Raw genomic sequence first — 288,358 nt, 5'->3', positions numbered from 1 at the left:
GTAAGTTATTCCACAGTCACACCTGGCAAATCTGTTGGGGTTTTGTGACCTGTAGGCAGGAAGTCTCAGCCTGCAGCTTCTTTCTGACTATTCCCATCTGAAAAAAAAAAAATCTGTCTGCTGAAACACAAACCAATGTTATTTTCTGTTTAGCTTCCCACGGGTAGGAAATGAATCCAGAGAAGTTGCCACTTGAAACTGGAGTGCGCATATGGTGCTAATCGTAGGACTACTGTGGATCCAAAGAAAGTTCTTATTACCAGTCACATTACAATATTTATTTTTTCCTATTGTATGAATTATAAAGTTAAACGTGGCAATGACTTAGACTTTTAAGTGGCTTAGTCTTTTCTTTTTCTTAATAGCCTTGCTACTCAAAATGTCTTTAGGGTACCAGCAGCATCTGAATCACCTGGGAGCTTGTTATAAATTCAAAATCTCAGGCCCACCCAGACCTATGAAATCTGAGTCTGCTTTTCATTTGCATCCTGAATTTCTCTCTGTGAGTACAAAGTTTAAGAGGCACTATTGTATGGGACTTGAGCCTTGAGGGTGGCATACAGATGGCCTAGGTGTTAAGTGATAATTCACAATGCTAGCTGCACCACAGGATCATCTGGGAAACTTGTGAAAACCTGGGACCACTGTTTCAGATTTGGTGTTAATTTATCTGAGGCCAGTCTAGATATGCACATGTTTGAAAAGTTTCTTGAGTGATTCTAATGTGTGTCAGGGCTCAGCACCATTGTCCATAGGAGAAGCAGAGAACCCCAGGTGAGCCTGAGATTTTGCATTTATAACAAGATCCCAGGTGATACAGATGCTGCTTGTACCCTAAAGACACTTTGAGTAGCAATATTAAGAAAGAAAAGACTAAGCCACTTAAAAGCCAAAGTCATTGCCACGTTTAACTTTATAATTCATACAATAGGAAAAAATAAATATTATAAGGTAACTGGTAATCAGAACTTTTTTTTGGATTCACAGTAGTCCTATGGTTAGCACCCTGGCTCTGAGCACTCTGTCCAGTGTCATGTTGCCGTGGGCCTGTGCAAGGATGAGGCCCCCGTCTCTCTCTGCTGAACTCTCACTGAGGCAGCTTGGATATAGGCTAGGCTCAGAAAAAAACATAGAACAAATATTAAGGCTGCAATCCAGCCCTATCGTGCACAGATATTTTTGAGGGGGCAAAAAAAAGGGGAGCCATTGGATGATGTTTGACCCATGTTTACAGAGTCAGACTTTGGAAATATGCACCATTATTCTTCTAACTCAGGGACAAGTGTTCATGGAGAAGGTGGTGTCCTTCATTCAAGATTTTAGCACCTTTCATTTAGGACACATTCCTGTTTTAGGATTGCCAGACTTAGAAAATAAATATATAGGGTACTCAGTTAACTGTGAGTTTCAGATGGACAAAGGAATCTTTTCGTATGTAATATTTGGGATAGTTTTACATTAAGAATCTATTCACTGTTTACCTAAAACTCAAATTTGACTGGTATCCTGTATTTTATCTGATAATCCCAGCCTGCTTAGGATAGTGAGTGTCAATCCATGCTTTAGGACACTGTGGTATTTCAGAAAAGATGCTCCCTGTGAATCGTGAGGGAAGCAGCTGTGTGTGCGTGTGAAAAGCATTGAGGGGGTGGCATGGGGAGGCACAAAAGTTTCAACAGTGGTAGAAAAAAAATGGAGAAGAATTTTCTTCCAATATGTCAGGGAAATTTTACCCATAAGTTATACACTGAAAAAAAAAAGAAAAGAAAACAACAGAACAAGACTTTGTAAAGGACAAGAAATTTTTTTTTTCCATAAGAAACTGATTTTTTGGGTAAGATTCTAGAAAGGATATGTGCTTGTAAAAATTTCAAACTGTACAGAAAAGTGTAAAATGGAAAGCAAAAGTATCACAATCCCACGTCACCACCTCTAGAAGCTACACTGTTTTTCCTCCTCTCTCTCTTCTCTCTCTTTCTTTCTTTTTTTTTTTTTTTTTTTTTTTGGTGTCACAGGGCCTTGTGCTTGAAAGCACGTGTCCTACCGCTAGCTGAGCTGTACCTCAGCACTAGTCATCCCTCTTAACTTGTGTATTCTTCCAGAACTTTTTTGGACATGGATCCACATGTGTGCACCTATGAATATTTATTATTTCAAAACTAAAAACATATTTTAGACATTTCTGAAAGTTGCTTTTAATTTCACTGAACAGTGTATCTTAGATATCTTTTCATGTATGCAACTATAGATATAACTACCTCATTCTTTTTTAAATAACTACATTATACATTACTAAATTATAGGAATATTTTCACTTATTATTAATTCAAGGGGCATTTAAAAGTGTTTTCTCTGCGAAGACCTTGTAAGTGTTGGCTTCTCTTCATTCAGTATTCAATTCATCATCAATACTTGGTATCAGTCCTAATACCGTCTCTTTAAAAAGTCCTTCAAATTTGCCCTGGCAAAAGTTTATTTGTTCTTAACCACTCACTTTTCCTACAAATTATTTTGGTGCGTGTGTGTGTGTGTGTGTGTGTGTGTGTGTGTGTGTGTGTTTAGAGACATTTATCTCTATCTAAAATGCTCTTAGATATTGATTTGTTTATATATTTATATCTGTTTTTCCCCACTTGCATGAGCGCAGTGCCACTATCTAGTTTATGACTCTCTCCCCAGCACTCAAAGTGTTGCCAAACATATCGTGGGTCCATAAAATGTATCTGTTAATGGATTAATGATTGAATAATTGAATTGGACATTCTGTGGCACAAAGATAAGCAAGTGATAGTGAGGAAGCACGTGCTTTATTGAATAAGTAGCAGATGAGATCAAGGCACACTGTTTTAAGAGAGAGATAACACCAGTTCTGTGGAGGCTCACTGAAGTAAGCAAATAATTTATCATAAACAGAAACAAAACAAAAGCCTTCATTGGAAGGTGAATTTGAAACAACATTCCAAGAATGAGAATGATTGACAGGTGAGGACTATGGGGGATGGTAGCATAGGGTAGAGACCCATCTAGGCAAGGTTGGAGGGAGGTCATTGCTTCACACATTTGAAAAGTGGTGCCTTAGGCAGGACAGCCAGAGCCCAGGTTATCTATGAGGTAGGCAGAGCGGAGGGATCTGAATGTTGTATTGAGGAATTCGGATTTTTTATGCTAAGCACTGAGGAATGATTAAAGGTTTTAAAGGAAGGGTCTGGTTGGTTAATTGTATATTCTAAGAGGGAAACAGTGGAAAACATTTGTTGGAGAAGGAAAAGGCTGGAGTTAGGGAGACCATGAAGAAAGGAGAGGAGAACCTGCACCAGGCAGGGGCAGCCAAGCTGCTAGGAACAGCCTTTCCAGATGGTGTGAAGTGGCTGTGCTGAATGTCGCCCTCAGAGACCAGGAGTCAGCAAACTGTGGCTGGTGAGCCATATCTGGGCTACTGCCTAATTTTTTAAAATGAAATTTTATTTGGAAATGGCCCCACCCATTCTTTCTATTTTCTCTGGCTGCTTTGGTGTGACAGCAGTTATATGGCCTCCAAAACCTAAAATGTTTACCACCTGGTTCTTTACAGAGAGTTTGCTGGGCTCTGATCAAGATGAATGATATCCTTACAGAGGTCTTAGATGCTCAGCTTATTGTCATCTTCAAGGACAGCAGGGTTTATCCTTGTCCTCTGGGAACCAAGCTCTACACTTTCCTATCAATCAGCTATTGTTCTCTGCCTTAAGATTTGCCCTAAATAGCTGTGAAGTTAGGACCCATAAGAGCCCTGGCTCTCAGAAGCCATGAGAGGCAGCCCCAAAGGGCTGATTGGGAGGGAGGCTGTGTGGCCCTCAAGACCCCTTCTTTACCTCTGCAGAACCCACCCAGCTGCCTTTCCAGCATGCTGCCTCCTTGTTCTCAGAGCTGCTCGCAGCCCACTCTCCTGGGACAAGGCAAGGCTTACAGCAAAAAGAGCAACGACATGACACTGTTTTAGAATACTGAGAGGGCCTGCACACTCACATGTACACAGGACCTACCTCAAACAGTCTCAGAGAGGGAAACCTCATGTTCTCAGCAGATGGCCTTTTACCTGCATCCTTGTTGCTAGGATACTTGTCATCTAAGATATTTCTAAGATCCTCTTTGTTTCTTTAGTCTTAAATATCTGTCAAGTGTCATATTTGAAATTGAATCTATTGTGGTGTCATATAAAATAGGTTGGCATTTCAACAAGTTAAAAATTCACCAAAGCATCATTCCTCCATTAGTAATAGTGACACAGACTTTCCATTTTGGCAAATGGCCCTACTTCAAGGCACTGGGTAAAATGGGAGTTTCCTTGCTGACTCTTTTCAGCTTGTTTTTCCCCTTGACCTACCCACTTGAAAATCATTGCTAGCCTATAAATAGCTCCTACTTATTTCTAAAGTCAAGAGTTTGTTTGTAGGCTGTTTACTGGGATGTCATCAACCAAACTGCAGAGTCAGACTGCTCAGGGGAAAGTTAATTTCCTTTTGAAAATTGCAGTTCTGAAAGCTGTACATATTTTATCTCCCTCGTCAATAGGAACCAAAGTACATGTAGCCTCATGCTGAGTGATATACCAGCAAGCTAAATAAAAATGATCCCACTCTTGCAGTTAAAAATAGGTAACATTGGTGTGAACTGACCCCAATGTGGCACACACAAAATTAACTTTCAGGATCTCTGAGCCATCATCCTTCAACAAGAGGCCTGGGTGGCCGCCAATGAGGAGAAGCAAGCCATATGTATTAAGATCTCTTTGAACAGAAGAGAAACTGTAGTTTCAAATAAGTTCCAAATTGAAAATGACAGGGCAGATGCTTCAATTTACAGGCAATGGTTTGCAAATAAGAAACATGGGCAATTCTTGGTATTGTGCTTCAGGACATATAGCTGAGGGCAGTGGTTCTCTACTGAGAGATTTTTTTCCCTCCTCACACCCACACTAGCAGGAGACACTTGGCAACATTTGTAGTCATTCTTTGCTGTCACGACTGGGAAGGGGGATGCTATTGGCATCTGGTGGGTGGAAGCCAAACACACTGCTAATTATCCTACAATGTATAGAGGAGACTCCCATAATAGAATAATCTTATCCCAAATGTCCATAGTGCAAATGTTGAGTAACTCTGTCCCTAGGGATTTTTTTCCTCTCTCTTTTTAAAATTTGTTCTAATTAGTTATACATGACAGCAGAATGCATTTCAATTCATGGTACACAAATGGAGCAAAACTTTTCATTTCTCTGGTTGTATACGAGGTAGAGTTGCACCATACATGCAATTATACGTGTACCTAGGGTAATGATGGTCGTCTCATGCCACTATCTTTCCTACTCCCATACCCCCTTCACTCCCCACCCTCCCCTCTGCCCAATTCAAAGTCCCTCCATTCTTCCCATGTTCCCCCTCCATTATGGATCAGCATCCACTAAACAGACAAAACATTTGGCCTTTGGTTTTTTGGGATTAGCTTACTTTGCTTAGCATAATATTCTCCAACTCCATCCATTTACCTGCAAATGCAATAATTTTATTCTCTTTTAATGCTGAGTAATATTCCATTGTGTATATATTATATACCACAGTTTCTTTATCCATTCATTTATTGATGGGAATCTAGGTTGGTTCCACAGTTTAGCTATTGTGAATTGAATAGCTATAAACAGCTATAATTGATGTGGCTGTCTCACTATAGTATGCTGATTTTAAGTCCTTTGGTTATAGACTGTGGAGTGGGATAGCTGGGTCAAATGGTGGTAAATCCCTAGGTCAATGGAACCACCATTTGACCCAGGAATTTAATTCTATAATGGGGGTTGATGATCCCCCTGCTCAGTACCCAAGTGGTAAGGTAATATTATACAATTGTTTCTAGTAAAGTATCTGTTACTGCAGGAATTTATTTGCCTGTAGTATGCAGGTCTGTGGAATGCATACTTAGGTAGGTCTCACTTAAGGGAAGACTTGCGACTTCATGAGTTCTCAGGGTGGTTCCTGTGGGGAACTGGAGTAGGACTGGGCTTCCTATGTCCAGTAGTGTAGGATGAGGGGCTGGGTTTGGGATGAATGAAAGAGGACAATAGGAAGTAAGTGATTCTGTAAATGAGGGAGATGGACCTTCCTACTTGGGGGCAGGTGGAATTTCTTATAAGTACCTAGATGCCTCCCTGTACCTTGGCCTCTGCCCTCACTGTGTCTTACAGCTCAACACTCTTCAGTGTAGGGGAGAAGGATTTCCACCTCTTCTGGTACTGCTTCTCATCACCTTTTCTTTCCAGCCTCTCTTCCATAAGAACAGGAAAGCAGCAGCAAGCTGTCAAATCCCTGGACAGCTCCCAGCAAGTGAAGGGTATCTGGGAAAATGAGATCCCAGACAGCAATTAAATCATTTTGCAAAATTATACAAACTTGCTAAAACCATTTCAATTAAAATCTAAATAGGATGACCTGTCATCAATATCCTTACTTAATATTTGCATAGGGATTCCAGTGAATGTAATAATATATTTTTTTAAGAGAGAGAGATAGAGATAGAGATAGAGATAGAGAGAGAGAGAGAGAGAGAGAGAGAGAGAGAGAGAGAGAGAGAGAATGAATTTTAATATTTATTTTTTAGTTTTTGGCGGACACAACATCTTTGTTTGTATGTAGTGCTGAGGATCAAACCCGGGCCACATGCATGCCAGGTGAGCGTGCTACGGCTTGAGCCACATCCCCAGCCCCAATAATATATTTTTTAATATTTATTTTTTTTAGCTTTAGGTGGAAACAATATCTTTATTTTTTATTATTTTTTTTAATGTGGTGCTGAGAATCGAGCCAGTGCCTCACGCATGCTAGGCGAGCGCGCTACCACTTGAGCCACATCCCCAGCTCGAATGTAATAATATTTTTACAAAAAACAAAGTAGCTTGTATGGACTCTGGAAAGACGAGATAAAATAATCCCTTCTGCTGGATTTGCAATTGTATACCTAGGAAAGTAGTATTTAGTAAAAAAATGCTAGAATAAAAGAATTTTGTGATTATGATATAAATAAATGCAAAACATTAAGTTTTTCTCTTGTTGCCATAAGCATCTAAAGTGAAGCACAGAGAAAATATTCCATTCCTTTAAGCCATAGCAAATATAAAAGATCTATAAAGACATATTTTGTTTTTGGATATGAAGGTTTAGAATCGTAAGTAAATTTCCACAAAATAAACTATAAAATTTTCATCAAACTTTAAAGAGAAGCTCAATAGATTATTCCCTTTGTAAATGTATAAAATAATCTTTAAATACCATATAGAAGGACAAATGTCCAAGAATAACTTGAAAATTGTGACTAGAAAGAAAGAGCTTAAAATGGATCGAGTTTGCTTTATCGGTAGCAAAACAATCTCTAATCTTCCATATTATGTTGTCATAAGAATAAAGAAATAGACTAAAAGAATAGAAGAAAGACATTGGAGAAAAATTTCTGCTTTTGTGAGGACTGAATATATACAAAGGTGTTTCAAGGGGAAAATAATGAATCTTTAAACAAATGGTATTGGCACAGCTGTTTTTTCTTCTGGAGAGATAAAATTAGAATCTATCTCAGAACATATTAAAAAGAAAATAAATTTCAGATGGCTTAAAGATGTAAGTGCAAAAAATAATAGAAAAATGCAATAAAATGTATGAAAACTCATGAACAATTTAGTAATCACTTTCTTAACTAAGATAGAAAAAGTTTAAACACACACACACACACACACCCAAACACACACATATACACACAAATAACAGTGATGTCAAAGGATACCATAAATAATATCAAACAGAAGATGTATATGGAAACATACAGTTCTGCTGTACAAAGCAGACCAAGATTTTTTTTGTAATATTTGACGAATTCTCATAAACTAGTAAGGATAAAGACAACCCATCCAACAAAGAGTAACGAAGTTCACCAGGGGAAAAATAAAAACAGTGACAGATATCTGAAGAAATGCTTATGCTCATTAGTGTAAGGTTCTGGCTTAACATCTGGATGACCATCTTAAGTGATAGCCACCATTTTAAGAAAAATTTCACTTTCCCACCCAAGGGCATTTCTGAGAAGGGCTTACCACTCCCTCATACCAACCCTTAACTGCCCACATTAGGACCTGCCTGGCTCTAATCCCTGAGCCTGCTAAAAGTCCTGAACCCCAAGCCTGTTTTGCCTCTTTCCGTCTATGGAGATATGTGCCTTTATTTGTCAGCTCTGACAAATAAACTCTCATGTGTATCTCTGCCTGGTCTCCATCTTTCATTTCTCGCTTGTCTGTCTCCTGGTTCCTGGCTCTCCTTTCAATTAGTAGTCAGGGAAATGCATATTTCAAAGTGACCATGAACTATCATATCACTTCATTCCCATTTGGATTGAAAAAGATTTTAAGAGCCAAAATTCATATTCCCTTTGAATCAAATATTAGTCAACTTTATGTCACTGTAATAAAATACTGGAGATAATTAACCTAAAAAGAGAAAAAGTTTAGTTTGATTCACAATTTTGTAGGTTCCAGTGCATGAGCAAATGGCCCCTTTTATTTTGGGCCAGTGGTGAGGCAGCATGTCATGGTGGGAGCATGTAGCAGAACAAATCTACTTACATCATGAGCCAAGAGGCAAAGTGAAAGAGGAAGGGACCTGGGTCCAATACCCCACTTCAGCAGCACACCCCCAGTGACTCTACCTTCCAAAGTGTCTGCCATCTCCCAACAGCACCACACCAGGGACCAAGCCTTTAATACCTTGGCCTTTAAGGGACATTCAAGATCCAAACTATAGCAACCAGAAATCTCCTTTCAGTACCCACAGAAACAAAATTCCAAAATGTGGAGCTCTATCTGTAGATCTGATTGAAGCCTTTTTTGTAGAGTAAAACAAATCTGGAGATGTGTCCATCAAAAGGGGAATGAATAGAAAAATGACAGGCCCATGAACATCATCACATTTTGTGCAGCCTTCAAAAGAATAATTTAGGACAATTTCACTTGATTTGGGGGAATTTCTCTGAGACATTGCTGAGTGAGAAACATAATGCTGAAAGCTTTATAATATGCTTTCTGTTATTGTTAAATCAGCAACGAATACTTTTACAGTATGCCTAAGTATGCATATGATCAGGGAGATAACAACACAGAAGGTTACCTTGCTTGGATTTTAGCATTTTGCTGGGTTGGAGTGGGAAGGCTAGCCTAAAAGAAAAAAGAGAAGATTGCAATATTCCCCTTATATGTGACCTGAATCAATTTTTAATTTTTCTAAAATTAAGATAACTTTTATGTGCTTTCATATGTTCATATATGTGTGTATATCCAAATTAAGGGCTGAAAAAATAGAAATTAACATAAATAATGTTTTTCAGAGGATGCCAATGCTTTCTTGAATTCATACAGCAGTTTTCTTTCAAAGAATTCTTATTGCTTTGATATCTACCACTCATTTCATCCTCTCAACTTTCCTGGGAGTTGTGACCTTTAAATGTCAAACCCCACAGGGCTCTCTGCCTGGCTCCAGTGATGGACATCTGGAGTCAGATGCCTGGAGCAGCCCCCCCCCCTTTTTTCTTTGTATGAGATTATGTTGGGAGCTGGACTTGGCTGCTGGGTTATGCCCATGGCAGGGCTCTGAGCTTCTTCAACTTCTTTGTAATTTGCCTACTCTTCCAGAAACAATTTACCCTCTTAGATGAAAGAAGGAGCTTCAAGGCTTTCCCTGGCAGCAGATTCTGGGACCCTGATAGAACACGAGCGAAAAGACAAAAATCAGTCAAGAAATACCTGACGAATAACTCTCAGGACTGACATAGAAAATCATTAAAGGAGAGAACTAGTTCTGATAAGTAGATAGCTCCTGATGATCCCTGCCTCCTGCTTTTTGAACCCTATTACAGTCTTATGATACTAGGGATGATCTGTCTGACCAATAGAATACCAAAGGTCATTTTCAAGGTGAGTTTATAAAATTCCTTGGCTTCTGTCTTGGACTCTCTTGATCTCTCTTGAATCACTCACTCAGGGGGAAGCCGGCTGCAAGTCATAAGGATACTCAGGCAGGCTTTGGAGAAGTCCATGTGCAGAAGAAGAGAGCCTGCCAACAACCGTGGGGGTGAGCTTGAAAGCACATCCTTTAAGCCATCAAGTCTCAGATGACTGAAGTTCTGATGGACAGCTGGACTACAAACTCATGGGGGATTCTGAGCCAGAACAACGGCTAAGCTGCTGCTCTTGGATTCCTGACCTTTAGAAGCTGCAAGATAATAAATATGTGTTGTTTTAAGGATAATTTATTATTCAGCAATAGGTATTTGTTTCCAGTTCTTTATCTTTCTCTCATCAGTGACCTTTTCTATATTATATTGAAGTTTCTCCTATTAGAAGTTGATTATCCCTGCACCATTATGTTAAACTTGGCCACGTAACTTGTTTTGACCTATGGAATACGGACAAAAATGACAATATGTCTTACTAGCTATTATTAGCTGTTCAGATGTATCACATGCTTCCTAAACTCACCTTTCTGAGGACTTCCATTCTCTATGAGAAAAATCTGATAGCTACTGCCCCAGGGACTGTTGCTCCTTCAATGGGGGGCCCAGAAGCACACATTATCAGAGCCACTCCAGCCAAACTGCAGACTGAGGGCCCTAGAATACATTATTGTTTCAAGTCACTGAGTTTAGGGCATAAGCAGTGATGGGAGAGGGGAGGATTTAAACTTTGAGACTGTCTCCTGAAATTACTTGTCCTATTCCCCAGAAAAAATGTATGGGGAGAGAGAGAGTCTCCCTTTGTAGACACAGGCTTACATTAAGCGTGGAAGCCTATACGTGGGAAGATTTGGACTAATTCAACTTGATTTCTAAGCAGATCCCATTATTCATTCCTCCTGGATGAAGTAAAAGTTATTTCATAGAATGTTGGGCAAATCCAAGGCTCAGATGCCTCCCAACACATTTTTCTGGAGAATAGGACAAGTAATTTCAGAAGACAGTCTCAAAGTTTAAATCTTCCCATCTCCCATCACTGATTATGCCCCAAACTCCCTCTCTCTGGACCTAAAGTGGGTACTCAAGGGTCCATCCTGCTTTCCCTGACTTTCAGTTACTTCCTCTAAAGTTGGGAGAGTTGGGCCACCTGTGAGTGTCTCTGGCAGGTTAACTTTAAGGTGAAGTTCTTTGGTTGCCCATGGCAAACTTGGATGGAGCAGGGCCAAAATCTCCCTGAGAAGCCTTTGTTTTTTCTAGGCCTATAACTGAACTAAGATGAATATTCCAGGCAGGATAGGTTTAGGAGTCTTTCCTCCTTAATCTGGAATCACACATTTGACAAGTAAAATTTGGATCCATCTGGTATTTTTTACAACAAGTTAGCCAGAAAGAGTCTTCTGCTACTGCCGAAGAGAAAGAGAGATGCCGTAGGCTGATGGTGATTATGATGTGTGTGCGTGTGTTTCTGGAAAGTGGGTGTATGCTAAATGAGGCCTGATAAATACTTGTTGATATGTAATATTCCCAGAATGACACTGGATACTCCCTATCTGTCAGACAGAATGATAGGGACACATTCTTGGCTGTGAAGATGGAGTCTGGGAAAGTTGTAAATGGAGCAAGCATTTCTAAATGTGAGAGACCAGAGCCATGGGTGAGAATGTCCTTGTGGTGTCTTGTGAGCTAGACTCAGGCCAACTTATGATGTAGCAAAGGGCAATTCATGGACATGATGTCTCAGCCCCATCATATGGAAAAACTGTTTCTCATAGAAATTCCCCAGTGGGTCTGTTGGAAGAATTAATGGGCATTTACAGAGAATTTTTTAAAAAAATCTTTTTAATCTGGAGATCAGCTAAAAGGCCATTTCCTCTAAATGAGGAAAGTATGGCTTTTCTGTGGGCCTCTTTGGTGAATAAACTCTAAAGCCCGGGATCAAAGAGATTAGGAACAATATTTTTGGTATGGTGTGATGTGGCAGGTCTTACAACTGGTGGCAAGATTCAGGATTTCTATCATCCAGGAGACTGATATGACTTGAACAGGAGTTTGAATAAGCAAGAGGTTGAGTACAAAGGCCTGTTCTGTAACCACAACCACCTGTTACCTTGAACATCACAGCAAAGATGGCTGTGCAGTAATCTTTGGAAATAGGGCCGTTAAGTCAACAAGGGCTTTCAGAGCCCATGATGGCTGAGACCTCCCTGAGTCACGAGCACATCAGCCTTTGTGATAAGCAACCAAGCTCTGTTAGTGCTGGATGTGGTTGCTCTGAGAGCTAAACATAGCACTTCTACTCACAAACCACAGTACACATTGGGATCTGTTGGGAGTTAGAAATATTTTTTCTGTTGCATTACTTGCTTCCATCCTGGGCCTCTGCCAGCAGGCATTTCACAGCAAATAAAAGCAAGAAAGTTTCTCTAGGAGATTCTCACTTGGGGGATGAGGAGTAAGGCCAGAAAGTGGCTGCCCAAAGTCGTCCAGTTGTGGAGCTGGAGTGCAGCACCAGTTCTTCTAACACTCAATCTCTGAATTGTTTCCATTGTTTTTTTTTTTGTTGTTGTTGTTCTTGATTCTTGACATTGATCATATCCCACTCTAACTCCTAGAAAGCAGCCACTTATCCCCTTCAAAAGAAGATAAACCTGCTCCCAACTTCCTAAATCCCTCCCAAGGTCCCCCTGACTCTAGGCAGAGGGATTACCCATCTTCTTGGGCTTCTCTTCTGTCCACCTCTCTGGGCCTGATCTTTCCCCTCCACTTTCCCTCCCTGCCAACCTCCCAGTAGCAGAAAATATCTCACACCTGTATTTTATGTCACCCTTCTTAAGGAATATTTGGATTTTACCATCTCCTTTTAGTATAAGAACCCAAGGGGTAATTAATGGTAGAAAGGAGATAACTTACTGCCGAAGTCCGGCTGCAGCAAAACAACCAGTAGGGGGGGGTGGGGGGGTGACGAGCAACTTGTGTACATTGATACAGCAGGAGTGGGAGCCGTTTATTGTAGGACAACAGAGGTATTGATACATTCCACATAGCTTATCTTAATTAACATAAACTAGATACAGCAGTCAACCAATAAGAAATCTCCACACTTAATGGCTCGCTGGCGCCACTTCATAAACCACTCCCTCTGGAAAAATGCCAGGCACCATCCTGACTTGTTTACAGACTCTAACAACTTACTAGGTTTTGGGGGGCTCCTGAACATCACACCTCACTGCTAGCAGCTTTCCCTGTTTATGCATATAGCTGAGCTTAGAATCTAACTTGTCTTAAAGAGAAAGGTGACACATTTCAGGCATACTTTAAATATAAAGTAAATTACGAGTATTGTGTTTATAGTCCATTCTGTGAAATACTAAGCTAAGTAGTAGAGATAAGAGATAGGTGATCATTGACATTATAACTCAATGGTATAATGAGTCAAGAAAATTAGGAGAATTTTTAATATCTTATCACCTACTTTGCAAACCTCTCCTAATTAATGGGGCGTGATAACCTCTCTGCAATTGCAAATATATCTCATTTTTGTAGGTTACTGCAACAGAGCATAAAAACTGGTTATTTCCTAATATTCTAATATTATTCTTTGTGACCTTGTATAATTAAATTGCCTTTTCTTCACTGTCTTTATCTCACTGTCTGTGTGTTGGGCTAATACTACATGCCTCATTTAAAAATTAAACATTTTTAAATTTAACCATCCATAAATACCTTTTCTAAATATTCTTTATATTTTTCAAACTGACAGATAAAATCATGTGTATTTGCTATGGCACATATTGTTTAGAAATATATACATAATGGAATGACTAAATCTAGCTAATTAACACATGCATTACTTCATGCAGTTATTGTTTTTGAGGGGAGAACACTTTGTACACATCCCTTAACATTTTTCAAGACTATTATTAACTATAGTCAGCCTACAATACAATAGATTTCTTAAACTTTTTCCTCCTTTCTAACTGAAAATTTGTATACTTTGAACAATTCCCCATCTCTACTACCCCAGATCCTCATAAATAACTATTCTACTTTTGACTTCTGTGAGATCAACCTTCCTAGATTTCACATACGATTGAGATTGTGCAATATTTGTCTTTCCCTGTCTATATGATTGCACTAACATACGGACCTCCAGATTAATTCATGTTGCAAATGACAGGATTTCATTATTTTTATGTATAAATAGTATTCCATTGTGCATATATACTATGTTTTTTTATCCATTCATCCACTGATGGATATTTGAGTTGATTTTCCATCTTGATTCTTGTGAATAGTGCTATGATAAATAATGGAGTCTTTGATATGCTGATTTCATTTCCTTTTCATATATATATATATACATCCAGTAGCAGGATTGTATGATAGTTTTATTTTTAATTTTTGAGGGATCTCCCTACTGTTTTAACAGCTGTGCTAATATATATTTATCCATTTTCTCTACATCTCTGCCACTTATTATCTTTTTATCTTTTTGATAATGGCCATTGTAACAGGTATTAATCTCCCTAAACATTTAAGTCCTTTATATTGATTATCTATTTCCATAATAACATTACATATCAACCACAAAACCTCAATGGCATACAATGATATTTTCAAGGATTGGGGTTCTCATTGGGACTACTGTGTACAGACATGAGCCCTAACTCCACTCATCACCTGGCCTCTATAAAGTCCTTCTGGTTGGTGGACCATGGTGGTGATTTAGATCTTCAGAAACTAATGACTATCCAGTAAATCTTGAAAAGTTCAATTATTTTTCCCCCAGTGTACAATCACCGTGATAAATGACTATAAGTCTCTTTGGGGAAAGCTAAGAGGAAAAATTACAATATAATTCATTTTCATCTGAGTAGTAGGGTTCTTACTTAAGCAGATCTGGTCTCTTCTTTATTCAGGTGGTTCTAAGTGTATCAACTGGCTAAAGTCTGGGAATTGGTTGTTAGATTTCTGTGAATATAAGTTGGCAAAACATCCAATTTATTCTATGTTTGTTACACTTCCCCTTGAGTCACTCTTTTGTGTCTTGACCTCTTGAGTTTCCTGGAATTTGAGACTAGGGGCAGATCAGAAGTTCCTTGCAAGGGAGAACACCTCAGGGGAAGTGATTATAGGCTTTAGACAAGAGGATATCAGCTTTCTTAGGGAGGAAGCACTGCTTTTCTTGGTAAAGGAGACTTAAGAGACGGTAGGGCTTTGAGGTACCCTGCTTTGTTGGGATTTACACATATGTCCCCATCCCAGTATTCAGGGTCCCACTCATTGCCAATTAATATCCTAGTTTTAACATAGGAGACACTATAAAGTAGGGAGGTCAATTTCCATTGTAATTCAGCCATCTGCAGGATTAGATTTTGGGCTTTTGAAAATCATGGCTTTCGGGTTTGCAAGATATAAAGTTTTGTATTGGGGTAGTCTTACATTTTAGGCACTTTATGAAGATCTGCAGCTGACAATTCAAAACTCTGAGTTCATAATTTCTATTCTCTAAGTCTTCAAGCACATTTAGAAGCAACGACCAAACCACTCCCAGTATTACTTTTGTATTAGTTGAGATTCAATACAAGAATTAGAAACCACTATGAGTGATTTTATATCATCCTATTATAAGGGATTTCTTACATAAATTTGATCTTGTGCAATTGTGGGAGTTCTTAAACAGTGTATGTATAGTTTATGTACAGCATACACAACTCAGATGTATAACAATTTTGTAATTTCTGGAAAAGAGTGGGCTAAGAGAAATTGAAACTCTCCCCCCTACAAATTCTGAGAAAGTCAAATAAAAGAGTTCAAAATTCTTTGAAATATATAGCTGAGCCTGCAAGAAAAAAAAGGGAAATACCTAGATCCCAAAAATGAAGAGGGAACTGAAAACTAGGTCATTGAGCTTGAGAACTGAAAGAGTGGCTGCCTTGGAGTATTATGGGATCTGTAACCAAGGGCTTAAGGTTTAAGGAGCACAGTATTGAAACAAGGACCTAGAACTTCTATGATGTGGGCAGTGAATCTGCGGTTTCTGCAGAGCCAAGGCACTCACAGATGAAGGCTGTATCTTCAGTGAAGTGGGAGAGGGAGAAGGAAGAAAGGAGGAGAAAGAGAGAAAGAGAGAGGGAAAGGAAGGAAAGGAAAAAAACATCATAAGTGTGCCCAAAGATACAAAAAGTAAACCTCTTTGCATCTGATGGTTCCTGGTGAACTTAAGAAAAAAAAATCCTGACCTCTGAAAATGAAATCAAAGTACTATGCCTTATATGGTCATGATACATAAATTTATATTACCTATGTGGTGTAGGTATCCAAGATGCATAATTGGTGATATGAAACAGCTATAAATTGATAAGCAGTGATATTAACAGTTAAAATAACAGTAGCTACAAAATAATAACAATTTGGAGGCTGTAATTTCAAGGTGGTATTAAAATAGAAGAAAATTTTTACAGTTAGTGTAGGAAACAGTTTATTTACAAAGAAGTTAGAAATGTTGTTTAAATTGAGATCTTGTTCTTGGTCATGTATGTAATATTTTAGGAGTAATTTCCAAATACATAGAAAATATAATTCAAAAACCAGAAGAAGGCAAAAGAGGAAGTGGAAAATAGGATAAATCCTATCGAAGTTAAGGAAAAAAAGAAAACAGAAATAGGAGATATAAAATAAAATTACAGAAATAGAATGAAACAAACATATCAGTAACAACTATAAATATAAATGAACTAAATTCACGAGTTGAAATACAGAGATTTGGACTTCATTAAGAAAAAAATACACCCTTATAATCAAGTTATATAATGACTTTGAAATATGTAAGTAATGTACAATATTACAAAAAGTTGAAAATAATGGTAAAAGGTAAATATTTTATAACATGAATACAAAGAAAGTTGAGAAGCTACATAAATATCAAATAAAACAGATTTAAAATGAAAATATTAGTATAGATAAAGATGATCATTACCTAGTAATAAATAGTAACAAATTTTGAAGAAAAAAATTACAATTTTGAGCCAACAAATATGTAGCAGCACAGTCTCAAAGTATACGAACCCCAAACTAGAGAACTCTAAGGAGAAATAACAAATTAGCAACCATAGTAAGAAACGTTATTGCATATATTGTTGAAAAAATGATAGATCAAGAAGATGAAGACACAAGTAACGGCACAGGAATTTTGACTAATAAAGCTAGTATGGTAGGTAAGATGGATACTTGTAAAATATTTCTGTTAGAAATATATTTGTTTTAAGGTTAAAATAAACAAAAATAAAACAAAACCATGAAAGCATTTACCAAAATTGACCACAAGTGTTGAATCAGTCTGTGGTAGATTTCAGTGATCAGTCTTTTCTAAAAATCCCCTAAATAATTATAGTGTGCATTCAAGGTTCAGAATCACTGTATTTTATAACAATTAAAAAATGGGTGAGCATTTATGCAGAATAATGAAACTGGCCCCCTGTCTAACATCATATACAAATATCAACTCAAATTTGACTGAAGACCTACATTAAAGACCTGCAATGATAAAACTACAAAACTATTAGAAGAAAACAGGGGTAATATTTCAAGACATGGGTACGACAATGATATTTTGGATAAAACCCTAAAGCACAGACAATGAAAGAAGAAATAGACAAATGGGATTACATAAAACTAGAAGCATCTGTACAGCAAATGAAAATCCATAGAGAAAAAAAATATCCTACAGAATGGGTGAAAATATTGCAAATAAGTTATCTGACAAAGGATTGAAGTGAAGATATATAAAAACTAAAACAAACAAACAAACTTCTTCCAAAAAAAACCTTCTCCAAAAAAATCTGATTTAAAATGGGCAAATGATCTGAATAAACATTTTCCCCCAAATATATACAAATAGCCAACAAGTGTATGAGAAACACATCTCTAGCTACTGGGGAAAAGTGAATCAAAACCACAATGAAATACAATTTTACCCCAGTTAGAATAGCCATAATCAAAAAGACAAAAACAAATGCTTGAGAGGATAATATAAAGATTTGAGGAAAAAGAGAAAAGAGAACTCTTATACACTGTGGTGGGAATTTAGTATAGCTATTACGGAAAACAGTATGGATGTTCCTCAAAAAACTAAAAATAGAACTAACATATGATCCAGCTGTCCTACTACTAGATACTTATCCAAAGGAAATGAAATCAACATATCAAAGACATATGTGCCCTCTTTTGTTTATTGCACGGCTGTGGTTCACAGGAATCAAGGTACATAATCAACCTGAATGTCCATCAGTGGATGACTGGATAAAGCAAATGTGGTATTTATATACAATGGGATCCTGTTCAACCTGAAAGAAGAATGAAAGTCTGTCATTTGCAACAAGATGGATGAACCTGGAGGTCATTGTGTTAAAAGAGAGAAGCTAGGCGTGAAAAGACAAGTATCACATCTTCTCACTCATATGTGGAAGCTAAAAAAGTTGAATCAATCAACAAGTACATGAAAAAATGCTCACCATCGCTAGCAATCAGAGAAATGCAAATCAAAACCACCCTAAGATACCATCTCACTCCAGTAAGATTGGCAGCCATTATGAAGTCAAACAACAACAAGTGCTGGCGAGGATGTGGGGAAAAGGGTACACTTGTACATTGTTGGTGGGACTGCAAATTGGTGCAGCCAATTTGGAAAGCAGTATGGAGATTTCTTGGAAAGCTTGGAATGGAGCCACCATTTGACCCAGCTATTCCCCTTCTCGGTCTATTCCCTAAAGACCTAAAAAGAACATGCTACAGGGACACTGCTACATTGATGTTCATAGCAGCACAATTCACAATAGCCAGACTGTGGAACCAACCTAGATGCCCTTCAATAGACGCGAATGGATTAAAAAAAATGTGGCATTTATACACAATGGAGTATTACTCTGCATTAAAAAATGACAAAATCATAGAATTTGGAGGGAAATGGATGGCATTAGAGCAGATTATGCTAAGTGAAGCTAGCCAATCCCTAAAAAACAAATGCCAAATGTCTTCTTTGATATAAGGAGAGTAACTAAAAACAGAGTAGGGACGAAGAGCATGACAAGAAGATTAACATTAAACAGGGATGAGAGGTGGGAGGGAAAGGGAGAGAGAAGGGAAATTGCATGGAAATGGAAGGAGACCCTCAGGGTTATACAAAATTACATACAAGAGGAAGTGAGGGGAAAAGGAAAAATAATACAAGGGGGAGAAATGAATTACAGTAGAGGGGGTAGAGAGAGAAGAGGGGAGGGGAGGGGAGGGGGGATAGTAGAGGATAGGAAAGGCAGCAGAATACAACAGACACTAGTATGACAATATGTAAATCAATGGAAGTGTAACTGATGTGATTCTGCAATCTGTATACAGGGTAAAAATGGGAGTTCATAACCCACTTGAATCAAAGTGTGAAATATGATATGTCAAGAACTATGTAATGTTTTGAACAACCAACAATAAAAAAAGTTTATTTCATAGAAAGAGTGAGTAGACTAGTGGTCATTAGAAGCCAGGAAGGATGGGGGTGGGGTGGGGAGGAAGACTAGATAACAGGTACCAAACTATGCTTGTATTAAAGGAATAAGTTCTAATGTTCTATAGCACAGTAGAATGACTGTAGTTCACAATAATTTATAATATAGCTTAAAAGAACTAGAAGAGAGGAAATCAAAGCTTCCCAATACAAAGAAATAATAAATATTTAAGAGGAAAATGCCCATAATTTTATCATTACACATTGTATACATATACGGAATTATCACACAATAGCCCCCAAATATGTAAAATTATTCTGTCAATTTAAAAATGGATGAACTGTATTTCTATGTAATGATGTAGATACATCTTGTGAAAGCTCCTGTTGAGAAAAAAGGCCAGTCACCAAAGGAATATATACTCTATGCCAGGTTTGAAAATGGAACAATAATTTATTTGTGAAAAAAATCACAAGTTATATGTCAGAAAATCAGAAAAAAATATGGATTAAATGATATAAGTTTGGGGGAGAATACCAAGTAGTAACTGAATTGTTTTATTTCTAATAAGTAAATAAAATACATGTAGCTTCTTGACATGGTCAAATTCATGGTAGGTATGTGGATAGCCATTATGTGATGCTGGTACTTTTGTATATTTGAAATATTTTGTACTTTTAAATAAAAATAAATTCATGGATGAATTAAATCCCACATCTACTAGGTAACACAAAGAGTGTGTCTTTTGGTCAGGGAAGGAAGCTGTAACTGGCTTTTAAAATAAGATTTCTAGGAATGACATTGTCTTGGTGACTCTATCATGTACCTGGATCTGTCAAGCTCAAACTTTTAGGTTATCAGTACATCAATTCACAATGAGAATAAAACTGTTCCAGGGACCTAACTATTCCCACTTAATGGACACATTTTGACTCATGTAAAGTTGGAAAGAGTAATCCTAAGGAAACTTTTTTTTCTGAGCTCTGACTTAGCCCAAATGGAATTGCTTAACCAGTAGAAGGTCCAACAACACCAGGCTCTGCGAGGCAACCAGCTCATAACTGAATTGGCCTTGGCAACATGATGGGTGAGTCTCAAGGTCGGTCTGCTATTTTTCTGATTTCAAGACAGAGTTGAATGAGCAGCATCTGTATCAGCCCCTATGAATGTCATCATTCAGGCTCCTGAGTCCTTTGCTGCTCTCTGTAACTCCCTCCTAGATTTACTACACTCCCTCCGTGCCCCACAGCCACTCTGGTGGCTTCAGTGTTGGCATTCAGCACACAGGACTCAAAATTTTCTGCTAGATTGTGTGCTCTGGCAAAGGCAGGGACCACATCATTTAAACTTTCTGCCCTCTAAAGTTCTTGATGCTGGTCAGTGATGATTTCTAGCTCTCTGCTTCTGGGCATGTGGCAGGACTATACTTCCTGACCTCAGGAACCCAAGTCCATGGGTTATGTGTGATAGTGAACTGTGTCAGTCCTGGGCCAGGGAAGCAATGCCAATGGGACACCCACCAGTCCCCTGGCCATTCCTTGGGCTGACCAGAAGTGTAGAGTAGGAGGAACTCTGTCAACTGAGGGCACAGAGTGAGAATGATAAACACAGTGAGTAGATGTCCAGCCAACCCACAGGGCACATGACCATGAAATAAACCTTCTTGGTTTTTAATCACTATGATAAAGTGTTGTTTGTTACCACAACATAAGTACATTCATCCCGATTGATATTTGCCCTTAGCATCTGGTGTGGTATTTGCACCTGTAGGTGCTTAATAAATGTTTACTGAACAACCAAACTAGTAGAGTAGAGGGGAACATTAAATAAAACTGTGTTTGTGAAAGTGCCAGGCACCTAGTAGGCACTCATTAAATATTAACTGGATTCACAGAATATTTCTATATTTTAGGTTTCTTTTTAAACACATACTTAAATGGTGTTTGGGAGTAAGTATCTGTTGTAATGGAAATCAAATTATTAAATTAGAAATGGGCACTAAAAAAAGAAATATCCATAATAGCCAAAGATGAAAAGTGATTAGGAAACACATTTCTCAACCAGAATATTTACTTCCTCAAATTAAACAGGCTTTTCCATTAACAAAAGCCAGCCTTTGACATCTTGGCTAGCCTCCTGTACTCCTGGGAGACTATATGATTTGTTTGGAGTTATTCATTTGGCTCTGCATTGCCCTCTCCAAGTTCTATGGTTTTCCTAAGTTAGGGATGAACTCATTTATTATCAGCAGTGGGGGACTGGTGGGGAGGGAGGTGATGGGTGTTAAAATCCAGGCAACATTTCTTTTGAATAGTTTTCTCCCTTTCTTTCTTTGTTGTTACTGCTTGCAACAGCAGCATGACAGCTAAAATATGCCTTCATAATAGGTGAGCTCCAAGCAAAGCTAATTAATAAGCAAGCAGCCATTAAGTTTTACTGAGTACGTGACAATGTCTTAAGAATTTAAGGAGGGCTTTAAAGATAAATATAATCTCCCACCAGGAACTTAAAAAGTACCTGGATAAACTTTATGCCAGAAGCAACTTGTGGTCAGGAGTGGTGGCACAGGACTGTCATCCCAACTTCTCAGGAGGCTGGGGCAGGAGGAACCCTTGAGCCCAGGATTTGGAGACTAGTCTGAGCTATATGACAAGACCCAGTCTCAAAACAAAGGAGAACAAAATGAAACAAAGTAAAACACAAGAGGAAGTGACTCCCAAACAGGCAAGGGATTATGACTGATGTGTGCCAGGCAAAGCCCAGGTTGTGTGTCAGTGACATCTGTGAACATGCATGTCCTTTCTGGGTAGAATGTGAGATGTCTGTTGTGTGAGTGTCCTTGATGAAGTGCTTGTGTACGTTAGCCCCAGGAACAATTGCACTGCTTTTCTTCTCCATGAAGAGGAGCCAGGTCCCAGGATCTCAGAAAATGGGCAGTGCGTGGTGGGAGGGAGAGAGTGCTCCATCCCAGACACTGAGACAGGCAGAGTGAAAATGATTAACTCATGGGGAAAAGAGACAAATAAAAAACTGCACTCATGCACTCAGATAACCAGCCAGTTAAAATCCCAATTCCTAACCCCTCAGGAAGAGGTCAGGCCATCTGTCCCCTGCCTCAACCGCATTGACCACCACTTGCACTTTGATTCCTGCTGTTCCTCAAACATTTCAACCTTTTGCTTTCTGGGAGGCTTACACTTGCTGCTCCCTTTACCAGAAATCTCTTCCCTAGGTCTTCACAGTATCTAGTTTCTCTTTTCCTAAGGTCTTGATACAACCATGGCCCTCTTACAGAGACTTTGCTCGACCTCCAGATCTAAACAGAAAGTTTTTAGAAATGTTGTTAAAATACATGATCTCAGTAGAAATGGAGACAGGATGTTATGCTAAGTGTTTTACAGACATGGAAACAAAAGACACTTAGCACTGATGGGGGTGACATACCTGAGATTATCCAGGCAGATCCTAGACTCTGACACCCAGTCTAGATGTGTTGCTATCCAAACTCTAACCTGGAGAACCAGGGTCTGGAGATAGACCCCTTATCCTACCGATGCTTTCTGATTGGTGAAATGTGGTTAGCCTTTTTCAGGGCCTTGGGGAGCTTCCTTAAATCTTTCATGCTTTATTTTCTCTATCTGAGGATATTAAAATATGTATTTAAAAAGTTTATAAGAACTGGAAAGAGATATTTACAACTTATATCACAAAGAGGAAATTACCATAAAAAGAAAGAACTTTTAAAAACAGAAAACAACCCTCAAACACACCTATGAAAAATGAACTGGAAATCTGAGCAGGCACTTCATAGAAAAAAAAAAATGAAAAAGACTCTTAAGCATATGAAAAGATGCTCCACCTTACCTATCATAACAGAAATCCACATTAAAACTTCACCAAGATAGTACGTTTTCATCTATTAGATTGGCAAAAATCTAAAAGATTGGCAACATATTTTCTTGGTGAGGCACAGAGAAATAGGCACTTTCATACATTGATAGTAGGAGTGTAAAATGATGCAAATCTGTGCATAAGAGTTTGACATATCTAGAAAAATTATATATGCATCTGCTTTTTGATCCAGTAATCCAAATCCTAGGAATATATCCCAAAATTGATGTAAAGATACAAAAAAAGAGAAAATTTTATACATGACTACACATTGCATTATTGTTCATAATTTCGAGATTGGTAACTGGCTCAATAGACTAGGGAAGATATATGCGGGAGGATATGAATAAGATGAATATCTCTACACAATGCCATGGAATGATCACCATAGTAAAATGTGTAGTGAAAATTAAAACAGAGATGTGTACATAGTATTCTAACATTTACCTAAGGAAGGGTGATAGGAATGTATGTGTGCATTGGATCATATTTAAGGAATCATCAAATAAATTAAATAATTACCTAAAGGGGTAAGGAGGAGGAAGAATAGAGATAATAGAGATAGAAGTCACACTTTTTTGAATGTTCTTTGTTTAGAAGATCTAACATTGGTGCAATGTGAATATCTTTGTAATTTAAACATTAAGTCAAAATCAAAGAAACAAATCCTAAAATTAAAAAAAAAAGTGATTTAAAACACAGTCATGTGACTATACATCCCCAATGTGGTAAACTGTAAAGATAAAAAGAGCTGCAGAAATCCAGATAATAGCAGCAATAAAAATAAACAAAGACCTTGATGATACACTTCTTTATAATTACAATGTTTGTATGGTTACATATATTGTCCTGTAAAGCAAAGACAAGATTATGTTAAAGAAATTAAAAACCAAAATCTTCCATATAAAAAAAGGATACAAAATCACAGAAGCAAACCCTGTTTTGCTAAAGTTTAACTAGAAGTATGAGTATCAAACTTGTGATATACTTTTTAAAAAAAGTCAGGAAACTAGTTGTGCAGGTTAAAGCTCTAACTCAGGGAAACAGCTGTAAAAGCTTAAAGCTCATTGTTACTGGGATAAAAATTCAGAACCCAGAACCCATGTGTTTGCCTTCTCCTCCAGGACTCAGTGTTACTGGGAAAGGTTGGAAGACTAGTTAGAGCCCAGAGTCTATTGTTTGCCTTCCCCTCCTCCCCTCTTCTCATTGACCTTCTTTTCCCCCTGGGGGCTGTCATTTTCCTTTTCTTGGGGGATGTTCTTTCCAGTATCATTCAATGTTGACCGAGTTTCATTTTTTTTTTTTAATAAAAAAAGCAGTCAAGACAGTGCCTGGCACATAACCAGCACTCAATAGATGGCATCTATTCAATTAGTAGTAGTAGTACTTTGTGATTCATTTCCATTTCTTAGTATTTAGCTTCTGAGATTTTGGTTGGTCTCCTCCCTAACGTTTGAGTTTCTCATTGTATTCTGGCCATCAGCCAGATCATCCTTCAACATTTCAGAAAATGGAATGACAGATATATTTTTATGCTAGTATACTGAATGTACACACGCTAAAATACTGTGATTTCTTTGAATAACACAATTCTTAACCTCCTGCTTTTTTTATTATTTTTTCTCCTTTTTTTTTAAAAAAAGTGATCTGCATGGAGCATGCCTTAAATTTATAGTTTATACAAATCAATATTACATTTTGTTGGATTTTGAATTATCCAGAAGCTGATGAGCTTCCCAGTATACTTAGGGTATTAGCCCCTTAACCAAAATCTCTTCCCAGAAAGTTCTCAATGGACAACCTGGGAAATCCAACTCCAGTAAACAAGAGATTTGTGCTATGGGTGTTGACAGCCTAGTAAAAATGGTTTGATGTGAGCCTCTACTTGACAGGTTCAGGGTTGGAAAGGAGGGTGCTTCAGAGGTACCACATCTCTCTGAGGATAATCTTCAGGTTGGACCCACAGCCATTAGGCTATTGGGCTGCCTAGGGAATGGTTTCTGGCTGGATTGGCCAGGTTTGTCACTGGGAGGATCTGTACTATCAGAAATAAGTTTGTTATTCCACAACGGTTTTAATCTCCATACCTAAAAAAACGTAAACTGTATTATTGTTGTTTCCTCAACAGACAATCCACTCACATTTCAAAATGAAGAGGGCAAAAACAGAAGCAGTGAAACATCCCTTTCACATCCCTGTTCCCCCAAGCATCCATTTTTCCTCCCTAACAGTAACCATTCTGACGGGAGAATGAAGAGAGAGGGTAGGGAAGAAAGCCAATGAAGGCCATCATTGGAAAGATGACCCAGGAACATTCTGGGGCACTGGGAGACATTATAAAATACACCTGTCTTGTGGGCTTTGGACAATGCTGCTGCTGCTGCTGCTGCTAATGCTAATGATGGTGATGATGGTGTTGCTGATGATGCATGGGTCTGTAAAAGGGTGGGGGATATTTTATCCCGCACTAGTAGCCTATCCACGCGGTTTTGTATTTTGCTTTTTGTCACTTAGTATCTCTTGGTCATTGTTCCATATCAATGGCCAGAGAGCTTCCTCATTCTTTTTTTTGCAACTGAAATTTACAGTTATGCCATATTATATTTAGCCATTCTTTACTGTTGTCTTTTCCCATTTTGAGCACAGTATTTAATAGCGCAACCCTATAAGACACAAAAAAGATTTTATTTCCTATGAAGAGCCCTGTGCCTCCATCGCCTGCTCAATTGTTTTACACCTCCACCCCATAACAAACAAGTGCACTCCAGGTTCTCTCACAACAACAGTGAGATCAACTTATCTTTGAATAGGCAGCTCCTGGGGGACACACCCCTGGAGTGTGGGTTTAGGTTGGTTTGATTGGGGTGTGTGCCACGGTGGGTGGGGCAGGATGAATAGTTCTTCATGTTTGTTTGTCACACTTGAATTCAGATCTTCTTCCCTAGCTGGGGCCAGTCTCCAAGTTTCTCCTGGGAGTTTCTAGAATCTCTTCAGACAACGGATAGAAAAGCTCTTGGTAGGGGTAAAAGCAGTCCAAAGAAGTGTCTTTACATGGGACTGTTGGAAATGGGGACAAGCTGCTAAATTAAAAAAATGCAAAAGCAGAAAAGGGCCCAGGGTATTTTTAAACTTCTTACAAATGGGAGCAAGCCCAAATTTAACACTGGTTAGCTTTTTAATGTGGCTTTCTTTTTCACCCACCTTCCCTTCAAAGGTATGCTTTTTTTTTCTTCTTCTTCTTCTTCTCTCTGCTGAAGAACCTGGGTTCAGATAGCAACTACTCAGCTCCAACAAACAGGGCAAGTTAATGCTTGTAGGAGCTACACCCAAGTAGCAAAGGAAGCAGAGTTAAGATAAAACCACACCTCCTTCCCCTCCAGGTGACAAAGATAACCCTGCCAGTCTGGCCCCTTTGTTCCAACAATAAGCAGTCTAAAGTGAAGGGCAACTGGGTAGACAAGAATGAACTTGGAATCCTTCAGTCCTGCCCAATTCCCTTGCTCCTCTTTCACCCTACCTCTCTTGATTCCCACCTCCACCTAGAGCTGGCCTAATACAGAAATGTGAGGGGAATTCCATTTTCTTTCTCTAAAATAGCTCCTCAGGTAGCTTAAATATCTGTTCTTTCTTCTCTCAAAATAAATCTCAGAAATTGTTTGATAAAATGAATTTGCTTCATTATACAGAAGATACTTTAGAATTATATCTAATTAATCAGCTTTCATGTAGAATCCCTTCTGGGGATATTCTTACCCTTACTCCTAATGATGGTAAGGGTGAATTGTAGGCTATGGTGATTCATGAATGGAAGGTAGTGTAGGTGGACAGTATGCTCTGGATCCTGAAATCATACGTATGAGTGGCTACCTACTCAAACATGCAAAAACATAGCAGTCTACATTCTTGAACACACTTAAAGTAAGGATAAAACCTCCTTTCACTGTTCAATGACTTGCATTTCCACACTCCTCTGCAGAGACCCTTGGCTTGAGTGAAACTTGCACTGATGTGCAATGCTCAAGGCTCAGGCAGTCTAGTGCAGGAACTCACTGCATGCTGGGACATCTCTAGTCTCCAAGTTTGGGTGTTTTAAATAAGTATGAGGTCAGATCATGGAGCTGGGGGTCAGAAGCTTGAAATCTAGCTGGGTCTGTATTCAGCTGTATTCAGACCTCCCCAGTTGGAACAGAGACCCTGCAAAGTACTCTTGGGTTCTGTCCTGCTGATTGGTTTATGGAACACACTTGCCTTTCATCTCTGGGATTAATTAGCTTCAAAGGTTGGAACAAGTTACTCAAACTGTAAATGTGTCCCAAGCAGCTCAAGTGGATTAGAAGAAACCAGCAGATTGACAGTAAGTGAGTAAACCTGCAGAACTTCTCATGCAGCCCCTTCTACCCTGGTTTGGAAGCCACTTTGTTGCAACCTGGCTTTCTGTAGCTGTCAAAACCCCAAACTTTAAACTATTGGCTCAGTGATTAGACTCTGGGTTTTGGGGTCAGGAAGTTAGCTTGGGGAGGGGGTGGAGTTTTTCTGCGGCTGTCTGAGCAACTGTAGAGTTGTTTGATCTTTGCAGGCTTTGAAAATGATATCTTGCTGCACTGTCAGTGGCCTTTGGTAGGCCATAGGCCACAGAGGGAGGACCTTTTACCTGCCTTTTAAGAGTATGAGACTGGGTCAGCGATTTGACATTCAGAGGGACAGCACCAAAGGCCAGATAAACATCTAATGCAAAGGAGGGTGAAGAAAGGAGTGTAGGCCTTCGTCATGCTTGCTCCTTACCAGGCTCTGGGAGATCCTGCACACTGGTTTTAGTAACCAGGCTTTAAACCATCCAAGATCCTTTAAACCCTCACTGCAAAAAAACAAGAGAATGTGAAGGCTAAGGAAAAACCTGTCGTCAGATCCCAGAGGGATGCCACTGAATGAATGTCATGGTTGTCCAACAGAAGGCTTTTATTCTGCAATCACCCATTCTAACAAGAAAATATGTCCAGGAGAAACGTACTTTTAGTGAAGTGCTCAAGTAAAGCAATAGATTAAGTCAAGTCTCTTCTTAGGAGGTGAGAATAAATGCTCCTCTTCCCTAAAACTCAATGGTGAATTGAAAAGCACTCTGCTTCCTACGTTACTGTGCATTCTTATTCTCCTTACAATAAACATGGGGGGATGTCTTAGTGATTTTTTTTTGTTTGTTTATAGGAAATGCTATGGAGATGTCTCAGAGGGATGGAGTCTGCATGCAAATACAAATCCTGCCCATGCAGGACAGAGCTGTAAAACGTGACAGAGATGGAGAAACGGGAAACCAGGATGCAACACACCAAGGAGGAAGAGCTGGAGAAGGCTTGACAAGCAGGACTGAGAGAGCCAGCCTTCCAGAAGAGAACAACACAGTAGGATTCCTGAGGAGTTCAGCAGGACTTAATGAGGCCAGGAAACACTTCTTTCAACCATTAGCTAAGTAGGGATTTCTTGGTCCATAAAGGGAAATTATTCTAGAAACTAAAGATTGTTGACAGCATGCATCTACATGGGACTGGTAGGTAGATACAGAACTTGAATTAAGAATTGCATGTAATCCCAGGATCTCGGGAGGCCAAGGCAGGAGGATCACAAGTTCAAAACCAGCCTCAGCAATTTAGGAAGGCCCTGAGCAACATAGCAAGACCCTGTCTCAAAATGAAATGAAATAAAATGAAATAAAATAAAATAAAATAATAAAATGGTTTGGGGTCTAGGAATGTGGCTCAGTGGTCAAGCACCTCTGGGTTCAACACCTGGTACCAAAGAATTGCAACCCTGAGATTAGGTTCTAGACCAGCACCACTCCGTAGAAATATACTGTGAGCCACACATACATAAATTTAAATTATTTTCTAGTAACCACATTGAAAAGAAGAAACAGGTCTAATTAATTTTATGAGGATATTTTATTTAGACCAATATATTAAAAGTATTTCTATATATAATGAATATAAGTATTATTAATGCAACCTTTGACATTAATTCGAATGTTGAATTAATTAAACTCAGATAAAATTAAAAATTCAGTTCCTCAGTTGCACTAGCTACACTTCAGATGCTCAGTAGCGCATGTGACTAATTGTGAGCATATTGGAGAGTAGAGCACAGGTCTGGAATAAAGACTCTGAAATTATGCAGCCTTTTCAGCAGTTTAAATTTGGATCCCAACAACTAAGTTATGAAAATATATGTTTTACCTGAACTTAAGAATTTATTTCCTCTTGAAAAATTTTTTTGAATGGTCTAACAATTAAATACTAAACCCAGGACTGTCCCTATTCAGTTCCTACTTGTTGGCTAGAACTAGTCTCTTGATCAGATTCAATCTCAAAATGACTAGGACATGCAAATTTACAATGTATCCAAAAGGCAGGTAGGGAGGGAGAAATCTTGGTGAATAGGTCTATCGGCTATCTCATTGTGTTTTTAACCTTGGTTCACTATTGCAAATTTAACTAAAATTACATCCAAGAACCAGAATGGAGTAGTTGAGCTTCGTTAAATAAGTGGGCCACATCTGTTTTGTTAAAAAAAAAAAAAAAAAGTGCTGCCTGTGAATTTGTGCTTTTGTTGGGGGTGGAGGATAGGCCCAGAAAGGAATTTTCCAGATAGATGAGGTTCAAGCAGGAGAAAGGCACAGGAAACGGTATTTTATTTCTCGATTTGGCAAGAAGTCAGGGATGAAGCTTCTCAGTTGATCTGAGGACTAGAGTAAGAATTTCAACTTACATGCTAGACATTGTAAAGCAGAGAAAGAAACCCTTACCTAGCATTATATAATGTAAAAATCACCAACTCAAAAACATTTTTAAAGATAGTGAGTGTGAAAACATTAATAAGGGGAAGGGAGATTATTTAAGATGGAAAATGCTACCATGTTTACTTTCAAATCACAGAATCATTATTTTTTTTTCCAGCAGGAAGTCTTAACCTCATTTTACCAACTAGGAAATTAAGAGAGTTTAGAAGTGTTGCCTGAGATTAGCACATCATGAGTCAGTGGTCTGGCTGACATTGAATTCTGGGGTGCCAGTTCTCTGGGCAATGTTTGTTCTACCCTGGTGAAGCCACCTCCATGTTAGTTCACTCAGAGGACTTCTCATTCTTTCCTGCTTTTCTCTTTATTTTATCTCTGGACTTCCAGTCTTGATAGATGAAGATAGATGTGATTGTTATGAGATCAAGGATGATAACACATCTCTTTCTCTGTTTAATTGAAAATTCTCTTCATAGACAAAAATAAAGTTAGGGATCTGTTAAGGACTGAATTATGTTCCCTTCAAATGCATGTTGAAGCCCTAACACCCAAGGTGACTGTATTTGAAGAAAGAGCCTTAAAGGTAATTGAGTTCAAATTAGGCCATAAAAGGGAAGCCCCACTCCAATAGAACTGCTTTCCTTCTAACAAGAGAATAAGACACCCTCTCTCCATACACACAGAGGAAGGGTCATGTAAGGATATAGTGAGAAGGTGGCTGTCTGCAAGCCAAAAACAGAGGCCTCATGTAAGACTTTGATGATACTTTGATCTTGGCCTTCCCAGTCTCCAAAATGAAGACTGTAACTTTCTGTTGTTTAAACTACCTAGTCTGCAGCATTTTGTTATGGCAGCTCAAGATGAATCATGCAGGATCTATCCCACAGCTTATCCTCCTGTCATGTAAAATGACCTCCTCGGGCACAAGAATCAGGTATTCCACTAAATGTGTTCAGTTGTTACTTGAACTCAACAAGGCCAATATTTATGGTTGGCATCAGGATGGCTGCTGAAAGGATTGTAAAGGTTGACAAGATGCTCCCTGCAAGGAGTGTGGACATAGAGATACAGAAGTCTCCACAGTACAAATCTCTGTGGTCTTTAAAAAATTTGTGGGTCCAGGAAAAATGAATTCTGGTTGGGAAGTTGAGAAACTGGTGAGGTAGGTGTGCCTGGGTAGGGCTTTTCCCCTCAGCCCTACCATTCCAAGGTACACTTTCAATTTAACTTATTTGTATGTCATCTGTGCACACATGCTGAGAGCCACAGCCAAGTCGGAATGGCCCCTGGCATTTTGCCAATAGTATTGGCATTACTATCCTCCTCAGCCGCTACTCTGGAGTTCTCGTGGGGATTCCCGGAGAGTTCCCATTGGTTGGGGAAGTGCAGGAGGAGGGATTTCCTGAGGAGATATTTCCAGTGGCTGGTTCCTGGAGGAGCCGCCTGGCGTTCGGGAGAATTCTCTGGGAGCATGTGTGGAGTGTGCTGGTGGAGTTCAGAAATAAAGTTTGTTCCTGCTTCAGTGGCTCGTGATTTGTGCTTAGCCAGACTGCGGCACACACATATCATTTCTCAATGAAGACAACATGAGCATATTCACTAAAGAAAAAGAAACTAACCTTGAGTGCCAACTATATGTAAAGCACTGGCACATTTTATTTTTTTAGAAAGCTATAACATCCCAATTTGCTATTTTTATGTCTAATATGCAGGTGAGGAAACAGTTTCCAGGGAATTTGCCTGATCAGTGACTGAGTTGAGATTTGAGTCCTAATCTGTTAGACTCTACAAAACAGAATATTGCCTCTGCAAAGTAAGACGTTGTTTCCAAATATCTCAAACAAAACTTTCTCAAAGATCAGTTAATTGGTAGATTTAGCATTTTGTTTTACCTTTAGGTTTATCTATTTATTGTAAATTGAGATGTTCTTGTTCCTCTATATCAGGGATTGCTTTGTGTGTGTGTGTGTGTGTGTGTGTGTGTGTTTTTCTACTGATGTATTCTGAGAACCATTGTATCAGTGCCTGGCACACGGTAGGTGCTCAATAAATATTTATTGAATAAGTTTCTTTTAACTCATTAAAAAGGCAAAAAAAAAAATGTAGCCAATGGAAAAATAAATAGATTCCAGTCTAATGAATCCCTTACTTGGTTAAAATGCAAAAGGATACTTGAAGATGGAGATTTGGTAAGGAGGTTCTTTGGGATGATGAAATATTTTTGAACATGTGGAATTTAGGGAGATATGAGAAGATATCTAGCAGGCATCTGAAAAAGTCAACCTAGATATAGGGTAGTGGTCTCATCTCAAAGGAGACAATTGAGGTTATGCACCAACAGAACTGGGGTGAGATTGGAAGAGGTAAGTTCCTATTTTTTGGAGGCCAGTGTGTCCCAATCTGAACTCTTATGCCTTTGTTTTTCCCCAATGCCAGCCCTCTGAGTAGTCAGATCTGCTATCTAGCATTCTTCACTGACAGTTTTCCCCTTACATTTGGACTCATCGTCTCCATGCACCTCCATGTTCTAGACTCAAATTCTACAGAACTCTCCCTGACCTTCCACTAATTTATCTACCTCTGAATTTTTGCTGTTTTACTGTCAAACCAATGAACTCTGATCACATATCTTTATCAGTAGAGCATTTTCAGCATATATACATTATTTAAAGTAACTATCTATGACTGCTCCAAAAAATTATGTAGAAATGAGGGGAAATTTAAAAGGTGAGATATAAAGGAAATACACATTTTAAAAATATCATGCTAATTATGATGTCTGCATGTTATTAGCTTATACCTCAAGGAAAAACACTTAGGGACAAGGCACACGGTTACTACTAGTAGACAGATCCAAAGCTGTATTTCAAAAGTTTTAATTTTTAATAATTTTAAACAATTGTTGATGTCCTCCCAGATCTGTGAATATCCTCTTGTTTATCTCATATTAAAGCTGATGACAAATTTATATCAGGAGAGGTAGAAATGTCAGCTGTACCATTTTCTTATCACTAATTTGTATTTAACTTATCAGAACTATTTTGAATCCATGAATAATTTACAAAACTTTACATGACATTTGTCTATTTTGTGGGAGGTATATTATCTATTTTTTAACTAGTTAATAAATTCATTCAGGTGGGGACAAATAAGCCAGCGTGTCACAATTATTGGAAAGTAGAACAGTCACTATAAACTCTTCCTCTTGGCTTAAATTCATCTTTTTTAAAAACACATGACTGTGTGACACATGGTCCAGGTGACAATCTCAGTGTCACCCCTCCCTTGGAGGCATATGAAATCCCTATGGGAGAACTTTCGTCCAACCTATATATCAGTGCACTTGATTACTTGTTGGCTTAAATTGTTCTGTTTTATATATGCTTTTTTTATCTTCTCAAACTTGTTAATAAGTTCTTTGAAAGTCCGAGTGACCATGCTGTTGGTCTTTGTCAATAGTTGGTAGTAGCATCCATGATCTCTTTCCTTTACTTGCATTATCTTTTTTTGTGAAATTTGAGTCAAGGGGAGATGGGTCCAACATTTATTTGAAGTGATTGGCATTTCTACAAATGATCCACGTGAAGCTACTTGTAGAATCAACTCCTTACACCAATATCTATTGTTTTTCTCTGAATTTTCCAATTTATATCTCTTTTCAAGGAAGTCTATTCTCCCCTAAAAGCACTGTGAAGTTCTCACTTTACAGCTTTTAATTAGAATGTTCTATTCTGGGACTGTCAGTCTCCCTTTCCTCCTCCTTTCTCCTCTTCTACCCCCAGCTTCTTCTGCAGCATGGAATATCTCACCTGATGATGTTGACAAGACACAAAACAAAACTCAAAACATGAAAATTAAGTTTGACTTAACATCCCTTCCCTGGAAACCGTTCAGAAACAGCACTCTCTGTTTCATCTATTTGCAAGTAACATTTCTGGGCTCAGCATTAGCCCCTAGCTGAAAAGAGCTTTCAGGTCTCGTGTGCTGATCAAGGGCAGACACACCTGAGTGCTTAACTGTGCACAGAACAGTCATGGATCAAAAAGGTCAAAAGAACATTCACTGCAGTGACACAGTTGGACTCATAATGATGTAGAAACTGAACAAGACTATTCACTAGTCTGTATATTTCAATATAGATAAAAAAATACTGTCTACTTCATAAGTTGATTTTAAAAACTATAGTACAGTAAACACACTTTGGAAAAGTATAATTTGAATGCAGGATATCATAACAAATTACTTATTCTCTGAAAATATTCCCCATTCTTTTTTGCAATTACCATGGCATTAGGCAATACTTAAATTTTCTCCCAACTCCAAGGGGATAAAAGCTCCCGCACTTGGAACCCTTCCAGGACCTCACCCTAGGTATCTTTTCATCTGGCTATTTATTTGTATCCTTTAACTATCCTTTCCAATAAACTGGTTAGCTTAAGTAAGTGTTTGGCTAAGTTCTGTGAGCCAGGGGCTTACCCTTCCTTTGAGTACAGTTAACTTGCTAGAGTTCTTTGGGTGGTAGGAACTCCAACGATACCTCCTTTGGGCTCAGTTAACTTGGGTGGTCAGAGGTCCTGGAATCCTGGACTCTTGCTGGTCTTTAAAGGGTAGTATTCTCAAGGACTGAATCTTGACTTGAGGACCTAACTATCTCCGGGTAGTTGGTGTTAAAATTGAACTGAGTTAGAGGGCACCCAGCTGGTGTCTGCTACAGAATTGATTGCTGGTGGGGAGGAATTCTGACACATTTTGGGGTTGTGGAAGTCTTCTGTATTGTGTTGTGAGAGTATAGGAGAAACTGAGTTTGTTTTTCTTTAATGTCCTCAGGATGGTCTCTGGGAAAAGATTTTGGCAAGAGAGTCTCTTATAAAACATACCATGAAACAGAAATTGAGTACTTGCCACAGATAGTACTAAATTAGTACTAGGCATTGTCCATTTTTTTTAAAAAAATGGTTTCAGAATTGAAGTAACCAAGTTCTGGAATTTTCTATGGACTCTCTAAGTCATCTACTGACATCTACAGGTCTTGGAATAGGCACCATGGGTTTCATTTAACACAGGACCTATTTGGAGAACTTTTGGCTAAATTAATGGGCCGAATTGATTTTTTTACTAAGGTTTCTATGAACTGGTCTTGTATTATTTATATGGCAGCAGTTCTCACTAACTACTGCACATTAGAAACATATAAGTACTGTTTCTAAAGACAAATACCCAGATGTCGAGATTCTGATGTGATTGGTCTTGGGGGTGAAGATATTACTAATTGTTAAAAATTGTGAGGCTTGGTTGGGAAACTTTTATATAAAAGGACAAAAACATTAACAACAAAAAAGAGTTGATTCAGTCAAAGAAGAGAAAAATGAGAGATTTTAGAGTGGGAACTTAAAACTCAGAACAACCAATAAAAATAGCATCTTTGTAAATCATGCCTCTCTTATTATAGGGATGGCACGAGCCAGTAACTAAAGCCATTGGCTTCCTCAATTCTATAAATATGAAATGCTTTTGCTTTCCGGTACTTCCAAAAATGCCCGGCATAGTGCTGTGCTCAGAGGGACAGCTACTTAGATAACTTCAATACCTTGCACTTTCTTGTGCTTTGATCTTTGTTTCTAACTTTGTTTCCCATTCACTTTTGGAACACACTCAACTGTCTGTTCCTCACAGTAAGCTTCCTCTGCATGTGGACAGACAGCCCAGGGCAAATTCATTCAAACAGCTTTGGGAAGCCCTGGTCATCTTCAGATGTGTTGAATTTAGACATATGGTTCTTTTTCCTTAAGGGTCCTGCCATAAGGGCAAAGCCTGCATGCATGTATAGAGAGGATTTTAGTTTTGTTTTTTTACCACTATTAATATCACTATTTTTAGATTTATTATTATTTTAGTTGTGGGGAAAGGATTGCAGAATTTTGGGTGAATGCTTATAGCTCTATGGTTTCCTGAAGTACGTATGCATGCACATGAACACATGAACGTCTGAAATGTTCCTGAATTCCCATCAAGAATAGAACTATTTAAAAACTGTAATGCTCTCCATTGACACCCCAGCTGAAGAGCAATTTTATAGCATAATTATAATGCATTGCATAATTTAGATAAGCTTTTGTTCTCGTGCGATTATCCTTGGAGAGTTCCTTTTTCACCTCCCCCTTCCCACATTGACTGAATTAAGAATATCCAACCCTTAAGGCTGTTTTTCCTTCAAAGAATAAAAATGATGCTTTAAGATGGAGTGCCTAAGAAGTGATGGGTGGCAAAGGAATTTTGGTACATGACTCACCTCTTTATTGTGGAAAAGGTAATTTTTTTTTTTTCTGTTCTTCAGAACTTTCTACCTAGGATTTCATAGGGTTAGAGGGGAGTGGGTAGAAAAAGTCAGGGGAAGAGAATTACAGACATCAGAAGCCCCTGAAGGAGGACAGGCTTACTGATTTATTCATGCCCTGGGGCAAGTTACGGAGACCTGAGTCCCAGTTTGCTCCTCTGTACAATGAGGAAACCAGACAAGATAACCCTTAAAATAAACTTTTAAGTCTTAGAATTATATCATTTATGGATATGATATAGTAGGGAGATGAAAAAAATAATTAGAAACCAAATCAACTTTTTGTGGACTTTGGGAAAATGAAAAATGCTTGTTCCTTTTGGATTCAGCATTTTAATGCTAATATTTTCAAAGCCCTCAGGAATGCTACTGATTTTTTTCTAACTGAAAGTGCTCAACTATCTGGCTATAACCCGTAGCCCTTAAGAATGACTGAAGGTAGGAAACATGTTGTCAGTCATGAAGTACACGGGAACTTGTTTAGCAAGAAGAGTGTTCAGAGAATACTCAAAGCTTCTTTAAGAACTGTACTTTGGAGGAGCTACTATATTTTTCCAGCCATAGCATAATACCTAGAAGGTCATCATAGCGACAGCAAAGCATATAGTGTGTTTTAAAGGCACCTGGCATGTCAGGGGCTGCCACTGTCCCTGAAAAAGTTCATCAGGGCAGTGCATACATTTGGTACAACATCAGTCAGCCTGGGAAAATCCAATGACAGACAATGATTTGCCTTTGACTCTTCCCTTCTCCTAGACCCTTTCTTCTAAAGGCAGACAGCCATTAGCAGCTGTTCTGCCTGTTACCTCTATAATAAAATGATGTGCTGATGGATTTGTTTCTCGATTTCATTTGAAAGGTGAGGATTTAGATCAATCTCACAATATCCCCACACCCCAGGCCTTTTCCAATATTTTATAATAATGTTATTGATTTTCATTCTTCTCCTTATTACTTCGGTAACTTCAAATACTGTAATTTTATCTCTATAATCTTGTCCTATAAAACCATGGGTCTCTTAAAATCTACCAACTTTCTGGTGAGTTCTTGCATGGATTCTACTGTTGCCCTTCTCTGCTGCTAGTCGCTGATTACCACTTCTTCCAATTTACTATTTTAAAATGTCCTCCTTCTTGGGCTAACATTTTAAAAACAGCCACCCTTTTAATCATTCTTATGCCATGGACATATAACGCTAATGTCATATCAAGTTTTATGTGTACCTGTAGCCTTCATAGCATAATCTTTGCTGGTCCCAACTTTCTCCCTGAACGGATCAGCTTCCTGAGGGCAAACACAATGGTTATTTTTTTATCTTTCTGCAAAAGCTTTTGCAAAGTTCTGTACCAAAGTGTGCTCAGAACATCCTGCTGATTAAAATAACTGGAGACACATTCTCATCCCCAAAATCACTGTTGACAATTTGAAGTGTCAGTCCTAACTCACAGTTTTGGAAGAAAATGAGCTTCTTTCCAGCCCATTCTGTTCACCTTCAGGAAGTGTTAATTAACTGATAACTTGTGCAGCTCCATCACCCCTAGGGAGTTAACACCTTTCTTGGCAGTAAACCAAGTAGGTTAGCATTAAACCTTGCAAGGATTCAATAAAGACCAGGTGTGTTCCATACACATTTTTTTTTTTTTAAGATGTGGGCTTTTCATCTGGTGCAGTACAAAGTCTGATGGTTCTTGGTTTCTGATCCGTTTTTTCCATCCCAGTAGAAGAAAGGAAGTGGCATGGATCAGACGGGGATATTCTTGGGGAAACGAGAAATAATGGGTTGTGGAACCTTGCTGGGTTCTCTCCTTGTTCAGTCAGATAATAAGAAGGCAGTCAAAGAGATTGGCAGGTTAGAAATCTTCTGGGATGCAGGAAAGGCATCCCCACTTTGTGATCTTTTGGTATCTCCTGTTCATTAGCTTTAAATTTTCTTTTTGATAAGGTTTGTCCTGAAGAATTGAAAAAATTTACAGAGCCTCAAATAACTTTTTTAGATCATTATATATAAAGATTCAGTGCAATTCGATATCGTCCTAAGTTGTTGAACGGTGGCAATCTTCTTGGTTAACAGAAAGCATCCCTATTCCAGATGATGGCAGATCATAAATATCACTTACAAGCTCAGTAAAAGAGTTGTTCCCCCTCCAGTCACCATTTAATCTGCCGTTTTCAGGCCAACCATGTCAGCAGCACTGCGATATGACCTCATTCTGGCTCACCCTTAGAACGCCATCTCAGTTCAAATGGGGGTAGGAGTGGTCTGGGTGCTGATTATGTGCACCCCCTCTGTTCTCCATCATGATTGAAAGAAAGTTCCATGTGCTGAATGAAATTCTACTGGGCAAGTAAATGTCGCCACTTGGCAGTATTTTAAAGTTTCCTGGGAAGAGGGAGGGGTAAGGGCTAAAAGCAGGGGCCCTCCTGGGCTTAGCCAGTAAGACTAAACTAGAAGCTACATAAAAGGGACGTGGTTAGCTCCAGCAGAGAGGGGCTTCTGATAGGGAATGCAGCATTTTTCCAGAGTCCACAACTCTCTATTGAAAATGCACTTTCTGGTAAGTGCCAGAGAAAGCATGTGTGGGAGGCGGCACTGCACAGGCTTACAATTGCCTCAGGAAAGCTGAGCAGTCTCCTTTCAGCCTGAGGAGCCGCCTCCAGCCTCTGAGGGAGATGAGAAGGGCTTCCAACACCTTTTCATATGGAATTTCGGAGATAGAAATTGGTATATATTGATTCCTAATCTGCTGTCTGTCTGCTTAATATTTGTCTGAAATACCTACATGACAAAGGAGGAGTTCATCTGTATGAAGGTTGCCGGGCTTCCGTCTCAGACCCTGTAGACCTCCTGACTACAGGAGGCCATTTCCCTCGCTGCTGGCTGGCTTGTCCTCTGTCCACACAGCTGAGAAAGGGGTCTCCAGGGGGGCTTTAACAGATCAATGCCTTTGGCTGAACACTGCTTGCTCCACGGCCATTGCCCAGGATGCCTTGAAAATAATCTCTTCTTCTCACGTGGAGTGGATTTGCAGGCCTGGAGTCCATAAAGCCAATTTTCATTTTTAATCCCGTTTGAGCCCATCTCATTAATCAGTCAAGGCCTCCTTTTCACACTTGCCTTGGGACACAAAGGGAGCCCAGTTATGAGCTGTTAATTAGCTATTAGGGGACTGGGACACTTCCAAGGGGTCATTATTCACACGGTTTGAGGCTAATACTTATTTAATTAGAACTATTCCTTTCCTGTCATAAATCCCTAGTTAAAATAAATTTAGCTCAAAATATCCACTCAGCTTAAAAGGAGCTAGTGGTTAATTCAAATTCTGCTGATTTTTAATGGGACAAATGTTTGAACAAATGTTGCAGTCCTGCTAAGCCAAGCACAGTGAGAGGGACTAGTTGGGTGCATGTGTGTAGGTGGACGATGTTCACGAGACCAAGAAAGTTGGCTCTCCTGGGTCAGGTATCACCCTCTCATACACTTTGTTTAGTTTTTTGAAACTGTGATAAGAACCTGAGATCTGTTTGACTGAGGTAGGGGAAAACAGGAAGGAATGGGGCACAGCAATATCACCCTCACAGACACATGCTGTGGATAGGCAGCTTATTATATGATGACATCTTTTAATTAAAACTAGGATTAAGTGTCCTAAGTAATAAAGTCTGCATTTAGATAAACATTCAGCAGAAAGCAGTTTGTTCCTTTTATTAAGGCTTTTGAAAAGGAGTTTCCATCTTTTCCTTCAGTTTCAGTTATAGATTGCCATATAACCACCATAAAATTTAGTGGTTTAAAACAACCATTTTATTTGGGAGTATTGCATTTGAGTAGGGCTCCACTCCATGTTCTTTAGCTCTATTTGGCTTCTGGTAATGTTCACTGGTCTGTTATTTATTTATTTATTTATTTATTTTTTGCAGAGCTTGTGATTGTACCCTGGGCCTTGTGCAAGCTAGAGAATACTCTACCACCAAGCCCCTGCTTAGCTGCATTTGAGGTTTCCTCACATGTCTGGCACCTTGGTGCTAGTCCTCAGGGATGGACTGACTCTCTCATCATGGCTAACTTGGGTTTCCTCACAGCCTGGTGGCCATAGGGTCGATGGGTATCTTATGTGGTGACTTAATTCCATGAGAGTCCAAACCCACTTGTGGAATCTGAAAAATATTTTAAAGCCCAGCCTCAAAAATTCCCCAGTGTCGCTTCCATTGCACTTCATTGGTCAAAATAAGCCACAGAGGCAGCTTTGTCTCAAGAGAAAGGGAACTAGACACCAGCTCTTAAGGGTCTCCCAATGCCTCAGAACGTGTGACCATCTTTAATGCACCTCACAGAACTCCCCACAATCAAAACTTGCATTTTGGTTGTTGATTGAGGGTTGTGTGGTGCTTCTAGACCATAATTCAAGATGTGATGATGATTGCATAATTTTGCAGATGCAGGAAATATGATGAACTCCAGTATCAGTTAAAGATGCCCTCAGCTGTAATAGAACAGAAGACCTAAAGCAGATCTGTTAACATATGAAATTTATTCACTTATCAGGTGGGAAATACAGACTGCCTTCAGGTTTGGTTGATCCAAAGCCTTACTGATGTCATTAGGTGGTAGCTCATTGTTCTTGTCTCTCTTCTGTGACATTCCCAGTATTTGCTTCATCCTAAGCCTACATCCTCTTCTGTGACTGAATGGCTGCCAGTAGCAATGATCGCTACTTGCTTCCTTGTTCACATTCAGTAAGAGAGAGAGTCAGTACTCATGGTTCTTTCCTAAAAAAGCAAGGAAGTTTTCAGAAGACCCCACCAAATCTCTCCCCTAATATTATTGGCTAGAATTGGCTCACATACATGTTTCTGAACCAATCCCTACCAAGAGGAATGAGATTATTCTTAGGCCAGTCTGTTCTGTCCTGAACCTGATGGTGGGATCAGCTTCTTTGAAAGACATGAACCATGTGGAACAACAAGAAGGAAGATGGCAATAGATTTTAGAAAGAAATTAGAAGTTGTATGTTAGTAAAAAGGAAGATGGCAAGAGGTTTTTCATAGACAACAAAGAATGCCATTCTATTGCATTAAAAATAAATCCAGGACATGTTTATTTTCCTAAAAAGAGAAAATAAAAAAATTCATTTAAATTGAGCACTCAAGTTATGGAGAAAATGTTATAGAATGGGCAATATCTTGGAGACAAACCTGGTTAGAATCCTATTTCTGCACTGAGAGAGTAATCTCCCTAAAGGCTCTGTTTTCCTCCCTGAAATCAGAATAAATATGTGCTTCTTAGGGTCAGGATTAAAGGGCAATAAATGCACATCAGGTGCCAAGATAAAGTAAATTAGCAGGACGAGGGACGGGAGGGATACGGAGCACAGCAGCCTTTCAAGGCAGAACTTGACATATTTGATAGCCCAGAATGTAAACTTTTGCAACTAGAACCATCTGGAGTGGAAAGGGTGGTGACACAGAGCTAGGGCAGATTCTTCTGGGTGTTTCCTCCCCCACAACATGTTTTTAGAAGTGAAATTAGGTTACAAAGTGCGCTAAAGCAGCTTTGAAGGGGGAAGTCCTGAAAGGACTGGCTGCAGATTGGGGTGTATGTTCTGTGCTTATTGAGGAGGGGGTGTGGGAACAGCAGGCCCACCTACTTGGCCTTGCCTGATGGCATATTAAATCATAAGCTAATGGCCTCACCTCCTCCATGCCTCCTGCCTCTCTGAGTCACTGCCCAGCCGGGGAACCAGTGGGAATGTCCCTAAACCCAGGCTAGGCTCTGGGCCCATCTACCTAACCCAAAGAATGACAACTCAAGATCTCTCTGACTCCCACTATTTTTCACCTCCTACAATCAAAGCTCTCGATTTTGTTCTCTCTCTCTCTCCCTTCCAACCCTAGTGTGACCTTATGCTCTACAAGTATGTTTGGAAATTTAAGTGAGACATCCTCAGGGAGAAGATCCTATCTAGTATCAATCAGAATATTTTTCATGTTTGTTACTTTAGCCCATGTGCCACTGTGTTAGATATCCTCTGATAGGCAAACTTAAAAAGCAATATATTCTTCAAAGGTGAAAAACAAGCCCCAGATGTTTAAAATAGCAGTTAAAAATTATAAAACACTTAAAAAAAGGTCTTCTTTCTTTGACTCTGGACCAGATACTGTAGAAAAGTAACATTAAAAATATCCACTTTAAACAGTAGGATTCACATGTTGCATATAGACAGCTGAATATCATATTTCAATGTTTGTGATAGTTTTGGAGTGTTTTTGGGAAGCATTAACCCTGAAATGAATGCCAGCAGGTGGCTGTAATAAAAGAGGAGGAAATCTTGATATGGTGAAATTCAATAAGCAGCAGGCCATCTGCATGGCCTGCTATGAGGTGAGCATTTACATCCTATTTCATAGATGAGAAACAGAGGCTTGTCGTCAATATCAGACAGGTAGTAACTTGTCAAGTCCATTCCAGTTCTTTGTGTGTTAGACTAGTTTCCCACTGATATAGTAACCTTTCTTTATCCAGTTTAGTTCCCTTGCATAAGGCAAGTTAATCACAAATTAGGAAATGTGGGTTCCTGTCCTAGCTCTGCCCCTCATTAACAGTGAGGTTTGGATGAATGCCTCTTCATCTCTCTGGGTGAATGGACTGGGTAGATGGAGTCTGACAGCAGAGTCGGCTCTGGAGATTCAAGTTTCTTGCAGCTAATTTGCATGCCCATCCCCATGCTTATTTCGATTTTTAGGCCCCATTACTTCTCCTGAAGGGGTGTGGCTTGGGTAAAGCTTTAGGCAGATATTGTGGGTGGAAGGATCCATAGCCTCATCAGATTTTCTTGGCAGAGACAGTCACCATTTCCAGTCTCCTTGGAATGAGCCCCTGGATGTACATTCTCTCAGTGAACAATTTAGGGCTGCAAAGCCGCGGGGCCTTTCTGTTCTCACCCCAAGGATCATGTTGCCGAACGATTGTGAAAAAAAAAAAAAACAGGTTTCCTTTTGGAACATTATATGGGTCCTCTGAATACAAATGAGGTCACATTGGTGTGCCCTCATTTTATCCCTTATGCAAGGGAACTAAACTGTTTACAACGTGTGAGAGGTGGAGTCAGAGAGTAAAGCAAAAGAGTGAGATACATTGGCAGGCTTCTCAGAGACGGTGGTTTTGAAATAAAGGAGGGGAAGCTCTAGGCATAGCATAAAAATCTAAAATATATTTTCTGAAGTAGTGGAGCTACGAAGCAGCTGGAAGAGGGAAAAAACAAAGGATAAGCTGTATGTGGGCACTGAAGATGTTTGTTAAAATGGGAATTTGTGGAAGCTGGTAAGAAGTCAACTTGGGATCTGCTGGAAGATGACCAACTTATTTCCTCTTTTCTTAATTCTTATTTCCTTTTTTCTTCTGAGGACAATTGCTTTGGTTGAGCCTGCACTGAACTACCTCAAGCAGGTGACTGGATGTAGTCTCAATGGCAGTGAACCGAGAGATGGGGGAGGAAGGGTGGGTGCAGATGCCACAAACAGATTAAAGAAGGCTTTCTAGCTACCTGAAGGACAGTTACCTTCTCATAAACATTTCCCCTCATTACTTCCTCTTTTGTATTTATCTAATGCACTTAGGGTAACTTGCAAAATATTTGCAGAGCTCTGATTTCTAATTTTAAGTGCGAGCTGGACCTTTAAGAGGGACAAAACATTTAGGAGCATTTGTAGTGTTTATGTTTGTTAAGGACAAAGAATTCACATTGCCTGTGACTGTTCAGTAGGACCTTGGGGAGACAAGACAGGGGAAGGATTTTTTCTTGTAAAGACTGTTTTAAAAAATAAAAACTCCAGAGGCCATGTGTGGTGGCATGCACCTGTTATCCCAGTAACTCAGGAGACAGGAGGATTGCAAGTTCCAGGCCAGCCTTGGCAATTTAGTGAGAGACTGTCCTAAAACAAAAAGGGCTAGGGATGTAGCTCACTGTTCTGGGTTCAGTCCCCTGTTCAGGAAAAACAAAAACACCACACACACACACACACACACACACACACACACACACACACACACGCGCGCGCGCATGTACACCCTGCCACACATATACATCAACAGCAAAAAGACTGAAGATCTGTCCTGAGTCCCACATATTCAGACTTGGCTTAGGAAGTTTTGTGGTCATAGCAGAATCTAAGGCATTTGGAATAAAACTGATATAACCTTCTCATTGATGTAAAATATATAAAACCCCACACTGGCCAACTAGTGTAACATGGAGATAAAGCCCAGTTGTGTCTAAAATAAAAGCCACATGTTATGGGAAGATGTCCTCTCTCACCTAATGGAGGATTTCCTTTAACAGCATCTACAGCAAACAGCCATTAGCCTCTTGAGCAAGTCCTGTAATGAGAAACTCAGCTAACATTCAAGGGGACCCCATGACCTGTTATTGAAAGATGTTCCTCTTTATAGAGAGCTAAAAAACTGCCTCCCAGTAATTTCCACCCACAGATTCTAATTCTGGAACGACACCCAGCAAATCTATTTCCTCTTTCATATGACAGCCTTCTAATACTGTAGGACCATTTTTCTTGTCCCCTTTCATCTTTTCTTTTTCAATAAAGTCTGTTTTGCAGGCCTGTCCTCTCTGATGGTCGCCTGTCTTAAATGGCTTCCAGAACTTCCTTCATGGAGATGCTGTAGGTTTTAAGTGTCTTTCCTAAAGAGCGCTGTCCAGGATGAGTGGAACCCCACAGCAAGGCCTGCCTGGCAGGGAGTCCACGGGAACTATGAAAGCTCTCTTGAGCTGGGCACTGAACTGCTATTACAGATAGTAAAATCAAAATATTATGTTAAATGAAAAAAAATTAGATGGAAAATCTTATAAACCATATGATTACATGTATATGAAGTCAAGAATAAGCAAGACAAATTCTTGGTGATGGAAATCAAAAAACGGTCCCTTTGGGGAGTAGGAAGGCTGAATTCAGTGGAAAGGGACACAAGCAAATTTTATGGAATGATGGAAATGTTTCTTGTTTTGTTCTAGATATAGGATGTATGGATGAACAATTCTTAAAACTTACCAAATTTATCATGATTTGTATATTTTACTGTGTACAAAGTTATACTTCAACATAAAGAAAGCTCAGATGTTTTGAAATAGTAAACTATCTTTGTTTTCTCAAAAAATTTTAATTTATTCATCTTGAGGTATAAATGAAAAAATAGTCAGAAATGTCTATCAACTTTCTACTGTTAATCAATAAGGTGTGCCCTGTTTCCTTCTCTATCATCTACCTCCACTTTTGTGTTGAAAGAAAAATAAAACTGAAAACAAAATCTCCATCACAAGTCATGTTTTACTGCCAATTACTTTCATAAAAACTAATTGCTCTTTATTATTTTAATAAAATGCCATAATTATAAAGTAATTTTATTGAACTGAAATATGAATTATGTGCCCATGGAATTGAGCAAAGCATTAACTTTCGAATAGATGTTAATTAAGTCAGAGCAAATGACAATAGTTGTTCCATTATAGGTTCCACTGTGCAAAGAGTGTAGGCCTTTTTTTTTTTATTTAAAGCAAATATTCCAAGACTTTCTTTTACTATATTTGACTCTGAATTTGAATATTAGCTCACCCACTGAAGTGGCAAGGGGCAGGGTTTCCACAGACCAAAAAGAATTTTCTCTTCAGTAAGTAATTGGGACAATTTTCAAAATTTATCCTCTGAGTGATCAAGAACAGGACAAAACAAAACAAAACAAACAAACAAACAAAACCCAAGGAAGCCTTAAAGCTCTAGTCTTATCACGAGAAAAATATCAGACAAATTTTAAAATAGGGGCAACCAACGGCATACCTGATCACTACTCTTCGAATGCTGTCAGGGTCATTGAAAACAAGTCCGGGATTGGGAGTTTTAACTTTCTTTGGAGTTTGAGCCATGTTTATACTGTATATCAACTTTCCCTGCCCTTCCTCTTCAGGTAAATAAAGACTCGTCCTTGCCTCTGTGGAGAACCTTTACTATCAGTTGCTGTCAGCTGTTTTATTGAGCTCTGTGCTTTTTGGAGCAGCAGGCATCTTGTCTCATTGCTCTTAGGATTACCCGTCACCTCCATACTTTTTATTTATTTTTCCCCCATATTTTTTAAACACCAAATACGTAACACAGGCTACTGTATTCCCTTCCATCTGGGACTATCCTAATTCACCATGGGAAGTCTTAATAACTGGACCAGCTTCTTCCAGTGATGAGGTCTTCACTGAAAGCCAGGTGGAAGTGAGCCGGCTCTGAGATCTCCCTTCCTTCCTGGCACCAACCTTCACAGATTGGATCTCTGGGAAGCAAAATCTGAGATGAGGCTTGATAGGCAGGATGTTAGTTCACAAGTGTCCCTGGCACCATCTGTAAAGGGCAGAGGTGAAAGCAGGATTGAGTGATAGAAGAACACTCAAAATTTTATAAGAATCTTATATGGGGGCTGGGGATGTGGCTCAAACGGTAGCGCGCTCGCCTGGCATGCATGCGGCCCGGGTTCGATCCTCAGCAGCACCACATACCAACAAAGATGTTGTGTCCGCCGAGAACTAAGAAAAAATAAATAAATGTTAAAATTCTCTCTCTCTCTCTCTCTGTCCTCCCCTCTCTCTCACTCTCTCTTTAAAAAAAAAAAAAAGAATCTTACATGATCTTTGCAGAAAATTTAGATGATAAAGAGAAGCAAAAGAAGTAAAAATCCCTCATTCTCAATATTGCTATTGCTGATCTTTTGAAGAATATATTTTATACATTTCTATATGCACATATATAATTCCTTTTAGCAAATGGTTTCACCCAGAAGTTAATGTTTTATAATCTACTTTTCTCATTTATATATTATGAATATTTTAATGACAGTGAATACAAGTCTCTTTTATCATTTTAATGGCTGTGGAGAGAGGCTTGCACACCATCTGAGAGGCTGTGTGGTACAGTCTAAGAGGGTAGACTTCACAGCCAGACGCCTGGGTACTGATGCTAGCTCCTCACTTAAGAACTTTATGACCTCAGTTAAGTTAGAGAAGCTCTGGGTACCTCAGTTTCATCATCTGTGAGACACGATGGTAATTGTAGGACTGATCCATTGTGAGGCTGAAATGAGTTAATGTGCACAGTGCCTACGGCAGGCAATAAGTGCCAGGGAGGTGACCCTAAGTCCTCCTTTTTGACACTTTCTCGGATAATGCTTTGATGAATACCTTCTTCTCAGAGGAGGATCAGAGGTACTTATTGGTCAATTTTTCCCAGAAAAATTCCTTTAATTAAAATTGCTGTGCTAATTGGCAAGTGCATTTTTGAAGCCTTGGATATTAATTGCCAAATAAACTTATGAGGGGACACCCCTTTCCAGAAACAGCTCTAATCTATGAGAATGCCCATTTCCTCACACCATCTCCAACACCAGTACAATCATTCATGCCAACTAGTGCCAGTCCAGTAGGTGAAAAATCGAGTTTCAATTTATAGTGAATTTTTATAGTTTTATTTGTCAATTCTACTTTTTTTTTTTTTGCAACTGGCTACTTACGACCTTTGTCTATTTTTCTAAGGAGTATTACTTTTATTTATGGATTTAAAATACCTATATGTTAAGGTCTATTTTAGTCAGCTTTCTCACTGCTATGACTAAAAGACCAACAAGAACAATTTTGGAGCAGAGAATGTTTATTTGGGGGATCATGGGTTCAGAGGTGTCAATCTACATCTAGCCAGCTCCATTCCTTAGGGCTTGAGGTGAGGCAGAACATCATGGCGGAAAGAGTGTGGTGGAGAAAAATGGCTCAGGACATGATCAGGAAGTAGAGAGAGACTTCACTCACCAAGGACAAAATATGTAACCCAGAGGCATGTGCTCAGTTCCCCCCTCCTCCAGCCATACCCTAGATACCTTCAGTTACCACTCAGTTAATCTCCACCAGGGATTTATTAAATGATTGGGTTAAGGCTCTCATAACCCAATCTTTTGACCTCTGAATGTTCTTGCATTGTCTCACATATGAACTTTTGGGAGTCACCTAGTATCTAAACCACAGCAAGGTCCCTTCATCATATTTTGCAATCTTATATATAAAGCTAATTTTTGAAACTTTAATAATGAAGTTTGAGTTAGACACTTAAGCTATGTTGGATATGAAATCAACTGCTTTTTAGTTATCCTTTTGAAGTGAACTAGTGAATCTGGGTGAAGTGTAGATGGAAGTTCTTTCTATTATTCTTCCATTTCCCCTCCCCACTGAGTTTGAAAATATATCAACAAAAGATGTTCTTTTTTTAAAAAAAAAAAATTAATTGTGGGGTTACTGGTCACCTGGTTAATCAAACCACTAGTTACCTGACTATTCTCTTTCCATTTTGTTTGTGGTTGCTGTAGACAGGGCCCCTGGTCTTCTCTGTGGAGCCTGAGACAACAGTTTCTGAGCTACTCCTGCTAAGGCCAGCTCCCCTGAGTCCTGCTTTGTCCTGTCCAGAACCTGAGTCTGCTGGAAAAATCAGACCTTTTTGGTCTGTTTGTATGCTCAGTGTCCTGTTTGGCAAGGTAAGAAACTGCCACCTTACCCAGTCTCTTTGTTCAGGAAGTCGCTCCTTTCTCCTGCTGGACTCATGAGGAGAGGAGGTGGCAGTATAATTGCTTTTGTTTTCTCTAGCTCTTCTGGGTCTGCTGCAGCAAAGGACCCCTTTCTTAGAGGAAAGAATATCTCTGCAACCAGAAAGTTAACTCTTGGTCAGATCTGCATACTTCTTAGGTTATGCCACAAAAACAAATTAACCCCAAATTTCTGTGGCTTAATCAATAAAGGTTTATGCTACCTATCCAATGTGAGCTGTGGAGGCTTGAGGTCAGTAGCATGGGGGCTGGTGATGGCTGCCATCCACAGAGTTACTCACTCAGGGATTCAGTCTGACAGAGGCTTTGTCACCGGTCATGTCAACAGCTACCAAGGCAAAGGAAGGGAGAAGCATGGAGAAATTGTACTGACTTTTCTCTGCTGGGCTCTAAAGTGTTCCATGTGATTTTCACTCACATCCCTTGGGCCTGAACTACTCACAAGGCCTCACCTAACTGCAAGGTGGCTGGAGAATCTGGGGAAGGCCATGCAGTGCATGGTGAGCTTTGCAGTCTCTGCCCACTCCCAGTATTAGTCTCTGGTCGCTTCTTCCCAGCACTGTAATTTAACTGTTTATTATATTTTGATTAACATCTGTCTTCCTGTTCATCTTGGAGCTTTTTGAGTGATTGGGACTCTGTATTTTCTGTTGATCTCTGTTTTTTTTCCCCCCTTTGGAGTACTATACATTTTTATTAAAAAAAAAAAAAGCTGAGGGCAGGATTTAGCCAAAAATTCAGTTTTCCAATTAAAATTGTTTGTAAGTAAATTTTAACCCATAGGTGAAAATGGTACGTATTTGTGGGGTACAATGTGATGTTTCAATATATGTATATAAATTGTGTAATGCTCAATTCAGGGTAAACCCATCTATCTCCTCAAATATTTATCATTTCTGTATAGTAAAAACATTCAACATCCTTTTTCTAGCTTTTTTAAAAAGCAGTATATTATCATCTTTGCAGTCACCTGACTGTGCAGTAGAACACCAGAACTTCTTTTCTTATCTCACTATCACCTAGTACCCACTGATCAATCTTTCCCTCTCCATTGGTAATCATCATTTTACTCTAACTTCTATGAGTTCAACTTTTTTAGCACCATGTCTGCATGAGAACATGGATGCTTGTCTTTCTGTGCCTGACTTATTTCAGTTAACATGTTGTCACAAATGACAGGATATTAACATTTTGCTATGGCTGAATAGTATTCCATTGTGTATATGTGCCACATTTTGTTTAACCATTCATCTGTTGATGGACATTTAGGTCATTTACATTTCCTGGCTTTTATGACCAGTGCTGCAGTAAACATGGCCAGTCAGCTGTCTCTTTACACTGATGTTATCATTTTACATCCATACCAACAGTGCTCAAGAGTTCCCTTTTCTCTACATCCTTAATAGCTCTTGATCTTTTTAATAATATTCATTCTTACTCAATCAAGGTGTTATTTGCATTTCTCTAATGATTAGTGATATGGAACATTTTTTATGTACTTGTTGGCAATATGTATCTCCTCTTTGGAAAGAAAGCCTATTTAGATTTATTGTTCATTTTTATATTGGATGATGATGATGATGATGATAATGATGATGATGATTTTTGCTATTTAATTGAATTCCTATATATTTTCTTTAGTAAACTGTTGTCAGGTATATGGTTTGCAAAAATTTTGTCCCATCTTGTAGTTTGTCTCTTCACTCTGTTACTTGTCTCTGTGCAAAAACATTTTAGTTGGATGAAATCCCATCTATTTTGAATTTTATTTCCTTTGCTTTTGGAATCTTAAAAATCCCTTGCACATTCTAATGTCCTGAAGTATTTTTCCTATATTTTCTTCTAATACTTTTACAGTTTGCGGTCTTTTATTTAGATCTTTAATCCATTTGAGTGGATTTATTTTTTAATTTTTGGATTTGAGGATTAAACCCAGAGACACTTTATCACTGAGTCATATCCCCAGTCCTTTTTATTTTTTATTGTAAGAGAAGGTCTTGCTAAATTGTCCAGGTTGGTTTTAAACTTGTGATCCTTCTGCCTCAATCTCTCAAGTCAGGGTTACAGGCATGTGCCACTGTGCCTGGCTTGAACTGATGTTTTATAGTGAGAAATAAGGGTCTAGTTTCATTTTTCTGCATATGAATATCCACTTTTTTCCTAGCACCATTTATTGAAGACTGTCCTTTCTCTAATTCATGCTCTTAGCTCCTTTATCAAAGGTCAACTGACTATAGATATGTAGTCTTACTTGGATGTCAATTCTGTTTCATTGATCTGAGTCTGTTTTTATTCCAACACCATGCTATTTTAATTACCATAGCTTTGTAATATGCTTTGAAGTTAGATAGTGCAATGCCTTCTGCTTTATTCTTATTGCTCAATATGCCTTTGGCTATTCTTGTGTGTGTGTGTGTGTGTGTGTGTGTGTGTGTGTGTCCCTGTGAACTTTAGAATCACTTTTTCTAATTCTGTGAGGAATGTCACTGTTTTTTTTTTGATAAGGACAATAATGAGTCTATAGATTTCTTTGAGTCGTATAGACATTTTAAAAGTATTTATTCTTACAATCCATGAACATGGATGATTTTCCATTTCTTTTTGTCCTTTTCCATTTCTTTCATCAATATTCTATAGTTATCATTGTAGAGATTATTCAATTCTTTGGTTAAATTTATCCCTAAGCATTTTTTTTGTAACGATTATAAATGAGATTGCTTTCTTGATTTCTTTTTCAAAAATGTCCATTGGTATATCATAACTCACTGAATAATCATCACAGATTATATGTCAATTTTTCTTTTGCAAAAAAGTGGGGTGTGACCACTATGTGAAGCTTTTTAAAATTAATGTAATGGTATTACTTTAAAATTATTGATTACTAAATTCTCTTTACTGCAAGATTAGAATGCACAGAATACTTTTGAGTAGATGTTAATGTAGTGGTGATGTTTATGTAGTTATATCTCATTTGTTCAATTTTTTTATCATGAAGGGCTGTTGAACTTTATCAGAAGACTTTTCTGCATCTATTGAGTTGATCATACGGTTTTTGTGCTTCATTTTGTTGATGTGGTGTATTGCCCTTAATGATTTGCATATGTTTAACCAATCCTTGCATCCTTTGGATAAATCCTGCTGGATTATGGTGAATAAAGTTTTTAATATGCTATTGGGGGCTTGGACTGTAGCTCAGTGGCAGAGCACTTGCCTTGCACATGTGAGGCACTGTGCTCGATCCTCAGCACCACATAAAAGTAAACAAATAAAATAAACACATGTTATCCATCTACAACTACAAATAAATTTTAAAAATATGCTATTGTACCCACTATGATAGTATTTCATGAAGGTTTTTTGCATCTATATTCATTGACAATGTTGGCATGATGCTTTCTTTTTTTATTGTGTTTTTGTCTGGTTTGGGTATCAGGGTAATACTAGCCACATAGAACTTTAGAATTCCCTCCTATTCTATTTTTTTTAATAGTTTAAGAAGAATTTGTATTCTTCTTTAAATGCTTGGTAGAGTTCAACAGTGAAGCTATCTGATCTTGGGATATTCTTTTATTTTTTAAAAAATTATTTATTTATTCTAATTAGGTCTATATGACAGCAGAATGCATTTTGATTCATTGTACACAAATGCAGCACAACTTTTCATTTTTTTTGGTTGTACATGATTTGGTATTGCACCATATGTGCAGTCATACATGTACCTAAGGTAATGATGTCCATCTCATTCTACCATATTTCCTGCCCTCATGCCCCCTCCCCTCCCCTCCCTCACCTTTGCCCGATCAAAGTTTCTTCATTCTTCCCATGATCCCCACCCGCCATTATGGATCAGCATCCACTTATCAGAGAGTCATTTGGCCTTTGGTTTTTTGAGATTTGCTTACTTTGCTTAGCATGATATCCTCCAATTCCATCCATTTACCTGTGAATGCTATAATTTTATTCTCTTTTAATACTGAGTAATATTCCATTGTGTATGTGTACCAGTTTCTTTTTCCATTCATCTATTGAAGGGCATCTATGTTGGTTCCACAGTTTAGCTGTTGTGAATTGAGCTGCTATGAACATTGATGTTGCTATGTCACCATAGTAGGTTGATTTAAGTCCTTTGGGTTTAGACCAAGGAGTGGGATAGCTGGGTCAAATGGTGGTTCCATTCCAAGTTTTCTAAGGAATCTCCATACTGCTTTGCAGACTGATTGCACCAATTTGCTGTCCCACCAGCAATGTGTGAGTGTGCCTTTCCCCCCACATCCTTGCCAACACTTATTGTGGCTTGTATTCTTGATAACTGCCATTCTGATGGAGTGAGATGAAATCTTAGAGTAGTTTTGATTTGCATTTCTCTAATTACTAGAGATGTTGAACATTTTTTAATATACTTGTTAATCAGTTATATATCTTCTTCTGAGATGTGTCTGTTCAGCTCCTTAGCCCATTTATTGATTGGATTGCTTGTGTTTTTTTGTGTTAATTTTTTTAGTTCTTTATATATTCTGGAGATTAGTACTCTATCTGATGTGTGTGTGGCAAAAATTTGCTCCCAAAATGTAATCTTTTTCTTTGCCTAATTGATTGTTTCTTTTGCTGAGAAGAAGCTTTTAGTTTGAATCCATCCCCTCTATTGATTCTTAATTTGATGGGAAATTTTTTTGTTATTCAATCTCACTATCATTATTGTTCTGTTTGGGCACTCTATCTCTTTAAGATTCTATTTTGGTGAAGCATATGTATTCAGGAAATTTGTTCATTTCTCCTAGGTTATCAAATCTGTTGGAATACAGTTGTTCATAATAATATCTAATGATCCTTTGTATTTCTGTGAGTTGTAATCTCTCCATTTTCATTTCTGATTTTATTTGACTATTTGATTAGACTATTTCTTAGTTTACCTAAGATTTTTGTCCATTTTAAAAAATCCTTCAAAGAACCATCTCTTTGCTTTTTTGATCTTTTTGTATTATATTTTTGTCCCTCTTTCATTTATTTCTGCTCTGATCTATGCTGTCTTTTTCCCCTTCTACTAAGGGTTTTTGTTTGTTCTTGTTTTTCTAGTTTCTTGAGATATAGTAATAGGTTTGGTATATTGTGCTTCCATTTGCATTCATTTCAAGAAAATTTTAAAATTTGCTTCCTAATTTCCTCCTTGGTCCAGGAGTAAATTGTTTAATATCTATGTATTTGTATTATTTTCAGATTTTTTCTTATCAGTTTTTAGTTTTAATATTTTGTTGTAAGTAAGAATTCTTGATGCTTTCATATAAAAAATGTATTGATATTTGTTTTACAACCTACCATATGATCTGCCCTGAAGAATGTTCCATGTGCTATTGAGAAAAATGTGTATTCTGCAGTCATTGGATTGAATGTTCTATAGATGTCTGTTATGTCCATTTGGTCTAGGGTGCAATTTAACTCTGCTCTTTCTTTGTTGACTTTTTATCTGTATGATTTGCTCACTGCTAAAAGTAGGGTGTTAAAGTTCCTTACTATTGTATTGGAATCTATCTCTCCCTTTTGTCCTATCAATATTTGCTTTTTATATATGTGTGCTCTGATGTTGGGTACATTTATATTTAGAATTTATTGGGGTAGCCAGCGCCCTGACAGAGTAGGTCCCTGCTCAGGAGGTGTGAGCCGCCCGGGAAAATAAAATGTCTAAAATAATCAGTAAGAAATAAGACAAAGCCAAAGATTAGGTTTAAAAAAGAAGAGCATCTGATGGGTCTTCCAGTCTTGATGGAAGCTGGAACTGAACAGCTGAAAAAGGCCCCGATTGTTGAGAGCCACAGCCAAAGGGGCCCCAGCAAACTTCCAGCTGCTAGCAAACTTCCAGCTGCCAGCTGATGATTGGCTCACAGCAGCCCCAGCAACATCTAGCTGATTGGCTCCTCTGTGGTGATGTTCATTGGGCTGTTTCCCTGCCCTTTCAGAACACGGAGCTGCTCATTGGGGGACTTCTTTGGCTCCGCCCATGCGACCCAGCCAATCGGCCTCAAGAGCAGGAGGATTGTGGGAGGTGGTGAGGCTTGTGTGGGTGAGAGGCTTGTGGAAGCCGGTGGTGGCAGTTGGGCTCTGAGGGTTTTTTCCTGAGGAGCTGTTTTGTTTGGCGTTTGTAGTTCTAAAAATAAAGTTAGTTTCTTTTGACAAGTGGCTCCTGAATTGTGCCCAGCCAGACTGCGCCATTTGGTGGCCCGTACAGGGATCGAACCCGCGACCTTGGCGTTATCAGCACCAATATTCTTTATTTAAGGGAGAGTACATCAAAGTCAGGGATAAGATTTCAGCTGGAGGAGTCTTATTTTGGTGCTTGCTTCGTGGTGGGGCAGGGGTCTTGCAGTAAACAGGTTGATTGGCATTTAGCAAGCTACACCCATCTCCAGGAGGCTGTCTGGCTCTAGCAGGTCACTCCCATCTCCAGAGCTGATCCTGAACTTGAGCAGTGAGCTAGGATAGGATGCCACATGAAAGGAGCATTCTTGAACCAGTGGGTTCTGACTGGGAATTCCCAAAATGAGGCTTTCCTACCTAATGGCTCCAGCATCACTCAGTTCACCCACAACTCATAGATGGCTTCCTGCAAGAATTATTTTCTTTCCAAACTGATCACTTCACCATTACTTTTCTTGACATTCTACTACTTTTGATTTAAAAGCGGTAGAATTTTAAATTTATTTTATGGGACATAAGTATGGCTACCCTTGTTTTCTTTTGGATTTCATTATGTGGGCTATCTTATTTTATTCCTTTACCTTGGCATGGCACTGAGTTCCAAAGCAGTCTTGTGCTCTCTTTCCTGCCTTACTCCTCAGTTGCTGTAGTCTTGCTCTTTTCTGTCTGCCCAGTCTCTGAGGAGCCCAGATTGACCCTAAGCTTGAGTTCCACTTGAGTCTCATAGTTTTAGGGACTTATGCAGTTTTAGGAATCTGCCACAGGCCTCAGGATAAGACCCTTTGGGCTCTCTCTGGTGGTAGATTTCACTGAGGCAGGCCTAGTACTGAGCTCTTAGCAGCTCAGGCTGTTCTCACCGTCTGCACAAGATTAGAGGAAGAGGGGTAGCAGAAATAGTTTTCCAGCCATGTGGGACCAGAATTTAGTCTGTGAGGACTGGCCTGGGGGCAAAGCCATGTTGCCCTGTCCAGCACTGGATTTCAACAAGGTAGTCCTGGTTCTGGGTTGCAAGATTAAGGTCTGCACTTAATTCCTTTTCATTCCTCCGGGCAGGAGACCTGTTTCCATACTGAGCTGTTTGGAGTTGGAGGAGTGGTGATGTTGGCAACACTTTCCTTCCTGCCTTCTTCAACTTGTCTTTTATTGTTGTACTCAAATCAGGTACTGTGAACCCTTACTTGGTTTCCTTATTTCTTGTGAAAGTAACTTTGTGTGTGAGAGCTGTCTAAATTGGTCTCTTTGGGAAGACAATCACTGGAGTGTCTTAGTAGCTGTCCAGCTTCTTTCTCTACCACTGGATTCTTACTGCCTAGCAAGGTGTCTGACCCCGGTAAACTAATAGAAATGTGATTTTTGCTGCCATCTGGTGGCAGCACAATTGTATTACAAGAGCAGTTACATTAAAATTATATGGAGACTAAAGACCAAGACTTAAATCCTTTTTAGGGGGTACAAGTGGGAATATGGGGAAGTGGAACAAAGTGTTTGTTAGAAAATGGAATATATTTTAAAGTTTCAAAAGACAAATGTTCTACAGTGAGAATCTCTGAGTGTCATAGGGTAGTTGTTCCATCAGTTCTATCCCTGCCCCAGTTAACTCATTTTCTAGTTTGGCTGGTGAAAGAGCTATTGAAGTAGCCTGGGTTTTTAGAGTTGTTAGAAGACAAAAATGAATTAAAATGACATACTAAACAAAATTTAAACACTTACCAATATTTAACATTTAAACACCTACCAATTCAGTTGCCAAACGAATTGGTTTACTGGTCAACCTCAACTCTGGATTTCCCACTACCCACCACCAGGGAACAGAAAACATATGAAGCTAGTGACCGATTTTTCTTCTTCTGGTATGTCAGTTCTTCAGGATCTACGTTTGAATGGCTCCTGTCAAAGCTGAAAACGTTCAAGAAAAAAAAATCCTGTTTAGAAGTTTTCTAAAAATTAGTATGGCCTCAAACCTTGAGATTTTTGAGAAGTGCCAGGCCAACTCTGGTTGCTGACTGCTATGCCAGATGAAAGCTAATGACCCCAGGGGCAGATGAAAGGTTTTAAAGAGCAAAGCTTAATTGAAGGTAATAGTAGGAGACAGGAAAAATTGAGAAGGGTAATGGAAAGAGTGCATTAGTGAGGTTTCTGCACTGTCACCCTTTACCCAGAGACTCCAGGCTCTCTCAAATAAATTGCCCCTTGCTCTCCAGAATCCATTATCTCCCCAGGATGCCCCATTATGTGCTTAGTGAGATGGAAACCATGATGCCCTGCCACTGGCCCCCAGGAAGAGCAAACCAAGGAAAACATTTCCCAGAAAATAAGAAACAAAATACTTAGTTAAACAATGAAGAAAGCAAGCTTTTGATGTACAAAATTTGGGCTGAGAAGTTTGCTTTGTTTAGGAAGAACTAATAAACTGAGTGTGGAAATGGTTTTGTTTTGTGAGGTGGTGAGCAAAGATTTACAAATATGTCTACTTTGCAAATAGCATTTCTAGAGATAGTAAAAAAAACTATGAAATTGGTGTGAATATACTTTGTATATATACAACCAGAGATATGAAAAATTATGCTGTATATGTGTAATAAGTATTGTAATGCATTCCATTGTTATATATATATATACTATGAAAGGAGGTTCATTGAGGCAACAGACTTTTAGGAATCAGAGAGGACAATCTTGAATTTTTAATTATTAACAAATAACATTTATTGAGAACCTCGTAGGAGTCAGGTACAGGGTTAAGGTTCTATAAGGCTTATCCCATCATTCCTGTGGGTACTCTGGGAGGCAGATGTTGTTATAAGCCTCATTTTACAGAGGATAAATGGGTTCTGGAAGGTTCTGTAATGTGCCCAAGTTCCTTAAACTAGGAGAGGGAAGAGGATTCCACCCTAAATCCGGTGTTTTTCTACATCTTGGCTTCTACAGCAGGTCTATGTGGCTGCCATTCTGACCCTTCTTGTACCATGAATCCTGGATCATAGCCTCATTTCTGTTTCCAGGGACTTAGGATGCCTCCCAATGTTGCCTTCCCTGTATATTCCTCCCTCCCCACTTCATCATTTCCTGCTTAGTGATATCTTTGAGTTATCAAAGATATATTTATTATATCAAAATATATTTCCTGTGCTGGGCTGGGGTCATAGCCATGTATGAAGGAGGAGCCCACTATCCCCAGAAGTAATGACAGATTTAGCTACTTAGGTGTGCACATCTGATTCTTCCTTCTCTTGATTGCCACTTCTCCCTTCCCTCCCCTCCCTCTATCATTTTTATTGGCTTCATTCAACATAAAAACTCAGCTCAAAGAATCCCAGAGAGAGTAACTAGAGGCCCCATGCCACCCTTTCCTCTGAGAAGATTCTTAGAATTCTTCAAAGGGTTTATGCAGCCTTATAGGGTTATAGGGTATCACCAAGAAGCCCAAACACCAGATTGAAATATATCTTCAATAAAATGCCTCAGACATGCTGAAACTCAGTTACTCGGTTTACTGAAGATTAATTATTTTGGCTGTGACCCGGTTGAGAAATGTACAATAGGCAATTCAGAGGAACATTGGGTAAAGAAGCCAACTGGACTCTAAATTTTCTTTTTTGCTATGTAAATAAATATTTATACCTAGAAGCATGGAAAAAATGGAGAGTGGAAGAAATGTTCCTACCCAAGTGTGGAAGAGAATGCACAGAGGCAGTTCAAGTGAGCCCTGCATGAGAAGGGTGGGTGCAAGCAGAGCTCAGGGGGCTTTCGGTATTTTAGGACAGAGAAAATGTGTCCTACATGACAATTTTCTTCTGGTCAAACATTGGGTCATTAGGGGTAGAGTTTGGGGTCACAGTTAGAAAAGCAAGTTTTTGGTTTGTCACTAACAATCCATGGGCCTAAGTACACCGTCTAACTTTGTTGCCTCAGTTTCCTTGTCCACACAATGGGGATAGTGCTGTTACCCTTTCTCCTGCATCAACAACACGCAGTAAATTATTTGAAAATATTTTGGGCAAAGGTCTTGGTAATAAGAAGAACTGATCACATAAAAACTCTGCTTTAAAAGCTTTGGCTCACAGGATAAGCACATTTTAGCTGGTTTTGTGGGACCACTCGGGCCCTCAGAGTTGGTTTAAAGATGGTTTTCAAGTAAAACTATTTGAACTAAAGAAGACAAATAAAGAAATATTATCTGAACTTCCCTTATCTGGGTAAAGCAGAGCTTCTGGGAAAATATACTGTCATTAGCTTCTTGTAGGTCCCCTTCCAACTCAGCTGCCCATGAGACAGACTGTCCATTCCCATCAGCACTGGAAAGCCTGATAACACCTTTTTTTTTTTTTTCCTTTTGGTAGCAGGAATTGAACCCAGGTACGCTTAACCACCAAAACACATTCCCTGTGCCCCTGACACTTTTTTTTGAGATGGGATCTTGCTAGGTTGCTTAGGGCCTTGCTAAGTTGCTGAAGCTGGCTTTGAACCCATAATCCACCTGCCTCAGCCTCCTGAGCCAATGGGATTACAATCATGCATCACTACGCCCGGCCTGATAGCAACTTCTATACCTTCTGTTAGGCTTGTATATAAATCCTTTATCTCTGTCTGTTGGGCAAGTTAGTCTTCACTGAGTATCTTCAGTTGCATGAGTAAATAAACTGCTTTTTTTTTTTTCTTTTGTGAATCTGTCTTTTGTCAGTTAAGTACAGTCCCTCAGACTGAACCTGAGAGGACAGAAGTATTTTCTTCATCATACAAATTCCTTTAATACCCAAAGGTCATGGTCCCCTACTCCCTGATCAGTGCCCTGTGCTCCCACTTTACACATGTATCTAGGGATCTTAAATATATTTCTTCACACAGCTGCCCTTTTTCTTGTGATGCCCTAACCTCCCTTGTTTGCTCTGGTGTCAGTCATGGGGTTGATATCTCCCTCCCATAACCATGACTTCTCCCCCCTTAAGCTGAATGAACATGCGCAAGTTATCTGAGCCTTGGTTTCTCCATCTCTAAATGGGAATAATAAATTCCAGTGTCATGGCTGCAGATTCTGGGTTGGAGTGTGGAGAATATTTGTTACCTAGACATTGACGTTGTGGGGACTTGGATGAGAGACCACTGGATAAAGCAGTGAGAAAGTTAGGTCTGCTCAGTATGATTTGAGACATCAGTGGTAGAGCAAGACAGTAGAGAAGAGGGTCAAAAGATAGGCCCTTTAAAAATGTATTTACTCTCCTCGATGGGGCTGTGCTTCTGATGTAATTTCTGCAACAACTGATAGGAGGATTAAAGAACAGAAAGCTTGTGTAGCATTTGGAACAGGGCTTGATATGTAGAGCTCAACAAACATTATTTATGATTCTTTTGTGTGGTTCTGGGAATTGAACCCAGGGCCTTGCATATGCTAAGCAAGTGCTCTACTACAAAGTTCCATTCTCAAGTTCTGACTTTTTTTTTTTGCTTGTTGATTTTGGAATGAAATTGGTCTTTCATTGGTGTTCCTGGGGTGCTCAATGAATAAGTTAGTATGTTACTTGTTGACCTTCTTTGCACTTCAGTATTCTCATCCATAAGATGGGAATGTTAACAGTACTGCCCTCTGGTGGTGATGTGAAGCCAACCTGGGATACCATGTGAAGCACTGCTTACATGAAGAACCCAGCGAAATCAACTGTTCCAGTCATTTGTTGTCAGGGAGTCAAGCAACACCAGAGTGTCTGGACCCAATAAACTCACGGACATTTGGGACGAACAAAGATGTTAATACTTGCATAAGTAAGAATCCAGAGAAATGCAGCTAGTGATGCCCAGCTCATTATTGGGCATCCATGATGGTAATTTTTGGGCACAGCTGGACTGCTCTTTGAGTTGTGGGTTTTCTATTCTTTGCTTACCTCCTAACTATGGACAAATTTTGGGAGAAACAGGAAGGTTTCAAATGGAAAAAGAATGAAAATGATTGCATATCCCATGTCATAGCAGCAGGTATGAAGTATGCTAGCTGTCCCTCTTGTGTGAGATTGCTTATGAGTGGGAGACTGTGAGCTGGCCTCTTTCAAAGGGTGTATCAGGTAAGAATAAAGGTGTGGATCACTGTGTTCAATGGAAGTCTTTCAGTGACCTGTAGGTAGTCTAGGTCACAAGTACTGGTCAAAAAGAAGAGAGCTTGGGGATTGTAAGCATCTATCTAATGTGAAACGTACATGTGGATTAAAAGATTGAGTAACACCTCAGGTGGGAAAATGAGCTCCTTAACCAAAGCCGTTTTGGCTTCTCAGCCCCACTTTGAGGCTTACCACTTCCCACAAATCTACCTTTTGATTTCTCTCTTTTTGAACAACTTCCCTCTAGGAGCAACCCTGGGAGTGTTATAGAGCAAGGACCCACGGTGGGGTCAAGACAGCTGCAGAAGTCTTCGGTTACTAGTTCTTGCGATCACCCCAGAAAGATTTCAGACATGTGGCTTGGAGTAGCAGGCATGAATTAAAAGACCTAGTAAAACGATAAAAGGGGACATTCTCAAGCGAGAGAGTGGGTCTTCTAGAGGGAAGGATGGCATGCCCTCCTGCCTTCCTTATTTTATTTTACTTTTTGGTACCAGGCTTTGAACCACTGAGCCACACCCCCAGCCCATTTTTATTTTTATTTTTTTATTTTGCGACAAGATCTCACTAAATTCCTTAGGGCCTTGCTCTGTTGCTGAGGCTGGCTTTGAACTTGTTTGTGATCCTCCAGCTTCAGTCTCCTGAGCTGCTGGGTGCCTTCTAGTTTTATTGGGGGTCCCAGTGTTACAGAGCTGGGGCTTTCTGGGAAACTGAGGCAGCACAAAGATCCCCTTTTCAGACCCTGATTCTTGCAGTAATGTCAGAAAGATTCCAGATGTCACTCAGAGTAACATGAATGAGTTTATTGAAAGGATAGGAAAAGGGAAAGGGGACACTCTCAAGGGAGAGAGTGGGTCCTCTCAGAGAATAGGGAGATAATGTGTCTCTCCTGCAATCCAGTTTTATTGGGGATCCCAGGGAGTCCTGCCCAAGTCAGCCTCTTGACGTCTGACTGACAGTAGAGTGACATCACACATTCAAGTCCCTGTTGCCATGACAACTCTGTCACCTTGGCCCATGCTGACTGGGTCTAATTGGATTCTTAACCATTTTTACAAGTTTTATGGTGGGGAGGACTTATCCTTATCTTCTGGAATCTGTGAAAAGTGTTCCAAATATCTCTCCTTTCAAAGTAACTTGGGTTCCTCTTGTAAATGTTATTTCCTGCCTGCATTTCTGACAGAAAACAGGTAGTTTGTTGAGGAATGTGACATATCCTGTCCATTTAGGCCAGGCAGGTCTGCAGACAAATCGCTTTTTGGCAAAGAAAGCCTGTGGGGGTCAGCACTGTGGGCCTATTTTATCATTGTTCTCTTAACTTTGTGTTCCCACCATCCTCATGTGTCTATCCCCTAACACCAGGGAAGTTTCTATAGAGTCCCACCAGGCCTACCTCTTGACTTTTGACTGACAGCAAGATTGCATCAGACTCTCAGGTCCTTCTGTGCATGGTGTTACCCCATGGAGGGGAGAGTTGACATGCTAAAGATCCAAGGCAACTGTGAGTTACTTTGGCCCATGCTAATGGTTCTAGCTATCAAATCTCCTTGAGTTCTGGAATCTGATCCTGTGTAAGGATCACAGAAGCCCCTACTTTAGGGTAACTTGAATTCTTCGTTTTGGCAGGGATGAGCCTTTCTCCTGAATTTCTCCTAAAGGTTTTTATGCAACATAGTCTATTGACTTAGGCCAGGCAGGGGTGCAGGTAAATTGCTTTTTAAAAGAAAGCTTGTGGGGTCAGCACTGTGGGCCCAGTTTATGGATGACTGACCCTGAGGTAAGTAAGCCTCTAGAGGTTAGGTGGTAGGAAGTAGGGGTTTTAGTCAGCTTTTCCCTGCTGTGACCAAAAGGCCTAACAAGAACAATTAGAGGAGGACAAGTTTATTTGGGGGTCCTCAGTTTGGGAAGTCTTAGTCCATAGATGATCAACTCGTTGCTCTGGGCCTCAGGGGAGGCAGAACATTTTGGCAGACACACTGGGTGTGGCAGGAGAAAGCAGCTTAGCACATGGAACCTGAAGCAGAAAGAGAGGGAGACAGACTGTCCTCACCACAGACAAAATATAAACCCCAAAGGCATGCCCCCAGTGACCCACCTCCTCTAACCACACCCTGAATGCCTACAGTTACCACCCAGTTAATCCCTATCAGGGTTCAATGTACTGATTAGGTTAAGGCTCTTATAACCCAATCATTTCGCCTCTGAACTTTCTTGCATCATTTCATACATGAGCTTTAGGAGGACATCTCACAACTAAACCATAACATCAGGCCAGGCTGTCGGGCCACAGAGACGGAATGAAAACAAAGATCCTCCTCCTTCCTGCAGGAAGCTGTTGCTCTAGAAGCCATGGAAGGTGTGAGTTTGGCCAGTGTTTACTGGGAATCCATTTCTATCAGTCTTCATCTTTGCTGCCTTTTTGCATTTATAGATCAGCCTAGTTGAAGGTCTTTGACAATCTTACCTGGTGGCTCCAATACTGCTCTGGTGAGGAGATTAGGCTACACCACTTCCTGCTTCAGAAATAGTCTTGAGTCAAATTGGTAGGAAAATAGGTTTTATTCAAAGTCAGCTTTGAAGGAAGAAACTTTTTTTGTTTGAAAAATTCCATCTTAGGAAGTCTCTGGGGTGAGAAAATCTTTTTAAAGGGGGAATGGGCACACTGGGGGAAAAAGAGGGTAATTTTATAGGTTTCACCTCTTTTAGAGTCCCTGTAAAACTCCTTATCATACCAAAAGGAGCCAGGACTTCCTGGGACCAGCATCTGTTTCTTCCTTTTAGATAAACATGTTCTCTTTTAAACTGCAGAGAGGAAAGGACATTGCAGAGAGCTTTCTTTAGAATTTAGAATACCAAAAGACAGGATATTAGAGATGGAGGAATAGAATAGTGAAAGAGTTGGGAGTGAAGAAGGAGATAGTTCTAGCAAAAGAAAACATATTTTTGAGTTCCTCCTCCTCCTCCTCCTCCTCCTATTCCTCCTCCTCCTTCTTTTTCTTCTTCCAGGGTTTGAACCCTGGGGCACTTAGCCACTGAGCCATATCCCCAGTCCTTTTTAATTTTTATATTGAGACAGGGTTTCACTAAGTTGCTGAGGCTGGTTTTAAATTTCCATCCTCCTGCCTCAGTCTCCTGAATCACTGGGATTACAGGCATGAGCCACTGGGAAAGAAATGCTTTTGTTGAAATAAAAATGCCTCCCTGACCTGCTCTGTTACAGTACAATAATCAGAAGTTTCTTCTCAAACCTGGGATGGGGTGCTCCAAGTAGGTAAGGCAAACTTTAATTTATTCTTCAAAAGAGCTCTCCTTGGTAGAATTTAACGTGATCTTCAGGGAATCAAGCCAAGAACCAGAGCAACTTTAGCTTAGGGTCTGAGACCCTCTAAAAGCAGGAGGATATGCCAAGGGAGATCCATTCTATGCCCATCTTAGCTCAAGGTGGTAAAGTACTGGGGCTTGGAATTGGAGGTGACATCAAACTGAGAGAAGGAGGCCAGCTGCTACCAAGATGATAGAAGACAAAGTGCTAGCAGCTCCTGTTCTGGAAGGTACTCTGCTGAGGGCCATTACCAAGTAGGAATGACACATCGAAATTTCCTTGCCAAGCGTACCCCATGCTGCTTAGAGGACATTCGATGGGACATTGCATGCATGCTTTAATAAGGTGACCTTGCTCAAGGACCAAGGCGGATCCGGGTTTAGAGCTGATCAGGTTTGAGGAAGTAACCGGCTCCTTGAGTTTAAGGCGTTGCCAGTTTAAGATAATGGGTTTTAGGGAAGTTGGCGGTTGAAGATTATTGCTGGGATTAGGGTGTTCCTGCTGCTTGTTCTCGTGAGATTAAAATGGGATTTGGAGATAGCCTTGTGGAGTAGGTGAATTGTGCAGGAGAGATTAAAATGGGTGTTCCTGCTGCTTGAGTTCTCGTGAGATTAAAATGGGATTTGGAGATAGCCTCGTGGAGTAGGTGGATTGTGCGGGAGAGAGCAGAACGCGTTTGCCCCTGGACCTGTGTGGAGGCGGTGTGAGAGCTGGAATAAAGAATTGCTGTTTGAACCTACAAAGCTGTGAGTGCCTCGTGATTCTGGTGCCAAGCCGAGACATTGGCCTTTGGTAGTACTCTTTCTTCATGAAGCAAATCCAAGAGAATGAGTGAGATGCACATGAAGAGACAGGAGGGCAGAAATCCAAACTGGATGGCCTTATGGAGTGGTCTAGATGGGCATGTTTTGCGCTTTGGGGCTCCACTGACCTAGTGTAAGGTAAGGGGATGCTGCTGCAAAGTGAGGATCTGAGCCTTGCCATCAGGCAGCAGCTTCAACACCCAGCAAAGCATATTTTAGTCATGTGAATGTACATGTGAAATAAAAGGGAGAAAAGCGTGGTGGAAAAAAAGAATAGCAAGCATCAAGTAGATGTGTTCTAAAATGAGACTAGCAGACTAGTAATTGCAGACCAAAAAGCTTTTTCCTCTCCAGAGCCTGAACACTAATGCAGGCATTGTTCCTCCTTCAGACACTCCCAGAGCAAAGCATCAGTACCACTTCAGAACATTTATATCTTCTAGGGTGTGATCATCACAGCTCTTGACAAAGCCTTTAAATTATACCTTTTATAATTTGGTTATTCTTTTTGTGCCATGAAGTCTTTCACTGTACTTTAACTTAAGGTAATTAACTCTGTCAAGAAGAAAAGGCTGGACTTGACTTTTTCCAGATGCTGAAATTGCTGGTTCAGATGCTCAGTCTCACCATTGAGCGCCACCTTCAGGAAGTTTCTAGATGGTGACACTAACACATTGAGCCACTTCAATTTTGCATGGAATCCACATCCTTAAATTGACTACATATGGAGATATGGTATAAGAACCTTTCAAAAAGCACTAATATTTCAGGTGACTGCTTTTCCCTGGAGATTTGACTATTTCATAATTATCAAATTATAAAGAAATCTTTCTTCTAATGTTTCTTTCGGAGGCCCCTATGTGAAAAATTACCAGACTGAAGATTCAATCCAGTTGAAAAAGTGATTGGACCCATTAGTCACTGAAATTATTGTCTAACTGAGCAAATATACTAACATTTTACTGAAATCCAAGACAATCCAGAAACCTTAGGTTTGCTATGAATATTAATAACAACCCAAACTTCAAACCTGGTCTTCCTCTCCAACTGTATTTTAAACCTGGCAATTAACTATTTAGATAATCTTCTTTATTTTCATGAAGGGGTTCTGATGAATAGAAAAAAACAAAGAAAGGAATTCAAGATAACCCTAACAAACTACCTTTTAATAGTTGAAAGCTGTCCAGAAACCTGAAGGTCCCATTCAAATAACCTCCCAATTATCCGTTGGCTTCTCCTCATTCTTAGCTTCCACTGGTTTCCTCCCTTAGAACTGGTCTTGGCTTGACTTCAGCTCAGCCACTTTCTATATAACCATGTCACTTAGGATGCTCTCAGCTTCAAGTAATGGCTAAATCAACCTTCAGTGATTCACTTAACAGCCAGTCCAGGGACAAGGCAGTTCTGGGGTCGGGTAATTCAGCTGTTCAGTAACATGTTAACTATCCATGTCTTTTCCCTTCTTTTTCTCCGCAAACCTTAGTGGCTTTTGTTCTCAGAACAGAGCCCATGGTTCCAGGCATCCCATCCTGGGGCAGCATAGACTGTTTTATCAACACAATGTATCTATTTTTTAAAAGAAAAATAGAAAACAGAAAGAAGAAATTCAGCTTTCTCAGAAGCCCCAGGAACACTCTCCTTCCATGCTGTCAACAATGGAAATTGTCATGAGTAGTTAGTGATCCCCAGCCCTGGCTGTGCCTTAGAGTCCCCAGGGTGCTTTGTAAAACCACTGAGCCCAAACTCACTCTCAGGTGGAACTAACCGGCTTCATCCAACTAAGACTATCTTACATGAGTAGCAGAAGAGATCAGCCTCCCTCACCCCCCTGCACTGCCCACTCCATACCTTTAAGACTCAGGTCTCTGACTTAGGGAGGAGGTTGAGCTGGATGGCAATTTGGCAGTCAGACAACCACATTATTTACTACTCACCAATTACAATTGGAGTCTTCAATGTCTCATCTGGAAAACATGAATTATAAAATATTTCTTGCAAGGCATGCCTGCAGGGGCTGCAGCTCTGACAACTGTCATGGGGCAGGGGGAAGAATTTAATTTAACCTACTCCTTAGATCCAAAACCTCAAAAAGAGGGCATTTTGTCTTTTCTTCTTCTCCTTGAGTCTCCCCCTTCATGACTTAGGACAAGACGTAAGGGTTTGGTGGTGTTAGGAAGTGATCACTTCTCCTAAGCCTCTAAAGCAGCATTGTTCACAAGATCCAAGCTATAGAAACAACCTAAGTGTCCAATGAGGGATGATGGGATTAAGAACATGTGATCTAATTCTACACACAATGGAATATAATTCAGCCTTAAAAAGAAGAAAATTCTGCCATTCTTGACAACATGGATCAACGTGTAGGACTTGCTAAGTGAAATAAGCCATACATTGGGGAAAAAAAAACAGTATGATTTCTCTTACATATGGAATCTAAAAAAAGAATCAAAATTTGGGATTTAGGATGGTGGATACCAGAGAAACGATAAGGAGATGTAGGTCAAAGGTACAAAGTTGAAGCTCTATAGGATGAATAAATCTAGAGATCTGATGTACAGAAAGAGGTCTATAGTTAATAATATGGTATTATGTAACGAAAATGTGCTAAAAGAGTAGATTTTAGGCACCTCTGTCGCAAGAAAAGAGATGACTATGATATGATGGATGTGTTAATTGACTTGATTGAGGTAATTATTTCACTATGTATATAAATATCAAAAAAATCATATTGTACATTGTGTATATACATAGATAGACACATATATACACAGAGACGTGTGTGTGTGTGTGTGTGTGTGTGTGTGTGTGTGTGTGTGTGTGTAGATAGATAGATAGATCTGACACACCTAAGATAAAAAATAGACCTCTCTCCCTTTGTTTCTAGTTCACTTTACAGCTCACTATGCAGCAGCGATGAGATCCAGGCTGATTTTCTGGCTCACTGTACTGTACTCCCTAAAGCTCACTCTTGGGGCAAGGTTTTATGGAAATGTAGGAGTTTAGCATCTGGTGTTGTGGTTCCCAGAGATGGGTCTTCATGGAAGCCCTCAGGATAGAAGATCTGTCCCCAGGGCTTCTGTCACAGGCTTTCAGGGGCCTAATTTCACTTTAGCTCTCTTCTTCCCCAGGTGGAGATGGGAAAGATGTAACACAGCTTGACCTTGAATAGCCATTCTGCCAGACACTTGAGCCCCGCTGCCCGATCCTGCCTTCTCCACCAGAATCCACGTCTACTTGGGATTACCTCCAGAAGCCATTTATTTTAATCTCTCCCTCAGGTCTGATCCTGTATGGGGATTCCCAGCCCATCCAACATAGACATTGGAATGTGTCTTCCCAGGTTCCTTCAACCAGTGTTTATTGACTGCCAGCTTGTGCCAGGCAGCATCTGAGCCCTGGGAACACAGCAGTGAACAAGGTTGACAAGGACTCTGTTTCCATGGAGCTCACACTTGTATAAAATGACATGAGGCAATAAACAGTAAACAAAACCTTCTGTGAAAATGTCAGTGATAAGAAAACAAGAAAGGAAGGAAGGCCTAAGCAGCAAGAGGGGCCCAGTTACCAAGAAGCTAGGGAAGAATGTTCCAGACAAAGGGACATCAGGCATGGCCTCTGAAGCAGGCACAAACTTGGGGTGTTGGAGGAACAGTGAGAAGGGTAGTGGGCTGGAGCAGAGCTCATTCTAAGGACACATGTGGAATTTAGGCCAATCCTGAGACATGACCAGACATCCATACTAAGGGTTCCTAAAAGTCAGTGTGACAGTTAAGAAAGTTCCTGGATTCTCTATTTCAGGAGCCTTGCCTTCCAGAAGCACATGAGGCTCCCCTGGTGATAGCACTGCCTAAATCCACCTGCCTGCCTGCCTGAGAGGATCTTATCCCAACAGGGACATCCATTTTAAAGCCACCCTGCTTCTGTCTCATTATAATTTTGATTAATGAAATATTTTATGTGTTTCTGTTTCTCCATGGCAGAACATAGAACTTTCCCCTTACTCTGTAAGAGCTGTCTTACACTCATTATTAATACTGAGTAGGGCTACGTGTTCTGTGATTTCTGGACAGTGCACATCACAAGCTTTCTGGACCAGCGATCTCTCTCCTGAGCTGAGGTTCTACAACCCATGATCATTTGTGCTATCGATTTTCTGTGCTCAGGCATATATGACTCAGCTATATGCCTAGGAAAAAGACAAGGTCTACGATCTGGGCTAATCCCAGTGAAAAGAAATATAGAGTTTGCTCCTACTTCCCAAAAGTTGGGCGATTAAAATGATATAGACAGTTTTGAGGGGGTGCAAAAAGCGAACACTTTCTGAGTCGGGGGATTGCAATTCCTTTGAAGTAATAGCTTATACCTTGTTTCTAGGGTTGAATGTGAACTCACTGGGTTGAATCCTAGGGTATTGGTAGGAAAATGTAAAGAAGACTGTGTGTTGGACATTTTAAGGAGGAGCAAAGTCCTTTCCAGGAAGTTTTATGAACATACATTAGGAATAAAAGGGAAATTATGTAATTTTGTGATTAGTAGCCACATCTACCTGTAATCATCAATCAGAGGCTGAGGAGAGTCAAATAATATTGTACTTTCCTTATCATCATCATCATCACCATCATCACCACCACCACCACCACCATGATTCTCTGTAGTCTTCCATCACTAAAGCCAAAGTTTGCATGTGATTAGAGACATATTTCAAAATGTGTTAGAGTCCTAATCATTGTAATGGTGCTCATTAGGGAAAGATTAGACAGGAAAACCCCCTGTATCCATATCTGGAAGCCAGTGTCCTTAACAGAACACTGAGGCTTACCCTGTAAGACCTCTAGACAAGGTAATCCAGAGATGGGGTGTGGATTTAAAGGAAGACTTGTTTTCCAAGCCACATGCTGTTAGTTAGAGCTTATAATTGCTGATGAGTTTCCTTTTTACTGCCAACTTGTTAGGTGTCACTCAGGATCGCTGTTAGCAACTTAACTCTGAAGAAGGGTATAGGAGAGGTTTTTTTTAAAATGCTACATATTTGGGGGGAAATCACTCCCTAAAAGCTTTCCTTGCCAGCCAGTTTTATGTGGTAGGAGCAGAAGTGACAACATAGCTGGCGTTCTGGTGTTTGTAGGGAGAATACTTTTAACTGAGAGGGTACTGAGTACCCTTCCTGAAAGCTGCAAGGGACTCTGAAGTCTGTCAGGGCAGACTCCGATGCCGGGATGTGGACTTGACCTGGATCTCGGGAGTCAGGGCTTGGCTTCTAGATATAGATTCCAGACCAGAGGAAGGAATAGCACCTTGCCAATTCCCTGGGATTTCAAGTTTGACCTGAGCAAAGAGCCCGAGTTGCTGTTGACCAAATGCTAACTGGTGCTTGTCAGACTGGGCTGATGACTTCTTTTCTTATTTATCCTTCGCCTCTCCTGCCATGGCTTTGGTAGCACTGTATTCAGCAAGATAAGTAGCTGCTGAGTGTAGGGTGCTATCCAATCTTGGAGGCCCAGGACTGCATGGAATGCCAGGGCAGGACCCTGGGCCTGGCTGGGCTGGAGGCTGCCCCACCTAGAGCTCTGCTGAGGGCTGAGGCCTCTCAGCAGAGAACTAACCACAGTGCTGACTCACCATCCATGTGGTTGAGAAAAAAAAAAAAAAGAAAAAAGAAAAAAGAAGCAAGTTGGTGGCTCCCATGAGCCCCGGAGCTGCAAAATATAGGCCAGGGAGCCTCCACCGGAAGGGGCGTCAGTTAGTGAGAAACCAACCTTTTTAAGTGTCTTTCCCCATCTCTCTTTTATGACATGTAGTTATAAGTGGCCTGAGAGGACTTGGGCATTTCCCTCTCCTGTTCTCTGAGGGAAAAGGGTAAAGGGCAGGAGCAGCACTATTCCCTGGATGCCACAGATCCCACCTGTTCTTGGTTTTTCTGTTAAGGCTGGACCTGAATCTAGCATGATCCTTCTCTTAGTTCCCCAGTAAGCTTAGTTCCTACTTCCCAGAAAACTGGAACGACCTTCTCTAGAGACCTCCAACAATTCCAGACCAGCATAAGTCAGTGAGGAGGCAGGGATTCCTAGGTGTTAGGAGGTGGGGCATGTTACAATCTGCATCAGATTTCACGTAAGTGGAACCCCTAGAGTACTGCAAAAGAACTCCAAGTCAGAAGTCCCAGTGTGTGGCACCCCTACCCCCGTCTTCTTACCCCGCCCCATACTACTGGTACTGACATCTATTATGTCAGCATCTAGCACTGTATCTGGCATGTAAAGGTACTAAATCAATATTTGAATGTACAATGATGTGGTAGACAGAAAAATGACCTCCCCAAGACATTTGCATCCTGATTCTCAGAACCTGTGAAGGTACTACCTCGTGTTTTAGTCAGCCTTGCGTCATGGTGACCAAAATACCTGAAAATGATAACTTAGATGATGGTAGGTTCATTTTGGGCTCATGGTTTCAGAAGTCTCAACCTATTGATGGCTGACTCCATGGCTCTGGACCCAAGGTGAGGCGGCCCATCATATGGGAAGGGCAGGGCAGAGGGAAGCGGTTCCTCTCACAGCATCCAGGAAGCTGATAGAGAGAGGGGGGAGGGGCCACAGGGAAGATGAACCCTTCCAGGCCAGGCCCCCAGTGATCTACCTGTTCTAGTCAGGTCCCACACCACCCAGTCAAGCCCGCTGAAACTACGATGGACTGATCAGGTTACAGCTTTCACAATCCAAGCATTTCTCCTCTGAATATTCTTGCATTAACAGGAACTGTGAGGAACACCTCATATCCAAACCACAGCACCTTACGAGGTAATAGGGATTTGGCCAGTGTGATTCACCTGGAGGATTTTGAGATGGGAGATCATCCTGGGTTAGCTGGGTAGGCTCAGTCTAATTTGTAAAAGCAGACAAACTTCCTTGGTTGTTGTTAGAGAGAGAAATGTGATAATGGAAGAAGGGTCAAAAAGATGGTGGCAAGAGGAAGATTTGATGACCTGTTGCAGAAATACAGGGGGTTCCATGCAAGGACCAGGGTTGTCTAGGAACTAGTGGTGGCTCTAGGTAGCAGCCAGCAAGGAAACAGGGGCCTCAGTCCTTCAGTCCCATGGAACTGCCAGCACCTGAATAAGCAGAGCAATGGATTTTCCACTAGAGGCTCCACTAAGGAACACAGCCCTGCTGACACCTGGACTTCAGTCCTATGGGGCCCAAGGGGCTTGTAGCCCACAGGACTAAAAGACAATTAATCCATTATGGCTATTTTCTCTAGCCGCAATAGAAGACAGATACAAAGGGCTACAAAATGGGATATATTTTATAATGGAACATGATTTTCTTACCACTGTACCCTTAATTTCCTTGGTGGCTGCCAGTGACAGAGAAGTCCCTTTTATGATTGTTTGCATGCCAGTGGTGGGGAAGGCATCCTTCCCTGTGGCTCCATGTGCTTCTTGGCACCATTGAGTTCACATCTCTGGTGGTGCTCCCTGATAGAATGGGTATTGCTTGAAGCCAGGCATTTTTGCAAGTACCCGGCCAGTGGCTGCCTGTGAAATAATCACCTATTCTTTTCAAGGATCGTGAAGACTTTTATTTCACTTAATTCTCATAACTTTATGAATTAGGTAATGATATTCCCATGTTACTAATAAGAAACTGAGGCTCAAAACTAGGATATTTCTCATCCAAGGCCACAGAGTAAGAGAATGGGGTTGAAACCCAGAAGATTCTTCTTTCCTCTCCTCCAAATGTCCTCCTGGGAGTGACAAGTCCTCCCAAGTCTCAGCTACCATCTTCATACCATGCTGGGTTCGTGGAAACTCACCAATCTGCGTCATTACAAAACTTAACTCTGCAGGAAGCCGAGAATTGGCTTCTGACCCTCCCTCCTGACTGTGCCCTGCCCATGGGCTATTTCCTCTCTCCCTATGACTGACTGGCAGACATGCCCTGAGGTCTGCTGCAGAAGGAACCCCAGCTGGAGGGGACCCTGCTACCCTCACCTCTCCTCAGGGGCTTTGTGGGAAGTTCTTCTTATTTCCTTCCTTTCCTCCAGCCCCACTGGGGACAAGGCCGTGGGGCTGAGTCAGTGGTGGTGGTGAGGTTGTCAGGGGAGAAGCTAGCGGTTCATATCAGCTCTTTTAAAAGTTTTTAAAAGACTTTGCTGTTATTCTTCATTTTAGTCTGTTTTAAGACTTTAGCTTCCTCAGGGAGGGAAATAAAGAAGCTGATTCTGTTCACATGAACTGTCATCTGTGGTGATTAGAATCTCAAAACCACTGCAGCATCTTCTGAATCTAGTAGCTTGGCCTAGGCCCGAGTGTCTTTGTTCTTAGTAGTTTTTGTGGAGTTGCTAGCAGAAAATGAAAAATAGGCAGGTGACTTAATTACTCAGGTTTTTTTTTTTTTAACCACAAAATTAAAATGCTACTGCAACTTCTTAGTGGATCTTGTGTTGTAACAAGGACAGGTTTTCTGTATCCTCAGGCCCAGAGAGCTTGGTGCTCTTAGTTATGGAATTACTTTGTTCCTGGCTGTCTCTCAGCCTCAGTTTCCCTATCTGAGCTTGAAACAATTTATTTGTGACATTAAAAATAAAGCCAGTCCTGATAGGAGAACACTGATGCTCTTGACCTGCAGCCTCCTTAAGGTTTATTAATCAATCGGTTTCCTCAGGGCCCATGAGTGACTGATGGGCCCAGGAAACTCCTAGATTTGCTTTACAGGAGTCACCTCAGCTCTCTGTGGAAATAAATTCCACCCTGATTTACACTTTGAGCCTGGAAATCCCTTTATCCAACTTGGAATTGGAACTAGAAAGATTTGCCTCCTCCTCCCACCCAGAAAGGAAAACTCACCAGTTTTGGATTAGAGATCTCTGAGGCAGGTTATTCAGGGTCCTCTACCACCTGGTCTGGCTTTGCCCCACCAGGACCCCTGAAAGGTTCCCCTTTGGGTGGGAGGATGTGACATACCAGGTAAACAAAAGAGCAAGGCCCATCCTTAAGCTCTGTATCTTTTCCGAGAGTCCAGAGAAAATCGGTGAGAAGGGACTTCTTTCCTCTGATACTGAGTGCTCACTACTGAGTGTGGACTGTGCTCCAGACACTGAGTGGGAGGTGTCCATGAGCACATTCTCTTCCCATTCCATAGCAACTCTAGGAGGAAAAAGCATGAATTATTGATTCCCAGAAGATGGTGGGATTCCTTGGGACTCAGCCTGGGGTCATGGCAATAGCGCTGGGCTTTAATCCCTCTTCTCTTTTTAGCCACGAATAAGCCTCATTCTAAGCTCATGTTTCTTATCTACAAAAATGGGACTATATTACCTAATTTGTGAAGTTGTTGTGAGAATTCAATGAAAGAAAAATCCAAGTTTCTTGTATAGCACGGATAGAAATAGATGTCCTCTTCCCCTCAAATGCAGAGCAAAACTTGAGTAAGGTCCCGTATAACTTTGGAGTTGACAGCAGTTCCAGCCAAAAGCAGTGAGAGGGAACCCCATTCAATATTGTCTGAAGCCTCCGTATCTTGCTCCCTACAGCAGAACTCAAGAACACAGTTACCAAGGGCTCAGTTCTCCTGCCAGCCCACACCTCCTCCCATTCCACCTGAGGGGCTGGGCTCCAGCTGTTCAGGGTAGACAGGAGACTCCTTTCCCTCTCAACACTGTCTGGCCAGTCTCTGCTTCTGCATATCTTTTCTCACTGATTTTGTGGCCTGTTAATTCAGCTCCTTGCTAAACTTTCATCGAAATAATGTCAAATAGCATTCCTTACCATTTTCCACATGTTGTTTTCCCCATAATTCCATTTTCTTCTGGGCTGAGTTCTGGTCTTCATTTTTCTGCCAACAGCTAGTTAAGGTTCACAGCATGGTCTAGATTGTCTCCCCCACTTCCTGAGTGAGTGACAGCACCAGCTTGGTTAGGCTGATGACAGTGGTAGCGACACTGCCATCTAGAGGCTGAAAGGACACAGGCTTTTTCATGAGCTCTTGTAGCTGAGAAAAGGCTGTTGATTTTTTTTTTTTTCCTAAACTTACTTAGAAACTGTCACATCAATCACACCAATGTATGTCCTTATTGTCAAGGGGCTGAATGTCAATGAATATTTTCAAATAAAAATGAATAGTGAAAACAAATTAGATTGGCATGTACTGGTTTGTTTAAAGTGGGACATTACACTTTTTTCCTTTGACTGAAGTTAAATCCAAGTGAAGTTCCACAAATTAAAGCAAACCACTCAAACCAAATAGTTCAATAAAAAAGGGGGTTGTTTTCATTTATACAACACAAGTCTACTTTGTGCCTGGCTGGCTGTAATCAGCACCCCCCAGTTTATGGGTATCTGAGCAGCTCATCACAGTACAAAGTGGAGACTAAACATCAGGGGAGAGAATGCAGTGGAGACCACAAAGAGGATTTGCTACTTCTTCAGGACAAAGACATTTGAAGTGAGTCTGTCATGGAAGATTAGGTTTTGTCAGGTAGGAGGGACAGAGGGCAGGAAGGGAATTCTACCCACTTGAGGGAAGAGCCCATGCAAGGTCTGGAGGGATGGCAGAGAAGAATGAGTACAGGTGCCTCTGAGATGTGCAGCCTGGCTGAAAAATATTCAGGATGAAGCCTCGTGCTAATAGTGCATTTATTGACCAAGAATTTGATATATTTATTGTCCACCTCTCTTATTAAAATAGAAGTACAAACGTGTGAGACAGAGAAACATTTAAGACATGGAGGCATATCAAAGAGTCAGTCCTCCCCAGAGTAGTCTATAATTTCAAACAAAACTAGTAAAAAAATCCAGCAGGCTTTCTCTTTTGTGGAAATTGACTAACTACTAAAATTCACTTAGAAAAGTGAAGAGCCAAGAATAACCAAGGGAATATTGGGGCGGGGGCGGGGGCGGGATCAGATAAACTAGGAGAGTTGGAGTCCAGAAGGGATACAAAAAATGGCCAGAATTCATTGGGATAAATCAATTACATGAATAACTCTGATTATCTTTCCGAAATCCATGCTCTTTGCCATGTGACTGTGGTTGTGAGTATCTATCTCCAGTAAGACCAGGACTACAGTGAGGGTAAGGACACTTACTCAGTCACAGAAATTTAAGAAGTACCCAAAACCTCAGTAATCAAGAAAAATAATATTCTAACGTAATGTTTTCAAAAATTAAAATTAATGTCAAATTCCACATTGAACAAAATAAAAAAAGTTTTTGGTAAAGACAAAAACTGACTCTATACTTGTGTGGCTCACTTTACTAGCTCCAATCTAATCCTGCTGTCAGTGTCTTGAGCCAACAGGAGGCTTGCAAGCTTCTTTTTGTTCTCTTATCCTCTGCCACCCATTCCCGAGCTCTGGCCAGCATACTAGAGGAGCACTGCTCCCACCCCTAGACAGGGGAGGGAGCCCAGCCAAGACAAGCAGAATTGCCTATACAGCTACCAGGGTTGGGTGATCATGAAACACTGAGGCTCTAGGGTTTGTTATTAGGAAGTGATAACCAACTGAACTGACTTAAACCTAGCACTTACAAGTCAGCATAGAGGTTACTCTTGCAAGGTGAGCAGTGACTGAAAGGAAGTATGAAATGGGCTCTGAGGTGCTAGAAAGTTCCATTTCTTAATCTGAGTTCTAATTACAAAGTTGTGTTCAGTTTTTGAAAATTCATTGACTTAACGTTTATGATTTGCACACTTTTCTATGTTCAAATAAACAATCAGAATAAACAATTTTTAAATGGAGACATAAAGTCCCTACTAATTTTTCAAGGACAACCTACTGGAAAAAAACACATAAAGAAAAGTTACAAACACTAGGGTCTAAAATGAAAATCCAGGGTAAATTATATTTGAAACAATATTTAGAAAATCTGTAAAAATATTCATTTTGGGCTCTACCTGCACCATTTATGAGAAAACAGAATTATTTGGACCATTCCTTTGCAACTCTGTTAGGCAAGGCAAAAACTACAAAATAAGATTTTTTTTCTGAGTATTTCATTTGGCGTGGGTTTTGACTAACTTCATCTTTATACTTGGTTTTTACATTGGCATCATTTCAATGAGAAGAATGATCATGGTCATTTTTCAACTGTATTTTTATTGTATTTTTATTTCATTGGAAGGAAACATGGCTTTTCTGTGCATGGAAGTAGGTATAAATATTATTCAGCATCAATAGCAGAAAAATGCATTATCTGTCTACCTAGCAGTTCGACTAACATTTGAACTTCTTGGTCAGAGCACTTGGCTTTCAGGAGGCCATAATTCGTACTTTCCACTTTATCTTTTGCTTGGCTCCCTCTCTGGGAACCTCACAGGGCTCTTGCTATCTATACACCTCCCACAAGCACACAAAAACACATACCTAAAGTTGCTGCACAAAACTGGATACAAAATCCAACAACTGTTTCATTCACTTGAGGGTACCACGTTTCAAACAGCAAAAGGCAAAACCCTCAAATGGAGGAGAAAGGGAATGTTAGTTTTCATTATGGAAAAAGTCCTATTCTAGATGAATCAGGACTTGGGAAGTTGAGAGTGCCATCTACCCATGGGGACATTGGAGTCTATTGCACAGAGGGTCAGAAAACACATTACAGAGTCTGCTCTGATACCATGGTATGTGGACCTGAGGAGGGATATAAGAGTGGGAATAGACAAAGGGTGGGGATGGACTAGTGATCACTAAGGAATGTAGGAATCCTCTTTCTTAAAATGGAATTCCGGGATCACCTCCTTTCAATTCCTCTCATAGTTTTAGCCTTTATTAATTCACACCCAAACTCACTGTAAATGCATTTAATTAAACTTCCATCTTTCAGTCTTGCTACCCCACTGCCACGTCTAATGTTCCTGAGTCACCCAGGAATATCCTTTGGCCTACCAAGGGTTCCTCCCATGTGCAACTGTGTGTACTCCACTCCCCATTATTCAAGACATTTTTCTTCAAAATTAAAATGATCCTGACTTTCCTAACTCATACGAAAAGCCATGCTTTCTATACAAATTATATACAACTTGGATTATTTTCTCAATTGGAAATGGTGTACCCAAAGAAAATGTATTAAGTGTCAACAAACCTTGTAATAAAGAATGTTTGCCTTTAATGACCTGGAGTTGAAGCCACATTTCTTGTAAGCATGTAGACTAACCAGCAATGCAAGGATTTGATTGAGTCTGTCATCCTGTTTCAATAAGATACAGCTGTGGTCCTGCGGCCAGCCCCAGCTGTGAGCTCACAGGCTGGTTGCAATCAGAATAATTTAGGAGAGCATCGAGAACCTGCAATTTGTTGGATTCCATCCCTAGGATTCTGCTGTAGTAGACTGGGACTGAGGCCTGTAAATTTGTTTTTAAAAAGCCCTCTAAGAGATCCTGTATAAATCAAGTTTGGAAATGATTGTTGCAGGGACTATGTGACTGGCAGGTAAAATCCTGTGCATGCATGAAACTAGATTGAATTCTTATAAGAGCTCAGATCAGAAGCCACAATCTTTGCTTTTCATGCAGGAAAGAAAATGTGGGTGGGTAGATTATGATCAAGTCAATTTGTTACACTGTTTCTATTTGGGAGAATGTTTCCTGTGGGTAAACTACATCAAAGAGAAGTGAGACTTGGGAAAGTTGGGATCAGTCCCTTTTTTGTATCTAGTATAATTTCATACAACCAACAACTTATTGATTGCTTATCTAGCCTTACTTGTCACATGGACAATTTGTGACATCAGAAAAACAAGCCAATTATATTGGTTGCCATCTTCATACATCCCTCTGTTTTCCACATTCCCTTATTTTTAAATTCTTGGGTTATTTTCTCAATTGGAATGGTGTACTCTAATTTATACTAGACTTTTACTCTGCTAATAGTATTGTACTGGATGTTTTCTCACATTGTTATAAAAGGTTTTTCCCTTTTCTTTTTAACACCTGAAGTTCTTGCTAGATTTTAGTGCAACTGGGTTTACAGTACACTGGTGGGTTTTAATATTTTGCACCAATCAATGTCCTGAGGATTTCTCGAAGGCTACACTCACACTTTCATATTTTAGGTATAATTTACTAAAACCACTGATGGTGTGATGTGGCCTGAAATTTGCTTTCAGCAAGAACTTAGTGTCTAACATATTTGTGCAACACACCAGACTGACCAGGAGATGGCGCTGTGGGCCAACTTTTCTCCCCCTACAGCAACTCAGGTGTTTTTCTTTTGGGAGCACTCAGGTGATGGGAGATCAAGCTTTCCAATTCCTTGGGACTAATAAACCACGGGAATCTGAATCTGCAAGCTAAATAAAATTAAACAAACATAAAAACCTGTTAACTTTTAACTAGAAATGAAAGATGATGATGGACTGACTTTGAACTTTGCTCTAAAATCATCAGATCCAAACTTCACAGTGAACTTGAACTTGGAGGAGGTAGTGGGTTGAATGTTTACTGGTAACTTCCTTTTGAGAAGGAGGTCAGCAAAAGCTTTTGAGGAACCCTGGAGACCAGTCTGCGGCTTCCTGATGCTCTAAGTGCAGCACAGAAAAGTGATCACAAATGGAGCTCTCAAAATACATCTACTTTATATTATCCTTGGTTTAATCATTTAAATGTTAGGAAAAATTTGCTATCTATAAAATTAACATAAGGAAAACATCAACTGCCAAAGGTCATAGGATTTTGCTCAAATCCTTTGTTACCATGAAAGCAGTTGGCTCTCCTTCCTAGGCATTCTCAGATAATGCTAACAGACTGTGTATCCCTCTTGTGTATTTATAACCTCTTCTGGTGTTTGTATTTGGAATGTGGCCTGCTGGAAAGGATTTTCTTTTCCCATTTGCATGTAAATAATATGACCATGACCCTGTAAATTTCCCACAGGCCTCTTTAGAAATAGGGTGTTGTTATCCTAGAGGTGGGGCCTCTGCATCATTCCTAAGAGTGCATAAGACAATTAGTTCAGTAGATTTGAGTATGGCTGTAAGACATCCAAGGTCAGAGTAGCCATCTGTGGCAAGATAGGTCAAGTTAGAAAAGAGAGAGGGTCTCTGTTTTCCAGACAGCCAGAGGAAGGGTCTCTAACACAGGCAAAATGTGTCATTGCTAACATGGAAAGTTACAGGTAACATGGAAAAATAGAAATGTATGTGTTTAACTGAGAAGTTAAGCTCAGTGCTTAACCGAGAAGGCACTCTGTGATGTCATCCTAAAGAGCAGAGTCATCTTTGTTCACAGAAGCAACAACCTTCCCAAGAATAAGGTGTGATTCCCACCGTTCCTGACATGGTTTACCTATGTGACTCTTCACACTACTACCTGTATCTTCTGGGTTTTTAAAAATTTATTGTGTGTGTGTGTGTGCTCGTGCGCACACGAGTGCGCGTGCTTTTAAAAAACAACTATAGACAATAATCATAAAGAAATAGAAGGGAAAAAAAGAAACTCATTGATGGAATCAGGGAAAGATGTCAAACTGTGTGGGTGATTCTCCCACTAGGGGGCCCCTCTACCAGCAACAGAGTTTTAGGGGAAACCGCAAAACTGTTTTTTCATCATCCTTGCATGGATCTCCCTGTGAGCCACTGCAATCCAGATGTGTACTTGAGATTTATGGTTGTTTACTTGGGAAGAAAAATTTCATTTGAAACAGGGAAATAATTTTTCATATAAAGAATAAATATTTGTGTTCTAGATGGAGAAGCAAATGCCTTCTTGAGTTCAGTTTCTGCGGCTGGCTGGCTGAATGTCTGGTACATAACAATAACTCACATTCATTGACTAACGGACAGGCTCTGCGTGAAGCACAGTAGAAGCAACACTTCTTTAATTCTCCAAAACCTCATGAAATAGATACTGTTATTATCTGAATTTTTAAGGATGAGAAAACAGAATCACAAAGGTGAGGTAGCTTTCCTGAGGTTCCCTGGCTGGTAAAAGGCAGAGCAATGATTTGAACCCAGGCCATGTAGTTCCAAGGACATGGTCTTAAACTCTGTACCATCCATTCAGACTACAGCTAATCAGAGACATTCTAACCTGGATATAATATTTTTTTTCCCCCAAAAGGATTACACACTTGTAATTCTGTTAGAACTAGGCCCCAGTTTCTGTGTTCAGTTATGCTTCTAAACTTCTTTTCAATAGGCTGCAGATACATTGGGGCTGAAAATCACAAGGTCAGTGTGGTTATGTTTTAATAAGTCCTGGGTGCATTCGGCAAGTCAGCTTGGAATGTGAGGCTCCTTTTCTTCTATTGTTCTCAGCTGGGAGCCTTGTCAAGAATTCTAGACAATAGGAAAAGTCCCGTGCGATATCCTGTTACTGTAGAATATTCCACAGTAAAATGAACACTAGGAATTACCTTCCTTCAAGGGCATTGAAGGGCATCCACCTATTGTTGCTTAAACATATTCTGGGGGATTCATACATTGGAAATGTCCCCTCTACCTTTTTTTGTAGTAGTAGGGATTAAACCCAGGCTATGTGAATGCTAAATAAATGCTCTAGCACTGAGCAACAGCCCTAGTCCCCTAAAAATCCCTTTTATTTCTTGTAATATATACCATTTTAAAAAGGAAGATAATAAATACCATATTAATTACCAGGAGGATACATTTTCTCCATATATCATTTATGCATGTAAACCTAAAATATAGTTAAGTAAGAATTGGCTTTAAATGTTTAATTTAGGCACATGACTTTAAAGATTGAGAGCGGGGTACCACTCCCTTCCTTCTGAGATTCTTTGTTTCTTCCCTGCAGTGGCTTTCTCTCTAGGAGTGGACTTTCTTGGAGGGATCATATGGCACTTTGCTACAGGGACGTGGAAAAAGGGCTGTCAGTGTGGATGAGTGTTATGGTTTGGGTGTGGTATCCCACAAAAGCTCACGTGTGAGACGATGCAAGAAGGTTTGGGGGAGGAACAATTGGGTTATAACCTTAACCTAATCAATGAATTAATTCCTGTTAGAATTAACTAAGTGGTAACTGGAGGCAGTTGGGGTGCAGCTGGAGGAAGTAGGCCATTAGGGGCATGGCCATGAGGTACATATTTTGTATCCAGAGCATAGATATTCTCCTCTGCTTCCTGATCACCATGTGAGCTGTTTTCCTCTGCCACACCCTTCTGCCATGATGTCCTGCCTTACCTTGAGCCCCGAGGAATGGAGCCTGCTGTCTATGGATTGAGACCTCTGAAACTGTGAGCACCACGTAAACATATCCTCCTCTACAGTTGTTCTGGTTGGATCCTTTAGTCACAGTCATGAAAAAGCTGAGTGAGGGAAGGTTGCATGGAAGTTGAACTAGACCTTGAAGGAAGCACAGAATTTGGACTGATAAAGAGGCAGGGCATGATGTATCATATGGAAAAAAAAATGCAGGATGAGTTGAAATTAAGTGCTGTCATTGAGTCTTCTGGGGACAGAAGAGAAGGCCTGATTAGAGTGGAAGCTGACTTACCTGTCTGGGATAAAAGTGGACATATAGTTTCAGTGGACTAGGAATGTAAAATTAATATAGGAAGTTGTGGTATTTTAGTTTGAACATATCTTTGAAAACCATCTATTTCAAGTCTCAAATTCTACAGATGAGACAACAGAGATACAGCATTACGAGGCAAATTTTCCCAGGATCTCAAAAGTATTATTGGCAGAGGGTCACTCTTTGTTTGCTCCTTTGTATATTCCTATCTCTGTGCCTGGTCTTAACACAAATGTGAAAACATTGTAGTCTAGATGTAAAGAAGCTCCGTCATGAATTCAGTATTTTAGATCATTACCAGTGTGCTGGAGGTATGGAATAGAGAGAAAATGGAAAATTGGAAAAATAAACAATATTTTATTAGTAACTTGAGGTATAAATGGTGGCCTTGGCTATTGGCAGAGGGACAAAAGAGGTAATGAGATACATTGAAGGAGAAGTTGATAGGAACCAATATATGACCCAGAGAAGAAGACAAAAAGCTGATTGCAAGTTTCAGATTTTCAGTCCTTGTAATATAGTGTTAGGGGATTAAGGGGAGCAGATTCTATATTTGAGTCTATAAATGTTTGGTGAACAGACTTGGTGATGGACAACTGGAAATGGCCACTCATTCACTTAGTAAATATTTATTGAATACAAACTATGGGTTACTGACAGGTGCTGGAGATGCACTGGTAAACGTGGCAGATGTTCCTGGAGTTTACATTCTGGTGTTTCCTAGTGCAGAAACATGACCTTTCGTGAGAGGCACACCTGGGACCCATGGCTCTGTGATACTTGGTGGTTGACCTCTAGAAGACAGGGAATGTGATGATGGTGGGTATGAGGTGTCCCCCCAAAGCTCCTGTTTTTCTGCAGGAATATTTGGAGGTAATTGATCACATGTAAGAGCTGTGGCCATCCTAGTTTGAATGGGCAGGTGGGGCATGGTTGAAGGAAGAGGGTCACTAGGGGCATGTCCTAGAAGGTGGCATCTGTCCCGCAGCCCCTTCCTCCTTTCTGACTCTGCTTTCTTGACCTCACCACGAGCTGAGTAGTTTTCCTTTGCTGGGCTCTTTTCCAGTGATGTTCTGGTCCTAGAGCAATGGACTCAGACATCTACAGACTGAGAACTCTGAAACTGTGAGCTCCAAATGAACTTTTCCTCCTCTAAGTTGTTCTTGTCAGGTATTTCGGTCTCAGTGACTCAAAACCTGACTAAAACAGGGGAATAGAGGAATGAGGATAGAGCCCGTGGGTCCTCCAATGTCACCGGAAGATACCATTTACCAACAGAATATGAGTTTTCAATAAATTGTGAAACTATATCTTCCCTCTCATTTCTTTTTTTTTTTTTAATTTAAATCGAATTTTAAGTTCATCCTCCCAGAGAATTCTCTGACATTCCAGTGAACAGAGTAAATGATTAAACAAGCTGTCAGTGGGGCAAACATGTCTACTGACCCAAGATAAAAGGTGATGGGCACTAGTTATATTTAAAAAAATTCCCCTGGCCCACTGAACTGGCACTGGCACCTCTTGTTGATTTAATTTATCAGGATTCCTCAAGCTTGGTCCTAGCTCCCCTAGGTGGAAATAAGTGCCAAACTCTTTCTTCCCCACCCCCTTCCTTTTTTTTTTTTTTAACCCAAACTTGGTCTGGCCTATGAGTAGATTAGGAAATACTGATGAATGGGATTCCTAAAGGACATATGACACAGTCTCTGATTAAATAGCAAAAGAATTTGTCAAATGTTATGTGACAATCTTATGGAATAATTATACATTTCTAAAATTGGCATTGATTCACATTCTCAAAGCCTCATTTGCTACTTTATCATGGTTATTTTCGTTAAATTTAAAATCTGTAAAAAACTCAGGGAAGTAATCACAATGGAGATCTTACAGGTAGGTAAGGGATCAGTTGTTAAAAATGGATCTTTAAAAGTGAACGAGAAGTTGGGTGCGATGTCACGTGCCTGTAATCCCAGTGACTTGGGAGACTGAGGCAGGAGGATCACAAGTTCAAAGCCAGCCTCAGCAACTTAGCAGGGCCCTAAGCAACTCAGTGAGACCCTGTCTCTAAATAAAATACTAAAAAGGGATGGAGATACGACTCAGTTGTTAAGTACTCCTGGGTTCAATCCCTGGGGGGGGGGGAGAGAGAGAGAGAGAGAGAGAGAGAGAGAGAGAGAGAGAGAGAGAATATGAATTTGTCTTACTGACCAAAGTTCTTCCAGCAGTGTCCACAACCAGGATGGGATGCATATTGAGAAGATCCATAGATGTTCAGCCTATGAAGGACTGTGATGATGCATGACGTGAAGACATTTTTCACTTTTTAAGGGCAGGAAGGAGCCACTCCCTGTACCCTTACCTGCTCTGTCTACTTCATATTCTTCTCTTTCTGATGTCATTGTATGCACTGTCTTCCTCTCTTGTCTGTGGAAATGCTTCCTCCACTGGTGTCTCCTCTTCCCTATGCCATCTCTTAAGGGTCTCAGAATATTACTCATATCTGTTCTGATCCATTATGTTTGCATTTTAAAGTTTAACTCTCGGGATGGCATTACTTCCTGTGTGTTTTAGTTATGTTGGGATGAGGGAAGTGTCTCACTATGTCCATGTCCAAACAACAGTAACATTTGTGCTAGGAACGTCTGGGAGGGTCTGCTTGGTTTGCTTCTGGGCTTAGGTCATAGCAGCATAAAAGTTTCAATCTTTTCTGAGGTGCACTGGAAATAATTAACTATCTAAGTAGCAAAGTGTGCAAATGGTGACTTTTGAAAAATAGAGTCATATGGGATTACAAATTACCCCTGTTATGAATAATCCTGACTCCTTGGCACTCCATTATTTTTAGGAATAAAATAGAATGCCATGAAGTTGTATCATTTAATCAGAAGAGAAGAGAACCCACAGTTCATCACAAGATAAGGTATTTACATGTCTGATGATTTATTATTTTTCAGGGTGGGAATGGCATCATGGGGCTATTTGAAAAAAAAAAACCCTTCAGATTTTATTTAATAATGAATCAAACAACTGTGAGGTCTTACAAACCTTCTCCCTCATGAATATTGAAGTTACTTTAATTAGACTCAAAAGGAAATTTCTATCATAGTGTAGTTAAGTCCATACACATTGACCAACATGATTCATTTATAAATTTGCAAATAAACCTCCATGTGTACTTCACTATTCAGAGACCTGTCCAGACAGGTTTGCCCTGCCCATTAACAGATAGCTATGAACATTGCCCATTAACATTGCTATTCCTTCTCTCTCTGCTTCTCTTTGTTTCTCTCTTTTAACTTTCTGGCTCACTCTCCTTTCCTTTTCTCCCTTTTTTGCTCTCTCACCACACTCCATCTCTCTTCTCTCAACAGAAAGTCTGTCTTCCTATGTTGTGGCTTCTTGCCAGAAATAATGGAATCAGTGGAAATTTTTCTTGTGGTTAGAGGTGAAGCCAACAGCAAGGGCAGCTTGTTCCTCTCTGTCCTCCCCCAAGGGTGCCCTCCTCCAAAGTTCTGCACTCAGGATGGGGCTAGGGAGGACAGAAGTTGTGGTAGAAGATCTGAGAGATTCTTGTTGGTTTTGCTGCCTAATGTGTGCTCTGAAACAGCAATCAAACAGACTTTGGGGGGCAGAGGGAGGGGTGCCTGAGAGGATGGGAAGGCATCAGACAAACCCAGTTCTTCCTCAGAGAGCTACTGAGCACCACAGAAAGATCCCCAAACTCCATGAAGTTCCCCGCAAACACAGGGGCCCAGTGGAATAAATACCTCCACACCTTGTGGGCCAATCTGGCCCTGTTAAAACTGTGCCCTTGTGGGTTTGGGTTAGTTCATTAGAGAATTTTCAGGACTCTTGAAATGCTTGTGGGTAACTTGGAATTTCCTTAGAGACCTGGCTGCTGAGATCACTGACCAACTTCAAGGATCCATGCCTTCCGTGAAGGACAAAGACATTTGTGTAAAAATGGGTCATGGGAAACCTTTGGAAATTCTTAAGCCATAAATTCCCTATGGGGTACAAATATACCAGCTGTAAAATTTCTAGGGTACATCAGAGAAAGCTTAAATCTCAAACAAGCCAGGAGTACATATGCCTATGTATCACTTGTCTCTGATTCACTCAGAAAACCAGCCTTTTAATATTTATTGGTATGGGCCCACATGACTTCTGAAATACATTACCCATTTCTTAGTTCTCTTTGAGATTGAAAGGCAAAGATGGGATGTGATTTCCTAAGGTCTCATGATATAAAACAATGGTTGAAAAGTTGATCTTCTGAATAGAAACTTAATTGAACTTTCCCAGCAGATGTGAGGCTTAAATTCCATCATGGGAAATCTCAGATATGAGTACCTGTGCTCCTCTTTTGGGTTGGATCAGAAAGATCTTCTTTTTGTTACAGTTTGAACACACACTTTCATCCTTAATTTTCAGTAAGATCAGCACGTTCCTTGTTCATAGATCACACCATCCTTTGATTTTTGTTTCACTTAACAAACGTTTGAGAATGAGACTTATCTTTTATTAAATAATGAGGAAATGTGTGAGAAAAATAATCTCCCCCCTGCCGCTTGTCTCAAATATCAAATCACCATAAAGTAGGACAGGGAGTCCTTTTGATGCCATACCTGTGGGCAGAGACTCTGGGACTTAAACAACATTGCTAATCCTGTCCATCTCTCCTCCTAGCTATTACAACTGCTTTTATATACTTTTTAAAACTCAAAAAGAAAAAAAACTACTACATAATGAGAATATATATATTTAAGTATAAAAATCCACACACACAAAAATAAACACTAAAATTAAATAGTAGTTGAATCAGAAGTTATTGCCTAATGGCTTATTATCTCCATTTTAAAAAAATTCTTTTCTAACGCCAAGTAGCACTCAAAGGATACATTTTTGAATTTGGAATATTGTATGATGGTTCAGCCTTGGAAACCAAATTGCCTGGGTTTGGATTCTTTTCCATGACTTTGTTAAATGTGTGACCTTGGAAAATGTTCCTAAGTCTGGAATCTGCTTATGACTCCTTCTCTTTAAAATGATGATAATTTTATCATCTACCCCAGAGGATTTTGTGAGGATCAATGAAGCCATGGTTAAGGTGGATAGGGGGAAGATGACAAGAATAAACAGGGAAGTTTACTCTCTTCAGATTCTGCCAGTGAATTGTCTGCATCAGGCATCTGCTGGTGACTCCTGAGATCAGTATGTATGATAGTTTCAAAACAGGTGTTGGCTGTTTTGACATAGTAAAGACACCTTGACTTGAGAAAAACTAGTGGGAGGCCTTTTACCAACCAGGTAATCAGCAGGGTTCTTGTCTCTCCATTCAACTATTCCTTGGGATATTTTTCTTTCATGGTGTTTACTCCTAATGGACAGAAGTTATTATGAGTTAGAGGGAAGCCATGACATAAATTAGCTGCTATATAGTTTTCACAGAGTTTATAAATGTTATTTTTTTGCCTTGAGAGGATCTTCTGGGAATGGATCCTGCATTGTCAAGGATGGTCCCATTACTGAGTTCTCCATGCTATACTTGATGTGGGTAATTCTTTGGAATCTTTTTCTAATGAAGACAGTAATGATGTGAACTTGAGGCATGGTGGGAAAAAGTCCTGGACTGCAATTAAGAGGCCTGGGCTCCTGTTCTGGATACTTGCATGCAGTCACTTAATTTTGCTAAGTCTGGATTCTCACATATGTCAAATGCAGAGTGAGATTAGATGTCTGCTTACATGCTTGCAGCTATAATAGTTTACCACCAATGTCTACGCTGCTCTTCTGTTCATTAATTACCTGTTGATTTCTTCCATAAAACTTACTAGGTTTTCTTTTCTTTTTAGTATCTTTTGTGTTATTTAGGAAAATATTAATTACACACAGAAATAAAAGATCACCTATATTCATGTATCTACCATCCAGATTTAAGGATATTATTATTTTACTTTATTTGATCCACATCATTTCTTTAAAAAGAAATAAAACATTATAGATAAAAATAAGTCTCACTTCAAGCCTCCCCACAATAACTACTATTTAAAATTTAGCATTTATTCTTTTTGTATGTGGATTTTTATACTTAAATATAGATATATTCTCATTATGTAGTAGTTTTTTCTTTTTCGAGTTTTAAAAAGTATATAAATAGAATACTGGGAATTTCCTCATTATCCAACTTTAAAATTCCCAGATTCATTCACATTACTACCTATATGGAATTATTCATGAATTCACTTTAATAGTGGCTTAGTATTCCATTGTATGAATATATCATGGCTTATCTATTCCTATTAGTGGTATTGAGATAATTTTCAACATCTTGCTATTATAAATACCATCACAATGACCAACTGTGTGGAACTCTGCTTATGCACATGTGTGAGAATGACTGAGTAGTTACCTGGAAGCAACATGACTTGGTGGCAGGGTATGTGTGGTTCAACTTTCCAGATAATATGAAACTGCTCTTCAAACTATGTGTAGATATTTAAACTCTCACTAGCACTATATGACATCTTGTTTTCCCACATCCTTGCCAGAATGTGTGTTGTAAGACTTTAAAATTTTTTTTTCCAATCTGATGGGTTTAAAATAATATTTTCTTGGTATTTTCTTATATTTGTTGTCTATTTATGTTTCTTCTTTTTAGTTTTCCTGTTCATATTCTTTGCCCATTTTAAAATAATATTTTCTGAATTTTAATATTCTTTTTTTTTTTACCAGTTATTCATGGCAGAAGATGCGTTCTAATTAGGTATATATATGATTCTTTTAGTTGTGTGTTTTGACAAATAAGAAATAGGGCAATTTGGTTCTTAAATTTGTGACTTAGAATAATAAATGGAGAACCAGAATGAGACTGCTGCTGTGAATTTCCTTACCACATGGAGGACATGTGTTGGGGATGATGTAACTGTGGAAGAATCTAAGTCATGGGCCACAGAGCTCTGTTATACTCTGAAGGTCTGGTTATATCTCTGGAGAGAAGATGAAGGTGACTCTTATGTGGAGATGTTAGCTTGGTTAGCTGACCTTATTGAACCCACCCAGGTTTTCAGGTCTAGAGTTATTTTGGAGAAAAAATTCCAGGGAGTGTTAGAATTTTTATAATATATCTGGAGTGTTAGAGTGAAGAGATCGAACATCTTTAGCAACAGCATGTGGAAAAGAAAGTATCTTGATTACAACTGAACGTAGGGCAAACTGTGTTTTTTTTTTAATATCCTTAATCTTCTTGGTTAAAAAAAAAGACAACAACTTGGACTGGGGCTAATGGTGCAGAAAAGTAGACTTCTGCACTGGAAATTCATAAACATCATGAAGGGCCAATTAAATTCAGTATGATGTGGAACCACAGTGGAAGATGTAGAAGAGGGAGAAGTTTATTACAAAACAATCTCACCCTAATCCAGTACTTTGGAATCAGCTCCATGGACTCTATTTCAAGGACTTTACGGTGAAGTGCACTGAAGATACAAAAAGAGAGATCAATAGATTCTCAGAAGTAGAATTCTCCAAGGGACTGAGCTTACTTTCTCAGAGTAGACACCTGTGATTATTATGTTAATAATCACTGTTAATCACTGTTAATAATCAATGTTAATAACCACTTCTACTGGAGAGTCACTTATTAAAAAAAAATAAAAACAGAGATGAATATCAGGGTTTATTGAAAAAAATCACCAATCATTTGAAAAAAGAATGCAAACTGCTGCTGACTTGTGTCAGGTATCACCTAATTCTTTGGGCCTGAATAATATGTGGCCCAATCTCGATGGTGATATAAAGGGACTTATTAACCAGACTATCTCTTTATCTAGGACGGCTTTAGATGCTAGTTTGCATGAAGTGGACTTGGTTTATGAATTTTGACAGGCATATTAATGAATGTTGTACCTCTTTAATAAAAAAGTCCGGTTTTGTAGCAATAAATTATGTGGCATCCCATCTTGAACTCTCAGGAACAACACTTTTAATTATGTTAATGGTTGTCTGTTCAATTATTTGACTCTTCTGTTAAGTCATAAACTCCTTGAGGCTAGGTACTCGACTTTGAATACGTGAAGTAGATAACTGTGCACTTGGTTGTGCTCAATAATTCAAGAATAAGGGAATAAAATTCTATCCTAAAGAAGTCCTTCTTTCTCTTTGAATTAATGAAGGTTCTTTGAGAGGTGACATTTTGTGTCACTTATGAGCACCTGAATGAAGTGCTTAGAATTGAGCCATGGAATAGACCCCAAAGAAATGTGTTGGAGCTTCATGAGCAAGTCTTTTAAAAAGCTGATGTGTAAAACTCAAAGACAAACTGTATGTTTGGGTTGGGGCTGACTTTGAATCCATCTTTATGCTGCTATGAAAATAAAATTTTAAAAAAGCCAGAGGGAAACCAAATTGAACAGACCTTTAAGATCTTAAAGGGGAGCTCCACAATTCTTAAGGACTGTAGCTCTGCTTCATTCCTCTGCAGTGAGCACATGTTGGGTAGGACACAGGCATTTCTGTTCTCTATGTAGTTCTTTAAAGTGGCCTTAGATACAGTCTAGTTCAAATCTCATGCTAAGACTGAGGCAGCTGGCTGAGGCAGGTTAAGCAATGGGCCAAGCCCACAGGACTAGTTAGTATCCGAAGCTGGTTCAGATAAAGAAGAGCTTTACGGTTCTTCATCCTCAAACATCATTTAAAACCTAATTTGCATTTCTTGAGTGCCCTGATTTCAACCCCTTCCCTGCTTTCCAAGACCTGCATGGAATTAGGCTTTGCCAGTTGGCAAAGCTATACCTTGATCAGCAGAAACCAATCTGCACCAAATGAGAGTTTAGGGGCTCGGTGACAGGGTATAACATTGCAAACCAATTTCCAGGCAATTTTGGAAGGACCGAATGGCTTCGAATCCCTGACGACTGTTTTGAAGGGAAGATTGATTGTCCTGTATCACAATGAACAGAAGGGAAAAGGGAACCCTTTCACTAATTTGGGGGTGTGGAATGGAAAGTAATAGCCCAAAGGGTAGGGAGAGGGAGGATCGTGTATCCACATTGTACATACTAAATTGAAGACGTGTCCTATGTGGCTCTTGAGGCAAAGGCAGATCCCTTTCTTTTGTCTGTCACCTTGCATAAAAACTGACAGGAACAGATACTCCATACACGAATTTTGAAATTTGGCCTATAATAAAGGGTCCTGAGATGTGGCATAAATGAAGGCAGATCATCTTGGCGGCTCATTCTGTCATGTGAATGGAAAAATATTCTGGGTGGAAGTAAACAGCCTTCAGGACACTGGGCTGGCTCTGGAGGTGGTCTCCTGGGTGTGCTGGGAAGCTGGCCTTTCCTCCCCTCTCACTCAGACTTGTCTTTATTAATGGCCTCAGGGAGCAAGAAAGGGCTTGAAAATGAAATTCACAGATGATTCTGAATGGAGAAATGTGACAAACACCAGCAAAAGCAAAGAAACAACCTAAAGGAATTAGGAAAATGGGAAAGGCAGGGACAAAATTCGAATCATCATGGAAAAATGCAAATGGATATGTCTGGGGCACAATGATCCACAAACCAGATATTTGTTGGGCAGGAAAATTTTGAAGTGCATTAAGAATAGAAAAATCTGCTGTAAAATGGCTGCATTCTGACAATTGCAAGGACCCAGGTGGATGGACAGGGAAGTAATAGGTGTAGGAGATAAGTAGTCCTTATAGGAGGCTCACTCAGGTGTGAAGTGACCTCATTACTGGTCCTGCTCCATCTTTTTGCCCATCTAAGGCTTCATGGCCCCTTCAATGCCCCTCAGGGTTGGCTGTGGTGAGGGGCTCATCTTGGTGGTACTGTGAAGGCCTATCTGGGGCAAATGGAACATTTTAACCACCGGCATCTGATTTGGAAAGTCTTCCAGGCTGCATTATTAATTATTATTATTATTATTTTAAAAATGAGTTTGATCTCTCAAAGAACAGCCAGACTCTTCTTTAGAAGGAAAAGAAAAAGAGTGTGAAAAAGTATTTCTATCCAAGAATATGTCCTGTTTAGGTTGTGTTAAATAACACATTTCGGATAATTTTGCCCTTGTTGTTTTGATTTGAGAAATTTGTTACCCAAACCGTTCCTTTTAACTTCACTTGTAAAGCTTTAACAATTACAAACTGATGATGACCAGAGATTCTCACATTTTCCAAAACAGCCCACATGTTTATAATTCTGGAAATTGCTCTGTTTTGGAAAGTCCTGCCTGAGCAGGACTGACGAGCTCTGTAAGAGGAAGGAGGCCTTCAGTTTGAGCAATTCTGAAGAAATCCAGAGCCCTCCACTCCTGTCCTATTGTTGGGGGTCAGAGGTTCCTGGCACCAGCTTAGTTTCTCTCAAAGTTCTTCTTCTTCTTCTTTTTTTTTCTGGTGCTAGAGATGAAACCCATGACCTTTGTGCATGCTGGGGCAGTGTTCTGCCACTGAACTACACCCCAACCCTCATCATCTTGTTTTGAACAGCTCTTCAGTTTGAAAAGCCAGGCAGAAATGAAGGTCTTATAAATAGCTGACAGAAGCCACTTGAGAAAGTGTGAGAATGTTGGTATGGATTCCTAGGAACTTCTTTTATTCTACAAGTGGATTATTTAGAAGAATTGCTCCATATTATGAGCTAAAATGGTATATCCAAGCCTGCATAATTGAAGAAAAGCTTCTTATTTAATAAGGAGCAACAGGAAAAAGTTTAATAAGGATCTTCTGTTTTCTCATTCCTGGATCACTTCCCATCTCCCTTTAATCACAGTAATTCCCAATAGGGTTGCAGATCAGAATCACATGAGGTGCTTCTTTGATACACAGGGCTTAGTCCCACCCAGGATGGGTTCTGGGAGATGGAGTTGGGCTTGGGTGCTCTGGAACATTGTGGTGAAGAGGCAAGAGGGAGGCAGCACTGTCATTGTAGTTTGAAACTTACCAAAGCTATCTGATCCCCCCATACTTTTTAAAGCCACAACCCACATAAGCCTGGTTCTTGGTTCAGGTGTCAAGGAAGACACCTGTAATGACATTTCTCAGCTTTCTGCTTCCCATCTCACTCCCCTGTAATATCCCTGGAAAGCCCATTTCTGGACAGTGTTAGGATTGACATCTAAGGGCAGGAGCTGTGTTGGGCTGAGTCTGGAGAAGGAAGAGGAGGAGGAGGAGGAGGAGAGTGAGTGAGGGTAAAACTCTAGGATATCAATATCTGTTGTCAATTTCAAGGGAGCAGAAACAAGATGCAAGGATAAAAGGGTCTGAATAAGGATAGATCCTGTAGTGATGTGTAGAAGTAAAGAGGAAAAGAGAATTGCACTGAATTATGAAAGAAAGCCTAATGCTCAGTTTTTTTCTTGCTAGTGCTTCTTTCTGATCCTGGGGTACTTGGATGAACTTGTTTGACTTGGCTCAAGGCAAGCCTATCTGATTGCTTCTCTTGGCTGAAAACCTTTTCTATTTCTGCAGGCCCTGCTAAGTATGGCCTGCTTGATGGGATGCTTTGGACCACCCCAGTCCACCATGGGGAAAAACGTGAGCTGTCCAGCAGGCTCAGCCCTGTGTCCATGAAGTTAGCCAGAGTCCACACACCTGGCTTGGTCCAAGCGAGCCTGAGCAGAACTGAGCTACCTGGGCTCCCAGATAGGTGACAGGATGCGTAGCATGTGAGAACAAAGCATCAGTGGCTTCACCTCAGGGACTGGCAGCCATGTGGACTGAAGTGTGACCAGGAGCAAGATGTTTAATGAGTGGAAGCAGTCAGAAGAAGGTAGAAGTTGGGACCGTGGGCGGCATAAGGGCACAAAAGAACTGATGGAATTTAGCTGTTCCAGCTGCCATTTTTTTTTTTTTTCTGTTAGAGTCTGTAAACAAGTCAAGATGGCGCCTGGCATTTTGCCAGAGGGAGTGGTTTGTGAAGTAACACCAGCGAGCCATTAAGTGTGGAGATTCCTTATTGACTGCTGTATCTAGTTGATGTTAATTAAGATAAGCTGTGTGGAATGTATATATACCCCTCCTGTCCTACAATAAACGGCTCCCACTCCTGCTGTATCAAGGTACACAAGTTGTTCGTCCCCCCCCCCCCTAATTATTTTGCTGCAGCTGGACTGCGGCATTTTCTTAGTTGGTTTACTTCATAGGTGTTTCTTCTCCTAAGATCAAGAGCTCTATTTATGGCCCTCAGCTGATTCACATGCATTTTTTTTTCCTTCTAGAAAAGAGGTAATTGCTGCTAGTTTCTGCCACATTTGTCTTCTTCTCCACATAGCACTTGTGGCTACCCTGAGTGATATCTTATTCATACTTGTTTCTTCCTCCACTGGTGTGTCATCTCCATGGAAGAGGCATTGTGGCATTTTCCTCACTGTGTCATTTGTGCATAGCACAGTGCCTGATACCTATATTTTTTTATTACAGTTATAGGTAACAGTGGGGTTCATTTTGGGCATGAAATATAATTTGCTCCATTTCAGTCCCAGTACATCCTCTTTCCCTCCCCTCCTCTCCCCTCCTGCTCCCCTGCTCCATTCTTCTTCCTTCTATTTATTTATTTATTTATTAGTTTTATAACTTGATACTTCATGAATATACATGAAGGTGGAATTCACAGTGGCATATTCATATGATTCATATACATAGCATAATTTAGTCAGTTTAATGTCACAGTTCTTCCCTTTCCCATTCATCCACTCTCTCCATCAATCCCCTCCCATTACTCCACTGATCTCCCCTCTATTTTTGTGGGATCTGTCCCCCATCTCATTTCCCCCCCCCTTACTTTGCTCTATCTTCTGCATATAAGAGAAAACATTTAATCTTTGGCTTTCTAAGTCTGGCTAATTTCATTTAGCATGATGTTCTCTAATTATATCTATTGACTAGCAAATGCCACAATTTCACTCTTCTCTAAGACTAGGTAAAACTCCATCGTGTATATATACAACATTTTCTCTATCCTTTCATCTGTTGACAGGTACCACTTATTAAAAAGTCTATCTTTTCTCCAATATAAGTTTTTGACCCTTTTGTTGAATATCAAATTACTGTATCTATGTGTTTTTTCCCCCTGTGGCTTCTACTCTATTCCATTTTTCTTAATTTCTTTTTTAATATTAATACCATAATGTTTTTGTTACTATAGCTCTGTAATAATTTGAGATCAGGTATTGTGATACCTTCAGAATTGCTCCTCTTGCTCAGTATTGCTTTGGCTATTCTAGGATATGCCTATGTTTCCAATGATTTTAGGACTTTTTTTTCTATTTCTGTGAAGAATGTCATTGGTATTTTGAAAGGGATTGTGTTGAATCTGTATATTGCTTTTGGAAATATGGCCACTTTGATAATATTGATTCTGCCTATCCAAGAACATAAAGAGTTCTTTTCATCTTCTAAGGTCTTCCTCAATTTCTTTCTTCAGTGTTCTATAATTTTCATTGTAGAATTCTTTCACCTTCTTGATTAGATTTATTGCCAAGTCTTTTTTGTTTTAAGGTTATTGTGAATGGAATACTTTCCCTGATTTCTTTTTCAGCAGATTCATTATTGGGGTATAGGAAAGCTACTGGTTTATGAATAGTCTTATGTCATACTACTTTGCAGAATTTGTTTATCAGCTCTAGAAATCTTCTGGTGGAGTTTTTTGGGTCTTTTAGATATAGAATCATGTCATCAGCAAACATAGATATATTGGCTTCCTAAATTAATTTCCTCCTTTGTCATGATTGCTCTGGCTAGTGTTTCAAGAACTGTATTGAACACAAATGATGTGGGTGGACCTCCTTGTTTTGTTCTTGATTTTAGTGGAAATGCTTTCAGTTTTTCTCCATTCAGCATGATGTTGTCTTTGGATTTGTCATATACAGCCATTATAATGTTGGGGTAAATCCTTAGTATTTTCAGTGTTTTAAACATGAATGGGTGCTACATTTTGTCAAAGGCTTTTCTGCATCTATTGCAATGATAATGTGATTTTTGTATTTAATTCTATTTATGTGGTAGATTACATTTATTAATTTACATGTGTTGAACCAACTTTAAATTTCTGGGATGAAACCCACTTGTTCATGGTATTGTAATCAGTGTTCAGATCTCTCTGGGTTTTTACAACAAGAAGTTTTTGTTTTATGTAATTTGATACACTGACATTTGGGGTATAAATATTTACTAAAGTTTTGTCTTCTTGTTGAATTGTTCTCTTTGCCAGTATGTACTGACCTTTTTGTCTCTTCTGATTAATTTTTGCTTAAAACCTGCTTTGCCAGTTATATAAATAGCTACTCCCTTTTGTTTTCAGATTCCATGAATTTTTCCATCCTTTTTCTTTCAGGCCATGGGTGTATTTTTCTGAGATGAGTCTCTTGCACAGCATATAGTTGAATCTCTTTTTAAAATCTATTCTGCCAACCCATGTCTCTTAATTGGGAAGTTGAGACCACTTACATTTAGTGTTATAGTGGAAGAATATTTGCTTTTCTTGCCAGTTTGGTTTGCTTGTTATACTTAATTCCATTTTTATTTAGTTAACTTGCTTTTCCAGAAAGCTTCAGCTATTTGGGAGCTTTGGGCTTTGTTTTTGAGTTTTTTTTTTTTTTTTGTAGTGTTGGCTTAGTTGTTATAAACTCTTTTGGTTTATCCTTATCATGAAAAAATTTTATTTCATCTTCAATTCTGAAAGATAGCTTCATTGAATTGACTAGCATTTGTTTTCTTTAGGAGCTTGGAATATCTCCTTCCAATTCCTCCTTGATTTTAGGGTTTAAGTTGAAAAGTCAGAAGTGAGCCTTATTGATTCTCTTTCTAAATGTGATATATTGTTTTTCTTTCACATCTGTTAATATTTTTTCCTCACCTTTCACATTTGGCATTTTAATTATGATGTGTCTTGGAGAAGTTCTTTTTTGACATTGTCCATTTGGGGTTTTACATGACTTCTATATTTGGATGTCCATCTGATTTCTAAAGTTAGGAAAAAATGTTTCTATTACTTCACTGAAAAGTTTCTTAATGCCACTAACCTGTATTTCCATGCTCTCATCTATCCCAGTGATTCTGAAATTTGGTCTCTTGATGTTCCAGAATTCTTATGTATTCTGATTATGGTCTCCCCTGCTTTATTACATTTTAAATATTCAGTTCATATGCCCTGTCTTCAAAGCCTAAGGTTCTATTTTGTACATAATCTAATATATTACTGATATTTGGAAGTGAATTTTTAATTTTAATCATTGTATCTTTCTTCCAGGAGTTCTGATTTGTTTCTTTTCAGTATCTCTATTTCTTTTCTTTTTTCTCTACTTCTTTAAAATGGTCTTTCACTTCCTATATTTGCTCTCTGGATTCATTCCTTAGATTTTCTTTTAGCTCTTTGAACATTTTAATAATCAGTTTTTCATAGTCTTTCTCTGGAATTTCATTCACTTTCATATCTGGGGGATACTTTTTGGGGGGACTGTGAATTTTGGAGGGAGATTGTTTGCCTTTTTTCACATCTTTTGAGAGGACTTGCATCTCAGTTTAGATGGATTCTTCTTCCTCTTTTATGAATGTGTCTTTAAGTGTATATTTATCTTTTTTTTTTAAAAAAAGTAAGTCCTGTGTTGTTGGTATCTTTTAGCTTCACCATGTAGGCTCAGCATAACCCAAGTGTTAATTTCAACCTCCAATTCTACTCCATTTGCTGCTATAGAACTGGTGATTTAATTCTCTCTTAGAGAGCTGTTGCCTTACTATGGATTCCTCTGAGATATTGTATTGGAATTTCTCCCTGTTTTTTTTTTTTTTGTATGAGTAGATGTTTCTACTTGGGGATTGATCATTGGGTTAAGGTTTTTGTCTTCCTTATTCTATGTGCTGAAGTACTATTAGAGTTCCCATGGAGCTAGTTGAGTCATGGAACAAGGTTTGCTGTCACTTGGATAAATTGTGAATACAGAATGTAGATCAACAATAGGATCCCTATACTGTGAACTTGTAGGGTCCCAATCACTTCTGCGCTCCTCTTAGATAAAAGAAGAGTGAACAATAGCAATAAGATAGTGACCAATGTACAGCCTTAAAAGAAATATCTCGTGCTTACTATGACAGCTATAACACTGATGTACAAACAAAAAGAAAAAGCAGGGTAAATATTTAATATCAGCTCCGGCATAAACAGCCTTAAACTAGATCTTGCTCTGAATAGTAGGTGTCAACAATGTGATCCACTGTATTAATAACCACAACAACTTGAATGAGGTAGGAAGGAAAGAGACAGTTTTGAAATATTTAAAAAGTGAACAGAGGGGAAACAGGAGAGAGGCTATAAAGGTGGTGGCTATAAAGAAAGGGAGTGATAAATAACTAAAAGTAAAGAAAACAACTGGAGACCAAGAAGGAAGAAGATAATTTGTCTGTAAGAGGGGGGGATAAAGTGAAGAAGGAGTAATAGGAACAAAGATAGAAATAAGCAAAAAATTAAAAATTTAAGCCAAAACAAACCCACATAAAATCCTACCTCTCCAAAATTAGAACAAGGCTAAGTAACAAACAGGTGAGGAAAAAGATGATCATAATGAAAGAAAAATTATGTGAACACACACACAAACACATATACACACAGAATATTAAAATTTTTAAAAATTAGGAAAAATTTCTTAATGAAAAATGAAGGTTCTCTCTCTTTCCACCCCGCCTGCCACTGAGGTGGTCAAACTGTTGACAACGATGGATGTTCACTGCCTATGATGTTGTGCCCTTCTTTGCATTTGGTTTGGATATGTTCCCCTTGGATCAAGGGCGGAAGGTTGTTGAATCTGAGACCTCTGTTACTTACCATGCTGCCAGCTGTTGTGGCCTAGAACCCAAGCTGGTTGCAGTGGGTCTGTTTCCCATTTCACAGTATAAGGTAGGACAGACTGGGGAGTACATACAATTGAAATTCTGACTCGACAGACCTGGTGGATATACTCTCAGAATGTGGCTGATGCAAAATTATAAATGTGAAATTCCAGTGGCTGGGGTTTAGCTCTGACTCTTCTTTGGAACTTTGTTGGGAGGCATTTGAGATTAGATCCATACCCCCTGTTGCTAGGTAGATACTGATTTTTTTTCTGGATGTCAGGGTCTTAGGGACTTCCCCAAATTCCACTTTTAGAGAGGGGATCTCACTCTCTGCAGGTCTCACATATTCCACCATCTTGTACATGGGTTTCCGAGGATCAAACCTGGAGGGTACATTTTCTTGTCTAACCAGTTTCTGACCTCTCTCCAGCTGGCTATGGGCCACCACCAGCAACAACGTGAACTCAGGTCGATCCTCTCTCCCCTTGGTGTCCCCACCCTGGATGGCCCTGGGCACAATCCTCTCTATGCCTATTTCAGTTGTGCTGATCCAGGAACACTCTGGACCTGATGACAGCTATCTTCTGGAACAGGCTGATAAGGCCTTTTAAGAACTCCTGAACTCCAGCCCCTGAAAGTTGCCACGTGGCTACTTGCAAGTGGTTCCTGTTGCAACTCCCCACTCCCCCGCTGAGCGATTCTGAGCACCTTTCAATCATTAGCTTGACCCACTATCTCTGGATCAGTTAAGGTCAGCCTCCCCCTCTGTTCCACAAGTTCTCCCATGCCAAATTATTTCACAATGGTTTTCTCTCTTTCTGTGTTAACTCTCCCCTCTGCAATGAAATGGTGGTGCTGACAGCAAAGTTGGCATGTCTCTAATTAGTTTGTTCTATATTCAAAGCCTCTAAATTTCTTTGTCTCTCTAGTTATTTCACTGTCCCATGTTGAATTTCAGTGAATTCCCTCAGTCACCCACCTTGCTGAGAAGCAATACATTTGCTGCTTGAATCTTGAGCTGTGGAGCAACTGGAGGGTGCTCCCGTTCTCTCATCCACCATCTTCCCAGAGATGGCTAGATTTAATGTTTGGGATACTTATGCATTCAGAACAGGAGATGCTTTAGGGTTATTTGAGTGGTAGGGATTCTCCTTTGATAAAAGCAGCTTATAAGATGGACATAACAGTGCTCTCTCAGTATTTTAAACTGCTTTCTTCTCTTTGTCATGTATTTATTAATGAATCATTTTTTGCATAGACCCAAGAGACCCTCTGCTGGTGACCTGTTTCCCTAGCAAATGCTGAACCAGTGGAACTATCTTCACCTGAGGTTCTATGTGAGATGAGAGACTAGTGATACCCAGACTCTCTCTAGAGCTGGGCTCCTTCTGTGAGTCCAGCTCTCCTTCCTATAATGTGACTGCCTGACCTGTCTCAGCTCCCCTTAGAGCAGGGTCCAACAACAATATCTATTTCTAAGACTGATTGTGGTGATTACATGAGTTAATAGAAGTAAAGCCCTGGACCACAGAAAGCACTATACATGCTTCACATTTCATTATCATTATTGTGAAAATACAGAAAATATTGCTGTCTAATCAAAGGCATTATGATATTTATAATGGATACATACTGAAAAGGTTTTCAAGATCTTTTGCAGCATTTATGTCATTGGGTAAAAAATGATTAAAGAGGAATAACTTTGGAGGTGCCACAGCTAGGAAAGCAATTTAATGGCATTACCTAAAATAGCACCTCATGGTATTTCTGTTTGCTTACTATGAGAGAACTCCAGATAATATCCTATAGCAACTGTGCCTATAGCAACCACACCAGGTTACCTCCCGATAAACTGTGCCCTTGTGATTCCCCTCTTTAGAGCAGATAGGGGGTGGTGACTGTGACTTGCTTATAGCTAAAAGATTATGGCAAAGGTGAAGAAATCCTGAAAATACAACTAAGGTCCTTAATCAGTTGATTCTGAGATAATCAAAAGGGTGATTAACCTGAGTGGGCCTGACTTTGTTGGATGAAAGCCCTTATAGAGACAGGGACTTCCCTAAGGTGGAGACTCTCCTGCTAGTTTTGAGTTCCATGGTTGTAAGGAAATAAATTTCACCACCTCCTTGTGTCATGCCTAGACTCTTCCTTTCTGCAAACTGAGAGATAATAAATGTGTGTTGCCTGAAGCCTTTACATTTGTAGTAAATTTTTAATGTTCCAGTAAGAACTAATCTAGATCAAAATAGAAAGTGAAGATTCATCCCCCAAAGTGGCTAGCAATCCTTCTTTTAATTACACAGATGTAGTGATCATAGCCAGGTGGGAACACAGATATAGGAGAAAATACTGAGAGAAAGTTGTATTGTCAAGCAAGATGAAAGCTGTCCCTAAGTTGAGAAGAAGGGCATGAAGTCAACCTGCTGCAGGTTATATTGTAAGAAGAAGCAACTATAGTTATTAGTTTATAGGTATCAATTAAAATGAATTTTGAGAAAAAAATATATATAGTTTTCTAACCCAAATACTAAAAAGAAAAAAAATAACCCAATTAGAAATGGAAAAAAATTCAAATACATATCCTTTCAAAGAAGATGTACAAATGGCCAATAAGTGCATAAAAAATATTCAACAGCATTAGGGAAATTCACAATGTGAAACCACAAAGTGATATCACTCTACACATGAGGATGATTATAAGTGTTAAGACAGACAATAAGAAGTGTTGGCGACAATGTGGAGAAATAATAGCACATATTGCTGATGACAGTATAAAATGATTCAGTTGTTGTAGGAAAGAGATCAACAGATCCTCAAAAAGTTTAGAGGTACTGTATGACCCAGCCATGAACAATCTGACCTAATTTTCCTATATACATATATGAACACATCACAGTGAATCTCACCATCAGGTATATCCACAAGACACTATTAAAAAAATCTTTAAGTATATAGCAAAAGATGGGTAGAGTAGAGGGAAGGGAACAGGGGAGGGAATGGGGAGGGAAAGACAAAGTACTGGGGAATAAATTAGAGCAAATTATATTCCATGCTTTTATAATTATGTCAGAATGAATCCTATTGTCATGTGTAACTAAGAAGAACCAATAATTTTTTTTAAAAAAAACCATGATGCTAAATGAAGAATCCAGGTACAAAGGCTACGTATCATGATTCCATTAAGGTGACATATCCAAATGGCCAAGTTCATAGAGACAGAAAATGGTTGAGTGATTTTTAGGAATTAGGTTAAGGGAGGATAGGGCATGACTGCTAATGAATGTGGAATCTCTTCTGGGGGTGATGGCAGTACTCTAGAATTAATGGTATTAGTTGCATAACTTTGTGAAAATACTAAAAATCACTGAACTGTACGTTGGAGATGAATGAATTTCATGGCATATGAGTTATATTTTAGTATAAGTAGTGAATATTGAGTTTCTATAGTTTAAGGACCTTCAAATAAGGAAGGACCAGATCCACCCTCCAGCATAGATGGCATGAAAAACAAAAAGTAAATCATCAAAAGGAGCATTATTAGAAGCTTTAAAAGAATAAGTTTAGACTGAAGCAGGTTGTAATTCTGTGCTTCCTCATCCTGATCAAGGACTTCTCCCCACACCTCATTGGGTAAGGCTTAGACTGGACAAAGCCCAGATGATGTTTTAGCTGGCTGCTCCTACAGTAGCCTGTGATGTCCTCTAGCTCCCACCTACCCTGGGAGTGGGCTTCTCTCAGCTGTTGTCCACCACCATATCAGCCATTGGTGGGATCTGCTTAAGCTTCAGGTATTAAGCACACTAGTTGCAAGTCATGATTAACTATGTCTTGAGATGCTTAAGAAATCAAGAAAATATTGCATGCAAAGCCTTATTTTTGTTATATCTGATTTAATCAATATATTTAATGCTCCAAACTTACCTTTTAATTTGTACTTGTATTGATTAGGAGAACCAATGGTCACAAATCTAAAGATTAAACATAAAGATATTTGCACACTTGGGACATAGAAATTGAATCATACACGGTCCATGCTGTCTATAAGCTTTGGGTTAGCTAGGGAGTATATTTTTAGGTAATAATTAATGGCACAAAGCACCATATTATATGAAAATCTAAAAGTTGTTACTTAATATCACTTTTTACTTGAAGTTATGGCAGTTCAGGGGCAGGAATTAGATGGCAATGACCAGAGTCATTCTATGAGAAAGAGTTCTTTGAATGGATTTGATTTAGGTAACCAGAGAAAATAGGAAAGGTACAGAGCCCTGAATGTTCCACCATGTCCTGGGAAGCATGATATGACCAGCTACCAAAGAAAATATGCTTTGGAAGTAGTGAAACAGAGTTTTGGAAGTTATAAGGGAGAAGGAAAGAGTATTTTTGAGAGCGAGAGAGAGTGGGGAGAGAAGGAGGGAGGGAGAAATGGTGAAAGGCATATTTTAGTACTTCTTTTGCAAGTTAGGGATAGATTAGATGAGTCCTTGAAGATTCATCCCTTTAGTTTGCTCTGCTCGGTCACTGCATGGAGGAAAAACTATTCCAAGACTTCCAGATCTTTGGAATTACATTTCATCAAAGAAGAAAGATGAGGAGAAACCCTCAGGCAGCACAAATGGAGCACTGTCTAATGCTGGTCATGATGTATGCTGAAAGCTTTCTTTGGAAAAGTCTTGGACTATGGTAGTATTTGAGCCCAGTATTTATTCTATGATGCAATTGTGCTCACACAGGATGCTCTTGATCACCAGCTTTGTCCACAATGATGCCATGCATACATGTTGGCATGGATATATAGAGCGGGTTTTCAGCTCTGCTGGCTTACAATTGGCTGCCAGTCAAACTCACAATCCAACTCGTGCACAAGCAGCTTTATAAATGTCAGACAGAACTGCTTTGTACCTGCTGCCTCACCTTGAAAGAGAAATATACCCTTTCTGGTCTTTCTTGGCTTAACTTCTTGGCAGTTTAGGGCCCTTCTCGCTAGAGACAGGTAACGTGTGGCTGTGACCAATTGAAGAGCTCTGTTTTCCCATCCTGATCCATGAAAGGGTGCCATGGGTCACTTGGGAATTGAATCTGATCTCTTTGAGTGCCCAAGCATGTGAATAAAAAAAAATATTAAAAAAAATTGTCATTGAAAAACTGGTGCTTGATGCGAGGAATGAGGAAATAAGTTATTTTTTCCTAATTTTTTAATCTTGATTGGTTTATGGTGGTGGCAATGGTAGGAAGAGAGCCAAATAAGTCATTTTCTCTATAAAGGAAGTTTTCTGTGAGCCATGGAGAATCTTGGGTGGGGTCTCAGGACAGAGAATCTGGGTTTCCATCAAAGCACAGCTCAAGACTCCAGATGGGCCTCTCTCTGCCTGGCCCCCTTGCATGCCACACCTGTGCATGTAATTTCTTTTAATGAATGCTCTCCTTCAGCCACATTACATCTCTTTTTTGCTCCAAATCCCATGTCGTCACCTTCATGAAGCAGTCACTAGTTTTTTCAGCCCACACAAATGACTCTCCTGATTGGGTGAGTGGAGTATTCCTGCTGCTTACTTCCCTCCCTGCAGATGCTCTTGTATTTGCATGTATTGTCCTCTTGACCAGATAGTAAACTACTTAGGCATAGGACCCTGATAGATGACATTGACAAGAATTGAGAAGAAAAGTGACAATTTGTGGCTTTATAAGAGTGCAGCAATGGCATTTACACATTCATTTTGCTTCTAGGAAGAAATGTGAGTCAAGAAGGCTTTGTGTAAACTGCTGCCATTAGAAGAACATCTAGAAGTTTACACAAAGAAGGCTTTGTGTAAACTGCTGCCATTAGAAGTAGCCTACAGCATTCCATTCTGGCCTTGAGAGTAGGCAATCTCCTTTCCCAAACATCTTCCCTAAAAAGGCCAAAGATGGACCACCTGGGTGAGACAAGGTTGGGGCTGAGGTTGAGTTTGAGTGAGGGAGAGGTGTGGTGGTAGAGTGAAGCTTCGCACATAGCAGGTCTCAGGACTGGTTCAGAATCAAGGCTGAAGTGGTGCCTGTCGCTTTTGTATAATATTCTTTGCTTAGAAGTTTAGTGTTCTGTGAATTTTTATAACCAGGTTTGAGAAGTCTTTTTATTTTAAGTTGAATCAACGTCAACATAAGGAGAATCATCTAGGATAAAGGGACCTATGTTGGAGTCAATCCATTGATTAGCTAATATAAATAATTATAACACAGATATTGTATGTGTCTTTCCCTCTCCTCCCCATTATACCTCTAATGACCCTATGGCTGGCCACATATGTAAAGGGAAACTCAGAGGGAACACGCCTGGAGATGCACATCTAACAAACTTTACCATGTCTTTCTTGTTATGGTTTGAGTGTGTTCTCCAATGGTTCATGTGTTGGGAGCTTGTCCCTAGTGTGATGGTGGGACGTGGACGTCCTTGAGGGGTGAGGCCTTGTCAACTAGGAGCATGTCCTCAGAAGGGATTGTGGGAACCCAATTCCTCACTGGCTTCCTATGTTCAAGTTGTGATCTCTTCCTCCAGTAGATGCTTTTACATTCTCATAAGTGCCATCTATCATGAAGTTCTACCCAGAGCCCTAGCAATGCCTGTGCCTTGCAGTTGAATCTCTGGAACTACAAGATAAACCTATTTTCTTTACCTACTTCATACATTTTTATTGTGCTAGTGAAAAACAGACTAAAATACTTCTCTTCCTCCTTTATCTTTCACATATATAATTTCAATTGCCCTCCATCTTCCATTTATCTAAATATAAAATATAGGGCTACAGGTGCTAATTAAAAATTAAAATGTAGATGGAATTTAGTCAAAATCTCATTTTCTAGAGATATAACCTTTAGAGATTCTTTCTTTATTACAAATATAGTTTTAGTTGTAGATGGACGCAATACCTTTATTTTATTTATTTGTTTTATTTATTTATTTATTTTATTTATTTGGTTCTGAGGATGGAACCCATTGCCTCACTTGTGCTAGGCAAGCGCTGTACCACTGAGCTACAACTCCAGCCCCAGAGGTCCTTTTTATGTGCATAAAGTTAAGTGTTAAAGGAAGTGCATTGTAAAGGAGAGTCATTGTGGTGTTATAATGAACATCCTTGAACAAGTAACTGTATGCTCAAGAATACATCATAGTAACTGGGTATCAACAAGGAGACAGATGATATCATAGTTTGGATCTGAAGTATCCTCCAAAGTCTCAAAGTATCCTCCAAGGAACTTGTTGGGAAACAATGACCAGGACCCCAGATTAAGTGCTTTCTCTTTCTTCCCTATATTATGATGTTGGCAAAAGTTATTTATGATTGGTATAAATTGAGCCTATTTTTGAAAAAAAAATCTATTTGTCCATATACCAGGGAAAGTAATGCTCTAAAAAAAGAGGTCCCGGCTTTAGTTCTATCAGAAAAGCAAAATAGAAATTCTTTCTTGTGATAAAAAAAGGAGAGAAAAAAATAAAATACTCTTAACCCTTATTCCCTAAGAAACGAAATTTTGGTGAAGGTGTTTTTTTTTTTTTTGCTAGTAGAAGAAATATAGAGAGTCCTAAGGCACCAGAAACATACCAAAGGACCACTTACAGGTGTGAAAAGTGAATACTTTTCCAAAGATTCATTAAATAGCCCTCCTTCCCTTGGAGAGGGTCTCCATGGTGAACCTCACTTTCAGTTTTCCAGGCCAATAAGTAGAGGAAGGTGTGGAACAGACCCTGGCTCAGGCCACCCAGGCTGCAATGGAAGCATGGGTTTAACCCAGAAGCCTTGTCCCTCCTGCCCACAGGCCCAGGCCCATCAGTGGCTTCCCAGTTACAGCTGGTGAGAAGTGGAGGTTTCTCTTTTTGTTGGACTGGCTGCAAGTTGGAACAACAAAGGCAGAGGAGGCGTGCAGTCCTTTATGAAGGGTTTGAATGGAAACCAGAAGGCATGGAAATCCAAAAGCTTTGGCAAAAATATTGCTTTGTTTTCATGTCCCTAAATTGATCTGGCCAATGCCTGGGGCCACAAATGTTGAACAGCTTTTATGGGAACAGATTCAACCCATCTGCCATTCTTGTAGTTATTTTGTGGCTTCGTTACTGGAGCTAGAGGCTCCGTTGGTTCGTGGGCTAGGTTGATTTGATTTTGATTTTTTTTATAAAGCTCATCTTTATTTCTCAGTAGCACGTATTTGAGTGTTTTCTAATCAACTGTATTTGCCAAACCACACGTTCTGTGATAAACATAGCCTACTGAAGTCTCTGCTGGCCAGACTTTTTCCTGGATCACTCCTTACGTATCTCTTACTGAAATAATTCTGGAGAAACTCATTTGATTGATCATTACTGTTTTATTTTAAATTTATTTGTTCATTCAGAATATAGTTATTAAGTAGCTGTATGAGTATTCTCTTCTAGAGACTCTGTGCTTAGGAAAAGAAGAATAAAAGCAGATATGACCCTGCTCTGATAGAACTGTATTAAAAGTTAGAATCAGACAAGGGCTTGCTGGAATTAGGCATCGCTTGAGAACATGTGGCATAAAGGTTGGAATCCCAACAGTTCCACAGTGGATCATGGGCCTGCAGGCATCACAGGGCTTATTTGCAGCTTGATGGTGAGAAATGTAGTGAAGACTCCATTTCCCGTGGTCCTCAAGGGTGGTGGTGTTGGTTTTACCACAGCTTATGATCCAGTTGATCAGTTCAGGTACATCTATATATAGGAGTGATCCAGTATGTAGATGTTGGCTTTAATTAATATTGTGGAGGCAGCAACCATCTCATTATCATCACCAGAAACTATCAGATACAAAATATTACCTATCCTAGAACTGGGTATCAGAACTCACATTTTCTTTATTAAGTTAGGGTGCAATATCAATTGCAAACTCTACCCTGGGGAGGCAAATGACAGAACTATGGGTGGAATTCCAGCTCCTTTTATTATGACCAAGGCTGTATTTACTACAGGGATGCCCACATATTTGTATTAGCAAGAAGGCTGAGCTTCTCAATAGCTTGGAAAACCTGGTGGAATGGAGGGCAAGAGAAAACCCAGAGCTGGATACTCTTTCCCCTCACCTACGCTTCCCTTTTAAAATTTATTAAAGTTTTAAAGTCTTGTTGTCTGGGACCAGGGGAAACACTGGGGCAGAAGATTTGATGGCAAACTTCATGAAAAGCATAAATCCAGTGTAGAATCTTGTGGAAGATACGCACATACATGTGGTACGTAGAAAGTTAGAATGACCCTATTTCAATTTGCTTGTGTGAGGAAGGACATAAGCAGGACTATCCTTCAGAGAAAGCTCTCTTCTAGGCCAGGGGCAGGATACCAGAGAATTTTTGTCTCCTTTCAGTTTTAGATGTCTCCTGGGAAAAGTACCTTGAAACCTGAAGGATCTGGCAGAGCCACTTTCAGAGGGACCCACAGCCTTTTCCAGTTTGGATTGAGTTCTCTGGAAGCCCAAGGAACCAGGAGAACTATATTTAAGTAAGGATAATTTGTCATTTTTGTCAAAGTCAATATAGATGACTTCCGTCTTGTCTCACTCTCAAATTATTTCTCTGCCTATTTCTTGGTCTTCTCTGTGTTTGACTCAAAAACTTCTTCAGGTAAGTATATGCACTGCCCGATTCTTTCAGTTTTAGTTTCTAATTCTTTCAGTTCAGTTCATTTTACAAAGTTCTCTGTATGCACAAAAAGCTCTAAAACATGTTCAGTTCACTCACTGAGCACAGACTACCTTCTAGGGAAACACTTTAGCCATCCCCTTTCCAGTCTCTAAAGGCCCCTTCAGGATTACCACCCTAGACTTTGGGTGCCCTTGATCTTATGAGGGCAGGAGGGCTAGCCACTGTTTCTCCTTCTGGAATTGAATTCTCGAGGTAGAAAACCTCTGCTTAACCTCCATGGAAGAACACTATGTCCCCTCAGCATAATTCTCTTGAAAACATGGAAGATAATGTGCCTGTAGCAAACTGAGGCAAAACAGTCTGTTGGCCAGCTGGGTGGTTCTGGGGGTAAACATCTGAGCGTCTCATGCTTGCTCCATGCAGCTTGACTGGCTGTGGTTTGTGGCTTGGACCCCAATGTAGTACCCTGTGAGGAAGCCATCTCCAGTTTGGAGGGATGAAGAAGCACTGATTTCTGGTTTTGTTGTTCTGATGCAGCCCCAGTTTAGACTTGCAGTGAGTATAGAAGAGGGTAGATTTGCAAATGGCAATGAGGAGGGCATCTTCCCAGGTTGTCACTTCTAAAGGTCTCTGCTTCTATAACAACCTACAGCTTTATAGCTGGGGCTGAGCATCAGATGATTACCAGCTCAAATAGTGAATCAATGTATAACTTAAAGCCCAAGTCACATAGAACCTGAGTCGGGGCCCATTTAGGGTGGGGGCTGCATGTGCTATCCCTATAGTCAAATGCTACTTTCTCACACTGGTGACTAAGGGAGTTCAGCCTCATTTCTTTACTATTTCAGGCCAGGTGGGATTTTTCTAAGCATTAGAAGTTCATGCCACATCATGATGCTCTTTAGGAATCATCATGATTTATGATTCAGAAGAACAGTATTTCATGTGGATTTTGTTTGCCCCAACCTGTGACACTTATGCAAGCTGCACTATGGCAGGAAGAGTTCTCTCTAACCCCTATCTCCTCCAAAGAAGGAGTCTAAATGAGAGGATCTACAAAATACCTGGAGCTTTTACAAGGAAGGTGCTCTCTCCTTGCCCACCTCCCCACCAAAGAGCCCCTTGCCATTGTTTTCCATGGTCTGCTGAGCAATACAAGACTGAACTAACCAGAAACATCAGGGTGGGATGAGACACCTGCAACACTGCTCTATTTTCTTACTGGTGGGATTGAATTGCAGAAATTTATGCATGCTCTCTTTCTTAGGGTGACCAACTTTCTTGACTTGTACAGGACTATGGGTTTCTGAGATGCGTAACTTTTAGTGCTAGAACTAGGACAGTCCTAGGCAAACCAGGAAAATCTGTCACTCTACTAATAATCTAGTAGAAATCAGAGATCAGAATGCTTTACTCTCAAACTTTAACTTCTTTAAAGGACAGTCTTTGGGAAGATGAAGGAAGGAAGAATTGAGTTATAAACTAACATGTTGATTCTTCATTTCCTTGATTTGGAGAGAAATCTCACCTTTTAGTAAAATAGTGTCTTCATGGAATATGATTAGGAATCTTTATGCTTCTCATGACTCACTAGAGATGTATGGGACCTTGACAGAATTAAATATCCTTTATTTCTATTATTTCTATAATAATAATGTGCATACCCTTCTAGTGTCTTTACTGAATTATTATTTACACCACTGTTTTGATGGCCTGAGTGTTTAGCATATCTATTATCCCATTTGCTGTTCCATATTCTCTTGGCCACCAAACATAAAGCAGAAAAAGAAGCAAAGCTGACATTGACTCTAGCAGGAAAGCCAAATGGGTGAAAGCTACAGTTTCCATCAGTTATTGGCCAATGACCTGAATAAGTAGATACTTAAAGAGAGTGTAGATTTTATAAAAATAGATTTCCTCTAGTCCCTGATAGTTAATAAGCTTTTGGAAAAAAAACACTAAAATTTTCAGTGACAGGAGAAGCAGAAATGAAAGAATGAGTTTAGAAGAGCTTAAGTTTCCTGGGTCACAAATATTCTGTAATTTATTCTTTCATCAAATGCCACCTTACCACCCCACCCCTTTTTTTCACTTCTCTTCTTTGGGGCACTGTGTCAGGTACAAGAATAGGATCTTGAACATGATTTTATCCATGCTATAATAGGGTTGGAATCTAGTAACTCCAAATTGATAATATGTATATGTGAATTCATAAATTTAGCATTAAGTAAAATGGATCGGAATCTAGAAGTCCCAAAATAAGTTCTCTAAATACAGTCTTGGCCAATCTTTTGAAACTGCATAGGCTGGAATCGAAAGCTGTGATACGTGTCTCCAAATTTGATAGTTTATAGCCACCCCAACTAAGAGGGACAACAGAGAATTCCCTGAGAATCTGTGAACTGACACCATGTTGGTGGTGTTTGTTCTTTTAGAGCTGTTTTTGTGGAGGGTAGCTGTCTCCCCTTTTCATATCACACAACTGGATACTCAACCCACTTTCCTCCAGTTGAGAGGAAAACGAGCAGCAGCCATTGGCAACAAACTGAGCTTCCTGAACACAGGCATATAAACCACAGAGAGGATAACTTGGAAAAGTATTTCCTGAAATAAAAGGAAAAAAACCACAGAGAACTTTAGCAGTCACCAAAACCCGCAGGCTTAATACAATCCACATAAGAACTTAATTAGGAGACAGGCTGTGTATTTATAGAAACAAAAAGTATGACAGAAAAACAAAGTTGGTCAGATTATTAGCGCATTTAGAAAGTATTTCACAGGGGAGCTAGAGAAGCATGCTTGCTGCCTGAGATTTTTAATATGGGAAGAGTTCTTGGTATTATTGTACTTAAAAATAGTCTTGAGAACACGTGCGTACCTTCATGCCCAGTGGTGATAATGACTGATGGATCAAGTAGAGTCAAGTGGAGCTGGGCAGGAGGTGTGACTGTACTTAGGAAAATGGGTGACTAATTCATATTAATTCCATCTGTAACACCTCAAATGGGTTTCTGGTTGGTGCTGAGATGGGACATGGCTATGGCTTTATGTATGTATGTATGTATGTTGGTGTGTTAGTCAGCTTTTGTGTTACTGTCACAAAATACTTGAGAAAATGAACTTAAAGGAGGAAAAAAATAAATTTATTTTGCCTTCCAGTTTCAGAGGTTTCAGTCCATGGACACTTGAGGTCATTATTTCTTGGCCTGTGGTTAGGCAGAGTATCATGGCAAGGAAAGCATGGTGGAGCAGAGCTGCTCACCTAATGGTGAGTAAAGAGAGGGAGAGAGAGGAAAAAAAAGGAGAGAGAAAGGAAGGAGAAAAGGAAGGAAGGAAGGAAGGAAGAAAATAAGAGAAATAAAGGGGCCTTTAGGGCACACCTCAAAAGGCCTACTTCTTCATTAGGCCCCCACCTTCTAAGTTTCCATCATTTCCCAGTAGCCCATTAAATTATGAATACCTCAGTGGGTTAATCCATTGATGAGATTAGGGCCCTCACAGCTCAATCATCTTTCCAAAGACCCACTTTGGACTCTGCTTCATTGGGTACCTATCCATCAGAACCCCAGCCTTTGGAGGACATTTCATAGGCCAACAATAACAGACGGGGTCTTGTTATGTTGCCCAGGCTGGTCTCAAATTCCTGGGTTCAGGAGATCCTCCACTCAGCCTTCTGAGTGGCTGAGACTATGGGCCTGCGCCACCACACCCTGCTCTTACTATGGCTTTCAATCAGGCCAAGTGACCCACTTTTCCTTTACACTGCTTGCTTTCCCTCCACCCTGCCTTACTTTATTTTTACAGTGCTGGAAGAATTAATGGTAAAAAATCTCTGGTCTGAGTTGAGGAGCCAAGGGGAGATGACTACGAGGCTAAAATGTCGTTCAGTTAGAGCCATAGGGGCCCTTTAGAAGGCAGGGACTGGAATTTGGTTTTATAAGTACATCATCCAATCTGTACCTTATATTGCATCTCTTTTGTGGGCTGCTTTTATCTTGAACTTTATAGGTGCCACAGGAATGCATCTGCTGTAGCCAGTCATCAGAAAAATTCTTTGCAGTGATCTTCACTTAGTATCTTCCCTGATACTTAGCTTGAGGGTTCAGGGTGGAAAAATCCACTCTTAGAGTCAACGTCTTTCTCCTCTGGAAGCCAGGGCTTCTAGTTTCTATCTGATTACATCTAGCTGGTTGACTTTCTAGATTTCTAGTTCCTTTGTATATGACATAGAGCCAAATTAAATTGACTAATATTCTATGAACTTTGAGTATTTATAATCCTATCTGGAAATATATAACCCTCTCTCTGAATCTTTGACAATGGACTAGAAAATTCAGAGCAAAAGAGGGTCAAGGTCTGGTTTGGCATCTCCAAACAGAATTGTTTCTAAGGCTCTTTCTGTGACTTTTCCATGAGGTGTCCAGTTGTCCTTCTCAGGGAGCCAGCCAAGGCACCAGCTGGAAGCCGTTATGGAAAGAGAGATGATGCAGCTTTTAACAATGCAATTAAAACTGTCAAGTTTTGACAGCCCCTACTCTAAGGGCAAAAGCAAGGAGGAACGGGGTAAGTGTTTGGGCAGTTTTGGATCCTCGTGACAGAATAGCTCATTATCTCCTGAAAAACAAACTGGAAGATGTACTCAATTTCTCTATTTGGAGGTTGACTTTTAGTTGCTATGAAACACAACTTTTTAGATAGAGGTTTATACATATGTCAGAGGAAAACACTTATTAATCACTCTCAGTGTTATAAGCCATCAAATATTGGTTTTATAAGTGATATTCCAATCTGTATCTTGTATTGTATTTCTTTCTTGGGCTATTTTCATCTTGAACTTTGTAGGTGCCACAGGAATGCAATGTTAGACTTGACCTTGGCTATCTATCAGATGATTGAAAATGAATCCCCCCCTCCCAAGAACAATGGCCATCCAATTTTGTCTTTTTTTCCCTGCTGAAAATTTTCTTGGCCAGGGTTGCCTTCTTGAAAAAAGTGTGATGTAGACAAAGATTTCCTCAACCGACTCCTCCTTGTGGTTCTTCAGCAATTCTGATGTGATGACCTCCTCATGATGACATTGACAAATAAATTTACTATTTTTAAATAATTTTAGATTTACAGAAAAATTGTTCAGATAGTAGAGAGAGTTTCCATGTACCTCAGGTCCAGTCCACTGCCCTCCTACTGTTTTCCCCCAAATCTTTTTATTGGTGCATTATAGTTTTATATAATGATGGAATTTGTTGTTACATATTTGTAAATACACACAATATAACTATATAATTAGGCTGATCTCACTCCCCAGCATTTCTCCCTCCCTTCCTCTCTCTTCTACCGTTAATGTACTATACCAACATGATATTTGTCACAATTTTAATAAACCAATATTGATATATTATTATTAACTCAGTCCCATAGTCCATATAAATATCATTGGCATTTACCTAATGCCTCTTTTTCTGTTCCAGGATCCTATCCAGAATGCCTTCATGTCTTCTGAGACCCCTTTTGCCATGATAGTTTCTTAGGCTTCCTTGTTTTCAATGATCTTGACAGTCTTAAGGAGTGCTGGACAGATGCATTGTAGGATATGTCTCTTACCTTTGTCAGATAATTTCTTCATGATTATGCTGGAATTGTGGGTTTTGGGGAGAAAAACCACAAGTGAAGTGCTACTTTCATTATATCAAGGCTACATACTATTAATATGACTTATCTCTGTTGATGTTGACCTGGTCACCTGGTTCAGATAGTCAGTTTTCTGGAAAGCAAAGATACTCTTTTTCCTCACTTTTCATACTGGATCTTTTGAAAGGGAGTTCTCTAAGCATGGCCTGCACTTAAGGAATAGAAAATTATGTTTCCACAAGGACAACTAACAATATAAATCATTTAGAATTTTTCTGCATAGGAGATTTACCCGATGATATTTGACAGCTCTGATTAGCTGTCCACACACTAGGTCTTCTTCAGATTATATCCAGGCTTAAATCCTTTCTCAAATGATTTTCTGACATGAAACTTATTCTGATGTTCTACTCTGTACCGGATTTGATAATGTCGAGTTCCCCTGATGAACTCTCCTGATCTTACATGGTAAACAGGTTAGAGTGTTACCCTTTCCAGATGTAGAGAGAGATTTAACCAAAACTTTATGCAGAAGACCTTTAAGCAAAGGAATTTTGTCCAGAAAGAACCTAGTTATGGACAAGCTGTGATAACTTCTTCTCCTCTGACTCCATGAATTAGGCTTATGTTAGTCATTCTTTCTCCTCCTAACTCCCAAGCTGTTTCTTGGGTCCCTTTCCATTATTTCTTTTTTTCTTTATTCTTTCTTTACTCATAGGTGCCTCTCAGGGCTTAGTCCTTGACCTTTGTAGACAATATCTACTCTAGCATGAATGATGGTACCAGGTTACCACCACTGCCTCTAGAATCTGTATTTCTAGCCCAGCTTTCCCCCAGGATCATCTAATCCACACATTTATGTATTTATTAGACATTTTCATGTGCTTGTTGCAAGGACAACTTCAAATCCAACATATCCAGAAAAGATTTTGTGATTATTTTTATCTGTCCTGTTTCTCATCTTACATTTCCAAATCTTGTTGATGATACCATTACCTATGGCTTCTTCCTGGAGAGGAATTTTTTGATACTATGTGAGCCCTCTTCCCCACATCATCTCCCATATCCTCAGTTTGTCAACAAGTTAAATTATAGATCTTTCTAATTTGTCTCCTACCAATTCTCTTACTTTAAGTCTTTGTAGTATCTCATACAGTTCCCTTCTCACTAATCTTTTCTTAAAATTCAGACCTTTATCCCTTTTACTCTTTTCTCCACACTATAGAGAATCTTTCAAAGATGACAAATAGGTTCTCCACACTACCAAAAATTCCATCCTGAAGGACAAATCTGGTATGCTGACCACTGTTCCAAGCCAGTTGAACAGGTTTGTGCTTGTTCTGTGGGCTACATTAGGCACCATGCTGTGAGACAGAAGAAGGCAAATCTGCCCATGGAGGAGAAGAGTGGGGAGTACTCACACTGCTCTGCCTACTTGATAGGAGAGTTAAGCAATGATAAAATGGGAGACTGTAGACAAATGCCTCTAAAATGTAATACTCCACGTAGGTTCCTTGATACTTGGAAAGCTGCTGATCAGTCTAAATAGTTCATTTTGTTCTTGTATTGTAATTTTCTTCCACATTTACTGAATTAACTGTAGTAATTGGCAACTTTAATTCTGTTGTCCTCCAAAGCATTTTTCTCATTCTTTTATGAAAAGATTATATATTATATATGTATTTTAGGTTGTATGTTCCAATTGAGTAGACACTGTGCTTGGTGCAAAGTCCATCATTCTACCATGAATGTACAAGTATCCAATGAAAAGAATAGTTGCTTTAAAGTTGGTTGAGAAATTATCCACCTGGGTAGAATGAGTTTACCTCTGTTTCACGAAGTCTTATAAAAGCCAAGTGGTAGTAATCCTTATGCTTTTAGTTGCCACTGGAAAGATGAGACTGATGAACATATTTTAATAATAATAACACCAATAATATTTTTTATGTTCTTATATTGTGCTAAGCAAGGTACAAAGCCCTATGCAAGGTACAAAGCCCTATATTGACTCATGTAATTCTCAGAACAATCATATGAGGTTGATCCCATTATTCCCTTTTGATAATTAAGAAAACTGAAGCTTAAAGACTAAGCAATTTATCTAAGGTTATAGAATGAGTAAGTGACAGAGCAGGGAGACCAACTCAGGCAGGCTGATCACAGAATCCACACTCTTAATTACTATGCTTGATAATAAGAACAATGATGTAAAAATCCCTTAATTTTATAGTTTTTATAGAACACTTTTGCATAGATCACAATCACATCTTAATGACTCTGGCAACTAGGGTGGAGGGAGGTAAGTACTATCATTCTTGGATGTCTAATATCATACTATGGGCTTTTAATCCTTGATCATAATCCAGCTAGTGTTGCAATTAGTTTATATGTGCTGGCCTTTTATCCCCCGAAGTATCTTATTCATTGTATATTTAATTGCATTTTCTCCAATGATTTCTATTTTCATATCTTTTACATAGTAATATCTTACTGAATTTAATTCCTCAGTATGGATGAATAAATGAAATACTAGAGAATTAATGAGAGCCAACAAAATTCATTTTCCACACAAATTGTGGAGATTTATTTTTTTTTAAAATCCCTTCTTCTATAGGTATCTACCTTATCTACTATTCATATATTTATTAAAAAAACCTCACAGTCATCTGAGCTGATGAGGGAAGAAAAAGCAGGAATTAATGACATTCAGGTAACTTTAAAACTGCATGTTTTCAACGAATGCAAATTCCTTCCAGTGATAATGGGGTATCATCTTTATTTTCATTTCCTATTGGTCAAGTCTCATCAGACAGTTATAGAAGTACAGCATTTCAGTTTTTCTCTTTAGTCTTAATTTGTGAGTCACTGAAAGAATGAATAACCTAAGTAAGAAAAGGTTGAAATTGATGAGAAGAAGAAATGACAGAGAAAACAAATTGGCTAATGGAAAACTGGCAGTGTCTGTATCTGCCTTTCTCTGGTAACCGAGAACCTTACCCTACACTTCCTCCATCCACAGAATGGGTTGGAGGAATCTCTGGGACTCTGGATGTCAGGGCCTAGACCAACAGCCATTTAAGAGATTGGCCATCCTCTTGCAGACAGGCTGGGTGAGTTCTCATGGTGTCAGGAGTGACAGCCATAGCAATGAGAGGCTCAGTGAACAGCGCAAGAATTGAACTTGCTTGGTAGAGAAATATTGTACCTGGATTCCAACTATTGGCAGTGCAATTTGTTTTGTGAATTTGGAAGTTATGTTACTTCTCAAATTTTAATTTTTTAAAAATATTTATTTTTTAGTTATAGGTGGACACGATGTCTTTATTTTATATTTATGTGGTGCTGAGGATCAAACCCAGTGTCTCACGCATGCTAGGTGAGCGCTCTACCTCTGAGCCACAATCCCAGCCCCTCAAATTTTAGTTTCTTTATTTTTGAAAATGGGCTTAATAATGAACATAATCCAGAGTTATTATGAAGATTAGAAATAATATATGGAAGGCCCAATGGAGGGCAGATGGCTTGTATTCTATATATGTAGCTGTTGTTAATCTTACGTTTTGCAGCTTAAAAACCAATGTCAATGGCTGCCTTAGTCATATACTAGCCACTGGTTCCACGCTCATCTTTCATTTAATCTTCTCATAATGAAAGTCAAGATCATTAGGAAAACAAAAATTCTTCTGAGACTTAGGCAGTGAGTTTCTGAATTTAGTCCAATCCCCAAAGCACCTATGTTTTTAAACATGGCCCTCGCAGAGTGTGATTTCATCTACTCTAAGCTTCTCTAAGGCCAGGGCACATGAGGGCAAATCCAGGAGCATGGAACCTGCCAACCTCCTCTGCCCCCTTGTCCCTGTCTATGATTCTTGCCCCACCCTAACCTCTGGGCTAGTATGACCTCTGTTTTTCACTCCACATTATATTTGGCATTTTTATCACCAGCGCTTGGGCAATTGGGAAAAACTCTTTGGCTGGAGCTGGGCATTATTTCCTAAGAGTTTCCCTCAGTCCACTGTTTGAAGCTCGCCTGGGTGAGAGTGGGTGGTTTTGACAGCTGCAGGGAGAGGTGCTGTGTCCCGGGTGGGATGGGTGATGAATACACCATAAATCCCCAGTATGCCTCGAGCATAAATCTGAGGGCTGCGCAAGTTCTGAGGCAAGGAAATTGGAAATAGGGAGCCAGGTAAACAGACCTGAGTCAACAGGAGCAAAGAAACATCTCTTGTGGTCCTGCCATGCACACCTCGGGCTGGGTTTTCAGAGTTGGATGGCTGGCTTCTTTGGAGTCATCTTTGATTTTTATGGTTTTGTGAGGTTTGGGAAAGAAAATAAATGCAAGGCAAGGGTGGGACTCCTTCTTTCAGCGGCCAGAGCAAATGCTCGTAGCACTGTGGCACCCAGCAGTTTACAGACAGCTCAATGCTGTCGCCTTCTCCCTCCACAGAAGTGAGGAAAGGCCAGCTCAGGAAAAGACCAGCTGCCCCATGGGTCACTGGCAGGCAGGAGTCTGGGTGCAAACAGAATGCCCTGGTTAGCCACTAATTGGCGACATGATATTGGGCCTCTTGATTTATCTAAATTTCAGTTTCCTCATTTGAAAAATGGACATGATACCTATATCCTATGTACCTCAGAGGCTCAAGTGAGATTAAAGATGTCAAGTAATTTTGGAAAATCCCTTATCTTTTGAAACTGTCAGACTTTGGGCAAACAATTATTATTATTAATAATAAATACCTATTCACTACTAAGTGATTTTTAGGTACTTGGCACAATGACTTAGAAGATTGGCTACAACATTTGCAGGATTCAGTGCAAAATAAAAATAGGAGTCTCCAAAGAAGGAAAAATGAAGTTAAAGGGACTAACACGGAAAGCTCTTTCCTGCTTAGTCTCTCTCTACCTGTCAGTTTTGTTTGTATTTGCTATTTAATTTCATACTCCTTTGGGTACGGACATACTTGCTGAGTGAGTATAGACCTTCATAAGCCTCCTGGGGCCGCGGCTCCACAGTTTTGTCTGTGTGTGGAATTTGTGTGTGGATGTGTGGTTCATCAGCTGCTGGACTGATATGTCAGGTCCCAGTTGGGGTCAGGGAATCAGTTGAAAGAGGCATCTTCCCTTCTTCAGTCCAGGGTGGGCAGGTGACACTGCACTGTGACCCTCAGCACATACAGATGTGATGTAGCGTGGCCCAGTAAACATATTCTGGCTCTGCCATCCACAGGCTGGGATGGAGTCACCATGCCTCATTCTGGCTCACCTACAACTAACCCTTATCCTCCCTGTACCAGCACATAGGATGCCATTGGCTGCAGGGAGGGTGGCAACCAGATAGAGCCCATGGCACCATATAGTGTGAAAGTGGGTGGCTAAAAACTTGTCTTGGGAGGCAATGGGAGGCAAAACCACAGCTTTGCTGAGAGTACAGACCTGCTGAGGTAAGCTTCATAGTTCTTTTAGACCTGACTTATGAAACATAAAATTCAGAGGCAACATTATTAAAAACTTCAGAATTTGACTGCAGCGCATTAAACTTCTCTGCATGGTGGGGTCGAATTTGAGGTCAAGTTTGAGTCCAGTATATCTTAAATGAATCCAATAGGAGCTCTCTATACCAATGTGTAAATTATGTGATTGAACCCTGCTGGTCCTAGTTAGTAAACCAATACTTAGGGGTCACAAAACCCCTCAAAGAAAATAGTCATGGTGTATACTCTTTCCAACAAAGAACATTATTCTAGCCACCCTGCATTGTGTGATGAGGAATCTAACCCACAGGGTGGTTGCTGACACTTCTCAGTCAATTATAGTCACGCACAGAACCATTCAGAAAACAGTTATTGGGGACCTGTCTTAGACAAGGATTTTGGATGGCACTTTTGGGGACTATGCATGTGCTTAAGATCTGACCTTTCCCTCATGGAAATTATTTCTGCCAGGAAACTTATAAATACTATCTTTAATGCAAGGCCAGTAATGAAAACTGTTCTACAAAAATAACCACTGTGGTATAGGGGGAGATTCAAAGAAGAGAGGCCACGTGGCAGTGGTGAAATGAGGCTTCCTGGCTGGGTGCTATTTAAAATGGTCTCATATGAAGGTTATTAGGAAGATTATTAGATCATATGGGGGAGGTGAAGGGAAGCAACAACAAAGGCAAATCCATAATGGTTGGAAAAGCCTGCAGCCTGTTCTGGAAACAGTCCACCTCCATTCCAAGCATGTGTTTCCATGTCCTCACCTAACCCTGCTCCTTGGCCACATTTTATTGATCTAGAGGTATGCCCCTCCGGGATCCTTTTTTTTCCTCATTCATTTTTCCAAACAGATTCTGAGAATGAGGATCTCTCTTTCAGCTGCAGAAGCTGTGGGTTGACAGTCCTGGAACTTAAGGTGGTAGTGTTTTCTGACATATGGGAATACCATATGCCCATATGCATAGAGAAAAGGGAGGTGACAGATAAAGAAGCAGAGGCAGGAGGTGGGAATGCAGGGGACAGGTCACTCACTTTCATATTTCTGGTTCTTCCCATGGACCAACGATTGCATCAGCCTTCTGCTCAGCATCCCTCTTTTCCTTTGTCCATCCTATCAATCTTTCTCTTACCTTGGATGCTTTGAGGTATGTTGTATCCCTTGAAATCTAGAGATTTCTTTCAAATTCAAGGGCTATTGCAGCGGTTCAGGAGTAGACTCAGGAAAGTCTGCTGTAGGGGAGGGGTTGGATGGAGGGCCTTTATGGAGATGCACACGATGAGACTGAGCTGTTGGGATGTGGCAATTGTGAAGAGATGGTGGATGACACCAGATGTCAAGGCATCACTGGCTGGGGTGGGGGTATGGGTGTCACTGAACACAGGACTGTGATAAGGTGCTTTAGGGAAGAGGATTAGGCTAGTTTTGTGTCCTAAGGATTAATAGCTGTCCAGGCATCCACAATCATATATTTAAAGCTTTCAGAAGTATTAACCTTGTGCCACAGATGTGGGCCCGAGTGAATGGGTTACGTGCTCAGGCTCTGAGTCAGGCTCGCTTGGGTATGGCCCCTGCTCAGCTGCCACTGCCTGTGTGACTGTGGATAAGCTACTCTCCCTCCATAAGCACCATTTATTGCCTGAACAATGGAATGATAGCTAACTCAAGATTGTTATATGGATTAAATGAGAAAAGGTCCCAGAACCTTAGGACAGAGTGAATTCTGTTAATCTTTGCAAAGACAAAATATAAAAATCTTATAGATTATTGGGCCAAGAATTTTATTTCTGAAAAATCCTACTCTTCATATAGTATTAATACAAGAAAATTCAGGAAAGAAATCCTAATGTGTACTTGGAGTTTTAAAGTATTATACTAGTTTTGTTTGAAGAACAGTACACAAATATTGTGAACCATTTATACACAATGTATGTTTCACTAAGTCATAATTAATGTTTTATGCCCCATAACTTACTTAATCAAAATTTTAAAATTTCATAAGACATTAACAAGGTTTTTATGAAAAATGGGCTACCATGACCAGAGATTTCACAAAGAGCACATCTGAGCCAAGATCAGGGAATAACTTTCCTCTAAGAAACAATTCTACTCAAAACCAATGATAACAGAAGTAATTTAAAGTGATTATAACATTAAATGCATGATTGTGACCCTAAGTTGCCATTTAGTATGCTTTGTATCATAGAATGTAAAAACCATCCCTTCCACAAGGCGAGGCATGATAAATTGACACTTAAGACAGTCAAAGCTTCCTATAATTCAACCCACTCTTTTCTTTTCTTTTTTTATTTTTGGTACCAGGGATTGAATCTAGAGTTGCTTAACCACTGATCCACATCCCTAGCCTTTTAAAATATTTTATTTAGAGACAAGTTGCCGAGGCTGGCTTTGAACTTGCAATCCTCCTGTCTCAGCCTCCTGAGCTGCTGAGATTATAGGCATGCACCACCACACCCAGTTTAACCCACTATTTTCTGGCTTTTTCTGTGTAAAAAGATAAACAGCCAGCACAGATTTCACATTTTTACAAACATATTACACTTAACATGTAAACATTGGGATGGGGTGGGATTCTCTCCTTCTAGAAAATGTTGTGTACCCAGCTACTAAAGTACTTGCATTTATAAAATAGGGGATCAAAACAGTCCTCTGGATTTTACAAGGGAGACGGGCCACTAGGATTAGGTATTAGATTTGGCTTCTTTATCTCCTGCTACCTAAGAGACTGAACTCTTTCATTTCTTTTTTTCTGCAGGTAAGTCCTTTTTAGTTTCTTAATTAGTTGCATAGCCTGTTTTGTCGTTTGTACCGTTTGGTGTGTCCTTTTATTTTGTCTAAAGGCTTTTTGCTGTCCTGCTGCCCTTTGGTGGCTTAGTTTCCACTGGCATGGGAGCTGGACATAGCTGAACACCTTGCTGCTCTGTTTGGATTCCTCCTCTCCTTTCCTGCCCCTTCAGTTGAATTCACCTTCTGTCAGACTGTCCTGTCAGATCTAGGTTCCCCCGGAAGACTATACTATAGAAATCCACTAATGGAAGCATAAGAAAAAACAGACAGGCAAATAATGGCTTAAAATATTTTTATAGTCCTGTACATTTGTTTGTATAGTTGTGGATTTCCAAGAATGTGGAGGAGGAGGAAAGGGAGGCAAAATTTACAGAGCAGTTGTAGGAAATAGACTTGCAAAGAGAAGAAATATGATCTAGAGGCTTTAACAAAACACACAGGGATGCTGCTATAAATAGCTGTGGTAGCATGTGGAGTCCATTAAGAGGAGTTCTGGGCACCTTGGAAGGTAGCTGCAAGAGCAGGCACACTCCAGGACGTACCCTTTCACGCAGACACTCACAGATGTCAAGAGTTTCCAAGGGCTCAGTCTCTGTGTCTGCTCAGAAGGAATAGTGACCACACCTTGCCCTTTGTGAGCCCTGGCTCCAAGTGACTAGAACTTGGAGAACAAATGGCTGGTGTGTTAATAGATCTAGCAGAGTGCTTTGGTCTTGGAACTTGGCATTTTTTTTTTTTTTTTTTTTTTTTTTTTTTTTTTTTAGTGCTGGGGATTGAACCCCAGGCTTTGCACATGCTAGGCAAGTGATCTACCACTGAGCTACATCTCTAGTCCACCATCTAATTTTTGTTTAAGCTTTCTCAGCTGTTTAATGTCATGCTAAAGTTTATACCAGTATATCAATTAGCAATTAAGTATAATGAACATAATATATAATGTTGGATGCCTAAAAGCAATAGTTCTGTATTAGCCTGACCCTAAAGGAAAGAACATACCAGTCTCCCTTAATTATTATTTGGATGCTCAGCTAATTCCTCCCCTTAGTTTTGGACCTTCCTTGCCCTTATCAGTCCATCTCATCAATCTTCCTTTAAACTCTTTTGGTCTCTATCTCTTGTGTTGTAGGAAGGGAATGAGGTTTCACAGACCAGAGTTCATTTCTTTATGACTCTTGCTAAATCTTGAGTAATTTCCAGCTACCATAACCATTTAGAAAGAGATTACTAAATGATTGATGAGTGTTATGTTGTTATGTATGTTAACTATGAACTATTAGAACCATAGGTGAAAGATATGGGCAAACATTTAAATTGTTTAAGGGTGTATTTGTTTTCTGTTACTAAAACAAATACTTGAGATAATTAGATTATAGAGAGAACAGATTAATTGGACTCAGTTTTAGAGGTTTCTGTTCATGATCCATTGGCTCTGTCACTTTGGGTAAGACAACACATCACGATGGGAGCACATGGTGGGCCAAATTGCTCATCTCATGGTCAGAAAATGAAAGAGAGAAAAGGGAAGGGACAGGGATCCTGCATTCCTCTGAAAGGCACACCCCTAATGAACTAAAGATCTCTCACTAGGCTCCACCTCTTAAAGGTCCCATCACATCCCAACAGAGCCTTACTGGGGATCAAAACTTTCACTTACGGGTCGAAATAGCAAGGGATGTTACAGGAGTTAGCTGTATTTATCCTGTGGCTGCCGTCCCTGCTTCTGTTGTATTGTGAAGGGATTACATCTTCAACTTTTTGAACATTATATTTATCTGTTCATTTTCATCATTCATGGCACGATTATTATTATTTATTTTTTTTTGAAAGGGAGAGTGATGTAGCGGGTAGAGTGTGGGTAGGAATCAAATAGAATTGTTTGAATCCCTCATCTGCTAATGAATTCTGACCTTTGGCTGTTTTCTTAATCCCTGATTCTGTTTCTTAGTCTATAGAGTGGGAACAATATCACCTACCTTGAAAGGCCTTTGAGAGGTCATGTAAGTAAATGTCTTTTAAACACTCAAGTCAGTGACCGGAGCATAATTATCAATTAAGTGTTAGTAATAATGTTTTTGTTTTTCCTCTAGAATATTTGCTCACTGTTTTTGGAGAGGAATAAGTATGTTAGATTTCTACAGGAAAAAATTAGACTAAAATACCACACTTGAAGAAATTTCAATTACATTTAAAGATTAAGCACAATTATGCTAACTTAATTTAACCTAAATGAAATAATAATGATACTGATCCAGAGCCTGGCACATAGTAGCCATGCAATAAGCATCCATTTATTTTTCTTATTCTTTAGAAATTTTCTAAGCAAGAAAGAGAAGTTGGCATTGTTATATTTCTTGCTAGTAGAACATTGTAGTATTGTAATAGAATGTTCAAATGTTATTATTGCATTTAAACTTTTGCCAGAAAATAAACATAACAATCTCTCTGTTTTAGGATTTTGTATCTTAATCTTACCCTCTTTCTAATTCCCAGATAATTCTACCTTAATTTTAAGCCTGTGATTCTGTTTCATTCCTGCTATTATCTCAGGAAGCTTAGCACATGCTGAACTTCTAAAACACTGGAGTTGTGGTTCTTTGTCCTTTAATGACTGTTTTTTAATTTAATTTTATTTTTATTCTAGCTTCCTACTTGCATGACCATGGAAAACAAAGACATCCAGAGATGTCCTCATGACTTTTCCACTGATGAGCTGTTAGCATTATCTTAATGCCATGATCTCGATTTTATAATAATCCTTTTAGAGAAAGCTGCCATCCATTCTTTTACTCTCCTATCCCTCATATCTATGGCACCCATTTAGAAACAAAATTCCCATATGTGATACACAGACTTTGAAATGATATGTAAGGATATTGTCAAAGGCCAAAGGAAGCCAGAATAATCAAGTTGGTTACTCAAAAATGCCAAATCATTTTAGTTTCTTTCAAGAATCTAAAATAAGCATTGTTATTATAAAGGTTGACTCATATTTGTACACACATGATGGGACTGAGCTAGGCAAACTCTAGAGACTAAACTTTTCACAGGCTTTGTAATTTTGTTATTGACGTGGCACCATATTTAACAATGTCCAATCTCATATTTTTTTAATGAACGCCCAAAATATATCTTTCACATATTGAGGTTAAAATTAATTGATTTTGGGGTTGTAGAGTGGATAAAAATTAGTAAAATGGAATCATCCCTTCATCATTTGCATTTTCTGAGCATTCACAATGTGTAAGCAGTGTGCTAGCTCTGAGGATGGGAGTGAAGGCTGATGAAGAGCTGGCAACCAAGGGGGTAAGGCAGACCCAGCTGGCCTTCCCAAAAGGTATTTCTAGTTGCTCTCTGGGTCACAGTTTTACAAAGATATTCATTGTGCACAGTTACAGTGGGTGGTGTTGGGTTGGGCAGGAGGGCTGTCAATTTAAAATGTTCTCTGCCACCTGTGGAGAACAGAGACATCTAGAGATGTCTTAATGAGTTTTCAGTTAGTGACTTGTTTGGTATAGAATTAGTGTATGTACAAGGCAAATGTAGTCTGGTGCCAGGTCAATAACTTGGATTTATATGCCCATATGTTTGATATTTCCTTCAGGGTCAGGAAAGGAGGCCTGTTCTAGGAGAATTATAATGCAGTAGGTTTTAGTCATTAGATGTCCCAGCATTGCCATTGCCTATTACGACCACTTCTGGTATCCCAAAGGAAAAGAATGTGGATTCATAGAATTTTCTGTCTGATTCTTCAGTAGTGAAAGAGATTTGAGAAAGAATAAGGCAGTCTTGAGCCCCAATGATGAGGACAGTATTTAAACCCACTTAATCTCTCTAATTCTTAGAGTTAATGTAAGCAGAACTTTTACAAGGGCCTTTGGAAAAAAATTTATTATGTCCCTTGTATTTTTAAGGAGATGGTCATTAAGGAATCTTTTATCCTTTAACTTCTTTGGTACTCACCAAATCCTTAGTGAGAATCAAGAACCTACCCTTTGAATGATTTTCGGTGTGAGCAGAGGAGTTACTATAAATCATGTCTAAAGGGAAACCTTTTTGCCAAGGGTAGATCTGGTGGTCCCTTTTAAGAACCTCGTCCATGTGCTACAGGGAGGATCCCCCAGATTTTTAAAGTGCAGACCAGATACGCTTTGATGAACACATTACTGTCACAGAATAGGAAAAGACAATAGGTCAATTGATAATTAATATTTTCTAAAAAAATTTTTAGTTGTATATGGATACAATACCTTTATTTTCTATTTATTCTTATATGTGCTGAGGATAAAACCCAGTGCCTCACACATGCTAGGTGAGCACTCCACCACTGATAATTAATATTCTCTGAATAGCTTTGCTGACTTGCTATGTTTGTGTTTGGGGCCTGCTGACCCAATGGTCATTTCTAGATATTTCTGTCCAAAGAAATATTATAGTTTCAACAGTTTTCCTCAAAAATTTGAAAGCTGTTTTTTAAAAGTCATATTTCTTTTGTCTATGTGCCTGTGACTGTATGTTTATGTATGATTTCCCTGATTTGTATTATAGTTATGCATTATTTTAAGTAATAAGTGATGAATTCTCTGGGAGTTTACTTCTGTATCTTTCGATAGCTTTGGCATAGTGAGACTACTTTTCTTTCTTTGTGAAAGCATCAGGCATCTTTAAAGAATAGGAGAGAAAATAATGAGGGCACACACTTGAGAACATGGTGGTGATGGTGGTGTGAGAAGAGGACACGTGTCTCACCCTTTTATTTTAAAAATAGGCATGGGGGACATGTGTAACCTGAATGGGATATGAAGTCTCAAGCCTTTATTTTCAAGGTGTAAGTTGAATGGTGAAATCTTTGTTGTTGTTATTGTTGTTGTTGTTGTTGTATCTCAGACTCCGAGATTAGTGAAGTTCAGTGTTGCTTTGGAATCTGTGGGGGATGCCAAAGTCGTATGTTGGCCCCTGACCTCCATCAGTTAATCATTCAGGGAAGAATCTGAATCTAATTGCCTTGAAATCAACAGATAAAAAGTCAAGAAAATCCTTCAAGAGTCCAGGAAGAGAATGATGAACAAGGACAGCATAAGTTGAAAATATTTTAAAATGAAGACTCCAATATCAGTTTAAAAATAAATGGCACTTGGACAAGTGAAGGAGAGGAAAGGGCATTCCATGAAGGGATTGAGGATGTGGTAGTGGGGTGTGCCCAGCTCAAGGTAATCTATTCTCATAAATTTTAGTCACTTTCAACAAAGTGTACATCTGTATTCATTGGAAGGGTGAGTGTGGGTCAGTACCACTGCGGTACACATCCCTTCCCATTGAAAATACTGCGGAGTTTGTGGATGTTGTGTCACAAAAGTTATTGACTGGACAGAAGTTCATCACACATCAGCTAAGTTCAGTTTTTCAGCCCTGATCTGGACTTTTTCTATATTGTACAACTTACTGGATACTTGCTATGTGGTGTAGGTACACCCTGAGTTGAAACAGAGCTGGGGCCAGGATCTTTGACTGGCATATGTTTAGTTTTTGGCCAACCTGGTGTCACTTTTAAATTTTAAAAAGAGGAAGAACAGTTCTTGGCTTGAATTTAGTATTCTGTTTCTGGACTTAATGCTGGTGCATGTGGCTAGCAGCTTGATTCAAACATCTTCATTCAGCTGGTAGGAGCTTACACACTGTACAGAAGTTGACAAAATAATCCCTCAAGAAAAAAAGGAAAAAAAAATGCATCAGAGCCAGTTTTAAAGATTGAGAGTTAGCTTCAAATAAAAACTGTCTACATGGTCATTCTCATTTAACAGGAATTGTAAGGATTTTAGATAGTTTTAGATGATAGCATCAAAAAAGGCTTTAGTTATTCTAATGTAGTATGCTCAATATTTCCTCATGATGTGTAAGTATGTGTGGGTGTATAGTGTTTCTGTGTGTGTGTGTGTGTGTGTGTGTGTGTGCGCACTTAGAAGGGGATTGATGGTCCTTTAGTGTGGTTTCTGCCAACTGTGGCAGCATTTCTGGCTAAGTTCTTGGGAGTAAGATTTGGTGACAACTGGCTTTTGAGCTGAGGAGAATTAGCCCATGTCCTATTCCCGGTCTATTTGGCTTCACGAAACATCAGTAATTTTCCCTCAAAAGCAACATAAATTGGGTTCCCTTTGTCCCATGGTGAAGGGCGATTTGTCTAAATCTCTATTTCATGACCAGAGACACCAGTGAGTGGCAAAGACAGAGTCTCTGCTGTGACCCTGACACTGGTCTATGGCCCCATTCTTTGAGTTCATGTTTGAAGTTGGAGCTCAAGAAAACACCCAAATTATCCATTGCCAGATGGATAATAAACACAGATGCTGTACCTATTTATAATGTGAGTCTTGTTTCTTGACAACCTTTTGTTTGCAATCTTTAGACAAATGCCTACAACAGTCAGGTGTGCATCTATTTTGCTCTTCTTCAGAAGGGAGAAGGGCATAGTTTGCACCGGGCTGGAATACCTGCCCATCTTTCACCTACACACAGCTTTTGAATGCCTGAGGAACAGGTAAGAAATTCTTTGGCATTTTTCTGCTCTAAGGCAGGTTTGAGGGTAAGAGCTGTGAGTCTCTGTAGTTCACTCTGTTTTTCAATGAATCCTTTCAACAGTTGGCTCAGAGTAAAGAAGAGAAGTTACACAGGAAGTGGCATGCTCTGCTGCTCTGTACCACACCTTCTCCAAAGCCAAAATATTAGGAATTCACTAGGATTTTGGATTGGCAGACATTGCTATGTCTCTGAAGGGAGGCAGTACAGACAACTGACAGGAAGCTGAACTCCTGCAAGTGCCCAGAGCCAGTGTGTCTTGCTCCATCTATTTACCTAGTCTTTTCAAGGAGGTGACATGAGGATTTGGAGCATAGAAATCTGAATTCTGAGCTCTGCCCCTTGCTAACTGTGTTCTCTGGCACATGTTATGATATCTGAGCTTCTATGTGTTTATTAGTTTTCCATCACTGTGACAAAATAACCTGAGAAAATCAACTTAAAGAAGAAATGATTTATTTTGGCTCAAAATAACTTTGGTTTCAGAGGTTTTAGTCTACCATTACTTGGTTCCATTTTTTTCAGGGACCATGGTGAAACAGAACATCAGGACAAGGAAGGTGTGGTAGAGAAAGCTGCTCACCTCACAGCAGCCAGAAAGGTGAGAGAAAAAGAGAACAGAACGGGAGGTGGAGGAGGTGGTGGGAAGTGGGTAGGGACAAAATATATTTGTGATAGACACACCCCCAATGCTTACTTCCTCCAATTAGGCCCTACCTCCCCATAACCCATTAAGTTATAAATTCACAAATAGATTAATCCATCAATGAGATCAGAACCCTCATGAAACAATAACCTAAAGGCTCCACCTCTGAACATGGCTACATTAGAGACCAAGCTGTCAACATATGGTTTTTTGGGGGGACATTTCAGATTCAAACTATAATATTCTGTGTCTTTACAAGTCCAAGAAGGGGTTTGGACACTTTTCTAAGGACACTTTAGTTGTGAAATTCTATGATATGACTAAAATTGTGGGATCAGGCAAAGAAAGATTCCCCCTAGGGAAAAGCTGGAGGGCAATAGGCTGCCACAAAACTTTAAGAGACTATCCAGGTCTCTTTGACTTTTTGCCTTTGATCTCACTTATCACCACCATCATTTCCTTGCATTTCTACTTGTTTGCTGTGTGATCTTAGGCAAAATATTTTGACTTCTCTAGTTCTCTATTTTCTTTTCTATAAATTGGAAACAACAATAACATCCATATAATTTGTCGTGGTGTTTTTATTTTGAGGATCAGATGGTTGTAGATCTGAAGCACAGGGCAGGCTCACAGAGGTAGGTCCTCCATAAATGTGAATTTTTCCCACTTTCCCCTTTCTCCCCTAATTTGTGAAACCCAGCAAGAAACTGGGCCTTTCTCTGAAGAATTTGGTTTAGTCTGGATGTTCCAATAGGTGGTGTCCAATTAAAAAGTCAAAAGTAGCATCCAAGACATCACTCAGCCTCTTTAGAGCAGGAAAGTGCCAAGGCAGAGACTTTTCTCCATGTTCCCCAGGTATCTATCCTAAAGCTGTGTAGGTGAAGATGGGAGGGTACTCCAGATGGGTGCAAGATGTGCTTCCCTCATGGCTCCCTACCTCCTGAATCTTATGCCCTCCTAGAGACTTCCTGTCCCCCATCTCTGCAGAGTCTTCTCTGGTTAAGGAAAATAACCTTTTTCATGTATGAGCTCTCTCACACTTACCTAGTCTGGGAGCCCACATTTCAATCACTCCTGAAATATCTTCTGTATTTCAATTTGGAATTTTGGATTCACATACGTTCTTGCATTTTAACCGTGCACCTTTCCCTTTTCTGCTCATCTATATGGCAGATTGTGTGATAGCAGGGAGCTTTGTTTCCTGTGGCTCCCTGCACAGAGCAAGTGTCACACAAGTAATTTTACACTTTCCACTTGTTCCCATGGTAGCACTTGAGTCTTCTTTCACACCATAGTCACCACCCTTTGTTAGCATCTAGTTTTCTCAATAGTCAGACCCTCTGTTTCTTTTTATTATAAGGTTAATGAGCCTTCAAAATTTGAGCTTGAGCTACTCTCAGGAAGATTATTTTATGTTTCTCTTCTTTTTACATGTCAAAGTGAGCCATGCTTTCCTTTCTCTTGCCTTCTGGATACATTTCTAAGGCCTCAATCTTAATCTCTCTTCCAAGACTTTTAAAAGTGCATAATACATTAACCTCCCAATAATGAGAGCTTTTCTTTAACAATGAATGTCACAAACCTTTGATCCCTTTCCACACTCCAGAGCTTCATCATCCATGTCAAGAATTCCCCCCAAATTGAAAATATCAATCACACAAATCTGTCTCCATTTGACGTATTCTCCATAGTCAAGTCCAAGCTGCTGTCTTAAAAGTTGTACATTCCTCTAAAGCTAAATGCTACAAGAAATGCAAAAAACACCCTTGTGTTGGCATGACCCCACCTCTCTTTTCTAATATGGGCTTATTCAGCACATTGGCTTCTGGCTTCCGGGCCACTATGTGGCCTTTCTGAAACAGAGAGGCATCTTCAAGGCGGCCTTGTCAAAGGCCAAGGACATTTTTTCGGCAGAGACTCTGAGCTTGTTGCCACATAAACAAATAGAAGGAGTTCACTTCAGCTCCTCCAGTGTTTTGGAGTAACAGCAAGTGCTAAGAGGGAGGCAGAAGCCAACACCGCCTCACAGGGCAGCTAGAAGCCCAGAAGGAAGCTGCCTTGTTGGCTCTGGCTCCACACTCAGGGCGAGGCTGCGAGCGAGTGTCAGCCGTGAAGGAACGTCTGGAAAACCTCTCGGCTGGACGTTTTGCCCTTGGACCCAGTGGCTGGATGATGTAGGAGTGAGGAGAATCTACCTTGGATGCGCCTGGGCAGTTCTCAGCCTTGGCTGCACAGGAAATCACCTGTGTGCTGTTAAAAATCGCCTGTTCTGAGCCCATCCAAGGCCCTTAGAATAGGAATCTCTTGGGGTGAGTTCCAAGCATGGGTGTTTTTGGAAAGGTCTCTAGGGAATTCTTCCATGCAGCCCCGATGAAGGATCACTGACTGATTGCTCAGAGAATTCAGGGTTTCTCTCAAGTAGCTGGACTGAGTTTTATTTTTCTTTCACTTCCATAGAATTTTTATTTTACATGTTTTATCTGTAAATATATATATTTTAGGTACACACACACATATATATGTATATATGTATGTATATGAAACTTACTATATATACTTTTTATACACTTTCAGTTGGAAAGGGTTTAGCTTGACTTCAATAATCAGCTTTTCCATCTTGTATAGTCTAGCAGTTAATAGCTGTAATATGTTGGCTTCTGTTGAGGTTTAGATATAAGTTGTTCCCCTAAAGATAATATGTAAGACAATGCAAGAAATTTTAAAGGTGAAATGATTGGAGTATGAGAGCCTTAACCTAATCAGTACATTAATCCACTAATATGGACTACGTGGGTGGTAACTATAGGCAGATAGAGTGTGACTGAGAAGATAGGTCACTGGGGGTGTTTCTTTCAGGTTTATATTTTGTCCCTGGTGAACCAGAACACTCCACTTCTGGATTGCCACATCCTGAGCTGCTTTCCTCCTCCACAACCTTTCAACCACATTGTCCTGCCTCATCTTGGACCCAGAGCAATGGAGTCAGCTATTTATGGATCAAGATCTCTGAAACTGTGAGCCAAATTAAAATTTTCTCCTCTAATTGTTCTTATCAGGTCTTCTGGTCACATTAATGAAAAAGTTGACTAAAACAATTTCCATACTTAAAACTGGGTGTCAGATGACTTTGGGCTAACTCTGTTATGTGCTTTTGACTATGATTTATAGCCTCTCTGAAGAATAGTTTCTTTACCTACAAAATGAGGAAGTCAGAGCTGGTGCCCTCCAACGTATTTTCAGCTCTAGCGTCAATTGATAACATTAATTATCACTAAACATTGTAGAGCAGGACCTTCAGAGGAAAAGGGAATGTCTTTCATTAACATGTTCAAATTAACCTCTTGATTAATCTATAGGTACTAAGTTAAGAACTTAATAGCATTAAAGTAAGATCAAAGCCTATCTTTGAACTTCCTGGATTCTTGACCCAGTTCTGTATATAAACTGTCCAGAAGAGACTAATTTTCATTTATAAATTGAGAAATTGCCTTTAGAATTCTAGGACTTTGTCTTCTAGCATGTGTTTTATGTAACAATAGTTTCCCCCCAAATGGGCCTTGATAAAAGGGCTCTGGAGCTAAATAGATTTGATAAAGTAAGTAACAATCTAACCTCTCTCTTAGTGCCTCATGATATACATTAATGTTAAAAGTGTTTGCATAATCCCTTAGTAAAGAACTCTGCTTCACAGTGTTCAATATACTTTGCCAAGCAAGCATCCATACTTCATTGACCAAGGAACTATATTCTCAAATTCAAGGAATGCATGTAGAGAAATATTCTCTTGCTTCTCTTACGAGTCATTCCTGTAATTAAAGGTATTTCTGATACCCTTAATTTCCTTGGGATGCTGATGCTATTGAAGTGTCTACCTCACCCATTCTGTGGATTCTTCACAGCCTCAAAACCCAAAGCTTAGGAAACTCTCTGTTTTTTTGGTTGTAAGCAGATTTGAACACTCTAAAGATCACTTGTAAAAAAAGAATGGAAGGAAAGAATTTATAAGCCTGAGAATTCATGTTTGGTGATTTAAGGCAGAAGATGAAAGAGAGAGATCTTCCAAGGTCCAAAGAGAGAGAACCTTCCAAGGTTCCCATATCTAGGAAGGTGGGTAGAACAGGCACATCAAGACCACAGGGTAGTATGTGAGAGTATCTTTTCCCCCCATCCTCCCCAACACTTATTATTACCTGTATTCTTGATATTTTGAGTTTTGTGCAGGGCAAGAGATACAGGTTAGATTTAATTCTGCTACATAGGGACTTCCAGTTTTCCCCACACCATTTGTTGAAGAGATTGTCTTTTCTCCAATGTATGTTTATGGTACAATTGTCTAGTATAAGATAACTATTTAAATGTGATTATCTGTGTCTTCTATTCTGTTCCATTGGTCTTCATGTCTGTTTTGGTGCCAATATCATGCTCTTTTTGTTACTACAGCTCAGTAGTATAGTTTAAGGTCTGGTATTGTGATGCCCCCTGCTGTACTTTTTATACACTGCTGGTAGAGCTGCAAATTGGTGGAACCCACTCTGGAAAGCAATATGGAAATTCCTTAAAAGACTTGGAATGGAACCACCATTTGACTCAGTTATCCCACTCTTTGTTATATACCCAAAGGTCTTAAAATCAGCATATTACAGTGATGCAGCCATATCAATGTAGCTCAATTCACAATAGCTAAGCTATGGAACCAACCCAGGCACCCTTTGACAGAAGAATGAATAAAGAAAATGTGGCGTGTAGACACGATGGAATATCATTCAGCCATGAAAATGAATGACTTTATGACTTTGGCTGGTAAATGGATGGATCTGAAGACAACATGCCAAGTGAAATAAGCCAGTCCCCCACAAACCAAAGGTCAAATGTTCTCTCTGAAATGCAGATGCTAACACACAACAAGGGGCTGGGGAACAATAGAAGTTCACTAGATTAGAGAAAGGTAATGGCAGGAAGAGAGGGAGGATGGGAATAGGAAAGACGGTAAAATGAATGGGATATAACTTTCTTATGTTCATATATGAATACATGATCAATGAAGCTCCATATCATGTACATCCACAAGAATGAGATCTTAATTAGAATAAGTTATACTCCATTATGTATAATATGTCAAAATACACTTTACTGTCATGTATACCTGAAATGAACAAATTAAAAAAAAAAGATTAGAGGGTAGGAGGCACTGTAGGTCCTTTTTCCTGACACCCAGGTTTTGTGATTCGACATTGATACAGACATTTTTTATTTCTAGGATATTATTTTTTCTTCTTCTTGGTGGTTTATTCTTGTTTAAAGTTTTTTTAAATTTGTTTTAATTAGTTATACATGACAGTAGAATGCATTTATGTACTTTGAAACATTATACATAGATGGGATATAATTTGTCATTTTTCTGAGTGTACATGTTGCAGAATCATATTGGTCATGTAGTCACATATACACATACAGTAATAATGTCTGTTTCATTCTACTCTCTTTCCTATCCCCACATCCCCTCTCCTACCCTCCCATCACTTCCCTCTACCTAATCTAAGGTAATGCTATTCTTCCATAGTGCCCTCCATCTTACTGTGAATTAGCATCCGCATTATTAGAGAAAATATTTGGCCTTTGGTTTTGTGGTTGTTCATTCTTCAAGATTACCAGGCTGGATCTAGAAGGAATCTTAGAAACCACAGAGTCCAGATATACCCAGCTAGTTTAATGTATAATGTCAACTCTAACATCAGCTGCCTGGAGCTCTGGACTGAGGACAGGTAGACTGAATCCTGACTCAACAGCTTAAAGTTCCTAATGATGACTGCCTTATGGAAGATGGCAAGAAGAGTCATGTGAGCAGAATATTTGCCATTTCTCTTGTAGGTGGGAAAATTGTGTGACTGGCTCCTTTCTCCTTTTTTTATTTATTGAGCATGAACAAAATTATTGATATTTAAAGGATGAAGGAATGGGCTATATAACTTGATATTGTCTCAACCCAGTTGAATTATGTAATCATTTTCTAAATTTGAATAAATTAATAGAGACCATTCATGCCTATTGCAATTCAAGCCAATTACATCTACTTTTCCTTGCCTTTATTTGGCTATGGAAACATGGCCAGTGTTTGCAACCAAAGCTGCAGCATTAACTCAGTAGTTTAAAACCTTTTGGATTTTGGTGTTTTCACATCTGGGCACCTGCAAGAAAAGCTGACATGTACTGACATTTGGGAGCCCTAGCTGTAGCTCCCAGAGGCCTTCTTGGTTTTATTTCCAGGCGCCTTGTAGTTTTAACATGTGCTTTTAGATTATTAGTAAATGATGTGAGCATCCAGAGACAAAACCATTTTCATGCAATAAGACTGTACTCCCAAACATGGACACAGATATATGGCTCTCTGTTTGGGGCTTCTGCACCACTTTAGCACCCTGTTTTTTTTTTTTTTTGTTTTTTTTTTGCCTTGGAGGATGAGATGGCTGGCTCCTTTCAGTTTTGGTTCAAATATCCAGTGGATCCTTTGCCTCTGCACAGTCTCAGATTTTTAGCTTCTTTGGCAACCATCATTAAAGTCTTATGTGCCGCACACGGGAATGGGTTGTCTACCGAGAACTGGAAAAATTCCAAGCTCATGTCTTCTGCTCAATTATGATGAGTATATGGCAAAGAGATTCTGTCTTCAACTGAGCCCAACAGATATGTTCTTTAAATGCTATTGACATCCAATTAAGTTGCCATTATTACACATATAGCTCCTTTGCAAACTGATAGACAGTTTAGAATAAGTTCTATTTCTTTAAAACAGCTGTGTACCTGTATATGTACACTCATATCTTCACAGAAAAAGACACTAGGTGAGGATATGCCACACTTTAATCGTGGTTAATTAGGGAAGTGAGGGTGGAGGGGGCCTTGGGGTGGGCTTTCACTTTCTGCTTCATACACTTCAACATTGTTTGGATTTTTGTTCACAAATAAGCATTTTTCTAATTTGAAGATAATGTGTTAAATAAAAAATTTCAAATCATTTTTATATCATACTCACTGAGAATACTACATATTAGACTAGGTATGAAGGATAAATAAAAAATAGATATAGCTTCCTGGGATGTATAGTATGATAGAAGGACTAGCAGCCTAAGTTTCCATACAATATGCTAAATCATTAACATCCTTTCCCTCTTTGGTAAATAAATAAGCCCTGTATCATCTTATTTGTTTTAGTCATTATTTACTTATCTGATTGCTTACTTTGTAACATTGGCATTTTACCTTGCTCTTGAATCATGAAAGAAATTTAAATGTTTTTAAAAGTTAGGTAGAACAAATGTGTATGTTTGCTATGAAATATTTAAGCAATATTTAAATACACAGAGAAATAAGGAGTATGCTTTTCCTGTTAAAAGTGCTTGGTTTTTGAAGTTAGCCATGGTTAAGAATTTTTTTTGTATATTTTCCAGAACATTTTTCTTACCTTATATACATAGAGTTGAGGTCACTTCTTTTTGTTATGTGGCTTCTCTTTTATTGACACATATTTTTTTGCAGAGTAAATTCATTTTGTGCCAATTATAGTGATTCTGTTATTATTGAAAATATCATCATCAACTAGTCCTTAGGAGCCAGACCTTCTCAAAAACAAGTTGTGTTCAAGAGGTTTCTGTCTTATAAGCTGATCATTTGGAACTTGGAATGCACTTTCTCATAAAATGTGTTACAAATATGCCTCACATGGTAGCTACAGCATCACAAGAAAAAGGTCAATAATGGAAAAGGTACATTTAAAGAGTATTTATCATGTGTGAAAAACCCTATTAAGAACTTTCCATTATTTCATTTACTCTTTGCAACATTTTAGTTAGGGGGGTTATTATTCCAAATTATACAGACAGCAACTGATGTTCAAAGTGATCAAATAACTTGCCCAGTGTCACACAGGTTGTAAATGTCAAATCTAAGAGTCAGATCCCAGTATGTTTGAATCCTAAGCACATGCAGCTTCCAAGCCTCTGGAAGTCTATTTAATGGTGTACACAGAGACACTTACTCAGCCTTGGGAGGTGGCCCAGGGCTTGCCTTCTCTTGCTTTGGTAATCGCAAAGGAAGAGCTCAGGAGCTAAAGGATTGGAAGCTCTGATTTCACCAGACCTCATTCATACTCCAATCAATAGCTATGTCATACCAGAGGACTGTTGTTACATAGATGTTCTTTTGGCTCCCAATGCTAATCAGCATTAATACCTTGCTGGAAATTCCATTTCCCTCTAGATTCACTGTCCAGCCTTCTCCATCCTGCTCCATGCCATATGGGGTTGACCTCCTTGGGCTCCATCCGCTGGCTGGCCCCCTTTTCCTTTGGCTGTTGATAGAATTAGTTCAATGAGAGCATCAGCAAGAAATTTGGATGTTTAAGGAAAGAAACGTCAGGGCATTTGTCTCTTGGCTCTTTTCCTGTCAGAGCTATTTTGCAGTGGCTGAATTCCTATACCCAAAGCCACAGCTCCTGCTAGATGGCCTTTCCTCATAGTCAGCCCTCCCTAAGTTCCAGTGAATACCTCCTCCCCTTGTACCTTCAAGCCTGGGGTGGGGGGTTATAGTGTGCTATTCTTACTAGCCAAGGTGGATCACCATCTCTTGTTGGTTTAACACAATCTCGCCCACATTCTTTTAAATACTTTTTCATTTAATTCTCTTTAATTATCTATTTTGAGCATGCAATGGGTTTGATGCTGGGAACCTGACTGATTGGGTAAATGAAGCCAGTTTTCTTTCCAGAAAGAGATCCTCAAAATGGGATTCTATGATTACATTGCTCACATATTTGATTAGGGCACAGATAAATTCCTTGCCAGGGTGAAAGGGAGAACATGGTATGTGATGGAATAACAGTTACTCAAATTATCAACAGCTGTTGCAAGGGATGGAGTGCATTTGATGGGCAAGACATTGGAGATCATGTGACTGTGGCTTTATTTGTTTTGTCAGGTGACTTAGATTACATAGATCATGCCATGGGCTGCTTTATTATGAACTCCTAAAGAGCATAAGCAGAGAAAAGGACACATTCTAAGCCTTGAATGCTCAACTCAGGGTATGTGAGGAAAACCAATTCTTTTTGGAAACATTTGGAGACTCTTTTACTTTCTGTAGTTGCAGGGAAAATATATCTAGCCCAGGGTAGCTTGTAAGGAATTTCTCATCTCCTATAGCTACAGGGCAAATATGATTGAATATCATCTGAGCCTAAACACATATACTATCCTTCCACCTTTCCCTGATTATATAGATTTATAAGGGCTTGCAATCTGGTAAAATAGAAGGTGCATATGCTGAGGATTCAAATATAGCCAGGATTATTCCAACACTGACACTTAAGAAATTAATCATTCTGAGAGACAAGTTTCTGCCTCCATAAATGTGCAACTCTACTTAGTATCATATGGTGAGATGAATACTTAAATGGAAAAAGAATAGTAGGTCCCTGTGATATAGAATGGGGTTAGTGGGGCAGACCCTGAAAAGATTGAATTGTGAATTTCCAAATACTGGAGATACTTCATTGATTAAGGAAAAAAATTCTTTCTCCTTTTAGCCACACCTGGGGTCACCAGTGTTCCCCTGCACATCTTTGGCAAATTCCAGTGGGAGAATCCTACTGTAGACCTCTAGTGTTTTGGAGTACAGACATGATCTGCAAGTACAATGTGCAGAAATAACTATTCTTCCTTAAACAATTTCTGCCTTGCTGCTGGGCCCTAGTAGAAACTAAATGTGTAAACACGTTAGTTTTCTGTAGCTACAGTAACAAATGATCATACATGGTTAAAACAATATAAATGTGTTCTCTTACTATTATGGAGTCTAAAAATCTAAAATAAGATTGGTGACCATACTCCCTCTGAAGGCTCCTTCCTTGTCTCTTCCATCTTGTTCTTCTGGCATTTTGGGTTCATGATAGTGTAGCTCCAGTTTCTTCTCTGTCTTCATATGGCCTTCTTCTCAATGTCTCCTCAGTATCTTCTCTCTTCTGTCTCTTATATGTACATTTGTTGGAGGACTTGGGGCACATCTCCAATAAACCAAGATGATCTCATCTCAAAATCCTTAGTGCTTATCTGAAAAAATGATTTTGGTTTTGCACCAGGGATTGGACTCAAGGGCACTTCACCACTGAGTCACATCTCCAGGCTGTTTTATTTTTTATTTTGAGACAGGGTCTCACTAAGTTGCTTAGGGCCTTGCTTAATTGCTGAGGTCTGGCTTTTAACTTGCAAAGTCTCCTGAGCCACTGGGATTACAGGCATGGGCCACCACATCTGGCTGAAAAAATGATTTTTTTTTCTAAATAAGATCACATTCACAGATTCTGGGGCACATATCTCTTTGGAGGGCTACCATTTCAAAAAAAATCCATTACATTGACTATGAAAAAAATCAAGTGATCATGTAAACAGAATTGCCCATAAAGAATTGGATGTTTTCAGACTCTAAAGGTGGGAATGTACAACAGCAATCTGTCAAGTGGAAATAGTATATTAAATATTGGGTTAGATAAGAGCAAACTGCTCATTCTTTCAACACCCACTCCTGGTACATTACTTCCTCTATCTGAACTCACATCTATACCTTATGTGCAGTTGCTTACAATCATGTGACTGGGGAAGAAGAAGCTTTCACCTGATTTCTGTATAGATCTTATAATATGCAGGTACAGGTAGAAGTGGATAGCCTAGGCATTACAGTCACAGTTAGGGTAACCCTGAAAGATGACCCGGGTGAAGGGAATTTATTCAGATTAGAAGCATTGTAAATAGTATATTCATTGGCTTACTTAGGCCAGAAGATCTGTGCCTGTAGGTTTGTGCCTACATCTACACAGGCTGAGCTAAAAACTCAACCTGATGGTCAAAGACTTTAAAAGACTATTTTATGAAGACTGTGACAAGGGAAGATATATGAGGATGGATTTCTCCTAATGACACATATTTTGCCATATAAATGCCCACCAGAGAGCATTTCATTGTGGAAAATTTTTTGAAATTGAAGCAGATGAGATGAAATTACTTGTGACTGTCAGTAAGGATTTTCTCAGCCAGTCTGATGCTTGTTCAATGGGCTTCTACACAGAATTGCTATGGCAGCAGGGATGGAGACTTTTCAATGTTATCTGCATTTCAGGACTGATCTGGCTACCTCCACTGCTCCATATCCAGCCCATTGATAGCAGAGACTAATGCTGAGTTTTGATATAGCATCATTCTTCAGGGAGACCAGTCTTCTGTCATATTATGAATCCCTTCCATCATGGAGGCAGAAGGCATTTTTCCTTAAAGGAATGGCTATATATTCTAAGCAGGGATTTTCTTTCTTGCCCCATGTCTTCTACCAGTACCACCATTCCTAGACTTACCACATCCCTTATTTTCCCCACGTCATCCCATGTAACTTATTAAATGGTAAACAATGTATGGCAGTGGGTTCATATCCACTAGTTTCACTGCCCTATCATCATATAATTATGGAATAAACTACTGCAGGCTCAGTTATAATTATAGGAATACAGTGAACTGTGAGGTTAGGATATATGCCTCAAACCTAAGGTAAAATTATAGTACCATGTCCATAATATCTATAATGCATGAATACGAGAAATCCCCATGAGAGATGGAGGAAGTTCTTACTTTCATATCAAACAATTCACTTCAAGAATTGTTTTCTTCTAAATGCCTGTTAGAGGTGAAAGTCATGGTTGGAGGTGAAATGGAGAATGACTGGTTTCTTAACAGGCAAAGATGATGGGTACTATATTGGCCTGGGTGATTAAACTTGCTTGTTTTTGCTTCCCATGGGAAAACAAAGACTAAATCTGGATCCTAGAGAATTCATTGGAGTGAGATGATATTTTTTCTACCATCTTGATCTTTAAAAAACTTCAGCATCTCAATAAATATAAATGAATCATCAATTCAGATTTTGTGTAGAAATTTTGAGTAACACTACCAGGAAAAGACTTCATCCAGCCAATGTGCTTGTACAGGGTAAAGGGAACAGACAATGGTAGTAGAAGGAGGAAGATATAGTCACAAACTTAGTCCTGGGACCAGGTTCAAAAGAAGGGTCTGTAGGAGGGATACTTATTTTGCTTCCCTCCCCATCTCTTCTTTCTATGTTTTATTATGTAGGGAACTTTGATGTTGGTGTAATCTTGTGTGCCTTGTGTGTGAGTGACAGCATTTCTTAATGAAACATTAGAACTGTGATTTTTCTATACTGGAGATACATGTTTTTCAACCAAAGGGAAAATATAGAAGCTAGGGGCAAAGTGGTGACAGTGTTAGATGTATATTCTTTGCCCTTTTAGATTTCTTCTCTACCCAGCTCTGCACTGAGAGACTGAACTCTGTCAACTGCTTTAACCAGGCTTCCACACTCAATGACTGTTAGTTGCAATGGTAATGGTAGATCAGGATCCTGGAGGAGAGAAAGATAGCTATGCTTCTCTGGTTCCCTTCTGCCTGGGCCACAGTTTGGCAGTCGATGATTTCCTCCTTCTGGAGCCTTAGTGCCTGTTGGGCCGGCCTGTATTCCAGCTACAATTCTTTTAGTTCTCAATAACCATTCCCTGTCCTGTGCTTTCAATCTTTAAGTTAAAGTCTCCTAAAACCAATCTTTGTTGGTTTCCCTTAACTTTGTTTTTTCTTTCAAAAATAGGCCTTTTGTGAAACTCTCTTCAGTCATCCAATTTGAATGGGTCATCCATTTTTTGCTGGGATTCTGATAACATTCAAGGCCTTGCTCCTTTTTTTAGGATGGGGAATCCTTCCCTCTTGACTTCCACCAGCTCATATGCTTAAGTATCAAGAAGTGCTTTTCCATGTTTCTGTGTGTATATGCTGAGAGAAGGAAAGATCCAAAGGCAGCTTCTTTTCTTTGGGCTTAGTCACTTTCATAACAACCACTATAGGCGGGAATAGAAATTTCTTTCTCTTGTACATTGGAAAATTTTGGCTTCTACCTTGCCATGTGCCAACTGTAATATTGTTCACTCTGGTAGCATTATAGTGAGCACAGCCAATTGACTGTAGTCCCCTAGTGGTAACAAAGATGATAGACTATTACTAGGTTATGAATTTGTTCATTAACTCTTTCTGCAAATATTCATTGAACACTGTGTGTCAGACACTGTTCTGAGCTCTGAAAATATGGAATTGTGCAATACAAAGACTGCTATCATGGAGTTTATAATCTCATTGAGCAAATCTTTCCCCTTTTTCTCTTTCCGCTATGATATTGTGAATACTACAGTAGAAGTTCAGTGAATAATTACTAAATGAGTGACAATGACATTTGGAAAAATTATAAAAATATAGTCAAATTATAGTTATCAGCATAACTTCACTATAATTAGCTCAATGTGGTTTAATCCCTAATCCCTAAATGTGAGTGTGGTTTTTGCAATACTTGCCTATCTCTTCACCAGACCATTGGGCACAAACCTGTTGAGCACTCAGATTTTGCTAGATTCCTCTCAGATCAAATATCTGAAACAATTGCAATACCAGTGTATTAGTACTTTCCAGAAGCTACCCCAGAACTTCTAAAAATATTCCACATCTCTTGCTCCATTGCTCTAGATATTGCTCTTGGGGCAAATGCTGTTGGGATGACTGGACTTCTCAACTTTTCACATCTCAGAAACTTCTCAACTAACTTCAGCCTCTGTTCAGCTGTATTCCTTTCCTCTAGATTCACTTCATCCTTTCCTCTGGCCCATGTCTTTTTCTTTTTTAACCTCAAATCTCTTTCTGTGTTTCTAGATTATTGGTCTGATGCTTGTCAATCGACCTGGCCCATCAAGCTGCTATATCAGTCTGTTGGGACTCCTGTTGACAGACAGATGGGTAATGTGTCAACAGACCCATTCTGTAAAATGGAAATTAGGAGAAACCTAAAATAACAGAGTAGGGGATGGAAAGCGAAGTCATTTATTCCAGATATAACTCATTCCCGGTAGGTCTCTGCTATGGCATTTCCTCTTTATACGGCTTTATTTTTTTTCCAGTTCGAGGTCAAATTTTAAAATGTGCATGCTGACACTCACAGTTATGCCTTCTCATTGTGGGGCGACTGGTGTGTGGTCAGGGCTTTTCAACTTTTCATAGTTTTGTGTGAAAACTCTGACATGAAGTAGAAAGAGCCATGGGGCAAAAATCTTGCTCAGAGTAGAGCTGAAATCAAAGGAATGTTTCAGGCTGTGAAAAAATGGCTTCCTGTTGCCTGGCTTCAGACTGTGAGCACTCACGCCTTGGAAAAGGTAATCTGGAAAAAGTGAAGTGTGGGGAGGATGGGAATTTTCACACTGAAGCAGAGGATATCCATAGTTTCTTCTTAGGTCTAATTGAACATGGGTGGTGTAACATTATAAGCCCTCATAAATAGTCTGCCCTGATATTGAATCCAGTCTCCTCCATATGTGTTAGCATGAGCTGAGCCAAAGCCAGGAGAATGGGCCAAAATATACGAGAACACAGCCAACTGATGACAGAGAGCTTGAAAGGCAGCTAGAGAGACTCATGAACCCAGTTGTTGGAGTAATAGATTTCTTGTCCTTAGTCTGTACACACATGCATTTTTTTTTCCCTTTTGGGGCAGAATATGAAATGAAAAGGTACTGATGGGAGAAGATGACTTTCTTCTCAAGTTGGAAAAGTAAAGTTTGGTAACTTAGAACCCTATCCAGAAATTTCAAGTAAAACCTGCCATGTGCCATTTTATAAGGTGTTCAAAATTTTTGTTGTAAAATGCATACTCCCTGTATTTTTTTAAGAGTGCAAAAATTACTAGACGCAATATTATTCATGTTTGGTACATTTAAAAAGTTGATTTCCAGTTCTATCTAGTTGAAAAGTATATGTTTTCTTTCATATGGAAGTCAGAGGAGAAAACAACAACGACCAAAAAAGGGCCTCCATGAAAATAGAAGGGAGACCAGGAGAGTTGAGGAGGGCAGGAAAAGTACTTGGGAGTGAAAGTGATCACATGTTTTTCTACACACATAAATATGCACAATGAAACTCACCATTCTGAATAATTAATTTGCACCAATGAAAATGAAAAAAAAAGTTGATTTTCAGCTTCTACAAAATAGAAGTGAGAAACATTGAGGTACATTGTATCTCAGAAGGGAAGTAGTAAGGTGCTTTGCAGATATTTCCCTCTACTGCCATACTCATTACTTTTTATAGGAGGCTAATTTGATTGATTAATTAATTTTCAGTAGAGAATTTGTATTCTTGCATGTTCTGTTTAAATTTGAGTCATTTTTGAGGTTGGGAAGGGTCGATAGAAAGGTGGAAGAATTAAAGAATAATTTTATTTGAAGGTAAGACAAATACTATTTAAATAGTTTAGTTATAGCTCAGATTATTTTCTTTGTGCCTAAGTATATATTTCTCAAGTGATACTGTGTTCATGCAAGATGCATTGAGTGACAACCAGCTACAGAGACTCTCAAAAGGACACCACCAGACTTATTGGAAATGCTGGTTGTTTGTGGGACAGAGATTCTTGTATAAAACATTCTTAACCCTCTGGGAGTGATTAATTGAGTGATCACATTGAGGTGATGAGTAAACCTGCTTGGATTCCGTTGAGGACTCATATTTGGGTTTGGTATGAGGATGTTTTGGATATGAAATTATTTCAGTTATTTAATACCAATGTTCCTTCACTAGGTTCTTAGTTCACTTTGTGCTGCTCTATCAGAATACCTGAGAATAAACACATTTGTTTCTTATAGTTCTGGAGAATAGGAAGTTCAAGATGGAGGCACCATATCTGGTGAGGCCTTCATGTTGCACCATCATCTCATGGCAGAAGTTGAGTAAGAAAGGGAAGAGGGCAAAACTTTTTTTTTTTTTTTTTTAAGCAGGAACCCACTCCTGCAGTGATGGCATTCACCCATTCATGAAGACAGAGACCTCATGACCTAAAGGTCTATTGAAGTTACCACTTTCAACACTGCTGCTTTGGGGATTAAATTTCCAACACTTGAACTTTGGGAGACACAGACACATACAAAGGGAAGTATACATAGGAAAAAAGTGCAAACAGAGTAGTACACAAGGAAATTATCATAAGGTTTTTTTTTTCCTTTCATTTGCAATGAGAAAAGGGAAGAACACTGTAGAAAATAATAGTTGATATACTTTGGTCATTTAAGGGGATTGTGTGTAAGACCATTAGTTTTTGGTCTTGAGGAGTATAATCTTGTTAGTGAGAAGGTCTTCTTGCTTCCTCTAGAGCCATGATACTAGGAGAAAAGGCATGGCCAGGCATGGTGACAACAACAATTCAGGCCAAAATGTGGGGAAGCTGAGATCTCAAATCAGAAAATTTGAAGGAACACTGAGCAGAATTTGTAAACCACTGTCAGAGACGAAGGGAGGAAACTGGAGAAACTGAGGGGCTCAGCTATGCTGCTAGTACTGCAGCCACAACATATCAGGTGTTTGTTGAGGGAAGAAATGTGAGTCAACCTGAGAGGTGGTATGAGGTGGTGTGATATCAAAGTATCTACAGATCTCATGGGTGGGTTTTGGGAAGTAGGCTGGCTTTAGAAGAGGTTAACAAAGTCATACAGAGTAAAATGTGTAGTTGGGTACCAATGTGCCAGCCAGGAAATTGGTAAGTGACTGTTCTGGGAACTGGGTAGAGTTTAGGGGAAATAGACCTTAGGCACAAAAGCAATGTGTTGTGCCTGTGAGGCCTGTAGGGCCAGGGCCGTGGGGTGAGGAAGCAGAGCCAGCCCATCTGCTGAGGCAGGGTGTGCCCCAGGATGCTCTGTGACCAGAAAGGGGCTCCTGACAAATCAGCCTTCTATCAGCAGGCAGTTCAGAGTGGCTGGCCTGCCTGCCTCAGGCCAAAAGTATGCTTGGCCTTTTAGCATTCTGAACAAAGAAAACTTGTATTTCCAAGGCATGAAGCATTTTCTTTTCTTCTCTTGTGAAAGTGATTCCTCTGCAGAATAAACTACTTCAGGGTAGTAGATCTAAAATATCAAGAGAAAAAAGAATTCCCCTGAATCCCAAATATTAAAATAAACTGTTTTGGGGATACTGTTACTTAAATATGTATTATACAAATATAAAACTAGGAATAAACTTTTTATGACTGTAAGTCATATATACTAACATAATCAACTTTAATGTCAAATTAAATTCAGACTCATTGAGTTTGGCATGTGTGCACTTTATTACTATGTGCTATGTGATGACTCAATTTTCCCACTACTTTTTTCTGTTTTAACTGCCAGCAGACTTAGTAGTATGTTTGAAGTCATTGGCTCTTTACTGGGTTTTAATGCATCAAAGTTATATTCACCTTACTTCTCATTCATCTATGGTAGTTAATGTATCACTTAACATTAAATCAAATCTCAATTTATTAAATAACTCAGTAAACAAGAGTATTATTCTATTAAAGTATCTCAATTACAAATGCCCAATGCATTTTAATTTTCTAGTGAATAAAATAACTTAGTGTGAGTAAAAATTGTGACTGTGGAATGATTTTTTTTTTGTCATTACTATAGTAAGGCATCAATTTAATACAATTAGATATCAGTACACTGAAGGTTAAAGGTCACAACTCAGGTGACTTTTTCTACAATTCATATGGCACCAATGCCATCAGCCATGGGAAACAGATGAGTGTCAGTACAACGTTCCCAGGATTAAGGATATGCTAATATTAATATTCAATTTTTAAGTTTTTACTCAGGATTTATTTCAAATACAGAATAGAAAATGATATAACAGGAATATATATAGCCAGTACATAAATTATAAGATGATAATAGTTTGCAATTATTGCTGCAAATCTTTTCAGTTATAATTAATTTATTTAAAAAATTTATATAGAGTAAATTTTTGTTGTTGTACAACTAAGTTTTAGCACATGCATGGATTTGTGTAATTACCTATAGAAGAAAAGAGCAGTGTTATGATCGTGCTAAATCACCTGTTCTGCACTTTTGTAGTCAAACCTCCTGACCTCACCCTCTGGTTAAAATTGATATCGGAAATACATTCTTCTCTGAGGAATATGATGTTTAATTTTTAAAAAATTGATTTCTATAGGTATTGAGGTACCATGTAAGCTCAGAGAAAATTCTGGTAAATGCAAGGTAGTCTAATTTGATAATTTCACATTGAGATACATTAATATTTTAATCCAAATACTTTATTCAAAGTGCCTTCTATGAATATTTTTTACATAAAAAATCATCAAATGTCTAATTAAGATATTTTTCAGTGTTTAGGCAAATTTAGATCTGAAAATTTGTAAACATTTTTAAATTCTAGTTTTGGACATAAACTTATTCATTAAAAAACAGGAAATCCATCCAAATAGCTTTTAATGAGTTGAGATATTACAAAAGTCACTACTTTTTCAACTGTAGAAATTGTACATTGTTTTGAGTTCTCAAGATAGAATTTGTTAAGATTCTCCTCTTTCTTTGGAGGAATGATGAATCCTTGTTGGCAAGTTTTATTTTCAATAAACCTTAAAATAAAGTTTTTGGCTCTCCTCATTGGATATTTTTACTAAGGATTTTCCAAACAAGTTTCACCAAAATGGAATAAAAAGTTAAAAGTATCAGCTACAAAAAATTTAATATCATTGCAGGGCACTGAGGTTCACTTAGAAAAGTTTCAAATACTTATAAAATCTAATTCTTGCTAAGAATCTGATTGTTCCCAAGAATCATTAATTAAATATAACTTTGCTAAAATAATTTTTATTCATCATTTATTTTGTCAAGAAAATATTTCAAGTTTGTTGGTCTGTGAGAATATACAAGCATTCATATATTTACTATTGTAACTTGTTTTGACCCAACTGAAGTATGTGTTTATCACAAATAATTTCAAGTGTATTTCTTCCCCCTTAGACTTTTTATTTTTATTAAGGACATAGTTTGCCATCATTTGCCTTAATAAAATTTCCATGCATGTTATCACCTCAAAAACAAGGGATTTTTTCCTTTAGTGTTGAAGTTTAAAATGAATTGAACTTATCCTTCACAATGTCAAATACACCACCTTTGGATAAATGAACTGCACTGAACTGGGTGAAAAAAAAATCATTGAAACTAATAATTTTTTTCATTTGAATCATGCAATTCCATTGATGTAAAATTATTATCAATTAAGAGTTTACTAGTGGGCCCCACCCCACTCAGGAAAGAAAAGGAAATTAAAAAGACACAAAAAAGGAAAAGAAGAGGTCAAATTATCTGTTTTCTGGTGATGTTATCATATATCTAGAAAATCCAAAAAATTCTACTTGATGATTAACAAATTCTTCTCAAGCTGATTAACAAATTCAGCAAAGTAGTGTGACATTAGATCAACATTCATAAACCAATAGCTTCCCTATACCCGAATAATGAATCTGCTGAGAAAGAAATAAGGAAAACTATCCCCTTCACAATAATCTAAAAAAAACCAATGAAAGAAAGAATTCTATAATGAAAATTATAGAACACTGAATGAAGAAATTGAAGATGACCTTAGAAAATGGAAAGACCTCTTATTATTTTGTATAGGCAGAATTAATACTGTCAAAATGGCCATAGTTCCAAATACCATAAGTAGATTCAATGAAATTCCCATCAAAATGCCAATGACATTCTTCACAGAAATAGAAAAAAAAACAGTCCTAAAATTTATTTTGGAGAATAAAAGACCCAGAATAGTCAAAGCAATAATGAGCAAAATTGCATTTCTGGAGGTAATGCAATTCTCCATCTCAAATTATACCACAGAGCTATAGCACCAAAAACAGCATGGCATTGGCATCAAACCAGACATGAAGACCAACAGAATAGAATAGAAGCCACAGAGACAAAACCACATAGATACAGTCAACTAATATTTGAAAAAGATGCCAAAAACACATTACAGAAAAAAAAGCCTTTTAATAGATGGTGCTGGGGAAACTGAATATCCATATGTAGAATAATGAAATTAGATCCCTATCTCTCACCCTGACAAAAGTCAACTCAAAGTGTAACAAAGATCTACGAATTAGACCAGAAACTTTCCAATGTAGGTTCAATAGTCCAACATATTGACATAGGCACTGCCTTCCTTAACAAGACCCCTGCAGGTCAAGAAATGAAACCAAGAATCAATAAGTGGGACAGATTAAAATTAAAAAAAAGCTTCTCCACAGCAAAAACAAAACAAAACAAAACAAAAAAAACCCAGAATATGAAGAGAGAACCTATAGAATGTGAGAAAATATTTGCTGGCTCCTCCTCGAATAGGGGATTAATCCTCCTGATAGAGGATTAATATCCAGAATATATAAAGAATTCAAAATACTTAACACCAAATAAAAATCAATAAATGAGAAAAAGAACTAAATAGGCACTTCTCAAATGAAGAAATACAATGGCTAACACAAGCATGCAAAAATGTTCCACATTCCTAACAATCATGGCAATGTGAATCAAAACTACATTGATATTTCTTCTTAGTCCAGTTAGAATGGCAATCATGAAGAATACAAATGATAATAAATGTTGGTGAAGATGAGGTACACTCCTACATTTTTGGTGAAACTGCAAATTAGTACAATCAGTTTGGAAAGCAGTATAGAGATTCCTCAAAAGACTAGGAACAGAACTACTCTATGACCCAGCAGTCCCCCTCCTTGGTATTTATTAAAAAAAATTATAGTAGCCAAAATATGGAATAAGCTTAGTTTCCTGTCAACAGATGAATAAAGAAAAAAATATATGTATATACATGCACAATGAGGTTTAACTCAGTAATAAAGAAGAATGAAATTAAGGCATTTGCTAACAAACTATGGAGCGGGAGAATATCATGCTAAGTGAAATAATCCAGACTCAGAAATTCAAGGGTTGAATATTTTCTCTCATATGTGGATGCTGGAGGAAAAAGAAGATAAAATTGGTGGGATCCCATTAAATTAGAGGGATTTCAGTGGAGTAGAAGACGGGGATTGAAGGGGAAGAAGAAAGAATTGGAAAGGTGAAAAATTGTGCAATAAAATTGACCAAATTATGCTATGTACATATATGAATATAATATGGTGAATTCCCCCTTTATGTGTATCTGTAAAGCATCAATTAAAAAGTAATAAAAGAGCTTAATAGTTAATATTCTTCTGGAATAAATAATTATCATTATTTTACATTTTATATGTGAACAAGAAAATCTGAAACTGAAGATTAGTGAAATTATTTTTTAAAAATTTGATATAAATGAAAAATCATGCTGTGCAGAGTAGTATCAAAGGGTCCTGTGTAGGTGCATATCTCTGGTCATAGTCTACTTAAAAATAAAGGCAAATTCTTCATATAACAATTTGTTGTTATATGGCCACTGGTATTACTATAGGCCCTGGATGATCTTGGGTAGAAAATGTTGACAAACATTGTTTATAAATTCCACATTCATCATAAATTGTCTTGAAAACTGGTATCAGTACTTAAATTTATTAAAAATGCACTTTTATGTTTTAGCTCATTTCTTTTCATTTCTTTTCTTTTTTTTGTAGGGGGTACCAGGGATTAAACCTGGGCACTCAACCACTGAGCCACATCCACAGCTCTACTTCATATTTTATTTAGAGACAGTCTCACTGAGTTACTTAGCACCTCACCATTGCTGAGGCTGGCTTTGAACTTGCCATCTGCCTGCTCAGCCTCCTGAACCACTAGGAACACAGGCATGTGCCACCATTTCTTTTTTTATTGGTTCTTTTTAGTTATATAAACATTAGGATTTTTTTTGCTGAAAGCATTTAATAAAAAATAAAATGGGTTTCAAATAGTAAAAACAAATTGTTATAGATTTACACTTTAAATAGCTAAAAGTATTTTAGCCAGAGTGTTCAGACTACTCCATATATTTGTCAAAAATGCTCAACCTTTCTTTACTGATTTCTCATATCTTCCTAGTTTGTAATTTTCTAAATTTCGGTTGGTGGCCTAGTGGCCTTGTGGATCTCAAATATTTGCCATTGTCTAGGAAATGGCTGGTACGCCACTTGGCTACCAGTGGCAACATTGAGTAATTTTCCTGTATCACTGCTCCCAGAACAAAAGGATTTAGCTGTTTGGCTGCTTCTATCTTAATACATGTTGTTTTGCAGGCAAGCAACCCTCTATGCTGCCCTACAAAGGGAGGCATTAATTATGGTGTGTATGGAAAAATGTATTATTATTTGTCATCATTTAGATTTTACTATATTGTGAATAAGAATTCTATCTTCTCAGTAACTAATGAGACTGTGGCAGAAGAGAGGCAAATGAAATAGATATCTATCAAGCATATCCCAGCATACTTGAATGCAACAATTAAAACAGTTTATTAAAATGGAAAACATCTGATATAAATATTAAAGTAGGTCTGGGTTTGTGGCTCAGTGGTAGAGTGCTTGCCCAGCATTCGTGAGGCACTGGGTTCAATCCTCAGCACCACATAAAAATAAAACAAAGATATTGTGTCCACACACACACAAAAATTGAAGTAGAGAGGCTCTGGGGTTAACATACATCAACTAGAAGTGTTCTGGTCAAACTAGGATTGCTATATCTCTGTAAGATTTCTGGTTTTCTTTATTTCTATTCTTTTTTTTTTAATGTGGTGCTGGGGATTGAACCCAGGGTTTTGTGCATACGAGGCAAGTACTCTACCAACTAAACTATATCCCAAGACCAGGATTTCTGTTTTTCATGGTTTCAACTACCATGGCTGTTATGGTTTGGATGAGGTGTTCCCCAAAAGCTCACATGTGAGACATGCAAGAAGGTTCAGAGGAGAAAAGATTAGATTGTGAGAGTCTTAACCCAATCTGTGAATTAATCCCTGATGGGATTAGCTGATTGGTAACTAGAGGCAGGTGGGATGTGGCTGGAGAAAGTAATTAATTGGGGGGGGTGGCTATGGGGTATATATTTGTATCTGGAGCTGGAGTCTCCCTCTCGGCCTTTAAAAAAATTTTTTTTTTGTAGTTGTATATGGATAGAATGCCTTTATTTTATTTGTTATGTGGTGCTGAGGCTTGAGCCTGGTGCCTCACACATGCTAGGCAAGCACGCTGCAACTGAGCCACAACCCTAGCCCCTCTCTCTGCTTCTGGATCACACTAATGTGAGCTGCTTCCCTCCGTCACCCTCTCCCACCATGATGTTCAGCTTCACCTGAGGAATGGAGCTGGCCTTCTATGGACTAAGACCTCTGAAACTGTGAGCCCTCAAATAAACATTTCCTCCTTATAGTTGTTCTGGTCAGGTCCTTTAGTCATAGCAGCAAAAAAGCTCACTAAAACAATGGCTCAACTTCATATTTTGACTCCTTATCTCCTGGAGCTTGGTTTTCTTCTAGCAGTCATTTCCTGGCTCAGCACAGGACAACACTATTGTTCAAGTCATTACTCAATTAAAAACTCCGGGGCTCACCTCCACCTATTCCTTACCTCTTATCTTATCCTGTCAATTGCCACATTTTCTCCACTCTTTTTCCTAAATAGCACACAGATCCATTCACTGCTCTTTATCTCTGTTGCTACCATCTTAGTATGCTCACCTACTCCAGGGTCTCATAGCTCACCTCCCAGAATCACCCTTATTTCTCCTGTAAATAATTTGCTACCCTATGACTAAGACTAGCTTTAAAAATGCAAATTTAATCATGGTATTTCCCTACTTAAAACATGGTGATAGCTTTTCCCTGTTCTTAAGGGCCAAATTCCTTGGCATGGCTGGCCCTGCTCATCCAGATTTGGCTGTTCCCCTCCATCAGCTCCCCATGTTTGCTTCATTCTAGTCTCTCGGACTCTAAAGCATGCTGTGTTCTCACCACTGCAGGCCGTTAATGCTTGGGGATCCTTCTCACCCAGTGACCTCTTTGACACCTTAACTATCTTTAAATTCTCTATCTCAAAAACTGAATCTCTGAAAGTACCAAAATATGAAATCCAAAGCTTGTATATCTTCTTCTTGGTGTCTGTTGAAGTGAAAATACCCACACAGAGTGGTCTGGATTTTCCCTAGAGGTATCCATGTTTCTTGTGGACTGGATGGAGACTGGTCTTGGTTCTATTTAAATGAAGTTTTCTTCTTCTATCTTGGAGATCTTAATCTTAATTTTTATCTTGGATTGGGGTTCACATTATCTAATGCAGACCCTTGCCTTTGGGCAAGGTACCATCAGAACTAGTTTAGATTAAAGATTTCTAAGTTTATGTAGTATGCAAAGATCTTTTCTATTGCCTCCACTACAAGAGATCAATTTCAGTATATATTTGCTGCAAGAATAGACTTCCTAATATTGGATTTTAATTCCTCAATTCCAGTGTGGACTCACATGTAACATGTTTTTAAGAAAAGTGAGGAAGGATTGCCTTCTTTTCTCCATCTAAAGACACTTATAAGACATGCAAATAGTTTATAAATGAACCTTTAACTTTCTAGATGCCAAACCCCAAATAGCTTATTCCCAAATAGTGCATCTGGGAATAAGCTCCCTTTGCTAAGATGGGTTTTCTACTAAAAAGTCCAGCTATGCAAGATTAAAAATGCATGATGCTTAGCAAATTTGAAGTTTTCTATTTACAAAGTGGACATGCAATATAAGTTATGTTTCAGCTATGTCCCAGAAGACGGAGAAATGTTGTTCTCATGGAAAATTACTTATTACAGAAAAGATTGTATAGCTATATTATAATTATGTGGTACATAGAGATCTTTCCTAAGGGATCTCTGATTTCAGACTGTAATAATGGATGAGATTCTGATATCATGGTGACTCTCTAGAGTTTAAGCTTCATTTCCATGGTTCATAGATTTCTTCCTAATTCTGTTTCCAGGATGATTTCAATAGCTGCTATAGAATTCTAACTATAAGAGGGGAGGAAGGGACATTGAGAAACATGCAGGCCAGCAGAGGTAGATTTGAAGCCAGATCTATAACTACCTCTTTCTCTTTGTCTGACTTCTTGTCTGATTTTTCTCTCAAATTTAATCAACTTCAACAGGCCCCAGACACCCTGAACCCAAGGTGGAGCCTAAACAAAGCATTTTCTGTGTACATAAAACTACTAAAATAGCTTCTACAAGTTCTGTAAAGGGCATTTAGTGAAACACAAAATAAACAGGCACATAATGAAAAGCTGATGGTGGCTGTGCTGATGAAAAGGGCAAAAAGAAAGGAGAAAGTTCATTTGGGTCAAGATTTGACTTCAAAGGTTGGCCTCCTTATATACAAAGCAGTTAGTACTGGAACATCTCCTAAACCCCTGTGGGTAGCTTACACATCCTGCTTCACCGTGTTATACTGAAAAATTAAAGAAAGAGATGGGATCAGTGGGCCTCTTGAACCTCTCTGTATTAGCACTCTAAAGTTCTCTGTAAAGGTGAACTCTATAGATCCATTAGGAAATGAACTTCAGCTTTGGCTTCTGGATTCTGTCGAGGAGTTTGATAACCAATTTAAGACATCCACATTAGAAGTGCTAATCAACTTATTTAGTAAATTGCCTGTGGTCTTTGGAGGAGAATGTAGACTGAAGTTATTCAAGTTGAGGCCTTTACCTTCTTCCTTTGATATCTTCCATGACACTGGTGTCTAATAAGTTGGTTTGGGCTACTACATGGCCCCAAGTCTAAAAGGAATCCACCATTGAGTGTCATATCTTTGTAACGCTATTAGGTGGAAATTGGATCATCTAGAAAGAAGACAGTATTTATATAGAGAAGAGAGTATACAGTGTTATTTTCTGTACCTAGCAAGTGTTTCTTAATGTTTCTGAGTATTTGGGTAGCCATGTAAGCACTCACAGGCACACATGTATTTTCATGCATGTACAATCAGATGAGAAGATAAGCCTGCTGAAGATGAGGTTGGCAGGTCACTGGGATATGAAGAGGGAGTGAAGATGTGGTTGGAATGCCAAGGGAAAAGCGTATATGCGCATTTGGATTCTTGCATTGACACTCACCTTCTGTATATTAAGATTCCTGGGGCTTTTCTGGGAAGAGGCTCTACTTTATTGTTCTTTCGCTTCCTTCTTCCTATTGTGAATAATCATTTGGCTTGAGGTACTGCAATGACTTTACAAAATCCTTTACTTAGTCAAAAAATTCAACAAAATTCAGAATATGATTGGTATACATGTTATATATGTGTAATTATTTTGTGATTATGTTATATATAAATATACAATATAGTAGACATTATAAGCACATATCTGAACTGGAATCTGACATCATCCAGTTTGACTCATAAGCCATGCCTCTCAGAACTAACAGACTTTCCCTTTTATTTGGTTCCCTACTCTCTTTCAGACCAGCTAGGCTATCTCATACTAAATCTTGACTCCTAAATCTCAGAAGCTTAAAATAGCAAGTTGTAGTTTTTGCTTATTATAAATCCATCAGAGACCGGTAAAGAAATGGCTCACTGCAGCCACTTGGAATCTAGCTTCGGAAAACTAAACCAAACAGACTTCTGTGATCCTAAAGTCAGGCAAAGAATACATGGGGGACTATACACTGCTGTCTGGATGCAACACAAATCACTTCCACTCATGTGTCATTGGGCATGTCACATGGGCAAACCTGTGCTAGGGAAGCACACACATTCTTCCTGAGGTAGAGGAGCAAATATTAATGAAAAGTAGCACTCAACACCTTCCTTCTCTTGCTGAATGGGCAGGTCTCTCTATCCATCCCCCACTCCATCTCTCAGACCAGGAATTTCTTTTATCCTCCAAGTTGGTGTTTTCTGCTTAAAGTCGCACATTTTGACTCTGTGAACTTGTTGGGTTTTAGTACATTTGTGGTTCTTCAAGTTCTCCAAAGGCCAGAAATATGACATCTTGGAGATTACCATAAGTGAAAATTCACACTATCCTTTGATGAACTATACCCATCCAACCCATTTAGATTAGGATTTTTTTTTTGCAGATATTATTTTGAATGGATACAATTATGCTGAACCATTCTTACCAAAAGAAAGAAAGAAAGAAACTTGTTAAAAGCACAAGAATGAACTTCTTTGGTATATTATCAGTACTTCCGGTTGGCTGTGTAATCTTGGAAAGACACCTGACTCAGGGAATATTTTCCCATGAGTGGTATGGAGAGTGACATCATATTTTCAGGAATCTTCTAGGCCTGCAACTTTATAATTCTATTATTTCTGTTTATAATCTCCCAGAAAGTACGTTAGTTGCACCAAGTTTTTGAGAATGATAGTTTCTGCATTTCTGGGTATGCAAAAAGTTGAAGCTCGTTATTGAGCATGTTCTACAGAGATTATGTAGAACTGTGTGGTACATCTAGTTCCAGGTGCTTGAGTAGAAAGCTTAGGGAAAACAAAGCTGGTTGTTTGGTCCGTACCTATTAGAGAGATAATGAATTACTTGTGTATACAGCTGAGGAAATATACCCTCCCACTAAAATTCTGTGTTTGACACAGGTTGGATTATCTTCTGACCTATGGTTAGAAGTGGACTCCTTTGATTTGGACCAAAATAATTTGATTATAGCATCTTGGTAGTGACACAGTTTATGTTTATTCTTTCTTTCTCCTCCCTCTGGCACTCCAGACATAACAATGCCAGGGGCTGAACAGGAACTGTTTCTTTTGATTCTACTCCAACACTACTGATTTCATTCTCAAGACTTAGTCCTGGTTACCTCTAAGCAACAAGGGACTAAATTGGATATCACTTTGGAATTTACTCTTGGATCTTCGAATCAATGAAATAAATGATATCCATGTGCTTTAACTTGTACTGACTTATCCACTCATTTGACAAGCACTCAATGAACATTTCCTGTGGGCCATGCTCTGTACTGGGCACTGGAGACCCAAATAGCAGTAAGACACAGGAGATTAGCCCCTGCCATGGAGGTTGTCACCATATTGCAAGGGTATATATGAAGGAGACAAATTTGTAATAGAGGTGCATGGCCAGTGCTTTAATGTGCAGGAATCAGTGATTTAGTTTTTGGGGTGAGCCAAGGGAAGCAGACATTTGAATGGAATCCTTTTTTATTTGTAATAAATTATTATTTGTGTGTGGTACTCAGGAATGAACCCAGAGAGCTCCATCCTCAACTCTTTTTAATTTTTTATTTTGAGATAAGGTTTCAACTGACCTTAAACTTGAGATTCTCTTGCCTCGGACTCGTGAGTGGCTGGAATTACAGGCACCACCACACCCGACTTGAATGAGATCTTAAAGTGGGTTGTAAAGTGGGTTTTGCTAGGCAGAGATTTAAGAAGCAATTCAAGATTCTGGCAAAGGGTACAGCTTGGGCTAAGGAATAAAAGTGAGTAGACATAACAGTTTGGAGAACATCTGTTCCTGGCTATAAGACAAACCTAATGTACCGATCACTTCTATTTCCCAAAAATATCCTTTCACTTCAATTTCTTCAACATTTAAAGGCAATCAGGGAATATTTACAATGAAAGTTCGAGTCTGAAAAGAATGGCTTGAGTGTTAGGTAGAAATGGCCAGCCCTCGTAATAGCCAGAATTGGATGTAAGCAGTCCTCTGGGACCCCTACAATGGAGGAGTGTGGCAAGCCAACAGAGTGCATATCCACTCATTGACAGAAAGCTAGGAGTTTGAATCCCTGTCCTGCTGCCTATTTGCATGATCTCTAAGCCTCGGTTTCTTCTACCATTAAATGGAGATAACAGTACTTTTCCCGTGGAGCTGTGAGGAGTGACTGACTGTATTAGCAGGTGCAAACCTCTGAGAATGGTTCCTGCCATACACCAAGCACTTGATCAGTAAGTGTGGTTATTATTGTTATTTTGACAGTTTCCAAATTATATTTCACCATAATTATTGAATTGTAGTTTCATCCTCTCAGGGATGCCTTTCTTATGCTCCCAATACTCGAGTTGGAAAGGAAGCATGGGATTAGGGGAGGTTTTAGCAAATTTTCTGTGGATTTAGGGCCTGGGCTGTGACTCAGTAGCAAAGCACTTGCCTAGACTGTGTGAGGCTCTGTGTTAGATCCTCAGGCCCCCAAAATAATTTCTATAGACTAATTATTGTTGAACATTTTACTCAGAGTAAGTCCCCATGTAAGCTCCCATGTCCCCATGTTAATGGACAGAACTCCAGGTAACTCCTTTTTTTTTTTTTTTTTTTTTTGTATCTTGCAACTGCTGAAGAATAGCCCTGTGGCTTGATTGAGCTAAAGAACAGTTATGTAGTCTGTGTCAGCTTCAGTTTATATGTAGCTTTCAGAGGATAAAAACTGTGACTTGCAGAAGTGGAGACTGGATTTTTGTTTGCTCTGTTATCTGTCCACCTCTCCTTTTGGTTTACGTGCAGAACTTGCCTTTCCTTGAGAGAATTAGTCCTTCCTGGCTTCAGACTTGTAATGCTGTTGAATTGGTATAATGTACATATTGTCAAAGGAAGGGAATATCCCTGCTTTCACGTTCATGAGCAGGCCTAAGCAGGAGAGAATTGAGAGCAGAAACGTGAGGGGAAGGAGGGAAGGAAAAGCATCTAGGATAGATTGACGAACTATGGGAGGAATCAAGTTCCTCATTCTCGTCTCTGGGCCCACCAAATCTACCCTGCCAAATCTATTCTATGAGCAAGCTCCGCACACCTCTACTGAACTCCTATTTCTAGTTAAACTTGATCAGGTTGGGCTTCTGTCACTTGCAATCAAAGAAGCCTATCTGTTTTCAAACCTTATTGTGTAGGCGGGGTAAGACGTTACACTCAGAGTTTTTTGAAAAAAATCTAAATCACAACAACAAATACCAACTGTAATTAAGAGAATGGTGAAATAGTTTCTTCCCTCATCGAAGAAATAAGGTGTTCTGTTCTGTCAGTGTTGTTAGTTATTTAAGAACAGAAGTCTAATTTCACAGTCTAAGTAATTAGATTCAGTGTCTAGAAAAGTGATGAGGGAGGGCTTTAGGGGAAAGGTAGGATTAGGGCTGGGCTTGAAGGATAAATTCAATGTCCATCAAGGTAAGCAAAGGACTTTCTAGGTATGCAAATGCTGTAGGCCCAGAGCATCATTGTTGGTGACCGAGTTAACAAATATTGTCTGGCCTACTATGAGTCAAAGTGAGAGGAAGTAAAAACTTGAAAGATCTTGGAATATGCTCCAGCTGCATGCAAAAACCATTTAAATCATAGAATACTGAAAAGAATCTGCAGTATTAAAAAAAAAATTGGAGGACAATATTCTACATTCCTGTGGGTCCTCTTGTGCATTCCAAGGTCTTTCTTCTTCTTGGTAGCATTTTTAAGACTCCATGGGGTTTGAGTCAAGCTGGTATGTCTTTTCTTTGGAGGTGAGCAGAGATGACTAATTCATATGAAAGCTGTCACTCCCTGCAGGGTCCCTTCTTGACTATCCAGCTGCTATTACTTTTCACCAGCCTGTAGTTACTGTCCTTTCTCCGTTTGTCTTCTTAAGCCACACTTGTTGCTAAGACTCAGGGCTGGAAATGTAAATTATTCTTTCTGAGAAGCCTAATACTCCTTGTTAATTAGCAGCAAACTTCCAAGTTTCAAAGGGTCTGCATTATTTCTTAAAGTACCATGCTTAAGAGACTTCTCAAGTTAATTTATCATTAAACTGTATATATTTCAACAGTATGTTTTCTTCCTTCAATCCAAGAAAAATCATAATGGATTTCAGGTACACTCACTATAAGGCATAAGAAAATAAAAATCTCCTCCTATCTACAATATAGGATTTACAACTTCTAATGTTGTAGAGCTATTGTAAGAATTAATTTAAAAAATTGGAATTATTTTATGAAGCACCACAATAATAATAAAAACAATGCAGAAGTAGTGAGACAAGATAGAATTCTTCATCGTGATCTCATACCACCTTCCTTGCGGTTGGAACTGCAGTCAGTCAGTTGGAACTGATCTAGTTCAATTCTCCCCTTTTTCTTCTCACAATCCTCTAGATTCTTCCTGATACATGGGATCGTGTAAATCCTAGTACCTAACAGGAAACTGAGGCTGGAGCTTACTAATTCACCGGTTGTTAGTATTTTTCATCTCATCCTCCTGCTGGGTAGGTGCTCAAGGCAATTAGTACCAAAGGAAGACTGAGAACCAGAGTATAGTAAGCAACCTGAAGCAGCTGTTCCTGAGACTCATCACCTGCAGAGGTGGGTAAATCAGGACTTGTAGGGTAACTGGCTCTAGTGAGAAACACCCAGGAAAAGTCTTGCCTCTGTTGACAGGCTGGCTCAAGCAGGACCTGGTGATGGGAGGGAGGACGGGAGGAGGAGACAGAGTTGTCTGATTTGAGAAGGGAGCAGAGTGCTGGGTGCCACCTGTAGATCATTGTTTTGCTTTCTAATTCATCATTTCTCTTTGTCTTTGAATCTACCTCCTGAAGAGAAGCACTTTGGCAAGGAGGGAAATTGGGTCTGCTTCTCATCTTTTCCTCTATTCTCTTCCCATTTGGAAATGAATAACTCAAAGCACATCCAGTTTGTTTTGAACTCTATTTTTTATCAATTTCATAAGCAATTCTTTCAGGGAAGCTACAATCATTCTATGGAAATGAATCTGCAGTGGGGGTGGTAATGGCTTGTGGACTGGGATTGTTGAGGTTATCTCCTTCAATGGTGAAAGCACCAAAGGGGTTAGATAGGTGCCTCTAAGATGAGAATGCTGAGGCCACAATGGGCATGTGACTTGCTCAGGGTCTCCCTTCTGCGTACCCTGCTTTCCTATCTCTTCTGAAAGAAAAGAGGAAGAATATAAGATGTACCACGTCAAGGAAAGAAGTGAGTGAGGCAGAATAGTCGGTTGGAACTGATCTTGTGAAAGGTTGGGCTAGGAGAGGGGGAGTAAAGCATGCCAGGGTAAGACAGTTGCTCAGACATAGTGGAATAACACAGTGAAAGCCAAACCTGAACTTGGAGCAAACAAGTCAAAACCAAGAGCTGATCCTGGATAGGAACAAAGTGACATTAATAAGAGCTGATTTAGGGTCAGCATGATTAAAAAAAAAAAAAAAAACGAGTTGTTTTCAAGTTATTAAATTCAAATAGGAGTTGTATGAGGGGAACACAATACCTGATAGTTCAATGCCTCCCCATCGTAGGAGGCCCACACTGACTGGCTCAGTTTACTTTTTCCTTACTGTTCCCTTGACTCGCTCAAACGCAACCATATCCAGCCTGTCATATCCATATCTATGCCCAGTATTTACTGTGTCCAGGGTTTTCCTCAGGCTGCTAGCTCTGCCAAGAATGCTCGTTCCCCTTCTGGTTTCCTTCTTCTTAGATTCAACCAAATTCTCCATATCCTTCCAAGATCAGATCAATTCCCACTGCCTCCACGAAGCCCTCCCCATGTCCTGGCTGAGAGGATTCTCTCCCTTTGCTGGCTTCCAGTGACGCTGATGACTGTTCCTGTCATATACTGTTGTAGAGGTTTGTGAGTAAGCATTGTGGCTTTATGTCCTCCCTCCTTGGAAAGTGCTTGAGCAATCTATCTTATATTCCACATGGACCTTACCTATTTGCCTCATGCATATGAGATATTCAGAAAATATTTACAAAAGGAATGGTCACCTAGGGGGATACATACACACGATACTGGAATCATTACATTTGCTTTCAGTCAGATTCTCCCAGAGGTATCACATCTCCAGATAAAGAAAGATGTAGAGAAATTGAGCATATTCTGAGAAGAGCCACGGAGCCACGAAGATGATAAATATACTTTAAAGTGGGTAAAGAAAAATTGACTTGGACCTTTCCAGAGAAGTGAGGCACATTCATTCATCTTTCCCCAGGCCCACAAAGGTCTTGTACTCAGAGAATTGGTAGTGGCTGCTTTTCATTCCTGATCAGGACAGATCAGTAGTAAATTAGCCTCAACAGAAGGATCGTTGAGATCACAAATAGGGAAAATATTTCTGAGAGAAGGTGATTAAACTCTCAGATGAATGACCAGAGGGAATCGTAGACTTTAGGTCTCCAAAAGACTATTAAAAAACAGATTCCTGTGTGTTGCAGCCAGATTAGAGACTCCCTCTGGAATGAAAGCCACGGAATGAACTTGACAATGTGTTCTCACACCTCCCTGTGCTGGCCAGGTGTACAGTTACATGGCCCCACCAGTCAATTCCAGGATAGCCCAGCAGGTGGCGGCCATGCACAATGAAAGCCTACAGGTACAGCCAGCCAGAGGGGTTTATAAGAGCCAGTACACAGGGACCCAGGCTAGGTGTGCAGAAGTCTAGTAAGCACATGCTATGGAGAAGCCGGGAAGCCTCCACCAGATTGCCTCTCACCCTCTCTATCCCAGCCCAACTAGAGCTACTGGGTGTTGAGATCAGAAAATGCCTTTGTCCACTTGGGGGAAAAAAGAACAAAACCTTCCCTCCAATAGGGCACTGTGGCCATTATTTCCAGAAAGTCCTTCTGTTCAGGGAAAAGGAGTAGTGTGCTGAGACTCTTCCCAATCCGCTTCTATAAATCCATGTATGGTGAATAATACTTTATCAAAAACAAAGCAAAATGAAAAATTATCAGTGGAGAGGAATAATGGTAGAGATAATTTGGAAGAACCATAACTCACTTAAGGACACACATACTCGAAAGCTACATGCCCTCTGTGTGCACAGGCCTCCTTCTGAGGAATATTGCTCTGGGAGCATGGAGTTTCCTTGTGTTGTGTTTTGGGAACTCACTGGCTCTGCTGCTGCCCAACAGGCTGGGTGTTGGCCACTCAACCGGGGGCAGCCTCTCTGGCCTGTGCCTATGAAATGATGGGGTCTGATGGTTTCTCTGAATGGGGATGCTGTAAATTAAATGTGACAGACAACCCACCATATTAGACCCTTTTCCAGGGAAGGTTCACTTATGTGATTCACACACTAAGGCAGTGCACAGTTGCTGCAGTCCCCTGAATAAACCCAGTCCTGAAGTTGTTGGGTCCCAGGGTGCTCTAGAGTTCTGAGCAGGCTTTCTTTGTGTCATTGCTTCCCAATCTCAGTATATACAGGTCTTTCTATCACTTGTAACCCAGCACATGTCTCCTAAACAACCTGTTGGTGTATAATAAATACTGTGAGATTCCCCTCTCCCCCAACCCTGACTCTTGACACAGGAGTCTTTTTAATGTGGTTTTAATTTTGCATCCCCTGAAGGAAGGGTTCACCTCAGAAGTATAGGTGGCTAGACCTATAAATGCATAAAATTGCATTTATGCTGCATTGACAGGTTATGACAAAAATGGATCTTGCAGTGTAGGAAGGATTGTGGTACTTTTTACATGGCTCCACAGTTTGGCTAGTTTGAGTGCATTTTTATTTATTATCAACTCTCTTCCCTTTGGGCATCAAAAACTCAAGATTGTTTTTTGTGGAGTTTTTATTTTTTTTGAGGGGGGTGGCTTTTTAGTTGTGACCCGACACCATTCTGACATCCTTTTGATTAAGAATCATAACTCAATCTGAATTGCTTTGTGATTTGCAGTAATGGCCAATAGGTTCCACCAAAGGGAAACCAGTAGTATTATTGTCAGCAAGGGAAAAGGTAGGCCTGGATGTCTTTCTGTAAAAGACAAGGGATTTTTAACTGGCTTTTAAACGTCTTGAATCAAGATGTCGGCAGGTTGGAAGATGAAGGTGGGAAGATGGAATGCAGCCAGGGGTGAGGATCCTCAATGTAGTTCCTGGCTTTGAAAATGTGGTGCTTTCTTTGGGATTATTTCAGATGTCAAGCACAGCAGGGTTGACATCAATACTCAGCAGGCCATGGATTATGGCTGTATCTAATGACTGTGTTCCACAGTGTTTATTGTTCTAGATGTTAATATATAGAGTAAATGATAGTCCTTTAATTGAAGGTTGGGAATGCCCCTTACTAAGGCGCCTGGGTGACACATCCTTAACCATTGAAATGAAACCCAAGACACTTGCTGGCCAGGAAATTATAACCTCGGATACCATCTTCCTATTTGTGTATGTGGTTTGTAGGAAAGAGCACAGGCCCAGCAGCTGGCCTGCACCTTATTGGAAGTTCTTGATTTTACTGGGAGGACGGAGGCATCATTTGGAAACTAGTAAGAACACATTAGTTCCACAGGAAATCTCAGCTAATCAGAACTTTAAAGGAGCAGGTTCCTACTGGGGATCTGAGTCCAGGAGAGGAGATGGAAGTTGGCTCTCTTCCTTTCTTCTTAAAAAATCTGAAGTGGCTCTTCAAAGACTTTCTTCAGTTTAATTGTGGAAAAAATTTGTGATGCCTCAGTAATCATGATTTAATCAAAACAATTTCTTATAATTGTATAGATTGTACCTTCTGAGCCGTGAGACCTCTTGACAAACTATGAGACCATGTGCTGGCACTAATTGTTTCTATAGGAAGGTAAAATAGCTTCTTACTGCAGCTGTAAGAATTTACTCCAGCTTGGTGTTTCAAAACAACACAAATATATTACCTTGCTCTTCTGGAGGTCAGGAGTCTGAAATGGCTCTCACTGGCTAAAAACAGACCCTCTTTCTGAAGGTTCTAGGGGGAAAGTCTGTAGCCTTTCCTTTTCCACTTATAGAGCTGTCCAAATTCAATGGCTTGGGGCCCCTCCTGGCAATTGCAAAACTCCTATCCGTGTCCTCTGATCTCTATTGTCGCATCTCCATCTTTGATTCTTCTTTCTTCCACCTCCAATTGTAAAGGTTCCTATGATTGGATTGGCATCTACCTGGATAGTTCAACATCATCTCCTACCTCTAAGTTAGAAGATCAGTAACCTTAATTTCATCTGCAATATTAATCCTCCCATGTAATTTAACACAGCATGTTCACAGGTTCTGTGGAGGAAGACATGGACATTTTTGGGGTGGAGGCATTTCTCTGCCTTCACTGAAGGTACTAGATTAGGTAGGCTCCATGCTATTTTTATCTTGGTTAGGAGGTAAGGACTATTGATGGTATAGTAAAACAATGATCTAGATGCCCCAAGAGGAATATGTTCAGGTAAATCATGGGCATGATAGCTTACTAAGGGCACATGCTTTGGGTTCAGTCAAATCCTATCCTTGTCACTTGCTGGCTGTCATATTTTAGAGAGTATTCAAGGCTAATAAACTTCCTTCAATATAAAATGGAAGGTAATAATACATGCCACATAGGACTACTGTAGGATTTAAGTGATATAATGCATATGAAATGTCCAGGGCAGTGCCTGGTTCTTGGTGAGTGTTCAGTAATTGGGGGTTACATGTTAGGAAGTGTCCATCATTTATCTGACTCCTGGCAAGGCATGGGGTGGGCGGGCAGATGAGAATCTATGATGTTTTTAAAATTAAGACAAATACTCATACCAAAAGTTTTATATTTTGCAAAACTTTTATTTAAAACATAGGAAAGCAAAACCTTTCCATTGTCTTGGGAAAGAGTTGCTTACTTAAATTCATCTTTACCTCCCATTATTATCGCCATTAGCACTGTGTTGGGTGCTGGAGAAGAGATAAGCCAGGCCTTGTCTCGGGCTAGCATGGTAATGAGCCCTGCAGATGCCCTAGCTGACAGCCAAGGCTACACTAAGGAACTGAGTCAAGAGAAACTGAAGTCAGAAATAAACAGACAAGGACAATGAGAGAAGTTTTCAGAAGAGTTAGGATTTAAGTTGGACCTCAAAGGAAGACAGATAAAAAAAGTTGGGAAAACTAGGGAGGGAATTTTAGGCAGCAGGATTGGGAAAGAAATGGTATGAGTGAAAATACCAGGGATTTCATATCTGAGGGCCAGGACACATGTTTTAGGGAGACGGCTTCTGAAACAGGAATCTGCAGAGATAGAATGGGGCTAGATTACACAGAACTTTATTGTCCTAAATAGACTTAAACTTCCCCATGTTATTCAGTTTTGTGTGGTACATGGTGGATACTCAATACCATTTATTTTTATTTTGTCCTGACCTTAAATAAGGTATTAGGAATTAATTTTCTGGAAAGTGAGGCTCTATAAAAAGGACAAGGTGACACATTGAAGTCCATCTTCTGACAAAGCCAGTAGTGGGTAAGATTGGCTATAACTGGAAAGTATTAGAAGACCGATTATGACACTCTTCCAGTGTTGGGCAAAGGAAATGAAGGCCTGATGGTGGTGGAGAAAGAAAGGGAAGATTGGCAAGACTGAATAGAAATTCCAGATGCATTAAGAATAAAATTCAGAAATAATCTGGATATAACCCACAGGGCAGGTTTGCAGAGGGGTGATAAGCTTAGCTTTTAGATGGAATAGTTGGAAAAATTCCTAATGTCCAAAAAGAAATAGGGTGTCCAAAAACCCAAGGGTGTGTGTGTGTGTGTGTGTATGTGTGTGTGTGTGTATTGGTTACATATTGCTATGTACATAAACCAGCGCATAAATTACTGACTTAACCACCCATTTATTTAGCTCACATTTCTGTGGGTTAGGAATCTGGACTGGATAGTCTTTCTGGTCTTGGCTGGGATCGCTCACATGTCCTTGGTCAGTTGCCAAGTCACTTGGGGACTGCTGGCCTGAGATGCTGTTATGGTTCAGATCTGGAATGTCCTCAAAAGTTCATGTGTCGAAAGTATGGTGTCCAGTATAGTAGGGTTCAGAGGTGAAGTTTTAGGCAATGATTGGATTGTGAGGGCTCTGGTCTCATCAGAGGATTAATCTGTTTGATATCATTGACAACTGAATGGACTACTAGGAGGTGGGACCTAGTTGGAGGAAGTAGGTCACTGGGGCATTCCTTGCAAAGATTTATCTTCTCCCTACACCCCCACTTTTTTTCTCTCTACTTCTCAGCTGCAATGAACTGAGCAGCTTTACTCTGCCATTCCCTTCCACCATCATGTTTCTGCCTTAGAGTCAGCTGACCAGGAACCGAATCCTCTGAAGCCATGAAGTAAAATAAATCTTTCCTCCTCTGTTGTTTTTGTCAGGTATTCTTCTCACAGTGACACAAAGCTGACTAACATAGATGCCTTAACTGGCTGTCCCAGTTGTTCTGCTAGCCTCTCACTATCCAGCATTATTTTCAAATAATGGGATTATTTTCATGATGAAGAAAGTGTTCCAAAAGTGATAGCAAATATGCATGTCCCTAAAGCATAGACTTGGAACTAAAAAAGCAACATTTTTCACTTCATTCTATTAGACAAAGCAAGTCACATTGCTAAGCCTGAATTCAAAACATAGGGAGAGAGTTCACCTCTTAATAGAAAGCGATGTACAGCCACACTTCTGAAAGGTGTGACAATTGGGGCCACTCTTTGTAGCAATCTATTATAGTGAGAGTACCGTGGAATTTGGGGATGCTCTGCTATGAAATCAACCCAACAATCTATCTACCAACCTATTTATCTTATTATTATAGTCATATCCATGTTGAATTCAGTCACAATTTTATGGTGAAACATAGAAATCTTCATTAGTTTTCATTTCAACTGTACCCAAGAGTTCTGTGGTTCCTCGTGGATAATGTACCAACTAGTCATTGAGAGGAATTGGTACCCCAGACTCAACTCAGAGGTAAATTTCATGCAGTTAAATCTTGTTTTTCAACTGAGCTTATTGAGGGTCTGGTGTGCATCTCTTGATTAGCCCACTGAACATCTCAAAGAATTAGGAACATGAAAAACATCTAAATACTCCACTTGGAATTGGCTTCAAGTTTTTGATTTGATTTTAAAGGTGACTAAGGTTATCATAATCCATAGGGAAAGTAACCTAATGGTGATAAAAAGCTGTCTGGGCCATACCTGTCAGATAGGAAATATGTACTTACACTTTTCTGAGTTTCCTTAAAGTTGCCTGCTCTTTGTGCTTTCCTTCTTCCTAGTTGCTGCCCCTCTTGGCCCTCTGCAGTTCATTTTACTAATGTAATGTACCAAGCTTTTTGCATCATGCCCCAGAATTGGGAGAGGGAAGAACAGCAGAAGGTCACCTTCTGGTGCTTGGAGATGTCTGGAAATTAGTTTCTAGAATTGCTGGCAGAATCTTCTGGAGGCCTGACTGGTTCCTACAAGTAAGCAGCTGAGGATGTAGTTAGCACATTGTTCTTTTCTTTTATTTTATCTCATCATGGTAAGACCTCTTAATGTTTAAGTGTACAATACATTATTGTTGATTGTAGGTGTAAGGTTGTAAAGCAGATCTTTAGAGGTGCCTCATCTTGCTTGATTGAAATTTTATGACCATTGATTAATATCTTCCCATTTCTCCCTCTCCCTAGGCCCTGAAAAATCACCACCCAACTCTTTAATTATGTGAATTTAACTATTTTAGATACCTCGTATAGATAACAACTTGCAGTGCTTATGTTTCTGTGAGTGGCTTATTTCACTTAGCATAATGTCTTCAAGGTCCATCCATGTTGTTACATGTTGTGTAATTAATTTTCTTCAAAAAGAAAAAAATAAAGCTGAATGGACTTTGTTGAATGTATATACCACATTGAAAAAATATCCATTTATCTGTTGATCAACATTTAGGTTATACATACAACTCAGTTATAAAAAAGAACTAATGACCCCAAATAAACATTGGGCTGGGGTCCAAAGAAGACATAGAGACGACCAAAATGTATAAGTGCACAGCATCACAAATTATCAGGGGAATGAAAACCAAAACCACAATGAAATGTCACCCGACATTCATATTCTCTCTCTCTCTCTCTCTCTCTCTCTCTCTCTCTCTCTCTCTCACACACACACACACACACACACACACACACACACACACACCCACACACACACAGACAGACAAATGAGAAACAATATGTATTAATGTGGATGTTGGGAAACTGAAGCATTTGTATACTGTTCATGGAAATTAAAGAAAGGTACAGTATATGGAGGTTCCTCAAAAAATTTAAAAAGAAGTACCATACAATGTAGCAATTCTACTTCTGGGATTTAGTAGAATTGAAATCAGGATTCTGAAAATATATTAGTATCCTGAGCACACATACCAACATAATGAGCACTAGCAATATTCATTAAAACACTATCCTCAATAGCCAAGAATGTTATCTTTTTATAGCACCTATAGTGCCACTTAGGGAAGTAGATATCTTGAAGATGAACAAGCTCAGGGGCGGAGAAGTGGCTCCACTATCCCTGATTCTGGTGTTGAACCAGCTGCTACGGCAGAAGACTCTTGCCATTGAGGAGCCAGGAATCAGGAGGATCCAGGTTTCTTTCCCTGTCCTGGGTCCACTCCTCTTCCTGGGGCTTGGCTTTGTGGCTTGGTGAGAGATAGTGTTACTGATGGGTGGGAAGGAGGGAGCAAAAGGAGGATAATGGGGTGGTTGGGATAGTCCAGGGCATTTTGGCAGCCTGATAATGAGCTGGCTGAGTTTGGCCCAACCCAAGTGGCTCTGGTCCAGGAAGGGAGTCAGGAACTTGGAGCACAATGCCAGTCTCTCTCAGATCTGTTTTCTTTTTTTTTTTTTTTTTTTTTTTTTTATTGGTTGTTCACAACATTACAAAGCTCTTGACATATCATATTTTCATACATTAGATTGAAGTGGGTTATGAACTCCCAATTTTCCCCCAAATGCAGAATCACATCGGTTATACATCCACAGTTTTACATAATGCCCAATTAGTAATTGTTGTATTCTGCTACCTTTCCTATCCCGTACTATCCCCCCTCCCCTCCCCTCCCTTCTTCTCTCTCTACCCCATCTACTGTAATTCATTACTCTCCTTGTTTATTTTCCCATTCCGCTCATAACCTCTTATATGTAATTTTGTATAGCAATGAGGGTCTCCCTTCATTTCCATGCAATTTCCCTTTTCTCTCCCTTTCCCTCCCATCTCATGACTCTGTTAAATGTTAGTCTTTTCTTCCTGCTCTTCCTCCTTGCTCTGTTCATGGTTGCTCTCATTATATCAAAGAAGACATTTGGTATTTGTTTTTTAGGGATTGACTAGCTTCACTAAGCATAATCTGCTCTAGTGCCATCCATTTCCCTGCAAATTCTATGATTTTGTCATTTTTTATTGCTGCATAGTACTCCATTGTGTAAAGATGCCACATTTTTTTTATCCATTCATCTATTGAAGGGCATCTGGGTTGGTTCCACAGTCTAGCTATTGTGAATTGTGCTGCTATGAACATCGATATGGCAGCATCCCTGTAGCATGCTCTTTTAAGGTCTTCAGGAAATAGTCCGAGAAGGGCAATAGCAGGGTCAAATGGTGGTTCCATTCCCAGCTTTCCCAGGAATCTCCAAACTGCTTTCCAAATTGGCCGCACCAATTTGCAGTCCCACCAGCAATGTACAAGAGTACCCTTTTCTCCACATCCTCGCCAGCATTTGTTGTTGTTTGACTTCATAGTGGCTGCCAATCTTACTGGAGTGAGATGGTATCTTAGGGTGGTTTTGATTTGCATTTCTCTGACTGCTAGAGATGGTGAGCATTTTTTCATGTACTTGTTGATTGATTGTATGTCCTCCTCTGAGAAAAACGATAAATAATCAGATCTGTTTTCTTTCCTCTCTCACTACCACTGACACATTTGAGCCCAACCCCTCCATCCTGCAAACGAAGCACCTTCCATACTTTCCTCCCTAAAGTCTTGAAATGGAACTGTTGAGTGATTGACTGAGGTCAGTTAAAGAGAAAAGAGATGTGGGAAAAGTTGCTCATCTGGGTACATTTTTTATCATTGACTGTTAGTCAGGAATAGTTCTTTACGTGAACCCTTTTCTCCAGACTACTGTTGTGTGAATGGATTCCTAAATGTATCTTATAAATTGCATCTCTGGGCTGGGGTTGTGGCTCAGTGGTAGAGCGCTTGCCTAGCATGTGTGAGGCACTGGGTTTGATCCCCAGCATCATATAAAAATAAACAAACAGAATAAAGGTATTTTGTCCATCTACAACTAAAAAAAAAAAATTTAAAAATATTGCATCTCCTATGACTCTGCTTAGACTCTTGTCCCTTCCTGTCATTGGCCCAAATTTGTCATACCATTGGAATTTCACTTAGAATGGCTTTCCTAATTATTTTAGATTTAATAATCTCTCTGTTCTCAGAATCTCATAGACATTATCATGTGTACCATTTATGTGACATAAAATATATGTGACTTAGTATTTTCATTTATCTTTCTGATATCTGGATCCTGTGCTCTGAGTCATCTTCTTAAAGTCCAAGCCAATGCTTTTTAACTGCCTTGTATCTCTCACAGCATCAGCTTGCTGTCTGGCACACAGTAGGCTGTTGGATGCTCATAGCACTTCAGATGCTTTTCTCTCTTCTTCAGATTCACTGTTGGGGTTTCTTGAGAACACTGATCAAATTTTTGGCTCTCTAGCATCCTTTTGCCCTTCCGAGTGATGATCTGATTTACACTGGAGTAGCTCTAATTTATTGTGAGTCCTCTCATTGGAATGTATTCTAGGTACCTGCATTCCACAGGGAATCCCAGAATGTTGGATCTTTCATTTTCTTTCTATTTCCCAAACTTGACCTCTTGCATGTGACTTACATTTGGTCAAGTAGCTGCCTTATCCCAGGTCTCTCAAATCAAGTGAGTCATTGAAGGACAGAGGAATGGTTGGAGGTCACTCCATGCAGGGTGGCAGCAGAAGCATCCCAATACCAGGGTCTCTCTCCTTGTCTCCTGGCTTTTGGAGCTTTTGATTATAATACACTGTCAAGACTCACCCTTCAAGTGAGAACTACAAACCCTTCCAAAGTAGCTAGAAGGTTTGAATGTCTTTTTTGCTTTTGTAGCTTAAAACCAAGAAATTCTAATTGATATGAGCTTTATTTACAGCTCTTATCAAACCTCTACTGGAACACTTATAATCTGCTTACTGGACTCCTTATCTTCAATTTTACCCTCCTTCAATAAGTTTTCTACATTCTTTCCAGAGTGTCATATGTAAGAAAAAAAAGTTTAGGCTAAATACTGACTCATGCTTGCTTTTAAGATAAAACATTAACTCCTAATTATTTCTCATTTTCCATGCCATGTGTTTGTGATCCAGAATTGGGGCAGCAGGTTACCACAGAAAGAGCCTGATATTGGACTCTAGAAATCATGGCTCAGAAGGTGATGTTGGCCAGTTTATTCAGCTTTTTGATTATTCTTTTTCTCATTTCTTAAATGGAGAACATACTGCCTCCTGGGATTGCGACGACTTGATGTGACATACAACTCTAGAGCTTGCAACATGACAGGCTCTCAGCAGATGTTCTTCTTCCACCCTTCTTCTCTAGTGGAAGCTTGCTGCCCCCTGATGTTTCTTGCAAACCTTAGATGATCTTGGATACCCTGAACTCAGACTGGGAGATTGGATATTGTATCAAAATATTGTTTTCACTCTGTTTTATGGTACAATAGGCTTACATGCCATTCTGGAGAGAAAGGATTGCTGAGAGGCAGGATGTGGAATGGTATGTTGAAGTCAGAGGGTTTGCATTTGTGGTGTGTTAAGAACAACTTTGATTATACTGGTGGGATAGCTGGGTTTCTTATTATGATGCAGTCAATTTATTTTTCTTGAAGGAGCTTCAATTCAGAGGCAGGTGTTGTGTCTGCTTCTTGGTTCTCTGCCTACTCTCAACTGATGGGAATGACACGGTATCTGTTATGAGCAGTATGTGAAAGTAAACGTCTCCACCAACAACCACATGTTTCCATGCACATTTTCTACAGTACCTTCTTAAACTCTTCCTATTTGAAATAGCTTATTTGTTACCATTACTAAAGATTGAAAGCAATGTGAGCTAATTACAGAGAGAGAGTTGGGCCAGCAGAAGGATTTTTCACTTGTAGAAGGGGACCCTTTCCTTTCTGCATCAGTGATAGATTGATGGAGTTCAAAAAGTATATAGCTTCTAATAATTTCTAACCATGGCTCACATGAGAAAGGGGGATTTAGATTGCAATGAAGGGTGGGATATCTGTTTATTAATATGCTAAGTCATCTCTGCTTTACTGGGATTTGTTAGCCAAAACAGACAACATGGATGTATAGATGAAAGGATAAACACAAGAGAGGTGATCACGTTGAGATATCAAGATTCCAAGTGTCAATCAAATGAGTGAAAGCAATGTGCACAATGGGATTTGCTCTGGCAGTGAAATTGTATATTCCCAGCATGACACAATAGCCAAGGGCAAGGGCAAAGGGTGTGGGGGAAGGAGGGGATTTTTATGTCATAATCAGTCAGGGGAGGTTTCCCTGCCCTAGTGATGGATGCTTTCTTTTTTCTTTGCTTTCCTTTCAAGGCATTTAAAAACATATCTCCATTGGAATATTCCAGGAGCCACATTTTGCTCTTGCTGAGGCTCTCTAAACCCTTCCTAATTGGTCCAGATCTGGAAATTCACAGATCTCAGCTGTGAAGTGCTCAGTCTCAGGTTCCAACTGCAAAGATGTGCTTGTCTTGGTACCACATGTACCATCATGGTACCACATGTAAGGGGGCCCAGGGCTTTTTTCAGTCTGAGAGCTTGAGATTCTCAGGGCAAAAAGTCTTTGATGAACAGAGAAGCCAAACAAGGACATAGTGCAGTATCCTTGGAGGCCACAAAATATCAGGATAGATGTTTACACCATAGCGCTTAAGTTTAGACAATGCTCTGGATGACAAATGTTTCAGGCGGAAATTGTGTGCATGCTGATTGTGAAATGAAATTACAGTTTTCCTCTGTCCTTGGGAGCAGGAATTCCATTGTTTGGCCTCATGTGACCTAAACCTAACTCTGAGTGTCTTTGAAAGAGGCTAATAACCATGGCTATTGAATGGTGGGAAGGTGATGACATGGATTTCCCCAAACCCAGAGGGGACATTCCAAAGGGAAACCTGGTGTCTCCAAAGTTGACTCCCTTTCTGCTTAACTAGGAGGGATGAGAGAATTGTGGCTTGACCACTGGATCAGGAGGTTCTGCTCCTTTTCTCTTCTAGAGCTCAAGAAATGGCTCCAAACCTTAGTCGTGACATTTAATAAAACAATGTAAAAGCTTCTCTTTTCAGTTGAAATGTTGAGGACTGATGAAGAAGACGAGGACCTTGTTTGTGTGGTTGCTGACCAACCTGGATTAAAGCAACTAGAAAAAAAACAAAACAAACAAAAAATCAATAAAGCCATGATTTCAAGAGAATTTCCTTTAAGATTGTCTGTGGCCTGTATTTCTCTTATGAAAATTATCTATATGCCGTAATGATGGTGTTGGTCGTTTGCAGTAGTAGAGTTTGGCTCAATCTGAGCACAAAATTGCTCACAATCTAGCCCTAGCATACATCTACCCCTAGCCAGTAACATGTTCTGATGGATCCTTTGACCTGGTTTGGTATCTGGTTTGTGTCTGTGAAACTGGATTTTATCCTGTGCAGAGATAAGGATTTTCTTGCTTATTAAAAGATGAAAATGTGATATTAGGGAAAGCAGGAGGGATGTGAGCCAGAGGACAGGTGTTTGGCAGCTGGCTGTGCTTAGTTCTGGGGACTGAGGACATCTTTGAGCCTCAATTATATATGTGAAAAGGGAATAAAAACTTCTACTTGCCATTGAAGGATGAGATGAGATAATGCATTAAAATGGCTTTGGACATCATAAAGCCCCATACAATTGTTACAAATCATTAAAACCTCATCTAAACAGCTTAAGAATACAAAATCCTACTAAATAGACATGCCAGAAGCAGTCTTTATAGACAGATATACATTTGAAGCAAAAGTATCTAGACCTTAAGAATCCTTTCATGGGACTTGCTCTGTTTTGAACATTTCTGAAGACTGAGATCATTGACATATCACTAGAAACTTATATAGTAAATGGAAGTGTTGATGATAATTCATTATCTTATCTGCAGAACCTAGTGTAGTGTGTAGAGCATTTATCAGTAACTATTGAGAATAGCAAAGGTGTGGAAAGATTGTTCAAAGCATGACATCTTGTCCGTGAGCATCATAAACCTGGCTATTTGCAGCCCCAGCTACAAGGCAGGAGGAATTTCCATCGTTTCTTTATTTCCTGGAGTCCTCTTGGGTTTCCTTTATTCAAATTGTGACTTTCTCTATCCATTCTTACTCCACTAGATTTCTCAGAAGATCTTCCAAAATTCTTCCCACAATTACTGTGGGACAACAATAAGTAGTCTGCAATTTCCAAAGGCTCAGTATCTTTTAGTCCTAAAAACAGCTGTGTATTGACCTTTCACCACTCAACTGTGGTGTGATGAAAACTGTCGGGTGCAATGTGAGAGTAAAGTACCTTGTATTCCTGGATTTCCAGAACAAACCCAAGTTTATTGTAGGTCTATTCATAGTTTTAGTGAAAGAGATGGAAAATGATATTTCTCCAGACCATCTCTCAAACTCTGAGTGGGAGCCTTTCTGCCCTGGACAATGAAACAATTAAAGAAAGATTCCTGTTATTAGGGAGCTAGAGGAGGGGCATATGAAGCTACCTGTCTCAGCTCAGGATCCAGGTGAGGTTTTACTTTCTCCTGAAATTCCTTAAAGTGGCAGTAGATTGAGTATTTCCTAAGGCTGGAAAAGGAGAAGCCCCCTCCCCTCCCCAACCAATTTTTAAAGTAGTCTTCTTAAATTGAGATCCAGTTGAATAGAAAAGAATATAGATATCCCTTTTTCTTTTTTCAATATTGGAGAAATTTGTCTTTCACACAATGAAAAGCCTACCAACTTAAAGTTGAAAGTTCTTGCTTGTTCTAGCCTGTTTTCAGCTAAGAGTTAATCTATTTCTTTTGTCTGGTGCTCAAAGAAAACATGAAACCTGTGGTTATCATCCTTGTCACAAGTCTCTTTGTAGCCTTGAACATAGATCTCCTCACCAGGAAAAATCCACATTCTTCAAGTGTTTTATCCAAACCTGTTTAGTCCTTTCATCTTGGTCCCTAAACTAAAATTTAAAAGAGTAGGCTAGAATTCAAAAATGACCACAGGTCAAGTTGAGAATGTGATGCAAAGTTGAGCATATGTCTTTGAAGTCCTAAGTAACTTTCCAAATTGTTCTTTTTGGCCTCCATAAAGCTTTCTGGGTTGAAGCCATAGACTGGTACAAACACTTCTAGAGAAATATACACTGTGATCTGCACATTTTGGAAGAACAGTAATCATATTCTTCCAATAGCATCTAATCTCAAATTTTTCTCTTTAGGAGGAAAAAAGGCATAAGCCTTCCCATCTGGCAGGGTCAAGATCAGTTTTACATGGGAAAACTGTTGTGGAGGATGGACAGGTCACTCTAAAGTGGTGGACCCATGGTATGATTCAAGGAACAAAATTGTAATCATTACTGAAAATGAGTTACTGCCAATTTTTTTGAGCTGTCATCTAGGGTTTTAGTGGTTTGGTTATTTGGATCTCCATCACTTCTTCACTTTGGATACAGAGATTCCAGGGACTAACTGGTGGCAATAAAATGTTTCACCATTGCAAAAGTAGAAATACAAAAAGTGTTGAAATTATTGAGGTAGAAGAGATCTAAGCTCTTTTTAATTCATGTCAACATGAAAGCAATGTGACCCTTAAAAAAATACTAGGTGGAGAAAGATGAATCTCATGTTTGGTTAAAAGGGTGGTAGTGGAATGCACTGTTTTGTAGAATGGGTTGATTGAGGACACAAACTTGTTCAAATTGAGTCTATGTAGAACAGTTTATAAGGTTTCTGTCATAATACTTTATTGAATTTAATCTTATGTTAATGATGATTGCTTGACTTTTTTTCTTTATTTCAAATGGACCAAGAAGGAAGCAATAAAAAACAAGTTTTCCAATTATAGTTTTTAGTTTTTCCACTGAGTATATTGCCTTAACTAATACAATTGTGTTGACCCATGAACTGTTCCATGTGATTCACCTTGGCAATAAAAGAAGGTAAAAAGGATATAGGAATAACTTAATCCCAATGAGTCATACTAAGAGAGAAAATATGTGAAAACACACATCTGGGGGAAAACCAGGTTTCAAGCAGTGGATCTATCTATGGCTGATGACCAGAGGGAATTCATGACAGGTACATTCAGGCTCATGACACACAAAGCATGCTGATGATGACCCTGCCATTCCTCCCCCTTGGTCTCTTGCTTTAGTCCCATTTACCAAAGCAGAGTATGTATATGTCCACAGGAGAAAGTTGGTAAAGAAAACTCAGTCAGTTAAATGCCTATCTTGATGTAAAAGTTAACTATGCATTTTAAGGTAGATTACCATAACAGGGGAGGAGGAAAGAATGTTGTTAAAATAAAAAAGTCAAGGAAAGAAATTGTCGCCAGGTATGGTGGCAGATGTCTGTAATCCCCGTGGCTCAGGAGGCTGAGGCAGGAGGATTGCAAGTTCAAAGCCAGCCTCAGCAACTCAGCGATGCCCTAAGCAACTCAGCAAGACCCTGTCTCTAAATAAAATATAAAAAAGGGCTGGGGATGTGGCTCAGAGGTTAAGTGCTCCTGAGTTCAATCCCTGGTACCAAAAAAAAAAAGTCAACCTGTTTAACACCTACAAAATTTTGGATTTTCAAGCCAACTTCTGTAATTGCCCCAGGTTTCAAGAAGGGTTCAAGCACACACTGTTGGCCAGTTCATTCTTAACAGCCAGATCAAACTTGGAGCCTGGGCATCATAACAAAAAAGTATGACATGAAGCTCTCTGCCCTGGAAAACAGGATTCAATAAACTCCATAACCAAGCCAAATTCAATTCTGCTCATTGTTAGGTCTACTTTTGTCTTTTCCTCTATGGAGTTGTTCTCCTGAATGGAATTGTGCAATGCCACATATTCTATTTGGGATGCTAAAAAGACATTATAAATTCTTAAGTACTGACAGAGATATTAGACTATCCCCCTATTTTAATGAGAAGAATAACATACTTCATACTCTCTTGAAGCAGATAGTTCTTTGAGAAGAACGCAGGCCTTGAACAAGTCTTTCTACTATTCTATTGTATTTTAGCTATTCACATTGAAAGGCCTTGTCCCTCTTCTGGTCAGGGAGGTGAATTTAGAGCAAAGCTGGAAAAGGAATTCTTTCTCCAGACATGTAGTGACCAGATAGTAAGGCACCAACTAGACTCCTGACTTATAGGGCTGTTAGAGAGAGGGCCCCCACAGGTCTTCAAAAGTAGCTCACTTGCTCAAAGACTGCTCAGAGAGATGATTTAGGTTCTACAATATTATCTAATTTGAGTATGAAGTATTAATTATTTAAAAGTTTAGGAAGTACAAGTAGAGTAATTCTTTCTCATATAGATTCATCTGTTTTTTTCCCCATAGATTTATTGTATTTTATTTGGTTTATTTATTAGAACTTTTTTTTTATCTTATAAGTTGCTCCAAACCAAAGTCCATTTCATTGGAAAACATTTACATAACTCAGTGGAAGAGGGAAATTGAGGAAGCTCTATTTCCTTCTGACTTTCCCATTGGAATGACAATTTCTCTCTCCTTACTTATTTTGACTTTGAATAATTACAAGAAACTTAGGTGACCTAATTTAGAAAGAATTAGCCCAGCCCTGGCAGACAGCAACACAGACCTAGAAATCTCCTCTACGTCATAAAATGTTTCCTGCTAAATTGGATTCAATTGACTTGTATGAAAACAAGTTCACAGGGCTTGAGGATTTGGCTGGGAGGCAGTAAACAGAGGGAAGCATCAGTGGAACCAATGTTTCCAAGCTTGGGACTGCTGGCTCATGTGGCGCCGGTGGGGTGAGGGAAGGGTCACAGGGCCTTCAAAAGAGCCACTGAGGTCTGGAGGAGTGGTCACATAGGCTGCTGGTGTGTCACTTATTCACTTCATCACAGCACTGAGCTGTGCCTGCATGGTTAAAGGAATGGAGGGGACCAGGAAGGCATGGAGTGTAGAGGAGGCACTCAGAGGAGCTTGCCTCCCAGTTTGGGCTCATTTCCCTGGGGTGGTGGTGGTGAAGGTGTTCCCTTTACTGTGAGTGGATGAAGACTCCTTGAGAACACTATAAGGTGTGAGGCCACTGGGCAGCCACTTGGAACCAGAATAGATGGCAGGATATTTATAGCATTTTTTGTGATCTATTTGAGCTGCCATGAGAGCAGGGTTTTGTAGATGGTTCATTAAAAAAAAGTTGTTATGATTGAAACATGAAAGTCCACACCCCCAATTTTAATAGTGTTGTACTTTGCTCTTTTCTTAAATGTTCTTAAATGATCTTTGTTCAGAGTTGAATGAAAGAAGCTTCAGAAAACTAGTTGAACACCCTAAACAATTTTGAAGGATGGAAAGTGAGACTGGTATTAATAAGGAATATTTCTCTTGGAACATGTACCTCACATAACACAGGCACAACAAATAAATATACATGAAAGGTTTAAATACTTTGATGACTAATAACTGAGTGGAAAACAGACCTCCACTGGGGGAACATCTTAGGAAATGGCACTTTCGCTCCTTGAATAGGAAACCGTGAGCAAGAGAAAAATCAGAATGACAGATGCAGGCTAGTTCATTAATTCATTCAATGTCTATTTTCTGAGAGCCCATAATGTACTTGACTCTATTCTAGCTACTGAGGACAAAAGATGAACTCTTTGACTTTATGGGACATGCATTCTAGTGATGAAGACAATGCAAAAGAAGATTCCCTAAGTGATGTATTTTGGCAGCTTTAGGTCCTGAAGAGAAGCATGGATGGGTAAGGAGACAATGAGTGATTAGCATGAGGACATCCTCACAGAACGTACAGGGAAGGTGGATTTGGGAATGACATTTGGGACAAACAAACATGAGGATGTGATCTGGGGAGATAGTGTTCCTGGATGTGGAAACTGTGAGGTAGAAGTCAAGTGATCTGATTGAGCCTGGTGTGTTCTGATCCCTGGAGATTTCAAGCTGGCTGAGAGGAGAGCTGGGTAGTCAGTGGAAGAGCTGAAGTTGGAGAGATAGGCATGCACACAACACTTAATAAGTTAGGCATCCCAGTGCAAAATGAAATATGGAGGCACCTTTTTTAAAAAGCAGTAAGAAAAAAAATTGAATTTAAAATCAGACTATTATGCTGATTTTATTTGCTGTTTATGACCCACTCCCTTAAGTGAGCACATTCTGATGAGTGTAGATGCTCATGGGCATCTGGGGGTACATGCTTTACTACTCAGAGTGTGCAAAGCTCACTAGCAGAAGGGTTCTTCTTCCTGCTGGCCACTGGGCGCCAGCCTGCTCTACCTTGGCCGGGGAGAGGTCAATCTCCTCACCCCAAAGTGGATGAGTGGTACCCACTTATTGGAATTGCTGCGTTGGGACGTGCTCAGTATCTGGATTGGGAGGCTTGCCCGGCTCCTCTTACCCAATTGTCTCTCAAAGTGCTGTGGATACCAGCCCAGAGCAGGTCCTCCACAGATGCAAGGTGTCAGCTATCATGTGTCAGGGAGTAGGGAGAAGGCAGCTGAAACCCATCCAGGGGAGATAGGGACATGGGGAGAGAAGATTGCCTGTGAGCTGAGGCTCTAAGTCCCAAGCACATGCTTCATTTGTCTCTCTGGACTTCTTTACAAAGCTCAAATTCAAAGAAGTACTTCAAGAATGATTGTTTTAAGTATTAAGGGTTTCAGGACTTCAACAGAAAAGCAATAAGCCCAAGCCTAGGACTCTTCTGAGCACAGGAACCTGAGCAATGACTGGTTGAGTTCTCACACAGGACATGGTAAAGACGCTGAGCCTTATTTTAAATGAGGAATGGCTAGGAATGATGGGCTCAGGGAGAGCAGAAGAAATAATTCTAGCAATATTTTAAAGAATTTTTTTTCCAGCAGCTCTATCAAGAAAGACAAGCATGGCTGGAAACCAAGGCAATGCCAGGTGAGGGAGGCTTGACTTGGGGCAGCACTGATGAAGGCATGAGAAGTCCTCAAACTTTCGATTTAATTGGTAGAAGTGACTTCTAACTAGTTTTAAGGAACTATTGGAAAATCTGTTCAATATGGGGGAGTGCTAATTGTATATTTGAGGACAAGAACAGCTTACAAACACTTCCACGTGAGTCACCGTAGTGGAACATCATCAAATATGTCCAGAATTTAAAATAGTATATAATAATATTGAAGTACAGAGAAGAAGATTACATTAAAATGGTAGATTTTGAATTTATTTTTGTTATAGAACATATTTCATTCAGGTGACCATAAGCACCAAGATCCCATGATGTATCTAAATCTCTGATTTGGTATGAAAGTAGCAAGTGCATTTTACAAAAGAAACTATCCAGATCCCAGTCCCAGGACTTGGAGAGACAATGCTTTATGCTGCATGTTAACCAGGAGAGGTGGAAACCTGTTCTTCAACCTTATGTTAGACTCTCTAAGATCCAGGATTGGAGACATGTACTCCTTCAGTTGGATGCAGGGAATTGCCAACTCAAAATTCTGTTCCAGCTGGGCCCTTGTGAAGCTGTTCCTGAGATGCTGGCCATTGTTAGCACAAATACCATACCAGAGTCCTAAGACCAGGCCTCTGCCAGCTCCCAGCCACTCCCCAAAGGAGGCCTCTCTTTTGACTCTGGGGATGCCTGTCTGGGGATTCAAGTCTTCCCTTTTCCTTCAAAGCTGAAAGTAACCTGCTAGAAAGGAAGCTCTTCTCTTTTGGGACATGATAATAGCCAATTCATATTTTTAAATGCTTTATAAAACAATCATTACTTAATCCCCATTAATATTTTTCATTAACATTAACTATCTTGACATAGAGATATCCTGGTCACTTCTGGTGGAAAAGGTGGATGGAAATAAATATAAGAAGGTGATTAATTTACCTTTTAAAATCTCAAATATCTAAATCTGCTATATAATAATGAAAAAAATTCAAATTTCTAGAAAAAAGAAATGAAGGGAAGGAAAAAGAGCAACAATGATAGTTTGTATGCTTCACTTTTTCACTTAACACATCAGAACTATGGAGTCAAAATGTGTCTTTCATTCCCAAGCCAGTGATATTGCTAAGATATAAATGGTGCACTGTGGCAGCAGAAGGATGTTTTTTTTTCCTATATTTCTCCCTTTGCAAGCAAATGTTGCAGGTGGTGGACGAGGCCAACCCTGCATTCTAGGACCATGATCCATTGAGTCCTGGATTCATCATTTTAAAATTTCTCTTCAGGGGGTATAATGTGGGTCTGCAAATGTACTATTTCCTTTCCTACGTGTGAAATCCCAGGTTTTATACTTTGGGTCTTTTCAAAATGTGACTTTGCTGGATTAATATTTCTTTTCCTGGTGTTAGAATAATGAGTATCCGTGTAGTTTGAACACTACAGCTTGTTTTCCTTGTGATGCCCTGAAGGAAAGCTGTCATGGCAGCTGCTGTGGTCTGTGGCCACAGGCAGAACTGTACAAAGTGGCATATTGTCTCAGTACATAGATAAATCCAAGCTTAGGGCTTGCCCTGTCAGTTCTGAGAGCTCCGAGACGTGTTTGGCACCACAGCCAGTACCTTGCCATCGAGTTCAGGCATGTTTCCATAGCAAAGGAGCTGAGTCCTGACTGCTAGGGTGTTACTATATTATTTGTATATTGTTAACATCTTGACTTATGTACAAAAAGTCACATCACTCTCTATTTTTTGAAGGAATTGCTATTTTAGTGCAGAAATGTCTATATATCTGAAACTAACCATTGCGACTTGTGTTATTAATTAAATATAACTTGTAACATTAAGAAGATGGATCTTGTATTTCCAGATATGAAGAGCACAGAAAGGATTTTGGCAATGTCTTCTCTCTTAATGTATCTTATACGGCACATTAAAATAGGAATTTCAAGGCTACTGAACAGCCACAACTTAGGAGTAGAATCCCACTTCTCTGTCAGCACAGGGATTCCAGAGGATGCTAATCCAAAAAGGAGACACTCCCTGTGCTACTCTTGGGCATTGAGAGTTTTGGGGACTCTCTTTGCTCTTCTTTGCCTAGATTCTCCTTGCTTCTGCTGTTAATATACCCTACTGGTAAGAACAGGGACCCCCGGGACCCTGTTCACTCTCCCAAGATCCATTAAGAAATGACTACAGGTCCTCTCAGCATGTGGGTTTTTGAACCCTGTTGCCTTGGGGAGGGTGAGGGAGATCAGGCCCCTTTCCCTAGGGACACACTGGTATCCTAGCACCACCTCTTTCCTCCCTCCCCACTTCATTAAATCTAGAGCAAGAAAATAGGCCCTACGTTGTCAGGCCTTCTTTATAAATCTATTAATAGCTATTCTATGCTTAGGATTTCAAAGTCTATTCTGAGACTTAAAAACTGAGAACTGACTCACTTGTTCTGTTATTCTTCTGAGATCTTACTGCCATAGCTGACATCTAAAATATAGGAGAAAATTATATGACAATAAGTAAACACAAAGAAAGAAGGACACACAGGACATAACTTAGTATTGCCTTGTTAGACATACTACATGCTCATGCACCCTTTAACATGAACTCCAAAGGGATATGTCAATGCAGCTTGTATCTGTGCAGCTAAATGCCCTCAACATCTTTTCTGCCCATATGGTTGGACTTCATGTGATTATAGATGTTTTAGAACTTGGAGACTTTAGCATTTATCTAGTACCTGCTTTAGCATTTATCTAGTACCTCTCTCTCTCTCTCTCTCTTTTTGTTTGTTTGTTGATCCTTCTCAATAGATAGGAAGTGGAGAATATAGAGCACGAAAACTTACACATGCTCACACACATATTTAGAGGCAGAGCCCTAAGCTGTTATTAGTGGGTTCTTTCCATAATATCTTGCTTCATCCAAGGGAACACTGAAGGCTTTCCTAGCCTCTCATCTCCCTTCCTGGCTTCTCCTAAGGGAAGACCCCAAGCTGAATTTATGCCAAGAACTCTGGATGAGGCAAGATTCTTCAAGCCTGTAGGATGACCTCAGTGCACAAATGTTTAGAAAAGAGAAAACTGATGGTTGGGATCAGCTGAAAGATGCTGTAAAAAGATCATCCAGTTAAACCTACAGGACCCTGATGATGTGGGCTACTCTGAGTCTCTAGTAAAAGCCAGAAACACCCCTCCTTAGATGAAGGAATGTTTGCACAGAATTTTGCAAACTCCATAGATGTGGTTTGCAGACCTCCTGAATTTTCTCTTTATATGGTTTTCTTAAATTGTTTTAAATTTATTTATCTTACTTCACTTTTTGCATCTTTATAAGCTTGTTAAATTATTTTAGCAACAAGGTAGAGAAGAGGTAAAGAAAATCTTCACAAATATTCAAGTCTCTTCAGATCTGCTTGGCTGCAAAGTCTGCTTTGACACATAGAGATCTATTTTAATAATCCTACTACAGAAACAAGGGGTTGATTTGAAATTGCAGGTCGTGCCTGGGGAAGCACCAGGAAGACTCCTTGACTCCCGGCCCCAGAGAACCACCCTAGCTGTTGTGGGAGAGGGACTGAGTGGAAAGGGCTTGGTCCAAGGGTCATGTCAATGGGACATCTCAGAGGGGAGCAGCAGTTTTAGATTTTAAATATTTTCAGAATGTAAGCTTTGACTTAAAGTTCCACCTACCCCCCAATCAAAGCTATCCTTGGAGTAGAGGCCTGCATTAGCCTGGTGAGAGCAAGGCCAATGAGGGGGAAAACAGAGCCGTGGCTGTGAGGTGGAACAAAGGCTGGCTTGTTGGCTGAGTTTTATTTGAGCTAATAAGTCACTTGGGAGGGTATACTTTGGGGAGAAGAGAGCTAAAACCTTCCTTAACATGGCAGAAAGGAGACCTTGCTAATTTTCAAGTGCTCTAGTCCTTGGAGACTTCTAGCAACAACAATAACCACATTTGATTAGGAAGCAAGATCTTGGAATTTGAATTTCCCAGAAAATTGCTTTAAATTGAAGTCCCTTAATTAATAGAGGGGAAAGGAGGCTAGGGTTAGGATTAGAGTTCTGGGCTTAGGGAACTGTTTAAGTCAACTTTTTTTTTCAATTCTGTGACAACAAAGATCTGACCAGAACAATTGTTGAAGAGGAAAAGTTTATTTGGGGGCTCACAGTTTCAGAGGTCTCAGCCCATAGACAGCCTACTCCACTTCTTGGGGCTCAAGGTGACGCAGAACACCATGATGGAAGAGTGGGGTGGAGGGAAGCAGCTGACATGATATCAGAAAGCAGAGACAGAGAGATCTCAACTTGCCAGATATAAAATATATAGCCCAAAGGTAGACTCCCAATGATCCACCTCCTCCAGCCACATTCAACCCTCCTTCAGTTACCACCCAGTTAATACCATTAAGAGATTAATTCACTGATTGGATGAAGGGTCTGATAATCCAGTAGTTTCTCCTCTAAACCATCTTGCATTGTCTCACACATGAGGCTTTGGGGGACACCTCATATCCAAACCATACCTGGGACCATCTCTTTCCTTTACCATATAATCTCTAAGTATTTATTAAGCACTCTTAACATGACGAAACACTCTGCTTTATATTGGGAATAAATGACTCAATGATGGACACTGTCCTTGATTTTATGAGGTATACATTCCAGTAGGACACACTGACAAGTAAACTGATAATTAGTGTGACACAGTGGGTGGTCTAGAGGTGCCCTATGGGCATGGGGCTCCTAACCAAGTGTGTGGAGATGCTTCCTGGAGGAAATGAAGACTTGAAGGATGGGTTAAAATTAAAGAGGAGAAAAAGGAGGAAGAGACCATCTTAGGTAGAAAAATGTGCCATATGACCATGGTAGTGTTTCAGAGAAATTGAATGATTGAGAAAGGGGGAGAGGGGAGCTAAGAGAAAAGGTAGGTAGTGGACCACAGAATGAGGTTTGTAGGATGTTCTAAGAATGTAGACTGCAGCCTAAGAATGTGGAAGAGCATTCAGGGGTTAATGTGGAGGAATGACCCAAAGCAGTACTCGGCCTTCACAACTATACCAGGAAGAGAGACTTTGACAGATTTCACGTATCAATATGCTACTTGCCCATTTTCATGACTCTTAGATTCTAGGGATAGAAGCAGCCAGAAGTAGTACTCTCCTGTGTAGCTGTTTAGACTCTGTACACATGCTTGGTTTTGGAGGCTTTGGGTGTAGACTTTAGAAATGAATAAAGTATTGCACAGTTTTGTTTCCTACCTGTCTCTGATGCACCAGGGTGTTATTTTTCTGAGGCAACTGAGGATGGTAGTGCTATTTAGTGGTCCCTTGGGGAGAATACTTCCACACCATCCCCTGGGGGATGGGGAAGTATGGAACCAGGAATGAAGTAAATATCCAAAAATGGACTTGCTAGATATTAAATGACATATAAGAATAAGAAAGTTCTACAGCCTCCCCTTTATCAGATTCAATCTTTCTATCAACTCTGTGGGCTTTGTCTTCTTTCCCTCACTTATTAAGCCCCTCCTGTCTGCTCCACGGAAGGAGAGGCTCATCAGATTAGTGAGATGACCAGTCTCTGACCACACATGGCTCAGCCTCTTCTTGGTCCTCTCTAGTTGGAGCCTCTGTTTCTCAGGAGCACTCAGCTTTGTTCAGGCATTTCAAGCTTACACAGGTGTCCTCTGCCCGCCCCCCCCAAAAAAAATGCCTGGAGATGTGACTCAGTGATTAAGTACCCCTGGGTTTGATCCCCAGTATTAAAAAAAAAAGTGCATTCTCAAATTCAACAACCCAAGTAATAATGCTGATATTTAAGTTTCCATCTTTCTGATCCCTGTATCCATCCCTGTTTGATCTGAACTTAAGAGGGGGAAGAAACAAATGTTATTATTTAATCTTTGTTAAGCTTTCAAGTGATCGTATTGTCAACTTTCCTTATAAGTATTTGGATTGCTCACTTTTCTGTCTTGTTGAGCTAACCCATCCATTAACTTTTAGAAGAAGGCAGTAAATGAGGAATCCAAATGAGGGAGCAGGTTTGAGACCCCTCACCTTCCACTCTCAACTACCACTTGATTTCTATCCCTTTCTTCTGGAAATAAATGAAAAATCTGGTGAGCTTAGAGGTGGCTAATAAGTCATCCATTACAGCATAGAGAGCTGATAGAAAGGTCGAATCTGATAAAGGGGAGGGGAGGCTGTAGAACTTTCCTATTCTCATATGTCATTTAATATCCAGTAAGTCTATTTTTGGATATTTACTTCATTCCTGGTTCCATCTTGTTTGCCTAACCTATTTTCCATTTATATGGTTTCCTTAAATTGTTTTAAATTTATTAGTCTTAACTTCACTTTATGCATCTTTAAATAAGCTTCTTAAATCATTTTATCAACAAGGTAGAGAAGAGGTAAATAAAATCTTCACAAATATTCAAGTCTATTCAGATCTGCTTGGCTGCAAAGTCTGCTTTGACACATAGAAGTTCATGATTTTGAAACACTCAAATCCATACAATCTATGAAAGCATGGCTAAGTCCAACATAAATGAGTTTTAAAAATTATTAGCATTGCTATTATCTTTTAATGCCAATTTTTCAGATGAGTGTTTATTTTTAATTCATACTTAAATTAATTCAGTAACCTCTTCTGTTCCTGGAACATGTTCATAGAGCAGCCTCTACTGATCCTTGAGCCTCAAGATTTAGCCTAATTAGTATTCTGTTGCCAAATATCTCAGGGTAAAGTCTAAGCACTTCTTAATTTCGTGCCTCACTGAAGTGTTATCTAGACTTTGAAGTATGATGTAGGATGGTCATGTTTGATTTGATGGAGGGACTGGACAAGCAGATTCTCATGAGCAACCGACTGCTGCAAATACCAGTTACCAGAGAACTCTGACAAAGAATTAGGACTTTATGGATGGTGGGAGCTCAGATTATATTGAGCTAAGAAATGTCCATTTCTGCATTTTGAAATCATCCAATCCAGTGAAGACATGTTTTTGAAGGTGTCTATTCTACCAGATGTTTTTGTGATTTCATCTTCACAAAGCATTTATTTTATGACTTCTGTATTAGGTGCTAACCTTATCTCCTCCCAGAATTCTGTGGCTCTGGCTCTAGTTCTTTCATAGATTGTTATACAGAGAAAATTTATAGGCTGATGTTATGCTCATATATTTCATTTATTGCTTTACTTGTCCATTGATCCTATGTTATACATGATTGCTTTTTTAAACCTCAAAATCATAGTCTCTTGGCTATCAATGCTTCAACTTTTTGAGGGTATTTTCCTTTTACTCCTTTTAAAACAGAACATGCATGAAATAAGCATTCCGTTTCTTGGTTATTCCTGCATTTTCATCTTTATTCTTGTTTACTTTTTACCACTGCAATTAAGTGTGTGTGTGTGTGTGTGTGTGTGTGTGTGTGTGTGTGTGTGTCTATGCATCTGCTGAGTTGGCAGACTGGCAGGCCCAGTGTGTGTAGAGAAGAAAAATACCACTTGGTAATAACAGATTTGGTAGGAAATCTTTCTTCTTGAAGGTAAAAAGAAGAAAACATGTTCCATGTTAAAAGAATGATTCATATAATCATCATCCCAGCTGTAAATAAAAATATTTCACCATGGTCAGGAATAGCAGTGTCACAATGATGGTCCTCCAAATGAAGCATCCCAATGGTATTAGATGACCATTTCCTTCAGGGGCTCCAGAAAGTGAAGGTTGATCCTTAGTGACTCATGGCCATTTTCTCTGTTGGCCTGAGGCATTAGAATTGATAGTCCAGGATGTTCCTGTCGTAGGGCCAACACCCAGAAGCAGAAGCATCTAGAAGCTGGCACACTATGACCTATCCCATTTTCTTTCAGATAGTGCTGTACTGAGCTATTCCTGAACCCACTTCAACCATGGTTACCAGCTAAGTTTGCCTCCTCCCATCTTCAGTTTCCATGGTCCCCAGTAGGGGTGTGATGGTGCCGACAGCCTCTCCTCTTCAACTTGTTAATATCAGATATGCAAAAGTGTCCTCCACCATTCCATGCCCACTCTCTCATAATACCAGCCACAGGTGAGTTGTGTAGTTTACAGGGAAGAAAGAAATGTGCATCATCTGATTTTTCCATCAGCAACTTAATTAGAACAATTTTGACTCCCTGATCTGTTCTGGAAATTGTGCTGGATTCTGGAGACTGACATGGAGAGGGCAGGCTTCAGGCAAAAAAAAAAAAAAAAATCAAAATATTTGTAAACTTAATAATTTATTAATTCTATATTTATCAACTGCTTGCCCTGCACCAGTGTTATAACTGCTAAAGAGCACAGTATGTCTCCTTATCTTTGTGGGATATGTTCTAAGACCCCCAATGAATGTCACATTATACAAAACCCTATGTATACCACATATTTCCTCATGTGTGGTAAACTTTAATTTATAAATTAGGCAAGTAAGAAATTAACAATAATAAATAATTATAAAATAAAACAATTATAATAATATACTGTAACAGAAATTATGTGAATTTGGTTTTTCCCTTTCAAAATACCTCATTGCATTATATTCACCTTTATTCTTCTTGGCCTACATGATGGGATGAGGTGAAGTGAATGATGTAGCTTTAGCCCACTACATAAAGGTTATTTGAACACAAGTGCTATGAAAGTCACTCTGATAACCATGATGACCATGGAGTGACTAATGAGTGGGTAGTGTATATAGCATGGATACACTGAATAAATGGACAATTCATGTCCCAGGTGGGATGGAGTGGAATGACACAAAATTTCATCACATGGCTAAGTGCAATGTGCAATTGAGGATGCAAATTGCTTAATTTTGGAATTCTTTTGTTTAAAATTTTTGTTCTGCAGTTTAAACCATGAGTAACGGAAATATAGAAAATGAATCCATGGATAAAGGGTACTATTATATAGTAATAAAGAAAACAAAGACCCTGAGGTCTTTAATGGAGTTTACCTTCCAGTGAGGGAAGAAAGGAAATCAACAAGCAAGTAAAATATATCAGGTTGTGATGTTTTTGTAAAAAATGTGCCAAAAGGATAAACTATAGTTCCTAATTAGCCAACAAAACATTAGCCCAGGTGCTTCTGTGAAGGTATTTTGTAGATATAATTAAAGCTCTTAAGCAGTTGATTTAAGAAATATCATTCTAGAGAAACAGTGCAGACCTGACTCAATCAGTTGGGAATGAAGTTTCTCTGGGAGAAGAAAGTTGTGTGTGGCCAGCCTTGCATACATTCAACCTTATCTTTAAATAACTTTGAAATAATAAAAATGATGTATCATTAAATGAGTGCTGTTTTCTCTCAAGATTCCAACTAATATCTTTTTGTCCATGGCTTCTTATTGTCAAAAAACTTCGGACAGTTGGTAGGGAGAGAGGAGAGGAGGAGGAATTCTCTGCTATGTGATACATTTCAAGTCTGTAGTTTCTGGGTAAGGGAAATTACTATCTGTCATTTTTATATGCATTTGGCATTGAGAAAAAGCATAGGAGAGTAATACTCTGCTTGAAATAGTCCACAATACTATGCACACCCTTCCTTTCTCTGGTCAGCTGGGCAGGAAAACATTTCCAGGGTTGTTTTGCCTGTAAGATGGGCAGTACCTAGCTCTGTGGTTCATTTGGAGTAGGGTGAACCCTCAGCTTTTTAGGGTGCACAAAGTGGTGTCTTTCAGGGGTGCCTTAATTAAAAGAGGCACCTCAATCACAAAGTGCTGGTTTCAGCTCAGTACTTTCTTTGAATGTCAAGAGATTGCATCTCCACATTTTCTTATAATAAACAAAGGCTGAAATGAATCTTTGGTGATTCATGTACCATAAAATAGAGCATATTTTTCAGTGTCTACTATGTGCTAACCATAGCTCTATGTGACAGGAACACATCAGTGTACAAATAAGGCAAGTTCCTATTTTCATGGAGATTACCAGTGTGAGTTCTATAAGGAACAAAAGTATTTACTGAGCATGTACTTTATGCAAACTCTATGTAGGTAATAAGATGTGGGGGCAGCCTAGAAATGGGTAATCTGTGGTGTTCCTGAGATGAGAGGAAGCTTAGAATGGGGACCCTGAACACACATGGAAATACAGGACACTGTAGTCATGCTGGTGGTATCAGCAGAGGTTTAAAAATATGACATGAGAGACAGGAACTGTGGCTAAAATGAAAAGGGAAAATTGAAAATACATCTTCAAGTAGCTGGAATTTGGCTTGAATATTCAAGCAGAACTCAGTCTTGGGGAAATAAGACCAGGAACTTATATTGGGTAATTGGAGTTCTGATATTAAAACCATTGCCCAGAACATTGCATAGTGCCTATAGCTCAGTAAATATGTGCTGAATGAGTAGAATAGTAAAATTTATGGCAAATGGGACTAGATAGGCACATCAGAACCACTAAACTGGAGCCCTGAAGTCCTCTGCTAAGGGTCAAAATTTCATCTAGGGCTTTGGGGAGACCTGGGCTCTAAAGCAGAAGTTGAATGACCCCATTGTGGAGATGGGTGAAGTTCGCAGGAAGGCTAATCTCACTGGGGTGACATCTGACCCACTGTTTGGTTTCAGAGGCATCACTGCCACCACTCTACCTGGGCACACCTCACTGCACCTCCCAGGTACACCTCAATACCACTGTCAGTAGGGTAGGACAGATCAAAGGGGGTCAGGGATTCTGTCAGCTGTTTTCTGTGCCACCTGATATTTATAATTGAACCCAGATGAACTGGAGAATATTTGGAGACTATTTCTAGAAGAGCAAAGTTTAGTCTACTAGAGCCTGATTCAGCTTCTCTATTAACTCTGTTCTGTCAAAATTATTGCTTTCTCCTTCTCATCACTGAGAAATCTATTATAACTTGGTATAGAAAAAATAGACTGTATGTACGTTTTGTAAATAATCTGATAAAATGATATATATTTATATACAATTAATTATATATATTTTATAGTATGTTTTGCTTTTGTAAATAGTGTATATATGTACATGTATGTGTGTGTGTATATATGTTTTTATATATAGCTAATCAGATTAACATGTGGTACTCTCAGAAAGCCATTAGGAAAAAGTATAATGAACTGCTGACATCAAAGGGGAGCTCTAAAGCCAGGGCAGTGTTGTGATTTTTGCCATATTTCTGCCATATTTCTGCCATATTTCTGCCATTGTTTACACTGCCCCTTTGATATGGGCAGCTCCAGATTAGTATTTATTTATTTATCTGGTTCCAGGAATTGAACCCAGAGGTTGCTTGACCACTGAGCCACATTCTCCGCCCTTTTTTTTTTAAAAAAAAAAATATATTTATTTTTTAGTTGTAGTTGGACACAATACCTTTATCTATTTATTTTTATGTGGTGTTGAGGATTAAACCTAGGGCCTCCCACCTGTGAGGTGAGCACTCTACCTCTGAGCCACGTCCCAGCCCTTCTATACCCTTTTTATTTTTTGTTTGAGACAGGGTCTCTTGCAGTTGCATAGTGTGTCACTACATTTCTGGGGCTGGCTTTGAACTTGTGATCTTCCTGCCTCAGCCTCCTGAGTAACTAGACTAGAGACACATACCACAGCACCCTGCCAGATCAGTATTAAATAAAGGAAGAAGGAACGAAAGCTGAAAGATGAGCCCTGTGTCAGATGAGGGCTATATGAGAGGCACTGTCACCATCAGGATTTCCCAACTGGATAGGAAGGACTGCATGTACTGCACATAAAGGGAATAATGCCCCAAGTGGTCTTTGTTAACTGAGGTCCTCTCTGCACCCGCCCTGCTTGGGTTACAAGTTTTATAGACACTGTTTTACTTTGTCCTTACATAGCTGTGTTAAAGTCACCCCAAATTATTGTGTTTTGATTGACTTTAGTTTGAAATCTGCTTTATTTGATATGAGGATGGAAACCACTGCTTGCTTCTGCAGTCCCTGTGAGTGGTATGATTTTTCCCAACCCTTCACCTTCAGTCTGTGGATGACTGTTTCTATGAAATGAGTCTCTTGGAGGCAGCATATTGTTGGGTCTTTTTTTTTTTTCAGATCCAATCTGCTTGTCTATGTCTTTTGATTGGTGAGTTTAGGCCATTAACATTCAGGGTAATTATTGAGACATGATTTGTATTCCCAGTCATTTTTGTTTGTTTTTGGTATTTAAAATGACTTAGTTTCTCCTCTGGTTTGTTTGGGGGCACTTTCCTCACTTGTTTATTCATGTTGTCTGTGTGTCTTCCTTTCTTGTAGTGTGGCTCTGAAATATTACAGTTTCTTCCCTATATTCGTGTAGTACCCATGTAGATTGTCTGTACCTCATCTTGATGTTGGGCTTCCAGACCCTGCTGGTGTCCCTCAATGAATGCTACTGCATCCTGAATTTGTGTCCTGTGCAAGTTGGTGGGGGTGGATTGGACTGCTGGGCTTGACCTCCCTGTAGTCTGCTGGTTGGAAGGGGCAGTCCTGCAGCAGAGGCTAGGCTCTGGAAAGTGTCTGCCCCTCCAAGGTAGGGGTAGATGGGGACTGCCATGGGCCTGGGACCTTCCCAGGCTGGTGTTGGTGGATATGGGCCTCGGGCTTGACCCATTCCCGGTAGTCTGCTGGTCAGAAGGGTTGGTCCTGTGCCAAAGACTAGGCTCTGGTGGGTGTCTGCCCCACCAGGGAAGGGGTGGACTGAGCCTGCTGTGCATGTGGGTCCCGCACAGGCAGGTATGGGTGGATCTGGACCATTGGCCTTGACCCCAAAGACTGACTCTTGCTATTTTCCCTCAAGAATTTTATTTTTACAAACAGCAAGAAGGCTCCTGGAATAATGTTCAGCAGTCTGAGCAGGGAGGCATCTGTCCTCCTTCTTAAGTAAGCCCAGCAGCCAGAACACATTGGTGAGTTTATGTTATCATCCAGGAGAAGCCAGCTGCCTACTGTTATCTGTGCAGGAATGTTGTTCTGCTATTTCCCTTTAACTGATACTCAAACTGAGAAGGGAAAGGACTCCAAATACAACATATCATTCAGGGGCATGAGGGCACCCCCATGGGATCACAATCTGCCAAGAAGATTCTGAAATAATTATTCAGACAGATCAGGAATATTTTCATATCTAAAGCCTGTGGCCAAGTATATTGGCACACACTGTGGTTGGGTTGAGTTGGTCTCTTCCGAAAGATGGATTGATGGTAGGAGTTCAAGGAAAAGCAGAATAATTTGTCCACATAATCAAGACTTTAGAAAAATCCAGAGGAAAGGATTTCTGGCTAAAGATGAATCTTTGAAGATGTTCTCTTAAGAGGCTTCCATCCATGTGCCATGGCTCCAGGAAGAGAAGGCATATACCACACCCTCACTCTGGCCTTAGGCCATTGCCCACTCTGAGGATAGCTCAATTTTTTTTTTTCATGAATATTGACTGATCGGGCTATGCGGTTAAGGATTGTTCTTTCAAGGAGATCATGTTCTGCAATCTAGGCAGTCAAAATGTTTGTTCCCCTAATTCCCCCAGATCCAATTCTGTGAAAGGAAGGACCAACTTTTTCTCTTTTTAATATAATGTGGTCTTGGTTTAGAAAATCAGAGGATCTGAGATCCATGAGAATTTCCTTTGGATTCAGGCTCACCCAATCTTGGTTGAAAAGGATGATTTCTCTTAGGGTATTTAGAAGCCAGAGAAATAGTGGCCTCTGGCTGAGGTGCCATGGGAATCCAAGAACAGCAAAGAAAGAAAAGACCCTTGGCCCATGGATTCTGGCCAAGGGACACTCTAGCAACAACAAGGGGCCTAAGAGGATAGGCCCTATTGCTTCAAAATATACCTGACAATCTAATTTTAGGCATGTGTGGTTTCAAGATGCGTATCAACCATTGATCTGTCTCTTAGACTCAGCCAGGGAGAGAGGACCAATAAAATTGGGCCAAATTCTTTTATTTAATCCCTCAGCTGTTCTGTCTAGACTTTCTCTGAGATACTGATTAAGTTTCTCTCACTGACTGAGAAAATCATCATCTACTGGTGATCACATATCTGGAATTTTTCATGCTTTATACTGTTTGATGGGCTCTCTGTCCTATTTCAACTACTTACAGAGCTTTTATATTCAAATGTCATTCAGACTTAAATACCTACTCCAGGCCCTGATATTTCTCTTCCTTAAGGTACCTCCAGTGCCTCAAGCCTCACCTATGCTCCCAGGTCCAGTGAAAGGCTCCACAGTTTCAGTCTGAAGTGATCCACATTGGTGTCCTCCTTCCCCTTTACTCCCTCATCCAGTCAGTCACTAAAGCATGAACAATGCTAGCTCATGGCTATCTCTTGACCTGTCTACTCATGTCTAATCCTATAATCACAATCTTACTCTCATCAGTTAAAAATTTTTCTTGGCCTGGACGAGGAAAGTTACTTCCTAAATGTTTCCTCTCCTGTCCTTATTCCACGTGGCAGGTCAGAATGAGTTTTCTGCAGCCCAGACTTGGTTTATTTGATTTGTTCTAGCATGGCAATTCGAAGTGTGTCATGTCTCATCCCCACTTATTTCTCCTATTCTTTTTCTTCCTTTCTCCAGTGGTCCCCATGGTACACAGTGTAGGTTCCACTTGCCAATGTGACCAGCTCCCACTACCTCTGTGGCTTTCCAAACAGGGTCTCTGTTCATGTCAATTCATTCTTTTTTTTTTTAATATTTTTTTTTAGTTGTAGGTGGACATAGTACCTTTATTTTATTTATTTATATGTGGTGTCAGTGCCTCACATGTGCTAGGTGAGCGCTCTACCGCTGAGCCACAACCCCAGCCCCTCAATTCATTCTTAAAGACTAACTTCGTTATAGTTTTCCTGATTCTTGGGTCCAGATACAAATAAATGTGTTCTCCCTCCATCTCGACAGCATCTATGATGGAGAATAATTATGGCACTTAGAAAAATAAATGGTTATGAAGAAATGTGACATTGTCACTACTGTTTCACCTCTACCTGCTGCCAGATGGTGAAACACAATGGCAAGGATATATATATATATATATATATATATATATATATTATATATATATATATATATATATATATATTTTTGCTGATTGAGTACAGGAGTGAACTTGCTTCTTCTTCTTCTTCTTCTATTTTTTTTTTTTTTGTTTTTCTCCATGTCTGTAAATCCTGTTGGAAAACAACCTTTTCTTCTAGGCGCCAGCTGCTACTCCTTCTGTTTGTCTTTGCTCATGGTTTCCTCTTCTTTTGCTGTTTGTGTCTCTTTTCCTAAATGCCTCCTACCCCTCCTGCCAGACTCTTGCTGGTTCCCTCACTTACATAAGGCCTCGCAATTGACTTTAAATCTGGTCTGAAAACTCCCCTCAAATGTGGGATGTGACCCCAGCTGCCTACAGGTTATCCAAGAGTCTGCTACAAGGGAGCATTACCTAGTTTGAGAAGACAAAATAAAAACCACTTGGCTCAGTGTTGAATTCTGAAGGAAATAGCTGGGCTGAGTGACTCAAAGTGTTTGCATTTTCTGGCTACTACTTTCATAACAAAAGCACCATTTTAGCCACCTGAACTTAGCTGACTTCAGTTTGTTATTAGGAAGGCTTTGGGGCTCACACGGAAACAAGGAGCTCATCTGTGTTTGCTCTGATGAGAGATGTGTGTACCCTGGAAGATCTAGTCTAAGGCCATCTATTATAAGAAGCAATAGGAAATCTTACTCTTATTGAACATTGGCAAACCCAGGTACTCTAATACAAGACAATCCCCTGTCTGGTGTCATTATGATGACCAGACATTCCTATCTGATTGAACACTATTGCATTTCATTTTTTTTTTTTACCCCTAACATATCTCAGGTAGATCTCCTTTGTTTCCCCAGCAGCCACCAACACAGGACTACCTCAGTGTGTTCCCAATAGTCAGCATCACTGAATCACTTAATACATCTTTGGACATTAATAAACTAACAATTTTAAGGCAATCAAAACATATAAACATATTATATAATGAAAATGAATTATTTACAATTTTATCATAAATACTGCTTTTATTTTTAAATCTTTTACCAAGGATTTTTCACCCACCTCAAGGATGGATAGTTATCTTGAGTCTTTAGATCTTCCTGATGTTGTCATGAGTCTCATGAGTAGATGTCTCACTGGAGAGTCCACAAGTCCTTCACATCATGAATTGGTAAGGGTATCACTCTTCAAAGCCTGAAGGCAGTGTGAGTCCATCTGGGAAATGGAGACACCATTGTCAAAATACACTTTGCTTGTGTTTTCCTGGAGGGTGGGATTGTTGGTTGCAATACTTGGGTGTGGAGTTTAAAGGTCCACTTGTGTCATTTACTTTGTTTACTGAAGAGAAGAAGAAGCCTTTATGCTCTGTGGGAATGACCCCAACATCTGAATAATCAAGTTCTTGCTCTCCTGGCTGTCCTTTCTAAGAAATCCCAAATATTAGTTTTTAACCTTAAAAATTTTGACCCATTGTCTCTGAGATGAGAGAGTTAGGTGGTTCATGATCCAGATTGTATTATGAGGATATGTAACTTACATTGGTGTCTTAAATTGTAGTATTATTCTTCACTGGCATTAGAGTCATAAAGCAATATTTTTATCTCATTTAAAAAATGCACACTGGTATTTTTTTTCAACATTAGAACATTGAAGAATGGAAAAGGCATTGTCTTTGCTGGGCATTCATTTCTTTAAATAGTGCTTTCAAAATATGTATATTAAGTGGCTGAAATTTGCTAGTACTGAATATTTTTACCATTTCCATTAACATTGAGTAGAGATCAGAAGTTTTGCTTTTGTTGTTCTTGTTAATGTTTTTGGTGATTTTGGTTGTTATTGTTGTTTTGGCTATCATTTATTCTCTGTGGATAAACAACATGCAGACTGTCATCCAGGGACTTATTTAGTAGCTACACTGTTTCTTGTCTCCCATTTCACATGTATCTACTGAATATAAGACAAGAGTTGATTAAGTAAAAAACATTTTAATTCTGTAACTCAAGTTGTTCAATGACTTAAAATACAGAAGTTTGTCAATTATTCCTTTCTCATGTGAGAACCTTGCATGTTCTAAGCATTTATTTATGCTCATCATATTTTTATGTAATTTTCATATGCAGTAAGAACTAATAACTATTTTTATACATCATATATCATGGGTTATAAACACTATTTAATAGAGTAATTTGAAAAAGCATTTTTTTCAACAGTTCATTGTGATTTATTTCTGAAAATAATTAGTCATTATCTTTGTGACTTGCTTCAGACCTTCATTATCAAAAGGGAAAATTTATTTTTTGTATGATGTAAAACTTTAAGAGACTATCAGGGGTAATAGTCTCTTTCTTGCCTTTCGTGACAATGTTAATCAATTTTGAAATAGAGAGTATTATTTTGTATTTTTTATTGGAAAAACTGTTGATTCTGTAGAGAAGCTAATGTGCTTTATTTGAAAAATATTACAAAAGCTTTGATAATTTCGTGAATACCGTTGAACCAAGACTCATGACTGAAAATGAAAATGGGGCAAATGGATCACAAGTCCACTAAAATTAAAATTAGACAATGAGTGTTCATTGTCTTCTTCCTGATCACACTTTTCTTGTTTGCCTGCTTATCTAAATCATCACCCTCACTGCTTAATTTGATTGACAACTTTATTCTTCTACCTGCCAAGTCATATTCACTCTTCTGCTTCACAAAGTACTTATGAATTATGGTGTTCATTACTTTTTATTACCATCTTCATACTTCATTTGGCCATTAGCCCATTTCTCTCTGTGTATGAATTAAGGATATAACAAAACAATGGTTTGTAAGGAAAAACCAAATACCCCACCTAAACAATGTACATCTACACTTACACATACAGGTTGCTCTTATACATTTAAAGAGTTATACATGAATGCTCATAGCAGTTTTAATTGAAATACTAATTAGAAATAATCCAAATTTCCATGAATAGACTTATAGATTCCCAAATGGAGGTACAGTAGAATAATACATAGCAACAACAACAACAACAAAAAAGCATGAGCTGCTAGGGTGTGCAACACGCATGAGTCTCAAAATAATTATGCTGCATCAAAGAAGCTTAACAACTACAACAGAAGATACATGGGTGATTCCCTTTTTTGTGGAATTCTAGAAAATATAAAGTAACGCATGGTGACAACAAGCAGATCTGCAGGTTCGCAGGTTACATTGGCAGAGGGAGAGGCAGACTGCAAAGGGGCATGGGGAAATTTTTTTGAGGTAATAAAAGTAAGTTTTTGAAAAGGAAATTTGCTTAATGATGATATTTCTTTGTATTCTTTCAGTTCCCAGATCTTTTTTGTATTAAATCAGAAGTTTGATACAAGATTTCTATAATTTTACTTGGGCTTGTTTAGATTTATAGTTCACTTTCATTTTAGGAGTTATTTAAAAAGATTTAAGTTTGATTGGTCCAGATTAACATTTCCTGGCATGTTAGTTGACACACTAAATTCCAAAGAATAAGTAATCACTGAATTCAAATTAGCATGTTAAGTAACTGTCATCCAGTAAAATTCTGGGCACTCAAACAAAATTTAATACAGGGATCCCGAACTAACTATAGAAAATGTTTGAATTGTTTGGGTTCTTTCATAATGCCATATGATAATTTTTATTTTCTTGAGAAGGATGGCATTCATAAACTGTTCCTGAGTATTGTGGTATAAATCTTTGTATGTTAGAACCAGGAGACAAAATTATACATATCATAATCTTGGAAATGTCTATGAAATTATTGAAAATTATCTGTAAAGCATTTGTTTCTATGCCCAGAAATTGTGTAATCAATTATTGATTAATATTTTTGGTGAAAACTAAAGAAGGATTTTCTATTTTAGCTAGAATGTTAGTTTGTTCTGCAATAACAACTAATCCTCAAATTTGCATTACTTAAAACAACAATATTTTCTTTTTCACTCAGAGTATGTGTTCCCCTCCTGCCTGCTAGTCTTCCTCTATGCCTCTTGCTTACAGAGCCTAATGGAGACAGCTGGAAAAGCAAAAATATGATTTTCAGAAGTTCATTCCCATCCAAAAGTCTCTTTGTTAGTCAGCTTTTTGTAGCTGTGACCAAAATACCTGACAAGAACAACTTAAAGGAGAAAAGATTTGTTTTGGCTCAAGGTTTCCGAGGTTTCAGTCCATGGTTAGCTGACTCCATGGCTTTGGTCCTTCAGTGAGACAGCATCATGGTGGAAGTGTACAGTGAAGGGAAGCTGCCCATTTTGTGGCAGCCAAGAAGTAGACAGAAAGGGAGAAATAAAGGTCCAGAGACAAAATATAGTCCCCAAGGGTATATCCCCAGTGCCACACTTTCCTAGTCTTCTCTACCTCCTTGTAGTCCATTCAGCTATCAATCAGTTAATCCACTGATGAGGTCAGAGCCCTCATAGTCATGTCCCCAAAGCCCAACTTCTGAATATTGCTGCACTGAGGTCCAAGTCTTTAAACACGACAGACTTTGGAGGACATCCTGGGTCAAAGCCATAATCACATTCTGTCTATGGTCCTCAAAGTCTCATACTCATTTCACAATGCAAAATGCAATCAGTCCATCTCTAAGAGTCCCCAAGTGTCAACAGTTCCAGCACTGCTGAAAAGTCCAAGTCCAAAGTCTCTCCTGAGACTCAAGGCAACTCTTAGCTGTGAATTTCTGTGAAAATCAACAAGCAAGTGACATACTTTCAGTATACAATGACAGGACAGACACAGAGTAAATGTTCCTATTACAAAAGGGAGAAATGGTGGCATAGAAAGAAGGAATGGGACCAAAGTAAGACCCAAACCTAGCAGGAAACACAGTAAATCCTGTCTGGCATCTAGGGGCATGCGAAAGTAAGATGTGGAACCCAAAGTGTTGGAACAACCTGGCCCCTGTGGCCTTGCCAGTTGAGCCTGCATGACCTCCCTCTTGGTCTGGCTCTTCTTGCCTGCGGCTTTCTTCAGTAGAATTTCAGATTCCTGGCATCTCTAACTTCCTGGGGTCTCCAGGAAGTTAGGGATGCCAGGAATACAGCTTCAGCTTCATTCTCATAGCATCATGTGTGGTCTTCTCTGGTGCTGTCCATAGGGATTCCAATCCTGATACACATGGCCTGGCCTTTCTTTGAAATATGGGTGGAAGCTTCTGTGAGCCTATAACTTCAGCATTCTTCATGCCTGCAAAACCAGCACCATGTGGATGGAAGTAAGGTTTGCCACCAGAAAGAGTAGTATCTGGGCCCCCTTGGATCACTTGCATTACTTAAAACAACAATATTTTCTTTTTCACTCAGGGTATGCGATTACAGCAGTTTCCAAATGCCTGAAGACCTGAGAATGAGGAAATGAATCCCAGGGAAACAATTTATTAGGCAGTCCTATGTGAATAGGGCCCTTGGGTGCTTTCTTATGCAAGAAAAGTCTTTCAAAGGAGATGTTTTCACTTTTATACCTTGAGCCTGTGATAGGTGTGGTCTTGCCAATTCTTGCAGTACCTTCAAGGCATCATCCCTTTTGGCTTAATGCAAAGTACTTAGTTTCTTTTTAATGGTGCTTATCTCTTCAGCAACCACACATTCCTTGGCCTCAATTTTACTCAATGCTTTTCTGGCCAAACTGCAATTTTTTTCAAATGTTTTCTGCTCTTAATTATCACTATAAATATGGCTAAAAGTTTCTAGTAACATCCAAGCTACCACCTAAATGCTGGTCTGCCTTGAAATTTCCTGTGCCAGATTAAATTGTCCATTGCTTTTAAATTCAGTCTCACACAGTCTTAGGACATTGCCAAAATGTAGACCAGTTCTTTGGGCTCTAGCCCAAACTCCCAAGAATCCTTGTTCTTATCTGAAACTTCATAAGCATGGCCTTTACTGTCTTGCATTTCTCATGGTATTCTGGTCTTCTAAGCTCACATCAGAATTGTCCATTAAGCCCCTCTTACAACATTTTAAGACTCCTCCAGTCTGTATCTCCAAACTTTTAAGAACTCCTGTAAAGCAGTTCCAAAGACTTCTGAATCACACAGTCAGGTATAGTCCTGGCATTGACCCCACTCTTGGTATCAATTTTCTGTGTTAGTCACCTTTTCTTTGCCATGACCAAAATACCTAACAAGAAACAACTTAGAAAAGGAAAGATTTATTTTGGCTCATGATTTGAGAGGTTTCAGGCCATGGTTGGCTAGCTTCAATTGTTTTGGCCTCAGACAGGCAGAAACATCATGTCAGAAAGATATGGAAGAGGAAAACTGTTCAACTCATAGTAGCCAAGAAGCAGAAAGAGAGCAAGCAAGGGGTAGACTGAGGACAAGTCCCCATTGATATGCTCGAAGACCCATTCTCTTCAACCAGGTCCCACCTCCCATAGTCTCCACCAACTCCTAGTTTTCTATTCAGTTATTCAATGGATTAATTCACTGTTGATGTCAGGTCTCTATGATCCAATCACTTCCCCACCCCAACTCCTATCCCCGGCTATTGCTGCCTTGGGGAGTAAGCTTTCAACACACAAGCTTTTGGAGAACATTCCAGATCCAAACCATAATAGACTTAAGGGAAGGCCTAGGCCAAAGAAGGAGTAAAATCCAGTATTGACAAGTCCTAAATTACTTATTTTTTTTGATAACTGTCAACTAAAGGAATCATCCCTTCAGTTCCATTAGAAAACCTATAATTCTGAGTTCTCTGTTTTAATTTGATCATATTTCATTGAACTCACTCTGTCTTCATTATTTGGAAAATGGAAAGATTCAAAATTCAGTTTGTTGCTGTCAGAATTACTGAGTTGGAGTATTTTGACTAATACAGGGGAAAGTTTGCAGCACAAGGGAAAGAAAAGACAGACTCGATTTAGACTACTCTGGTTGGCATCAGCGGCAGATGGATGGTTCCAGTCCTAAACTCATTGGCTCACATTTCATGCCAAGACTAGCCTTCAGATACCACTCATCATCATGTGCTGACTTGCCCAGGGGCTGGAAAATGGCCACCAAGGGCACAGGGAGGTGGAAATAACATTTGCCCTGTCCTTAGTGTTCCAACACCTTCCTGGTTATTTACCTTGCAGTCCCTTGGAACCCTTCACTAGAAGTCATTGCAGAGTCAGCCAGCCAGCAGGCTGATCACCTGCTGAGCCAAGCTACACTGAACTTGTTAGTTGTTTTCTTTCTTACCCAATGAATGCTGGCCAGTGTGATCCTAGCTGCATCTTTAAACAGGACTTCTCCTCATCATTACTCACGTTCAAAAAGCTGTCAGCATTTAAGAAAACCAGTGGCACCTCCATGACAAATGTAGGAGGGTCCTGAGCCTTTCAGTCTTTCCCTTGAGGATGGCATCATGTGTCCTTGCTAAGTGGGAAGCCTGAGCTATTCCTTTTTTTTCTTATGAGCCTTGCAGGGATGACAGAGAGAAACTAGGTCTAAGAACCAATGAGAATTCCATATTGTGGGATATTTCTGTGGTTTCAGAGCCCCTGACTCCATCATGATGGCTTAAGGAAAGGTCATTCTTAACAGCCAAAATGTAATTAAAACATGGAGTTACTTCCTTCTGGTGAAGGAAGGGATTTCAAGGGAGGTAATCAGTTGGATTGCATAAACATGAGGGGATTTTATTGATTGAAAAGGAAGAAAGTCCAGGCTTCCAGTTGCAGAACTGGCTCAGCAACTCAGTAATATCCTTCACCTTGGGTCCTTTCCATCATTTTCCTCTTCCTTTCTCAGGTGTAGCACCTCCTGGCTGCAAGATAGCTCCTGCTGCTGCAGAGTCAGGCATCATATCCTCAGGTAACTTCATCCTTGACAAGTGTGGATTCCAATAGACAAGTGTGGATTCTAATGGAACATCTAAATTCTGCCTTGTTTTAATGCTCAGGGAGTAAACCAATTTGATTCATGCCCAGATTCATGAGAGGTGAGATTGCTTAGAGTTTCCCTCTTGGACTTGAGGTATGAGAAAATTTCTCCCTTACCCTGGTTCAGGTTGTAAAGGCTTATTAGATGAGTGGACCAGTGAAGATATTTAAGTTTCACCTGGGGGAGGTGGAGGTGCTGAGGACTTCTGTTATCATGAGCTCAGGCTCCCCAGTATAATTCTGCTGGATGTCACACATAATCACTAATTGCTATGCCATAAATTTGTAAGCCTTTCCTTATTTCAACAAAATTATTTTATTCTATTGATGTCACTCTTATACAGAATATTATGGCTAAAAGGGACCTATATCCACATCCTGATTTGTTTAGATGATAAATGTTGACCCAAGAGGTGAAGGTCTAAGGTCACTTGGAAAATGACTGCAAGCCTGGGCCACAGCCAGAGCTGGGGCTCATAGGTCTATACTCTCCACTGACAATATCATATCTGTGGACCTCTAGGAAGGCAGTGGGTTACCGGTTCCCAGGAAAAGTTGTGTGCACCTCATCCTGAATATTTATTTGGAAGACTGGGGGAAAATATTTTGCTTCTCCAGTATCTACCCTGGACTTTAATGTGGCTTGGATCCTCTTGTGGAAGTACAAGAAAGTCAGAATGGATAGAAATTGAACCATGTTCCTCTTAGCTTGTTTTCTACACATACGATGAAATTTTTCCCAGGCAATATTTTTTTTTTCTACAAAAATGATTTGAGACTCTTTTCCAGGGCAAAATGTACTATGAAGGCTTTTTATTCATAGCACCTATGGGAGGAGGTTGAATCAAAGTTTTGTTTCAGGTTTGCAAAGTTTATAGTCCATTTAGCTGTGAAGCAGAGTTTAATGCTGGCAAATGTGGCTGTTTGTATTAGTTTCTGAAAGTTGCTACCCATTCTCCCTTTCCCATGGAGGAGAACAAGATTGAAGGGAAGACTGGACTCCCATGGGGATATGGTGGGTAAGGGCAGGCAGCCCTTAAATGCAGAGTCTTTAATGGGCCAGTGGACATTTCTGCCTGGTATTAGCAGGACAGTATTTCAGCCAGGCATCATAGTATGTGGAATTGAGACCACAGAAGCCGAGGAACACGGGTGTTGTCTGAACTCCCAAGCCAGTTCACCAAATGTGGATTCTAATGGACTGCAATAGTCCCGAGGGCCAAGTGCACATTCCTGCAAAAGATAAACATTTGTCTATTTGCTCAGCCCTCCTCACTTTGTTAACATCTACAGTAGATTATGATGCCCACATTTGGCAGGAGGGAAATGCATGTGGTGTTAGACCTGGATAAATGGTCTCCATTTCTGTATCCCTGACATTTGTCAATCTGGGACTCCTCAGATTATGAGAAGCCTACCGTAAATCACTGATTCTGTTCTATGCACTAGCAATAAGCACTTTTTATGGACTCTGAAGTATCAAGTGACTCCATTTTGGAATTCTAGAAGCAAACTTCTTGTCAGAAATGCACAAAAACAAATATTTCATAAGCGTCTTATAAAAATGATAATAATGAGTCAGGGGTAAGTTTCATGCTCCTACCTCATAACTCTTTTTCCTTTATTTCCATCCTCTCCAAGGTTATTCAGGACCTTTCTGTTTCATGCCTAGACCATGGCAAGAATTTTCATCTTATCACTTTGTTTCTAGACTCTCTGGATTTCTGTCTATTGCCTGCAAGCCCATCTCACTTCGGCCACCATGGGCACAATTTTTCTTTTCCCCATGGGCACAACTCAGGTCTTGTTTAGCAGGGATATCTCAGTATGGTTACATCAACACCAGGGTAAACAGATGCTCAAATGACAGTTTTTAGAAAAATAAACAAATAAATCACGTGCAGTGGTGATGACTTTGTTTGTGAAAAGTGCCTCTTTTAGTTTAACTCTTTATATAAAGGAGTGATCTTGACTCAGCAGAAAGAGCCCTGGCCTACCAGTCGAAAGATATGGCTTTGAATGTCATCTGTATCACCACACACTTGCTATTATATAATTGTTTGCATTCATTATCCTATTTACATTACAAATAACCTTTGATAGAGGTACTATTCTATTTTCACTTTGGAGAGAAGTTAACTGAGACATAGCAATGTCAGGGGACCCGCCTAAGGTTCTAAGATTCACTGCATAAGTTTCCTGGACACTGTGAGCCTGGTGTCCATTTGTTTAACCACTCTGCAATACTGCCACCTAATCCTGGGCAAATTACTAATCCTCCTGAGGTGGCCTCCTCCTGTGTAAAACAAGAAGCCTAAGCTTTGCCAATTCTCTGTAAATCCTATACGGCTCCCCTGTGAGTCTGAGTTTGTGATTCCAAACATCCATAGAAACGTACTGTGAAACTTCAGAGAGTTGTGTTGTGACCCGAGTTAGGAGTTGAGGGCAGGTCAAGGAACAGTAGCATTCCATTGGGAAGTGGCACACATTTGTAGCCAACAACTGAAATCCAAACCCCTGGCATAGAGCCAACCCTGCCCTGGTTTTAAAGCCCAGTTCCCTGGGAGAGTGCATTTGGCCTGTTCCTGAATTCTCAGCCCCTACATAGTCAGTGTGCAGGCCCTGCTCACTCCCCGATCAGGCAGTTATTCACTCTGAGGGAAGGAAAGGCTCTGTGCTAGAGATGACTGAGGGGCATAGTTACCACCGTGAATCTGTTATTAACTGGGGCTGTAGATCACATCTTCAAGCTGTATTCCCTTGATTCCCCCTCTCAGAATGGCGTTCTTTCTCAGCCTTCCTCGATTTCACTTCTTCTAGATATACTTTCAATGTTGGATGCCTCCAGGGAAGTGCTCTCAGACTTTCCATTCTCATATCCCATTGTAATTTTTCTGTCAAAATTCCTATTTTAATTTCCAGTTAATTTCTAAATGTCACTATATATATATTTTCCACCCCACCCTCCCCATATGTAAGAGTTCAGTATTTCCCAAACTGAAGCACTCATTGACAATTTTTTTATTATTGTTGTTTGGTCCCGGGGATTGAACCCAGGGGTGCTTTACCACTGAGTACATTCCCAGTCATTTTTATTTTGTGTTTTGAGACAGGGTCTTGCTAAGTTGCTTAGGGTTTCTCTAACTTTCTGAGGCCGGCCTCAAACTTGTAATTCTTCTGCCTCAGCCTCCTGAGTCAATTCAGAAATGACTCAGAAGTTTTCATTACCTGTTGAGGTATCTGCAAGCATGGAGCCAGCCCTGTGGTGCGGGTGGCTCATGGTACCTAACACAAAGTGGGTTGCATGTAGCATGTGGATACTTTCGAGAACTCACTGGTATATAGGTCTCTTATCCTGAACATAGACTGTGTACCTAAGAGGAATTGATTACTGAAAAAATGTATTTTTATGGATGTCTAAAATACCTGGCATATCAAAGATATTTCAAGTGTTTTGTGCCCTCCCCCAAGAAAGACTTACTCATTTAAGAAAAGCAGGTATAGAATAAATAAACACTGATATACTAATAATTCCATTAATACAAGGCTTCAGCACTAGATAAGAGGGTGATTATGAGTAGTGGGGTAGCAGTGCCCCAGGTGAAATAGGGGGACGTGGCTGCCAATGCCAGAAGCTCATCAGAGCTATGGAGAGGAGAAGTGGTTAGGGAAAGGGTAGTCCTCAAGTTAGACATTAATGTAAGTAGTGTGGGGCCCAGGTCTGAGCAGTGGAGGTGACTTTCTGAAGCTGAATATGGATCCATCGGCACAGCTGAGTGACTGGTTTGTGTCTAAACCTTGAATAATGGTGGCATTGAAGTTGTTAACTCTTTTTTACCTTTGTAGAAGTATCACAGGAATTACCACTAACTGACATTTGAATGGTGTGTACTCAGGCATTGGCTGCAAAAAACAGGAAATGCATAGGACTATAGCTTGGATTAAGGGATGACCAGTCCCTCCTGGGTTTATTTTCTATCTATCATGTTCAACTATCTATCATTTCTCTTTGACTGTCCAGAAAACCATGTTGTCTTTTGATTCTTAGCTGCTTTTGATTATGGTCTAGGTTTACCTATCATGACTCAGGTACTCAAGGACATCTCTGTTCTGTTTCTCAACAGCTAACAGTCTGCGTTTCTATGTCTTTCCATGACTCATTCTATCTCTAGTATGTTGCCTTTTGGAGCACAACCATTTGATCTCACCAAAAGGAGGCAGAGAAGCATTTCTAATGTATCTATATAATTTCTAGCACAGGCAAAATTGTGGACTATTCAGTTCTTCCTACTTTAGGGTCCTGATTCAACCATATTGAGCACTGAAACCGAGACACTTCATCATATAGAATTTTAAAATTTCAATACATTTAAGTATTTCCCTTCTAAAATATTTTCCATTTTGTTCAGGGAAATTTCTATCTTTATAGAAAGATAAAGATAATTTCTCATATTTTCCAAAGTACATTTTAAAATAATTTTTTACATTGAACTCTTATGTGGATATTTTGCATTTGGTACTTTGTAAGAAATTATTTTTCTTTTAATCTGAATAGCTAGTTGTCTCAGCACTATTTTTTGAGTTGTGCTTTCTTTTCACTGGTAATTTGTAATAGATCACAACTCCATATATATTTGTGTGTCTGTTTCTGGACTCTGTTCTTTTTAATTAATTTGTCCATCTCTGGACCAGTCCCATACCTTTTTAACTATCATAGCATGGTAATAAATCTTCAATTCTGGTGGGTTCTGTTTCGTGCTTTCCTGTCCACACACATCCTTTTGGGTTTTAATTAGAATTGTATTGAGCTTATATGTTAATTCAACTTCTTTATGATACTGATTCCGCCATGAACATGTTTTATCATTTGCTTCATTTAGGTTTTTTGAAATATCTTTCTATTTAACATTTTTCTATAAAAATCCTGTATTTTTATTAGATTTATTTCAAAGTTTATATATGAATTTATATGTATGTGTGTGTGTATCTATCTATCTATCTATCTATCTATCTATCTATATATATATATATATATATAGATATATATAATTATTTGTTTTCTGTAAGAAGCATCCTATCATCTGGGAGCAGTAAGAGTTTTGTAGTTTTGTTTCCTCCTAATCCTTAGACAATTTTTGTTTGAAGACCTCTAGTAAGTGATTTTTTAAAGTATTTTTCTGGTTGTAGAAAGTCACAATACTTTACTTTGTTTATTTTATTTTTAGTGGTGCTGAGGATCGAACCCAGTGCCTTATACATGAGGCAAGTACTCTACCGCTGATCCACAATCCCAGCCCTTCTAGTAATTGATTTTTAAACTCAAGAAACCTGAACCTCAGATAATCCTCAATGCCATCATACTGTCATTTACTTTCCCATTCTTCTAGGAGACTATCGTTTATCTCCTTTCTCCTCAAATTTCCAAGATTTGTTCCTGTATCTGCACCTTCACCAGATAACATTCTAATCAAATTTACTGAAAGAAAAAAAAATTGAGGCAACCAGAAGTTCCACAGACTCATATACCTAAGTCTCCTACCTCCTGCATGTTCACCCACATATTTTGCTTTTCTGCATATTACCATAGAGGATACATTTCTTGGATACATCCATCTTGGTTATGATATACAATCCATTTTATATTTGTATTCAGTTGGCAAATGCTTTGTTTAGAATTTTTCTCTCTCTGCTCCTGGGAAAGATTGGCCTATCATTTTCCTTTCTCATACTTACCTTGTCAAATGTTGACTGTTGAGAGCCACAGCCAGTCAGAATGACGCCTGGCATATTGCCAGAGGGAATGGTTGAAAGGTGATGCCAGCAAACCATTGAGATGATGATTTTAGTTAAGCTGCATATAGTTGCTGTGATGCTGGATTGATTGAATTGTATATGGACCCTGCTCTGGGAATCTGCCTAGGGCTCCTGCTACTGCCGGTGTACGGAGGTGTGTGCAGTGCCGCTGAGAGTTGGGGAATAAAGAATTGCTGTTTGAACCTACAAGGCTTTGTGGCGGCTCGGTTATTTGTGCCCAGCCAGACTGTGACAGTTGGCACTGATATTTATACTAGATTCACAAAATAAGATGAGGAACGCTCCCCTTTTTCTATTCCCTGGAAAATTTTGTTTAAGATAGTAACGAGTTTTTTCTTAAATACTTGGCACTTTCTGGTAAAACCATTTCATACTGACTTTATAAAATGTAACTGTTGATTTATTTTTTAATGGATTATCACTCTTGAATTGTCAAAAATATACTCTAGTGTCATGTATAACTAAAAAAGAACAAATAATATAAAAATTATTGATATATTTTCCTAGAAATCTGAATATTTCAGGGTTTTCAGATATGTTGTCAGAAGATTATTCACAGTACTCCTATTATCTTTGTGTATCTTCAGCATTTTTAATTGCATCCACACTTTTATTCCTAATATTTGATATTAGTGCCTCCTTTTTTAGTTTCTTATTCAATTCTGGTAGAAGTTTCTCTTTTGTAAGTTTTCCCCCCAAATAGTTTTTTATATGCTTATTTCTATTCCACTAATTTCTACTATTGTTGTTTTCTTTTTTTATTTTTCCTTAAGCAAATGCCTCTTTCCCATTACATTTTATCACCACCCTCCCATAGAAGGGTGCATGGAAGTCTATACATTTCACTTTTAAGTGTTGCTTTAGCTGCATCCAACATGATGTAATATTTTATATAATGTAGTTTGTATTTTATAATTTACATTATGATATCTATTTCTCAATATTCATGAAGCCTCTTCCTATTTGTTCAGGTTTTAAAATTTTGTTTATTTTTTATCTTTCTATGATCTTCTTCATAAATTTTAAGCACCTTTAATTACATTTAATTCATTAGGATATTTGTCACTATCATGTAAGTTATTTTAATGCCATTTTCTAACTGGTTGTTGGTAATGAAGATTAATACTGTTGATATGTTGATTTATATCCAGTAATTTTGTTGCATTTGCTTATAACTTACCTTTGTGCCTTAATCTGTCTTCTGTGCTGGAACAACATACCATAAACTAGGTGACTTACGAACAACAAATATTTCTCTCAGTCCAAGAAGCTGGGAAATCCAAGATGAACACACTCAAGATGTGGTGACTGAAAAGGTCTGCCTCCTCTGAGGAGGTGACTTCTCTGTGCCACCTCTGCAAAGCCTTACCTTCGAATTCCATCATTTGGGGGGTTAGGATTTCAACTAATGAATTTTGAATTTTATTTTCATGTAAACATTCAGACCTTAGCAATTTGTTTACAGTTAAATTTTCTATCTTGAAAATTATGTTGCCTGAAAAATAGGACAAATTCCTTTTCCAGTCTTCTATAAACCCTTTATTGTTATTAATTATCATTATTATTGTGACTTATCTTCTAGTGCAGTGGCAATAAAAGTGGTGAAAGTGGCACCTTTTTCTTTTATTCCTGAGTGTAATGAAAGTCCTCCAAAAGTTTTACTGGTGCTTAATATCCATTTCCACTTTCCTTCAAAAATGTGTGTGTGTGTGTGTGTGTGTGTGTGTGTGTGTGTGTTGTGTGTGTGTGTGTGTGTGTCTCCAATGTGTATGCTGGTGCTACAGAGGCTGTAGAACCCAAAATGACTTTTCCCAGGCTGCCTTGCCCCTTGGTTGTGATTTTGATTTGGACAATTGTGTGTGCCTGGATGCATTTAGGAAAAGTATGCAGGTTCCTCTAAAACTTCAGGGGGAAAAAATAGAAAAAAAAAAAAAAAGAAAACAGAGAACCTCAATCCACATCCTGGTGCCAACACAGATAAAGGCTCTGCTCTGCAGGCTGAGGCTAGATCCGTCTTGACTACATTAATTGAAACCATCTGTTCCTGTCCCTCCTTGACCGTACTGCATCTTCCTGAGCTGCTAGAATTCAGGTATTCATCTCGAGCAGTTACATTCAATTTCCTTTTAGATAAAAAAATAAAAGGGAAAAGAGTAAATATTTCTTTCTTTATAGTTAGTATATTATTGTTCAAATAATATGTTTTCATTGCTAAAAAATACAATATAAACTAAAAAAAAGGGGGGATATGAAAACCACTCACAATTCTTTTTCCCAGAGGAAACCCCTAATTGAGTTTTTCATTCTTTTTCTGTTTTTGTTTTTTCTTTACTGGGGATTGAACCCAGGTCTTTGTGTATACTAAGCAAGTGCTTTAACACGGAGATACATCTTCAGGCCACTTTCATTATTTTTCTGTGTATAGATACCATGAACATGTTTCTCAAGTCTTCATCTAATTTTTATCAGCCCTGTACAGGACAATGTCCAGGGTTTCTTTGGTGAGTCACATGTCTCAGAGCAGATACTTTCCAAGTCCAACATGACTGCCCATAAAGTGTCAAGAAGGGAAAAATCTTTGGGTATCTGATTTTTTAGGAGACACATCCAGCATTTGGACTGCTTGCTCAGTAACTAGTGTCTCAAATCATTGTCAAATTGAAACAGTCACCCAGAACACTGAAAAGAGATGGAGAAATCTAGAGATAAATTCTGTATCAAGATTATTCCAGGGATGGACTTAGATAAGAACCAGAGAAAACAGTCTCTTCATGATAGCCACAAGAAGCCGTGAGTAGAGAGAAAAATCATCATAAATCACAAGTCTAATTAATTAATGTTTTTTTCCCTTTTTCTGTCAATGGAATAAGTTAGCAAGCACAGAAAGAGAACTTCAAAACAATAGGACAGGTTCCTTCTTCCATAGAAATGAAAAGGAAAGCATTTTTTTTTCTTTTTATTATTTGCATTTTGCCACCCCAGTTTCACAATGGCATCCTTAAGACTTTTTTTTTTTTCCCCTTTTCTTCCCATCAACCTCCTTCAGAAACCTGATGAACTTTAGCTGCAGCCCTGGCCAGGTCTCCAAGGCAAACCATTCCATTGACTCCTGATGTTCCAGAGATGCCAACTTAATCAGGCTGAGTTGGTACCTAGAAAGGATTCTGTCCAAGAATCTGGGTTCCCTTGTGACTTAAAAAATTATGTTTTCTGAGAAGGAGTTTGTGTTTATAAACATTCTCTTAATCTGTTCATCATTTATAAGAATGTTGAAGATACAAAGCTTGCACTAAACTGGATCAAGAGTAAATTTTATGGACACCTTTTGATAATTACTCTAAAATTCTGAGTTTCACCTGGTCTATTTAGTTTCTACCCATCTTCCATCCCTACAAGTGATTTGCACTCCCGGTCCTAGGAACTTTGAGTAAATGATGGGTGCTACATAGCAATCATTGTCTTATACCGTTCTCTTTTCTATGAAATAGATTTGCCTCTTATACTATGTGCAATTCCAATGACTCTCAAAGCAGAAGATAAGTGGTTAGTTATTTGTCCAAAATAGAAGGGAAGGCCAAATTATTTTTTTTTATTAGTGTTAAGCCGAATCTTCTCTTCTGGTCCATATTTGTTTCAGCATGAAAAGCAGTTTATCAGTGGTTTATATTTTCGAGATGAGAAATTTTCCTGACTTTCTCTTGGGCATAACTCTTCTCCGTGTTTTTTATGCCTAGAATCCTAACCGGACTCCTGATCACCTTCTCCCACTAACTGTTTCAAGATGAAGCTTATAGAACATAGAGACCAGTTATCTTGCAAGTGTTTTTTTTTTTTTGTATTATTCATAACCATGTTTCATTCCAAGGAAACTGCAAAAATCCTAGACCAAATAAGAGGTTGTTGTACAGAGTATTTACTGAAAATAACTGGTTAAGATCCAGATCAAATATGAGAAGACAGAAAATAATGTCAGCGGTCTATGCCAAAATCCACACCAAGGATACACATTCATTTCAGTGGCCAGAGGAGTTGGCTTTCGTAGGATTTGTGGCTCAGGTTCAGTTAGCTGATGTATCACATTGGAGACTTGAAGTGATACATAGTTTTCTCACTCATGACACTCTTGGGAATTTGCTGTGAAGCACTAAGGTGGTAGTTCATGAACCCAGGCTCCTCCTGTCATGGTGTTCTGACCTCTTCTACATCCAGAGAATCTTCTCTATTTTTCTGATCACTGCAGGGAGAGGTGGGTAGGAGGACTTTATCAGCGAGGCCAGTGAGTGGTGTGCTCCCTCTGCTATCATTTCACTCACTACAAATTCTATAGATGTACTTTACCTGTATGTCCAGGAGGAAAAGAAAATGGGTTTGCATGACACACACTGGTCTTTGCCAAGAGGATGCAGACACGTTTTTGATGTAACCACAAAAAGGAAGAAATATTATTGTTTTAAACTGGAATGTCCCCCAAGATTGATTTTGTGAGCTGTATCCTCATTTTAGGATTAATCCATTTGGTGGATTAATAATTTGAGTGAACTATTACGTGGTATCTATAGTCAGGTCAGCATGTCTGGAGGAAGTAGGTCATTGGGGGCATGACACTGGTGATTGTATCTTGTATCTAGCTTCTCTCTCCCTCTCTTGCTTTCTCCCTGTCCCTCTCTCCCCCTCCCCTCCCTCCCTCTCTCTCTCCATTCCTATCTTTCTCCCTTCCTTCCTCCTTCCCTCTCCTTCCTGGCTGCCATGAGTTGAGCATCTTTCCTCTGCCACACTCTTCTGCCATAATGTTCTGCCTTATCTCAGGCCCAGAGCCATGGAGTCTGCTCATCATGAACCTCTGAAGCCATGAGCCCCTAATAAATTTTCCTTCTCTAAGCTGTTCTGGTCAGGTATTTTAGTCACATTGGTGAGAGCTGACTGACACTAAGCTCACAATTTAAGCTTCTGCATCACTAGTTCTTATCCTTATCTCTCTTTTTTTTTTTTTTTGTCTGAGTCAACACTTCAACCAATGCCTCTAGCTAAGAATTGAAAAAATTCTGTCTATCCGAGGAGCTATATGCCCTTTAGAGAGGAAGATTTTCCCTTTATAGAGTCCCAGTACATATTCTGGTGGCTGAGGAACTTCAGGATCATGCCTTGCTACTGGAGATTGAAAATAAGCAGAAAACTTAATTCCTATTTCCAGGGCATTTGCTCAATTTCTTTGCCGTAAGACTAATATTCATGAAGCCAGTTGAGAAAAATCCTTGAGTTGATGACCAGAGTTGATGATTGAGGGGCTTGGTGGTCTGGACATTGTGGCCTAACAGTGGGCCACAGTTTTCTTGTGCAAAAATGTGGTGTCAGTTCTTTAAAAGCATCATATACTTTAATTTGTAATATGGCAGCCCCAGGCAAGTCCTTGGTTGTTTATCATTAAAAAAAAAGCCATCCTGACCCCTTTTTCTCATCCTAAAATAAGATAAATTATTTTTAACAATCTTGATTGTCTGGACTATCATTACAATAGTAAGAAATTCAACCCTTTGCTTCCTAATAAATAATAAAAATCAGATGAAAGCATTCACAGGCGGGTGAAACTGAGAGTTTGTTCAGGTCAGTGTTGGTACACACACTTTCACTTTAATGCATATGACTTTATTTTATTTATCAGGGAGAAGAGTAGAGAATCCCATTTTATTGTGGTTTCCAAGTTTTCAAAAACACTTATTAGATTCTTAGATTTAGGTGAAGAAAGAATAAGAAAACTTGAAAATATAAAAGGGGAATAAAAGAAAAACCATCATTGCCACCTTCTTCCTAATTCCCAGTTGAGAAATCCTGTCCTAACATAGGGATCAGGAAGGTAGGTGTCCCATAGGATGCCCTGGAAGAATAGGCAGTGGCTGCCCTTGCAGTGATCACTGTAACACTGGACCTTTCCCAGGACTCAGGATTCCTCAGATTTGCCACCACAAGCAGGTGACTTAAGAGAATCTTTTGCCTTTGCAGAGACCTGGCTAGAGTTCTTATTGGAAACTCTCTGAGGAGCTGAGGCAGAAAATCTTTTTTTTTTTTTTAAATAGTTTATGAGCCCTCAAATGCCACCACTAGCATTAAAAGATTAAATGGGACATTTGTTTGGAATGCCTTGATAGGGTTATATACTACCCCCAGGGCTTCAGGTGGACATTGCATGCCATTGCCATCATCACTTGGACGTCACCAGCAGGAAATATCAGAAGCCTCCCAAGACAGTCTGTCCTCTGGAGCTTTCCAGAGAAGCCTTGGCAGACAGAAGCTGACTTTGTCTGGACCAGTACCTGGGCCTGATGCCCCACAAAGCCCAGGGCACCACAGTAGTAGAAAAGGGCTGGCCAGTGCATTAGCACAGGAGGACTATCATCACCTGTCAGGTGTCCTCTCTGAGATAAAGATGACTGCTGCCTCCTCATTGATCATTGATTAGCTGAGCACTCATCAGTGTTGAGTTGCAAATGCCTGGATTTTGCTTCCCCTGGCAGTTGCTCCAGGGACAAGAGAGAAAACAGCTTATAAATTCTTTAACAATTCTTGGAGCCAAGGGAAGCTTACAGACTGGATTTTCAAGCAATGTTATTTAAAAGGTTCCAGGGGACATGAAGGTAAATAGTTTGAAAAATTGCGGAAAGTTTTTTCTTTCCTCCTCTGAAAACATTACACAGATTAAATTAACCCCTAGTTAATTCTTGTTGGGATTATGAGACACAGTAGAGAGCGTTGTGTTGGGGGCATTTGGCTCTGATTTGTACAGTCCCCACCGTTCAGTTTCATTGAAAGTTCTCTTCTGTAAAAAATTTTGGAATTCAAACTTTAAAAAGTTCCTTTTCTTTTCAGATCAGTGTAAGTCAGTGCAGGTAGCTGGGCATCAGCTATAAAATACCATTAGGGATATGTGGGGATTGTTTGAAGACAAATGAACAGTTCTCTCTCTTGAAGATGTTCAAAGAGAACAATTTGAAGGGGGATGTTTTGGGGAAGATATAAGCTGATATTATATAGTTGGAAGGATGCTTGAGATAAAGTCCTTTTTGGTCCTAAAATTCTATTATTTTATTCAGCCTTCATCTGTTTGAATATTGGAAATTAATGCATTGCTTTTTAATGAATGTGGAAATGCCAGGTAAAGCAATATTTTTTTCTCATATTCTCCAGCAGAAAATATTAATAACATTTTTTCTATTAGTCTGATACTCATAGTTCTACTTATTAATTTGTTTATTTTTTTGCAGTGGCAGGGATCAAACCTAGGGTCTCATACGTTAGATAAAGCGCTCTACCACTGAGCCACCATCTCCAGTCAATAATCCTATGTGAGACAGTTCTGATTTCATTCCGTCACTCTCTGCTTGACATATGACCTATTACAATGTGAGGTTTAGAGAATATTGGAACTTTATCGATAGGGCAAGGAGGTATTAGTGAAAAAAGAATAACATGCCATTATACATAGAGGTCACATAGGAAAGATAAGATGTCCTAACATCTTGAATAATTTTGCATTTCTTTGATCTTCAAATATTCCAGACCAAAGAACCCCTCTTCTTTCAATGACTTCCTTATAAAATAAAGTACTGCACCAAACCATGTTCATGCTGTTCATGGGTTTAACCACCAGTTGCTATTACTTGAGAGTGTTTTCTCCAAGCTTCATATACACATATGACAAATTCTCAGGCCAGTCTCCATGGCTGCTGTGGGACTAGTTACAGTGCACAGTGCAGGTAGGTGGTCCTGGGGTGAGTATCCAGTCAATGCCTTCTCCCTTGACTTTCTTTCTACTGTGCTCCTGCTGTCCTGGGTGCCTTTTATGAAGTAGACTTCACCCTATGTCTTAGGCAAATATTTGATTCTTGACTTCCCTCTCTTTATATTTTTGCCAACTAAAAGTTGTGTTTTCCAATTTGACTTCTGAAATATCACTGAATGGCTGAAACCCTTAAAAGAGAAAAGATTGGTCTTTTTGTTTGCCACATAATGAACAATTGCCCTTCTCAGGTGATCAGATGGTAAAATGCTGAGTTTGTGGATGTAGGCTAAGACAGAGATCATTGAGAAGAATCCAATTTTGAAACAAGTGGTTAGCTTACATTTATTTATTAGAGTATAATTTTAATAAGGTTAGGAATCCTTTGTGTATTTTTGCTCACTAATGTTTCCTAAGTGTTTTAAAACCATCAGTGCATAATTAGTAGTTAATGCACGTTGTGTAACTGCTGTATACCAGGACATGTGTTTGGAAAACACATTTATTATGTACGAGGCAAACAGGTATTTGTGTGTGTGAGTGTGAGTGTGTGTGTGTGTGTGTGTGTGTGTTATAGTTAAAAAAGAAGTGTCATATGTAGAAGGGCATGACCAATTCTGCATTGTGAGGTTCATAGCAGCTTTGGAGAGAACAGGACATTGGTGGTCGATGTTTAATGACAGGGGCCTTTGCAGGGAGTTCAAAAAATGCAGGCAGAGAAAACGTGGAGGGGGATACCGACTGATGAAGAGTCACATGAGTTCATGTTGTATTTGGAAATGGGCTAGTTATAATTTGGTTTTCCCTCACATCATTTGCCCATACTACCTGCCTTCATCATTCATTTTAAAGTCAAAAAGTATTTCTCGAGTGTCAACCGGGTACTAGCAATAATTTAGCCCCTGACAACACAGAAAGGAGTGGGAGAAGGAATTCCTGCCTTCATGAAGCTTTCAGTGTAGCCAGGAGAGACAGACGATGAATGAGGAAAGGTGATAAGGAATGAGAACTTCAGGAAAAAATAAAATGGGGCAAGGGGATATGGCATAATTGGGGGGATATTTTAATAAAGGTAGTTAGAGAAAGGGCCTTATGTGGTGAAGAGATTTCAGGGAAAACCTGGGTAGAATGAAAGAATAAGCTTTAGGTGTGACTGTAGGTTTGTTTGTTTGTTTTTTTAAACCTTAGTCAGATGAAGTCCTATTAGATTTGGAAAAGCAAGAAAAGGGAGGGGGGTCCTCAATTGACTCGTGTCTTCAATCTGTAAGCCCCAATTACAAACTCAATCACACTCAGAACTCTGTTAATGTAATTGCCCCTCCCAGTGTCCAATGTCTCACTGGTGCAACTGGGACTGACCTGAAGAGGATATGTACAAACCACTTTGGACAGTGGGAGGAATCTGCTTCTGTGGTTCCCAAGGTGGGGGAAAACTCTTAAGAGAGACTGCTGCTGAAGCTGCTGGAGAATATCTCACAATTGCTGAATGACACATCCAAACAAGGAGAGGATTTCAAAAGCTCTTTGAGGACAGAATTACAAGAACTTTCTATGAACAGACTTTGGGTGGAGTGATGGCAAATGTCAGTTTGCCTCAGCCTGATCTGTGGTAAAGATTTAAAAAAAAAAAGCGCCCTTTGAAGGTTATATTGCAGATATTTATAGATTTGTAAGAATGTTTCTTCTTGTTGCTGATGAAGTATGCTGTAATGGGAACCCTATTAAATAGTCAGTGCTTCAGCTAGCATAGAAGCCTGTTGCATATTAAACGCTTTATAGCTAAACTTTATGATATTCAAACTTCACAGAGACATTTATAAACCTTGATTGCATTCTGATATGAAGTTTGCCCAGAAAGGCATTTCTGATTTTATGGGAATGGAACTTTTCATTGTATGGAACATTCAAAAAGTTGTTGAATGCCAGAGTTCAAAGTGATTTTTCAAATGTTGATTTCTCTAGGGATTTGGGGACCTTTAAAAACTTGCTGATGACTTGTATGTCTTGCATCTAACTTCTTTTATATTTCTTCATTTTTGGAAAACATGTAGAGTTGCCTTAGTAAGAGGAATGTGTGGAGTTCGTGGTTTGTGCTGTATTAATGCCACAATAAGAAGAGAGACCCTGTTTATTGCTTGAGGAGACATATAAGGAAAATAAAGGGGGGAAAATATCACTCAATAGATAAATAGTCAGGCACAGCTTGACATTTTTCTAACCCTTTCAAGGACACACATTCCTGACGGTATTGGAGTCAGTCTTTAGAATACATTAGAAAGTTTAACTATTAACTTGCCTTAGTAAGGGAATTTTCTGCAAAGCTAACCCTGGAACCTTCAGCCTTTCCAAGTCCTGTTCACTCGTAATTCATTCATTCCACTTTTACTGAATTCTTGCTTTGTATCAGACATTATTCTAGGTACAGCTGATAATTAAAGGAAAGGTACAATTCTTAAGAGTTTATGGTTTAGCCCTGATGGTTAAATAAAAACAAACAAATAAACAACAAAAAAGTGTAATTCAGTTATCTAATTATAGATGAGAGAGATCCAACATAGGATGTGGGAGTTGAGAAGATTCTGGGAAACATCTGGAAAGACTACTGGGAGAACCTAGCCCCTGCATTCATCATTCAAGAATGAGTAAGACCTAGCAGAAGATGTTAAGATTATAATTTGTAGGCATTGCTCAGGTGGGCAGCAGGAAAAATTGATATGCATTCTAGGATCTGGAAGGAGCAAGTTTTACTAAAGGACTGCTTAGAAAAGTGGGACTCAGAATGAGGGTCTATTTTTTAGTAAAAAAAATTATTTATATGTGACAGTGGAATGCATTACAATCCTTATTCCACATATAGAGCACATTTTTTTATATCTTTGGTTGTATGCAAAATATATCACGCCAATTTATGTCTTTATACATGTACTTTGGATAATAATGTTCATCACTTTCCATCATCATTTCTAACCGAATACTTCCTCCCTTCCTAAACTTAGCTCTTAAGTGCATAATAATCCCATTATCTCACTGTGCTTATTTTTATCATTGTAAGAGTCTTAATATTTGCTAATATTTATGCCTTGTTTTCAGACACATTGAACTATGTAGTCTTCATGGCAATCTGAGGAGATTGATATTATTATTTTTACTTTATAGATGCAGAAATGAATCAAAGTGATACCAAAGAACTTGTCAAGGCCACATAGCCAGAGTGTGATTTTATTGGACCTGAAAGAAGCCCTTATAATTTATATACTGAACTTGCCTATTGTATCATAGGACCTTCTGAAAAGTTTTACTTTTGTTGATTGATTCAACATATAATCATTCAACACTATAAATATTTATGTATGTTTGTATGTGTTTATTTTGTGTACTTATTCAATGCACGTTTTTTGAGTACATACTGTATGCCAGGCAAGCTGTTCTGGGGAATACAACAGTGAACAAAGCCAATGATTTTGGATTGTGAGAAGTACTATTTAAAAGCCACTGTGGTCTGAGAGTGACTAGAAGTGGTAACTTTCTATTAATTGATTGCTATTCTTCTTTTGGTCTTTCAATATTTATAGAAGATTTCTTTCTTTCTGGGTGCTCACCTAATTTATATTATTCAGTGAAAATCTACTAAGTGCTTCCATGGTTACATCACCATGTGCAACCCTTCTGCTATTTTCATCACTGTATGAGAAATAAGCGGAAATCATTTGTTGAGAGAACAGCATGTGCCAGCCTTTTTGATGGATACTGGTTTTATTAGTCTCATGAAAGTGCCAGGATTCTCTCCCAGTTGAGTCTTTTACTACTCATACTGTGCACTGATCACCTTCTTCCTGTTAGAGGGCAAGACACAAATCCCAGAATGATTCTGTTCCTGCTGGTTAAATGTCCATGCTGATGGCAACCAGTAAAGGTGTCTGTCCTACAAAAACACCCTTTCAAAGTTCTGCCTCTGTAGATCCTGGTTCCCTCCTCAAAGTTAAAAATGGGTGAGAATGTCTTGCTGTTTATTATTATCAAATAATACTTAAAGACGAAGTATTCTTTTAGCATATTTTAAGCACATTGGACTCCAGATATTATCAGCACACTGATCCTAGTGTCACAGCCATCCTCTCTTCCACACTTGATACTCCAACATTTGAGCCAAAGTTCAACTGCAGAGCATTGGGCAGGGCTTATGGGGGAGCACGATGGTCCCAGGAGAGGGAGCATGACTCCCCTGCTCCATGACAGTCATCTTCATCAGTTAGCTGATTACTACTTGAAAATCTTGAAGAACTGGACTTGGATGGATTAAAGATGGGGGGAGAACCATTCCAGATGCATTTGACCGTTGGAATCTCTCCTGTGGATTCTCTTTGTGAGGGGTGGCCTTTGATATTCATGTTGAAGAACCAGGACCCTGCCCCAGTACATACAGTCTCTTTCACTGAATATTTATTGGACCTGGGAAACACTTAAGCTTATGTGACAGTTTCTACATCTTTAATATGGCATTAAAATATTGATACACCTCCACTTTTGATGGCATTTTATCCTGATTCCCATCATAAGTAGAAAACATTGTAAGGCAAAAAAGCATTTAATACACCTAACCTACTGAATACCATAGCTTAGCCTAACTTATATTAGATGTGCTCAGAACAATTACTTTAACCTACTGTTAAACAAAATCATGTAACAAAAAGCCCATTCTATAATAAAGCATTGAATATCTCATGTAATTTGCTGCATACTATATCAAAAGTGAAAAGAGTGGTTGTTTTATATCACTAGATCAGGAAAAGATCAAAATTAAAAATTCAAAATATGATTTGTAATCGATATATATAATTTTCACATCATCCTAAAGTCACACAGTCATTAAGTCAAACCATTGTAAGTGGAGGACTGTCTGTACTTCCCTTATGTTTTTTTGTTCATTTTTGAGGTTAATAGATGCCTTCATAGGCTCTTTTAATGAGGGCTGTGTAGCTTTGTTTCAACACTGGCAGGTTGCTGCACCAGAATTACAGGAATGTGGGGTATTATGGAAATGGTTTCAGAAGAAACCCAATCTCTCTAGGTCTCAAGAATTCAGAAATAAGACTCTGCAGAGTAAGCATGCTTCCTTTGCAACTGATAGCCTCACCTTAAATGATCCAATGACTTTGGATTCACCTCTCCAAATAAAAGATGTAATTTGGATTTTGCCAATTTGATATGGAATATACTGGTATGGCATTTGGATTTTGCCAATTTGATATGGAATATGTTGGTATGGCAGCCTCTGAACAACCTTTGAGCTAGAGCCTTGCTTATCATCATATAGGTAGGCAAATATAGGGCTACGCAGAGTTACATACTGATTCCTAATTTGATCATCAATAGGTTTCACCTAAAGTCTAAGTCTGAGAAAATTTTCTTGGAAAGAACTATGATTGTAGTAAGTATTGAGAGGTTTAGAGATGTAATTAGAGGATAAGGCAGGGACAGGATAGAGGTTAGCTTTGGGCAGACAGGCTCTATAAAACCGAAGCTTAGCTAACAGCTTCAACTGTGGGACATTAAGGACTATTGGCCACTCTAGAGCAATGTGACAAGCTGCTAGACCCTCAAGAAGACCCCAGTGTGGCCACACCAATACTGGATACTCACAGATACTGAAGGAGGAGAGGACTGCATGGATCATGCAGTCACATCTCCATGCATATAATTCCTTGGTAATGTCATTTTGGCTTTGAAGACGCATTATATGGTTTGGATGTGTCCCCCCAAAGCTCCCATGTGAAGCAATGCAAGATAGTTAGAGAAGAAATGATTGGGTTATGGGAGTATCAACCAAATCAGTGAATTAATCACTTGATGGGATTGAGTAGTGACTGAAGAAAGGTGGGTGTGGCTAGAGGAGGTGGGGCATTGGGGGCGTGGTGTGGGGAGTATATATTTGTATCTGGCAAGTGGAGATCTTTCTCTCTGCTTTCTGGTCATCCTGTGAGCTGCTTCCCTGCACCACACTCTTTTACCATGAGGTTCTACCTTACTTGAGCCCTGAGAAATGGAGCCTGCTGTCTGTGGACTGAGACCTCTGAAACTATGAGCTCCCCAGTAACTTTTTTCCTCTTCTACAGTTGTGCTGGTCAGATCTTTTTGTCACAACATCAAAAAAGCTGGCTAGAACACTCATCATCACTCATGGACAATGAATGAATATGATTATATATAGTGTCGGGAGGAGAGGGACAGGGTCTGGGTGGTCCCAAGTATTTGTCATGGTTAAATTGTTGATTCAGTGTGAGTTACTATAGCAGGCTTATAGACATAAATAACCAGGAGGAGGATTCAGGACCTCTTGCTAGCTGTTTTGCTGTTCCCCCAAGTTGTCATGCTGAATGTAGTGAAATGGTTCCACTTGGGTTTTTTGTAGCTGCATTTGTGTAAAACTGCAAGGGTTGGAGGTTAACTACAGAATCTCCCAATTTCTTTATCTTAAATCTTCAGGAAAAGGAAAGAAATTCACAAATTGCAAAACTGAGGAACACCTATATCCTTTGTTGTTGGCTGGTGTAAGGTGAGATAAGATCTGGTTCCTGCCTGCTGATGGTTAGGCAGTCAAGATTAAGGATGACGTTGATTCTCTTGTAGATGCTGTGTTTGGGTTATTTTCTTATGGCTGTGGCTGTGTTCTTTGAAAAGAAAACCCATGAGGACTGATCAGTGATCCAGTCACATGTATTGCCAGCTTTGCTCATTTGTGGGTCCCCAACCCTCATCATTTTTTCAAGTGACTGAACTCTCTCTTTTCCCAAACCAGTTTAACTTGACAAAAGTCGTCAACAGAATTTGAAAAATCAGAGGTTTAGTCTAAAATCTGTTGGCAATTGACTCCATCATAGAAAATTCTATCATTTGTATCTTTTGGGGGACACAATTTAAGAGGCAATGCAGCCTCCCTGTTGCCTCTGATGTAAAACACAAAGGGGAGATCTGCTATTCCTGGCTTCAAGGTCCACAGATATTCCAATTTTTTTTTCTGCTTCTCCTTGTCTTGAAATGATACAAGGACTGTTCTTGACTACAATTCACCCTGTTGTCATCCTGTCATGTAGTATAGCTCTTTTGGTGATGTAAAAAAATAAAAGCCTTAAGTATATTTTTGGAATAAATTTGTCTTGGTTTTGCATTTCATTGAAAAAGTTAACACTTGTCTGTGCTAACATGTTAGTAGAGGGTGGTGGTAAAGAACTTGGCATATGGAATTGGCATTAGACAGACCTGCATTTGAATTCAGTTCTCCACATTTTAACTGTGTGAACTTAGATAAGTATCTTCAATACACTAAACTTTGTTGGTAACTTTTTTGGATTGTTGTAAAATATATAATCATTCAACTAATGGTAGTTAGTTATAACATGAGATTATATTTTAAGGGGAGATTCCAAGTGCTCATGCGTGCTGTGAGAATTAAGGAAGTTGGGTCGTATTTAACTTGGGTCCCAAGAAGCAGCAGATGATTTGGAATTGGGAGTGAGGATAAAGAAGCGATTGAATTTTTTTCATTTGGGAAAAATGCATATTTTGCAGTTAAAAAAATATTTCATGAACTAGATTGAAACTTCTCACAGTCAACGTGAGCCAACTCAGCTGAACGTCTGCTACTTGGGGCTGGACAGTGAGGGATGCCATACAAAGCTCTTCTGTGTCCTGGTTGAGTAATGGCCATATGATATTCCCAGACATACTTTCCTAGCCACATGACACATGGCCATGCCAGGCACAGAGAGTCTGTATATTTCTTTTTCCTGTTATTACACATTCCGTGCTGATTCAAATGTAGAATGAACATTGGATAACTTATGTGTTGAAAATGAATCTGGTGAGGCAAAATTTTTAGGGACTCTCTTTTAATAAGAACAAATGAGAGAAGAAAAAGAGAGAGAAAACCAGAACTATACATTTTGTTTCTCCACTCCGCGGTCTAAGATATAGATTCTGAGCATCCAGTGTCACTGATAATGCACTTCATGAAGAAGACATGGCTGTCCCACAACAGGTCACTGGGTACATAGGTAAATACAAGTGAATTATGGGATATATATTTATATAAGACTCATCCAGACAAGTTTGGAACATGCAGAAAGAGCTGGAGAACACTGTTTGTGTTGTGTTGAGGTTAAGAGTGTGAAAAAAATCTGGTCTTTTACAGAAATAGATTGAGATTTTATAATAAAGGCTTTGAAGATGAAGTAGAATGTTATTTGGAAACTCTGCGTTGGAATCATGGTTTGGTGGAGAAAGGGGCACACTGAAGTCCTTTAGAGGTGCTGGCAGAATAAGGCAGCACCCTGAAGCTGACGGAGAAGTGGATGATTCCTTAGGCCACCCTGAGAGTGAGGGATGAAGGTAGCATAAAGAGCTGGGGTGGGGTGGAGAATGGGAGCTTCACAGGAATCAAGAGTCATGGGGTGAAGTCAGAAAACGACGATTTGAGTGTGAAGTGTTGAGAATATGGAATCCAAGGGAGAAAAGGTGGAGTGTGAAAGGAGGATTCCATGAAGTTGAGGGAGGACTCTTACAGTATTTTCCTGATATAAAATCTTTTAAAATTGTATCTACTGAAGGTGCACACATGACATTTTGATATACACAGGTCCCTTACTTTCCATTGTTAAAAGTTTTTTGAGGTAAGACCACCGAGAATCTACTCCATTATAGGATTTCTAGTACTCAATACCTATTGCCCTCATGCTGTACATTAGCTCTCTAGACTAATTTATCTTACCTATCTGCGAGTTTATACCCAATGACCTACTTTTCTCCTTTCCTTGCCTGCCCCTGGTAACCACTCTTATGGTGTTCCAGTTCTACTGTTTAATAAGTTATTTAACTTTTTAAATTTATTTTTTCATTGTTTAAGGTCCATATATAAGTGACATCATGCACTTTCTTTCTTTCTGTGCCTGTTTTATTTCACTTAGTGTCATGCCCTCCAGGATCATCTGTATTGTCACAAATGATAGGATTTCCTTCTTCCTAAAAGTTAAATATATTGCAGTGTATAAATATTTCAAAATTTCTTTATCTATCCTCCTGTGGACACTTTTGTTGTTTCCATGTCTTAGCTATTGTGAAATAGGGCTTCAGTGACCATGGGCATGAAGATGTCTCTATAGGATGCTGATTTCATTGACTTTGGGGATGTAACTTTTTAAAATTTTTTAATGTCATAAAATTTTTTAATGGTTGAGGTATTGGCAAGAAACAGCACCCTAAAATGAGTGACTTAAGAAAAGTTTAAAAGTTTCATAAATAAGTGTTATTCGTAGATGTGGGCAGAGTACAGGGAAGTCACAGGTAGCCCTAGAGAGTGGAGAGTGTTTTGATCCCAGCCTAAAGGGACAAAGGGAGAAGGAGTTCCTGGAACCCAGTGGGGACTATCAGGCCTGGCCCAGAAGGCTGCTGGACAGAGCTACTGTAGGCCAGTAGGCCAGTCTCCAGGACAGAAGTGGGTGGAAAGGCATGGAGATTCCATGTTTCCTCTTATGATCAGAGGGACTCTCTCTGCATGTGTTTCTACATTGATTTCTTCTGCAAGGATTTCTTCCCTGATTCCAAGAAGAGGGAGAAAAAAAAAACACTTTTATGCAGCCATTGAAGGTGAAATTGAACAACCACAGGAAAATGGTGGTGTATTTGGTGGAGGTGAGGAAGGAGCCTGAGATGTAGGGATTCATTGAGCTCCCTGCCACAGTACTGTCTGCATGTTTGCTTTATTTACAACCCATTCCTTTGCTTGCTTTGGGAGTATCCACTGAAACCACACAGGCTAAATACACCCAAAATACATTTTGCTTTAAATATCCACTATATGAAAATGCAAGGACATAACCACAGCTCAAAAGGAGCAGAAATTCTCAGACTGCCTCTTCTTCAAGGGAAGTTTGTACTAGCAATTTTTACTAAATATCCCAATTCTTGATGAATTATAAAAGAAAGAGGGATGAAAATTGCTTCTCTGTCTCAGAAAACAAAAACAAAATCAGAATGAACAAACCCTTCCATTTCAGTTTTGTGTGTGTGGTGGGGAAGAGGCAGTGGTTTTAAAAGTCCAAACTGATGTGGGTTTAATTATTGGCTCGGATTCCAGTTTTGTGATGTAGGCAAGTTACTTTATCTCTGTAAGAATCAGAGTTTTTACCAATAAAATGGGGTTGTTCTGAGAATTAAAGATGACATTTAAAGTAGTTAGCATGTTATCTGTTACATTCCAAGTACTTAATAAATATTGCCCATTATTATTAATGATTGGAAATCATCTCCTGCATCATGTCTGCTTAGTATGTGTCTTTCATTTAGATTCAAAAGTTGTAAAGCTTCTCCATCCCCAATTTTAGTATGTGTTCCGACATTCTTTCCACAGTTCTTTATGGCCTCCGCCACCCTCCCTCCCAACTGCCCTGTTTTATTCCCTCCTCCTCGGCATTCCTTCTCTACAGAGTGGTTTCATAGCCCCAACCACCTGCACACCAGATAGTAAGCAACTGCTGTTTGGTTTGGCTATTTGCTTGACACCAACTTATTGCTGGTAGATGTCTGGGCTTTTAAAGAGAAAGATCTTTCCAAAAGATCTTTGTTGATAACAAACATCCAATTACACATTTGGTACCCTAAATTTATTAGGACGGCTGCAACAAACAAACTGTCCTTGTTACTTGTTTCCAAGAGCAACTTTAGTTTAAAAAATAAAATTTCTGTCCATTTTTAATTTTTGTTTCTCATTTTGGATTTAAGAGGAAAATGCATGGGTCCCAAGTTTCCTAAGGAAGCTGTTTTTCCAATTATTTCCACTGGCGTTTTATGCTTTGCCTTCATTATACCTAAGTGGTTCCCTGGGGTTGACCCTCGCTCCTTTTCTTTGTTCCTAGGAAAACTGATGATAATATATTCAATCAGTCACCTCGGGGCTGCTTCATATTTAATTGTAAAACAATTTTATTTTCTTTTTCATAAAACTTATCTAGGAAATGTTGAGATTTGGTTTCAGTTCTGGATCTATTTGTGTGTGTGTGTGGGTGTGTGTGTGTATGTGTGTGTGTGTGTGTGTGTGTGTGTGTACAGCAGCTTTATCCATAATCCCCCAAACTTAGAAGCAACCAAGATGCCCATCAATAAGTGAAGAGTAAATAAACTCGGGTATATCGAGACAATGAAATGTTATTCAACAATAATAAGGCATGCATTATTAAAGTCATGAAAAGATATGAAGGAAACTTAAATTCATATTGTTAAAGAAACTGGGTCTAAATTCCCCTTTCTTTTGTTTTTCAGCTAGCAGTGCTTTTTTTTTTTTTAAATTGTTGTTGTTTTTAAAGTTTCCAAGTCTCTTACAACATCTCTTTAGAGAGCTTGATTCAACCCTTGTTTCAACTAAAAAAAAAAAAATAATAATAATCCTTGTCTGTCCCCTTGCTCTTTAATGAATGAGAAGACAACAAAAACATAAAAGTAAAACATACAGATATCCAAGTCAATGAGAGGAGAGCTCTGTATTTGGACTTGGTTTCTGAGGACTTACTAGCCATGCAGGTCTAGCCCTTGGAGTAGCACTGGACTTGACATTGTCAAGCGTACACAGAGCTGCCTAGCCTTGCCTGCCTCCTGCTGAGAAGCATGCTAGGCAAGAGGCAAGTGGTCCTCTTCTCTCCCACTGAACACCTGTGAAAAGCCTTTCCCCTGTCCGGGGTCGTTAACATAACTTCCAAATAGTGGGCCACTTAATATTTTTCTGCCATTATTTAGATTCTTTTCTGCCATTACTTAGATACTTTTCTCTTCCCATCAGTCTTTTTCTCCACAGAATAAGACCCAGGTAGTTAAGAAGTCTGTCTGTTTCTATTTCTTCCCTTCTCTAAAAAGAGAATTGCATGGCTCTGGTATCAGCTAATTTTCTAATGCTCCTGATCTTTGTACTCAATCTCCAGTGTTTTTTTTTTTAATTTGAATGATTCATACATATTGATTGCAGTAGTTGGAGTTGGGGGAGAAAGGGGAAGAAAGCATTTGTTGGGGACTTTTTGAAAGAAAGGTGATAGAATTCTGGGTTATATATTTCCATGCAGAAATATGAACATAGAAATAAAATCCTACCCTTAACCATGGCAGCATGCTTGTGTGCTCATGACCTTATTTATGAACCCTTCTCTCTCCCCTCTCATCACCAACAAAATGGAAAACTCCATCTGTCCACTCTTTTCTCACCTCTGATCTCTCTTCGCTGTCTCCATGTTAAACGCTTGTTCCATTCATGCTGTTCTAGCTAAATACCTAAGGCTGGGTACTTTAAAACCAACAGACGTGTGCTTCTCACAATTCTGGAGGCTGAAAAGGCTACCATCAGGTCTAGCGTCTGGTGAGGGCCCAGGCTAAGATTGTTTTCATATTGTTTTCAGTTACTCTATTACTTGGCAAGAAACTAAACATTTTAAATGTTACTAAATGATTTCTGATTTTTTTTTGTAGCTTTTAACTGAATAGGTAAATCATAGCTTTTGTAAACATTCATGCTGTGAATTTATTATCATTTTTCACTATTGAAGCAGTATTTGAAATGTACCAATAAGGCACACAGGGAAGGCCTGATGGATTTTATTTCATACACATTAAAACTTCATGTGGCCAATGACATGAATAAAATTAACAAAAAATGCTAAAAGAGGAGATTTTAGCATTTTGAGCAACAACTGGAAAAAGTCAAGTAACACTAAAATTAATCTTGTAAGGCAAGGAGTAAAGGAATTAACATTTAAAATTCTTTTTGAAAAAGGCATACTCTGTAAGATTTCATGTCTGATTTTAAAAGTAACTTCTTTTACATCAACTTATTTGTTTAACCACATGTATTCTTCAATTTTATTCCTATTTTTGAATTTCAGCTCATCACAGAGTGATCTTTGGAGCACATTATTTTTCAGACTAAGTATTTTTTTAAATGACTCTCCTCTTAGCCTTTAGGAAAAAATAATGTCTTCTTTCTATTTACTTTGCTAACCTTTTCCTCATTTCCTACATTTATACCTCTTTAACCAACCTTTAAATGTTGAGACCAGGGAAACTCACAACCAAGGTTTTGTTCTCTTTCTATTCTACATTTTCTTACCAGGTGATTTGAACCACAACCCAGTATTAAGTACTTATATTACTTTATGTGTTATATATTTTACTTTAAACCAGGTCCTCTGAGTGGCATATCTGTTTCCTTCTCTTCAAGTCTCGAAGGTATCTGGGGTGATTTTATCTAAAACCAAGTATATGATCTTTGTTTCAAGCCTAATTCTTTTCTAGACTTCTCAGTGAATGGTGCCATCTTCCATCCAGTCACACAAACCAGTGATGATCTTTTGAACCTCTCTTTTCTTGGATGATGTCTAATCCATCACTGAGTCCTATTGATTTTCACTTCCTAAACACTTCTGGAGTCAATCTATTCTGCATCTCTACTGTCACTCCAGGCCAACACACCATTCCACCTACCAGAACTTTGAAGTTCCTTAAAAGGTACTCCAAGTATCCCATAGTCTGCCACTGTTCAGACTTAATCAGAGTGACTTTTTAAAATGTAAGTTAGATGTGGTAAAAAAAAAAAAATTCCCCAGAAACAGCTATACAACTGATTTTATGTATTGACTTTTATTCTATAACTTGTTTAAATTCAAGGTTGAATGCCTTTTGTAGATTTGGGGGGATATTTTTATGTGGGAAATCATGTATATGAACAAGGACATTTTTTCCATGCAATTTATATACTTTTTATTTTTAATTTGTTTTATTATTTTGACTATTGCATATAGTGATATTAAATACATGCAATAAGAAACCATATTCTTCTCTTTTTCCTGATCTTAGGAGAAAGAATTTACTGTTTCACCATTATGTATGATATTAGCTACAGATTTTTATACATGTCCCTCATTGGATTAAGAAACCATCCCAATTCTAGTTTGTTGAAAGATTATTTTTTAAAATCATGTATGGGTGTTGAATTTTGTTCTTTTTGCATTTAAGAAGGTCAACATATTATTTTTTTTCAGGCCATTGTTATGAAGAATTAAAATGATCAATTTTTGAAAGTAGAAGTGACCTTGCATTCCTGAAATAAATTCTACTTGTTCATGATTTTTATCCGTTTTATATATTGATTGCTAATATATTGTTAAGGACTTCTATCTATATTTTTTTAGTAGTGTTGGCCTATATTTTCTTATAATGTCTTCAATTTTGTTTTCAAGTATCCCCAAAGAAGAGTTGAGAAGTGTTCCTTTATTGTCTATTTTCTGGAAAATTATGTGTAGAATTAGTTTTTTGTCCCCTTAAATATTTTGAAAAACTCACTAGTAAGTTATCAGGTACTGGAGTCTGTTTTGAGGTGGTTTATGTTTGTTTAAATTTATCATAATTGATATATAATATTCAATATATATTTAATGTGAAAAGTTTTATCTTAATGTCTTTAGGATCCACAGTAATTCCTCCTCTTTTGATAATTGCTATTAGTCATTGATTCCTTCTCACTTGATCAATCTGATTAGAGAGTACACCAGATTTATTTATCTTTCCAATATACCCAGTTTTGGTTTCATTAATTTTTATCTATTGTTCTGTTTTCTGATTTATTAATTGTTTGTTCTTTTTCTTACTATCTCTTACTTCTGCTTACTTTGAGCTTAATTCATTTTTCCTTTTTCTGGTTATTCATCTGGAATATTATGTCATTGATTTGATAATTTTCTTTTTTCCTAATATAAATATTTAATATTAGGTCATTCCTTTGTATACTGCTTCAGCTGTCTTTTTTAAACTTTTCATCTGTCTTTTATATTTTCATTAGAAAATATATACTAATTTTCCATGTGATTTCTTCTTCAACCCAGGGATTATTTAGAAGCATGTTGCTCAATTTCCAAATGTTAGGGATTTTCCAGTTTTTTTTCTTTTTAAGTTTTTTTCTTTTTTTTATTTGCTTCATTCCATTGCATTTTGAAAAATATTTTGCATGGTTTGAATCCTATAAAATTAGTTGATAATTATTTAAATCTGATCATATAGCTTATCATGTTTAAATTCAATTTTTAAAATTAGATCTTATGGTCTATTTTAATGAATGACCCAAGTACTACTGAAAAGAAAGCATTCTGCATTATTGGATGTTTTGTAACAGTCAGTTAGGTCTAATTGGTTGGCAGTAAACAGAAACAAAGAAACAGTAAAGAAGAGAATAGAAATTAATAAAACAGTAGACCAAATAATAGATAAAATTAAACAAAAAACTAGTATCTTGGGAAGATAAGTAAAATTGATATATCCTCTAGTCAGACTCCTAGAGAAGAATGAGTTATTAAAAGAGGAGGGATATCAGTTATTAAAAGCAGAAGAATCACTATGGATCCTACAGATTTTTAAGAAGTTTAGAGAATATTAGGAAGTACTTTATGCCAATACATTTGTACAAGTCTTCTGTTTTCTTACTGATTTTCCTTTCTAATTATTAGCTCAAATGCTGAGAATGCTAAAATCTGAGCCCAAGATCCTTAAGGATTTATTTCTCTTGGGGCTTTAGTGGATTTTGGTTTTCACTTTTTATGAAAAAGGAGCTCTAAAGTGGCTTTTTGCTCCCAAGCCTGTCTCTTAAGTTTCCTGCCCTCTCCCAGTATTTCTTATGAGCAACTAATAGAAAAGGTGGTGAGGGCAGACATTCCTTGTGTTTGGGTCTCTCATGAATTCTAAACTATCATGGTAGCTTACATTTGTCCTTAAGTTTTTATTAAAATTCAATTCCTCTCTTCTTACTTGCAGGGCCTCCATTTCTTTTTCTTTTACTGTGCCATAAGAGAGAGTTCTATTTTCATTTCCTCTCACAAGGAACATTCGACATTTGGATTTTGGATAACCTAGTTGTCTTGCACATAGCTCTGTGATGAGCGGAAAAACAGTTGAGAATTTTCTAGATTATCGGGCTTTTCCTACATCTTAAGTGGAAGCGTTACTCAACTTTAAATGTTTCTCAAACAGAATTTTATTCTGGACTTCCAACCCACTTACAAAGGCAACGGATTGGATCATTTCTAAATTTTGCCCTGTGAATTGTCTTACTTCTTAGCTTCCTCCTCTCTGACTTATGGTTTTGCATCAAGGACTTCTAAACATTTACCTTTGTGTTTCTGTATTTCAAAATTGTGTTTTATTACTTTTTTATCCAGTTTTTTTTTTTGCCTTAGTAGATGCATGGCCTCTTAAAAAACAAAAACAAAAAACAAAACACAGAAAAAGGCAAAAGGCCATTATTTAAATTCGTTTCTGAAAGGCTTATCCCCATCATTTCAAACTTTCAGGATTAATTTCTAAGCCTGGGGCTCTGTATCTTCCTCTTTTATTATTAGTGAATTTTTAACTAATAAGTACTTACTAATATTCTCTAAACCTTTTAATATCTGTAGGACCATAGTGATTCCTCCTCTTTTAACAACTGATATTTCTCCTCCTTTAATAACTCATTTTTCTCAAGGAGTCTGACTAGAGGATATATCAGTCTTACTTATCTTCCCAATATGCTAGTTTTTATTTATGATTTAGTGCTATTCCTTGATTTTTGTGTTCTGCTTATATTTCTTCAATATAAATAAATTTTTTATTTCCCTCAACACTCTTCTCAACAGGTTATTCATACAAAAAATAGCAATTCATAGTTTTTATATTTTCTCAATGGTAGGATACCATCTTTTAGGAGTGAGATTCACTATTTTTCAAATTTCACTTTTTATTTTTGTGTATCTGCTATTTCAATATTATTTAAAATTTCTCAGAGGATAAGACTGGTTCCTTCTTGATCTTTATTCAACTAATTCTCCTAACTTTTCTTTTACTTTCATCATCTTTTTTCTTAATTTTTCCCCCTTGGCATACATTATGCATATGAAACCTACACGGAAACTAAGGATTTTATTTCAGAAAACAGTTATTTAAGAAACAGTAACAGCCAGTATTATTTTATGCTGTATAAATAGATTATTTGTTGATAATTGGATTGTATTAGGATATTTATTATTTATCATTTTCTCAGAAGTCTCCCAAAGGAACATCTTTTAACATTTGATTAAAAAAATAAACATTGAGTGAAGGAAATTTCTGCATAAAGATACACTTAAAAGATGCCTAAAGGGAACTTAAATTTGGCTGTCTTTTAATGCAAAGATTATTCTGTTGATTATATAAATTATATATTACAATAAATAATTTTTATGAAAAATTGATAAAAACATATATAATGAGAGTTATACTCTTTTTTTTTGTTTTTCAGAAAGCTTTTGAAATAAATCACAACAGATCATGACTTATTTTAGGGATGCAATTTCTTTCAATATATCTGGGATGGACAGATGGTGCCACAAGAAGCCAGTTCTGGATTTCCATATCAGAGGCAATTCATCACATAACAATGAAGGACTGACCCCCAACCCTGAGTTTTACAAGTGAACTCTTATAAGACAATATCATATGCAATTTCTTCTCTTAATTCCTGCAAGCTGATTTCATCATTGCACATTATTTTTTTCTTTTGAAATTTCTCTTCAGATCTTTCCCAATTTGGTCCTTATTGATAACAGATGAATAATTACAATGAATTTTGGGGGTACTGTAAGAATCAAATTTGGAATTTGAAAAATGTCTGCAAGCAGAATTTATTTTCATAGATCAGAGCAGCAATTTGATGGAGAAGGGTGTCACACTTGCTAAAGGACTGAGCACAGAACACCATAACAGGTTGACCATGACAGCCATAAAACTGAACTCCATCGATGACATCAGCAATCTTCTCTGCATCACACATTTGTGGTCTTAGCTTTCTCTCTGCTTAATCACTAATGATGTAGATTGCTGGGCATATGGCTCTCACCTAAAGATCCTCAGGTATCTTCAAATCTTAGAAAGAAATGTTTTGCCACAGAATTAATAAAGATATCTTAAAAACTTAAGGGCTTTTTATATTTGGTTGCATAAGAGGATTTCTACCAGACTGTGGTGGGGTTAACTCATGCTGCTGCAAATTGAGCCTACTTGGCAGTGGTCAGAATTCCTTCATGCATGTGGTAAAGACAGAGCTGACCAAAAGGTATTTGAGGAGTAACCACTGCACCAACCCTAACACTCTACATCTTTCTCCTTCTCAGACTCTAATTCCAGGTCTATTTGGTTTTCCCTCTGCTGCAGTGGAAACAGGGATTCTAGAATAGAAGTGTCTTGGGGGGTGGGACATAAAATCTATATATTGTACCTGGGCAGATAATAATATTAATTGAAATTCTGGGTGTAGCATACAGTCAAGGATTCTGTCATGCTGGTACATTGGTACATACCTAATATAATTATGCAGCTATATATCTTGGAGTTCCAAGATCACCCCAGTTTTAATAATCTTTTTTTTTTAAAGAGAGAGTGAGAGAGGAGAGAGAGAGAGAGAGAGAGAGAGAGAGAGAGAGAGAGAGAGAGAGAGAGAATTTTTAATATTTATTTTTTAGTTCTCGGCGGACATAACATCTTTGTTTGTATGTGGTGCTGAGGATCGAACCCGGGCCGCACGCATGCCAGGCGAGCACGCTCGCTACCGCTTGAGCCACATCCCCAACCCCATAATAATCTTGATTATGAGACATTTATGATATTCTGGAAGATCCATTATATTGTAACTAGTAGTTGAGTAAGTAAAATCTGTATTACAATAAAACTATTCAGGTCAGAAATGATCAAAAACCCAATAGAGACAAACAGGTTACAGAAATATTGTGAGCTAGGGCCTGCACCTTTAGGGGCTGCTCTGATATTCCATAAAATATTGTGATTTTTCTAGGCATAGTAGATGCAGCAACAAAGCCCAATAGAGAGAGAAAAGACAGTGACATTTCCGGAGTGCAAACATAAATGTTTTGTGCTCCACCCTCTAAATCGTTGACATTTCATAATTGAGCTGCACTTGACATTTATTTGACTGTTATAAAGACTTTGGAGGATTAGAAAAACATTCATACTTCATTCAAGTGAAGCTTTACAACAAAACAAAACAAAAAAGCAATTGAAACTAATTCTGGTGAAGAAATATGGTGAAACCATACACATATTTTATATGCAAATGAATTACTTACAAGGATAAATTTGATATCCTTCACATATAAATAGAAGATAGCAGCAATTAAATTGTTACCATCTCTAGTTTTCTATGCTTTATTACGGACAGTCTGACATCATGAAGCTGAGGGAAGTAGAGAATAATTTAATAGCATGATATTAAATTAACCTCATTTTAGATTTTGGGCTCTAACTCATTTTCTACATTTGCACTTCACATTTTTATCATCTTGAAATACATTCGAAGTAAACATGAAATATGATAATTAGAGACAGTAATTTTTAAATATGGCATATAGTGTTTACTTATTAGCAAAGATAAAATTATGATTCTTTTTTTAAATTTTTTAGTTGTGGTTGGACACAATACTTTTATTTCACTTATTTATTTATTTATTTTTATGTGGTTCTGAAGATCGAACCCAGGGTCTCACAAGTGCTAGGTGAGCGCTCTACCGCTGAGCCACAACCCCAGCCCCAAATTATGATTCTTAAGTTTTGTGAAGCTAGTACAAAATTAGTAGGGAAGGGCACCGTCATCAAAAATGTAAATTGCAGATGTGAGGAGTGATCTGGCTGTGACATCTGTCATTCCACTGATCATCAGAGTTGATTGAGCAGATCTGGTGGCTAGGCGGGTGTCTCCTTTCTCCCTCACTGCCCCATGTGTGTCCCTTCCTTAGCTGTGTGCTTGGTCAAAGAGAATGACTATTCCTAATAGAGAACAGAGGAGACCATTCTTCAGTCAAGGGTATATGAATAGCTGTGCTCCCCTGCTAGAATCTCCAAACAAATCCTCAAAAATGTAAATTGCCACAACCTCTTTGCAAGGAACTTCAAAATAGGTTCTAATAGCCTCCATATTTCCACAGCTTTCAAATTCTTTTTCTGGAAAATATTTTGAGGGAATTTTTAAATATGGGAAAAAATAAAAATATATTCAGAAATGTTCATTGGCCAATTCATTGGTCCAAAAAAAGATAGACATGATGTTCAATAACTGAGGAATAAGTTTTAAATACATCTCACTAGGTTGAATCATATCAAATTGCCATTAATTATTGGTTAAAAAGATTAAGTGTTGGCAATTTCATTTGGGTCAACCTAATAGGATAAGCATACAATGAGATATTATGTGACCACTAATAATCATTTATACATTCTGTTTTTAGTGATGTCAGTAGATACTCATAATTTAGTATAATATATAGGATACAAAATGCTATTTTTGTATGTTTTCAAATACACATACACACACATACACCACCACCACCAGACATCTGTAATCATCTCTGGGTTGTAGAATTTTTTTCCTTTTGTACATTCAACAGGACAGAGTAACTTTCATAATCAGGAAGTGGGTTATTATTTAACAGAAGCATTGTTGTAAACAATCATTTTCCCAAGTAATGAGAGAGTAAAGAACTTCCAAAGGTAACTAATTTTTGACCTTTTAGATCAAGTTTAAGAGGGAAAAAATCTATAATAAATAGAATGTCTGGCAAAATTATTGGCACGCCTGAAAAGGGGGACTCACAGGTTTCCAGTGACTTGCAGCCACAAATATCCCTAAAGAATGTTTTCTATTTTTGCTTCCCAAGATGCTAACCAGCACAGAGGCAGAGAATGTCACAGTGAAGGCTCCAGGTAGAGTTAAGTTAAGTAAACCCACCAGGCTTGTGTTCGAGATTGATCTCCCTGCAATACTCATTCCAGAACTGTATAAGGAATCAATAAAGTGCCCCTGTACAGAAGATAGCTAGTGTTATTTCCCTCATTTGCTACTCAAAGTGAATAATACACTGGAGAGCTACTATGCAGCCTTCACTGGAAAGCAAAATAAATTGTAGTGAGGAAAGACGCCTAATACTAAACAGAGAAATGACCCCCTGCATGCAAAGTCTGAAGTTGCCAGCCCACTGTGCTGATTTTCTCTTCCCAGATACTTAAAAAAAAAAAAAGCTAACAACCACATTGAACTTTGTTGACTTATGCCTTTTGGTCCAGATGATTTCTTCTGTACATTTTCTCAGCTCATCCAGGAAAGACATTCTAGTTGAATATAGGATTTTGACATGGTGTGATTCTGGATCCAAAGGCCATAATCACCATTCATAATATCATTTAGGTCATTAAGTATATTTCTCAGAAAACACTATAAAGGATTTTAATTACAAATGAAGGTTTCTAATACTTTTATTTAGGAAAAAAAGATTACCCAAATGATTTTTAAAATTCACCCACTCTATATATTTTTGCGCTGGAAACAAATATTTTTGAACCCTAGAATGCTGGAAGATTAGAAGATATTCTAAATAATGCTGAGTTTACAATCTGAGAAAAAGCATCCACTTAATTTGTTTTAGGAAGGGGTGGAATAAGAGCTACCATGATTGCTGACTTTTTGGCACATTGAGAGCTAATAGCAAAGTTTGTTTCTTGAAAGGAGATTTTTCACACTGGTGTAGCCTCAGAGAAAAATAATATTTATGTTCAATTTACTTGGCTTAAGGTTTCCTTCCTTTACTTTCAGCCTTCAAACATACCAGCACAATCTTCTCCTCTTGCAATGGGGGCTGGGGCATGTAAGGACAAGGTGTTTGTATTGGACTTAAATATAGCCTTTTTGCTTAGTAGGTTAGAAAGTTGTGCCAACGAGTCCAAAGTCGTATATTTGATTTCTGCACAGAGCTTCAGTATTCTCCATTATCTGTCTTGACAAAGACCCCAAATGAAGTGAAAACTGAACAAATGAAATTTGATTGAAGAAGAGAGTCATGGAAGCACAAATTCAAAGATAGTGTCTCAATTTTTTTTAATGAAAAGATGCTGTCTAGAGTATTGTATGGTGATCAGGGAGATTCCTGTGGGCCAAGGACAGCTTCAGATGCCTGGATGAACTACTTATTGTCTGTGTAATTTTTGCCTGAAGTGGCTGTTATGGATGGAGCAAACCCACTGCAGTTAGTTACTGAGGAATCAGCTCAGAAAATGGCAGGACAGGAAAACCAGCTTAAGAACCAGTATTTGTTATAAGCAAAATAGTTGGTGGGAAAACCAGAAAGCAAATTGTCAAATAGGTATTCCAGGATAGCACTATTGATTTTTATTTATTTATTTTTTAATAATGTAAAGTAAGTTGTTTGGAGTTACTGTCATAGTGTATAGGCGTCTGTTCCCTCTGGCTCTGTTCTACCTCCTTTTCAAGGATGTCATATATAACATGCTGCAGCTGTAGCTGCACATTTACTCAGATCACAGTTTCTCCAGGCCTCTTCATTGTCACTATCCATTGGGACAAATTATGCATGTTTTAAATCTTATCATGAGATCACATCTTATGAAATATTTAGTAAAATTAAAAACAAAAATCTCTCATTATCATTTCATGATCCTTTTCAAGAGCCTCAACAACTCTCCTCTCATGAAGGTGGGAGTGAAGATGGTCATGGAGACAAGAGGGCAGCTCCTTCCACTTGACCAGCACCCTCCTTTGCTGTCAGTTCATTCTGCTGCCTATGCACCTGAGTGCTTCTGGGTTTGCTACCTCCTGAACCACTTCCTAACCTTCAAGCACCAAGTTCTGGCGCAGGGATGCTTTGGGGTTCGGGAACTCTGATTTTGATTCCCGGGATATAGAACTCCCATTTGAACACAACCTTAAACTGATACTTCTCCAAGTGCACACTAGGCTGTTTCCTAATATCTCACAGAACCTCCTGACAGATAGGGATGCAAGATTTGGCTTATGCTAAACTATTGATTAATGTAATCAACATTCCCTTGGTCACCATGCCCCTTGGCCATTTATTTATAGGGATATGCAGGGAAGATAGAGTGTGGTAATGAAGGCATGATGCCTACCTACCTAAGCAGTTCCATCCCTAACATTTCATCAGTATGGAAGTAAGATCTTCTCCAACTATCATTCATAGTCCCCTTCAAAAACCATCATGACAAAGTTCATCTCATTCTGGGGTGCAGGCTTCAGGCAAGAGAGACAGGAGAGTGTATCTGTCTGAGGAAACTTACCTCCTCCTTGGAGATGCATCTTGGACATTTTTAATAACATCATTTCACTCCATTGGTCAAAAAAAAATAGGCATCCCGTGATGTGAAACGTGAATTTATGAAGCCAGAGGTTTCTTGATAGTCTCATATCTAAATAACAACATTGGTAGCCCCTTTTATTGATAAACCAGGTCAGCAACAACAATTGTGTATGTCCTATATATTACCAATGTGACAAAGCATTTTATGTCAAGATGGTATTTAAGTTGTCATCTCCACACACATATATATGTATACATACACATTTAAATAAATATAAAACAGTAGAGCAGTAGGTGGGAGCTGAGAGCAGGGTAGGAGAAGTGGTCAAAGGGCACAAAGTTATGGTTAGAAGATGAATAAGACTAGAGATATGATATACAGTGTGAGGATTACAGTTCATGATAACACAGAATAGAAATTGCCAAGAGTAGATTTTAGATACTGTTGATATAAAAAAGAAGACAACTATATAGATGACGGACATGTTAATCTGCTTGATCGTATTAATCAATTCATTTGTACATGTGTATCAAAACATCATGTTTCATATCTAATAGACACATATAGACCTAATTAGTAGGTATGAAAATTAAGGATGATAAAAAATATCTAATCATCAAAGGGAGATGAGGTATTATTAACCAAATCAGATTTGATAAGATGTTGATATTCCCCTCACATTACACACAAAAAAAGAACTAAGTAGTCACGTGATCATTACACTTGTTTCTGTCCCCCAATGAAATAGTGCCTGTGAAGTGACATTGAGAGCACGTGGACAGTGTAGCAGAAGATGTATCTATACCTTAGAAAGGCAACTTTCTAAGGCATTTCATGGCAAGTAAACGAAGGAGACAGAGAGAAAGAGGAGCATTTATCAATACACTTTAAAAGTGTTCCTTCAAGTTAAATCTCAGGTTTTTACAAGATAGTGATTTTACAAAGCTATACAACACATTTGACTTTGCTTTATTTACGAGATGCATTTCTGAATACTATAGGCAAATGGAATTTAGGTGTACTATTTTGAACCAATTATTTATTTTACATATGCTTTAATATGGAAAATACAATCTTACAGAAGTCATGCCTACCTTAGTATAGAGTAAGGATTCTCCTTAATGTCGACTCTGAATAGTTGTTTGAATTTGTTGTAAAAACAAACAAACGATACAATGAATTCTGAACAAGGAAAGTATCCCAAAGCTACAAGTATATATGTTGTACATTTTCTTGGAATCCTCTGAAGTTTGAAGAGGTTTAATGGAGAGGTTGTTGTGCTGGTGAATTCATTCTCTTGTAGCTTGGAGCAGGACTTACTCAGTGGAATAGTTGAAAGAAACAGACACTTCCCCTTCTCCCCTAAAAAGGATTTTTTTTTTTTAAATTTGGCTTTGTTTTAATTTCTAGCTACTGGAATTGGAAGGTGTTGCTTACCTTCCAGAGAAATATTGTTTTTGTGAAGTAACAACCAAAAAATATGATTTCCTCTGGAAAGCCAGTTAGAAATAATTTGAAAAAAAAATCACCTGAATGCTTACAAAGTTATTTTCTTTTATTTTTGTTTATTTGTTTCCTATAACTAAAGAGAAACACAGAAGACTCCTTTGAGTATCTTTATAGAGACAAGACGCAGGCTGAAGTTCAAAACAGAGAAAGTAGTCCTGGTGTTCACACAGCATTTGAATCAAGCCACCACGAGTCATAAAACACGCCAGAAACAAAACTGCTCTAGCATTTGTACTCAGGTAGTATTGATTTGTACACTTTTCTTCTGTGAATGTCACCAAGTGTGTATTTTCTGAAAAATATAAACCTTACCAAGAGTTTGGAAAATTATCTCCAATTACTTGATGCCCCCTAAATTTAAGCGTCACATTGGTCCCTTAGCCACTCAACACACACTTCCCAGTTTGAGATCCATGTTCTGTGAAACTTTATGAAAAACAAAAAAAAATTTTTTAAGTTTTTATTTATTCTGCAATTTTGAAAACATTTTTAGAGCAAAAGAACACGTGACTTAATCTAGATAGGCAAATACTCTAATTAAATAAAATTACCTTCTGAATAGAATATTTCTCGACCTATTTGTCTTCATCATTTCGAAAGAATGGAAGCCAACATTGAAAAGCTAGTGTAAACACTAGAAATCAATGGAGTTATTCAGAAAGAGCTTCTGGTCACTTCTAAATGTGCAGCATTTTTTAAAGATTTCATTTACTCTCCCTGTTACAAGCAATTTAAAATTTTCTTACTCTTCCTTATTTATGTAGAGTTAGAGCTTCTGACTAAACAAATTTTTATATAAAAAAATCAGAGTATATTTAATTAATAGACAGCTTAAGTAAAAATATGGCTCCATAGTATGTGAACCACTAGACAGAAATTGTATCAGATAGTTTAAGAAGAAAACATTTGTCTAGCACTTAACGGTTTTTCTTTCCTATTATATTTATAGCTTATATTTTTCATTAAAACACAGACTAAAGACTTATTTGTACTTTTAGGCATATTTTATATATAAAATATATATGCAATTTTAATGCATTAAAAGTGTTCGCTATACTACCTAATACTAATTATATCAAAGTATAGATCTTTTTAGATCTTTTCTCCAAGATTTGTTTTTCTTGATAAAATGAAAAGAAAAAATTCAAATAAAAAGATCGGCTATCTTTATTCATGTGATATCTATTTGAATAAAATCTAATTCAATGTATATTTTTAAAAATTTACAGAAGTGCTGAATTAGATAGTGATTAGTTGCATTTGTATCAAGGAGTTATAGGCTAAGGTTATGGGTTCAAGTTTCCTGATGGAAATGTACTTCCACACTCCCCAGACCAAATCAAAATACACAATTCAAAACAAGGGGTCTGAAAATAATTGTGATCCCTATGCAGTCTATGAATAGACCCAATGAATAAATTTATCCTATCCCTCTCCTATCTGGACCTAGTGAACATGGCTCCAGGGTGAAAAGATGTGAAATGGAGTATATGGGCCAAAAAATGGTTCTCTCTAGTGGACGAGCAAGGTCCAGGAATAAATATTGAGCTGGACAATTATATATTCACATTTGGGATTATAAACTTATCTACCTATCTATCTATCCATCCATCTATCTAAATTATACAGTATACAATACATTTATATATTATTATATATATTAATATAATAATTTAATAAAATTTATCACATCTATGTAATATACTACTGTGCCATATATTATATATCATCTCTCATAAAGATATTACACGTGTATGTAGGGGATCTGTGGAGCCTCCATTACCATACACAGAGATCTATTCTGTGCAACAGTTATATCCATCACTACCCTATTTCTTACTGTGTTATCAATCCCTTTTTTAAATTTATTTTTTATTGGTTGTTCAAAACATTACAAAGCTCATGACATATCATCTTTCATACATTGGATTCAAGTGAGTTATGAACTCCCATTTTTACCCCAAATACAAATTGCAGAATCACATCAGTTACACATTCACATTTTTATATAATGGCATGTTAGTGACTGTTGTATTCTGCTACCTTTCCTATCCCCTACTATCCCCCCTCCCCTTCCCTCCCATCTTTCCTCTCTACCTCATCTGTTGTTGTTCAGTTCTCTCCTTTGTTTTCTTTTTCCCCCTTTCCCCTCATAATCTCTTATATGTGATTTCATATAACATTGAGGGTTTCATTTCGTTTCCATGCAATTTCCCTTCTCTCTCTCCCTTTCCCTCCCACTACTCGTCTCTGATTAATGTTAATCATTTCCTTATGCTCTTCCTCCCTGATCAGTTCTTAGTTGCTCTCCTTAAATCAAAGAAGACATTTGGCATTTGTTTTTTAAGGATTGGATAGCTTCACTTAGCATAATCTGCTCTAATGCCATCCATTTCCCTGCAAATTCCATAATTTTGTCATTTTTTAGTGCTGCGTAATACTCCATTGTGTATAAATGCCACATTTTTTTTAACCATTCATCTATTGAAGGGCATCTAGGTTGGTTCCACAGTCTAGCTATTGTGAATTGTGCTGCTATGATCATTGACGTGGCAGTATCACTATAGTACACTCTTTTAAGGTCCTCAGGGAATAGTCAGAGAAGGGTGATAGCTGGGTCAAATGCTGGTTCCATTCCCAGCTTTCCCAGGAATCTCCATACTGCTTTCCATATTGGCCACACCAATTTACAGTCCCACCAGCAATGTACAAGTGTACCTTTTTCCCCATATCCTCGCCAGCACTTGTTGTTTGACTTCCTAATGGCTGCCAATCTTACTGGAGTGAGATGGTATCTTAGGGTGGTTTTGATTTGCATTTCTCTGACTGCTAGAGATGGTGAGCATTTTTTCATGTACTTATTGATTGATTGTATGTCCTCCTCTGAGAAGTGTCTGTTCAGGTCCTTGGCCCATTTGTTGATAGGGTTATTTGTTATCTTATTGTTTAATTTTTTGAGTTCTTTGTATACTCTGGATATTAGGGCTCTATCTGAAGTGTGAGGAGTAAAGATTTGTTCCCAGGATGTAGGCTCCCTATTTACTTCTCTTATTGTTTCTCTTGCTGAGAAAAAACTTTTTAGTTTAAGTAAGTCCCATTTGTTTATTCTTGTTATTAACTCTTGGGTTATGGGCATGCTATTAAGGAATTTGGAGCCCGACCCCACAATATGTAGATCGGAGCCAACTTTTTCTTTTATCAGGTGCAGAGTCTCTGATTTGATATCAAGCTCTTTGATCCATTTTGAGTTAACTTTTGTGCATGGCGAGAGAAAGGGGTTCAGCTTCATTTTGTTGCATATCGATTTCCAGTTTTCCCAGAACCATTTGTTAAAGATGTTATCCTTCCTCCATTGCATACTTTTAGCCCCTTTATCAAATATAAGAAAGTTGTAATCTTGTGGATTGGTCTCTGTGTCCTCTATTCGGTGCCATTGGTCCACCTGCCTGTTTTGGTACCAGTACCATGCTGTTTTTGTTACTATTGCTCTGTAATATAGTTTGAAATCTGGTATTGCTATACCTCCAGATTCACACTTCCTGCTTAGAATTGCTTTTGCTATTCTGGGTCTTTTGTTTTTCCATATGAATTTCATGATTGCTTTATCTATTTCTATAAGAAATGCCATTGGGATTTTGATTGGCATCACATTAAACCTGTAGAGAACTTTGGGTAATATTGCCATTTTGATGATGTTAGTTCTTCCTATCCATGAACAGGGTACATTTTTCCATCTTCTAAGATCTTCTTCTATCTCTCTCTTTAGGGTTCTGTAGTTTTCGTTGTATAAATCTTTCACCTCTTTTGTTAGGTTGATTCCCAAATATTTTATTTTATTTTTTTTGAGGATATTGTGAATGGAGTGGTTTTCCTCATTTCCATTTCAGAAGTTTTGTTGTTGATATACAGGCATGCCTTTGATTTATGCGTGTTGATTTTATATCCTGCCACTTTGCTGAATTCATTTATTAACTCTAGCACTTTCTTTGTAGACCCTTTTGGGTCTGTTAGATATATTATCATATCATCTGCAAATAGTGATAATTTAAGTTCTTCTTTTCCTATTTTTATGCCTTTAATTTCTTTTGTCTGTCTAATTGCTCTGGCTAATATTTCAACAACTAAATTGAATAGAAGTGGTGAGAGAGGACATCCCTGTTTTGTTCCAGATTTTAGAGGGAATGCTTTCAGTTTTTCTCCATTTAGGATGATGCTAGCCTGAGGCTTAGCATAGATTGCTTTTACAATGTTGAGGTATGTTCCTGTTATCCCTGGTTTTTCTAGTGTTTTGAACATAAAGGGATGCTGTACTTTGTCGAATGCTTTTTCTGCATCTATTGAGATGATCGTATGGTTCTTATCTTTAAGTCTATTGATGTGGTGAATAACATTTATTGATTTCCGTATATTGAACCAGCCTTGCATCCCAGGGATGAATCCTACTTGATCAAGGTGCACAATTTTTTTGATATGCTTTTGTATTTGATTCGCCAGGATTTTATTGAGAATTTTTGCATCTAAGTTCATTAGAGATATTGGTCTGTAGTTTTCTTTCTTTGAAGTGTCTTTGTCTGGTTTTGGGATCAGGGTGATGTTGGCCTCATCGAATGAATTTGGAAGACATCCTTCTTTTTCTATTTCTTGAAATAGCTTGAAATGTATTGGTATTAATTCTTCTTTGAAGGTTTTGTAAAACTCCGCTGTATAACCATCTGGTCCAGGGCTTTTCTTGGTTGGTAGTCTTTTGATGGTTTCTTCTATTTCTTCCTTTGTTATTGGTCTGTTTAAATTGTGTATGTCTTCCTGACTCAATCTGGGCAGATCATATGACTTAAGAAATTTATCGATATCTTCACTATCCTCTATTTTATTGGAATAGAGGGTTTCAAAATAATTTCTAATTATCTTCTGTATTTCTGTAGTGTCTGTTGTGATATTGCCTTTTTCATCCCGTATGTTAGTAATTTGAGTTCTCTCTCTTCTTCTCTTCGTTAGCATGGCTAAGGGTCTGTCAATCTTATTTATTTTTTCACAGAACCAACTTTTAGTTTTATCAATTTTTTCTTTTTTTTTTGTTTGTTTCAATGTCGTTGATTTCTGCTCTGATTTTAATTATTTCTTGTCTTCTACTACATTTGCTGTTGTTTTGCTCTTCCTTTTCTAGGGTTTTGAGGTGTAGTATGAGTTCATTTATTTGTTGTTTTTTTTCTTTTTTTGAGGAATGAACACCAGGAAATGAATTTCCCTCTTAAAACTGCTTTCATTGTGTCCCATAGATTCCGGTACGTTGTGTCTGTATTGTCGTTTATCTCTAAGATTTTTTTTTATTTTCTCCTTTATGTCTTCTGTAACCCATTGATCATTCAGTAACATATTGTTCTTTTTCCATGTGATGCACGATTTTTCCTTCCTTCTTTTATCATTGATTTCCAGTTTCATTTCATTATGATCAGATATGGTGCATGGTATTATCTCCACACCTTTATATTTACTAAGAGTTGCCCTATGCCATAATATATGGTCTATCTTTGAGTAGGATCCATGTGCTGCTGAGAAGAACGTGTATCCACTTGATGATGGTTGATATATTCTATATATGTCGGTTAAGTCTAGGTTATTGATTGCATTATTGAGTTCTATAGTTTCTTTATTCAGCTTTTATCTAGAGGATCTGTCTAATGGCGAGAGCGGTGTGTTGAAGTCACCCATAATTATTGTGTTGTGGTCTATTTGACTCTTGAACTTGAGGAGAGTTTGTTTTATGAACGTTGAGCACCATTGTTTGGTGCATACAAATTGATAATTGTTATGTCTGGGTGGTGGATGGTTCCTTTTAACAGTATATAGTGTCCTTCTTTATCCCTTTTGATTAACTTAGGTTTGAAGTTTATTTTATTTGATATGAGTATGGCCACTCCTGCTTGCTTTCGAGGGCCATGTGAGTGGTATGATTTTTCCCAACCTTTCACCTTCAGCCTGTGTATGTCTTTTCCTATCATATAAGTCTCCTGAAGGCAGTATATTGTTGGATTTGTTTTTTTAATCCAGGTTACTAGCCTATGTCTCTTGATTGGTGAATTTAAGCCATTAACATTTAGGTTTACAATTGAAATATGGTTTGTACTTCCAGTCATGTTTATTTATTTATTTATTTTAGTTTGGCTAGTTTTTCCTCTTTGGTTATTTTTCTCTCCCTTTACTGAGATACCTCCCACTGTTAGTTTTGGACGCTATTTTTCAATTCCTCTTCTTGTAGTATTTTGCTCAAAATGCTTTGCAGTGCTGGTTTTCTGGCTGCGAATTCTTTTAGCTTTTGTTTATCGTGAAATATTTTAATTTCATTGTCAAATCTGAAGCTTAATTTTGCTGGATACAGCATTCTTGGTTGGAATCCATTATTTTTCAGCATTTGAAATACGTTGTTCCAGGATCTTCTCGCTTTCAAAGTCTGTGATGAAAAATCAGTCGTTAACCTAATTGGTTTAGCCCTGAATGTAATCTGCCTCCTTTCTCTCGTAGCTTTTAATATTCTCTCCTTGTTCTGTATGTTGGCTATCTTCATAATTATGTGTCTTGGAGTTGGTCTATTACGGTTTTGAATGTTTGGGGTCCTGTAGGCTTCCAGGATTTGGAAATCCATTCCATCTTTCATCTCTGGGAAGTTTTCTAGGATTATTTCATTTAATAGGTTGTCCATTCCTTTGGTTTGAACCTCTATACCTTCTTCTATCCCAATGACTCTCAAGTTTGGTTTTTTCATGCCATCCCATATCTCTTGGATAGACTGCTCATGAGATTTAAGCATCCTTTCTGTGTTGACTACATTCTTTTCAAGTTGATAAACTTTGTCTTCATTATCTGATGTTCTGACTTCTACTTGATCTAGTCTATTTGTAATATTCTCGTTAGGGTTTTTAATTTGGTTTATGGTTTCCTGCATTTCTAGGATTACTGTTTTGTTTTTTTTTAATCTCTATCTCTTGGTAAAGCTCGTTCTTTGTAGTTTGAATTTGTTTGTTTAATTCGTTTTCAAAATATGCTTTCATTGGGGTTATTTGTTATCTTATTGTTTAATTTTTTGAGTTCTTTGTACATTCTGGATATTAGGGCTCTATCTGAGGTATGAGGGGTAAAACTTTGTTCCCAGGATGTAGACTCTCTATTTACCTCTTTTACTGTTTCTCTTGCTGAGAAAAAACTTTTTAGTTTAAGTAGGTCCCATTTGTTTATTCTTGTTATTAACTCTTGGGCTATGAGCGTCCTATTAAGGAATTTGGAGCCCGACCCCACAATATGTAGATGGTAGCCAACTTTTTCTTCTATCAGACGCAGTGTCTCTGATTTGATATCTAGCTCCTTGATCCATTTTGAGTTAACTTTTGTGGCTGGCGAGAGAAAGGGATTCAATTTCATTTTGTTGCATATGGATTTCCAACAAATGGTGCTGGGAAAATTGGAAATCCATATGCTTTCATTGCTTGGACTTGCTGTCTCATGTCGTCTCTAATATTCCATTCCATCTGAGTTAGGAATGCCTTGAATTCTTTCCCTGTCCATGTTTCTGATGCTTCTAGGTCCTCCTGTAGATTTAAGTTGTCCTGCTTGTTTGTAATCCTTTTTTCCCTTGTTTTTTCATGTTTTTCACGTTACTTTCCAGCTCTGTTTGACTGCTGTGTAACTGCTTTCTCCTATAAATTTGTTTTGGTTTTGTATATCTCTGTTGTCTCTCTTTGTGGTGGGAGATTATGCCTAGAAATGTTGGGCTTTATTGTACTTTAAAGCTGATTCATTCAATTCATAAAAGGCTTCCGGGTTCTGTATGCATATAGTGATTTGTTGTTTGTTCTTAGGACTTTATGTTTAGGGTGCTATGATGGTACGAGGGTTAGTATGTCTTGGCTACTTTAGAAGATTGCTCTACTGAAGGTGGATACTAACAGGTGATTGGATCAGGGTGTTGGTACTAGTTAGGTGCTTAGGAGCCCTATAGACAGCCTCGAGACATTCACCTATTTGCATTTAGACAATTACATGTAATGGAAGACGTAATGCTTGGGTTGAAAGTTGGGGGTTAGGGGAATGAAGGTGCTCTTAAAAAGAAAGAAGGAGAGAGAGATAGATAGATTAGAGGAGAATGAAAAGAACAATAAAACTTGAAATGGAAAAGAAAGAAAGAAGGAAAAGGGGAGAAAAGAACAGAGAGAGAAGAAAAAAAAGAAAGAAATTTTTTTTTCTGAAATGGAAATGAGGAAAACCACTCCATTCACAATATCCTCAAAAAAAAATAAAATAAAATATTTGGGAATCAACCTAACAAAAGAGGTGAAAGATTTATACAATGAAAACTACAGAACCCTAAAGAGAGAGATAGAAGAGGATCTCAGAAGATGGAAAAATGTACTCTGTTCATGGATAGGCAGAACTAACATCATCAAAATGGCGATATTACCCAAAGTTCTCTACAGGTTTAATGCGATGCCAATCAAAATCCCAACGGCATTTCTTGTAGAAATAGATAAAGCAATCATGAAATTCATATGGAAAAACAAAAGACCCAGAATAGCAAAAGCAATTCTAAGCAGGAAGTGTGAATCTGGAGGTATAGTGATACCAGATTTCAAACTGTACTACAGAGCAATAGTAACAAAAACAGCGTGGTACTGGTACCAAAACAGGCAGGTGGACCAATGGTACAGAATAGAGGACACAGAAACCAATCCACAAAATTACAACTTTCTTATATTTGATAAAGGGGCTTAAAAACATGCAATGGAGGAAGGATAGCAATCTTCAACAAATGGTGTTGGGAAAATTGGAAATCCATATGCAACAAATGAAATTGAATCCCTTTCTCTCGCCATGCACAAAAGTTAACTCAAAATGAATCAAGGAGCTTGATATCAAATCAGAGACACTGCGTCTGACAGAAGGAAAAGTTGGCTACCATCTACATATTGTGGGGTCGGGCTCCAAATTCCTTAATAGAACGCCCGTAGCCCAAGAAAGAAAAATTGAAGTCTTAGAGATCCATTTTCTTCTCTTCCAGTAGGCGGCGCTGTGCCCTCCGAGCCGAGCTTCTGCCCTCTACGTGCCGATACCAATCCCTGTAAGGCGGCTCCTGGGAGTCTCTCAATCTTATCAGTCCAGAGCCGTTTCACTTCTCCGGCCCCTCCCCCCCTTCCTCCTGTCAGCCAGCCAGCCAGGTCCTGTTCACCGGAAGCGGTTCCCCAAAGATCTAGTTACACTTGCAACCCCACTGCGCGTCCCATTTAAGCCCCAGTGCTGTGGTAACCTGGCGGCCCAGACCTTGGGAGTAGCCTCTGGAGATATGGGGAGTTGGGGGTCGGGAATCCCCTCTGCTTCCCTACAGACACGCGCCCGGAGAGATCCCTGAGGTTTCCTGGCTGCTTGTATCTGGATGGGGTGGGAGTCACACACCTGCTAAAGTGGATTCCACTGGGAAGCAACTCCGTCTGCAAAACTCCAGTGAAGTCACCTCTCTGCTATGGCGGGCCCCAGGCTCCTTGCCAGAGTGTCCGAATGGAGGGGTGGGACTGGTCTGTCCCAGGTTGGCCTCAGCTCCCAGCTCGCTATTTCATGAAGGCTTGGCTAAAGACCTCTTCCTGCCAAGCTGCGTCTTGGAGGCTAGCCACCCAGTCACGGTGGCTACGGGCAGGCGGCCGCGCCGTGGTGCACGGACAGTGGCTGGCAGGTCTGGACCTCTGTGTCTCGTGGCAGGGATTCACTCGTCTGGGGCAAACTGTCACTTCCAAAAATCCTAGTAACTCCCGGCTGGTCTCTCTTCAGTGGAATTTTGCTAGGAGATTCTCTGCAGGTAGAATCTAAGCGTATCTATGCGTCTCTCTGACCCCATCACTGAGGGGGTACTGAAAGCGCTGCCTCTCCGCCCACCGCCATGTTGTATCCCTTTGTGTTATCAATCCTACTGGTCTTTTTTTCTCATTTATTGTTCTGAACATTCAGTGAGTCCTGGGATCCCTCATGAGTGCACATGCAAGGATCTCTTGTGCCCAATGCCACCCAGCTTAAATCCTACAGGAGTCCCAAGCCTTGCATGTCCCTCATTCTGTACAGTTTGTAGGGATGACCATGTTCTGGATTAGTTTCCATTATAGACTAGGGGCATAGAAGGAACTGAGGCTAACATGGAAGTCTTTGTTTTGTAAGTCCTTTCTCCTTTTTTTTGGTACTGAAATTTGTACTGTACCAAGTGACAAAATTGACTATTTTTGCCGGTCTTCAAAATTGAACTAAACTTGATGATCTGGACCAGCTTCTGTGAATCAGAAATTTTGGAACATTGTTGTAAAGATAATGTATATATTTATTCAGAGTAAAAGCCTATTATGTACAAAGGGTCAGGATCAGAATGGCACAGAATGAGCCAAGCAGCTCTGGAAACTAACAAACAGTGAAGTCTTTATAATCTTGAGCAAAAACCATTTGCATACCAAGCCACACTGTTAATTGAATATAAGAAAAAAAATGAATGAATTTCTGATGAGAGAAATCCACACCTTTCCTGAGGAAGGGAGAGGGGATCTACTCTACCAATATGTAGAGTTAAAGCAGAAAAGACAGATAAGTGATCCGGGAGGCCCAAGGTAAGCAAAGAACATTCCCAGCCTGATGGTGAAGGGAGCAAGAATCACAGCTGCTCAGCAGGCCTGAAGAGTAACTGTCACAGAGAAAGAGTTCTTAGTTCTCTTGGAGGTTTGGGGATAAGTTAGTAACAGACCAATAAAAAAACAATGATCAACATAGAGGTAGGGGGAAATGAGCAAAAAGAAAATGCAACTATAGTATTGGTTGCAAGCAATATTTATATGTTCACACAAATGGCAGCATCGGACTTTGGTTTTGTTTCTTTGGGGGCATTACCCAAAGCCATAATAGCAACATTTACCTCTGTTCAGTGATTCTTCAGCTGGTCTTGGGGCAACTGCCATCTCCTCTTGCACTTGGTGTGAGGCTTATCTCCACAGACACATGCACCATTTTGAGAGTTAGCAATGTGGTTTTTTTTCTATTGTTTTACTCACTTCCACCTCTTGGCTTTTCTGACTGGCTTTATTTATAGGCCTGACTTCTTAATTACAAAGGTGACTAAAGTTGGACATGAGTTCACGTCTACGTTTGCTACTGTGGACATGAGGGAAACCCACTTAGGCTTTGGTTCTACTATTTTTCCTGTAATTGTCCATACTCCCTCCTTTCCCACCCTGGATCTCTCAATCCTTGCTCTCGGCGCCTACCTTTTCTTCACCTTTATGAACAAAAGTTACAAAATGTTGCCCAATAACCCATGTTTCTTAGGTCCTGAACAGTATCTTACTCTATAATAGGCATTTACAAAAGTGAGTGAATTCATAAAAATCCTAGTTTCTGTCTTTTCTTGAAACATGGTAAGATTCAACCCCACTGTCCATGCGTTCTGACGTGGCTACAAATGACAACAACTGAGTATAGATTCTTCTTCATAGTTGCCACAGTCCCAGCACCATGCTGTCTCTTACTCCAGCCTCCCTCCTCCTTTGTGTAATTCCCGCCCTGTTTTGGGGTCTGGTTTCAGCCTCACCACTTCACCAAGCAGCATTTGAAGTTAATAATGGCTTCTTTCTGCTATCACTAGTGGTCCTTTTGCAGAAGTTTTCCTGCTTATATGTCTGTGCTGGCTGAATGTAGGGCCATTTAAAGGAGAGTCCAGTTCTGTGAGAGGTAATGCACCTCCCATTACCCATAGACCATCGTCTCATAAATTTCTACATTGAAGCAGTTCTGGTCGCACTCTGTTTGCTTGTCTCTGAACTCGATCCAAGAATGTTAATTTTGCCCTCTGAAAATGTTTGATCTGTAGCTATGTTTAAATAGTGGTTTGTGGCTATTCCTTGATTTCACTTTGGATTCCATTAAGGACCTGATTTTTCCTAGTCCTTGCAATGTGGCGTGTGTGACAGAATGTGCACTAATTTGGTGACTTGGAGACAAGGATTGACTCTTCCCTTCACTAGTAGATTCATGGCTTTGGAAATGTCACAACTTTTCTGAGATGTAGAATTTTCTTCATAGGTTTAAGGCTTTATAATTTTCATTGAAATGTCTTGCTCATTACCTAATTCAATGCCTATGTTTTATAAATGAGGAATTTTCTGGAACAAATAATTTCCCTTGTGTCTTGGGACTAGTCCATGACAGAGTGGGGGCTGAGAACCTAGTCTTCAGTTTCTACATTAGCCTTTACTCCATGAAGCAGCATGGCACTATCTCTAAAGCCTGCCTTCCTTGGGATATAATTCTCAGTTTAAAGGCCCATGATACCTTTTTGTGCCAGCTTCAATCTACTTCCAAAATGGCCTTCACAATCTAAATAAGAAGCTTATGAGGAGTGGGCTTTTACTTATCTAGGCTTTGCTTCTTCTATTTTTAACACTCAATTCCATAGGCAGGACTTTATCAGAGTTTGCTCTATCACACTGGGTAAGCACTTATCTAACAACATACAAATGCTTATATCATTGAATTAATTGTGTATGTCTTAAAAATTATTACCCAAACCAGAACCTTTTTTTTTAGTTTTTTAAAAATTTGTTCTCATTAGTTATACATGACAGTTGAATTAGCTGAATACATTTTGATACATCATACATAAATGAAGTATAACTTCTCCTTTTTCTGGTTGTACATGATGTAGATTCACACCAGTCATGTAGTTATATGTGCACACAGAGTAACAGTGTCTGATTCATTCTACTGCTTTTCCTACCCTCATACTCCCTCCCCTCCCTTCACTCCCTTCTGCTTAATCCAAAGTACCTTTATTCTTCCCTAGCCCACCCCCTTAATGTAAGTTAGTATCCACATATCAGAGAAAACATTTGACATTTGGTTTTGTGGGATTGGCTTACTTTGTTTAGTATGATATTGTTCAGCTCCATCCATTTACTGAAAAATGCCATAATTTCATCTTTCTTTAAGGCTGAGTAATATTCCATTGTGTGTGTGTGTTTGTGTGTGTGTGTGTGTGTATATATATACATACATATATATATATATATATCAAATTTTTTAAATCCATTCATCTGTTGAAGGGTACTTATATTGGTTCCATAGTTTAGGTATTGTGAGTTGAGCTGCTATAAATATTGATGTGGCTGTGTCAGCGTCAAATGCTGATTTTAAGTCCTTTGGGTATAAGCCAAGGAGTGGGATGGCTAGGTTGAATGGTGGTTCCATCCCAAGTTTTCTGAGAAATCTCCATAATGCTTTCCATAATGGTTACACAAATTAACAGTCTCACCAGCAATGAATCAGTGTACATTTTCCACCACATCCTCGCCAACATTTATTGTTGCTTATATTTCTGATAATTGCCATTCTGACTGGACAAGATGAAATCTTAAAGTAGTTTTGGTTTGCATTTCTCTAATTGGTAGAGATATTGAACATTTTTTTCATACCCAAAAGAGGACATTTTTGATTAAAGAAATAACATCATTAATAATTACTTTTGAATGAATTGTGTAAATTTGATCAATGATTGGCCTCATTATATAAAGCATAAGCATAATGCCTGGCACATAGAAAGTGTTCAGAAAATGGTAACTTTTATAAGAACCTTATGAAGAAAAGTGAAAAGATATTAAAATTTACTGGAAGATACTTAAGTTCTGTTGCCTTAAAAATAAACACAGAGCAACGGACTTCCAATGGAAAAAATGTTTTCTTTCTCCCATGTGATGAGGAATTTGAAGTCTACTGGACTTTCCACTTGAAGTCTATTGGACTTTCCAACTGGAGTATGATAAATTTTGTGGGTAATCCTTCAGGTGAAGAGATTTTCTAAAAAGATGAATTTGGGTGACAAAATAAAAATCAATGTAACAAAGTTCTGGAATTCAAAGAGGAATCTATTTCTTTTTCAGATTACCTGAAATATTTGTTATTGTTTCGTCTAATGTCATGGAAGAAGAGACCAAGGCTGGGAATGTTTTAAAGCAGCTTGTCCCAGGTGACTTCCCCAGGATTAGGGGATAGTGCCCCCGATTTCCAATGCCACATCCCCAGGAACACAAAACTGGCTTTCTTGCTGTTGTTCTGCAGGATTATCCGCACTGCAGGGCTGCCTCTGGAGGCTATCATTTTCTCAGGAGCAGGCATACTGAGAGGCAATCCATCTTACTCCCCTCCTTCCAGCTTGAGACCTGCCCCCTGACCTCTGAGGTCTGATCACTAGTGTCTCAGCACAGGCTGTAACCCAATCTTTCAGTGAGCACAGCTGAGCTAAATTAATCTAATTTTTTTAGCCTCTGCACCCTAGATATCAATCTCCTGGGCAGTTAGCATTCCCAGAGCCAGGCATGGGATTCCAGAACCCCTTATCACTGCCTGCTTTGTACTCCAGTCCCCAAGTTGCACATAGCCCTGTGGGCACCACGAAGCTACAAAAACATTTGTCCCCATAGCAGACTGGATTCCTCAGGCCAGTGTGCCTAATGAGCGGGCCGTTGTCCGTAAATCAAGTCAGGCATACACAGTCCAGGCTTTCATCAGGTGAGCCTTTTCAGCAATGCCTTTGAAGGAGGGGTCCCTGTGGGCTGCAGAAGCTGCGTGCTGCCCAGATAAACACCCCATCTCAAAGATGTTGTTCTGTTTTGCAGACAGGTTTGTCGTTAGTGGGAGGAAGTGTTCTAGGTTGCCAAGTACCAGGAGTGGACCGATTTTACTCTGGAGCCAAGGAAAAGAAATAAACACACACACACACACACACACACACACACACACACACACACACACACACACAAAGAGCCCAGTTGGAGACAGGAAGGGAATAGAATGCAGTAAAGGCTTGCATCCCATCCTCTTGCCCATGGATAAGCTGGCACCAGACACTCAGCAGAGATGTGGCCTTTGTGGCTTTGTTGGCATTGGTCATGGGACTTCAGCATGTAAGACAGACTGCCAACCCAGGGACCCACCTCCAGTGCTTTCCCTTTTTTCTTACTAAGCTTTCCTGAGTTCCTCTGGTGTTTTCTTTGTTCTCCTCCTGTAGTTAACATTCTAAAATTATCCACTGAAGAACTTTCAGTCAAAAAACAACTAAAAAATAGCAAATGCTAATTCCTTATGCTTTTGTCTCCACCCACTTAGGGCAAATTTTTTGTATAGGGGACAGAGGGATAGGAGGAGGATTTGGATCTAGAATCTCTCTCTACTTAGTACTTAGCAAACGTTCGATAAATTCTATATTCAATTTTCAAAATTCCTTTAGAATTACCCCCTTTTATTCATTCATTAATAGTAATGTCATTCAATAAATATTTATAAGTACTCCTCACACAGCCACACTATTCTAGGTGCTGAGACTATAGTGATGAACTGGAGAGACACTTTATGTTCTATGACGGGAAGAGGGGGGACAATCAATGGTAAAATGGTATGGTTTGTTTGTTTTTACTTCGCCTTCTCTTCCTGCTTCTCCTCTTCCTTCTCCTCATTCTTCTTGTTTCTTGGTAATCAATATAAAATGGATTAATTGAGTGGTCACTGCAGGCATATAGGCTGTGGTTAAAGGAGGTGGGTCACTTGGGGTGAGCTGAAGAGTGGTGCTCTCTCTTTGCTTCTGTGTTATGATGTCCTGAGCTACTTTCCTCTGTCACACTTTTGCATCATGATGTTCTGCCTCATCTTGGGTCCTGAAGAATAGAGTTGGTCCATCTGCGAACCAAGAGCTCTGAAACCATGAGCCCCCAAATAAACTTTTCTTCCTCAAATTGTTCTTGTCAGGTCATTTGGTCACAGTAATGGAAAGCTGATTAAAACACACAGGTTGGTACAGTAAAGCTAAATAAAATTTTTGTGGATAATAAAGTCAGTTACCTTATTCCAAATTGGTGCTGTCCAAACTTTAGTCGTTTGTAAACCACTTAATGATTTCTGTCATGTTCTCCTACTTCTATATATCTGATATTTTTCTTTAAATTGATTCAACTTTTCACTTACACAGACTGGTCTACAAAGAAAACATTCATTTTACTATAAACATGAGGTCAGGGTAGTTTGATAAAAAAGAAAATATGTATGAATACAATAAAATAAACAAGTGATCTCCATTTTGTCTAAAATTATTCCAAATACCCTTAGTGGTAAGAGCACAATGGAGAGAAATAATGACTTGAATCATTTTTCCTGCAACAACAAAAAGGAGAAAGAGGTAAGTAACTCTGTATGTTTAGTGCTTTGTACATAGTTTCCCCATATAGTTTCCAAAAACCATATTTTGGGAATTTATAAAAACATACTTGGCTATTCTTTTAATATATACAGGACACTTGCTTTATGTTCTTCATAATAGCAGTAGATAGGCACCTCTGGAGGAACAGTGAGCCAACATGAAGAGCTTCCTGCTACCTGACTTGGTTTTCACACGGTTGCTCCAGTTGGAAACCAGTAATTAATGTTTTTCTGTTGAGACCATCTTCTTCCACTTCTCTTTCCATATTCTTTGTGAATAATGTCATCAATGACTCCCTTAGTTTTCCTATCTATAGAGTTGCTTTTAGAGGAAGAGAGATGAAGAAAGATGTAGATCAGAACAGACAATTACATAGTTTTATTCTAAAACCACCTAGACCCATCCCCTTTCTTTTTATTTCCATCATTACCATCATAATTTAAATCTTCATCTCTTCTTACTAAAATTGTTTCAGAAGTCCTCACATTAGATCTCTGATTGTTGCCTTTCCTTCCTCAAACCAAACCACAGATGCCAAAATGATCAAAAAAATATCACTCTCCAATTTTCAGACTTTTGGTACTTTCCTATTGCTTCCGAGACACTCAAGGTCTTCCACAATACATTCTCACACTCTACTCCACTCCACACCTATTTTATACCCAGGATCAAACACTCCTCATCCTTTTACACCTTGAATCTTTGTTTAAAGACCATTGTGTTCCTCATTTCTATAACTTCCCTCATCATCATCTCTAACTCAAAATTCTACCCATGTCTTAACGCACATTCCAACCACTGTATCTCATAATTCATTCCTATGGATGCAGGAATATAATCTCTGCATCCTTCCCTTTGAATTAAATTCCACTAGGTTGAATATTACATAAGATTTTGGGAATGAGCGAAAGTTGATTTATGCACATACTGATTCTGCTTTCACGACTTGGCTATTGTACCAAAAGATATGCACTATCCACTTCTGAATTCCCATCTAGAATTAATAGTGTATTTGTAACAAGAATTTGAATAAATGTGTTCTATTTTTGCTTTTCCTAGGAGAGAAGTCAATGATTGACACAGTAAAATTTCACTCTTTTAGGAGCTGGAGGAAATTGCTGGCCTCATTACTAATTCTCAAGAGAAAAGAGAAGAAATGAATTTCAATGGCCTCTGTTCCATGGCTCCATTAATCATCTTCACTGTCAAATATTATTTCCTTTTGTCAAATGTACAGACTCTCTTTAGAGGCTTTTCTAATTACCACTCCTTCCTTGTATATATACTTTTTTCTTTTTCTGGTACTGGGAATTGAACCCAGGGCCTTACATGTGTTGTGCTCTACCACTGAATTACATTCTCAGCCCTTTTTGTTTGACACCGGGTCTCACTAAGTTGCTGAGGCTGGCTTTGAACTTGTGGTCCTCCTGCCTCAGCCTTCCAAGTAGCTGGAAGATTGTTTTCCTCTCTTGAAATCGCCAATTGTACAAAGAGACTCATACAAATGAGAAGCATTTCCTGGTAAAGAGAAAAATTGTCTGCGTTTCTCTGAAGAATACTTGGGCCTGGATGAATGTGACTTCCAGTCGTTTTTGCCATGTGACAGTGACGCCAAGGTAGTATAAGCCTAGGAGCTATGGAGGCTGATGGTGACACAGCTGCTCCTTGAAACATTTTATCAGAGACAAGTATAGGTTGGGTTTCTCTTAATGATCTTTTAGGATTAAAACAAGGAGTTCAGGAAATAGCAGAGTCTCTTGCAACGTTAAAAAAGAATCATGTGATATTATGTACAACTATAATGTATCAATAAAAGTGCAGGAAAAAAGAATCATGCTGAACTTGGGCTCTAATAATTATGGGGTATGTTTAAAGTTCATATTTAACATTTCATTCTTAATCAAAACAGCACAATAAATTATGTTAGTTGTAATATAGCTAAATGCAATTGTCATGCCCTCTCCACAATCATTGATAGGAAAGACACAAGGCCTCCATCGGGTATGATACTAACATGGGGTGACAGTCCTTTGCATTGTGACAAAAGATCCTTTTGGAATTTTGAAGGAAAAGACTTAGGGAAATGTTCTCCCATTACCACTTGACTAGCTAGAATGTCATGGAAACCTTCAGAGCCTATGGCCTGAGTTTGCAAGAGGCTTTTATGACTCATTATATTTTCTGAAGCCTTGTGCTTCTTCCTTGTCAGAACTTCCCTTTCCATTTGAGCTATGGGCCTTTGCTTGTCCCCTGACAAATGGCTCTTTTCTGCTAGATCCAGAGACCAGTCCTGGGTGCCTTTGGAGAGCTACCTCCGTCCTCCCACCACCATGGGTGTGTAACACTTCTGGCGCCAACCAGACCTTCTGGGGGTCTCTGTCAAAGACCATTTGTGACAAGACTTGAGAAAAACAACAAAGCAGTTCTCTCCTCAAGCCCTGGGAGGAATGTAAAAACCAGAGTGGGGACACATAGGCTCTTTGTAACCTCAGGTACCATGTCAGCTCCCTCCTCTGGCTGGCAGGGTTAAGTGACAGAATACAATGACATGCTCAATTGGGCTGCATCGGGTCAGTCAGGACAGAGGATGCCTTTTATTTAAAGAAAGTAACATTGTACCTCCTGCCAGACTGAGGTCATTTCCTTCCCTTTCTATACTTCCAGCATTCCAGATTTATACATTTCTATAGTGTTTGCCAGAGCTCACCTGAAGAAAGCAATTCTCAAATAAAAAACTTAGAGAAATATTTTTGTTCAGGGCCTAGACCCATAAAGAATAACTACCAGGGGGTTTAAAAAAATCCCAACCTAATTTTACAACTAATTACTTAAATAAACTAAATAAACAGATCAGGTTTGTCTTGCTGAAATGAAAGCTATAGCATATAACCTGCCCTGGAGTTTGGAAGATTCAACTGGAGAAGTCCTTCCCCTATTCTGTCTTTCCCTGGTTTTATATCTAGTTAATTATTTTGTCTCCTAAACCAAGATGCTTGTGTAAAAAATTTGAATATTTATGCTTTTTGTCAAACAAGAAAATGATCACTTTCACCTGCTAGAAAAACTAAGGATCTTTTAAGAGAAAATCAGATATCTCTTACTGACACAGGAGTTAACAAGAACTTTTATATGATTCCGGCCATTCTTAAGATCAGAGAGGAACCCAACAGCCAGCCACCTTTCTTTCCTAAGTCACCTGTTGAAGGACACTGAATGGGACAAAATGGTAACTCTGGCACCTGCATCAGGGGAGTTAATATTTCTCCCCATTTCTCTGGTGGTTTTAAAGTCACAGCCCTAAGTGCAGCTGATCCAGGGGACACTGGGTCAGGAAGATCCGTATGTCACACCTCTGTATGCTGGGCCCTTTCCTCGGCCTTTCATGTTCGTCTCTCATGTAGCCCTCTCCATGATCCAATAAGAAGAAATCATTATACAGCTAAAGAAACCAAAGTTCATGGAGATTAAGTAGCTCAAGATCCCCAAAGCTAAAAAGTGAACCAATCAATATACAGAGGTAATACTGTCTCTTTTATTGATCAATTTTTTTAAATGTTTTAAAATGTTTTAAAATGTTCAATTCATTATATCCTACACACATTTATTTTGTATTCCCTGGAGCCTAATACATATACAGTACTCTGTCAAGAGAAATCACACGGTTTTGAGGTTCATTTATTTACCCAAACAACTTTGAATGGTATAATTAATGATACATCTGAATACCAGCATGAAGTAGGTGCTATGTTAGTACAGAAGAGAGAACCATTCATTCTACACTTGGTGAAAGGTGTTTGTGTTGATTTTCAATGTAAAGACCTATTTAATTTGCCCCAAAGATATGAGTATCCCTTTTTTCCTATGATAATATTTGCATGTTTAACATCTTTTAGTTGAGAAAATACGTATCCATCCCAACTTGATAACTATGTGAAATAAATGTCTTAATTTCATTAACCTTATCTACAAATACTGGCAAAATTTTAATCCATGTACTGGAGATGGCATAGTGCTCAGAAAGAGCCCGGGCATGAGGCTGCACTAGTATTCTCTCCCTAATCATCCATGACCCACAGGGTGAGCACAGTTGTTCCAATAATCAAGATAGAAGGGAAATATGGATTAAAAATGTGCAGATCTGGAGCGGGACTTGGAAAGTAGGCACTCTAAGGAGATAGAGCTTTAAATAGGAGAGGGTAGAGGGGGCTCTCTTGGCATGAATTGGAGAGAAGAAGCTATTTCACAGGTTCATTTCTCTGCAGTCCATAACAGTTTACCTTAAAACAACAAAAACTTTATTCTCTCATATTTCTGGAGGCAAGGCTGTGCTCCTGCTGAAAGCTGTCAGGGAAATCTTTCTTTGCCTCTTCAAGTATCTGCGGCCTCCAGGCATTCCTTGGCTTGTGGCTGTTAGCTCCAAACTCTGCCTTCCTCCTCTCATAGCTTCCCTTCTTCATTGGTGTCTGCTCTTTTGTCTCTTAGAAGGACACTTGTTATTGGATCTGAGTGCGCCCAGGTGGTACATAATGATCTGATCTTGAGATCTTTAATTTCACCTGCAAAGGCCCTGTTCCCAAATAAGCTCATATTCATGGGTTCCAGAGTTTAGGATGTGAACATATCTTTGTATGGGCAGGGAGTCACCATTCGGCCCACTACATAGCTCAACAACTCACTTAATGCCCCCTGCTTAATATTCAAGAGAGAAAATGATGGCTCATGATCAAGGTTGATGCAGGAGCCAAGTTCATATAATCTGTGACCACTAAGACTTACTGGCTTCATCCATCAGCTGCTTTCTGTGGCCTATAGAGCAGTTCCTTATCTAGAAACCATCACTCTTCAGCTGTTAGAAAAATCTAAGGTTTCAACTGCTAGAAAAATCTAAGGAACCTTTTAGAGAAAATTAGATATTAATGGAAATACACTAAAACATGAGATAATTCTGATTTCTTTCTTTCCACTTGTAATAGCAATGCATAGTCATTAAAATATTATTGAAAATATATAAAAAGAAAAGTGCGAAAGGAAGGAGCTATCACTTCCATAACCCAGAGAAATATAAGTTTTGAAATGTTTTCTATCTCTATCCTCCCTGCCTAGAGGTCTCCTTCTTAATATTAGACACAACTAGACTCCACTAATTTAAACAAGCAAAGCAATTTAAATTTAAATCAGCTCAATGGTTAATTTTTTAAACAAGCTATCAATACTTTAACATATAATGACACTTAATATCAGTTAATGAAGAGTCAAAAATTATGAATTTTAGTTTCTCAAACAATATGTGTATTTTTTATAAGATGAAATAATATTTTCCCCTAAGACATCCCACACCTCCATTATATCTTCATCATAATCCTGCTGTCTGGTCTATTTTTTGCTGTTTAATCATAACTTCATAGATTAGAAATCGAGGAGGGAAGAGGTAATTATTTTTCATCACAAGAAATACTGTTTCTTTTATATTTGTGCATAATAATTATAGAGAATGGTGTGCATCCTTGTGGCTCATTCATACATACACGTAACATACTGTGATCCATTTCATTCCCAGACCCTCTCCTTGCCCTCTCCTCCCTTTCCCTGATTCCCTGGCTCTTCCTTCCATTTTCATGGGATTTCCCCCCCACACACACTTTTTTTCCTTTCTTTTTTTCTAGTGTCTACATATGAAAAAAAAAACCAAACAAACATATTTTCTGTGCTTGAAACAAACTCGCCTCAATCATCTTCATACACCCTCACTATTACTATCATCACCAACATTCTTTCTCCCCTTTCTCTAATTGTTCTGATTTGCCAGGAAAGTAAGTACGTTGCCCAGTAAATATAATCTCACTTGGTTATCACATACTCCTCAGAGCTAGACAGAGTTATAAAGAGTTAAAATAACGCTTAAAAAATATAAAGGAATTTTCCCCAGACAACACAGTGGCCAGTCACAGAGTTGGGATTAGAGCCCAGACAATTTCACCTCCAGCACACGAAGTTGTCTGGCTTCCAGGAATAACAGCTCCTGGGGCCCTGGTGCTCGGTGTGCTCCAGGCCATGTGTGGTGTGCGTATGTTCTCACATCCTTACCTGATTCTCTTCACATACGTCGATGTATGCATTCTGACTTCACATGCATTTGATCATTTAATTTTTTTGACTCTACAAAGTAAATTTTCACATTCTCATCTTTCTGGAGAGAAAGCAGTTCTTCCCAAACTCCTAACCTTAGAGATGTGGGTGGGAGCAATGACACAGTGAAACTGCCAGTTAGCAGAGGACTTCGGTGCTCGTTTTTCCTTCACTTTCCTTTTTCTTTTTGATTTTTGCAGAAGGTGGCAATTATACCTAATCTTGCATTCAACCCAGAATGGCATAGGGAAGTCGAATACTGACTATAAAAACACTTGGAGAAAACATGCTATACAGAGTGACAAAATGCATTATGCAAACATGCTATGTTTCATTTAAAATTAAACTTCATCCATATGAATGAGGCGTGTGTTGTTTCTGATAGCTCACATCTGTTAAAACTGATTGGAAATAGTATACTTCCCCCAAATGTGCATGAGTATATGTGTATTCTGCTTTTTGTTGCACATACATCCATAGGTATGTATACATGTATACATGTGCATAAATAAATATACATGTACAATAAATATTTATTAAATACATATGTTAATATACTTATTAAATAAATATTAATTATATGTAAATATAATATGTATCACCCAAACTACACATATAATTATATATTTAACTAAATATTAGATTATAAAATTTTCTCATGTCTCTGTTTCTTAAAATGTGTATGTACATGTTTGGATAACATTTCTTTTTATATCATTACCATTATTTGTTCATTTGCTTTTAGGCCTATTATTATTTGTCCTTTTTCTGTAATAATTTAGGAGAACACTATTCTTTTCTTTACTAATATTTGCTGTGAGCTCTGATTACCGTTTCTGTATAGATTCCCATAAATACATTTATACGCGTTATAAACATTTTAATGATTTTAATAAAAATGTATATTTGCTTTTAGAAAGAGTTCATCAACTCACACTTCTACTACTTGTTATTTTTCATATCACTGAAAGAACAGAGAACTGTCTATAAAAATGGTTTTAGGAAGGTAACTATACTGTTTATTTGATAGTGTTTATCACTACGTAGAAAAATTTAAAAAAATGTTTCTTAGTCTTTTGCATGTTCTCTTTTGTGATTTGTTCAGTCTTTTTTATATTCTCTAAAAGGACCTAAATATTTCTTATTTACTCTATTTTTAAATTTAACTCTGTATACAGGCTGAATTTTGTTTTAATGCATGTATTTGATTTTCAAAGGAAAACAGTTTCCTTATTTCTCCATGGTGACAAAATGTTGTCTGGACTGCATTTTATTATCTCATAACATTTTCTAGGAAAACATTTTATGCATAATAAAGTCCCCAAAAGACAGTACTGTGATGTTGACTGTTTTTGATAACTTGAGAGTTACAGTAGAAGATTTTAAGTAGCTTAGCAATGTTGCATGTTGTTCTGAAACAAGGGAAATAAACACTTCCCCTAAATGAATTAATCCCAAAGAACATTTTCCAGTATTTTAGACATTTTAAAAAATAAATTACACAGCACTGAAAGTTATTTTAATGGGAGAATATTTTCCTAAGTTTTCTTCAGTGCATTTTTCTCTAAAAGTCTAAACTGGCCTCTTACCTTCTAAATTTGGTGATAAAAAATATCAGTCCTATATGAATGAATACCACATTTGGTATACACAGCAAATCTCTTTTCCTATCAACATTGCCAGCTGTGGTAATTCTATGTCCTACACACTTCTCAGTACAAAGCTCAAGCGTCCATGTATATTCAAGCACCAGGCCCTAGAAGCTGGGCAGACTTGCTGGGTTGGATGGATTACTCCTAACTCCCTAGGTCCTTCCCATGTTTATAAGTCTGGCTTTTCCACGGAGTCAAGGAAATCACTCTTCTGTTAAAATATGGAAATGGCAGTTGTAATTTGTAAAATCTCCTCCTAGACTAATATTCTCCATTTCCCAGGGATCAGCAAGGAATTGAACAAAGACTGGATGGAGGTTTTAGGTATAAACCTAACACAGCACCTGGCACAGAATGAAACCAGGAATGTACTGGAACCTTCCCAACTTCTCTAAGGTCACAGAGCATAAAGGGATAGAGAAGAAATCCGAAGGGAGTCAGAAATGGAGAATAGCAAAGAGACTTCTCCTTGAGGGTCGATTAAGGAATGGCCTAGTGGAGATATTGCTTGAAACACAGCTCCATGGAATATGTTCCTTTTAAAATAAGGCCTCTGTTTTCCATTGAGGCAAATGAAGGGCCCTTACTAACTCTGTGCTGGCTAGGAATACAATGTTCATTGGCTGCAATGGTAACTTTGAGGCACTGTAAAATATTGAAGTAACTTTTGAATCATTACCAATATATTTTATTACTATATAACATGGCGTGAGGGTACTGGAAATTGAGCCTAGAGGTTTTCTACCATCAAGATACACCCCCAGTCTTTTTCATTTTTCACTTTGAGATAGGTCTGTTTCTTAGGGCCTCACTGAATAGCTGTGACTGACCTTGAACTTGCAGTCCTCTTGCCTCAACCTTCCTCAACCTAGTCACTGGAACTTCACGCATGTACCAACATGCTTAGCTAAATTTACATGTACTCTTAACCAAAGTGTTTGATTGTCTCAAACTCTACCACAAGGGATGATAGATTTTACTATATAGCTTCTGTCTCTTACATTTTAATCACTTTAAGAGTAAGGGATTGATTTTTTCTTTTGGCCTGACAGTGGGCTGCTTATGATAATGGATTCTGATAGCTTGGAAAAGTTAATCCATCTCTGAAAGGATTGCAGACCAGCTCACTGAGCAGGGTGTGAACTAGTGTTTCAAATCCTGTGGTGAGACTGGATCTTGATTGACTTGCTGTACCTTGAACTAAGTATACCTTTGACACTAATGTTGGGAACAGTGCTTGTCAATCAAGCCAATTTGTAATTGAGTCACTAATTTGACACATTGGATGAGTACTTATGGATTGGCTAACCTGAAGTCCATTCCAGGAGCCAAACTTCAATTTATGACATACACAGAGATGCATTCTGCAGATAACAAATGATTCCATTATTTTATGCTCTGGTGTGATGTTTTTGATTGGTCCTAACCCTTGTGAGAATGTGTTTCATGTCATCCCACTTATTTTCAAGCCATTTTAGATAGGTAAGTTGTAGACATTCACAGGCCACAGTCTAACTTCTTTAGTTAACTATATGTTTTCTTTAAAACAAATTTGGGTATAAATTTTGAGGGTTCACTTATCATACTCCGTCACCCTTTAAAACAACCACTAATGACTAAAGAATTTGTGACCCTTCAAAACAATCTTTAGTGTGACTAAAGAAGTCATAAAAAATGACTTTAAAAAAACAGTAATAATTTTAAAAGAAGTTCTTTTTAACAAAGTTTAATTTGATGTGCTTTTCTTGGCTATTAAAAGTTAAGATGACTCTTTTGATGGTAGATTTGCTCCCAAACATTGAGAATTATATCAGAGTAATTAAGTTTGAGTTGGGAAAAAGAAAGTAACTTCAGGAGCATCCTTAACATGCCCTAATTGTTTAAGCCACATCCCAAGGAACATGCGTAAGAACTGGCTCATAACATTTCCTTCAGTACCTATGAAAATATTTTCATGGAAATTTTACTCCATGGTATTACACTTGCTTAAAACTCTTATTTTGTCTCACAATATTTCCCTTTCAGAAATGGGTATTTCTGGGTAGTTAGAGTATAAAGAGAAAACTTAATATTACATTTGATAATTAGCATGAATATTTTCAGTAAGCAAAATAAATACTTTGGGTTTAATTTTGAAGGAAGTCCAATAAAATCCCCAGTCACATTATTACAACTGAATGATTATACACATGAAGGGATTATAATTTTGGTCCCATTTTAGGTTAAATTACAATGGGTAATTTTCTTGAATTTGGCTAACACATCCAAAAGAAAGTTTTTACATTTTATTATGCATATATCTGTGATCTCACAAAATATTCCTATATATTACTAAAATTAGTTGGAAACCAAGAACTCTGTCAAAGTTAATTACTCCTTCATTCTTTAACTCAATACTGAATAGTTAGGGTGATAAATAAAAGTTTATGATTGAATTAAATAAATTATTTTCAACGTTTTTAATGTATATTGTACATGAAATTAAACAATGCAAAAATAAAGTGCATTAAAGAGGCTGATGTTTTGAAATAATGAAGGAAAATTAAAGAATTAAAAATATGTACCCCAAGATTGCAGCAATGTCTTGTAGACTATCCATTCAATAAATATTTATTAAATCAAAATGGCATTGTTAATGAGAGTGTAGCTAAGATTCTTTATTTTTAATACTATTTAACAAATAATTAAAATTAAATAAATATATACCGTGAACTCTATAAACTCTACAATATTATATAATAAAAATTTCTTTATACTTAAATATAGGAAAAGAGAAAATATTGTCTTATGACTTGTAAAATATTTTAACTTAAATTTTAAGTCTATATCAGCTAATTACCCTATTTTAATTTATTTTCTATACCCTTTCCTATATTTTCTCAGAACTATGCTTAGTTCAGGATAAACACAATTTGATGCCAGTTGCTTTAGGGCAGTACTTAGGGAGATTCCAAAGTAATATTAGGGAAAGTATATGATACCATGTTAAACATAATCAAAATTTTAGTCACAGATTAAACTCAAATAAAATTTAAGCATGAAATTGTACTGAAATAGCTACCAAACATTTCCCATGATATTCCTCTGGGGCTGCAGGAAATCCAGTGGCACCGGAGTTCAATCTGGCACACTGGAGTAAGGAAAAGAGGTAATCACGCTCCTAAGCACTGAGAGGAACATAAAGCATATGTTGTATGATTCTCATGTTGTCCATGAAATGGTGTAATACAAAGTAGAGTATGATAAAGATGACACTATAAATCCTAAAGCAATGGGTAAAATAAAACAAAGATATAACCATTAAGCCAATAACTGAAAGAAATAGAATCATAAAAACTATTTAATTCAAAGAAAGCAAAAGACTAATACAAAGATGGTAGGTTAAACCTGACTTTATCAATAGTCACATTAAATGTAAGTGGTTTAAGAACAACCATTAAAAGGCAGAGATTGTCAGACCAGATTTTGTGAAAAAGACACAAGTATGTGTTTTCCATAAGAAAACTTCCTTAAATATAGAGACATATAAGTTTAAACTAAAAGGATGGAGGAACATCTGGAACTCATATATTTCTAGTGGGAATGAAAAATGTTATAGCTTCACTAAAACCAGTCCAATGATTCTCATAAAGTTAAACATACAATTACTATATGAACCGTTAATTGCACTACTAGGTATTTATCCAAGAGAAATAAAAATGTATGTTCACAAAAAACCATAAGTGAATGTTTATAGCAATTATAGCAAATTATACATAATTGTTCCAAACTAGAAACAAAGTAAATGTTCTTCAGTGAGTAAATGGATGAATGAACAGTGATATATCCTTATAGATGCTATTCAGTAATAAAAAGGAACAGGAATAAAATATTGGAAAATGTAAATAAAACCTACAAATAAAATATACCTATTAAAATTGCTAAAGTTAAAAACTGACCATACAACATTTTAATAAGAGTGTGTAGAATGTAGAATTCTTGTATAATACTTGCTGGATCATAAAATGGTAAAACCATGTTGGCAAAGAGTTTGTTGGTTCTTTAAAAATTAACATATACTTGCTATATTAACTGGCCATTGACTCCTAGTAAATTATTCAAGACCAATAGTCCACAAAAACTTCAACATGATGGTGGTGATTTCACAGATGTGTACATATGTCAAAATGTATCAAATTGTACTTGTTAAATTTGTGCAGTGTATTATATATAGTATATGGCTCAAATAAAAAATGTTAAGTAAATCAATAAAACTTGAAAAGTATTTTTTGAAATGCAATGCTTAGAAGGTAACTTCAATGCAAATGTTACAAAAGAAAAATGTGTAATATCAATGATCTAAGCAGGTAACCCCTAAGAATAGCAAACTAAAAGTAAAGGGAATACAAGAAAGTGGAATGATTCTGATGTAACTTTCCTGTGTACATATATGAATAGAACATTGTGAATCTCCACATCCTGTGCAACCACAAGACTGGGATCCTAATTAGAATAAGATGTTCTCCATGTTTGTATAAATATGTCAAAATATACTCTATTGTCATGTGTAACTAAAAAGAATAAATAAAAAAGTAAAGTGAATGTAAAAGAAAAAAAGACCAAAATAAAACTTAATGAAATACATAAAAAATGGGCAAGATATTTATTTTATGGAGGTCTTATAAATTGTGCCTAAACTGAGTGCTGGAGCACGTGCCTATAATCTCAGCTAGTCATGAGGCCCAGGTAGGAGAATCATCAATTTAAGGGCAGCCTGGGCAACTTACAGAAGACCCTGTCCCAAAATTAAAGGGAAAAATAAAGTGGGGGTGGGTGGTGATGATGTAGCCCAATGGTGTAGGGCCTGGGTTCAATCCCCAGTACTGCAAAAACCAAAATAAATAAATATATGATAAAACTTTGTACAAAAGAAAAGTGTGCATATTGATTAACAATACCAGGGATAGAAAAGAAGTTCTTATAATAATCTAGTAGATGCAATAACAGGTTTTTATTGGTTTGTAAGAACCAATTGTTAAGTTTGGAGGAATCTGAAAACCAAGTTTTAAATATAGCCATTATAAAAATTAAATTATATGCAATTTCAACTAAATAAGTAAAATTAAAAACAAAGGCAATGAATACTCAAAATTCACTACTTCCTAATTGATTTACTACAGTTTATAATATGTTTGCTCTTGAGTTTACATCTATTGTATTTATTTGGTGGAAATACTATATGATAAGGTTCTGCCACACATCTCTTATCAATGCTGTTTTTAAATGTGTCACATTGATACTTTGATATTGGCCTTGATAGTGGGAGTATTTACACTATGGGAATCAGAAAATTCTTCAGACTTTGGCTTGATTTATTGTTTTGATGTTGCCTGGATATTTAAAAAGGTAGGAAAATGTTAATTATGCAGAGTAATCGTAAAAGTGCATCAAGTCTCTAGCTATTACATGTGAGTAGCACAAAAATTGAGGAAATAATTTTAAATATCCAAAGAAGTTGTTTATGTCAAAAAGAATAAGTTCCTACATAATAGTGCTGAGGCTGTAAGAAGACTCAGTTTAATGAGTATCATTTGTGCAAAAATGAGAAATTATTTAATACTAGATAACATTATATTTAGTGAAAATAAATTTTTTTTAAAGTGCATTTTAGAACAATGCCATTGTCATATGTCATTGCTGTGCAGAGATAGATTGGCTATTGATAAGACTTTGGCAAAAATTGAAGAAAGTATTCAGCAAAATATAGTGTTAATTGAGATTTACAATAAAAATTAGTGTATACTTTTTATTATTTACAAATTATGTTATAGACCATTCATATCAATAAATATGACAATAAACATGTGGATATATCTGATGCATACATTATGTACTCCTCATTAAACATTTATTAGCATATCACAGCAATAATATCATGACATTAAAAGATAATAAAAGGGTAAATTTGCTAGTAAATATACAAATATATGTGAAATAACCAACTTCCTAAAACAATCAGTCTTTATCAAAACCAACACAAAAGAAATAATCTCAATAATTCTTTATTAAAGAATTAAAAATCATACCTAAAAACTTTTTTATGAAGAAAATTCTAGGTCCAGATATATTCAGCAGTGAAACTTAACAAATTTGATAGAATAAATAATGTCAATTTGACATAAATCATTTCACAGTATATAATCTAAAATCTATTAGGCTATAATATGATATAATGTATATCATATAGGATGGCTGTAATATAATAGATATAATATATATGTGATAAATATGTGAGATGGGGAGCCCAGGGAGACACTCACACTAGAAGGAGATTTGATTTGTGGCAAGGATGACTCTGCAGAGTAATAGCAAAACAAATCTCTTGTTCAATAAATACGCTGAGTTAATTGCCACCCACATGGAAAAATGATAATTTGGGTTAAAGATTACGGCAGAGTTCATCTCAGAATTTTTTTTTTTCATGCAGCATCAGCTAGGGTAGATCTCTTGGAGTTAGATGACACAATTCCAAGAAGTCTTAATCAAATTTGCCGGCAATTTGCTTATAGTTGTCAGCTGAGTGCTCAGCTAAGGACTGTACTTGGAAGCCTTGATTTCTCATCAGTTAACTCTGCATGAGGCTGCTTGGGCTTCCTCATAGCATGGTTGCTGGCTTCCAGGAGCAATGGTTTCAAAACCAAGAAGGAGAAGTTCCTCTCCTAAGGCCTGAAATCAGAATCTGGCCTAGATTACTTTTGCCCTATACTAGTGCTCAAATAAGTCACAGAACTTACCTACACTCAAGAGAGGAAACACAGAACGCCATATCTCAAAAGGAGTCAGACAATTCGTCACCATCTTTACTCTTCCCCACCTAAAGTACCTCAGAAAAATTTCTCCCGACTCCCATCTCATACCCAGCATATGATAACCATGCATTCAGTGAAGGTCCATGGGAAAGGCTTGGTAGATGGGTACAGAAATGACTTCTTGGGGCTCCTTGTGATTCTGTTATGCCATCCTCATATGGCTGTTAAAAGTTCACAAAATCTTTGGCTGTCGTCTTGAATGTACAACTAGCGAGTTACCCTGGTTATACTTTCTTCTCTGAAATCTACACTAGACATGAAAATAGTCACCAATTTCTTCTCTCTTAGGAAGGACTTGTCACTTTCTGGAATTTAGTTCATTTAGATTTATATTCATCCTTGGCACTCTGATGATTTTTTCACAGCTATAATTTTGTAGCTTATCTGGTTTGTTCTCATTGTTTGGATAATAGTGACAAACTCATAACTTTGATGCTCAACCAGAAGGAGAACATTTCTCCCAATTATTGATTTGTGTATATACTTCCTACTTTATTCTTCTTTCCAATTTACTATAGAATGTTTTAAGAGCATAAATATTCTTTACAGTACATCTATGAAAATATCCCATAAATATTATTGTATTTGAAATATTATTTTTCTTTTATATTGGATTATCAACACAGTTGTGAGTCCTGATTTCTTCAACTAGTTCAGGGATCTTCTCTAACCTATTAATTTCATTTGTTCTTTGTATGTACAAGACATATCAGTTTTTTCCTAAATTTTTGTCCTTATTAGTAGTTATATAACTTATTGCTACTTTGAAAATTTCCTTTAAAAGAAAACTAAAATTATATTTGTAGCTTTATTCTGAATCCAAAATCACATTTTATCTTCTAGCTCATTCTCCTTGTGATAATGTTTCTCACTGAAATTTTTCCCATACATCTTTTACTTATTACCTCATTTATGATCATTATGAACATTGAAATATCTACAAGAAGAAGACGTTGTAGGGCAGGTAAAAAAAGAGCAAGTATATATTTTCATACAACTTATTTATGTGTTGTAAAATTTTGGTAGAATATTTCCTAGTTTTTGATGCTTCCTTTCACCAGTGGACATCTATAAAAACCATTTGCATTGTTTGCATGTCTTAATATGTGATTTTAATTTTCTTCTTAATATGGCAAGGGGATCACGAATTCTTTATACCTATTCTTTCTTCTCCATATTACTTGAAGTAACTTTAAGGATTAAATGTTATTTTTGCTGCATTATTAGAATGTAGAATAATATTTTTGTACCTATTTATTTTCCAGGTAGATTAAGAAAAGCAGATTTAAAAGAAATAAGAAGCTGGGTGCAGTTTCACACTCCTGTAATTGCAGCAGCTCAGGAGGCTGAGGCAGGAGGATTGTGAGTTCAAAGCCAGCCACAACTGCTTAGTGAGAAGGCCCTAAGCAACCTAGTAAGACCCTGTCTCTAAATAAAACATAAAAGGGGTGGGGTTTTAAGTGCTCGTTGGTTCAATCTCCAGTACTCAAAAAATAATAATAAAAAATAAAATCTTATTTAAGATTCATTATTTAAAAAGTACAATAATGGTTTATCCCTATAATGATTCTTTTGGGAAAATAACCTACTGCCATATATATATATATATATATATATATATATAGTTCAAATTAAGCCTTCCAATTTTCTGTTTCCCAACAAAGGACTCTCTTTGCAAGCTACAGTTTCCAAAAACAAACAAAAAATAAATAAATAAAACTTTTTCATCAGAAACCAAGGGAAGAAACACAGAATTATGGCAACATCTGGTTCAGTGCTGAAGAAACAACAGAAAACATCACCTTGTGCCTAATGAGTGGTGCTGACATTTTTACCCCTACAGGTGGTGTTGAAGGACTGGGGCAGGCCAAGTTCACAGGAGACACTTTCAAAAGAGAACATCTTCCATTTCAAGCAGGTGCCAAAAGAACAGCATTATTATTTTGTCCCAAGCTCAACAGGATAATTTTTCAAACTTTCCTCTGTGTTGATGTTTGAAAGGAAGTCATGCCACAGGACAATCCAAGGGACATAAAATTAGTCTACCTTGGGGACAAGTTTTGCAATTCTGTTTTTCATTAAGAATTATTTTCTGTGAGAAACTCTTGCAAATTACTGAATTAATTAACTACTATAGCATGTCACACACTTCTTTCAAAACTAGTACATATGTTCATTGTGGTGTGTGTGTGCGTGTGTGTGTGTGCGTGTGTGTGTGTGTGTGTGTGTGTGTGTGTGTGTGCATGCGTGCATATATGATGCTGAGAGGCAGTGAGTTATGGAAATGGGTTTGAATGGTCACGCATAGCTGAGAAGAAGAAATAGAACAGGATACTATATATAGTTCTTTGGTGGCATTATGCCTGTTTCTGGTATTCAGTTCTCACTCCCAAATTTGACTTATCTTTCCAGTGTTTCTCAAGGTGCATGTCAAACATGAACCCTTTCTTTTTTGGCCATTGCTAACTCAGACATCTGAATTCCTTAAACACATTTGCATTCCACACTCAGTATTCAACTGCATGCTTTTGAAAAGTCTCTCTCTCTCTCTCTTTGAAGGTGGTTTGAGACTGTAGTTTTTATTTTTCCTCAGATAATCCTGATTCTAGAGGAAGTCCTGGCCTTTCGCCCTCATTTTGATCCATGATTCCATCATGAAAAGGATAAAAGGAAGGAATACATAAGTACTGCCAAGGCTGGACCTTGACATGTGAGTGTCTCCAGACTAATAATCTTGTACCACTTCAAAATGAATTTTAAATATTTATTCAATATTTCCTTTTAATAAAAATGTATACAGATGTAGATTCATTTATTAATTCACTTTGCTGCCCAAAGCAGAGTTAAAAGTCTGAAAAAAAATATAGCAGACCCAAGTTTTCATTTTCCTATAGCTCTTATTCTCTCTGCTGTTCTTTTGTGATTATCCAAACCAGACAACTTCTTGGCAAGCTTATTAAAGATTTAGATAATGAAGGAAATTCCTCAATCATACGAACAGTGTTATGCTGTGCAACTTCTTTTTTTTCTTTTTGGTCTCAGAGTTTCAGCTGCCAGCTACTGCTGTCTTTTGGCTGACCACAACTGCACGTGCATGTTGCGAAACTATTCAGTAGAGGAATGTTCTTGAAGTGAGGATTGTCTTTACATTTTCATCTGAAGCACTGTCTGCTTCACATGGTTTGGACCAATTTATGTTTCTGTAACTACATAAAAAAGCTGCATGAGAAAACTTCATTCAGCGGGCATCCCATTTCTAATTTATTCCACAGATAATTTAGCAGCCCTAGATCAGGGCTTCAGGCAACAGCCTGGTTGGCCTACGGCTCAAGTCAGATTCTATGCCCACTACTTAGCAACTCTCCTTCCTGTGATTTACCATTTTTTTTCCAGAATCCGGTCTTTTTGGCTGCTATATTCTAAATTTAACTTGTTTTTAAAAATATAACTTTTGGGGCTGGGATTGTGGCTCAGCAGTAGAGTGCTGGCCTAGCACGGGTGGGACCCGGGTTCGAGGTTTGAAATAAAGGCATTGTGTTGTGTCCATCTACCAAAAAAAAAATTCTCTCTCTCTTAAAAAAATATTTTTTTTAAGAGAGAGAGGGAGAATATATATATATATATCTTTTTGTTTTGCTTTCCCCTTTATTAATTTTTGAGCCCCAAGGACCAAAGGAAAGCATTATAAAAGCCATAAGTTTAGGAAGAAGTTGTGGCAGCAAATTCTGGATTTGCCAATCCCTACCCCTAGAACCTTGAAAAATCATCTCGTTTCCCTGACCTCATCTTTTATCATCTGTAAATTAGAGAAAATATTATCTGTCTTGTGCAGTTGTGGAGAAGATTAGCCACAGTTAATCTCCTTGATGCTCTTTTGACTTATAGTATCATGAAATTTTTAGTTCAGCATTTAATATGTGCTGAATTATGTAAAGTAAACTTGAAGTTTTTAGATGGGAAGGGGGATAGAAATAGAAATGACAGTGAAATGTATCCGACATAACTTTCCTATATATATATATGAATACACCATTGTGAATCTCAACATTGTGTACATCCATAAGGCTGGGATCCTAATTAGACTTCTAAGATATATTCCATACTTGTATAAATATATCAAAATATATTCTCTTGTCATGTATAACTAAGAGGAAGAAATAAAAAAGAAAAAATTGTTTGAAAAATAATCATTTATGCTTTCATTCATTTTATGCAAAAATATATTAGACTTTTTTAGGTGTTAGACACTTAAATCTAATTTTTACTCAAATTTAGATTTGAATAACCACTTGTAACTATAATATGATTAAAGTTTGTATGCATGTGTGTGTGTTCATATATAGCTGAAGTATGTACTAAGGATTGTATAGAAATATATAAAATTGTAAATAAACATTCCCTTCTCTTCTATTACACTGATCTTCAAAGATAAAAATTATTAATAGTTTCTTGAATGTTATTCAAAATTTTCATGCATATCTCTTCTTTCATTGAACTAAATATTTACTTAAAGAACTTAAAGAAAAGAGAATAAACTCTCTGTTTCTCATCTCCCCACTCTCCTTGGTATGTGTGTGTGTAAAATATTTTCCTTTTATTTATCAAATTCTAATTTCTATGTATCAGAACTAAATTTGGGTACTCCACAAAATGATTGAAGTTATGGAATATTTTCCCATTGCAGGCAACTGCTTTTTGGATTTCTAATACCAAATCCTTGCCGATAGCAAGATTTCCTACAAATGGAATTATACACTATCTTCTATGATTGACTCCATCTGTTAGCCAAAAACCTTTGAAATTTATCCATTTTATTTCATGCATCAATGACTCATCATTTTTCAGCTCCACCATATGAACATGCTGAAATTTGTTTAGTTGCTTCTTTCTTGGTAGATAATCAGATTATTTTCAGTTAAATATTATGAATAATATAGATATGCATGTTTACACACAAATCCTTTTGTGGACATATGTCTTTATTTCTCTTTGGAATGTAACTGTTGGATCATAGAATAAGTGTGTGTTTATAAGAAACTGCCAGTTTTCCAAAGCAGCCAAACCATTTTACACTTTTGCAATGTATGAGAAATTCAACAGTTTTACCTCTTTACCAACATTTTATGTGAAGTGGGATATCATTTTAGTTTTAACTTGGATCTTCCTGATGATCAATATTTTGGTCACCTTTTCATGTTGTTAGTGGGCATTTTATAAATTATTTTGTGGTGTTTATTAAAATATTTTTCAGATTAATGTACTTTTAATTCAGGATTTTTTATGATTAAGTTGTAGAAATTCTTTATATTTTCTAGATGCAAGTCACTTTTTTGACATATAAGATATAAATTTGTTTCCCTAGGACACAGTTTGCCTTTTCATTTTCTGAACATTGTCTTTTTATCAGCAGAAATTTTCAATTTTAATTTTTTTTGATAGTAAGGGCTTTTTCTACCCTGGATAAAAATCTTTGCCCAACCCCAATTTGCAGAAAGAGTCTTCTCTGTGCTCTTTTAAATGTTTTAGCTTTTATACTTACATATATGATTTGTCTCAAATTGAGTTTTGAGTGTGGTATGAGATATAAGTCAAGATGCATTTTAAAAATATGGACATCTAGTTGTTCCAACATGGCATTTTATAAAGACTTTCCTTTTGAATTAATTTGGTGCTTGTAAAAAAAAATATAGTGACCATGTACTTGTGATTCTATTTCTAGATTTTGACTTGGTTTCATTGATATGTATGTATAGCTGTAAGTTGACATTACAGTCTCTTGATTACTGTAACTTTGCAGAAAATGTCTTATAATCAGATAGTATAAATCTTCCAAATTCATTCTTTTTAAAGACTGGCTATTCTAATGCCCTTTGAAATTTCATATACATTATAGAATCATCTTTCTCTAATCCTTCAAAAATTTCTTCCCAATACCTGCTGGAATACTTTTTACTCTACAGCTTTTGTATACATACTTTTAAATTGATCTTATTATGTATTTATTGATTTTATTATAAATAATATTTTTAATATATTATTTTTTTCCCCAATTGTTCATTGCTCACCTGTAGAAGTAAAATTATTTATCCATTAATCGTGCTTCCTGTGACCTTGGTAAATTTTTTATTATGTCTATGGATTTTATTGTATACTCCTAAAAATACTTTATGCACATTACAAAGATGGTGGAGCTGGGGCTGTGGTTCAGCAGTAGAGCGCTTGCCTTGCACAAGTGAGGCTCAGTGTTCGATTCTCAGCACCACATAAAAATAAATAAACAAATAAAGGTATTGTGTCCATCTACAACTATATATATATGTATATATACATATATATATAAAATAAAGATGTACTCTTTCTTATATACTAATATTTATGTTAGGCATTTATTTATTCAGCTTGATTGAGCTGGAAAGGACCTCTATTGTGTAATAGAAATGGTAAGGATGGTTATCTTTGCATTGCTTCTCATTTTAGGGGAAAAAATTCAGAATAAAAAATTCCAGGGATAACATTTTTTACAGGTTTTAAAAAGAAAATTTCTAGGTTTATTTTTTTAAAGCACTTTGAAGTTTACAGAAAAATTAATCATAAAGCATAGACTTTTCATATGCTCCTTTTCCCTATTGTACTAATCAGCTTTCCATTACTTTACAAAAAACCCAAGATAATCAATTTCAAAAAAAGAAAGGTACGTTTTGGTTCACAGTATGGAAGTTTCAGTCCAAATTGCCCGTTGGCCCTGTTGTTTTAGGCCTGTTGGAGAGACAGCACATCATGGTGGGTATGATGGGAGCATGTTGTAGAGCAAACTATTCACCTTGTGGTTAGAAAACATTAAAAAAAAAAAAAAAAAAGAGGCGAGACCACGGTTCCACAATTCCCTTCAAGGACATGTCCCCAATAACTTAAAACTTCCTGCTAGGCCCCATTTCTTAAAGGTTTTACAACCTTCCAAAAGTGCAAAACTGGGAACTAGGGCTTTAACACATGGGCCTTTCAGAGGCCTTTGAAATCCAGACCAGGGCACCTATCCCAGGTTTTCCTTATTTGTAATGTCTTACATTAGTTTGATACAATCGATGAGCAATTCTGGATGCATTTTGCTTAGTCTATTTGGGCTTCTATAACCAGAATACATATTGACTGGGTAATTTATAAACAATATAAACTTATTGTTTAAACTTATTTTCTGAGACTACTGAGGGCTGGGAATTCTAAGATCCAGTTGTCAGCAGATCTGTTATCTGGCAAAGGCCCATTTCCTGCTTCAAAGAAGAGCTCCTTCTCACTGTAGTCTCACTCGGTGAAAGAGCAAAAAAATGAACTTGGGCTTATTTTGTAAGGATGTTAATCCCATTCACAAGGGCTCCACTGCCATAACATAGCCACCTCCCAAAGGCTTTGCCTCCTAATACCACCACCTTGGGAACTAGGTTTCAGCATGTGAATCCTGAGAGGACACAAATATTCAGACCATAGCACATGCTTTTGAACTAAAGTCCATAATTCACATTACAGTACATCGTTTATATTGTACAGATCAAGGGATTTTGAAAAGTGTATTATGTCATACATTCACCATTATACTATCATACGGAGTTCACACCTGTAAACAACCCTGTACCCCGCTGTAGGTTTCCATAGGTTTCTAGTACATATCCTTGACTAGGTTGGGAAAGTGCTCTTTTTTTTAGTTTGCTGAGGGTTGTTTTTTTTTTTTTTTGTTTTGTTTTTTTAAATCATGAATTGATATTAAAACTTTTCTTTCTCTTTTTGGTACTAGGGATTTAAGGGTTTTGGTACTCTACTACTGAGATACATCCTGAATTTTTTTATTTTTATTCAAGGTCTTGATAAATTGCCTGGATTGACCTTGAACTTGGAATCTACCTACCTCAGCTTCCTGAGTAGCTGGGATTACAGGCGCGCGGATGTTAAATCTTGTTAAATTATTTTTCTACATTTATTAAAATAGCCATGTGGGTTTTTTTTCCTTTTTCTTTTTTTGGCCTTTATTCTGTTATCGTAGTAGTTTACATTGATTGATTTCCAAATGGTAAACCAATATTGAATTCCAGGTAAGCCTCACTTGGCCATAATGCATTATAATTTTTATATATTACTGAATTTAATTTGCTAACATTTTGTTAAGGATATTTTTGTGATTTATGCATGAGAAATATTTCTCTATAGTTTTCTTTTTATGTTTTTTCTGGATTTGGTATTACAGCACTATTGGCCTCATAAAATGGGCTGGGAAGTATTTCCTCCACTATTTTCTGAATGAGTTTGCAAAGGATTGGTCGTGGCCACAACATAGAACATAATATTTTTCCACAACATAGAACATAATATTTTTCTTATCTTTTTATCTAATATCTTTATAATCTTTATGAGTTACCCTCTTCATACACCTACTAAATATCTTCCACATAATCATTTTCAACTGTCTCTGTGTAAAAATGATTGAATTTTGCCTTTTTATCTTTTCTAACAATCTCTAATTTTAATCAGTTTAACTTAATTTACATTTATGTAATTATTAATCTACCTCTTGCTCTTTATATTATTTCTTCTTTTATTTTTCCCCTTTTTCACTATTTTTAATCTTCAACATTAACCAAATATTTACTATTGTTCAATTTGTCTATTCTTGTTGCTTTTCAGCTATAATTTTTTGTCTTCATTATTAGTATTTGGTCCTGTGATTATAATAAGCATTATTAAAGTACAACACTGTGATTTACATTAAATTTCTATATCTTTCATGTACAATGTAAAAATCTTATCTTCCCCCATTCTTTGTGCTTGTCATATATTTTGTCTTTTAATTAGTTAAAACTACACATTTCGTAGTATTTTTCTTTAAACAATTCTCTTCTAAATAAAGTTATTAGATGAATAGTTGTTATACTAGTAAGGGTTCTCTAAAGGAGCAGAAGCAACAGAATATGTATATGTAGTAAAAGGGGATTTATTAGATAGGCTTGCATCATCAGAAGCTGGATAGGCCCACAGTGCTCCTCTGTAGACTGGAGGGCTAGAGGAACCAGTAGCTACTCAAAGAAACTTAAGCCTCAGTACAAGAGAGACCAATGATGCAATCCCAGTCACAGACTGGAGGCCTGGGAACTCCTTAGAGGACTGCTGGTGAGAATCTACATTGGAAGTGTGGAGGAACTAGAGTCTGACGTCCTCAGGTGATGGCAACAGCAATCAATATGCCTGCTCGGGAAGAATAAAGTTTGCATCTTTCCCTGGCTCCTCCTGCTCATCTCTTGTTTCGTCAAGGTTCCCAGCCTGCTGACCAGCGCTGCCTACATTCAGTGACTCTCTCCCATCAGTTTGCTGTCTCACATGCAATCATCTCTGGAAACACCCTCGGAGACACCCCCAGAAGTCTTCTCGTCCTAGACATTTCTTGATCCAATCAAGTTGACGATGCAGATAAATCATCACAAGCCATTTTTATATTTTTCCATATATTTACTCTTTTGATTGCTCTTTATTTCTTTTTTACTATCAGTTATTTTCAAGATTTCAAGGCTTCCTTTAACATTCTTTTGTAGTGCAGATCTTCTGGCTATGAAGGTTTTCTGCTATTTATCTGAAAATATCTTTATTTGCCTGCATTTTGGCAGGCTACTTTCTCAGGTTATAAAAAAATAGATTGAAAGATCTCTCCCTCCAGCCCTGATAAAGGTTTCACTTTGTTATCTGCCAGCTTCTGTTGTTTCTGATGAGAAATCAGGCCTTTTTCTTAGTGTTTTTTTCCCACGTGTTTCATGTTTCTCTGACTGCTTAAATATTTTCTTTATCTTACTTACAGTTTTATCAATTTGATGCTTACTTTACCTAGATGTGATTTTTCTTTTTTCTTATTTTGTTTTGGTTTTGTCAAATGTTTCAATTCTTTGAGTTTATGTTCTATCTTAAAATTGTAAAACTTTTTAGCCATTATTTTTTCAAACTTTCCTTCCTTCCTTCTTTTTTTCTTTACTTCACCTTAACCCTGCATCCTCTCCTTGTTGGCTCCTGTTGTATATGTTAGGTGGCTGAATACTATCTCACAGTCATAGTGTCTCTATTTCCTCCAGTCTTTTTTCCCCTGTGTATTTTATTTAGTATATTGTGTATTAAACAGTTTTCAAGGACTTCATTTTCTTCTGGATGATTCAATTTTCTTATTTTTTTAAAATCTCAGATATTGTATATTATGGCTATCAATTTTTTGTATAACTTTCTCTCTCTCTTCTGAGATTTCTATCTTTTATTTTCTTTTATTATGTTTTCTTTTAAACATCTTTTCTCCATCTTTATCTTCACTGGCCCTACTTCCATTTACTATTTTTTTTCCAACTATGACTCATAATTCTACCTGTTCATGTCTAATATTTTAATTTATTGTATTTTGAATATTAAAAATGTTGGTTTTTCTTCCTTTGAACAGTGCTGTGTTTTATTTCAAAAATTAGTTGATTTATTGGAGGCTCAGTTTAATCCCAGAAAATCTTGGTTTGAGGCTTTTTGAAGAAGGATATTCTAGGATTACCTTTATGCAAGGGCACAGGAGTGCTGTTCTATGATACATCCTTCATGAGGTCTTAACTGAATGCTCAATGTATAGGTTATTCAGAAAGCTCTCTCTACTCTGATTGGTTGAAACTCCAACATACCTCAACATTGGATAATTCCAGAATCACCATCCAATTTTTAATGCTTCAGTAGCTATTAGTCAAGATTTGGCAGTCTCACAAGGTATATACACAGCTTGGTATTCAAGGGGAACACTGTGTGCATGTGTAAATATATTATATTATATATTTAATATATAACTATATTATTATATATAATTATATATAATAATATAAATATATTATAATAATTAATATTATATATTAAATATAATATATTTATATACTATATTTATTATAAATATATTTTTATATAATATAAATATATATTAAATATAAATATATATGATATATTTTTATGTAATATATCATTTTATTAATATATTACATACATTATATATAATATTAATGTCTATTATATTTATTATAGATATTATATTTTGCATAGAAGGTGTGAAATAAGTACCCTATTTGTTTCTAAAGAAGTTTCCATCTTGATCATTTCTTATTAACCAACAAGAGTATGTAAGCGGCATTTGTGGTATTTCTGTCTAGCTACCTACTCTCTCAAACTTTATTCTTCAAATGCCATCTTCCTCAGGAGGCCTGAGTTTGGATCTCACTTTGACCTAGAGAAATTTTGCTCTGTTTGATCTGCACTCCCCTGCACCATAGTTGGTAAGATTCTTTGAGATAGAAAGCCATGGTAAAAAGGGAGCTCATCTCATATATTCCCTTTTCTCAAAGATTATGGACAAGTGTGCATTATCTATTGTCAAATTCCTGAACAGAGTTGCTTTAAATTTTGTCAATTTTTTAGTTATTTAAGACAGAGAAGGTAAGTTTAATCTATTTCTTTGACCTCTAACCTATATACTTATGGTTCAGCGTCCTCATTAAGCATTTAAAAAATACAAATGATATCTCAAAAAGTTTGCTGTAGGTTATTTTTTAAAAAAAATATACATCTTAGAAACATTTGCATATCAGCATTTATGACTCAGATTCATTCTACATAATAGTGACATTTTATTTCATTGAATGTCTTTGCTATATTTTATCTAAATACTCTCATGAAAAGATGCTTGATTATCTTATCTATTACAAATAAAGCTGCAAAAAATTCTTACACATAACTCTTGGCCTATTATTAGTGTGAATGTACCATTGTACTATACTTATGGCAGTAGAGTTGATAGATCAAAAATAGAAAAGTTTTAATTTCAATGGAAAATAACAAAGTATTCTGAGAATGCAATTTTATACCTATACCACTAGTGCAGGACAGTTTTTGTTCCTCAATCTTCTATTGCACAGGAATTATATAAAAATATTTTAAAAGAAAAAGTGATAAAATTATGTATAGTCATTTAGGTGAATGGAATCTTCTCAGTGATATCTTAACCTGATATTTGTGTTGGGGCAGGTAGTAACTGGGGTTCAATCCCAAGGGTGCTATACCACTGAAATATATATCAGTCCTTTCTTTCTTGTTTCTTTCTTTTTTTTTTTTCTTTTGAGATAGGTTCTTGTTAAATCCCATGTAGCCGGGATTACAGGCATATGCCTCTGTGCACAGTTTAAAGTTATAAAGGAAATCCTTTTTGTGGTTTCTCCACTGACACCTTGTAGTATCAGAGGTATAAAAATTTAATAAACAACTACTAAATTGATTTGAATGGATATAGTGGATTTTTACACTTTTTGAAAAGTAAGTCAGAACAGTTATATTAGGAATATTGAAAAAACAAAGAGCTCTAAACCTAAAATGGTTAATGGAAGTTAAGGTATGTACATTACTGACAAGAGCCCCTTTGGATGGAGTTCCACGGAGGAACTGTCAGACCAGCTCACTGAAGCTTTATAAATCTAAAGCTTTTCTCTGATTAGTTTTCTCCTCTCTATCCCAGTGGCCTAGATTCCTGAGAAGCATGTTTTCACAACTGGTTGAAAATTAAAGATTAGTTGGGTTTGATCACATACTACTTCTCTTAGATCAAGGGTAGGAAATGGAGACATTTCAAAACATACTCACCAGATTAGCCATACAGTTTGGGGCTTGTTCCAGGTGGAGAATACAACACTTCCTTTATAAATTCTTTTATGTCCACTCTCACACATGTCATATCCTATGTGAGTGAGGGAAAGAGTTCTCCTCTGGAAGGATGGGCTGGCTGAGAAATAAAAGCCGGGAAAATAGTACTAGAAAATAACCTCAGAACACCAGAAATATGTGTTCAGTGACAGGCCACGCTGACCAGAGGGGTGCAGCTTCTAACAAAGAAAGGAGCCCACACTTGCTTTATTTACATCAGGACAGATCAAAAGGATTCGATAGAAACTTCATAAAAACAGGATAGTGGTAGGGCAGATAGGCTGCTCAGCTCTTAATGGGTCAAATTCATCTCCTATGTTGCAAGGGACTTTTGGCAGAGCTTGGTAAAAATTCACATGCACTGGGCCATCTTAAAACCAGCAGAGATGCTGCTTGAAGTTCCCAGATATCAGATTTTTCTACTCAATGGCTTTCATTAATAAACAACTACTAAATTGATTTGAATGGATATAGTGGATTTTTACACTTTTTACAATCTGGTCTATGCACATTTCATGTGTGGCTTCCCACAGTTAATCAGCCTTCAAGAAATCAGGTACAGGGAAGGAAGGAGGGAAGGAAGGAAGGAAGGAATGATGGAAGGAAGGAAGAAAGGGCCCTACAATCTCAACAATTTCTGCAAGTAATTCTAAAATTGTCCATGATTTTCCTTTAGAGCTGGTTTACATAAAATAAAGAAAAAGAATTTTATGAGCAGAAATAGTTAAAACAAATACCAAAGATAAAAAAAATTCATGGAGAAGTTGAGCATGGTGGTGTTCCCTATAATACCAGCAGCTCGGGAGGCTGAGGCAGGAGGATCGCGAGTTTAAAAGCCAGCCTCAGCAACTTAGCAAAGCTCTAAGCAACTCAGGGAGACCCTGTCTCTAAATAAAATATAAAAAAAGGGCTGTGGATGTGGTTCAGTGGTTAAGTACCCCTGGGTTAAATCCCCAGTACAAAAAAAAAAAAAAAAAAAAAAACATGGAGAGCACATGAAGAAATGTATGTATCATTTGAGCAAGTCAGCACAAGTGTTTTACTTTTTCATGTACAAATTTAAGCACATGGAATTATTTCTTTT

General features: G+C 38.5%; 1 protein-coding gene and 1 long non-coding RNA gene across 2 annotated transcripts; both read left to right on the top strand.

The window, feature by feature from the left end:
* Positions 1-85,804: 85,804 nt before the first annotated feature.
* Positions 85,805-262,014, top strand: LOC144377770 (uncharacterized). The gene is made up of 7 exons (XM_078049854.1): positions 85,805-85,936; positions 129,789-129,920; positions 130,484-130,559; positions 133,461-133,618; positions 257,608-257,693; positions 259,039-259,118; positions 259,469-262,014. Exons 2-7 carry the CDS (start codon positions 129,793-129,795, stop codon positions 259,484-259,486), a joined length of 546 nt encoding a protein of 181 aa, XP_077905980.1. The 5' UTR covers positions 85,805-85,936; positions 129,789-129,792; the 3' UTR covers positions 259,487-262,014.
* On the top strand, positions 220,910-222,312 carry LOC144377522 (uncharacterized). Its single transcript, XR_013438524.1, has 2 exons — positions 220,910-221,589; positions 222,104-222,312. It is a non-coding gene; the product is annotated as an uncharacterized LOC144377522 (long non-coding RNA).
* Positions 262,015-288,358: the final 26,344 nt, after the last annotated feature.

The sequence above is a fragment of the Ictidomys tridecemlineatus genome, chromosome 5, assembly GCF_052094955.1.
Source record: "Ictidomys tridecemlineatus isolate mIctTri1 chromosome 5, mIctTri1.hap1, whole genome shotgun sequence".
Taxonomy (NCBI): Eukaryota; Metazoa; Chordata; class Mammalia; order Rodentia; family Sciuridae; genus Ictidomys; species Ictidomys tridecemlineatus.
The sequence above is the reverse complement of the archived record's forward strand: the minus strand, read 5'-3'. Positions and strand labels throughout refer to the sequence as shown.

Coding starts and splice junctions, on each gene's coding strand:
- LOC144377770 (XM_078049854.1), top strand. CDS start 129,793: ATGCCTACAACAGTCAGGTGTGCATCTATTTTGCTCTTCTTCAGAAGG. Junction 133,619..257,607: donor GGATCAAGATCTCTGAAACT/GTGAGCCAAATT, acceptor TTTCTTTTTCAG/ATTACCTGAAATATTTGTTA. Junction 257,694..259,038: donor TTTAAAGCAGCTTGTCCCAG/GTGACTTCCCCA, acceptor ACACTATTCTAG/GTGCTGAGACTATAGTGATG.